The 288,358-nt window shown below is 41.1% G+C and overlaps 3 protein-coding genes across 4 annotated transcripts in view; all 3 read right to left on the reverse strand.

Moving 5' to 3' along the window:
• Positions 1 to 28,085: 28,085 nt before the first annotated feature.
• On the reverse strand, positions 28,086 to 163,234 carry TBC1D9 (TBC1 domain family member 9). Of its 2 annotated transcripts, none has more exons than XM_032147584.2 (21): positions 162,605 to 163,234; positions 108,142 to 108,252; positions 93,286 to 93,404; positions 86,521 to 86,749; positions 85,849 to 86,110; positions 83,812 to 84,019; positions 77,387 to 77,593; positions 76,309 to 76,479; positions 75,591 to 75,741; positions 68,806 to 69,020; positions 66,516 to 66,633; positions 64,447 to 64,732; positions 64,017 to 64,146; positions 46,538 to 46,636; positions 46,294 to 46,362; positions 41,159 to 41,399; positions 35,914 to 35,979; positions 35,008 to 35,094; positions 31,584 to 31,658; positions 31,386 to 31,489; positions 28,086 to 30,231 (listed from the first exon to the last, which is right to left on the reverse strand). In XM_032147584.2, exons 1-21 carry the CDS (start codon positions 162,732 to 162,734, stop codon positions 29,509 to 29,511), a joined length of 3,801 nt encoding a protein of 1,266 aa, XP_032003475.1. In that variant the 5' UTR covers positions 162,735 to 163,234; the 3' UTR covers positions 28,086 to 29,508. The 2 variants fall into 2 exon arrangements, with proteins under 2 accessions (XP_032003475.1, XP_058292756.1); XM_058436773.1 differs by lacking the exon at positions 162,605 to 163,234 and adding an exon at positions 157,691 to 157,734 and having other exon boundaries at positions 28,249 to 30,231.
• Positions 48,355 to 50,372, reverse strand: LOC116464339 (trinucleotide repeat-containing gene 18 protein). Its single transcript, XM_032147598.3, has one exon. It carries the CDS (start codon positions 50,120 to 50,122, stop codon positions 49,679 to 49,681), a length of 444 nt encoding a protein of 147 aa, XP_032003489.2. The 5' UTR covers positions 50,123 to 50,372; the 3' UTR covers positions 48,355 to 49,678.
• A 118,604-nt stretch (positions 163,235 to 281,838) lies between the features above and the next one.
• Positions 281,839 to 288,358, reverse strand: part of RNF150 (ring finger protein 150) — a 277,839-nt gene continuing 271,319 nt past the window's right edge. Inside the window, exon 7 of the mRNA XM_032147607.2 lies at positions 281,839 to 288,358. This exon is cut by the window's right edge and continues 2,085 nt beyond it. The gene's annotated coding sequence lies outside the window, so the exon portion shown is untranslated.

Here is a 288,358-nt window from a genome sequence, read left to right on the forward strand (position 1 = left end):
GACAAGAGAATAAGCGGTAGAAGAACAGAAATAAAGTCATAATTAACCTAGAAATGTCATCTGCGTTCGAAATACCTGCTGGAAAAGTCAGAACAAATAAAATAAAGCAATGCAAGATTATATCTCTATGTATTTCAGCAGGACTTCTGAAATTTAACCGGAGGGGTGTGACTACCGTTTCCTGAGAGAAGTGTTCTTTTCAGCACCAGAGCCGCCAACCTAACCAGCCTCTGGGTGAGAGCTGCCCGGTGTTCTTGAGATTATATTTGGGAAAACATAATGGAAATCTTCGTGATAGGAGTGTAAAAAAAAGCCTGTCAGAATATTATGGAATATTTTGCATTTCAATAGCATTCGTCAACCTTTAACTTTTGATAAACGTTTCAAGATTTTGTATATTTCTTCAGTGAGTTATTAAATAGTTGCCTGTTCAAATTATGCCCTTTATTTGTGGCTTTTTACATTAGTAAATTGTTTGGCTTATTATCTAAATTTACTTAAAACCCATCAAGTTTCTATATATGCATGATAGATATTTCATTTTCCTACGGTAACTTTAATTTGTTTTAAGATCTCCATATTTGTTCTGGGAGATGCAGCTACCTATCAAAGTCTGAATTCACAGAAGTTTCATTTTTGCCCATATCTTTTTAAAAATTATGTGATGACTTTCACATGTCTGGCTTTTAAAAGAAAAAGGGTCAAGGGTTAAACCATAGAGGTACCCAGACTTATGGTCTTGTTGAGCAGAAGTTATCACCCAGGTACAGCTGGTTAGGATAGTGTTGGGTGGCCGGGTGTGGTGGCTCATTTCTGTAATCCCAGCACTTTGGGAGGCTGAGGCAGGTGGATCACCTGAGGTCAGGAGTTCGAGACAAGCCTGGCCAACATTATGAAACCCCTTCTCTATTAAAAATACAAAATTAGCGGGGTGTGGTGGTGCACACCTGTAGTCCCAGCTACTCGGGAGGCTGAGACAGGAGAATTGCTTGAACCTGGGTGGCGGAGGCTGCAGTGAGACAAGATCCTGCCACTGAACTCCAGCCTGGGTGACAGTGAGACTTTGTCAAAAAAAAAAAAAAAAAGGAAAAGAAAAGAAAGAAAGAAAGGAGGAAAGAAAGGAGGAAAGGAAGAAGGCAAGCAAGCAAGAAAAAAAAAAGGGATAGTGTTGGGAAAGCCATTGTGCATGCTGCCTCTCCATTCCTACTCAGCCACATAAGAATGGGCCTTGGGCTGGGCACACTTGCTTACCAAGCGCCCACACAACCTGCACTGGGCTTATCACCTTGCATAGGAATATCTTTCCCTGTTTGTGACTCAGTATGTACTCCTTTGTTCTGCATAAGCATATGCGTTAGTGACCCTTAGGCATGCAGCCAGCTTTCAGTATTTCAGACTCCCCTGGGAGGTTGGTGTCCTTCGTCTACCCCAGGAGAGGGGCACATGTAGCCTACTGCCCTACTTCAGCTGCCAGAAGAGACCCACTGGGCATGGGAGATCATCACACACTACTGAAGCTGGTCTTGCTCTGTCTCTTCTCTTAAAGCTAACCCATTGCTCCATCCAGCACTTGACTGTGTTATGTTTCCCTTGCCTACTCTGATGTCAATATGCAAGGGGCAGAAGTGTTTAAGAGTCCTTTCCTGGAACTGGCAACCAGAGTATGATGTTTTGCTCCCCTGGGACTGATAACTGGTGCACAGTGCTCTGCTTAACAGATAGTTTGCAATGTGAATGAGCCTATACATTTTGGATGTGATTCATTTTGGATGTGATCAGACCCTAGTTTATTATTTGTGTCTTTTTGAAATGGGACGCTATATTTGCTGTTTTAATAATAACCTTTTTTCTAGTAGTATAGATTGCAGCCTATACTGAGATAAACATCTCTATCAATAGTTTTCTTCTTTTTACAGTCTACTAGTTAAGGTGCCACAAGCTCATTTAATTTTTAATTATTTTATTTTATTTTATTTATTTTATTTTTTGAGACAGAGTCTCACTCTATCGCCCAGGCTGGAGTGCAGTGGCACGATCTCAGCTGTCTGCCAGCTCTGCCTCCCGGGTTCATGCCATTCTCCTGCCTCAGCCTCCCGAGTAGCTGGGACTACAGGTGCCCGCCACCAGGCCTGGCCAATTTTTTTGTATTTTTAGTAGAGACGGGGTTTCACCGTGTTAGCCAGGATGGTTTTGATCTCCTGACCTTGTGATCCGCCCGCCTTGGCCTCCCAGAGTGCCACCGTGCCTGGCCTTAAGTTTTATTTATTATTATTTTTGGGACAGAGTCTCACTCTGTCGCCCAGGTTGGAGTGTAGTGGTGGTATCTCAGCTCACTGCAACCTCTGCCTCCCAGGTTCAAGAGATTCTCCTGCCTCAGCCTTCTGAGTAGCTGGGATTACAGGCATGTACCACTGTGTCTGGCTAATTTTTGTATTTTTAGTAGGGGCGGGGTTTCACCGTGTTGGCCAGGCTGGTCTTGAACTCCTGACCTCAAGTGATCCGCCCGCCTTGGCCTCCCAAAGTACTGCGATTACAGGCGTGAGCCACCACGCCTGGCCTAAAAGCTCATTTTAACAGGCAAAGTATCACCTGTGAATCCACTTATCAGCTCTAAATGCAGCTTTATTTTATTTAAATTCCATGATCTTGAATAAATGGAAAAACTTAGATAAAAAATAATCTGTTAATAAATTGCCATGTTAAAACGAAGTAAAATGGTTTGTCATATCTAAATAGTTGGAGAATAACCTTAAATATTTTGCACTCAAAGATTTTGTAAAAATCTAGACTTTCCTGAGAATGATGGTTCAAAACATACAAAAATGCTTAGAAAACCAAACACCACATGTTCTCACTCAAGTGGGAGTTGAACAATGAGAACACATGGACACGGGAGGGGAACATCACACACCGGGGCCTGTCAGGGAGTGGGGGGCTAGGGGAGGGATAGCATTAGGAGAAATACCTAATGTAGATGATGAGTTGATGGGTGCAGCAAACCACCATGGCACTTGTATACCTATGTAACAAACCTGCACGTTCTGCACATGTATCCCAGAACTTAAAGTATAGTTAAAAAAAAAATGCTTACTTAGATGAATTAGTCAATATTCATGGTACAGTGGTGATTGGAGTTTTTATACTTAAAATTTAAAAACTAAATTTGAGCTTAAGTTCCCTTTGCAACTTCCATCTATTCAAAAAATGCCATTTGAGATTGTGATTTTGTTTGTAAAATAATACAAAGTGTAATTCCAAGGCAAGTTTTACACTTGTCCAGGAAAGTTATTCACCAAAGTTTGTTCTTAAGACAAAACATAGAATCAAGTTGAATATATTTGGCCATATGAAGGTTTATGTTAATCAAAAATTTATTGAATGCCCGTTGTTTATGTTAACCTGAGATTTACTAATGACTTTGAAATTATAAAAACTAAAACATTTTATACAATTAAAAAAATGAAGAAGTTGGAATATGAAAGGACTGGCAGTGAGCATTGAAGCCAGTTAAACAAATTTGCATGTTGTTATCAACATATTTATAAAACAGCACAAACATGATTTTTAAAGAGAAAACATGAAATGCAAAAAATATAATATTTGAACAATAGCCTTAGTCCCTAAACCCCAGTTTTAGATTGGAAATTGGAAATTGGGAGGGAGGGCCTCAGAAAGTCAATTAGTGAGTGGATAAACAAGCTGTGGTATCTTTATAGAACAATGAAATACTACTCAGCAATGAAAAGGAATGATATACTGACACTTGAAACATGGAGGAACATGGAGGAACCTCAAATGAATTATGCTAAGTGGAAGAAGCCAGACTCAAAAGGCTACACACTGTGTGACTCTGTTCGTATAACATTTTGGAAAAGGCAATGCTATAGAGGAGAACAGACCAGTGGTTCTCAGGGGAAGGCAGGGAAGGATTTGACTACAAAGGGGTTGAGTTTTTGGAGAGTGATGAAACTCTACTGTATCATAATCACGGCAATGGTGGTTACAGGACTTTATGAATTTGTCAAAACTCATAGAACTATACACCAAAAAGACTGTGTTTTACTACATCTGGATACAAAATAAATTTAAAATAATAAAAAAACACCTCAAATCTATTGTCATCAGACTTTGAACAAAATTTAAGATCTTTATTATATCCTCTAGGACACTGTACAATTTGGCTACTGTCTACTCTTAATCTTATATATGAAAAACAATGGCACTTCCAACGTGGGGGGAAATCTCTTTTAAATCTCATTCACAAAAATACATGAATTAAAGTCCTAACTATTAAAGAAAAAACTATAATAAAAGCACTACAAAATATACAAGATTATTTTTATTAACTTGGAATAGGGAAAGCATACTTGAATCAGAAAAAGTTGGTAAAAGAAATAAAGGAAACTATTGAGAAATTTTATATTGGATCAAAATTTAAAACTTCTGAATGAAAAGTCATGATAGATAGATATAGATAGACAGGTAGGTAGATGATAGATAGATTAGATAGATAGATAGATAGATAGATAGATAGATAGATAGATAGACAGATAGATAGATGATAGATAGATAGATAGATAGATAGTTAAAATAAGAGACAGGGAGCAAAAGCAGAAACATTTTTTTACATCCTAGCAACACTAAACTGATTTCCATTCCTCGTAAATGTTCTCCCTTGTTTCTGCCTCACTTCTTATGCTCTTCTTTCTGCGTGGAACGCCCTTCTCTCCTCCGTGTTTGGCCTATTCACCCCTGAGACTCAGAGGAGGTGTTGCCTCCCCCATTCTTCCTCCCTAACTATTCCTCCCTATCCTGTCCCCAGGGTGGTTAGACACTTCTTCAGTGATTCCATATTTCCTGCACAAGTCCCTTCTATTGCACTTCCCCACTGTTTTGTAATTGTTTATTTTGCATTTATATCCTCTGATAGATTGGGAGATCTTTGAGGATCAGAATGCTACATCATCGTATTTCCTGTGTCTTCCACTTGTCTGACATACATAAGCACAATGTGTATTTTAAATGAACTAATTTATGTGCATAACTAACTTGACTGGGGCCAGCTAGCCGGGCAACTAAGTGCCCTTTCTCCCTTAGATCATGTGTTCCAGGCATGTCCTTAACAACTGGCAACCACTGTTTCAGAGATTCTTGGCTCCAATCCTCTTCAGCACATTAGATTCGTTTTATTTCATAAGTTGCTTTGGAATCCATATTGTGACGTGTATACTTTGTCATATATGGTCTTAATTTTAATCAGCGAAATAATTTAGGCCCTTAAATTTCAACCAGTCCTTTAAGTACTGACCAAAACTTTTACCAGTATATAATTTTTCATGGTTTGGGGGTGCCAGCCTGGAAATGAGTACTTAGAGTTGCTACTATATAGACATTTATTACCTGTAGAAGTTTCTATGAATATGGCTATAATGAAAAGGAACAGAAAACTCTAGGCTCAGGAAAGTAGGAGAAAACATTCCTTTTCTAGTACCTTTTTTAAACTCCAGATTATCAAGCTCGAAGTTTCTCCAAAGGAATCCTCTGCCCTGTAAGTTTTATGTTCTGAGTTTCACAAGAGTTATACCTAGCTGTTCTCTTTGAGAATTTAAGCTTGCCTCTTCTAGTGAAAATTCAACTAAAAAAATCAAAGAGTGAATTTTCAATAAGAGGCATTGTCACTGTCCATGAGAACAGTGTTTCACAGAAGCTGAAAGAAGGGTAGGAGAAGATGATTGAAATGTTTCGTATCTCTGTTGGGCCTGAAAATATTCTCTTCCCTCCACCGTGCTCCTAAGATGAAAATTTAGACTAGCCCCTCACCCGGCCTGCTATCCTGCCCCCAGAGCCAGTTAAGGCACCACTAGAATTTGGTCATCCTCTGAGGCTGGATTCTAAAACTTTACGTAAAATAAACAGATATAATGACTTGGAATCACTATTTTCAATCCCCTGTATAGCTTTTAAAAGAGGGATCTCCTCCATCCCTCTGTTTAGTTATGATTAGGGTTAATCTAATTTATAATTGAGTATATAATCCTGTCCTCATTTATAACAGGATTTTTGTTAACTGTGTTTACTTCATGTTTATTTCATCCTTTAGCATAGTGCTTTATACATATAGGAGCTCAATGTAAGTTTCATTTATTTAACAAATATTATTCAATACTTTCTATGCTTCAAGCACTGTTCTAGGCCTTCAGGACGTGAAAGAATATTCATTTTCATGGAATTACACTAAGGGTAGCGGAAAGGGTAAAAAGATAATAAATAAATACATGCTATGAGGAAAAATAAGGGAGACATACAGCAATTGGGGGCTGTTGTTTTTGATGCATTACTTGGGAAGGCCTCACTAATAAGGTGGCATTTGAACAGAGACCAGAATGAAGTGACGGAACAAGTCATGCTTATACCTTAGAGAAGTATAGTCCATGCATATGGAACTACAGTCACCAAGGCTGTGTGGCAGGAATGTGCTTGAATGTCCAAGCAACAACAAAGAGACAAGAGGGACAAAGTGGATGTGTCAGAGCAATAAGTGACCAGTTAGGGCAACCACCAGTGCTAGGGCATCTGGGCCATGATGAAGACTTTGGATTTGATTATTAGCGTGATAGGAAGCTACTGGACATTTGGGCAGAGAAGTGTATGATCTGGCTTACATTTTTAAAAAGAATAACTGTAGGCTGGGCTCAGTGGCTTTCGCCTGTAATCCTGCACTATGGGAGGCCGAGGCGGGTAGATCACTTGATGTCGGGAGTTTGAGACCAGCCTGGCCAACATGGTAAAAACCCACTCTATTAAAAATACAAAAATTAGCCGGGCATGGTGGTGGGTGCCTGTAATCCCAGCTACTCGGGAGGCTGAGGCAGGAGAATCTTTTAAACCCAGGAGACAGAAGCTGCAGTGAGTCGAGATTGCACCACTGACTCCAGCCTGGGCGACAGAGCAAGATTCTGTCTCAAAAAAAAAAAAATATATATATATATGTGTGTGTGTGTGTGTGTGTGTGTGTGTGTGTACGTATATATATGTATACATATATAATAAAAGTAAAAATAATAACTGTAGGAGGATATGATCCTAGTAGATAGACCAATTAGGAGGTATTTGCCAAATACAAGTAAGATGTGATGGTGGTTGGGACCAGGGGAACAGCAGTGGAGGTGGTTAGAATAGATCAGGCCTGACAGAATTCTCTGACAAATTTGAAATGGAGGTAGGAAAAAGAACAGCCAAGAATGATTCCAAGATAATTTGGCATGAACAAAGGGAAGAATGGAGGTAACATGGGAGGAGCAGGTTTAAGGGAGTGGGTGAAATAAAGAATTCAGTTTTGGACAAATTAGATTTACTATGTCTATTAGATGTCTGAGTCATAATTTCAATCAAACAAGTGGGTGTGTGATTCTGGATCGGGAAAGTCATCAACATACAGATGGTATTTAATGCATGGGACTGAATGAGATCATCTAGCGAGCACAAATGGAGAAAAAAAAGAGGACCAAGGACCCAGACCTGGGCACTTCAACACTGGAAATCAAGATGATAATGAGGAATCAGCAAAGGAGACTTGAGCAGGAGTGACCAGCAAGGTACTAGGTGGAGAAACAGAGAACGATGTCTCTGCTGCCAAGTGGTTTGTTTCAAATAGCTGTTCATAAAGTTTTGAGTAGGTGCCTGTAAATTCAGGAGGTGATCAGAAGTGTAGACCTGATCCAAAGAAACTACTTAAGAGAATAAAGTAATCAAACAGGTATCCTGTGTGTGTTGCTGCACACCCTGGGACCTTTGCCTTCCCAGTGTGTCAGCTCACCCAACTGCGAGTCCCTCCTCCTGTGGGTGAGGACTGCCGCGGTGAGCTCAGAAGTATGCAGTGAAGGGTTCTGCAGCCACTAAGTACCACCTTCACCCCAGGCCAGGCAAATCCCTAGGGTCTCAGCCCTGGCCTATCAATGATATGGGAGGTGGTATGTTACAGTGGAAAGTCTTGGGCTTTGGAATCAAAAAGGCTTGAATTTGAACCTTGGCTTTACTGCCTGCTTGCTGGATGAGATTGGGCAAGTTCCTTACTTTTCCCCTTTTGTCAAATGGGAATAATAAATACTAGCCTAGGAGAATTGTTGCAAGAATAAGAAATAATATATTGAACATAATGCTCTTGATGTACATTGTATACACACTAAATGGAAGCTATTATTACCATAGACAGGAAGTAAGGGCTATTATCAAATTCAAAGCTTTCTGCTAGAACTATGGAGGGAAATGAACAAAGAGGTACACAGGATCGATATGAATGATCAGTGAAAGCTCTAGTAGTAAAACATCGGGACAAACTAAAGCCCAGGAAAACTCAAATACTAAGAAGATTTAGGGGATTATTGGCCCCTTACTCTTCTTATCTTCCTGGAAACCTACAGAAGGCTTTCTCAGAAGCTTCCTAGCAGTGATCCTACTGCCTCCTGGGACATCTGACTTTACTGGATGAGGACACTTGCCAGTGGAACTGCCTGACCTTCATGAGTGCTGGCCCTACAAGTCTGTCTCCTCGAGGCCAAGGGCTGTCCAGCTGTTTATGAATCTGAGGGAGGATGGGACGTGAGAGGCCCTGATACTCAGGCTCCAAATGGTGTGGCAACTGTGGCAAAGTTTAAAAAAACTCCTTTTGGGATTTCTACTTGAACTTGCTAAATAAGCACCACCAATACTGACCTTGAGGGAATGAGGTAAAGTCTGTTTTCATATGGATTGACCATCACCATTTGTTGGGAAAACTGAACTTTCTCCAATGCTCTTCATTGCAACCTTTGTACTAAATCAAACGTTTTATATATGTGTCTGTTTCTGAGCTCTTCAATCTAGACACATTCGATGTCTAGTAAGGGCCCATTTTCTGATTCATAGGAATGTTGATGTTCTGAGTAGAGAGGAATTGTGACTCTGCCTCTTATGCAGGCCTGAATCTGGGAGGCGCTCCTCCTGTGGGGCTGTAATCACTCTGAATTGTACCAGGAAGGCTGTCTATAGGTGCCTTCACACTGTGTCCTGTGGGGGAATCCCCAGCTGTGCTTGTGGTGAAGTGCCAAGCGGAACAAGGACCCCTTCTCCAAGGCCCTTCACAATTACAAAGCCTGTCTGCCTTTTGCGGTAAAGGTGCAGACCGTCAGAGATGAAAATGCTCTAGAAATAAATGCTCAGTGCTGCAAAGTGAAACCAGCACTCAGGCAAAACTTTTCTCAGCGAGGCAATTTACTTCTGCAGAAGGGTGCTGCTCACGTCATTCAGGATTGCAAGAGTACAGGGAACAAAGGAAAGCAGGGAGTTTTTATTGTTAACGCAATTCCTACCTCTGTGTCACTTCCCCATGGGCTGGGGTTGGACTGCACAATCTAAACTGACCTGATTAGCTGAGTGTAAATATTTTTCTAAATATGGAGGGGAAGGGGGACGTGAGGTACAGTGGTGAAGCATGTGAGACGTACAGTTTTGGGGGAACAATGGGTGCAGGTAACTAAGAGAAAAGATGTGGGTTATTGATTAGAGCGATGGGAAGGGGGTAGGCTGTTTACAGTAACTAGTAGCAAGGAGGCATGTAGAACAAGAAAGTTAGGTTGGAGAACAAAGGACAAGGAAGTTAGCAGGCTAAACTTTTGAAGAGAAACTCAGAGAAATTCACTGTATCCTACAAGACTTTCCCTACTGCACCCAGCACTACAATTGGGTCTTTGCTGTGAGAAACTACCCACCAGCAAAAAGATCTATTTTTCAGACTCTTTTGTTTCACAGGGTGATCCCTTGATGTGGTGCTTTCCCCCTTCCCCTAGCGATGTGGCTTCCTGAGAGCTGGACTGCAGCAATTGTTACTGTTCTTCTGTGTCCAGCCACCCAGCAGAGCTAACAGGCACTGGGCTGGTGCTAGGGAATGCCTACAAAGAGTCCAGTGATGTGACCAGGCTTCAGGTCTCCCAGCCATGGATACCAGCTCCTGCTCTGGTGGAGGTGGCAGGGGAGTAACATAGACTCTGTGAGGATCTTTGGTTGTAGATATGTTTAGTGTGCTTTCTCAAATGCTGGTTATGCTGGCAGTGAAGTTGCCACTCAGATGGACTCAGGACCTCTGGTTAGCCCAGATGTTGTAGGCAGTGGAATTAGCTGTTGGTTTCTTCTTGTTGGGAGCAGTGTTATTGTCATGAGTTTCTGTAATCGGCTGAGTTGGTTGGCCTCCAGCCAGGAGGTAGCACTTGGAAGAGAGCACCAGCTACAGTATTAGCAGTGGGATAGAAGCTTGCCCTACATTGGCTAGGGGAAGTATTCTGGTTTCTCAGGCAATGGTGGAAGGGGGGCACAAAGCTCCCTAGAGTTTATGTCTTTTGTGTTTGGCTACCAGAGTGTGTAGAGAAATACCATCAGGTTGGGGGAGGGTTAGGCAGGCCTGAGCTCACTCTTTTTGGACAGGGCTTGCCATGGCCACTGTGGGGGAAGGAGGGGTGGTTCTGAAGCCAATGGAGTTATGTTCTAGGGGAAAGCATGGCTGCCTCTACTTAGCACTATTGTTCACCAGGGAAGTAGGGGATAGCTGGTAGTGAAAGGCCTTACCTAGCTCCTATGCAGTTGGTGAGGCCAATCTCACTCCCATGGTGCCCCGCTAATGGCACTGAGTTTATATCCAGGCAGCCTGCACAGAGAACTCAGACTTGCCCCAGGCCATAAGATTCCCTGCTGAAAAAGCAACCAGGGCTTTCAGGCCTTGCCCCTCCCCATCTGCTCACAATGGTGGCAGCTTCTGCACTTGTATCTGCAGCAGTTCCTGTTCACTCCCCCAGCAGTCTCCGTCCTGGATTCTGTTCAAGGAAGTCCATGCCCAATAGAGATTATCACAAAATTCAGTTGGAAGCTTCTTTCACCCTGTGACTCCTCCCTAATTCTGCTGGTTGCCTTCCCTAAGGACCCCTGTGAATCAGGGATGGTTTCCCCTAGCTTGAGCTGGAGACTGGGAGTGGCTGCAAGTCTCTTCCCACTGCTGTTTCTACTTTTATATTTTGTGTGGCTCTCTAAATCCATTCAAGCTGTAGGTAAGGTTAAGTCCTTCTCCGGTGATCTGGGTTTTCAGATTCCCCAGTGGGGATGTGTGTTCAGAGGCAGGTTTCCCCTGCTCACACTTTGGGAACTCACAGCTTTTCACCTGTGTATTAGTCTGTTCTCAAGCTGCTAATAAAGATATATCCGAGACTGGGTAATTTATAAAGGAAGAGGTTTAATTAACTCACAGTTCACCATGGCTGGGGAGGCCTCAAGAAACTTACAGTCATGGTAGAGGGGAAGCAAATAGGTCTTTCTTCACATTGTGGGATCAAAAAGAAGTGTCCAGCAAAAAGGGGGACAAGCCCCTTATGAAACCATCAGATCGCATGAGAACTCACTATTATGAGAAAAACATGAGGGTAACTGCCCCCGTGATTACATTACCTCCCACCAGTTCCCTCTCATTACACGTGGGGATTATGGGAACTACGTCTCAAGATGAGGTTTGGGTGGGGACACAGCCAATCGTATCGACCTGTCTCCCTGAGTTTGCAGCAGTGTGCCATTTCTTTCAAAGATCTCTGAATTCTTTCAGTTTTCCTGGTACATTCGTGTGTGGTCTTGGAATAAAAGTTCACAGTGTGAATCTCCACACACTGTTCTGTCCATCCAAGTGGGAGATGCATGTTAACCCTGCTTCCTATCTGCCATCTTCTGAAGCTCTTCTCCTGACTCCTAGTTTAAATGCACATTATAGTCTATCTCCAGACCACAGTGTGGTTGAGAGCCATGGGAAATGTCTGTTTTGTGACTCTCCAAGGACGTGATTTCAGACATAACCCCGTCACTCAAACTGATACAGATAGCTTTAAGGCTCGCCTGTTCTCTGATGTGGCAGTATTGGTGCTTCTTGCAAAGCGGGGACCCCACCTTTAGGCCCGTGTAAGTGGGCGTTCATTGTGGTGGTGTTGGGCGGGTAGGTTGGCCTGACCTCAGGCCCCGGAGGAAGTGGTCAGGTGCCAGCAGAGTTGGAATGGGATAGGTAGTTCCCCAGTTCCCAGGTCCCTAGTGGGTGCATATATGCAGACCTGGTGGACAGCATATATGAGTCCTGAAGGGGCTGGACATTTGTAGCTATGTCTAGTTTTCTACACAGCTCATCCATAGTTTTTAACTTCAGTTATTATTTTTATCTGTTATGAAATTTGCATTCAATTTTTATTCCATTCTTCTCATGAAATTCTCCATCTAATTTTTATTCTTAAACAAATTAAATGCAATCTTTTAAAAGCCTGTGTGTATCTGATAATGTCAATATCTGGATCATCTGTGGGTTTGATTTTATTTCTGTTTTTCTCTCTAGTCCTGTCCCATAGTATACTTAATACACACATATGAAAAATTATATATGATCTGGATAATATTATATTCATCCAGAGAGGATGAAGCTTTTTTGCCATGCAGTGAAAATAGGCACAGCTCTTTTTATCTTTATGATTAAACTGGTTTCTGGGTTTCAGCTTTGATAAAGACTATTTTTTATTCACATGTGCTTTTTTTCCTTTTTCTTTTTTTTTTGTTTTGTTTTGTTTTGGTGAGACGGAGTCTCCCTCAGTCACCAGGCTGGAGTGCAGTGGTGCAATCTTGGCTCACTGCAAACTCTGCCTCCCGGGTTCAAGGGATTCTCCTGCCTCAGCCTCCCGAGTAGCTGGGACTACAGGCGTGTGCCACCATGCCTGGCTAATTTTTGTATTTTTAGTAAAGACGGGGTTTCACCATGTTGGCCAGGATGGTCTTGAGTTCTTGACCTCGTGATCTGCCCGCCCTGGCCTCCCAAAGCGCTGGGATTACAGGCATGAACCACCGTGCCTGGCCCATATGTACTTTTAAGATATAGATTTTCAGGAGTCCCAACTAATAGTTTGGGGCATCTTCTAGGATCTCAACTCCTTGGCAGACTCTGAAATAATTTTTATCTCCCTGTTCAGAGAGAATACCTGAAGTTTGACTCAGCTTCCTAACCTGTTGCTTTGCATGTTAAGAGTCAGAAGATGCCTTGAAGGGAAAGGGGTACCCATACAGAGTCAATTTCTCTGTATTTACATTCTCTCCAGGATTTTGGCTTCTTACATCCTTGCTCTCTTTTCATTCTCAAACTACAACTTTTATTTCTCTAACTTCAGGAGACTACCAAAATCTCTGTTCAGCATCTTCGCCTCTTTGAGAGCCTTTTTGCTTGGCTTCTGAGCCTCTTGCTCCTGCACTGATGAATAGTTGACAAATTACTTAAGAGGAAAAGTTGAGAAGAATGTGGCAATCACCTTTATGCATATTCCTAAGGACCATCCGCTCGACTGAGATTTAGCAGAAAGAAGGTAACTCTGGTTTTCAGAAAATAAAAACCCAGATATTTGAATTAGGATTCTAGTCTTTATTCTAGCCTCTTTAGGATGTTTCCAGTCTAAGATAGGATTGAGTCTAAAGAGTAATACCTATAGGAAATTTTCAAATACTTCTGTTTGACCAAGGGTGGCAAACACCTGGCACATGTGTGGCTATTTTTCTATCCGGCTCCAATGGTGGTTCTGGCTAAGTGATCATGGAACCCTTTTTTGTGACTCCAGAAGATGTGTTAGAATCCTTACCAACATAACACACAAGCCAGGACTTGGCTTACACAATGAAACTTGTCAGACATGCCTGCCTTCGGCATTAGGCTTGCAATTGGGGTACTTGTCACGAGGTGAATAGTAATGTCATTCAGGGTGTCAGCCCAAGGCTAGAGTCATTGATTAATGTCTGGTTGTGCACAGCATTGGTACAGGACCCAGTCATATAACTAAGTGTCTTCTCCACCTCTTCTTGATCCTGCTTATTGTAAATGAAAAATAAAATTCCAGGTCCCTCAACCATCTGAATGGATCCCTTATCTCAACCAAGGGCATTCCAAAGTTAACCTGAAAAACTAGTTTGGGCCTTGATGGGAAGGGGGTGTTGGACATGCCTCATTATACCTCCTCCCTTTCAGAATTACTGATGTAACAAATTCATTAAGTCTGATAAACATTTACATTCTTTTCTCCCTGAAGCCTTGCTACCTGGAGGCTTCACCTGCATGATAAAACCCTGGTCTCCACAATCCCTTATCTCAACCTGGACGTTCCTTTCTATTGGTTCCAAGTCTTTAGATAATAACCAAATGCCAATCGGAAAATCTTTGAACCCACCTATGACCCGAAAGCACCCCCCTACCCACCACTTCCAGTTGTTCCACCTTTCCAGACTGAACCAATACACATCTTAACATGTATTGACTGATAGCTTATATCTTCCTAAATTACGTAAAACCAACGTGTAGCCTGACCACCTTGGGCGCATGTTCTCAGGACTCCTGAGGGCTGTGTCACGGGCCATTGCTCACTCATATTTGGCTCAGAATAAACCTCTTCAAATATTTTACAGAGTTTGACTCTTTTTGCTGACATTATGTATAGTGGTAGAGTCCAATGGTGAGTTTGTAAACTGATTTCATACTAATGAATTAGTATTGTAGTCCCTTTTAAAAGAAATATTGCTAATCCAAGCTGGCCTACTCAAAGCATGTTTGGGTCGGGGAAGAGTACACGTGGAGGCCCTAGGCCCACCCCCCACCATTCTGTATCTCACTGTGGATGGTGTTGTGCACGTCGATCTGGCACCCCAGCTTATATATCGAGGGTCTGTAAACAATCCTCCCAACAGGCAACTCCTAGGCACCCTTCTGCCCAGGGTGCCATGCCTAGGTACATGGCTCTGCTCTCACGAGCATGAGGAGAAGATTGGGCAGGTCCTAGGAGGGGCTCAGAGCTGTTTGGGCAGGGTAATGGGATTCTGGTTACCAGAGTGTGGTCTAGACAAGGCAAGTGGCACAGTCCCCCTGACAACAGTCTCCTTGGTCCATCCAGAGCAGTGCGTGGTGGGGGCAGCATAGTCAGAGTGGGTGGACAAAGCAGAGCTCACTAAAGCCTGAGGCCCAAGGCAGGACACCAACTGCCCACGCCTGAGGACAGTACGAAACCCAAATCGCTCTGCCTAGTGGCATTTCAGGCTATATTATAAATAGATATTGAAAAATACAGGCAGAGTGAAGAACAGGTAACTCAGGGTAGTCTGCCCACGGGCTTAGCTTCACTAAGCCATTTTACTAATTTTCTTCCTTTCCTCTTCTTGGGATTCAGAGAGCTCACAGAAATCTCCAGGCTTGTTTTTTTTTTTTGACTCACAAGACTTTCAAATTGGCAGCTGCAGTTAAGTGAGGAGGGAGGGAAAGAAGATAGAGATGGGAGTCCATTTAGGAAGGGCAGAGATTTGTGTGGGGAGGGAACATTTATTCCCAGGAGAGGGCTCCAGTGATCTGTGCTCTGCGTTGCTGACTCTTTTGCCACTCTTCCCTTTCTACCCCCTCCCCAGGATCTCAAATTACAGACTTTAAACTGGGCTTAGTATGTCTTCCCATTTCCAAACTGTCCGTCTATAGATGGGGAAGGGAAACCGTAGAAAATATCCATGGAAGTGTAAACAAGTGACTGTGTTACCTGCTGACGCCTGGTTCAGGTAGCTTGGCCCTGTTGCTCCTCTCAATACCTTGGGGTCAGTCAGAGCCAAAGGTGACAATCAGAAATAGGATGTGTAGGCTGGGCGCGGTGGCTCACGCCTGTAATCTCAGCACTTTGGGAGGCCAAGGCAGGTGGATCACTTGAGGTCAGGAGGTCAAGACCAGCCTGGCTAACATGGTGAAACCCCATCTCTATTAAAAGGTGTGGTGGGGGACACCTGTAAACTCAGATACTCGGGAACTGAGGCGGGAGAATTGCCTGAACCCGGGAGGCAGAGGTCGCAGTGAGCCAAAATCATGACACTACACTCCAGCCTGCGCAACAAGAGTGGAATTCCGTCTCAAAAAAAAAAAAAAAGATGTGGAATGTGTAGCTGGGTGCTGTGGCTCACACCTATAATCCAAGCTACTTGGGAGATTGAGAGTTCAAGACCATCCTGAACAACATAGCACGACCCCATCTCTTAAAAAAAAAAGGATAAGAAAAGAAACAGAATGTGAAAGTCTCTAAGGGGGCTGGCCTCCTTTACTCTTGATGTTCTTGAAATTTGGCCTAGCTCTTTTACTTAGTGAGCTCTTTATGTCCTTCTCCCACTTGCATACAATTCTCTCTCTCTCTCTCTCTCTTCGTCTCACCAAATCCGGGAAAGAAAATTATCCCACTTTGTGTGCTGGTGGTGTTGTCTGTGAGCTTCTTAGTGGAATACTGGAAGTCCCACCCTACTTCCATCTCTCTGACAAGGTCCAGGCTGTATTGTTTTAAAAGTAACACCCTTGGCTGGGTGCAGTGGCTCATGCCTGTAATCCCAGCACTCTGGGAGGCCGAGGCGGGCGGATCATGAGGTCAGGAGATCAAGACCATCATGGCTAACACGGTGAAACCCCATCTCTACTAAAAAAATAAAATAAAAAAAAATTAGCCAGGCGTGGTGGCACGCACCTATAGTCTCAGATACTCTGGAGGCTGAGGCAGGAGAATTACTTGAATCCGGGAGGTGGAGATTGCAGTGAGCTGAGATCACGTCACTGCACTCCAGCCTGGCAACAGAGCAAGGCTCTGTCTTAAAAAAAAAAAAGAAAAGAAAAAAAGAAAAAAAAGTAACACCCTTGAATCCTTAAATGATTGTCTCATTTAATTTGGATCATTTTGACCTTTAAGTTTCTTTATTCAGATCTTTAATGTTTTTAAGGGAGTTGTTAAAAGAGGAATTGAGTTTGCTTCCTTTGCAGAGAAACTTAAAAGTGTGCCATGACACTGAGTGCCCTTGGAGAGGGGGAGATCTTTGGAAGGTTGAAGGGTGATCTTACCTAGAAGGTGCTTTTGTATGTGATTGTAGAGGGGGCAGAGAAAAAAAATGGCCTCCACCCATTGTGTTTCTCCATGAGCTATGACTGTGAGTGAGGCCACCGGGGAGTCACCTGTTCCCACAGGCTGGCGCTCTGATGGAAGAGTGCCAGTTAGGCAGGCCGCGGAGGAGGGCTCTGTGACCCATGAGACACTGGAACTGCAGGAATATGACATTGGCAGTGTTTTAGGAGGGGATTTTGCCAGCTTAAGGCCATGAACCCAAGAGGAAATTAGATTTTAAGCAGAAATAAAATCCTGTGGAAATATTTAATGTTAGGTAATGTTTGCATCATGAAGGACATCATCTCTCTTCCATTGAATCTTTTCCTCTTTTTGTCCGTGGCTTCCTGTGTCTGTAATAGAATAATCCATTGTCTCTGCTGAGTGCTCTCTGGAGCAGAAGCTTTTGTCAAGCTCTTCTTGATATCATTTCAGTTACACTTGAATTCAAAGCTCTTCCCTCTTTTTTTTTTTTTTTTCCTAAATGTCTCTAGCATTAAGGGAAGAATGGATCCTTTTAGTTTTGATCACAGAAATAAAACTTCAATCAGAATATGTTGAATGCTGGCTTCAAATTTAGTCACCAGGAATGGTCTTTAGCCCAACATTACCCCCTAGTGGGATAATATAGAATAGATATTAATGAGGTTATGTGGGATGCATTTGAATGGGTGTAACTACATGCCCTGGCTTGGGCCTGCTCTGTGACAGATACAAGTGGCTGTTAAGGCCCCATGGAAAAATGCATCTCCCCAGCTCTTTGGAAAGCCCCTGGCCTTCAGTGAGCGTGGAGCAATTCATTCTGCTTAATAAGCTCCTCTTTCTCTTTCATTTTATTCTTTTGTTGTTGTCATAGTGAGTGGCATTTAAGAGCTGGAGAAACAAAGCACAGAAGTCATATGTAAAAAGTGTAACAGATTTGATTTCATAAAACATGCACACTATCATATAATGCACGACACCAAAAGTTAGGAGGCAAATTCAAAAGAAACCTAAAGGAACAATAAACATTGTTTAAAGTAGCCCATACATGTGTAAAATATTATGTATCAGTTTAAAAAATGCAACTGCTTCACTGTGAAAGGAATTTGAATTAAAATGAAATATCATCTTTTATCCATCAGATTAGCAAGATAGAAAGAGTGTTAATTTCAAACGTTGCTGAAGGTTTGTAAGAAGGGAGCACTAGCTGTTGATGGGAATGTAAACAAGTGAAGGACTTTCGAAGGCAATTTGACAGGATCTGTCATGACTTTAAATGGACATATGCTTTGATCCAGCAAGTTTACCTTTTCAATTCTATCCCCAAAAGATATTCTTATGTATGTCACAGATCTCTTTACAGTAATATTCCTTGCCACAATGTTTATGATAAGAAAAGCCTACATATAAGTAAAAGTCCATCAACTGAGACAGAGGGTGGGGCAGCATAGGTGTAACTAAATGAATTATGGAACATTTCCTTTTCACGGAATACTGTGCTGACATTAACATAAATGAGACAGAACTCCATATACACCTATGGAAAAAATCTCCATGACCCGTAGGTGAAAAACGAAATCACAGAATAACTTTTAGTTTGATTCAATTTTTGTGTGTATGTTTTAAAATTGCGTATGTGGCCAGATGTGGTGGCTCACGCCGGTAATCCCAGCACTTTGGGGTGCCGAGGCGGGTGGATCACAAGGTCAGGAGATCAAGACCATCCTAGCTAACATGGTGAAACCCCGTCTCTACTAAAAAATACAAAATATTAGCCAGGCGTGGTGGCGGGTGCCTGTAGTCCCAGCTACTTGGGAGGCTGAGGCAGGAGAATGGCATGAACCTGGGAGGCAGAGATTGCAGTGAGCCAAGATCGCACCACTGCACTCCAGCCTGGGTGACAGAGTGAGACTCTGTCTCAAAAAAACCCCACAAAAAACGCGTATGTGTATGTAGACACGTATAGAAATTTCTAGAACAAATGAAATTCAACCTATTAATGATACTTACCTCCAAGGAGAGAAGTAGGAGTACAGAAGTTAATAAAGGAAGACTTTCTTTCTACATAACTTCTTATTGGTCAATCTGGGAATTCATTTTGCTGTGTCTGTGTATTACTCGTATGGAAAAAAGTAAGCAAAAATAAACACTATTATGTGATATTCATACAGATGCACGATGTTTCAAAGGAAACTTCTCTACTATAAGATAAAGAGAGTTTAAATTTAGCATAGCGGCAAGGCTAAGCCCAGTGACAAGTCCTTCATCAATTGTCTTTTTTTTTTGTTTTCAAGAAATCGCAACACATGGGTAAACATTGTGCTGGAGAAATGAGTGGTTCTGTAATTTCCCAGATAGTCAGAATCTTTTTCTGGCCTCGTGGCTTCATCATTGCCTGAGTCAGCATTGTGTACTCAGGGCCCCTAGAGTGAGCCACGGTGAACCAGGTGGTGAGAGTTGCAGGGAGTGACGGTGTAGGCTGAGGACTCCAACTACTGTGTCTCTTCACAGCAAACACCTGGACATGGGCAAGCCACCCAAGAGACAGTTTTGCTCTAAAATGGTATTTTTTGCCCCTTCCCATTTGGAGCAAAGATCAAATTCCAAAGAAGATTCTGAAATATTCATGTTAACCCATGTATACTATTAAAGCTATTTCATGTTACTCATTTTAAAAAATGTTTATAATTTCATAGGTTGCTTAAGTCTTTTAGAAAATCAATATACCCAGGTTAACTCCATAGCAGCAGGTATTTACAAACTCTCTTCTTTATGAGACAAGCTGTGGAAACAACCCAGTGCCCCATCTCAAAAGATTTTGTGTTTTTATCTTTTCATAGACTCTTCCAAATATCTTCTCAGTTTATATGAGCATTTAAGAAGGATCTGGCAAGTTCAAGTATTACTTCCTTATTCATTTCCTCATCATTAAGTATAGTTCTTTATTCTCACAGTGAGAAGAGACATTGTGTTGCATTACACTGAAAATACTGGACAATTCAATACAAATTATAGAAGTATATTATCCAAATTCTGCTGCTAAGGTTTCATTTTTGGCCTTTGAAATTTCACGCTGATCACTTCTTGGTTTATACCAAACTTTCTTTCACTTTTGAAACTTGAAAAGTAAATACTCTTCCCCATTTCCCACTCTTAGGTCTAAATTTGCAGCAGGAATTGAAGGAGGGATTGAAATATTGCACCTGGCTCATAGAATTTGACAGCATGACAAAGGATGCTGTAAAATATGAACCAAAAGGGGAAAATGAATATACTGTAATACCTTGGATATTTTTGGTTCTTTACCTGTTAGAATACCAACCAGTGTTGAGAAATAGTATATACATAGGTAGTGACTGATCATAAACTTTCGTATATGCTTGTCTATTATCCTTTAGGAAGGTGGGATGGTGAGAGGCTTGAAACAGAGGAAACCATGATTACATTAAAGTTTTCGAAAGATCACGTAAGCAGTAGTTTAAAAGAATAACTGAGGAGTGTGAGAGGGAGGACTAAGGGCAAAAAATAAAATGGCGACAATCCAGCAATCTTTGTTGCAATCCAAAAAGTTTGTTTCAAACACTTGCTACAAACATTCATGCACACATAGGAAAGTGTGACATGAGGAATTTACAGACTTGCCCATTTCTATCTTGCTTGCCAACAATTAGAAGAGTAATTATATCACACACAGATTGACAAATAGCCAAAGGGCCATTTTGAAATGCTGCCTTTCAGTCTATCATTGACGCAGTGTTAGGTTGATTCCATGTCTTTGCTATTGTGAATAGGCTGGATGAAGAAAATATGATACATATACATCATGGAATACTATGCAGCCATAAAAAGAATGAGATCATGTCTTTGCGGGGAGATGGATGGAGCTTGAGCCCATTATCCTTAGCAAACTCACACAGGACCAGAAAACCAAATACTGCATGTTCTCACTTATAAGTGGGAGCTAAATGATGAGAACACCTGGACACATAGAAGGGAACAACACACACTAGGGCCTATTGGAGGGTGGGGGTGGGGAGGAAGGAGAGGATCAGGAAAAATAACGAATGGGTACCAGGCTTAATACCTGGGTGATGAAATAACCTGTACAACAAACCTCCATGACACATGTTTACCTATGTAACAAACCTGCACAAATACCACCGAACTTAAAATAAAAGTTGAAAAAAGAAGAAAAAATGAATGACTGCCTTCCGGTTACTGAAAGGAGACCCAATTAAGGAAACTATTACAGTTGCCAAGGTCAGGGACTATAAATGCATATGTAAGCTTCCATCAGAGCACCAGCCTCTGAGTTCTCCCTTTGGGTCACACTTTGAGGCAGTTGGATCATCAGATATTGGGCAAAGGTGTCAAGAAGAAGCAAGATGCTGAGAGCCTGCTCAGTCCACAACGAGCCAAGAAATGTTTTGTTTTGTTTTAAGTAAAAAGCAATCAATTTCCTTTTGTTATGTGAAGGTAATAGGATTGATACTTTTGCTTAAGGATAACTTATACAAATACAGTCTGGACTGAAGAGATAGATCAAATATTAATATATAAACCTAATAAAACCCTTCTGAACCTATCGCCAGATACAAAGCTGGACTGTCAGTGTAATTGAGAATAGACCGAGGAGCAGAGATTGAATGGTGTTTATAAAAATAATGGGGCTGGGTGCAGTGGCTCACGCCTGTAATCCCAGCACTTTGGGAGGCTGAGGTGGGCGGACCACAAGGTCAGGAGATCAAGACAATCCTGGCTAACATGGTGAAACCCCGTCTCTACTAAAAATACAAAAAACTAGCCGGGTGTGGTGGCGGGCGCCTGTAGTCCCAGCTGCTCGGGAGGCTGAGGCAGGAGAATGGTGTGAACCCAGGAGGCGGAGTTCACAGTGAGCCGAGATCGTGCCACTGCATTCCAGCCTGGGTGACAGAGTGAGACTCCATCTAAAAAAAATAAATAAATAAATAAATAAAAAATAAAAAATAAAAATAAATGGATAGGGGCTGGGCACAGTGGTTCATGCCTGTAATCCCAGCACTTTGGGAGGCTGAGGTGGGTGGATCACCTGAGGTCACGAGTTTGAGACTAGCCTGGTCAACATGGCAAAACCCTGCCCCTACCAAAAATACAAAACTTAGCCAGGTGTGGTGGCATGCACCTGTAGTCCCAGCTACTCGGGAGGCTGAGGCAGGAGAATCACTTGAATCCAGGAGGTGGAGGCTGCAGTCAGCTGAGCTCATGCCACTGCACTCCAGCCTGGGTAACAGAGTGAGACTCTGTCTCAAAAAAAAAAAAAAAGAAAAAAAAAGAATAGGGGGTCATAAACAACTGGGAGGAATCAAGAATGACATACATTTCTGGCTTCAGTTACTACATGGATATTGCTGTTATTAATTAAATAGGGAATAATAAAGGGGAAACTTTATGGGGAGAGAAGAGACCAGTTTTTGAAGTGCATATAATTTCAGGAAGTGAGAGCATTATTGTGCCTCTTTTGTTCATTGTCACTGCTGTTATTAGCACATGACACAGAGCCTGGAACACCCAAGGCACTCAATACACATGGACTAAATGAAACAGTTCCAGAGAGAAGCCTGAGCTGACTTAGTATTTGGGAGTCAGTAGTAGACAGATAGGGGTTGAAGTTATTGAAGTGAGTGCACTCTTTCAGGGCAAGCAGTGAGAAAGGAGCACCTTGGGAAGATCTTTGTGGTGCCCATCATGTAAGAGGTGGGCAAAGGAAAGCAGCCCAGGAAAGTTCACGGTGAATTTATTAGAGAAACAAAGGGGAATTGCAAAGATATTGGTGTCACAGACACCTTGAAAACGAGGAGATAATTTTAATGAGGGAGTGTCAAAAGATCTAAACACCACAGAAAGAGGAAGTAAGTTAAGAATCAGGATCTATTGGAGTTAGCAATTAGGAAACCATTTTTGCCCTCAGCAAGAGCAGTTTCAGTGCAATGGTAAATCCATGCCGAAGTGCACTGAAGTTAGACTGGAAGTGAAGACACAGAGGTGGTAAGATAAGACCACTCTTTCATGTTTGGTTGTGATGCAGTTAGATGTCAATAACTAATATGTTCCAAAGTTAAGGGATTGAGTAAATATTCTTACAACCTGAGGCTACTGTGAAGAAGATGTTGAAGATAAAAGAGGTTAAAGAGTGCTGAATTTTCCTCCAACATGGAGGAAGGAGAAAAGTAGATTGCAGGTGCAGACACATTTGCACTTGAGGGGCTCAGAGTTGAGAGCTGCAATTGATAGCTCCAATTATTTCTGTTAACTGATAATCAAATTTTCATCTAAGAGGAAGCAGGTGTGGGATTAGGGGGTTCGATGAGACAAGTAAAGAATGAAAATAGCTATTTGGGGGATTAGGAAGATTGGATCAGGGACATGGAACAATCATGGATTGCTAATTGGCATTCAGGACCTATCTGAAGATAAAAATCATAAATTGGAGTAGTACAAATCTATATCACGTAAATTTTTTCACCTCTAGCAGTGTCTGCTACTCAGCAGCCCAGATGCGAGTGAAGAAGGCAGATGCTTATAACAATTCCTGATTTGGGGTTTATAGAGTAACCACCGCAGAGGACAGACGGCAGATGCAGAGGATCCGGGCAAATTGAGTTGAGAGAGCTGAAAAGATAGTGGTGAAAGAGATGACCACAGGATCCTATCTGAATAGGAAAATCAGTGCAAGACCTCATGGATTAATAGAGGAGTTGAAGGACTAGAAGTGCTGTAGGCAAGTGTCCTGGGAATGACAGAGGTGAAAAGGTATGAGTTCATATTTCTAAGACAACAGCAGGGGATGGAAAATCACAGGAATCCAGGAAATCAAGGTTAAAATGTTTTCTGGGTTCTTGGTTTAGAGGTAGAAGTTCCCTGAATGGTAGCAAAAATTGGGGCAGAAAAGAAATGCATGAGCCAGATGCTAAAATATTTAGTGAATATCCAAGAAGGCCCAGGAAAACCCAGAAGGATGGTCGACGTGGCAGAATAGAGGAGGACAGCAATTTTTTGACATGTCTGTCATTGAGAAGTAGGATCCATCTCCCTTTCTGAATCTGACCTGGCCTGTGCCTGATTTGACCATTAGGATACGATGGATGTGCCCCACTGCTCCTTCTAGGCCTCCGAAGTGAGGGTAGGTGAAAAAGTCATCACCAACTCTTACTTGGGTTCCTGCGGTGACCTCCTAAGTGGTCTGCCTGCTTCTATCCTTGTGCTTCTACTTACAGTCATGATAGTGGCCAGAATTATTTTTAAAGCCTTGGTCGGGTCATGTCTCTCCTCTGCTCAGAACCCTTCAGTGGAGGCCGTCTCCCTCAGAGTTAAGGGCCATCTTGTCGTTGGTTCCTTATTACCTCTCTGCCATCATTGCCCGCCACCTCCCCTCACTCATTCTGCTCCATCCAGAGCTTCCTTAATGTCCCTCAAACTTACCAGGCGCACTCCCACTATCGGGCTTTTGCGCTTGCAGTTTCTTCTGTCTGCAAAGCTCTTCCTCCAGTCATCTCATCTGCATGGCTTGCTCCCTTGACTTTTACTAAACAGTCATCTTCTGTGAAAGGTCTTCATGAATCACCCCATCTAAAATTTCACCACCTTCCCAAGCCCAGCATTTCTAACTTGGTTCCCCACTGTGTTTGTTTTATTGCATATGCCACTAACATAAGATATATGGTACTTACCTTGCTTATAGTCTGTCTCCGTTATTAAAATAGAATTTCCCTTAAGGACAGGGATTGTGTTTGGTCATTGTTATTTGCTGCTGTACTCTCAGGGCCTAAAACAATATCTCACACAGTAGGTGGTCAATAGTCATGAAGTGAATGAATTCACCAGACCTATTCTAGGGCTCAAAAGATTATTTCCAGGCCAGTCCTAGGATGTGGCATGAATCTAGCTGTTACTTTTTCCTTCAGGTATTCTAAGAGCTACAGGATTTAGCTTTGCAGAGTTCTTCTAGCTTCTCTGTGAAGGGTGAGGGGAGGAAGTAGTTATGAATCCAGGAAGCCCTAATAATCTACAGCTTGGCCCTCTGCCGTCTGCCTCTAGCTGCTGTGCAGACCTGTCTGCCTGGCAGCCGGTCGTATTAACAAAGCCTACAGAAAGAGAATCCTAGTCTTAGCCTACTCTACTCACTTGTGTCTAACGATAAATTCCTTTGTCTGACTCCTGTGCTTTCCTTTTAAAGAATTAGACTGTCAAGAGCATGTTAAACAAAAGGCACAGGGGCCTAAACATTATGTAAAGGAGTCATTTTAAAGCAGAAAATAGTATGAAATGCTTTCTACTCAACATATCAATTGTTATTCTTTTCAGGTTAGAAGTTGAATCCGTAACGAAAGAGCCTTTTTACAGGATGGGTAATGACGAATACACAACCAGAGGAGCCCTTAACCGGAAGTGGAAATAAGGCAGCTGCCAACACCTCCACTTCAGTTTCCCTGCTAGGTTCAAGAAGCAGAATCTCTTTAAGTTCAGGCTCCTAGACAAAGCTTCAGCTGGAGACCAGACCGAGGCTACTCTACCGAGATTGGGAGGTTCCTATAGAGTCTCTGGGGCTAGGAAAGTGAGGAGGACAAGCCTCATTACCCTTCCTAAAGAGGTTTGCCCTGAAGAGGGCAGGCTACGGGAGTTGCTCTGTGCCCAGAAGCCAGGGTGCTCGGCCTGTGTCACCTTGGTGGGGGTGAGGATGCTGTTGGGACATGAGTCTCCTTATTGCCCATGGCTCTCTTTGTGGTACTACCACATAGCTTATCCTGCTCCTCCCTAGAATCAGTTTTGAAGTGGTGCTGAAGCAGTGATATTCTTAGATCTGTGGTTTCTCTGGCATCATCCCTTCCCTCCATCCACACTCTACAAGGTTTGCTTTGTTCCTTTTCTGTAGCAGTAGCTTTCTCTTTTGCTTGTTCTTCTGTGAGAGCTCCACTGAGGCCAGAACCCAGTGCTCTGGAGCAGGAACCTCACTGGGATATAGACACTGGGCCTTTCCTCTGCACCGGTGTCATCATTATTATATTAGCATGGGAAGGACTGAGAGCTGGGGGTCAAGAGGCCAGAGAAGATGATAATGGCTGGGCATGGTGGCTCATGTCTATAATCCCAGCACTTGGAGAGGCCGAGGTGGGTGGATCACTTGAGGTCAGGAGTTCGAGACCAGCCTGGCCAACATGGTGAAACCTCATCTCTACTAAAAATACAAAATTAGCTGGGCATGGTGGCAGGCACCTGTAATCCCAGCTACACAGAGGCTGAGGCAGGAGAATTGCTTGAACCCAGAGGCAGAAGTTGCAGTGAGCCGAGACTGTGCCATCACACTCCAGCCTGGGTGACAAAAGCAAAACTCCATCTCAAAAACAAAAACAAAAAATCCCCCACAAAACAAACAAAAACCCCCCAAAAAACAGAGAAGATGGTAAATCACTTTGAAATCAAAGAGAATAATCCATGGAGACACGAAAAGTACATAACACAACCATGAACAACTAGAAACGTATCGCCTGTCTTCTGGAAGCTGAGGGTGAAATGATTCCCCCAGGATGTTCTTCTGATGTAGCGAATGAGCTGACCAGCCTATTTGTCTCATAGACAAAGCTGGAAATTTCAGCTCAAGGGTTCAGGCTCCTCCCTGTGCATCCTTTAGAAGTAAACACAGACTAAAGCCTGCCATTATGCAGTATATTGCTGCTGTGATGAAAAGCACTATGATGTGCTTGAACGAATAAGGACAAGATTGCAACAGAATTCTCAGCATATTAATAGAGACATAGGCTTTCAGAGCGACTTGCTACTCGTTTACTGTCTCTTTCTCAATGACAATGGAAAATGCTGGCTCCTCTTCTATATCCAGGGCTACACATTTAAACAAAACACTCTTATTTCCCGCTCAATGCTATCTTTGATTTTGGCAAAGTACAGGTGGGTAAGAGTATCAGATTTTCAGTTATTTCTTGAGGCATATTTAAGACCTCAAAGATAAAAACACACGGAGTCATGTGTAATAATCTTAGAGTCCAGTAAATGACTAGCTACTTGATTAAACCAACTGGCATTATAGCATGCTAATAAGGATTAAACAGATGCATTTTCACCGTTATTACTTACATGGAATGAGTATTTTTTTTTGTTGTTGTTAACTTTTATTTTAGGTTCAGGGGTACATATGAAGGTTTGTTATATAGGTGAACTAGTGTCATGGGGGTTTGTTGTACAGATTATTTTGTCACCCAGGTACTAAGCCTATTAACCAATAGTTATTTCTTTCTGCTCCTCTCCCTCCACCCACCCTCCACCCTCAAGGAGGCCCCAGTGTGTGTTGTTCCCTTCTCTGTGTCCATGTGTTCTCATCACTTAGCTCCCACTTACAAGTAAGAACATGCAGTATTTGGTTTTCTGCTCCTGCATTAGTTTGCTAAGGATAATGGCCTCCAGCTCCATCCACGTTCCCATAAAATACGTGATCTTGTTTTTTATAGCTGCATAGTATTCCATGGTGTATATGTACCACATTTTCTTTATTCAATTTGCCATTGATGGGCATTTAGATTGATTCCATGTCTTTGCTATTGTGAACACTGCTGTAATGAACATTCACATGCATGTGTCTTTATAGCAGAATGATTTATATTCCTCTGGGTATATTCCCAGTAATGGCATTGCTGGGTTGAATGGTAGTTGTTTTTAGCTCTTTCAGAAATTGCCACATTGCTTTTTACAGTGGTTGAACTAAGGTACGCTCCCACCAATGGTATATTTGTGTTGTTTTCTTTACAACCTCGTCAACATCTGTTCTTTTTTGACTTTTTAATGACTGGTGTGAGATGGTGTCTCATTGTGGTTTTGAAGACAGACATGCAACCAACAAGCATATTTTAAAAAGCTCAATATCACTGATCATTAGGGATAAGCATTTTGTTAGATAATTGATAACAATTGTATTCCTTATTTTAAATATAGTCATTGATATACTACAAATTGTATTTCTCTCTATATGTTTGCCTATAAAATTTATTTACTTAATCAAAATGGTTGCCTGATACAATTTCCCCTGCAAAAGTTGTCAAAAGAATAATGTTATTGCCTCAGGCAGGAACTCAAGCACAAAGATAAAAAGCTGTATCTGAGTATTTGATGTATTTTATTTGTTCACATTTAGCCTATTTGAGGTTAGCACTACTTCATTTGACAGTTTAAAAATCATCCTGTAAACAGAATAAAAAACAACAGCAGCAATAGCTAAAACAAGGACACAATGTATAATAAAATAAAGGAATGTGTTGAAAGAAATATTCCAAAGAAGCAAAGGAAATGAGACCATGATTATGAATTCAACAATCAGAAGAAAAAATCGTCCAACATCTGTAAAAAGCAAAATCACAACAGTAATAAAAAAGAAGCAAGAATTCAAAGTGCAGGTGCGCTAGTTTTCATTTCCACATCCATTCAGGAAATAGAGCATACTATTCTTTTATATAAAGTGACAAGTTCTGTTTTTAAAACATTCATTTACATTATCTTGCAGATTTTTTTTCAGTTTACATTATCTCTACATTGATTTGATGGAAAGATGGTCATATGCGATATGTGGTATAAATTTCTTAAATCTATGGAGAATACGGAAATGGTAAAGTTGACTGTTTTACTTATGCTTTTTTTTGCAGTAAGAAGCTAAACATCCAGTATCAGAAGTGTCAGTACTTTTACTCTTTCAAAAACAAAAGCAAAGCAAAAGCAAAAACCTGTCATGAGCCCTCTGTCTTTGCTGCTACTTTCAGATTCTCTGTGACAAAAGACTGTTACTTTTCAATGAATTCTAATGAGTTGACGTAAATAATCAGAACAATTTCTTAAATGCAAAATTGGTCTGGTATCTGTCTAAATTGGTCAAATACAAGTGTTATTCTGGAATCATGTAAAAATCACTTACTTTCATAACTGTTTAGAACCCCAAATGTTTTCCCTTTGAAGGGGAACATCTGTGGAATACGATTTTGAATAGAGGACTTTTATGAAATATGTTTGAAATCTTAAAAATATTTTTAATACTTCCTAAAGTGGTATAGGATTTACCCTCGCTGACGATGCCTTCCATTTAAGAACAGTCTTGCATTTGTGGCTTTTCATTTTCCTTACAGCTCTAATTTTATTTAAAAAGCCTGAATACACAAATGACTGCTGCCTTACTTAGCATTAAACAGTACTATTTTTTAAACCATGTATACAGCTCAACAGCAAGATTAATAAGTTATAATACACACATATCACTGACAGATTCATCTTTTTGTTTTTTAGAATTCACGAAATAAACTGTATTCTGGTAAATCCCCTCCCCGCAACAAGAGTGTACTGTACCTACATTGAGGTGTTTAAATATTTCTCCAACAGTTTTCATTGAATTACATTATGAAAACACTAGGCTTCAAGCCAGGTACTAATAAATATTTAATTTAAAAGAAAGAAAGAAAGAAAAAACTCAACACAGAAGAACATAAAAAAGTCCCCCCCCTCCCTCTCCTCCCACTCCCCTGGGAAGGCGCCCGTGTCAGCCGGACATGGCCGAGATTTCATAGTCACTGGCGGAGGTGAGGGGCTTGCCCATCATCCGGATGTTTTTTGCACTGGTAATCCTGGCCATCATGCACACGGGCTTGTCAAAGTACTTGACCAGGGCAGGCTCAGTTAAGAGGGAGGCCAGGAACTGCTCGAAGGTGATGGCCCAGTCCCGGTCCAGGCTGGTGCTCCGGGGCAGTGCCGCCGTGCCCTGGCCGCTCCGCACCAGGACCGTGTCCTCTCCGATGTCCTCGCAGTGCAGCTTGTCCTCCTCGTGGGAGCCGGCACTCAGCACCGAGTACGAGGACATGGAGCTGTCGTCCTTGGTGTCGTCGTCAGAGATCAGCATGGAGGAGCAGGCCCCGTTGTCCCGGGGCGAGGAGTCCTCCAGCTTGATGTCCTCCATTTGTCCTCCAAGGGAGTGTTCCTCGCTGTCGGGCGCCAGGCTGGCCGGCAGGGGCTCAACAGACTCCACCACGTAAGGCTGGCCTGGCCCTTTCTTGGGGAAGAGCACGCCCGGGATGCCCTGGTGGCAGGACGGCCCACTGCCTCCGCTCCCGCCCTCCTTTGCAGGCGGGGCCACGAACAGCTTGCCGACCTCCCCAATCTCCAGCAGGAGGCTGGTCACTGCTGCCGTGGCATGGTACAGCTCCTGCTCATTGGGGTCTTCGCTGAACATGTTATACATTGTCTTACACAGTTCAATGAACTGCCCCTGAAAAGCGATTTGGAAAAACACAATGTGAAATCTTGGGGGAGCAGAGAGGCAGCACTGAAGTGGACTACAAAGCCATTTAAATGGGAATGCTTAAAGATCCCTGGAAAGTCCTCCGCCTAGGCTGGATGGACATGTTTAAAGTCTCTTATTGATGTTTCCATTTCTGATTTTTATTTCTTTTTGAGACAGGGTCTGTCTTTGTCGCCCAGGCTGGAATGCAGTGGTGCAATCACGGTTCACTGCAGCCTCAACCTCCTGGGCTCACGTGATCCTCCCACCTCAGCCCCCCCAGGCACACACCACTATGCTCTGCTAATCTTTGCGTTTTTTGTAGAGATAGGGTTTCGCCATTTTACCGAGGCTGGTCTTGTACTCCTGGGCTAAGTGATCCTCCTGCCTTGACCTCCCAAAGTGCTGGAATTACAGGTGTGAGCCACCACACCCGGCTTATTTTCCCATTTTTTTAATTTGAAAATTTTCAAACATCTATGTAAGTCGGAATGAAAAAGTAAACATCCATGTACAGCTCACCTAGAGTCAAGAAGGACTATGTCATACATTTGTCTCAGTAACTTTTTTCTTGTTCTCTTTTTCCTTTTTGAAACGTCTTAAGGAAATCCGAGACTCATCTCTTTTCACGTCTACACACTTTAGCATGCACCTCAATTTTTCCAAGGTCAGCTCCAATCCCTCCTCCCATGACACATGCCCCATCTCCCTGGACAGAAGTAATGCTTTAATGCTTTCAGTCTCCACCCAGATGACTTCTGTTCTTCAATTACAAAACTTAGCATTTTCAGCCTATAATTATTTATATTGTTTTTTTCTTCCTCATTTCACCAGGTTTTTAAGGAAAATGTGCAGACACCTTTATAGCTAAGCACGGTGATCCGAAAACAGCAATGTGTTTGTCTTTCGAGTATCTGAGGGGATTTTTAATGATTGGAATAAGATGCATTTACTCTCAAAATGGAATATGTTGTGGTTCACATTTCCTCTGAGGAAGTCATTTTCTCACAATGGAGCATATTTTTGATGCATAAATACATGCACAAAATAGGTCCAAACAGATACTAATTAACGGGCCCTCTCAGTCATAGAAAAAAGAGTGTCCAGGTTTGAAGTGAATGATTTGAACTTTAAGCACTTACCTGATTTAGTTTGGGTAAATCCTTTGCATTCTTTGACTTAGATTTATTTTCTGGAGTCCACAGTCTCAAATAGTTACGATTTTCTTGGGAATTTGCTCTCTTCCCTACAACCCAAACGTCAAGAAGTAAGTGCTTACAGGCCAAAAAACAAGTGTACAACCAGCAAGAAGGTAAACATATAGAAGAGAATATCTGTACCTTTGTCCGGCTTTAGGCTCACCGTAACGAAGCCATCATCTGCACCCTGTTTGCTTCTGCTATCCAATCCAACAACTACCAAGAAATAATTGAGAAGAAAAAAGTAGAATGTTATATAATATGACCATGGAATTAGCATTTGTAGTGGAAAATAGAAGACTCTCTAGGTAGGGTTGCCTGATTTAGCAAACAAACAAACTCCTCAAAACAAAATAAGACATTCAGTTAAATTTCAATTTCAGATAAACAACAATTTTTGAGGGGGACAAGTATAACTCTGACATTAGAGGGGACATACTTATACTAAGAAAATTATTTTGTATCTGAGATTCAAATTTTACTACATGTCCCATTATTTTATCTGACAACACTATCTCCAGGTAAAGGACCTCCGCAGAATTCTTTCTCACAACTGGGGTTCAGTGTACAATAAAATGGAGGGTCAAGCACCGTGGCTCATGCCTGTAATCCCAGCACTTCGGAAGGCCGAGATGAGCAGATCACTTGAAGTCAGGGGTTCGAGACCATCCTGGTCAACATGGTGAAACCCTGTTTCTACTAAAAATAGAAAAATTAGCCAGATGCAGTGGCACGTGCCTGTAATCCCAGCTACTCGGGAGACTGAGGCAGGAGAATTGCTTAAACCCAGGAGGCAAAGGTTGCAGTGGGCCGAGATGGTGCCATTGCACTCCAGCCTGGGCAACTAGAGCAAAACTCCATCTCAAAAAAAAAAAAAAAAAAAAAAAAATTAATGGGATAATGCCACGTAGCTTTTAGTACTTAAAAAATGGTAGTGCTTGCCCAAATGAATGTTGATTTCTCTCCTGTCTTTTCCACATTATCATTTAACTTTGCATATATGAGACTGATTTTTTTTGCCAGGCCCTGCAAAAGATCAAGAACTCACTCTTTCAAGGAAATTAAAATCTATGTTGGTAGAAGAGAGAAAAAATTTTTTTTGCTAAAATGTTACGTGCTATTGGCCGGGTGCGGTGGCTCACGCTTGTAATCCCAGCACTTTGGGAGGCCGTGGTGGGCAGATCACAAGGTCAGGAGATCGAGACCACAGTGAAACCCCATCTCTACTAAAAATACAAAAAATTAGCCGGGCGTGGTGGCGGGCGCCTGTAGTCCCAGCTACTCGGAGAGGCTGAGGCAGGAGAATGGCGTGAACCCAGGAGGCGGAGCTTGCAGTGAGCTGAGATCACGCCACTGCACTCCAGCCTGGGCGACAGAGCAAGACTCCGTCTCAAAAAAAAAAAAAAAAAAAAAATGTTACGTGCTATAAAACTACTTCAGATTTATAATTTGGTACTTCAAAAATATGACTTTTAAGGAACACACTTATAACTGTTTTGTCTTCTTAAAACAAGACATTATGGGGCACATAGGGACTTCAAAATAGAGAGGTGTACAATGCCCTCAGTTTCCCATGCAGTTTGACAGCTGTTAGGGTACATTCCAGCACATCTTCAACCACCCAAAGCTGGCTGGTCAGCCAGACATATGGCCTTTACTGTATTATGTGTCAAATTAATCTCAGCAGCTTTTAAGACACAGTGAGGAAAGTGTACTACGTATTGTTGGGAAATTCCTCCCCCCTTAATGTTGAAAATGATGTAGGAAACAAGTGGATATTTAAAAAATATTTAATGTATGGTAAGTTCATGCAGTGGATGCTATATAGCCATTTAAAAACCATGTTTTCAAAGAAATTTTAATGACAAAGTAATATTCTCACTGAATTTCAAGTAAAAAAAAAAGCAGGATACAAAACTGTATAGGTAGTTTGATCCCAGTTTTATATACATATATCTGTGGTGTGTGTGTATGTGTATAATTTGAATAAAAAACTGAAATATTTCAAGGTTAATTATTAGTTATCTTTATATGGTAAGATTCTAAGACAGCTTTGGCTTACTTATTTTACCTGTACCTGAAACATTTCCACGCAAAGCAATAGCACCTTTGGCATTTGAAAACCTTCTTCAAAAAGCATCTTTAAAGGATATTACATGCTATTGGCATGCGATCATTTCTGAAGCATTTCTAAAGCAAGAGAATCCCTTTCTGAGATGAATGTCTACTAAGAAATGTGTGGAGAACATTTTGTAGCCAGAATGTGACTGCTGATGATATTAGGTTGGTGAAAAGTAATTGTGGTTTTTGCCATTACTTTCAATACATAATATTAAGAATATGTAGGACGCACTAAGGCACTATGCAAAATGTCTTATCACATTCTCTTATTAGGTCCTAATTACACCCAATATGATAGCTATCATCTCCAATGTCCACAAAAGGAAACTGAGACTCACATAGGAACCTGGCTCCACTCACCTAGACAACACTATACATAGCTAGTGTTCTGTCCAAAGCTCCTACCCTCAACTTGTATTGCCAGTCATAAGACTGAGCCTGGCTCACTCCCTCTACAGAAATCACTTTGGTGCTTACGGTCCAAAAGCAGGTCTATATTGTGCTTATTTGGGGATGGCAAAACTTAAGAGGCAAAAGAACCCAGGAGAAATCTACATTTACTTTTGGACTTAGGTAAGTTGATAAAGTCGACCTAATGATGAATTAGAAGGTGAGTAACTTACTGCAGTAGCAAGCCAAAAGAGAATGCTAGATTAATGTAAGACAAAACAGTATATGAATTAATATATAAATTTGGAGACATATATGAGTTGAATCACATCTTTGTAGACCTATCATCCACAGAGAGCAGGGGTCAGCATATGTCTTTTGTAAAGGACCAGACAATGAATATTTTAAGCTTTGTAGGTCATACTGTCTCTGTTTTAGCCACTCAATTCTCAGCACGAAAACAGCCATAGGCAATACGTATATAAATGAGCTTGGCTGTCTTCCAACAAAACTATTTATAGGCACTGAAGTTTCTATTTCATATACTTTTCATGTGGCAAAAATATTTTACTTTTGATTTTTAAAAACCATTTAAAAATGTAAAAAACCATTCTTAGTTCACAGGCTGTAAAAAATAGGTGGTGGGCTGGATTTGGCCCACGGGCCATAGTTTGCCAACTTCTGCTATAGAGCAAACACAGATATAAGAGAATGCTTTCTGACAGAAATGCTAGTTCCAATTCCGGATGGCTGCCTAACAGGATATTATTAATGAGGCTGATCCTAGCAGAAAGAGGGCAGCAAAGTATACAGCTCTATAGGACACAAGTTTCCTAATCTACTGGGAAACAATGTACACGGTTCCTTCAGTGGGCTGACCTACCTGCTGCCCAATAGTTGCCTAATCTCAAAAATTGGAAAGGAAAGTAACCAGTTAAGGCAACCACATTTACATACTTCTTTGATTGACTAGCTTTGGAGGCAAGTCTTTTTCCAATAACGGAGGGCTCCGTAGAAAATAAATATAGTATCTTTGGTGAGAAAAGTCACTTACCATGTGTACATTCTGGGGTGATATCTTCAAAGAAGTACTGAGTTGCTTCAAAAGCAGAATCTGGTTCATCTTGATCAGAGGATGGCTCTAGGGAAGGGAGGAAACATAATTATCATATTGGTAGGGCCATGATCCAGTGAAAGTATGCTTAATTATTAAATAAAATGACGTAAGTGGGGATGAAAAGCTGAAGTTACAAAGGTGGGATGGGGCCTTGAGTGCCTACTGCCTCTAAACCTTAGTGGTCACATCACTGAGGGGCCTTGAGTGGCTACTGTCTCTAAACCTTAGTGGAGGTGGTCACTCCCTTTCTAACTCCATCTTCCCTTTTAACAACCCCACACCAAAGTGTTCCTTCATATTTTCTGTGGTATGGAGAATTTTCCAAGTTGTATGGAATAATGCTTTATCAACAAAATTTTAGGAAACTGTATGCTATAAAGAGAATTCCCAAATCTAGCTTTATCCTACTTCTATTGTTCGTGCCAATCTCATCTCATTTTTAAAAGTATTTGCTAGATAGATCCCAACCGGTACCAACCTTGTTTAAAATTGAACTCAAAACCTCACCATTTTCCCCACTTGCTCCTGTCAATGTTCCTATGCTCCTTTTCTCTCTCACAATCCTTGTATCCTAGGTGTTACCAAGTGCTATTTATTCTTCCTCTTGCAGATGCCTGCCTGCTCTTTTCTGTTACAACTCACTCTTCACACAGGTAAATGACCATACAATCAAGTGCATGCTGATTCAAGAACTTATGGAAATTGTCATTGTTCAGTTAGTTCTTAGTGACTCACGAATGATGGTGTATATCAAAAAGAGGATGATCAGGTTACATCTAAAAAAGAGACTTCAAGCCAGGTCATGGTTACAGACACATGTGCTGCTCCATGTAGCTCACTCACCAGGCAAGACGTGCATTTTGTACAGGAGTTTGAGCTTCTCTGTGAGGTCCCCATGGCATGCAGCACCTAGAAGTCACATAAGTACCAATGTGAAATGCATCACATGTGCTAATAAAGTCCAGGCCTAGTGTTCCTCTAAAAAGTCTACTTCATACACATTCCAACCAAGACATTGTGTGGTGAAAGGCCTTGCCTTTCACCAAAGACCTATTTGGGTTAAGAGCTCAGGAACCAGGATGGTTGGTTTCAAATCCTCTGCATGTACTACATACTCTTGGGAGAGTTAAACTCTCTGTGCCTCGGTTTCTCCTCTGTAAGGTGAGATGATACTAGAAGATTCTACCAGTGATCCTGATGTCAGGACTCCACGAAATGTCAGAACTAACAGTGTTAAAACATATAAAGCACCTAGAATAGTGCCTGGCACCTAACGAAGTAGTTTTATTAATGAGAAAGGTCATGTGATTGGGGCACAACATCTTAAATAACTATTAGAGTTCAGAAATAATTTCAAGATATGTTTTGATATCACTTCAAATTACTCATTCTAGAAATCCTTTTTAATTGTTTTTGAGCTCCTAAGTATTTCCTTAATTTATCCGAACCTATTGGTCATTATATCACCATAGCTTCAATCAGAAGAATCCTGTTGCTTTTCCCCTCAAAGTCCATACTTATTGCTAGAACCAGAAAATCCTTTGTAAATATTTATTCTCAGAGCACCTAAAGATAAATGAGATTTGGAAAAAGAAGAAAAATAGGAATCATAGAATCTGGGTTGGAAGGGACCTTACAGGTTATCTTGTCTGACCTTCCACTTAATGTAGGATCTCCTCTCACACACCCCTGTGAGACAGGACTCCAGCATCTCCTGAAACATTCTCAAAGATGGGGAACTCAATACAACCAGAGGCATTTCATTCCAAGCTGTATTCTTTAAATACTGAAAGTTCTCCTGTAATTTTTAGTCTAATCACCCTTAAAACCTGTAGTCTCAACTTTATGAAGTCCGTGAACCCCTCGAAATGCAAAATTTTATTTATGTGCATATGTTACTTTGGGGAAAGAAAATGTCCATAGTCTTTATCAGATCTCAAAGAGTCCGTGATTCAAAAATGGTTTAGAACTACTCCTCTTTGTCTTATTCCACTCTTTAAAGCAAAACAGAATGGGTGTCTCAACTCTTCCACAAAACAATCCTTCAGATTTTAAGAACAGCTGTCCTGTCTTCCTCAAGCTTATCTTTTTGGGGCAACTTTATCTTCTCAGATTAGATCTTTCCATTTTTTTCAATTTTCTCATATGTGATTTGCATATCCTTCCCTATTATTATCCACATCTACCTTATGCATTAATTTCTCAATCAATATCCCTCTGGAATGAGTTCAGAAGCCTCTTGGCCACTCCAGGAAATAGGGGAACTGTTCCTGACTCTAGCCTAAGTGTGAATTCAAGTGTTCACACTCTCACAGTGGAGTTTCTTGATGATCACATGGTTAACTAAACTCCCAGATGTTTGCATGATTAATAAAACTAATCATGAAAATAATGACAGACGTTAACCATCCACTCTGTGTTAAGCCCTGTGCCAATTACTTCATATGTATAATCCCACTTATATCTCATAACAATTCTATAAAATGGGCACAATTATTACTCCTATTTTACAGATAAGAAAAATTGGGCTTATTGAGGTTAAGTAATTTGTTCAAGGTCATAAGTGACAGGTCCAGGATTTGTCTGACTCTAGATTCCATGCTGGAAACCACTATTATACTACATGCAGACATCCTACCTAGTTCTTTAACAATTATTTCTTTAAAAGAACTTATATTTATCCTTATCAATTTTTTTTTCACCGATCATTTTGTAACAGTGAAACAGCAAAAGAACTAACATAACTAATTCAAGTTTTGTTTAAGGGACCTTTACCTGCATGTAGGCTAGGATAATTTTAGAGCACTAAGATAATATGCAAAAACAGCAATCATGTAGTTTTAAAAATTAACTCTGAAATTGAAGGAGAAGTATGCAAAAAACCGTTTTGTTAAAGATTCATGGTAGCATTTGTAACCTGACTGAAGACAAAGAAGTTCCCAACCTTCTCGGACCCCTGCTGATGCCCAGATGTCTGCGTTGTCTGTCACCTCTTGATCCCAACTGCTTCTCATTCCCCTGCCCTTAACACTAAAAGAGCCTAAAATCTGTACTGACATAAGATGGTAATTTAGGATGCTAGTCTGCCATTTTCGCGATTTGCTGGCTGTCAGAATAAACCTGCTTTTCTTCCCACCCAAGAAACTCTCGTCTCTTGAGTTTGTTTTTTGAGTGGTGAGCAGCCTAACCTGGGTTCAGTTACAATTCCGCCTATCATAATTTTTAAAAACTTCCTTTTGTCACCTAACATACCCTTGGCTATCTCTTCCACCTTCATGTGGCCCCACCCATTCAGTAAGCGTTCTCTGCCTTCATAGTTCAAGGTGTCCGCTGAATCCGGTAGGGGAGAATGAGTAATAATCATAGTGACAATCATAATCGACATTTTTTTGAGCCAGACACACTTCTAGAACTTTACTTGAATTGTTTCGTTTAGTTTTGATGGTTAACTCTATCGTGCAAATAAGGATGCAACTGCAAAGAGTCCAAATGCTGGGTCCAAGGGTACTAGTGAATGCTCTCTCAGTTGAAATGAACTTATTACTTATCACACTTTTGGGTGCAGTGTTCAGCCAGTTACACAATCACCAATTTCCATATACTTTTCACCTTTCCCATTGATAATGAATTATTTACCCAATGACCGGCTGCATCATGACTCATTATGCTATGTTTATAGACTCTAAGTTTCAGCCACACTGTTGGAAAAAGAGATACAGCTAATTTATGGCTTCTGACAGAAACCCCTCATTTCTTTGTTTGTTTGAGACACAGTCTTGCTCTGTCGCCCAGGCTGGAGTGCAGTGGCACGATGTCTGCTCACTGCAACCTCTGCCTCCTGGGTTCAAGTGATTCTCGTATCTCAGCCTCCTGAGTAGCTGGGATTATAGGGACCTGCCATAATGCCTGGCTAATTTTTGTGTTTTTAGTAGAGACAGGGTTCTACCATGTTGGCCAGGATGGTCTTGAACTCCCAACCTCAAGTGATCCACCCACCTCAGCCTCCCAAAGTGCTGGGATTACAGCCATGAGCCATGGGGCCTGGCCCATTCTTTAGTTTCTTTAAACACAGACAGAATTTCTCATTTCTGCTTGACTTTCCCATCTCCATAAGTATAACTGTCCAATGTAACTGACAACAGCTCTACAACCACATCTGAGAGTTCTCCCACTAATCTGGAGTATAGTTTACTTTGCCCAGGAACTCAACTGCATTTTGAAGTCTAAATATTCTTTTCCAATGTTTTCTCTATGCTGGACTTCAAGCCCCTTTTTCCTTCTTGAAGATTTTAAAAAGTATTCTCCTTACTGGAGTTGACTGAATTTAAGTAAATTAAATATTTTTGTTTATTTCTGTCACTTTCTACATGTAGAACCTGTCTCTTTTTTCTCCTCTTTATTTTTGCCCAAAGGTATTTTTTTTTAAATATCTCTTTTGATGGATACCTATATGACAAGCAGTAATTACCTTGGAAGTAAAAAAGATTAGCATAGCGTCAAAGAGGTCTTTAGCATTATCTGATTTGTGCCACTTTTTAAAAAAGCAGACTGTACTTATATATCACTTGTGTAATTAAAAATTAATACTGCCTCCTTCTTCCTAAAAAATGCTCTTCTGTTATCCTCAGTACAGAGTAGTAAGAAAAGGATAAGCTTTCAGGACAGATAGCCGTTGTTTGAATCCTGGGTCCAGCATGTATTAGCTGTGCCTCTCATTTCAGTTCAATAACAGATATTTATTGGTTTGCTAAAAACTAATGTTCCAACAAGTTACTTTAACTTTTCTGAGCTTCTATGTCTTTAGCTAAATATGGAGATAATAGTAGCAAGCAGGCAGGTAATGAAGCATAAGAGTAACAGCACAAACTGTGCCTCTTGGGTATGTGGAATCAAACACAAACTTTATAGTTGCATGCCCTTAGACAAATTAAATGCATGTGAATTGTGCACATAAAAAGCATTAGGGCAGTGCCAGGCATGCAGTAAATGCTGTATAAATGTCAGTTGTCACTATCATTATTACACCTAAGAGCTGTTGTTTAGATTAATATAGTAAACGTTCTAAAGTATCACAACAGTATCTGCACTCTAAATAAATGTGAGTTCACCCATGTCCCCTCTTTTAAGTGTATAGATGAGTGCTTTATACAATTTTTGTTTTAACCTCAACGGACCTTACCTACATCCCTTCCCTTTTTAAAAAACCATCAGCTTCCTCTGACCTTTATGTCTTCTAGATATAACTCTTACAGATTAAAGACGTTCTTTAGAAATGCTGGCTCTATGCCTGACATTTTCTCTTTCCTTGGGTACTTTTTAAAGCATATGGCCCAAGGTCATAGAGTAGCACAATTAGAATTTTAAAAAAATTGTTCTTACCTCATTCTGGCATAATGCCTTCTATACTCTCAACCTTACATCAGGTGGGCCAGGCTCCACTACCATGAAGCTTTTGTGCCCAGTTATAAAAAGAACAAGAGTCCAAAAAGGCAGTCATATGTAGGGCAGTGGGCAAGCCAGACAGGGAGCTGATGGGTAGCTGCCCTCACGCCATGGTGAGGTGTGGGGTGAGGCTGGGCCTGCTCCTGCTGGAAGGTCCCTCCTCCCAGCAAAACGGAGAGAAAAGACTTCCATTTAGGCCGCAGGGCTGCTGTGATGCTCCCTTATTAAAAACATTTCATAATGTTTTATGAAAGTATGAAACTACATATAAAATTTATTATGAAATAGATGTTTTATGCAATTATACATATTCAATAAAATATTCCATTTTTTTTTTTTGTCAAATAGGAGTAATCCACCAACCCAAACATTTGTCTCTTGTAGAACTATCTCGTCTGTGATTTCAGTGTTTATGTTGGCATTTCATTGTCTTGTGAATTCTCTAATAACGTATTTTTAACTAGTGTTGAGGGCTGTCTGATGTAGAGGCAATGATTTATCCATATACTATGTTCATGAAAAACACATTTTATAATCAGTTTGCAAACCTCCCCTTGTGCTTCTGTAGCCCTGAGGGCAGCATGGGCAACACTAGGCACAGCTCCGTCATCCCATCCCAACCCATGCAACAGTACCACATCCTTACTTAGCCCAGAGACAAACTCCCGGAAGTTAATCAAAGAGTCTCCATTTTCATCTAATAACTGGAACAAGCGGGAGGCCAGAACGTCAGAGTGAGTTCCACATGCCCAAGGAAAGAGAAGAGCAAACATTCCCTTGAACTGCTCGAAGTCAATGCGATACTGTTCCAGGTAGGGCAGGCTGGGGTCATGCCGGTCCAGTGCGTTGCTGCTCCCGCCCCAGTAGCAGCTGGTGAGATGCTCTGCCTGAAAAAGAATGGATGATCACTGGGGACCCTCTTTTGCAGCAAATACCAGAAAGAAAAGGCCCATCCTCCAGTTTGGAAAGGGCTTTAGGTCAATCTGTGTGCATCCCCTGGGGCAGGGCTGTGGCCTCAGGGCCCCCTTGGTCTCCTAGCTCTACACACACCTCCACTTGCCCAGCCCTTCACCGCCTCCACGCCAACCATTTCTGCAGTTTACGTCTGGAAGGTCTGCTTCAATTACTGGGTGTAGGTGAAGAAAGAAAGGGAACTCTCCCCCACCACATTCTCTTCCCCTTTACCCACACACTCGCATACATTTTAGAACTAACTCCCATAAAGAGAAATAAATTTTTTAGCTTAAACAGAATGCTACTCAAAAAAGATAGGAATTTAGGTAATGTGACCACCTTGTTTTCTAGGTGACAATGCTAAAGTCCAGACTTTATGTGGCTCATATGAGGTCAAACAACCAGTTAGCTAAAGCAGAATCATGATGAGATTTTGTGTTTCTTAATTCTCGCTTTAATGTCTCATGTATCATACATAATCCCCTGCTTCCCTGCTCACCAAAATCACATAAATAAGATCACAGTCACACAGTATTCAACCTACAAGTGTGTGGTCATCCAATTTCACACACCTGTAAATAGCTCTAGAAAAATTATCAGCATAGGAACCACTCTGGCGAGCAGAATAGAGATCTGGACCCAGCAAAGGGCTTCCTGTTGCTGGCCTTGGAAAAAAGGCAGCCTCTTTATTCATGAGGTCATGGTAACTCTGGTAGAAATATCCACTCCTTTTAGGAAGACCACACAAAAAAGCATGCGCTAGAAAGTTCTGAAAGAACACCCTCAAACCCACACAGGCATTCATAGTTAACTCTGGGTGGCAGGTGGGGGAGAAAGGAGGAGCATAAAAAGGAGGACATCATTTTTACTTTTTCCATATTGTATTGTCTGAATATTTCACTATAAGCATGAATAAATATGGTAATAGAAAAAAAAAAAAACACCTTTGGTCAGGTGCAGTGGCTCATTCCTATAATCCCAGCACTCTGGGAGGCCAGGTGGGAGGATCGCTTGAGCCCAGGAATTTGAGAACAGCCTGGGCAACATACTGAGACCCTGTCTCTATGAAAAAAAAAAGTTTAAAAAGTAGCTGGGCATGGTGGCACATGCCTGTAGTCCTAGCTACTTGGGAGGCTGAGGTGGGAGGATAGCTTGAGCCCAGGAGGTCAAGTCTGCAGCGACCCAGGATGGTGCCACTGCACTGTAGCCTGGGCGACAGAGTGAGACCCTGTCTTAAAAAAATAAAAATAAAAAAGAAGAAAAAAAAAAGCACTTTTGAAAATCTTTCTCTTTTCCCTAGGGTTTCTGAAAAAGAGGAGAGTCAATTGTATGTTGTATTTCTATTTTGCTCTCCCTTAGAAAAGGAGCAAAGAAGATAAATGTCTTTTCACAATTGTTTATTGGGAATTGTAGTGAAAAAGCTAAAAAGAGGAGTGGGAGTAGGGAAGAGAGCAGGAAGGAGAGGTGGTGAGCAGAACCAGTCAGGTTTTTTGCAAGGTGACCTTGAGAGAGTAAAGGAAACTGTGTCAAAGTTCCGTAGGGCTTTGGGACTGCATTCCTGGGACTGCATTCCTGGCTGCAGGGTGGAGGCGGGTGTGTCAGGGGCAGGGAGGCAGAAGCTGAGGTCAGAGTGGCCTGCTGGGTTGAGCTGTACTCTGAATGAGCATGAGTGGAGTCCAGCAGCCCTCTGTGGGCAGCATGGTGTTGGTGATATACTCCAGGAGGGAACCCCTTAACTTGAGCTACATCGGTTGACAAAGGTTACCCAAAGCATTTCCTCCTAAGCACCCCAAGTTGCTCTGAACCTGGCCTGAACATGGGTGTAGGCACTTTCATGGTGCTCACAACCATTAGGATAAAACATGCCCTTCAGATCATCTCCCTTGTTCCTTGCTGAGAGCCCACAGACCATCATTTGGGGACTACGGGCCCAGAGATTGAAACAGAAGGGCTAATTTGGAAAGAGTTCAAGAGAAACCAGGGCAAAGGGCCCCTGAACCACATTTTCCATGAAATCTGCCTTAGGGTGCATTCTTTAACCTTTTCTCCTCAAGTTCTATCCAAAAGTCTGTGCAGTAAGCTCCTTGGGAGGAGGACTGCATCATTCCTTTGTATCTCCAGAAAAATACCCAGAAATAGGCTTTCTTAAAAAAAATTTAAGAGATGGGGTCTCACTCTGTTGCCCAGGCTGGAGTGCAGTGGTATGATCCTGGCTCACTGCAGTCTTGACCTCCTGGGCTCAAGCAATCCTCCTACGTCAGCCTCTGGGCTACAAATGTGTGCCACCATACCTGGCTAATGTAAAACATATATATTTTTTAGTGATGGGTCTTGCTGTGTTGCCCAGGCTGGTCTAGAACTCCCGGGCTCTAGCACTCCTCCCTCCCACCTCAGCCTCCCAAGTACCTGGGATTACAGACGTGAGCTACTGCACCTGGCTCTAGAAATTGGCTTTTTAAAGTACTAAAAAGTCTGGCAGGGTGACTAACCCATGGTGATGACTCAATAAATGTTTGAGAAAATGAATGAAAGTCAATTAAAGTGGTACAATGATTCCACAAAGTGTCCATAACTGGAGTTTTATATTGGATTCTTTAGTAGAAGAGACTCTGTCCCATCCCTGATACCAACCAAGTCTCAGGTTCTTCTGGGTCCTCAATAGAGCTGGGGAACTTGTGCTGTCAACAAACCTTAGGGCAGGGTTTTGAGTATAAGAAAAATGCTTTCCTCAGCATATCCTCAGGGTTCAAATGACACGGCTGTTATCTGAAGGTACACAGACCAGAGAGCACAGCAGTGCCCAGGTTAAGATGTGGCTTCAGCCGGGCACGGTGGCTCATGCCTGTAATCCCAGCACTTTGGGAGGCCAAGGCAGGCAGATCACAAGGTCAGGAGTTTGAGACCAGCCTGGCCAATATGGTGAAACCCCGCCTCTACTAAAAATACAAAAATTAGCTGGGTGTGGTGGCAGGCACCTGTACTCCCAGCTACTATGGAGCCTGAGGCAGGAGAATCACTTGAACCCGCGAGGCAGAGGCTGCAGTGAGCCAAGATCGCACCACTGCACTCCAGCCTGGGTGACAGAACAAGACTCTGTCTCAAAGAAGATTGAAAAAAAAAAAAAAAAAAAAGATATGATTTCAATGACTTTCAGATCCAGGACTTCTGTACAGCCAGCCCGGGTCCTCCTCCTTTTGCTTTCCCCGAGTCGGCCTCCTCTGTCCGCTGTCACAGTCCTCTCTCTTACCTGTCCATGCTCTTGCTGCCTCCAGCTGCTACTTCCTCTTCCATTTAGCTCCCTGCAGAATCCTGGCCCTGCCCCCCATGCCCTGTGAAGATTTCTTCTGGTCCTCAGCATCCCTTAAAAACCTGATCTCAATCGCATCATTGTTTTCTCCTGCCTTACGGATCTCCAACTTACACTACGTGGAAAAATTAGCGACAGGTGCTTAACATGTACGAATAAAATATTCATAAGCTGGCACACTGCAGAGACTGCACCCTCAAGTGCCAGATGCAGGCTGGCAGGGGCACCATTGTCCACTATGTTGATAATGCTGATGCTGCACCAAGCACACCACCAACCAGCCTGGACACCTAGAGTGCCTCCATCTTTCTGGGCTTTGGTTTCCTCATCAGAAGAATGCAGGGACTGCGTTATATTGAGAACTGATCACTAATTTATCTATTAATTCAACACACACGTTTGGAACACCTACGAAGGCAGAGACTTTAGTATTAGTACTAGTGCACTTTACCAGGCACTAGTGACACCAACATAAATAAAAAGGTGGTGCCCTCCAGTGGTGAACAGGCAGTGGGCGACATCAGCAAGAGCAGCAGTCCTAAGCAACCACATTTTCTGACTGTAAGACGTAGAATACCAGTGTCCAACTCTGGCTTTTATGTTCGTTTCTATTTCCTCCTGTACTATCTTTGCAATTCTCAAAACAGCCAAATTTAGTTCTGATGGTAATTAGAAATTGTGATGAAACTGGCACCTGCGTAAAAGGCATATTTTAAACTTTTTTTCCTGTTGACTATCACATTTTAACCTCTGATGCTGATGATACCTATGACAAAAATATTTTTTTCAAAAGAAAAAATTGTACTTTGCTTTATTTATGACCATAATACTTTCTTATTAAGAATCAAGATTGGGGACAGGTGTGGTGGCTCACACCTGTAATCCCAGCACTTTGGGAGGTCGAGGCGGAGGTCAGGAGTTCAAGACCAGTCTGGCCAACATGGTGAAACCCCATCTCTACTAAAAAAAAAAAAAGAAAAAAAAAAGAAAAAGTTAGCCAGGTGTGGTGGTGTGTGCCTGTAATCCCAGCTGTACCTGGGCAACAGAGTGAGAGCGAGACTCCATCTCAGAAATAAAAATAAAAATAAAGATTGGTAGGGACTGAATTAGAAAAGGAAAATCACAGAAATTTAACCAATTATGCTTTTCCTTGGGCATTTAAACAACTTTATTCTAACTACATAAGGGTGTTTTTGCAGCTTAACATAGGAAGGAAATCACAATTTGCAAGAATTCAAGCAGAACTTAAACTTGATCACTATTGTTTTTCATAAGTATTATGAAGCAATAACCTATTTTTTTAGGTTCAAGTAAACAACTAGAATATTATATGGAGTGCAAGGTAACTAAAACATCAACTTAAATTGGTTATAAGAATGTTTATTTTCATATTAAGTACCCCAGTTTTGTACTCTCAGCTCTAGCTTCCTATTTATATTATCCCTTAATTTAACAGAAAAATCAAGAACTAACTGAATTATTACTCCTTTGAATGGGCATGAATTTACTTTGAAACTCACCTTGAAAAGAGCATAAAGTTCTTCCAGCTCATCAATGGTAAAGGAAGTTTCTGTCACAATGGTTCGTACCTATAAAAATATTAAGCTAAATGAATTTCACAAACTCAAAAAGTGTCATGCTGGGAAAATCTCTAATTTTCCCCTTTCAAATTGTTTTCAGTTCTGTCAGGCAGGAATTCACAGCCAGCAGGAGTGTGAAAAAGGAAGACGACAAAGGCTGCCTGCTACTTCTCAAAGGACTTACCACGTTGCGTTTCGTAGTATCCTCCAGTGTCTGGATCACTTTCAGTCTCTGTTTGAATCTCATCTGTTCAATCAAATCTGCCCGGATAGTTCCGAATTTCTGTAAAGGAGCAATATTGGTGTCTCTGAAAAAATCTCTTATGGCACACAATGTCCTGTCTGTAGAATGCCTGCAACACACTCTTGACACATGAAAGAAATGACTTCTCATATGACAGGCATCCCACAGTACACCTTTAGTTACTGTTTCGAAGCCACCGAGCAATCAGAAATAAATATCTGGAAATTCTCAGGCAGCTCAGCAGTTGAATTAAATTTCAGAGTCAAATGTATTTTCCTTAAGTCATCAAGTTTGTCAAGAAGGGCTAAATAAGGCTACTTGTGTATGAACAAATGCTTCAAAGAAAGAATCTTCTCAACTAGCGGAAAGGTCTAAGGCTAACAGACTAGAAGATTGGAAGAAACCTCCAACCCTGTGTGAGGCTCCCTGCTCCTGACCAGTAGGTTCAAGAGCATTTGTCTATCTGGCCCAGAAATGCATGCTATGTGTCTCCTGATGGCAGACACTGTGAGCTAGCCATCTCTTCAAGCTCCCTAGTACCCCCTAAATGTTTGTTGTCAAAAGCCAAACCAGTCTTTCTATCTGAAGGCAGAGAAAGAATTTGTAAGATTTTATATATCTCAGGGATGCAAAAGAAAGACAAAGAAACCCTGCTTAAAGTATGAAGCTTAACCCATGGAAGCAGTGACTGCAATAGTTAGATATATTTGGAAACCAAAAAAGTATCTGAGACAGGTCTCAATCAGTTTAGAGGTTTATTTGGCCAAGGTTGAGGAAATGCCTGGGAAAGAGATACAAGTCACAGTAGGCTATGTGGCTTGTACTTTTTCCATGGAGGGTTTTTAGGACTTTGATAGTTAAAAGGGAAAAGGGGCAAGAGGGGGTAGAAAGGTGAAAGGGAAAAAAAGAGGGAGGGTATCACATGTTGTGCGAAAAGCTGGGGTCAAGGGAACAGTCAACTCTGTATTTGTCTGGCGCTCAGTAAATCTGCACTTTACATAAGATAAAGTAAACATACAGTAGAGGAAGATGACAAATATGACCTTATCTTAGGGTGGCGGGGTGCGGAGGAGTAGGTGGGGATGATTTCTAGTCTTCCATGGTCTTGCACCTGTGAAGAGCTGTTAATTTACATTGTCAGGGTGAGGGAGGCCCCCTTGGGAGATATGAGGCCTTCTATCTTGCAGCTGTCTGTCTAGGAACAAAAGGAAAGGCAGCTTTTTGCAAGACTCAGTTTCCAAGCGTAACTTTTCCCTTTGGCAAAGTGAGTTTGGGGTCCTGAGATTTTGTTTTCCTTTCGCATATTTAAAGGATAAAGAAAAAGCTGACAAACAGCATTGAGTGTTGGTAAAGATATGGTGCAACCAAAACTCTTATTTACTGCTGGTTGGACTATCAGTTGGTACAACTGTTCTGGAAATCTGTCTGGCAGTATCTACTGACTGAACATTCTTATGATTCTCATATTCTACTACTCAGTATATACCCCCCCAAAAAGGCATATATATATATATATATATATATGCGTGTGTGTATACATATATGCTATGTATATATATAGATTTATTTTACTTTTTTACCAAAAGACATGTGCTAGAATATTAATAGTGACACTATTAACCAAAAGTCAGTAACCACTGAAATGCTCATGCACAGAATGGATAAATGGCAATATCATCACATAATCAACTATTTTGCAGCAATAAAAAGAACAATATATTTAAACCTTACAATCATAATACTAAGCAAAAAAAAAAAAAAAAACAGAAGCAAAAGAGCATATTCCGTGAGATTCCATTTGTATCAAGTTCAAAAGAAATAAAAGATAATCCATGCTTTTAGAAGTCTAGAGATTTATTAATCATGGTTGGATGGACAGTGACATGAAAGGGGCACAAGGGGCACTTCCAGGTTGCTAGTATGTTCTATCTTTTGATCTGGGTAAACAGTTACGTGAATGTATTAAAACAGAGGCTTTAAAAAGAGTGCCTTTGTGAGCCTTTGACCTCTTTATTAATGCCTACTCCCCAGGAATTTGCAACCATTTTTATCACCTCCACCTTTTGTTGTTGTTGTTGTTGTTATAAATTAACTCAATATGTTTAATAAAGCTGGGTATTACCAAAATTTCAGTACAAACATCAAGTCACACGCCCACATGATAGAATTCCATTTATAAAATGTTTCTCGGGAAGCCCCCACTGGGCCCGTGACCAAAGAGAGCCCGACCCAAGCCTGGGGTCTCTGGGTGGGCAGAAAAGGTGAGTATGGGGGTCGGGGGGAACTCAGGGTAGGGGGAGGAGGGCAAGAGAGGAGGGAAAGTGGAGAAAAATGCAGACTCAGAAGCAGTCCATGTAACAGCTCAAAAAGAGCTAGTCGGTGATATCATCACAATGACACAGTACAAATCAAAGCAAAAATAAAAATAATTTGGCCGATACAGCAGGCAACACTGCCAAGAACCCAGATGGCGGCCTTCCTGTGGCCATCCGCACGGGCCTCCTCACCCACCATCTCTCCCGTGCGCCCACTCGCTTCCCTCTAGCTCACTCGCAGGCACTCTCTCGCTAGGAAACACGGAAAGTATTTTGTGTTTGGAGATAGTAACCTTAGTCAAATGAGTCCTCTGAAGAGTCGCTGAAGGAGGAATGCACCTCAGCCTGTGGAAGCAGCAAACAAAACCGCTGCTTCCTGCTGGTGGCCGGCTTGGGTTTCAGAGTCCGGGAGGGGGCGGCGGGGCGCCAGACCCTCTTGGTCAGCTAAGGGCCACCAGCTGCCTTGCTGTTCTTTGCCACCATGCCACACAGGAGGGAAGTCGTCAGTTTGCAGCTAGCTGGAGGGGCCTTGGGCGGGCCACTCTCCTTCAGGAATTCTTCGTCTTCCTCTGAGTCCGTATTGTAAGAGTAGCTGCGCACTTCGGAGGCAAACGCGGAATGGGCCGACTTGGGCTGGCCTCTGGCCTTGAACCCCACCCCTATCCTCCTGGCTTTGGCGGCCCTTTGGTGTTTATTTTCTCTGGAAGATTTCAGAGACAGGCCGAGGCCCTTGGCCAGCACCTTCCTTTCCTTGCCCAGCAGGCTGTCATAAGGAGTTAAGTACCTGCTGCAGCCCCTGCCAGTTTTTGATTTCCCCCCAGCACTCTCCGAAAACTTGAAGGGTGACTTCAACTTGTCCTGCTTGGTGAGGGAGAGGGCCTTTGTCGAGCTTGTTTGCCAACTGCTCCTGGTCGCTGGCCATCTTCTTCTTAATCTTTAACTGACTTACGAAGTCAGACGAGGCCTCATGTTCATCCCAAGTCTGGTTCCTCTCCCTGGCTTTCCCCATTCCAATGAGGGCATTGTGTTCCTCCTCGGGCCCTTTGTGTCTCCTCCTTATTCCTGCTCCCAGCTCATAGTCATCTGATGTCAGCAGAGACTTGCTGCTCAGCTTTCTGCTACTGTTGCAGCTCTTCCCCTTCTTGCGGGGGGGCAACAGGGCGCTCGGGGGCGTGGGTCTGTTTCCGCGGCCTGCGTGCCAAGCTTCCATGGGACTCCTCGTGCCTGTCCTCGGAGTCCTGGCGCCGCTGCAGCTTCACCAGCTCGTGCTGCTTCTCCTTGTACTGGCGCTGGACCTCGGCCCGCCGCATCCGGAAGTCCAGCTCCAGGACGTCCATGTCCTCCAGGGACGACTTCATGGGGTACATCCGCTCCTCCTTCTTGAGCATCCAGTTGTACGTATTGTGGGCTTCAGCTCCCGTGGGAGCCGCAGGTTCTTGAGCGGGTCGCACCACGGGCCCACCCAGCACCTCCCTCAGCATGTGGCTGCCGGCGCCAGCAGGCTCTCCAATAAGGGCCGCGCCACCAGGGCCCGCTCCGCACCTCCCACCTTCTGGCTCCTCCTCTCCAGCTCCAGCTCTGTGATCTCGCTCAGCAGGGTGATGCCGTGCAGAAAGCTCTGCTCCAAGACAAGGCTCTCGGCAGCTTCCAGCTTCTCCAGGGCCTGGGCTCCAGTAGCACCTGGGGAGGGCAGAGGCCTGGCCTGGGACAGCTCCATGGCCGCCTCCAGGGCGTTTATACCAGCCAGTGGGTTTTCGAGGCCAGGCAGGAACCGCTCAGAGCTTGCCTCTTCCAGGTAGCAGGTGCTGCCGGGCACAGGCATGGCCTCCCGGGGCTCTAGTCTCAGGCACTGTCCCTCCCCGGCGGGCACGTCACAGTCTGACATTTCTAGGCTGAGCTGGGGCTCCCTCGGGGCCGCCTGGGCCAGGCCTTCCTCCGGCGCTGCCTCCACCGCGGGCACCGCCACAGGCACCTCCATCGGCTCCTCCTTGGCCTCCACCAGTGTCTCAGGTGTCAGCTGCACCCCCAGGTCCAGGGCGGCCGTGCAGGGTTCTGTCCGGCCCGGGGAATCCACGCGTGCTTCAGGCCCCTCCGCAAAGTCTGGGCACTCGGAGGGCTCGGTGCAGCCCTGCCCTGTGGCACTCAGCGCCTGGGCCTCCAACGGGCCACCTCCCCATCTGCCTGCAGGGCTCGGGGTAGCCATGGTTTCTGTGGCGGGCAGTGGCTGCGGCAACTCCAGAAGCGGCAGGTCTTGGAAAGGGTACCTGGGCGGCATATCTGAGAATAAGGCCTGGAAGGTGCTGGGGGCTTTCTTCTCCAAGTCTTTCTTCTCCACCACGTTGTCGGGGGTCTCTTCCTTGCGGGTGATACCCGGGGTGGACAGCAGGGAGGGGTGCGGCGGGCTGGTGGGGTAGGAGCTGGGGGTAGCAGGGTAGGCGTAGACAGGCGCCTTGGACACGTCCTCCAGCTGCTGGATGACCTTGGCCTTCAGGGCGGCCATGGGGGAGGCGCGGGCGATGGCGGCGGGCTCACGGCCTTGCCATGGATGCTCGCAGGGCCGGCAGCCAGGCGGGGGGCTTCCGCAGCAGCATCCCAGGGCAAGCGGTGGCCAGGCCAGCCTTGCCTGCGGCCTTCAGGCCCCAGTTGCTCCCCTTCTCCTCCATCTCTGCCCGGTACTCCTGCGCCTTCAGCCACTCCAGCTGGGCGCTCCTTTGCAGTTCCAGGGCTTGGGCCGCCCGCTGCTGCAGGTACAGGAACTCCTGCGGCTGCAGGAAGTGCTGCAGCGAAAAGAGCTGCAACTGCTGGCCGTGGTGCAAGGGGCTGCGGCCGGAGAGTACAGGGCGGGGCAAAGGGGCGGCACCGTGGCCCACTCTATCAGCTCCGCAAAGTGAGGCAGGTGATCGCTGGGAATGACCAACAGCTGGCCCGACTGGGAGTCCTCGACAAACTGGTAGGGCGACGGCAGGGAGTCCCCAGGCTGGGTGGGAACGCAGGGGCCATGCCCTAGTGCAGAGATGGGGGGCCCAAGCCCTAGGGGTGTCCTGCAAGCCACATGGACATGCTGCCTGAGCGGGACAACCAGGGGTGCGTGGCCAGATGGGTTGCGGGGTCCACAGACCAGCAACCTGAGCCTGCCAGCACCGGGCCCCGGGTCACCAGGAGGTTGGGGTTCAGGCCGTTAGGAGCACAGCTAGTAGGGTGCACGTGGGCCAGGTCAGCCAGCTCCTTACTCTCTCTGAGCAGCTTCTCCTGATCTCAGTCCAGCCAGGCCCCCAGCAGCCGTTACTCCTGGTGTCTGGCCCGGTGTCCACACAGTCCTCATCTACTTGGCTGTGCTCTTTCACATTACTCAGTGACAGAGGGCGCTCCTGGTCTGCCAGCCCAGGCCCCAGCCAGCCACTGCCGCCACTATCCTTCTGCAATGCCCACTGGCGGGCGTCGCACTTCTGCCTCACCCCGGGCACCAGAGCCCTCGCACCCAAAAGCCTTGGTGCTCTCCGGCCTCTCCGGGTCCCGCTTCAGCTGCCAGCCTCCACCCACTGCTATCACCTCCACTTTTAACTACCCCTAAGCCACTATCCTCTCTTGCAAGAGCCTCTATATACATCTCTGCGCTTCCTCCAGGCATGCATCATTATCTTCCCCCAGTAGTAAGAATGGTTCTAAAACCAGAGTCAGACAACACTCTTCCTTTGTTTAAAATTCCAGTGATTTTTCATCCTCTCTTGGGATAAAATTCCAAGGCCTCTAAGCCCTTCATGCTCTTTCCACCTTTCACAATGCCCTCTCTGACCAGCCACCACCAACCTCTTCTTACTCATCAGTTCTAGTGGCCTCTACTTGTTCTCCAAGTGTATCATGCAGGCTCCCTGCCAGCCACGGCCTGAGCACCAGCTGCTGGCTGCCCCCTCTGTGCTTCTCTCAGACAGCACTGTTTGGTCCTCCATGGCATCTGTGTCTCTGCTAATTGTCATCTCACCAGAACAATAAACGCTCAGAGGAACAGTATGTCCCCACCCTTCACTGTGCTGTGTTTCTTCTTACTTGAATTTAGCACCACCTTGCATTTGTTTTTGTTTGTTCATTTTGTTTGTTTGTTTGTTTTTGTTTTGCTTAGTAAATCTATCACCACTTACTCTATGGCGGAGTCTGTGTGACCAGGACATGAGCCGAGGACAGTGCTGATTCGCATGTAAGTGCTCAACAAATATTTGCTGAACTTAGGGGGTCCTCATGATCATCCCAGGAAGTAAGTGCTCTTCCTATCCCCATTTCAGAGACAAAGTAATCGTAGTTTAGCAAAAATCATTAACTTGCCCAAGTCTACACAGCTGGTAAGCAGCAAAGCTAAGTTTGAACCCAGGTCGTCTGAGTCAAGAACTCGTGCTCTTAGCTCCATCCCAGGGAAACTCCCTAGCACCTTACCTTTCCGACTTGCTGCGCAGCACAGTAGGCACCCAATAACTGGCTAGGGATGCCAGATTCAACGAATAAAAACATAGGAAATACCAGATGCCCAGTTAAATTTGAATTTCAGGAAAACAATGAATACTTTTTTACTATACGTATATCCCAATCAATATTAATTAATCCTGTATTTTTTTTTCTGACATCCCTATAAATAGCACCACTCTATAGATCAGTCTGTGTAGTGGACTCTAAACCATCATATTTCCTAAGTTGGAGTTTACAGCAAAAAAGACTATGCCTTTCTAGTACTTTTTACTTTCTGTTTTGAAAGGACTAATCCAGGGAATTGAAAGGAATGACCCAGGCATTCCTTTCAGATAATCAGAGCAAAAGAGTACACTGACGTCTCTGAATCTGCCCAGTCCATCATCCACCGGCAATGTGGTGAGTGGGTCTCAACCTTACAAAAGCAGGTTTTATGGAAGAAACTTCTTATCTCCAAGGAAGTGCCTTCCAAAGGTAGAATCAGATTCTTCTCAACAACGACGATGTAATATTTATTTGCACTGAAAAGCTGGAATTCAAGAGTTAGTAGGGGCTGCCATTAATGATGAAAAGCAATCATATTTAATTCACTATGGGGTTTTATCTTTGGCTAGGAAAGAAAAACCTTCAAGGAAGGTAAGTCTTTTGATCCAAACAGAAAAGCAGTGAGCATCCATTGCAAATTACATGCCTACTGATGAAGAACTGGATTTATTACTTGATACTGGGCCATAGGATGCCTGTGATCAATAAAAAACACTAGCTGTGAGACAGAAGGAAAGACAGTTTTATTGTACCTACAATTGTTAGGGACATTAACATGCCATCTCATTTGCACCTCACAATAACTTTAGTGAGTCTAGACTGCTACCTCTGTTTTACGAATGGGCAAACCAAGGCTTGGAGAGGCTAATTAAGTCCCCCAGAGTTCCACAGTGGCTGAGCTGCAAGTGGTCTGAGGCCCAGATAAAAATAGTTCTGTAACTCCACCAACTACCATTCTATCATAGGTAGTAAGTTCTTCCTTGTCTCTGGGTTGAAAAGAACACAAATTTTGGAACTAGACAAAATTTGATTCAAATTATTGTTCTTTGACTAATTAGCTACGTGAGTGGGCAACTCAGTTGAGTCTTCTGACCCTGTTTCTTCCTCTATAAAATGAGACCCCAAAGCTGTCCTTGTAAAACTGTGTTGGAGATAAAGTTCCAGTAATAGTAACTAATATTAAATATTGGCTTTGTAATCTTTTGCAGGGTGCTAAGCAAAAGAGCTATTTCCTCACAAGCCTGACATTCAAAGAGCCCCGTGTGTCTTAGATTTAATTAATATCAACTAGAAATGGATTCTGCTATTTGTTAGACAGGGCCCCTTCCTCAGCCAGGACTCTGCAACTTGCCAGAGACAGAACACAATGGCCCTTGCCTCTGGAGCAAATGGTCCCAAACTAAACATAAACCATGGACTCCAAGTTCCTGCTTGGCTATTTCTGGAGGATTTGTAAAGGAATGTGAGCAATTGGAATGACATGGGGGTCTCTTCCACCCCTGACTTTGGGAGGGGTTCTGCCAGAATTAAATGCTAAAAATAGGACAAACAAAACTTGGTTCAGTAAATGCTGCAGCCAACATTTCCCATTATCCAAAACAAAGACAGAGGTGGGGATATAATACCTTCTCCCAGGCACCACATATTCCAGTTCCTTGAGAAGCGCTAGTTCACTAATATAACAATAATACTTGTTCCAGCAAACAGCATTTGTGCTGGAGGTAAGGGAGCCTACAATTATTTTAATTTTCTAAAATTTCCCTTCCTTAAACAAGCAACAAAATTGTCCATCTTTGTTTATATCTCTTCTCCAACTCAACTATTTTAAAAATTTTGTTTTGATGTAATCCAACTCAATTCTTATCTGAATGTTTCTGTGGCTTGTTACTAATTTTTCAGTTTAATTTCTAACATCTTTATGAGCAGAAAGGCAGGTTTTTTTATTTTTTTTTGAGACAGGGTCTTACTCTAGTGTCCAAGATGGAGTGCAGTGGCATGATCACGGCTCACTGCAGCCTCAACCTCCTAGGCTCAGATGATCCTCCCACCTCAGCCTCCCGAGTAGCTGGGACTCCAGGCATGTGCCACTACGCCCGGCTAATTGTTGTGTTTTTTGTAGAGATGGAGTCTCCCTATGCTGCCCAGACATGTCTCAAACTCCTGAGCTTAAGTGGTCTGCCCGCCTTGGCCTCCCAAAGTGCTGAGATTATAGATGTGAGCGATGGCGCCTGGCCAGAAAGGCAATTTTCAAAGCAGACGGTACTTCTTTTTGTTGCTTTGCCCCCGTGGGTACTGATACCAACCAACAAATAGGTGTGTGGCCCTTCATTTCATACCACCTTCCCCCATTCTGCCTGCAGATGTTCCTTTTCTCTCCCCTAGACTTAGAACAAGGAGCAAGTAGCTCAGATAAAGGAATGAGGTGGACATGAGTCTGTCTCAAGCTTATGTTCTCTGGCTCCTCCCACCCCACCATCATTCCTGAGCGGAACAAGGGTTCCCCTGCCCAGGCTGGGTAGTGTTTCTGTGATTTACTTTATCCTTCAAAGCTTACCCTGTGTTAGGAAGACAAGGATGGATGAAGAACAGATACAGATTTTTAAAAGAGATTGACCACAAGGTCAAGCTCAATCAAGTTCAATCAGCCCTTCCTTTCTAAATCCTCCAAAGAGAACTTGAAATATTTAAATGCTACAGCTTAAAAAACACCCAGCACAACAACAACAAAGCTCAATGTAGGCCAAAGGGCCACGGAATGATGTGAATGAGTCTGCCCACCACAGGGGAATTTACTGAAATAAAAAGCAGGATTGTTTCTAATATGCAAAGTCTATGGTTTATTTCTATTTTAAAATAAAACTAGGTCATCAAATTATGCTCAAAATGCCTCTTCGGTGTTTCTGAATTTGTGGGATTATCTTCCCAGTATGCAGAATGGGGTTCACTACTGTTAGCAGAAGGCTGAGCACTAGTGACACCTGAGAGACATTCCTTGATCAGAAAAAACTCCAAATACTTAAGATAGTAAATGAGGCTTTGCCTTGGACGACTGACTGAGAGAGAGGAGAAATGATGGAATGTGAGGCTTTAGGTATAGAAAAGCCTAACATTACAGGAGGCAGAGCCCAAGAGACGAGAGAGGGATTCTCACACACAGGGGGCTGCGAAGGAGCAGCCCCACACGCTCCCCCTTGACTTCTATGGGGGTGGCGTCTGTCTGCACCTGTGTACTTATGTGTTTGGTGGGGAGTAGATGTTCAGGGGGGCAGAAGAGGAGGGTGAGGGGGGCAAAGGAGGCAGGAGATGATAAGAAGAAACAAGGATATGAATTCAGGGAAGAAAACTCTGGTGGAGTCCCATGTTTGTTGAATGGGCGGCCCTTTCTAGGGTACTCCGATCTCTAAAGAGTCTCAACCCATAAGTATATTCCCATCAGGGAACACCCTCATAACTCTGCCAGAAGTGGGCCCATATTTTATACTTGAATACAGTATTTATATTTTACGTAAAAATATATCATTTAATATTTTATGCTTCTTTAGGTGCCACGTCTTTTGAGATCTTTTGTCTACCAGAAAGGGCTAGAGAAACAGTTGTCACATAAATATGGAAATTACAAAAAACATTTAGTTTCAATATTCCATGTGAACTATTAGCTGTAGTGTGAACATGCTGCTGATTAAATTACAAAAAATAACTCTAAGCACCATGCCCAGTATCACTATATTTTTACCTAGAATTTATTTTGAAAGTTGCTGTAAAGCAGAACTCATGAACAGGCAGCCAGTAGGCTAGAAAGTCCATGGTGAATATTGTTTGGCCCAGGGAGTATTATAAAAAACAGTAACCTTCAAATAAAATAAAGAGTTCCAACTTCTCCGGAAAAATTAAAAGTTCTGGCAGCAACAGTTCCTTGCCTCGGGTGGTAAAGAGACTGTCAACTCTAGCAGGCTCCAGCTGTCTAGTTCCATAAGTCCACCCTTTCCTACCACCTTCACTCGCTGCTCCATTGTTAAGTGCCTTGATGAGCGACGCCACAGTGATGTGAATTTGTAATTCTGCTCTAGAGTATTTTCTTTTACTTTTTCTTTTTTTGAGATGGAGTTTTGCTCTTGTTGCCCAATCTGGAGTGCAATGGCGAGATCTTGGCTCACTGCAGTCTCCACCTCCCAGGTTCAATCGATTCTCTTGCCTCAGCCTCCCAAGTAGCTGGAATTACAGGCACCTATCACCACGCCTGGCTGATTTTTTGTATTTTTAGTAGAGACGGGGTTTTGCCATGTTGGCCAGGTTGGTCTCAAACTCCTGACCTGAGGTGATCCACCCGCCTTGGCCTCCCAAAGTGCTGGGATTACAGGAGTGAGCCACCACGCCTGGCCTCTATTTTCTGTATATATACATCAATAATGTAAAGTTCAGCCTCTATAAAGGAGACATGCTTTTGACACCTGGGCATTGTAGAAAGGGCACAGTTTCATAGCCACATGTAGCAAGTGGGACACACAGCAAGTCCCAGATTTCACATAAATTTAATAAAAACTGATGGCCCTCATTGTCTTCATCAGCAATATAGGGAAAATAATTCCAACCTCTTTGGAATGGTGTAAGAATTTTATGCACTCATAGGTAAAACAATTAGTATGGTAGCTTTTATTATTCCTAGCATTGTTGATAAGAGAAAGAGAAAGATGAAGAGGAGAGAAAAAACACGTTTTAAAATCAGCAAAACCTGGCCAGGCACAGTGGCTCACGCCTGTAATCCCAGCACTTTGGGAGGCCAAGGCGGGCAGATCACTTGAGCTCATCAGATGAGCCTGGCCAACATGGTGAAACCCTGTCTCCACAAAAAAGACAAAAATTAGCCAGGTGTAGTGGTGCACACCTGCAGTACCAGCTACTCAGGAGGCTGAGCTGGAAGGATGGCTTGAGCCTGGGAGGGAGAGGTTGGAGTGAGCCGAGATGGCACCACTGCACTCCAGTCTAGGTGATAGGGCCAGACCTTGTCTCAATAACAACAAAAAAATCTCAAAACTTGCTAATGTTATAACTGAGGTTCCATTAAAAATGGGTGAGAACTAACTTATAGGCCCGCATTTTTTTTTGAGGTATAAACAAACTTTTAAAAATTAAACTTAAAATTCAAAGCTATGGATTAGCAAAAAATGCCATGCCGAAACTCGCCTTATCTGTTAGAGACACATAATCAAGAATTTATCTGTTAGAGATACATTCTTTAACAGGTGAAACAATATACTGTCTAGAGTTTGCTTTAAGTTACTCCAGGAAAAAAAGGTGGGGAGGAGCAATAAAACAAAGATCAGAAAAATGTTGATAATTGTTGGGACCGGACGATGGGTTAAAGGAAATATATTATGTTATCCTTTTGGCTCATACTGGGCTTGAAAATATCTAGTGCTGATAATGTACCCCAGGGCTGAGCATGATACCTGGCATAAGAAAGGTGCTTATACAATCTTAAATAAAGATTTTCTTGGTTGGGCATGGTGGCTTATGCCTGTAATCTTAGCACTTTGGGAGGCTGAGGTGGATGGATCACTTAAGGTCAGGAGTTCGAGATCAACCTAGCCAACTTGGTGAAATCCCATCTCTACTAAAAATACCAAAAAATTAGCCAGCTATGGTGGTGCACGCCTGTAGTTTCCGCTACGTGGGAGGCTGAGGCATGAGAATCACATGAACCCGGGAGGTGGAGGTTGCAGTGAGCCAAGATCAAGGCACTATACTCCAGCCTGGGTGACAGAGGGAGACCCTGTCTCAAATTAAAAAAAAAAAAAAAAGATTTTGTTAATACATGAATAGACAAATGCTGTTTCTTGCATCTCTTGGGTCTTTCCCATATACAACCACACTATCTTTTTTGCTTGTCTATTCCTTCAGCTCTCCCCCTCCTCCAATTTGTTGCACAGGAAGCAGAGATAATGTACTTCAAGAAGAATGCTCTTCAGTCTCCAGTGGCTGTTAGATGCCTTCCAAGTCAATTAGGGATTTCAAGACTCCCTACTAGCCAGCTCCACTGGACCAGTTTACCTCATGACTTCGGTACATCCATCATTCCATCTCTCTTCTAATCCAGGTAAACTCCCTTGGTCCTGGCTTTAATGCAAGGGAGCTCTTCCTTGGATACTGGCTGCCGCTTTCTAGCTGTGCACCTTGGAACAACTAGCTCAACCTGTCTTAACTTACATTTTCACCTTAAAATGCATTAACATTGACATGGCAGAGCTGCCTACAAGGCACCCAGCACCTTGCCCCACACATAGCAGGCTCTCGATGAGTAACAGCTATTATAGTAATCATTAATAAGCCAGAGACACTTACTCTATGCTTTCATAAATGCCTATCCATCTTCACAGATTGTGCCTTCTGTTTTATTAGCCACATCCTTTCCCTGCTTAACACTTTTCAGACTAAACACACTGGGCTGGGTCATCTCGAACATGAAGCAGCTCTGTGATAGCTGTGTACCCACTTTAAGGCCTATTAACATCCTCTTGTGCCTTCCAGGAGAGGCATCTCAGTCTATGAATCAAACTTTAAGATTGGGACTTTGTCTTCTACTTCTATATTACTCTGCTCAAAGTGCAGGGCTTCACACAAGGGTCTACACAGAAGAAAACTGGAGTCTCAGATCACCTACACAATTCCTTTCAACAGAGGCTTAGGGGAACTTATAATGAGTGAGATTTTCCCCACGAGGTATTTATGAAGTGAAGTTATCAATATCAGACTGATTTCTAGCAACCTAGGGAGCCCTTAACTAAATCTCAAAAGATGAATGTGCTTTCAGGATTTCTTTCCTATGTTTTAATTGTCACGGCTAATTATCCTGAAGAACAGAAAGAAATGCATTGTGTACCTTAGAACATTCAGGTGTCATCATGCCTGAGCCCAAACCAGATTCTTACCCACATCAGTGATTAGCCCCATTCTGCCTCCAGTGCAGTGAATTTCAACCCTCACCGGACATTTGGAATCGCCTGGGAAACTTTTAAAAAAAATACGTACTCTTGGGCTTCATGCCTGGATTCAGATTTAATTGGTCTGGGATGGAGCCTAGGAGTTTATGTTTTTAAAAGCTTAGCTTAAAAAAAAAATTAAGTGATTTAATGCACAGGCAGGATTGAAAACCACCAATTTAATGGTTAGGAGGGAAAAAAACGATCAGCAAGAGTTCGTGGTGTTCTCTTTAAGTTGATCTACAAGACAATGGAGAGCCACTGGAAACATGAGCAGAGTAGTGACACTTAAGCAGAGAAGAGAAAACAAAAACCTAGTAGTCACGCACTGAAAGACCTGGTAATACAGGCACTGATATAAATTAAAAGGATTGTCTTTCCAGGCAGAGGAAGGGAAATGCCGCTTTGTCCTGTGATAGGATGTCTGGCAGCCTGAGGGCCACCATTAGGGATCAGCCTAAGAAGACGTAAATGGAAATCAGCCATTGGCCTTGTCTCAATTTCTTTGCTTTCCCTTTAAAAATGGGCAAAATGCTGACTTCAGCATGAAGCTAGCTTATCTGCTGTTGAGAATAAAGCTGAGTTGCCACATGCTAAGCTTTAATACTTTTAGGAATAACGCTCAAAATCCTAAGGAAATTGAACACTTGAACAAAAGATTCTTAGCAAAGCAATTTTACTTCTGCACAGAGGGGTGCCTCCTTGGCCAATTGCCATGACAGCACACCTGAAAAAAGGGCACTAGAGCCTTTATTCCTGATGCAAGTCCTGCCCCTGTACCCTTTCCCCATTGGCTGGGGTCAGGTTGTACAATCTAACCCCGGTTGGCTAAACATTTGATTTTTTTAGATAGGGTGGGTACGTAAAAGAAAGTGGAGAGAAAGGGGAAGGGAGTGTCTGTAATGAGCTAGAAAGTTAGTCCTCTTTCCAAATAAGGAAAGGAATGTGAGCTGTTACTTGGTACTGAGGCATGCCTAGGCATCTAACAAAGGCAAAAAGGAAAAAGGAGAAAAAGAAGAAAAGGGCGGGGGGGGGGGGGGTGTGTGCTACGAATTAAAGAATAAAAGACTGATCAGATTATTTGAAGAGAAGCCCCATTATATCCCACAATACCTTGGTCCAGAATTCTTTTAACAATAAAGGTCTGAGGATTCCTTTAGAAAAGCAACCCACAGATAGAAAAGCTCTTGCTTACATCATACAGTACTATTCCAAAGTCCTGGGGCAATGATTTTTTTAAATGCATATGGAAATAGTTTTGGAGACAGTAAGGTGAAACATCCATTCTTTATCTATTATAATAGGGGAAACATAAATTGAGACATCCTTTATGGAAATTAGACAGTGTGTGCCAATAGCTTGATCATTCTTTTCTTAATCTAATTTTTTTAACCCAAACTTTTAATGTAAATTCATTTCTAGGATTCTAAGACAACAATCAGAGATGTGATATTTGGGTACAAGTTTATCTTAGAATGCTATATAATACTGAAAATTTGGAAGAAATTGAAGTAAATGTCTAACAAAAGGGAACTAGGTAAATAAATTTTGTTACCTCATTAAAGCAGAATACAATTTAGTAAAATCATGCCTTCAAATAATATTTAATATATTAGAGAATGCTCATGGTATACATAGAAAATGACAAAGCAGTATTTAGAAGGACCTTTTTTTTAAAGTGTATGTTGTAAGTATAAAAACATACTTAAGGGAAATGTAAAATACTTACAGGATACAGTTAATTTTTTTCTTCCAACTTCCCTACAATTTCTAAAATAAACATGTATTGCTTTTATCATTCTAAAACAAAATATTTTGCTTTCAATATATATGGAGTTTCAGTGAAGATTTAAAAAATCACCAGTCTTTCTCTTATTATGAGTTAAGGACACACATTTCTGAAAAGATTTCTATATCCATAGCAATTTTTTTAAAAGCACTAATTTTTTTACTTTAAGAGAGACTTTCTGATCTCACTCCATTCCTCACTATTTGTCTCTTATCCACTTTGTTGCTAGCTGGAATACTGACAATCACCAATCAAAATCACAGAACACCCGTAGAGAGCATAGTGCGCTCAGCAGAATATTCACGCTTTCTCTTTCTTAGTGATCATTTCTATAAAAGTTTAGAGAATCAAGGATCAGGAAATGAAGAAACCATCAAGTGTTATGAGCACTTGGGGCCCCAGAAACAACCAGGTGCTAAGGGGGCAAGTGGCACTGTGGTTCCTTCACCCCAAAAAGCATATTAGTTCTGTTGTGAGATCGAGCAGCAGATCAGGCTGATTCCAGGGTCATCATGGACAAGACTCCCCCATCCAGGCCAAGCAATTTTAGAGGAATCCTAGGACTGTGGTCTACTCTGGGCTATACAGGCTATACTAAGTGTCTCAGACTATCTACTTCAAAGAAGCCCTAAGTACTCTTAGCATGGGAACAGAAAGCAAATTGATTTGTGAAGGTCAAACTCCCCATGCCTACTCTCAACAGCCCCTCCTTAATCTACAAAGAGTTGAATTTGAGCTGCTACTAGATCAGACTTCAGGATGTGAATGGTAAAGCGCTGGAGAGCCACAGCTTGTCCTGCCATGTGCTACTATGGTATTAGACCCTTCAAGACATCCAGGCTCCATTCAGTGTCCATCTCTGGAGGCCAAAGCTGTCAGCTAGCACAGAACTACTTACTTCTGGCCAGTAGTTCTCACAATGTAGAAGGAAGCAGGTAAGCCTAGAGTCTCAATGTTTTTATTCCCTCTAAAAATCATGTTGAAAATTAATCCCCAACGCAACAGTGTTGGAAAGTGGGGTCTAATAGGAGGTATTTGGTGTGGAGTCCTAATTAGGGAAAAGGAGTCGGGCTGGCAAGACCCAGGGAAAGCAAAATAAATAAATATATAAATAAATAATCAAAACAGATAAGCTGTAAGTCTGCCCTTTTTCATGATCCAGGACACATAGCTCCCCTGTGCAAATAACTCATAATCTTCCTGTGCCCAGCTATCACCAGACCCTCGGCTGACAGAAAAATGCAAGTTAGCTCATTACAATCTCAGCGTTACCAGTACTGCACAAAGCCCTCTCCAGCACACAGCACAAGAACCATCCTATAAAATCCCCAGCAAGCCTCTGTCTCTTTGCAGTTAACTCTTCTCTTGCTAACTTGCCCATTGCATCTTTGCAATGTATTTTCATGTTTTCCTTAATACATCTGCTTTTCTTTACTTACAACTGTCTTGGTAAATTCTTCTTACCACCCTCCTGATAACAGCCTCAGATAGTTGCCAATCAGCTGCAACATTTAGGTCATGAAGACTCTGCCTTCACAAATGGATTAATGACACTATAAAAAGGTCTTATGAGCGTGGGTTCTCTCTTTTCTGCCAGTGAAGACGTGGTATTTCTCCCCTCTGGAGGACACCGCATGCAAAGTGCCATCTTGGAAGCAGAAAGGCCAGGCCCTAACCTGCCAATGCCTTGATTTGGGGCGTCCCAAAGTCTAGAACTGAGAAATAAATATCTGTTCTTTGCCCAGTCTGTGGTATTCTGTTATAGCAGCACAAAACAGGCAGCAGTGGAAGTGTGGAATGCATGGTTAAGCCCTGCTCAGCCAGGAAACAAGTCCTACCTCGTAGGAAGTTCTGATGAGTCTAAAGATGTCTACCTCAGGGTAAGGTTCCACGTCATCACTGAGCAAGGAGTGGAGGTGAGGAATGGGAGGCAGCGTGCTGTCTTTATTGGTCACACTGTCTAAATACCTGGAAGAAGAATGCATCAGAAGTCACAGGAGAAGAAACTGGAATCCTCCCATTATAATTCTCCAATCATTTTCTGCAAGTTCTACATTTTAAAACAAAGGACTAGAGTTTCTTTAAAGATGGAAAGAGAGAAAGAAAATCTGTTAATTTCTAAAGAAAAAGCATATGAAAATAAATCCTCAGCCACAGGAAGAAGCAGGCATTACGATCACCATCAAATCAGTTAAGACTCATGAAATGAAGAGAAAGCATGAGGAAGAAAACCGGAGGTGGTTTTCAAAGTTAGGCTTAGTACAATACCTTCCCAAAACGGTCATGGCCTCCCCATCATCCTTGCAGTTCAACAGTTTGTCCACATTTGCATCCAGCACAGCTAGGGCCAACTGGAATATCACTTTAATTCCTTCATAGAAGAAACAATCAACAACCACAACTGCACTCTCAAAAGGCATCACACTGAGAAATAGTGTGAGGAACCAAGATAGGGAGATGGTGGAAATCACGCCCAGGTCTTGCATGCAGTCGTACAGCTGTGGGACGTAGTCTCGTGCTAGCTCCTCAAAGACACCTTGGTCCACCAGTGCACCTGTGGCAGCGATGTACACAAAAAGGCGCAGCTTAGCCAACTACACAGTGTAGCTAAAGAATCCATTCAAACAACTTGACTGCTAGCACAGGACTCTGTTCCTTTCTGCTAACTGTTCTGCTGTGACTGTTACTAGACCAAGGTGTCAACACAGCTCAGTCACCAGATTAGTTCTGGCTGCATCTTCTCTTTCTGGGCTCTTCCTGTCCTGTTTTCCCTTCCAAAAAAGAACAATCACATGACAATTATAAGGGTTGTTGAGAAAGCCAGTTTATAAGGTTTTCATGACATACAATTAGTTATTTTGTTGGCAACATAACATTTGGTTTGGCATGAAATTTACATCCAAGTACAGTCATGCATCACTTAACAATGGAGACATGTTCTGAGAAATGGGTTGTCAGGCAAATCTGTCATGTGAACATCTTTGAGAGTACTCACACAAACCTAGACAGTAGAGCCTTACTACACACCTAGGCTATATGGTACAGCCTATTGCTCCTAGGCTCCAAACCTGTATAGCACGTTACTGTACTAAATACTGCAGGCAACTATAACATAATGGTAAATAGTTGTGTATGAAAACATAGAAATGATACCGTAAATATACAGTATTACAATCTAATAGGACATCTGTTGTATATGCAGTCCTTCATCAGCCAGAACATCAACACATGACTACAGTTCCAAATGTACATCTAAGCAGCTTAGCTGGCAAACTCTTATTAATTAAAAAAGATAATAATGATCCCAGCACTTTGGGAGGCCGAGGCAGGCAGATCACCTGAGGTGAGGAGTTTGAGACCAGCCTGGCTAACATGGTGAAACCCTATGTCTACTGAAAATACAAAAATTAGCCAGGCGTGGTGGTGGGAGTCTGTATAGTCCCAGCTACTCAGAGACTGAGGCAGGAGAATCACTTGAACCTGGGAGGCGGAGGTTGCAGTGAGCCAAATTCACGCCACTGTACTCCAATCTGGGCAACAAAGCGAGATGGTCTCAAAAAAAAAAAAAAAAAAAAAAAATCACACTTCTGGATGCATGGTGCCTACATATTAATCATTTTTTAAAGCAATTACTTTTTTAAAAAACTTAAAAGCATTCCTGTTGTACACATTCATGATCAACTTAAGGACATTTTTGATAATATTTTCAATAATCAAATTCATGTGCAAATGTTTAGAAATATAGAAAGAATGCAAGTGAGAAGCATAAACAATATACTGTATGACCCTAGCAATGAAAAGCTTGTCCTGCTAAAATGAATCACTGATATTTGAGAGAATTACAAGGAGTAACAGCAATAATTTAAATCCTCAAAACAGGTGTTTGCTTTGCAATAAAACCAGTCCTGAAAAATACCTTAGAAACCTAGCTTTCAACAAACCTCTATATTCTATTTTTCCACCCCAGATAGCCTTTTTTTGGCAATACCTCTATATTTCATAGGTTCCCATCCTCTTTATTAACTTTTTTTTATCAAATCTCTTTGTGTTGATGGTGCACATACCTGGTGTAGCTCTCACATGTCAGAGTGACACACACATCAAATATTTTCTAAATTTCTGGAGCAGGGATATGTGTATAGTCCCTTAAATTCCATGGGGCTCCTTTGTATACAACCTATATTTATTCAACCTCTCTCATTTCCATTTTGAAAAACTGGAGTAGTCTGAAACTCTTTTGGCTTATGGTGACCAGAAATAGTGTTCTGGCTGGTACCTCTCTAAAAGCATCTTCTTGACGAGACATAGGTTGAAATGTTAAATGCATCCCCACTTACCCACAACTCTGGTGTTGTAGTAATCTGGGAGCATGCGCTCACACAAAGCCACAAGCAGCCAGAAAGCTTCCTCCTCTTTGGCATAAAGCAGCAGCACTGAAGTGACAATATTCATGGCCTAAAAAAGTGAAAGAGGATGTCATCAAATACAGTTTAAAATATAAGCAATTCTGTTAGCATATTAAAATTACTCAGTTATTCTCACAAGGGCTGGCAAACCTTTTCTGTGAAAGGCCAGATAAACATGTTTAGACTTTGGAGGCTATACACGTCGTCTCTGTCACATATTCTTCTGAGTTTTGTTTTATGACCCTTTAAAAACATAAAAACCTGAGTCCTTGAATCAGTAAGTGTGCGGGGTCTTCCTTAACACCAATATTCACCAGACAGAGCCCTGAACTCATACTGGCAAACCCCTATTCCAAAAATTTGCCCAAAGGCTATTTCACAAAGCTTTTAACCTGCTAAAATCTCTCAATGTTCTTAATCCTTAATTCAGTGAGGTAAACATTTCCTTTGAACTTTCCATAATGGTTTCTATAATCAGGTACACATGGCTCCAGGCTCTCCTCAGAGAACAATGAAACCTTTCAGACTTGGAGTCCTCACCCAACATTTCCATCTGGAGAGAGATGGTAGTGATAACTGAGAGTGATTTAAATTCTAAAGTAACTGTACTTTATTAAAAGATATTATCAGATACCTCATAACCACTCTAGACTCAACTACTTTAATAGTCTTCTTAATTAAAAAGAGGAAGATCAAAAGGTAAATATGAACTTTATTATATTAGAGGCCAACTACCTCCTGTGCTTCTTTTGATCTCCTAGAAACCAGTAACTGTTCATCAGGCTTCTACAATGTAATTTCAAAAAAGGTATTTTGGTTTAATAGGCTCTTTCTTGTAAGTCTTACTCATTATATTCCCAAGTGACATCATCATGGAAATTCCACTTGAGAATTAACCTGCTGATCCTAGTACATGATGATGGTCCCTGCCAGTTCCTTCGTCATTCAGTGGAGATAGGTTTTTTTAGGGGTCTACCTTGTAACAGGCTCTGGACTAGGTATTGGAGGATGGGGGACACAGTGGTGATATCTTGCAGGTCCTAAATGCTAGTGTTAGATAAAACAAAGATGAAAAGGTTAACTAGTCTATGTGGGGGGTTATTTAAATTGAAAGTTATAAAAAGGTAAAATAATGCAGTAGAGGGAGACTAACGTGTGCATGTACGTGCACTTGTGTGTTGAAGTAGGAGTTCAGCCTCTTTTAGCTTTTGCTGGATGGTCAGGGAAGCCCTCTACGATGATATAGCCTTTGATTCTTTTTTTTTTTTTAATTTGAGACGGAGTCTTGCTCTGTCGCCCAGGCTGGAGTGCAGTGGTGCTCGGCTCATTGCAAGCTCCGCCTCCCAGGTTCAGGCCATTCTCCTGCCTCAGCCTCCCGAGTAGCTGGGACTACAGGCACTCGCCACCACGCCTGGCTAATTTTTTGTATTTTTAGTAGAGATGGTGTTTCACCGTGTTAGCCAGGGTGGTCTCAATCTCCTGACCTCATGATCCTCCCGCCTCAGCCACCCAAAGTGTTGGGATTACGGGCATGAGCCACCGCGCCTGGCCGATAAAGCCTTTGATTCTAAGGTCACGTTATTTTGGAGCTTCCCAAATTTTGGCATCTATACCAGTATAAGAGATGACTTTTGTTGGTATGTAGGCAACTTTTCTTAATACTAAGTTAAGCACTTATTTTAATGTGTATTAAGACATAACCCTAGCATATAAAAGCTCTATTCAAGGACATTATTACTTAAGTAGGAACACTGTGGCGAACCACAGTGACAGGCCCAGTGCTCAGGACGCTCTCTCTTACTCCAGGGTGGGATGAGGGTTGAGGCAGACAGTGATCAGAAGGATCTTCTCCAGGTCACCTAGCTAGACAGTGGTGAATCCAGGAAGATCTCCTCCACTCAGTGCAGCGCTTCTCAACCCAGGATGATTCTGCCTCTCAGACATTTGGCAATGTCTAGAGATATTTTTGGTTGTTACAACTGGGGATTTTCTACCAGCCATCTAGTGGTAGGGGCCAAGGATGTTACTAAACATCCTACAAAGCACAGAACAGCCCATACAACAAAGAATTAACCAGTCCAGAGTGTCAACAGTGCCAAGGTTGAGAGGCCCTGGTGAAGTGATAGTTCCGTTAACCATAAACCTTCCTTCCCACTGTTTGCTGCCAAATGAATAGAAATTTTATTTTATTTTTTTAACAAAAACCACCTGTGACATTTACCTGGCAATACCCTATGTTGGGATTTCGAAAAGCATAAGCTGTTAAGACTCTCCTTAGTGCAGCAATGCCCATTTCATTCTGAAAAGCTGGGTGTTCTGGAAGGGAGCGGTGTAAATCCCTCTCAATCTCCTCCGTGGCGAGATTATACTTCCCCATGGACTTCTCCACTAGGTCTTCATAGTACCCAGGATGTGTGGCCTTCTCATTGATGGCACCTGAGATATATCCAACAGATACAATATCAAAAATGTGAGAGCTCTGCCTTTTGGTTTGAAACTACAGCTTATGATTGAACCGCTTTACTTTCCTACCTCTCAAAGGAAACTTGCAAAAGAAGGTGAAATCACAGATGTGGTATGTTGCAATCATGGCTAGACTGATGAATTTGCCTGTGGCCTCCTTCCCTCTTTCAGCTCCACAGTAGGCTGGCTACTTAAAAACTTTCCTAAGGTAGAGGTTCCCAAGCTACAAAACCATGCTCCGAGGAACTCCCACAGACAGTCCTGAAGGGCTGCTTAGAAGCACAGGTGGGGAGGACATCATAACAAGCCAGGCTGAGGCTTCACCCTCTCATCACTCTCTTCAACCCCAGCAGCTTTGCTTTTATTTTATTGTGGTTTTCATTAAGATTTCACTTGAAAAAGGAGGTTCTGTCTCTCAAAATAAGTCTGAAAACTGCCTGCTAACGTGTTAGCTCTGAAGGGTTTAATAGCCATATTGAAGAGAAGGTGGAGATACTTGGTGGAGTTTTTCAAATTGCAGAGTGGTAAGACTATTCCTAGCAGTGGTGAGTCATCATTATTGATGGAAGTTCCTCAGGTGGTGGGGATGGGGATGGAGAGTTATACTGAGAATCATCCAACTGAGATACTTACACTTTAGGATTCTTCAAGACAGAAAAACCCTATATGCAAGTATCTACCTCTCAATCTAAATTTTAATTACATCACTGTTGGGAAGACTGAATATTCACATGCAGAAGAATGAAAATGAACCCTTTTTTTATACCATGTACCAAAATTAATGCAAAATGGATTAAAGTTTTAACACAATTCCTGAAACCATAAAACTAGTAGAAAAAAATATAGAAAGAAAATGCTTCTTGACACTGATATGGCAATTATTTTTTGGATGTGACACCAATAGCACGGGCAGCAAAAGCAAAAATCTGACAAGTGGGATGTCATCAAACTAAAAAGCTCTGCACAGCAAAGGAAGCAATCAAAAAGCAACTTAATGGAAGAAAATATCTGCAAACCATATGTCTGATAAGGGGTCAATATACAAAATATATAATGAACTCACAGAACTCAATAGTCTAAACCAAACAACCTGATTTTAACATGGGCAAAGGAAATGAATAGACAGTTCTCAAAAGAAGGTACACAAATCACCAACAGGTGTATTTAAAGGTGCTCAACATCACTAATCATCACGGAAATGCAAATCAAAACTACAATGAAATACCACCTCATACCTGTCAGAGTGGCTATGATAAAAAAGACAAAAGATAACAAGTGTCAGCAAGGATGTGGAGAAAAGGGAACCCTTGTACACTGTTGGTAAATTGCTACAGCCATTATAGAAAACAGTATAGAGATTCCTTAAACTAAAAATAGGGCTACCTTATGATCCAGTAATCCCACTCTAAGCATATATCCAAAAGAAGTGAAATCAGTATCCTGAAGAAATATCTGCACTCCTATGTTTATTGCAGCATTTTCACAATAGCCAAGGTATAGAAACAATCTAAATACCCATTAAGAGATGAATGGATAAAGAAAATGGGGCATATATACAAAATGGGATATTATATTCAGCCTATAAGAGAGGAAGTCCTGTCATTTTTGATAACATGGTTGAACCTGGAGGACATTATGTTAAGTGAAATAAGCCAGGCACAGAAAGACAAGTAATACATGTTCTCAGTTATATGTGGAATCTAATATAGTCAAACTCATAGAAACAGAATGGAATGGTGATTACCAGGAGCTAAGGAAGGGGGAAAATGGAGAGATGTTGGTCAAAGGGTATAGAGCTTCAGTTATAAGACATGAAAATGTTCTGAAGATCTAACATAATACTGTACTGTATACTTGAAATTTGCTAAGAGGGTAGATCTTAAGTGTTCTCTCACCAAACTCTCCCCACCAAAAAAAAAAAAAAAAAAAGAAAAGAAAAAAAGACAAAAAGAAAAAACATGGTAACAATGTGAGGTAATAGATATGTTAAACTAGCTCGATTACAGTAATCATTTCACAGTGTATATGAAATCATCAAATTAATACACCTTAAATACATACAATTTTTATTTGTCAATTATACCTCAACAATGCATGAATGTGTTCATGAAGGCTGCAGGATACAAGATCAATACACAAAATCTATAGGCTAGCAATGAATAATCTGAAAATGAAAGTAAGAAAATAATTCCCTTTACTATAGCATCAAAAATAATAAAATATTTCGGAAGAAATATAACAAAACACATGTAAGAGTTGCACACTGCAAACTACAAAATATTGCTAGAAGAAATTGACCAAGACTTAAATAAAAGACATCCTGTGTTTATGGGTTGGAAGACTTAATGTTGTTACGATAGAAAAACTCCCAAATTGATCTACAGATTCAACACAATACCTATCAAAATCCCAGCTGTCCTTTTCGCAAAAATTGGCTAGCTGGTCCTAAAATTCATATGCAACTTCAAGAGACTCAAAAAAGAACCAGAAAATTGGAGGACTCACACTTCCCAATTTTAAAACTTACTGCAAAGCTACAGTAAGCAAGACAGTGCAGTACTGGCATAAAGACAGACATATAGATCAATGGACTAGATTTAAGAGTCCAAAAATAAATCCTAACATTTAAGTTCTATTAATTTTTAACAAGGGTGCTAAGACAATTCAATGGGGGAAAGAATAGTATTTTCAACAAATGGTGCTGGGACAACTAGATATCCATACGGAAAAGAATGAATGAGACTGTCACCTTCATCTCACACCACATAAAAAATTAACTCAAGGCCAGGCAAAGTGGCTTGCGCCTGTAATCTCAGCACTTTGGGATGCCAAGGCAGGTGTATCACGACGAGGTCAGGAGTTTGAGACCAGCCTGATGAACATGGTGAAACCCTGTCTCTACTAAAAATACAAAAATTAGCCAGGCATGGTGGTGCACACCTGTAATCCCAGCTACTCAGGGGGCTGAGGCAGAAAAATCGCTTGAACCCAGGAGGTGGAGGTTTCAGTGAGCTGAGATCATGCCATTGCACTCCAGTCTGGGCGACAGAGTGAGACTCAGTCTCCAGAAAAAAAAAAAATTTAACTCAAAATGACCTAACTATAAGAGCTAAAACTATAAACTCTTAGAAGAAAGCATAGGTGTAAATCTTCATGTCATGAGAGCAGAGTGACAAAGGAAAAATAGACAAATTGTATTTCATTAAAATTAATTTTTTGTGTGCTTCGAAGGATACCATCAAGACAGTGAAGACAATGCACAGAATGGGAGCATTTTTAGAAAAAATCTGATAATGAACTTGTATCTCAAATATGTTTAAAAACTTTTACAACTCAATAATAAAAAGACAACCCAATTAAGAACAGGCAAAGGATCTGAGTACATATTTCTACAAAGAAGATATAGAAGTGGTCAGTAAGTGTATGAAAAAATGCTCAACATCATTATCCTTCAGGAGAATGCAAATCAAAATAATGTTTAACCTTTAAAAGGTTAAACATAGTTACCACACGAACCAGAAATTCCACTTCATTCATACATTCAAGAGAATTAGAAGCAGGTGTCCATACAAAAACCGATATTTAAAAAAATTTTAAACTTTCTAATTTTCTAAATTTTAAATCTGTATTTTATTTTTTGAGAGAGGGAATTGCTGAGTCACCCAAACTGGGGTGCAGAGGTCTGATCACGGCTCACTGCAGCCTCAACCTCCCAGGCTCAAGCGATCCTCCCACCTCAGATTCTTGAGTAGCTGGGACTACATGTGCATGTCACCACACCCAGCTAGTTAAAAATTTTTTTTTTTTTTTTTGTAGAGATGGGGTCTCACTATGTTGCCTGGGTTGGTCTCAAACTTCTGGGCTCAAGTGATCCTCCCCGCCTTGGCCTCCCAAAGTGCTGGGATTACAGGCATGAGCCACTGTGCCCAGCCCACACAAAAACATGCAGATGAACATTCATAGCAGCATTATTCATAGGAACCAAAAATAGAAACAACCTAAATGTTTATCAACTGAAAAACGAATGAACAGAGTGTAGTATGTCCATACAATGATATAATATTTGGCCATAAAAAGGAATGTAATGCTGATACATGCTACGACATGGTGGAACCTTGAACACAGTATGCTACGTGAAAGAAGCCAGTCACAAAAAACTACATATTGTATGCTTCCATTTATACAAAATGTCTAGCAACAGAAAGTAGTCTGGTGGTTGCCTGGGGCTGGGAGGGGGCTTGAGGGGAATGGAACTACCAGTCTGTATTTCCAAACAGTTTATATCTATTTTCCAAATTGATAAAAGGTACGGGGTATTTTGGGGGGATGAAAAATGTTCTATCATTGTGATCACTGCACAATTCTGTGAATATACTGAAAAAAAACCACTGATTTGTACACCTTAACTGGTAAGTTGTGAATTATATCTCAATAAAGATATCACAAAAAATATATAAATGATATATATATTGACAGGGTAAACGCTCACATTTCATAATTCAGAAAAGTGGAGCCCCAAGACCCCTGGACTGGCCAAGGCCTTGTCTCTGATGGTCACTGAGAGAGCTGGCCTCACCACTCACGCTTGCCCTGGAAAAGCCAACCCGGCTGACAGGGACATAACGCTGGCTTTTGCTCTGGGAGACGTACTGTGATTTCTTGTCATCTGACCTGCATTTCATTTCAGTGGGTACAGAGTTCAGGTCATGATGCCGTCACCCTAAGGGTCACAGGAAGCAGGTGAGACCCAAGTTGGGCTCCGGCCTGGAGCTGTGCTCTCTTCATGATAGGCTGGCCCTCAGGCGAACCCCATTCCTGGATGTGGAAATACGGGCTGAGTTATCACCCCAACAGAGGGCCGTGTGGAGACACTCTGTGGTCTCACATGGTCCATCTGCCGTTAAAGGAAACACTGGGTCTAACTCTCAACATTATCTCTGAGATAGGGCTGTGTACTATTGTAGTATATACTAGTTTCCCGGTACTCGTTTTGAGCTTCATTTTCACTTGAAATGCAGCTATAAATAACTTCTAATTTGAACAAGGAGGATGAAAATGGAATTGTGTTTACTCTGTCAGTGATCTGAATCTGGTTGTCAAGGTGACTAGTTCACTAAACACAGAGAAGACAAGAAAAGACTGGATGGCAATGATCTTCTTGGGTTTCAATTATAATTAGAGATGAGTTGACTCAAATTTAGGTTTCTAAATGAGGAGCTATGGCTGGTCCACTTAGGGAAAATGAGGCCAGGCACAGTGGCTCATGACTATCATCCCAGCACCTTGGGAGGCTGAGGTAGGAGGATTGATTGAGCCTACAAGTTTGAGACCAGCCTGGGCAACACAGCAAGACACCTATCTCTACAAAAAGAAAGAAGGAAAGAAAAATGAAAAATAAGACATGTATTAAATAAATATAGAACTAGTTTTACATGAAATAGACAAAACCAATTATTTTTCAGGATTATACGTCCCTGTTTCTGAGACATTTATACATCTTATTATGGGCATTTACATCTACTTTTACAAAGAGCTATAGGTTTTTTTAAAGGCTTTCCTGTGAGTCTGGTAATTATTACTTTTAATATCACTTTTTAAGAATAAAAGCTTTTGCTAATAGCATTTGTGTCAGACCATCTTAGGTTCAAATAAAAATATTCACATAAGCCTATTTAGAATGATTATATTTCAGGCTTCAATCCAGATAGAACAACTGATTTACATGTGAAAATAAAGTTGGTGAAACTAAGGAGTGCTCTGTGTCTGAGATATTAAAGATCCCCGGGATACACTGAGTGCTTTCGGATGGGAGGAGGCAGTGTGAGCTTAGCCTGAAGGATCTCTGGTTTCTGTAGCAGGGCTCAAAGGTCTGATGTGACAGAATGATGGACAGGCACAAGAGCCAGGTCTGTGGACCAGTAAAGATGGATGCCTCTTCACCACTGGTCCATGGACGTGTCCCCTTCTGTCCTTCCTGGCATCTCTGGCTTGAAGTACAAGGTATGATCTGAGTAAGCTTTTATTTCCAGTGCAGACTCTGGCCTCATCTTTACGGTTCCAGTGATTACCAAAGACTTCAGGAGGTGGCAAAAATCAAACACCTGGGCCTTTTTATTCCTCCTATTTCTTTCCTCCCAATTCCCCACCCGATGACTGCTCTAAGGATGTGTCACACTTAAACATTCTCAATGAAGTTGAGTAGCTGGGCAAGGAAAAATGAACTACTGAAGTCACAAAGTATTCTGTTCCTTTACTTCAGGTTCTCTTTTATTCCTAAATAGCCTGACTGAAGAAACGGAAGTACTTATAAAGACTCGAAGGATGGTGGATTCAATATTTGGTCTGCTTCCTGTAGGTCCTATAGTTTTCCAAAGGGAACAATCATTGAGGGACCTCAATACTCTGGTGAGGAAACATGATGTAGCTTTCAACTGGGGGATGCATATTTGAAAGAACCCCTGAGGCATGACTGAAGGCACAGGGAGGCCCTGGCGTGGAGTCCCACAGACTTTGATGCCAGCACTCCCAGCCCAGCGGCCGTACCTGACAGCAGCAGCCAGAGCTCCCCACGCATGCTCTCCGGGATGCCCTTCAACACCAGCTCCCGCGTTTTCTCTGTGCGGTACATGCAGACCCCTTGCCCATACTCAGCAAAGTGAATCTTCCAGGCTTGCTCTTTCAGAAACTCTTTGGCCTGAAAGGGATAATGAAACATTACAACATCCAAAGTACCCTGAGGATGGTAAGAGAAGAGCGATGGAAGGTCAGAACATGTTCCCTGCTGAACGGAGTGACAATTCCAGAAAGAAGTCATGAGAAAAAGGAACTCAGATTTTCTGGAGTTCTTCTCCAATTTTATATATCTATCATGGCCTACAGCTCTGCCATGAAGCTTTTGGGCCCAGAGTCAGAATCCTACTTACCTGAGATTGTATTTATGGTTTTATGTCTACAACCCCAAGTGAAAGTAAGTTAATGATGTTTAAATATGGGCTGAGAAATCAGGTATTTATTTTGTTGGTTTAACTTAGGCAAGAGTTAAAAACAAAACAAGACCAAAAGAAGTCACCTGTACCCTCTATAACTCATCTCCTTCCATGAGGCCACTGTGGAAGTTATAACATATTTAGACAAAAATCTGCTTAACTTATAGGAAAATCTCCATTTACATAGGCATGTGTGAATTTACTGATAGTAAAAAATATTGTTAATGGCATTGTTCAAATCTACAAAGTTTCAGTGAAAAGTGAGAGGCACCCACTAATTTCGGGTTGAACTCCTCGGGAGACCGCCGCCGATACATGGTCATCAAGGTCTGTGTAGCTGTGGGGACGCTGTTGCCATTTAGGTTAAACTGGCGCTCTCCATCAGCATCAGAGCTCGTGCTTCTCTGGGGGCTGGAGGAGACAAGGCTGCTGGGTCGAGAGTACACCTGTCAATACAGAGAGGAACAAGACATTGGGAGGACACGGGCAATAGAACCTACTTCTCTTCAGTGTCTTCTGTATGGTTATCAAAAGCTACATCATTTTTTTCCCATGGTGTTTCTTGCTATGCGAAGAAACATGAGAAAAGCAGCAAGCCATCATTTTGGCAGGGATTAGACAGGTGGCTGGGTCCCAGGCCGCAGCACTTCAATGCTCACAACAGGTTTCTGAATCTTCATGTTTTAGATGCATATTTGCAACAAAGTGCTTGGCCATTTGTTTCTCTGATTTGCATGTATGCAAAGCATGTCATGGTTGAATCAGCAGCTATGGCTGCCTCATCACCCCATTGAGTTTCTGGTGCCTCAAAAATGCCCACATAAGCTTGGAGCAGGTGAACAGAGACAGGGATGTTATGTGTGAGCTTACCACCTTCAAAACATGTTTTATCTGCCAGTAACTTCCTCTAACCATTCAGCTAGTCACCTATCTTTTCAGGCCTCCAGTTTTCCTGAATGTTGGTCCAGGGAAGAATTCCACAGGGACCCAATATGTATTCTATCATAATAAAAATCATCATAATGATTTGTATTTCAGGTTTGAGACATTATTTAGTGGCCTCTGTACCGTTCTCAACAATGTCACTATATGGACCCGAGTCACTTGCTATGCAACTAGAACAGATTACTTAAGAATTTCTTCAACTATAAAATAAAAGTGTTATTCCAGGTGATCTATAAGGTTCCTTCTAAATCTATGACCCCAAATACAAAGCCCTTGAGATATTGCTGAGATATTGCTCTGGGCATCAGATGCAAAGCTTGAAGATCAAACAAAATGGGCAAGGAAGTGAACACACTTGGGCACAGGAACAGGATAAACAAAAAATACTTTCAGGTGTCTCCCACAGACCTCATCATCTGAACTGTTGTAACTTCCTGCAAACTCCTTGTCAGAATATATTTTGGAAGTAGTCTGTTGCAGGAAATCTGAGATCCTCTGCACTAGAAAGTCTCTGTCTTTCAAGTTGGCAAATAGGAAGGTCATCCTGTTTCGGGTGCTGATGGATAAGGGACTGGGGAGCACACTGGAGCTGTCTGCCTTTTCCACAATTGTCACCTGAAAAGAAGTGGGAAACAAAGAGCATTATTTTCCAAGAATTACCCAACAGCAGCCTATGAGCAGCATTAAAGGAGGAAGGCGGCACTTTCATTATTCTGTAGGAACCACCTATATTTTATTGAGGCAAAACTGAGACTCTTTGACTCTGTTCCAGTAAAATAAAACCGCTCAAAACAATCAAACTGGAGCTTATACTAGAAACTGGAATTGTCTTGCTGGTTTTTCCAAATCAGTGGTTCAAAACTGGGACTTTCTTCCTCTCAGAAGACATCTGGCAACATCTGGAGGCATTTTGGGTTGTTACAAGTGGAGGGATACTACTGGCATCTGGTAGTAGAGTCCAGGGATGCTGCTAAACATCCTATGGCACACAGGACAGCCCCTCCATCCCACTCCACCCCAATGAAAGCCCATCCCAAAATGTCAATAGCTCCAAGGTTGAGAAACCTTGCTATCAAGGAATTATTTGATTTTCATTAAAATTTCATGGAGCTATAAGAGAGAGGGCTCCTAGCTGCTTCATCAGCCATAAGAGACAGAAAACAAACCATGATCTGGTTCCTTTTACCAAGCTTAATGTTGGAATGGTTTTCAAAACAACACCAATCCTTCAAATGTTTCTTTTAGACTCCAGGGCTTTTCATCCTTCGCCTTCTACCACTACAAAGTTTTAAAGGTTCTATTCCGAACAGACATGTAAAGAATGTAAACAGCTTAATTGCAACGCTATCTGAACTACCAGACCGTGTGTGTGTGTGCATGCACACGTGTGTGTGCCGAAGCCTACCACATGGGGGAAATTTAGCTCTAAACTGAAGACATATATGGGTGATTTATAATAGAATTTTCATCAACTAGAAACTAGGATAAATGCATTAAAACTTTTCTCTTTAGCACATTAGAAAACAAATCTCAAGGCAAGCACTAGAAAAATGGTTTATTTGCAGCAGCTCTGACAATATACTGAAAGCTAAGATCTTTTTTCCCTTCTTCATTTCTACCTGCAAGCAGTCTAGACAGGTTAAACTTTAAGTTGTTAATTAGCATTTTCATGTGAAATATATTTCCTCCAAAGCACAACTTAGAAATGTTTTCCCTACTGAAGACTAAGTAACCTATTGAAGTTGTCTAAAAACTCTTGCATATCTAAAAAAATAGGTCTGCCTGGGGTCCATCAAGGGAAAAAGTGTAGCATCTGACTGCTGTTTTCAGAATATATGTGTTAGAATATATATAAGATTCTTTTAATATCTATATTAAATATATGTGTTAATATATGACATATACATTATATATTAAACATACATTATAGAATATTAAAAATATATCTATATATATTAAAGGAATCTTCTGAGACACCTGAAGTTGTACATAAGAATTTTCTTTCCAATGCAATAAATGCTAGATAACAAAGGGAAATACCTCCTTTTCATGAAAAGAATTTTCCCATAACATTTAAGGCATGTATTAAAGAATACTTATTTTTTAAAATCCACAAAAGCCCCTTTTCTCACATCAAATTTTTACTGGCTCTTTTGGTCATGAGGTGTCTGGGATAAATGGAAAATGCCAAGGAGATGAAAGGTTACATTATGTGTCTAAAATGCAGTTAGCTATGTGGATCTTGATAAAGTCAAAGTGAAAAATTCCTTCCTCTAGCTGGAGCATGTATACAGAAACAAGAAAGCTCCCACATAAAACATATAAATGCTCAGACGGCTTATAAAATGTTTCTCACTGATAAATGAGTTCTAGCAGAACTCTATCACATAAGCTCCCCGCCACCAGGAAAGGAGAACAATTATATTAGAGTCTGCTACAATATAATGAGACATATTTTCATGACCAATTTGAGTTATAAAAGAGACTGCAACTTAATCAAGTCTTGGTGTTTAATATGAGACACTGGAAAGTAATTTACGAATGAAAAAAAGGCTAGGCACGTGGCTCACGCCTGTAATCCCAGCACTTTGGGAGGCCTAAGCAGTCAGATCACTTGAGCTCAGGAGTTCAAGACCAGCCTGGCCAACATGATGAAACCCCATCTCTACTAAAAATGCAAAAATTAGCTGTGTGTGGTGGCACACACCCATAATTCTAGCTGCTCAGGTGGCTGAGGCAGGACAATCACCTGATCCCAGGAGGTGGAAGAGGAGGCTGCAGTGAACCAAGAATGTGCCACCGCACTCCAGCTTGGATGACTGTGTGAGAGACCCTGTATCAAAAAAAAAAAAAAAAATTCCTTCTCTTGCTGGCTTAATAATTTCTTCAAAATCTATAGCAACATGATCCTGGATAAATGCTTAACATCTGTTGACTGGGTCTACCTTAAGTCAATATGTAGAATGTATGTTAAAAACCTCCAGTCAATATTTCAGCTTATTTATTTAAACAAATTAAGTGAAACAACAATTCTTGGTCTATACAATCTTAAAAGTGGGCATTCCGTGTAGGATGTAATGTTCCCAGGGACGTCAAGCAGCCTGACTCGGTTATGAAAGGTACCCAGCTCACGTGGAGGGCACCCTCCATTCAGACCCCACATGGATGGTGGAGGTGCCCCCATTGCTCTTCTGACATTATTGTTACCTAAAGGTAATAAAAATTACATTAAGTCTTTTGCTTCTTCCATTAGTTGGGGTGGGGCTCTACCATTAATACTTCACAGAGTCATCAGTTCAAAGAAAAGGCACTGCCGTCTCACTAAGTGCTTCTTTAAAGCTGCGCCTTCCAACCACAACAAGCTTGATTTCTAAATGCTACCTCTGCAGACTGCCTCTCTTCTGATTCACCCCGAAATATAGTCATATTTATTATTATCTCTGCTCTACTAGAGAAAACTAGCAAGCAGAAGAGAGGTTGAGAATATTAATCACCATTCTCTCAATTCCTCCTCTCAACAGTGTATTCTAAATCGCACTAAAATGTAAACAGAGCTAGCTGGCTCTAACACCCGGGAGGTGGAGACCAGAAGGACCAGCAGGACAACAGATGTCTTGATAGCAGCTTCCAGACCCTCTCTGCTCCTCATTTCCCTCTGGATAAACTGAGAGTGATGACTCATTCAGGTCATAAATAGCACATTCATGGTATTCTGAATCCCAGAATTGGTTTCCCTAGCTGGTACAGGTAATGCTGCTTTACTACATTTGAGTAGCACTTGATGAAGAAAATTACATTCAGATTTGGTGAAGAAAATTATGTTTAGTAACATCCTATAGCAAAAACTACTAAGAAGGTAAATTTGGTGGAAAAACTTACAAAATACATTTCACAGTCAAATGTAAAACTGTTACATTATTCCTGTCAGAATTTACCCACAACATATCTTGGCCTTAAAATGTGTTATAACTACAATTAGTTGACCCTATGACAAGGAGAGCTAGATTTGTCAGTTGCCTAACATTTTTCATTCTTTTTGATTCACAGTTCGACTTCTGTTTGCAATTTATAACTTAAAGAAAATTATACATGTATTTGAGAGAAAACTAGAAGCAACGGAAAGGTCCAACCATAGGTAACTGAATGAATAAATTATGTATATACTTCATGGAATAAACTGCAGGATTTAAAATTTAATTGTGATATGGATGTGATGGTGTATGCCTGTAATCTCAGCTACTCATGGGACTAAGGCAGGAGGCTCATTTGAGCCTAGGAGTTCATGTCTACTCTGTGCAATAGACCAAGGCCCCTATCTCTTAAAAAAAAAAATTACGTTGTAGAAAAAAATATATATATATCTATATTTTTAAATCTTTTATTTTTTAGAGATAAGGTCTTGCTCTGTCACCCAAGCTGGAGTGGAGTGGTTCGATCATAGCTCACTGTGATCTCAAACTCCTGGGCTCAAGTGATCCTCCCACTTTAGCCTCCCAAGTAGCTAGGACTACAGGAGCACATCACCATCCCCAGCTAATTTTTTTTTTTTTTTTTTGAGATGGAGCGCTCTGTCACCCAGGCTGGAGTGCAGTGGCGCGATCTCGGCTCACTGCAAGCTCCGCCTCCTGGGTTCACGCCATTCTCCTGCCTCAGCCTCTCCGAGTAGCTGGGACTACAGGTGCCCGCCACCATGCCCGGCTAATTTTTTGTATTTTTAGTAGAGATGGGGTTTCACTGTGGTCTCGATCTCCTGACCTCGTGATCCGCCCGCCTCAGCCTCCCAAAGTGCTGGGATTACAAGCGTGAGCCACCGCGCCCGGCGCCCAGCTAATTTTTTTAAATTTTTGATTTTTTGTAGAGATGGGGCCTTGCTATGTTGCCTAGGCTGGTCTTTGAACTCCTGGCCTCAAGCAATCCTCCTGCCCCGGCTTCCCAAAGTTCTGGGATTACAGGTGTGAGCCACCACACCTGGCCTATAGAAGAATATTTAATGATTTGAAGGACACTTTAAGATATACTCAATGTTAAAGGAAATAAGTAAAAATAAAAATTCCCTATAAAGTGTTTTACATCTAAATTATATTAATGACATATACACAGCAATGCAGAGAAAAAACTAGAAAGCTGCACAATAGAATGTTAACAGTAGTCCTCTCTGAACAGTGGAACTAGGGGGGACTTTTCTCTTTATTTGTCTGTACTTTTACAAATTCTGGGATAAAGATATATTACTCTTAAAACAAGAAAAGAAGAAACTATGCCTAATTAAAAAAAGAAAAAGAAAAAGAAGGAAGAGAGAAACCTGAATCCTTTGCTAAAGGGATGTTAGCAAGGGGACAATCCTGATCAAATACCCAAAGCCTCTGGCCACCTTAGCTTCTAGAAAGGACCAGGGTAGGTTGGAAGAGTTCAGGTTAGAAACTGCAGGGCTGCTGGCCCCTGCATTGCCCTTTCTCTGACATCCTAACCTGGGGTCTTTGTCAACTCCAAGCCTCAAGGCAAAGCTTCCAGACAAGTACCAGAGTAAGCTATCATCCTGGAGTTAGGATGGAACCCACCTCCACCCCAGAACGATAATAATGTTTCTTAGACTTTACTGTGCATAAGAATTGGCCTGTAAATTTATTAAAACAGAGATCTAAAACTTGCAGAGATACAGATTCAGAAGATCTGGGATGGACTCAGGAATCTACCATTGTGAGCAGCAGCACGATGGTTCTAACACAGGAAATCAGCGGAGCAGAGCTGAACAAACACGTGGCTTTCTCACTCACAACCTAGACTGTCTCCTTTATACCAGGGTGCCCTCAGACCGTGAGCCAGGTACAATAAACACGTTTCCTAGTTTCTGTATTTGATGCTTTGACATCTTGGGGGCCTTGCTGACTGACCCTGGAGGGATTACCCTTCCCAGGGCTAGCCAATTTCTAGAAAATTGCTTTCAAAGCAAATCAACCAATCTGCAGCCCAAACCTCAACCACTTCCTTTATTGAATGCTCACACTCAAGACTACTATTTCCCTGCCCTTTTTAACCCAGGGACAACTAGGGACGACCCCTATGCCCCAGAGCCCACCGAAATTGTTCCAACTATCCAAGCCTAAGCCTGTTTACTCGGTGTAGCCCATTTCTTCCCTTGAAATCACATATAGGATCTTGCCCACATTTTCTTTCACTCCTGCCTCCTCTGAGCATGGTGCTTCCACATGTGGCCCAGCACATAGTGTGGCATGCCCTTGCCTCTCAGGATCTGTGCATAAAACAAGCTATTTCAATAGCACTCATCCCCTGATTGCTGGCCTTGTCAAGCCTGAATTGTAATAAAACCTACATTTAGGCCGGGCACAGTGGCTCATGTCTGTAATCCCAGCACTTTGGGAGGCCAAGGTGGGTAGATCACCTGAGGCCAGGAGTTTGAGGCCAGCCTGCCCAACATGGTGAAACTCCGTCTGTCCTAAAAATACAAAAATTAGTTAGTTACTCAGGAGGCTGAGGCAGGAGAATCGTTTGAACCTGTGGGGTGGAGGTTGCAGTGAGCTGAGATCATGCCACTGCACTCCAGTCTGGGTGACAGAGTGAGACTGTCTCTAATAATATAAAATAAAAACAAAACCTACATTAAAAAACCCCATGCAGCTTCTGGAAGAAGAGATCTCACAGGTCCCAGAGTCACAGCAGTGACAACAAATGAAAGAGTGCAGGTGCCACCAAAGACACATGAACATTCACCTCTGTCAAAAGCCAACCAATTGTTGGTAAAAGAATTATTCCTGGTTCACCCACAGAAGTACTGCAAATGAAACTTAAAATATCAATTTTTATCAGATACTTACCTCACGGAGCGGGATAATGAGGCTACATAAGTTCTCCTCCTTGCTGGTAAAACAGATGTAATTTGTGGACACAAACATCTGCCCCAAAATGTGCATTTTGTTAAATGGAGTCCAGAGGGTGCAGTCTGTGTGGCCATCTAATTTTTCATCTTTGGGCAGCCGGAAGAGTGCACGGTATCTCTCACTCTTTGCCCTGGCATCAAGATCACTGGAAAGCAATAATTATAATTCACATAAGAAAAATGTTTCCACACCTTCTAAATTATGCAGCAGCAGAAGATCCCCCAGCCCATTTTTCCCCTCCTCAATCTTGCTAGACTCATCCCCCCGCTTCTCAGCTTTCTTTATATTGAAGTTAACCCCAAGCTAATGACCCAAAAGCATAATAAAATTATCTTACTATATTTCAGTCCCTTGCATAGTCACGTACAATCAATGACTGTAAATGTTAAAGAAACATAGCAAAAATAAGCCTGAACAGGAAACTCCTCCTCTTTCTAAAGAAATGCAATACACTCTAAAGAGGTCACTGCATTTACTCTTATCTAAGCCACTTTAGTGGGGGCCTTATCTTTTAAGACCTAATGAGAATGCAAACCAGCCATATGAATCCACTGGGCCTCAGTGTCCACCCCAAATCGACAACAAAACTGCAGGAAACGACACAGAAACAACTCACCTTGGGCAACTATGGCTTCTGACCTTAGTTGGGTCTTCGGTTAACTACTATCTTTTCTCTAATGAGTTCTTTGTTTTTGCTCATCATGTCAGTTGTTTAAACCTCTCCCCTCAAGCTTCTACCTGACATCAGCCTCTTGATGGTCTAGTTTCTGACTTCATAGAACAAAGGGCCATGATGCAGAAGCTCCCTCCAATTCCTTCCCTTCTGTCTCCAAAGTCACCTCCATCCTCACCTACTCTTGCTTCCTCTCCGTTCCAAAGGAAGAGGTATTATATCAGGACACACAAGCATCCTTTCCATGCTTTCTCTACAAAATATCACTTTTTAAATTATCAATTTTCTTACAACTTTATGTCCCTTCCTGTCCCCACACCTACCCTCACCAAAATACTCTTCCCATCTGCCTCCTTCATTTGATACTATGTCCAAATCTTTTTCATTTAAAAAAAAAAAAAAAGCAATCCTCCCCTCCTTTACCACTGAATTTCTTGAAAATGAAGTCTGTATTTGCCTAGTTCCCTTTCCTTGTCTTTTATTTTTTATTTGATCCACTGCAGTAGCAGCATCTGTCTTACACTGCTCTTTTGAACATGTCTCAAATCACCAAGGACATCTTAATTACAAAGACCTCTGGTCAGATTTCAACTACCAAATGCACATCAATGATTTCCAATTTTGTATATCTTACTGGACTGATCTCTAATTAGATGAGCTACAGCCACCTCAGTTCAACATAATCAAAACTGAGCTATCGTATCCCTTGGACATGCTCTTCCTTCTCTCATTCCCTGTGTTGATGAAGGGTAATTCCAGGTACATGGGGCATCAACTTTCCATCACCCTCTCTCTAGCTCTGCTCTCACATTCAGATGTTGAGGCTTCTCTGCAGCCTCTCCTCATCCCATGCCCTGCCACCTACTAGCCATGTGACAAAGTTACTTCTCTCTGTGTTTTCCCTTGTGTTTCCCCCATCGTCATCTTCCCTCTGCCTGAAAAATCCAGGCATGGATATGTACCTGCACAGGTAACTTCTATCACCTCTTCAGAGCCCAGCTCAAAGCAGCCTCCACTGAGAGGCCTTTCTTACCCACTCTTCCCCATCTGGGCTGAGGCTACCACCCCCCATGTGTGCACCCACAGCACTGTGTTCACAAGACCAGAAGAGTGCCTGCTGCCTTGTGTTGGAGCAGGTCATGTCTGTCTCACTTTCTGAACTGGTAGCACCTCAGCTAGTCTTTTTTAGTTTTGTATCTACACACAGAAGAGTGTTCAGAACCCTTGAAGATGGTCAGAAAAGGTGACACTGAATAAATGAATGAGTGAGTTTCTCATTTCTAAAGGTCTCTATCACCCACCGTTTTAGAGCAGACACTTTTTTAGGAGATTTCCTTTTGAGTTTGGGCAGGGATCTATCTTGTTCAAATCCCTCATTGTCTAAGAGTTGCCTCATGGCTATGTTGGCAAGCTGCTCCATTAACTTGAAGGTCTCGTTGATGTTGAGGAATACAGAGAAGAAATGCTCACTGGACCGTGTGCTCACTTTGATCACATCAGGCAGAAGCAGGGTGGCATTCTTCTCGAGCTGAGTGATGTCTACCCACCGGATGACCAGTTTTGCTGAGCACAAGGAACAAGCCTGGGTCAACATCTGATTCCTGAAAACTCTTTCAAGATATTGCAGTCTCACAACCCTACTTCCCCATCCCACTTAACTCCTTTGAGTTTATAAAACCATATTTGTTTTGCTTGTTCATTTTAAGAGGTAAATCTGGGCCATGTGAATTCTGAGGTCAGAATTATAGATTTAATCCATGTCTACTGAATTAATTACACCTTTGGTGAATCTTTATTACTTAGTGACCATTTTGAACTGAAAAATAATTAAATTCACTTCAGTAGTAAAAAAAATTAGTATTGACTTACTTATAACTATAGATTTATTTCTGATATTTTGATGTGGTTTATGAGTTCAGGGCAAACCTCGGTAGACTTTCCAAAGTTTCCTACTGAAATTTTAGATGACTTACCTTCCCTTCCCATAAGAAAAGAATAAAAGCAAAGGTGGTTAATGCTGAGGTACATCCAACCCTGACGGGGGACCTTCCCCTTCCAATAGCTGCAAGAGTAATAGTTGACGAGTTTCTCTTCCTCCGGCATCCCAAACAGCCTATGAAATTTCACAATGGCTTCTTTAAACTTCTCCGTGTCATCATCTTCCTTTACATCATTGATTTTGTTGTATTCTGCAATGATGCCCTAATAAGGAATAAAACACAAAGCACACAACTGGTATTAATACGACTAGAGATGTACATATTCCAGAAGAAAAAATTTCTAAGGCTAGAATTAAAAAAAAAATTGAGGAATGCTCTTCAATGGCAACCCCCAAATTCTAAGCCAATTAATGAGTAGTATTTGTGTACTAAAATATTTTCACATAATATAGATTTTATTATATTTTTATTGGCGCTAATTTTATTTTGTTACGTTTACTAGGAATGAAGCCTATAGTTTTACTCTACAAATGAAGAAATACAAAGATTTTGCTAGTCTTAGTGTTTTTACTAAGCTTATTACGGTAGAGTTGTCTCAAAAGTCAACTTCTGCCTTTCTCCAAGATTAATAAAAATTCATCATGAATGAGCCAGTGAGGAAAGACCAAACACATGTCACTAACTGACACTCAGCTCCACACTCACTGTCTCAGGGCCATGAATAACACTGGGGAGCCTACAGGGAAAAACAAGTAACCATCTGAGCAGAAAAGGGGTAGATATGAGAGCAAAAATAATATTAGATGCAGGATTTTTGGACAGTTAGACAGGAAATGAAACATCTGCATAGCAAGTGACCAGGTTAATCTACCATTCAATCATTATAATAACTTGAGAAGCCATTTCATTGTTACCCAGTTCCTCTGTAATTCCCTGAAAATTGGCTTCTACATATATCTGGATGGAAAATGCTCCCTTGAATTCCACCTTTGACTTTGTAATCCTCAAATCCCTTCCGCCTCATCTTCATTTTCTCTGATCTCAAGGTAGAACTGAAAATGCATGACCTTTAGAGCATGCAAGTCTTGGGTTCGTGCCCCCACCGCATCACTGTGTATCTGTGGAGCCTTGGCCAACTTCTCAGATTCTCATTGACATGACTGAGTCCTCTGTAGCCCAAGGATAGAAAATTGCAACTGCCTCCTCATACCTAGAATTCCTGCTTTTTGGGCTCTTAAAGCTTCTAGTGCATCCTTGATGCTCCTTAAAAACTTGTCTTCCTAAAATGGATTTGACCACAAAATTCTTACCAAAATCCTTAGTGGTTTCTAACCACCACCAGTATAAAGTCCAAAAATCTAGATCATGTACACTTTGTTTTAATGTTTTAATTTTTATTTTTATTGCAGATTGGCTGCTCCCTGTGAAGCAGGGTAGCCCACAGGCAGTGTGCCCAGAGTAGCCGAGACCCATGTACATTTTTGGATCCAACCAATGCTGCAACTTTTTCTCATTGGACTACATCCCACCCAAATGTCCCATTAGTAACTGTGCTCCAGCCAGCCTGAGGCACCCTTGGGGCCTGAACATGTCATTTCTGCACGTTCCCACCTTTTTGCCTATGGCCCTCCCATTCTACATGCCTAAAATCTGGAATCAGACTGTTCTGTTTCGTGAATCCCACCAAATCCCAAAGTCTCTTGTGAGCCTTTTCTCAACTATCTTTCTTTTTCCCCCACATGAAGTAATGTTGATTCTCTCTGCATTATGTATTGAAATCATTTCCTGAGTCTTATTTCCACTGGAGACCTTTCGCCCTGTTGCTGGTAGTTGTGATGCTGCTGAGTGGATGGCAAGACAAAGGGCTTCAGTATTCTATAATCTCTGTCACTGTCCAATTCTAGTTAAAAGTAAGCAGGTAAACAATAATCATAACAGCAAATGGTGGGCTTACAATGCAAGCACAGCCCCAAGACAAGTCTTCATCCTATTCTTCTAACAAAACCATCCCAAAGTCCCTCTATACAGTCCAGGAATTACTATATAATAGCTTCCCAAATGGCATCCTGACAACACTCTCCACACTCCAATTTACTTCATATGGCCACTTTCTGACACAGAGATCTGACTATAGCATTCCCGCCTTAAAATCTTCCACAGGCTCTCAGTGAAAGAGAAAAGAAATCTGCACTGAATCTTAACCCATAAAATCTGCTCTCAATCTTCCCAAGTCAACCTTTCCAGGTCCAGCATAAATACCACCTTCCCTGTGAAACCAGCCTAATTCCAAATGGGTTCTAAGCATTCTCACATCTACGTTGTCTTAATTTACATGCTGGCAGAAAATAGCATGTTTATATGTCCTTCTACCACTAACTATGAATTCCAAAGATAAAAAGAATGTCTCGAACATTTTAATCACCAATATCTAGCACCTAAAATATGTTCAATATTACTAAATGAATCCATGTTGTTGTTTTTCCAAATTAAAAGATATCTTAAGGGGCCATATCTTAGTCTTTATTGTATAATCCAGAGTTGCAGATTTCTAAATCTACAATTGTTTTAGAGTTAGCAATGCCTGAGAAATTAGGTACCAAGTTGCTAACTTCTATTCCTCTGTCATACTGGAGGGCATTATGGATAGCAATAGAAGTAGCAATGTGCTTCCCTGGAAAAATATCTAACATAAGGATATTTTCCTCTATTTACCACTGATATCACTCCACCAAGAGAACAAAGACATTAAGCTCAATGAAGGCCAGGAGGGAGCTCAATTTTGGACCCAGGCTATTCTAGGGACAAACAGGCATTGGTAGTGTTACTTTAAGAACTTCAGACAACTGAAGGCAGCATGATGGCATGGGACCTGTGGGTGGGAAGGAGAAGTCAATTCAGAAGGGAAAAGGGATGAAAAATGCCTTTCGCAGTTGGCAAATACACCTGTGGCCTATGTGACATTTCAAAGTTGTCAGTGCCTTTAGAGAAGGATCAAAAAATATCTATGAATGAAAGGTTAAATAAATGAATGAGTACATAAAAATAACTGAATGAGAACCCGCTAACAGAAAGCAGCAGCTGGGCCTCCAGGGAATCACCAAAGGTTAACAACTTAGAGAAGCCTGGAGACCCTCAAGTGGGCTAACATGCTATTCTCCTGGGTCACTGTAGTAGCACTCTTATTGAAAGTCAAAATGAGGAGAATGTGAGCATGAGTGACATATAACAAACCATGAGCAGAACTATGCTATCTAAAAATCTATTAAATACCACATTTCTAGAATGCTCACTGAATTTATTTATTTATTTATTTATTTATTTATTTATTTATTTATTTATTGAGATGGAGTTTTGCTCTTGTTGCCCAGGCTGGAGTGCAATAGCTCGATCTCAGCTCACTGCAACCTCTGCCCCCTGGGTTCAAGCGATTCTCCTGCCTCAGCTTCCCGAGTAGCTGGGATTACAGGCATGCGCCACCACGCCTGGCTAATTTTTTTGTATTTTTGATTTCTGCATGTTGGTCAGGCTGGTCTTGAACTCCTGACCTCAGGTGATCTGCCTGCCTCAGCCTCCCAAAGTGCTGGGATTACAGACGTGAGCCACAGCACCTGGCCTGCTCACTGAAATTTTAAAGAGAAAATGCTTTTATATATGAGAGTAAATACAGTCAAGAACCATCACTCAGAAACACTCTAGGGTCTAATATACTAGTATCAACAGACAAGGCTTTGCCAGCTCATTTCAACAGTAAGGCTAACAGTCTCCATAAAGCTAAAATACCAACTTTCTCAACACTAAGAAAGGAAATAATCCAGAATGTAGAACCCTTTCTTAGTTGGCTATAATTTTTTAGCCAGGTAGACTAGATTATGGAATACAGGGATAGAATAGCTCCTTCCCAGGTTCTACAGGTTTTTCTACAGGTTTCACATAATATAAAATAGGTCATTCCAGTTCTAGGAAACAGCTTCTCATGACTTTGGAAAATCCTATTATATCAGATGTTCAATATAAATTTAAATATGCAAAAGAACATTGACAGGTAATTTACAAAAAGGAGAAATTTAACTTAGCAAACATGAAAAAATATTCAACCCCATAATAACCAAAGACAAAACTAAAACATTAAGGCTTTAACTTCTGCCTATTTATTTTTGAAAAACAATTTAAACCACCAAAATGCTGAAAGCAAGCAATGCTGTAATCACACAGAGATTCTAACTAACAATATCTACTAAGGTCTATTAAAGATACTTAAACTACTTAACCCATTCATCCAAATTTTATAATCTATCCCAAAGGGGGAAAAACACAGCCTGTGGGCAAAGTTATACTGTTTGAACAAAAGTATTAACTGGACTTTTATTTGTACCTGCCATCCACTAGTCTAGAAGCTAAGGTGACTTCTAGAAAGACAGAAATGGTAAAGTCAATTATGGAATAATAACTAAAAATTATATAACAATATTGTAGATACTGGTCAAGAAAAAAGACGAGAACAAAATTATATGTACATGAGACTACTATTATAACAATATGCATATTAGAAGTGGGGAGACCAGGCATGGTGTCTCAGGCCTGTACTTCCAGCACTTTGGGAAGCTGAAGTGGGTGGATTGCTTGAGCCTAGGAGTTCAAGACCAGTCTGGGCAATGTAGTGAGTCTCTGTCTCTAATAAAAAAAAAAAAAAATAGTTAAGAAAAAGGAGGTCTGGTAAGAAATACACAAAATGCTACATAAGGTGTTTGGATTATGGTTGCATCTGTAGTTAACTATTACATTTATAATTTATAAAAGTTAATTAGGTTTCAAAACAAATAACTTTGTTGGTTCCCTTGATTATTGGACAATATGTGAAAGCTTAAACCATTCATTTACACATGAATGACATTCTTTCACACATAACTGCATTAATAGCAAATTCCTCCTCATAATTGGTTTCAGGGGAATTAAATGACATTTTTGGTGTAATACAAACAAAAAGGAAAATGGCTGTTTGACATAATTGGTTTTTGTTTGTTTTACTTGTTTCTCCTGGCTATTGTCACTTCTAAGCTTTAGTTTCTTCCTATAGCCCTTTTCTTCTTTTTTTGAGACAGAGTGTCACTCCGTCGCCCAGGCTGGAGTGCAGTGGTGCAATCATGGCTCATTGCAGTCTTGACCTCCTGAGGCAGGAGAATCGCTTGAACCCAGGAGGCAGAGGTTGCAGTGAGCAGAGATCACACCACTGCACTCTAGCCTGGGCAACAAGAGCGAAACTCTGTCTCAATAAATAAATAAATAAATAAATAAATAAATAAATAAATAAAGGAGACTATGACAAGGACAAAGGAGGCAATTTGTAGGGGCTCCCTCTAAATCTGGGACAGTGTGAGCACCAAAATAATTAAGTCCAGTAATGAAACACAAACAACTGGAAAATACAGGAAGCCATGAGTCCATATCAATAATCAATAAATAATAAATAAATGGAGGGAAAGCTCTTGCTTAGAGTAGAATAATAGTTGCCAAATGGTAAATGTGGGAGAGGCCTGGAATTGGACAAGCATTATTTTATAAAATCACCATCTTGTAAACTGTCACAGTAAAGACTGGTTCAGATGAAAAATCATCAATGGATCGATCCTAAATCAAGACAGAAATTTTGACAAAGAGTGATATATTTGTGTGGCCTGAAAATGTTTTCTTACAGAAAACTGTTTATTATTTGCAAAGGCAAAATTAGTAACTCAACAATGGAGAAATTGGATATAACACCTTGGGTTCATAACGCCAATGAGGGGCAAATGAGTGTCATGTGCCTCAAGAAATAATACCTTGAGAAGGACACAGGATCACCTATGCAGTATTCCATCCAGGAATGCAACAACTGAATCGATTCATAATATCTGATGAAATGCAAAATGAAATCATTCTAGTAAAAAACCAGAATTGTATACTTTAAAAACCTCAATGTCATAGAAGACAAGGGAAGGCTATGGAAATGTTCCAGGCTGAAGGAGACTAAAGACATGAAAACTAAATGCAATGTCTTCCTAGATAATTACCTGTATTGGAGTGGGGGTGGGGAAGGCTATAAAGGGCATTAAGTGGGCCAGTTAATGAAATTAGAATATGTGTCAAATATTCTAGTATTAATGTTAAACTTACATATAATGTTAAATATTGCAGGTAATAAATGTAGTGTTGTTATTTAATAGAATATCCTGCATGTTCTCATTCACATGTGGGAGCTTAAAAACTTGGTCACATGGAGACAGAGTAGAATGATAGATTCCAGAGGTTCAGAAAGTTGTGAAGGTGGGACGGGGAACAAAGAGAGGCTGGTGAATGGTACAAACTTACAGTTAGAAGAAATAAGTTCTCATGTTCCATAGCGACTAGGTGACTATAGTTAGCAACAATATATTGTCTATTTCAAAGTAGCTAGAAGAGAGGACTTGAAATGTTACCAACACATAGAAATAATACATACTCCATATGATGACTACCCCAAATACCTTGACTTGATCATTCCACATTCTATGATGTAAAAAACACTCACATGTATCCCAGAAATATGTAAAATATCATGTATAAATAAAATAAAAAAGAATAGCCCTATTCTTAGAAAATACACACTCAAATATTCAGGAGAGGAGGCGAACACACACATGAGAAAGCAAATGGAGTAAAATGTTAACAGGTGAATTTGGGTAAAGGGTATACAGGTATGTTTTATTCAGTTCTTATTTTTACAACATTTCTGTAAATTTGAAATTATTTCCAATTAAAAAGGTTTTTCTTTTATCCCACTACCTGTATTTTTCCTCTCACAAATGTGGTGATATCATTCTCATTTTCAAAGATGGAGAGTGTCTGCAAGAGATTTTGCTCAAGCCATTCCCAGTGTTCAGTGATTTCTTTCCTGGAACCACCTGTACAAATGAAAATAATAATTCATGTCAGATTTCATGCCAAAGATATTTTAAAAACCAGGCTCACTTTTTCAATATAGTCTATACCATCAAAGGAGACTATTGGACCAAGAGCTTTGCCTTTAAATGCTTTCTCTCCTCCATAGGAGACACAGACACAAGACATTTAAGGATGTGGAAATGCAAGAGTAATATTATAATCAAGTTGTATTATAATCAAGTTTGATTAGGTGACTGCAGATGCTTTGAGGACATTGTTTCAGATCAGAAGGCAGCAATATTTCTCAAATTCACTTTCCTGGACTAGAGTTTAGCACATCCCTCCCCTTTCCTCCCTTCTAGAATTTGCACTTTACAGAGTAACATAGATCTTATGATACTAGGTTACAGTTGTTAAGTTGCAACAATTTGAGAGCTTTGGTATGCCACTGGAGAACTGATGTAACCACCTCCTATAATGGGCAAAAAATTACTCCCACTCACTTCAATTATGAATGAGATGTGAAAATGGACTATCACTAGGGAATAGCAGCCTGGCTCTCATTAGCACAGTTGCCTTGAAATGTAATGGGATGAGGTCATCCGTGCAGCCTCAACCAAGTCACCACATTTTGTTCAATAATAAGAAGCATTTAAGATACCTCTTCTGGCAACCTCCAAACTTAAACAATCAGCTTTGTAGTATATGTAATCACTACTCTGCTTTTGCTCACAGCTGCAGGGCATAATAGGTATGCCATCAGGGTGGAGGTATAAAGATACAGGACTAAATTCCCCTAATGCTAAAGAAGGAGTTTGTGATTCCATTGATTCACCCTTCAGGATTCTCCTTCGATTTCCAAGTTATATTTTAATTGATTTCTTAAAAGTATCTTTTCTCTCTGTTCTTCGTCATCAGTGAGATCTCAGAATCTCTGATTCTTGACAAAGAAAGAAAGACAGGAGACACAAATGTATCTGCAATTATACTCAGAACTGTGGCAGAACTAAAATCTCTGAGAGAATGAGAGAAAGAAATCTAGGAGAAAGAGGGAATGAGAAATTTCAGATACACTGAGGAAAGGCAAAACAAAACCCACATTTACTCTGTTTTACTTTGAGACTAAACATCAAAATTGCCTACAAAGGATGCTTATGTGAAGGATAAAAAGCAGGTATCAGCTGAGTGCAGTGGCTCACGACTGTAATCCTGGCACTTTGGGAGGCTAAGACGGGAGGATCACTAGAGCCCAGGAGTTCAAGACCAGCCTGGGTAACATGGGGAGACCCAGTCTCTACAAATAATAATAAGAAAAATCAGTCAGACGTGGTGGCATGTGCCTGTAGTCCAGCTACTTGGGAGGCAGAGGTGAGAGGTCCACATGAGCCTAGGAGGTCGAGGTTGCAGTGAGCCATGATCACACCACTGCACTCCAGCTTTGACAATGACACAGTGAGACCCTGTCTAAAAGAAAAAAAAAAAAAAAAGCAGGTATCTTAGTAGAGAAGAGTCCAGTGAAAACACTGAAGAATACGTTGCTCCTCTTCTTGGGTATTTTCCACACTTGCTCTTTCATGGCCATAAGCTACCACATGTAAAAGCAGTGGGATAACTGTCCTACAATGTCATGGCAAGACCTTGAAATTGGGACAGCCGGGTACCTCCTCCTTCTCTGCCACCTCAGCTGGGTGACTTTAGACAGGTGCTTAATCTCTGTCTCAAATTCTGTAAAATTGAGATCAATTGAAAACACAAAACTGGCTGGGGGCAGTGGCACACTCCTCTAATCCCAGTGCTTTCAGAGGCAGAGGTGAGGGGATCACTTGAGGCCAGGAGTTTGAGACCAGCCTGGGCAACAGAGTGACAACCTCATCTCTACAAAAAATTTAAAAATTAGCCAGGAGTGGTGGCACACACCTGTAGTTCCTAGCTACGCCAGAGGCTGATGTGGGAGGATAGCTTGAACCCAAGAGTTTGAGGCTGCAGTGAGCCATGATGGTGCCACTGCACTTCAGCCTGGGCAACAGAGTGAGACCCTGTGGAGGGTGTGAAAATCACAAGGGCTAATGTCTGTCGACACATTGTGGACAGTAAAAATACTGTTCAAATGCAAAGTACAATGCCTGTTTGAAATATTTAGGGAATGAGTCATTTTGGAGTTTGAGAGCTTTAAAATATTTTAGACTTAAAAATTTTAAATACTAATTGGAAAATTTTTTCAGACATACAGAGCTCTTCCTTGTCTGTAACCAGGTCACCACCATCACCAGCTGTGACATGCGGCAGACGCAGAGAGAGCCCTGTGCAGAATAAATGCCAGCCATGAATCCTCCACCCGGTTGTTCCATCTGTGCTTGTTGGCACTGTCAGATGGACTGCACCTCAGGACAGAGGTACTCCTGGGAACCACAGGACTGAGTTCTGCAGACCCAGGAGACATAATTCATCTCTGTTTTGCCTCTCATCTGTCCCTACCTACATTGATCACAGATATGCCTTGTGGAGTCTGAGCCTTGGCTCAGCCAGGATAATCTGGCTCCTGACTGGTATCTCACCATGCTCTGCCCTTTACCAAGTTATCACACCAGGTACTTTACTTTCAGAATCCCATGGAATCCAACACTATTCCTTGGTTGTTGTGGATAGAAAAGCCAATCAGCCACAAGACCTATCAGCTTTGCACATGTTGCTTTCAAAGCTTCCCTTCCTCCTTCCTTCCCTGCTTCCCTTCCCTTCCCCCTTTCCCTTCCCTTCCCCCTTCCCTTCCCTTTTCCCTTCCCTTCCCCCTTTTCCCTTCCCTTCCCCCCTTCTCTTTCCTTCCTCCTTCCTCCCCTCCTCTCCCTTCCCTCCCCTTCCTCCTCTCCCTTCCTCCTCCCCTTCCTCCTCCCCTTCCCTCTCCCCTTCCTGGCTCCCCTTCCCCCTTCCTCCCCTCTTTTCCCTTCCCCTCCCCCCCCTTCCCCCCCCCCCCCCCTCTCCTCTTCTTCCTTTTTTTTTTTTTGAGACAGAGTCACGCTCTGTTGCCCAGGCTACAGTAGAGTGGCATGATCTTGGCTCACTGCATCCTCAAACTCCTGGGGCTCAGGAGATCCTATCACCTCAGCCTCCCCAGTAGCTGGGATTACTGGTGTGTCTCACCACACCCTGCTAATTGGTTTTATATTTTTAGTAGGTCTCAAACTCCTGGCCTCAAGCAATCTGCCAGCCTTGGCCTCCTGAAGTGCTGGGATTAGACTTGAGCCACAGTGCCCGGCCTGTGTGCTTTACACATAAAGAAAGGATAAAGGTTTCTTTATGCACACATTTCTATATGTACATCCCCACCACACACACACTCCCATAGCAGAAATGGTATATGCCCATATGAATGCACTCCTTCAATAAACATCTAACTTGTACCTCCAACCTTCACTGACATTATATAAAGGTCCACATGGCTAATTGTCTTTCCCACCCCATCTTCAAATAGTCATCTGAATAATCTTGCATTGAAGTTCAGGTTTACTATCACTGTTTCCCCACCTGTTGCCTCCTCTGCTGCCCCAGGACCTGCTGTCCCACACTGCCCACTGTCCATCATTTCCATAATCCCCACCATCCACCTCCAACATTGTTCTCCCCACTGGCTCTTTTCTCTACTGCTCGCTATGAGGTAGGTAATGCCTACATGTCTATCTTCCTTTACCAGCATTAACCCCAAACCTATTGCTTCTGCTTGTGCTGTTTTTGTTCTGTCCTCTGTCTCCTGTCCTTCCTCCCACACTTGTGTCACATGAAAAGGCTGGCCTTTTGGAGTCATCGCCAGCCACTCGCTGCTCCCATGTATAGGAGAGGTGCTGGGACCGTAAGTCTCAGGATCTTCAAGCCTTTCGGCATGCTCAGTGCTTTGGGGCTGCTTCAGTACTGCCAAAAGGGGTTTTGGAGGTTTCTTCTGGCTACATCCAAGGCTAAGATACAAAGAGTTTCAGAAGACTGGATTCTATGACCAGCGTAGCAGGAACTCTAAAAGCAAAGGTCCTAGTGTGACGACTTGGTAAAGGGCAGAGCATGGTGAGAGCACTACTCAAGAGTCAGAAGAACTTTGTGTATTATTATATGAACCCATTATCATCATATGCTATTTTAGAAAAGAAAAAAGACAAACGCCATCAGTAAACAGCAGCTGTAGAAATTGAACTATGGATTTCTATCTAGATCCAACAGATACTTTCTGGGGAGAATAACGTAAAAGTATCTTAAAATTTATATTTACTGCACAAATGCACCATATATTCTCTGAACACTTTCCTAAATGCACAAAGAAGCAGTGAGGACAGGTGTTCCAGCTCCAGGTTCCGGTCACTAAAAGTACGAGGATACTGAAAAGTAAGAGCCAGGACTGAATTCACCACCACCGTCTGAAGATGCCAATCCAGTAAAAAATACTCCTGGAAGCAGGTGGCCACTTCTGTCCACTTCTCACTCCAGAAAAAAGGGTCCAAGTTACCTCTCAGAGATACCAGAGCAAATGCCACTTTCTCTGGACCACTCCCTAAAAAACTGTGAGACTCCAAAGGAAACGTGTTTGAATCCCAAATGTTCCTTATAAATGGCTCTTCCATTTCTCAAGTAGGTAAGTACACGTGCTACAATAATTCAGGTCTTAGAACTTGTTATTAAAGTGAGATAATATGAAGCTCCTTTGTCATGACCCTGACAAGGAACTGATCTATTTACCCAGCAGCTTGAACAAACTGTGTTAGGACACTCAGAAGAGAAAGGAAGGGCTTGGCTGTGGATTTTCTGGAAAGGCCCCATTTACAGAGATGCAGCAGGAAAAACAAGCTGACCCGATTGTGTAATCAGCTGGAATAACAAAGAACCCTGATATTGGGTATGAGAATCCTTCAGGAAATGCAAGTTAAGGCATTCTGCTGTGGCTAAAAACTAGAACACTTGATAGGCTTAAGGTTTAGACATTGACTTCTAAAAAATAAGAACCATTATAATTTAAAGCAGTTTTTTAGGGTAATGGCCAGAGGCCCTAAATATAGAACCTGGGCAAATTTTTTAATGTTGTCTGCAATAATGAAAAATATGAAATCATCCTAGTCTAATTATTCATCTAGTTTGAAATCTGTCTTAAAGTCATGAAGTCTACTTGAAATAAATAGAAGATGGACATCCAAAATGATTCTATCACGTCTGGCCTCTGAGGATTAAGAACAAAGGTTTAAGGCTCAATTGATAGATATTCGGCAGATATTTCTTTTGTGATGCATGATTCATAGTACATTTTTTTCTTCCTACCTCCTAGGAATAATACATTTTGTTTCTGGGACTGCAGAATTTGAGAAAAACCTGTATTGCAGAATAAATAAAATGGTAAATTTTCATTGATCATAAGTGTATGTACGCGCATGTGTAGGTACATCTGTATGTGCATACAAAAATAAAAACCACTCATCACATAGCAGAAAACAAAACAAAAACCCAATAAGCCTCCAAGGGATGAAAAAGCAACTGACCTAGTATTTTCAGATTCAGAACAGGCTATGTGGATCACTGAGCTCACATGAATAGCACTTGAAGCTAATTAAATAAAGGGAACCAAATGAAGAAATCATCTGTATTATGGCCTTATCCAATATAATCTTAGTCACAAAGACGATAATTTTGAAGTTTCCACACCAAATGAAGGCAAGAGTATTACTCCATACACTGGAGCAACATTTAACCTGTCCCTGTATTTACCAAGCCACCCTTATACTTTGTACATCCAGAAAAATTACAAACTTATATTCAGAGAAGGCAAAAGACAAAACCCAAAAATAACATGGAGATTTGAAACATTTTTAGAAACAAACGAAAATATACTTTTTCAAAATCCACATCTAACTAAAGTTATAATTATAATCAGGTTAAGTAAGATGATAATGATAATGCCCTCTATTATTTGTGCTTACCAAGAATAGGCATCATACTTAACTACTGAAATGTCAAACAGGCCGGGCATGGTGGCTCACACCTGTAATCCCAGCACTTTGAGGGGCCAAGGCAGGTGGATCACTTGAGCCTAGGAGTTTGAGACCAGCCTGGGCAACATGGCAAAACCCTATCTCTACAAAAATTACAAAAATTAGCAGGGTGTGATGGTGTGTGCCTGTAGTCCCAGCTATTCGGGAGGCTAAGGTAGGGGGTCACCTAAGAATGGGAGATCAAGGCTGCAGTGAGCTGTGATTGTGCCACTGCACTCCAGCCTGGCTCACTCCACTCCAGAGTGAGACCCTGTTTAAAAAAAAAAACCAAAAAAACAACAAAAAAACTGTCAAACATATCCAGATTTTTCTGGCTCTGAAGCCTATATATATATATTTTTAATAATCTTTTTTCATTTTTGTATTTATTTTAATAGAGACAGAGTCTCACTATGTTGCCCAGTCTGGTCTCAAACTCCTGGGCTCAAGTGATCTTCCCACCTCAGCTTCCCAAAGTGCCGGGGTTACCAGCACGAGCCACCGCACACATCCAAAGTCTACACTCCAAATTGCTACACTTTGCTGCCTTCTTACATGTTTTACAAGTGCAGTGAGTATGAATAAAGGTTAAATTATCTGAAATAATAAGAAGCCTGGTTATGAGTAAGGCGATATTACTTAATGCCTCAGACCATGTCGAAGAAGTACACCTGGTTTCAAACTTCTACAATGCCACATACTAACTCTGGGGCCATGGGTAAGTTACTTTAACCTCTTTGTCCTTCAGATTTCTTGTCTGTAATATGTAAGGAACAACACTTAACACACTGGTTTGTGCTAAAGATTTAGTCAGGTAATACATGTCAAGTCCTTAGAACACAGAAAACACCAGTTACTTTTGGAATTATCATAAGCAGCAGAACACAAAGACCTCATCTTGAAATGTGATTCAGAAAATATTTCTAACTTCTGATGTCAAGAAAAGAAACTAGCTGCTTAACTACTGCCCAACTAACATACATTTAGCACAAACCTCTCAGGCCCTGGAACACTTATGTTTGATTGCAAAGGGTGCATATTATATGCTTAGGCCCTCTTGTGTAACTATGATAAGATTCTGACATAACTCTGCTTATAATCTCTTATGGGTCATAATAATATGCTCACAGCTTTATAATCACTTTGAGAAGAGAGAGTCCCAGGTAACTCACTCAGCCTTGGCAGTAAGAATCAGTAGTTAACATCCTTATTTTACTGGATAGTGGGAACATAAATGTCTCTTTCTGGAGGGCAATCAGGCTAGACATATTAATTATATGCATATCCTTTTTTTAACTTTTTTATTTTTGCTATTTTAATTATATGCATATTCTTTGATTCAAGATATCTACTTCCATAAATTTCTCCTAAGGTGATAATTAAGAGAATGTGCAAAGATTTTGTTGGGAGAATATTCACTAAGATTGTTCAAAATACAGTAATAGTAGGGGAAAAAAACCTAGATTTCCAATAACATACTAAGTAGATAATTTATGTTACATTCATATAAAATATCTACTTATTAAAATTGATAGGCCAGGTGGCTCATGCCTGTAATACTAGCACTTCGGGAGGCTGAGGTGGGTGAATCACTTGAGGTCAGGAGTTTGAGATCAGCCTGGGCAGCATGATGAAACCTCATCTCTACTGAAAATACAAAAATTAGCCAGGAGTGGTGGCGTACACCTGTAGTCCCAGCTATGCGGGTGGGTGAGGCAGGAGAATCACTTGAAGCCGGGAGTTGGAGGTTGCAGTAGGCCGAGATCGTGCCACTGCACTCTATCCTGGGCAACAGAGTAAGACCCTGTCTCAAAAAAAAAAAAAGAAAAAAGAAAATTGATGGTATGGAAATACATTTTATTGACATAAAAATTATTTTCAATATATTATTTTCCATTTTTATTTGCATTTAAATACATATCTGTTATATATTTATATATACTGTAAATATACAGTATATACATAGTATATATTATATACCTATATATTTGTATATATAGGTATATAAAGTATATTGGAAATTTTTCAAAGTCTAGAAAGTGATGATTTGTGATGTGGTATTTTGTTTTCTTTTTTATTCGTTTTATGTATCTATATTTTGTAATTTTTGCAATAAACATGTATTGCTTGAAGAAAAAAGGAGCAATTATTTTTGTTTGCTTTCTTAACTCACTGTGTTTCTAAGGATACGAGAATAGTCCTTGAGTTACACATACCAAGAAAGAATTATAAAAATACCTATCAACTTTCACATTACGTCTGTCTCATGCAGAAGGCAACTAAATTACCCAACATTTTCTTTATCTACAGTAGAGAATAAGAACAGAACCAATTAGTAATCTTTAATTAAACTCTGGGTCTTACCAGCCACTAACTAAAAGAATATTTAATTATAAAAGCCAGCATGGTGCCGCTTAAGAAGTCCTGGGATGGGAGTGGGGAGACCTGAGAACTTGGTCTGAGTGCCACATAACTAGTTATAACCAGGAATGTGACCTTGGACAATTCACCTTGCCTCTGCATCCTACTACAATAAGAGGGGCAGACAAGACGATGGCTGCTCTATCTTTTATTTCTGAAACACAATGATCATCTAGGCTTAGATGACATTCTGGAATGGTAAAGAAAAGGGAAACTAAATCAATACACAGCCAAATCAAGGCACCGTTCGGCACTGTTGTCAGTGAGCTGTCTGTCAAACACATCCTCTCCACACTTTCCTTTATTAGCCCTTTTTGAAGGTCAGATGCATCCAGAGGGAACTGCCAGCAGCTCCTTCTGTATGTTTGTTTCTAATTCTCCTGAGCTGTCACAGAACTCCTTTCTTTAGATTGTATCCTTGGAATTACCTACATTCCTATGTGTCCATATTCCCATGGAGATCATGTAACCAACCCTTCTTACTATTAGAACCTTCTAGTCCTTATAATGGGGAGAAAGCCAAATAGCTTTCTACCTCTGCCAACTGAAGGCCAAGGAAGACAATGGACTGGACTCTCTCCTGCCTCTGGAACACCATATCCAAAACAAGAGCTGCTGGGGGCATACCTGTACCTATTTTAACTCCAAGGTGAGCCCCAGGTGCAAAGTAGTCAATTCACTGGTAAACCATGAGAGACAGAATTGTGAGAGTACAGTAAGCCAGCTCAACAAAACTGGCTGGATAAAAGGTAGAATTTACTGTACAAACTATTAAGCATAATGCCCTTCTGTAGGCTAGAATTGTTGACATAATGGCATATTAGCCAAAAAGAACAAAAACCGCATTTTGGGTACTAGTGAAATGAAATGGTCGTTGTTTAGGAAAGTTTTTTGGCTCCCTTTCCCAATTAAAGTTCTCCATGTCAAGGAAATGTAAACAATCAACTTCTTCAGACCAACTTGGATAAACTAACAGAAGATAAAAAAGAGGTGGGCCAGGCATGGTGGCTCACACCTGTAATCCCAGCACTTTGGGAGGCTGAGGGGGGCGGATCACCTGAGTCAGGAGTTCGAGACCAGCCTGGCCAACAAGGTGAAACCCCATCTCTACTAAAAACACAAAAATTACCCAGGCATGGTGGCAGGTGCCTGTAATCCCAGCTACTCGGGAGGCTGAGGCAGGAGAATCACTTGAACCCAGAAGGCAGAGGTTGCAGTGAGCCGAGATTGTGCCACTGCACTCCAGCCTGGAGACAGAGCAAGAGTCCGTCTCAAAAAAAAAAAAAAAAAGAAAAAAAAAAGATAAAAAGAGGCATATGAAAATAATAAAATAATGTCTCATCAAATAACTCTTGGTACCTCCACTCTGCTTTCTGTATGATTCATATTGCTGAGGGCCAGGTGCTTATTATAGTGGCAGTAAGATGGTCCAAAAGAGTCCTCCTGCCTGATTTCATGTGGCTCAAGTCTAAGGCAAATCATACAGCTAGGACTTACCACTAACACTACTACTGCTCTATGTGGTCTATGTCAAGACATTGGTGGCAGATGCTCCCTTTAATTCAATTTGTGCTTATTAAAGATTTACAAAACACATGACAAGATCAAGGTTTATAGAAAAAGGTTTTATAATCCCATGGATTCTATAAGGCAGTGAATTAGACTTACCCAATTATCTACAGAAGTTTCTTTTGTAGCAATATTTCATAAAATCCTAGCAAATTACAAGTTTTTAATATGTTTTCCTATGCCATACTAACTATGTAGTTTATGAAAAATAACATTAAACTTACAAACAGTAAGATACAGATATATTTAAAAAATCTTAAGGGAGCAGCTTCTGCTCTTAAAATCTTATCATGAAAAGGAGCCAGTAACTTGGATTTTAAATGGAAATCAGTAAGAAAGAACAATTAACAGGTGGCCTGGTGCGGTGGCTCACACTGGTAAACCTAGCACTTTGGGAAGCTGAGGCAGGCGGATGGCTTGAGCACAGGAGTTTGAGATTAGCCTGGGCAACATGGCAAAACCCTGTCTCTACAAAAAAATGAATACATAAATTAGCAGAGCACAGTGGTGTGTGCCTGTAGTCCCAGCTACTTGGGAGGTGGAGGTGGGAGGATCACTCGAGCCTGGGAGGCAGAGGTTGCAGTGAGCCGAGATCATGCCACTGAACTCCAGCCTAGGCGACAGAGTAAGACATTGTCTCAAAAAAAACAGTACAAAATGCAACAAAACACAACAACAACAAAAAACCACTTTCACAACGCTTGTCACTTCCTTCTGTGCAGTCTTCCATAAGGAAATTCTGGAGCTATCTCTATGGGTAATCAATATATACAAAAACTAAAACCATTTTGGGTTTCTTATAATGAAACAGGTGTCACTGGGAAAAGAAAACTACACATCTCTTTGGACAATAAATTACACCATCAGCATTTACAGCATAGTGTTCCTTAGCCTTGGCTCAGCAAATAATTCAGGAATAACTCAGCTTTGTAACATCCAATTGTATCTCATAGGAGTATTCACAGGAAGATCTGTTTCATAGCAATACCATGGCAAAGCCCCAGAATCAGACTGAGGAGTAGTAACGTCAGGCAATGACAGTATAAACGTCAATGACAACAAAGGTAATGGCTCAGGGGCAGAGGGAAAGTCACAGGAGACACAAACCAGTTCCTTACATCACCAGAAATTGAGGTAGGAAGACCAGGAGCCTGGAGGGCTGTAAGGAGAGATCTGAGGGCTCTGAAGACCTCCTGCCTGCAAAGGATCTCGCAGGCAGTTTGGCACTCATGGCGGGATTGCTGGAGAGTGAGCCAGAAGGAGGCGGCATCCTTTCCACACCCTCATGAGGTGGAGGGGTTTGGTGGCTCTCCCTGACTTTTAACTTCTTTCTTTTTAGTTCTTCATCTGCTGACTATGAAACGTGATTCTAGATTGTTTGCCAACTAAATGTGATGCTTTCCCAATCAACTACGGCAGGCCAGATGGCACTTTCCCTTCTACGGGCACCCTCTGTGGTGGGTAAACGTGCAGAGAAGACTGGAACACTGTCTTCCAGGAGCCTAGGTTACACTGGTAAGTCTGTCCAGGTCAGAGTCCCAGCTTCCCCTTCCTTAATCCTTTATCACCTTCCTCTCACTCAATCCCCATTCTTCACTTCTAGATGGCTTTTCCCACTGCTCTAAACCTTGAAGCCATGCCTTCGTTCTTGGGCTGTGTAAACAATGGTTATAGTCAATTGTCTCTCACTGGGCTGCTTGCATCTCAGAATACATTTAAAAAGACATAATTATGGCCTGGTACGGTGGCTCATGCCTGTAATCCCAGCATTTGGGAGGCTGAGGTGAGCGGATCACGAGATCAGGAGTTCGAGACCAGCCTGACCAACATGGTAAAACCCCGTCTCTACTAAAAATACAAAAATTGGCCGGGCGTGCCTGTAATCCCAGCTTCTCAGGAGGCTGAGGCAGGAGAATCGCTTGAACCTAGGAGGCAAATGTTGCAGTGAGCTGAGATCATGCCACTGCACTCGAGCCTGGGCGACAGAGCGAGACTCCATCTTGGGGGTTGAGGGGGGAAAAAGACATAATTATAATGTTAGAATTTCAGGTACTACTAAATCCTTGAGGGGGAATTACCCAGGCAATGGAGCTTGCCAGCAGCCTGAAATCACACCAGATAACCTCCTCTAATTCTGCAGGAGGCTAGCCTGTATTCCTCTGTTTAGTTGGATGCCCAGAAATTAAATGGAACTGTAAGGCACTGGTTCACACTGGGCTGTAATTGACTATTTACTTGTATCCTCACTAGACTGTACGTTTCTCAAGAGCAGAGACCAAATATAATTGTCTTTATATTTTTAGATCCCAGCACAGCACTTCCTACCAAGTAAAGATCAATTTTAAAAATGAATGAAGTCAATTGAAAAAGCTCCCAATGGCCAAAGCTGGGACAATTTGAGCAAAGAATAAAGTAATGTTGGATTATAACCCAGAAGACAAAATAAATAGGCATGAGTCTATAGTGACATAAATAATTAAATAAATAAATGAGGGAGTAAAGATAAATTTACTGTGCAAGAGAATTCTCCATAAATTATGTAGATAGTCTACCCTAAAGGAGAGAATAATCCCTACTCCTTAAGTATGGACTGCACATAGTGATTTCCCTCCAAAGAGAATACTTTGAAAAGGGGAAGAACAGAGTAACTTTACAGTGGAGAAACCTAAAAAAACACTATTTCAGGGAGGTGATCAAGGAGGCCCACGGTCATAAATCATGTTGATAAAATGTACACTTGGCATGGTGAAACAAAATGGCCCTTTATCTCTGTGATCTTCCTCACAAAAATCTACTGCCCCTGTCTAATCATGAGAAAAATATCAAACAAATTCCAATTGAGGAGCATGCCAAAATATACTGGATCAGTATCTTTCAAAACTGTCAAGATCATCCAAGCCCAGGAAAATCTGAGAAACTTCCACAGCCAAGAGGAGCCTGACGGGATATGACCGACTAACTATAATGTTATACCAGATGGGATGCTGAAACAGAAAAAGAAAATGAGGGCAATCTGAACAATGGACTTTACTTACAAATAATGTATCAACACTGGTTCATTAATTATAACAAATGTACCATAGTAAGATGTTAATAATAGAGGAAACTCTGCATGGGGAGTGGTATAGATGAGAGTTCTCTGAACAATCTGCTCAACTTTCCTGTAAATCAAGTAAAGGCTAAAAAATAAAAGTTAAAAAAAGTGTTCATATAGAGCCCTTACTTTTCTTATGGTTATTTTAAAAGCCACATGCAAACAAAAACTTGGCCATTTTGGGCCAATTGCAGTGGCCCATGCTTGCAATCCCTTTACCTTGGGAGGCCAAAGCAGGAGGCTCACTTGAGCCCAGGAGTTCAAGACCAGGCTGGGCAACACAGAGAGACACCATCTCTACAAAAAAAGAAATTACATTAAAAAAAAAAAAAGTCTGGGTACAGTGGTTCATGCTTGTAATCCCAGCACTTTGGAAGGTTGAGGGGGGCGGATCACCTGAGGTCAGGAGTTCAAGACCAGCCTGACCAACATGGTGAAACCTCGTCTCTACTAAAAATACAAAAATTAGCTGGACGTGGTGGCACAAACCTGTAATCCCAGCTACTTGGGAGGCTGACGCAGGAGAATCGCTTGAACCTGGGAGGTGGAGGTTGCAGTGAGCCAAGATCGCACCACTGCACTCTAGCCTGGGCAACAAAGCAAGACTCCGTCCCAAAAACAAACAAACAAACAAAAAACTTGGCCATTTTGGACTAGAAGTTCTTATGAGACATCCAATAAAAGCAAGATTAAAAAAATTTTTTTGGCCGGGTGCAGTGGCTCACACCTGTATTCCTAGCACTTTGGGAGGCCGAGGTGGGCAGATCACTTTGAGGTCAGGAGTTCGAGACCAGCCTGGCCAACATGGTGAAACTCCATCTCTAGTAAAAACACAAATATTAGCTGGCATCGTGGCAGGTGCCTGTAATCCCAGCTACTGGGGAGGCTGAGGCAGGAGAATTGCTTGAACCTGGGAGGTGGAGATTGTGGTAAGCCGGGATCACACCACTGCACTCCAGCCTGGGTGACAGAGTGAGACTCCGTCTGGAAAAAAAAAAAAGAAAAATTAAGACTAGTCAAGTGCAGTAGTGAGAAGTGGGGAAAGAGTAGAAAAGGAGTTCCATCTGCAACTGACTGTGTTCAATGGAGATAGCTCGTGACCTTCGGACCAGCCAAAGCAAGATTGTTGACTATTTTAAGCACAGCACAGCATTACTGATTATCATCAGGAGAAATAAAGAATCCCTACTCAGTAGGAAGTACTGTGCTAGGATATACCAAATGTTACTTAGTACATCCAAGTATTCCACCCATCCCTCTTCATTTCCCAGCTTCCTCTGCAGTGAGGTTGGGCCCACATGACTAGTCTTGGCCGACTAAGTGTGAGTGGAATGGAAGGCGGAGTGTGCCACTTCTGGGCCAAGGAAGTTAAACACAGATGTGCTCCATCCTCGCACTCTTCCCTTGTATGCTGACCTTGGAGGCCTTGTGTTCCAGAGAGTGTCACTACACATGGAGGAGGCCACATGATCCCAACACGACTCTACCAGAGTGAGAAAGAAACTTTCATTGTGTTAAGCCACTGAGACTTTGGGTTCATGTGTTGAAATGGCTATGGTTAATTACCCTAAAATACCAGTGATTGCATTCAGCAAGTACACGCTCCTTTCCTTCTGATAAAAAGTTGTTAACCCTAACGCTTCTTTTAAAACTTGTGTATTTCTAGATGCGGTTGCTTACCACAGGCGATGGTCCAGTAGACCAGGGAGTCTGGAGTCTGGTACAAGATTCGGTAAGGAGCGACCCGGGCGCTGGAGTCCAACACAACATCAAGGGTACCCACCAGCAGGCCTGAGGGTGGAATATGGGGAGAAACAGGTAAGAATTGTCTTAGTACTTTCCCAAATTCCCAGGGGCAGCATGAACATGCCCTTTTGTGAGATCTCCCAACAACCCCATCTCCCACTGAACCACACCTTGAAAAATTTCATTTTAGGATGATGCTGGCTCTACACAAGTTGTACAACTTGACAAGGTCACAAGAAGCAGTCGTGTCCATCTGATTCAGTCTACCAGGCTGCCCCACATGTTATTTTCATCTGCCCCACTTTCCATTTATGTTTAAAAAATTAGTACAATTCAGCTCAGGAAACACTAATTAAATTCCTACTATGTGCAAGACAAACCCTGTGGGCACAAAACTGAAGAAGACAGCATCCCCAGGGCATTTAACATTGATTGGAGGAGAAGGTCAGGCAGTGCTTTGGTACTGTGTTTAGAAGTGAGCTAGGGCCAGGAAACAGAGGGATCTTCCTATTTCAACAGCAGAGTCCTCTACCATTTGTGACATCAGTCACTATAACCAGGGCTAACCAGAGCCTGGTCTATGCTATGAAATGATGCAGGAATAAGGTTGAGGATCAGGGTCTGCATTTTTAGCACAAAGTTTAGTTCTTTGAGTCAAGAACCCCAGTGATCCATTTATCCAGGGTTTACCGGGCCCATGTGAAAACTTGTTCACATTGTCTAAGTCCAGACAAGCCTGAATGTTCAGCAAATGAATTTAGCAATTTATTTGTAAGGAATACAAATGCCCAGTATACCAACGCTCACTTAAGAACAGGCTGTACCTTCTCTTTCTAGGAGGAAAATTGACAAGGAAAAGGAAATTAAGAGCAGAAGGCAGCTTAGTGGCAAAGGTGGAAGGTGCTTCTAAGGCGAGTCTGCCCAGATGACCCGGCTGAGAACTCCAGCCATGCGGAGAACGCACAACGCTGTTTCTCACTTGGCAATCACAACTTGTCAGGTATGGTGGTGACAGTACAAGGATTCTGACAGCTTCAAACTGGCAGCCTGTCATCAGTGCAAATTTCTCTTTTAACTACCTTTTAACCACACTGAAGCGGGATTGACATCAAACATTTTCTACAGTATTTTAAAATAACACAGATTACACACATACATTCTCCAAGGTATAATAAACTAGATCCCTTAATTGGAAAGATGAATCCAAAAGATTCCCATAATGTAAATGCCCATAGTTACTCTAAAGCTACATGGAACCCAGTATAGAGCAGGGCTTGGACTCAGAAGGACCAATCAGGAGCTCAGACCAGCTGACTATATTAGCCCAAGACACTGTATTTCCAAAAATCTCGCTTTTCTCAATTGCCAAATGGAGACACTATTACTACCCCAGGATTGTTTTTGAAGACTGAAGGTAATGAGACTTAGGGGTAATAGGCTGTTTGGAATGAGGGATTAGGCCACCTGAAAAAAACCTGCTAAGATACTTTTATCTAATTTTACCTTTATTTAGATTGCATGTTTATAGAGGATGACTTTGGGATAGAACTAATGGTATTTGAAGCTAGGAGATGGAGGCTGAAGGCACCCAGCCTCTCTTGTTTGCAACTGTTGATACTGAAAGCAGCAAAGCTCAGTGCCATATTGCAGGCTTTTCCTGAAGTTTTGCTGAATCTGAGGCACAAATTCTGAAAATGCCACCAGTACCTCTTGTTATTTTGTAATAATGTCTTGAGGTTTGGTTCTGGCCATACCAAATAAGACCCTGATATGCACAATGCCACTGAAATTCACTTCCCACTGCTCTGGCATCCTGGTGTCATGGAAGGAGCTATAACCTAGTCAACTCATGTTTGGAAGAGCTCAGTTCTGGCTCTGACTCTGTTATAACCATTTCTGTGGAGTGGGACAGGCCATTTAACTTCTCGTTGCTTTGATTTCCTCAGTTGTAAAGTGGTCATAATCACCCTTGCCTTCCTGAACCAGAGTTATTAATCAAGAAGCCTAAGTGAGGTAGACCATGCAGAAGTCCTACAGTTGTCCTTGGTCTTTGTCCAAGGGCAAAAAATCCATTTAGATTCACTCCAAACCACAGTGACCATTAGCTGACCTCAACATACCAGGAAAAAAACAAACAAAAAAATTTTTGTTCAGTAGAAATTAACCTGTTAGCTCTGGCCTGTACGAAATACACTAAAAATGAAATTCTTACAGCCTGTAAAGTCCTCCAAGGGGGTAGAGTTCCACATCATATCACACACATATGCATTTTTGTTTGCTTTACTGTGACTTGGATTTACCACAGAGACCTCTAATTTCTTAAATGACTTTTCACTTACCTACGGATGGAAGAATAGGAAAAGCAGAAAATATTGAAATAGTGCTAGCCGAGAACACCAAATTTCCTTCTATGTTAACTAGACACACAAATGCATCACTCATAATTGAGTGTTTGTAATACCTCTCACATCTTGAATCAAAATAAGAAATAAAATGCTGAAACTACTACAAGTGTCATATATGTTAGTTCTAGGGCATACAAACTTTAGTCTGAGTTTAGAGGGTTGCGATCAAGAATCAGCCTGTGTGCTGGGCGTGGTGGCTCACACTTGCAATCCCAGCACTTTGGGAGGCTGGGACGGGTGGATCACTTGAGGCCAGGAGTTCAAGACCAGCCTGGCCAACATGGTGAAAACCCTTCTCTATTAAAAATCCAAAAAATATAAGGCAGGCACAATGGTGTGCACCTGTAATCCCAGCTTCTAGGGAGGCTGAGGCAGGAGAATTGCTTGAACCTGGGAGGCAGAGGTTGCAGTGAGCCGAGATCATGCCACTACACTCCAGCCTGGGCAACAGAGCAAGACTCTGTCTCAAAAAAACAAACAGACAAACAAACAAAACAAAAAAATCAGAAAAAAAAAAAAAACAAAAACAGAAAAGGAAAAAAAAGAATCAGCCTGTGTGGTTTAATAAGCCTCTGAGTGTCATCAAAGACCAAGACTCTTCCAAGGGCAAGCATAATTGACTGGGCAGGGCAGAGCAGCAGACAGGGGCAGTTCTGGTTCTGGAATGCTTCAATCCTGACTCTGCCACTTCCTCCTGGAGCCTCAGTTTTATCATCCTTAATGGCTCACTGAACTTTCATCCTCTGTAACACAAAAGAAGGAAGATCTCTGAAAAGGTCCAACCCAATCCACATATCTCCATCACCACAATGTTCCCAATTAAAATCTAACCTCAACATAAACTATTCTAATTAACAAAGCCTCTGGTGTCAATTAGAGATAAAGAAAACCTAGTTGCTTAAAGCAGGACCCCCTGGAGTGAGGGTTTCTCATTAGATGCAAGTTCACCAACCCTACCTCTGCATTCACAACTGGCGCCACCAACTTCCACTAAGACTTGGATGCAAACTAACAGACATACATGTACGTAGCACAGATACATGCTGAAATATTTTCAAGTAAATTACAGAAAGTATAATATCAGGATATTCACATTAGATACATTTAAATGACAGCATTTCTGAGAGAATTCCCTGAACATTTAAGGTACTGGATAACCAAACAGAAAGTAATATTGTGAATTGAGGTATGCAGTTGGCCAGTCAAATCAAGAAATAGACTTTCCATATTAACCCAGAAGTGCTGAGTCCTTTCATGCCTGGATAACACTGATCACTGGAAATGTTGTGCTTGTCTGTCTGCTCTTGTCTCCCCCGACCTCAAACAGCAAACTCCTAATCTTTTAATGCCATCCCTTTCCTACTCTACTCTTCCTCCCAGTTCTGCCTCTATAATGCCTATTACATTTGTTTAAGATTACTTGCACATTTTGCCTTGTCCCATTTTTTCCTCTTCTCTCCAGACTGAAAGTTCCTTGAGGGCAGGGTCTAATTGATTATTTTGGACCCACAGGCCCTGCACTTTGGAGCCCCGTAAGTACTAAACACATGTTTGATGATAAATAGACAAGTTAGAGGTGTGTGTGTGTGTGTGTGTGTGTGTGTGTGTGTGTGTGTGTGTTTTAAACCTAAATAATAAATTATCACCATGCTATCTAAACTCTGTTGGTACATGAAATCAAGACCCTGGGAAAAAGGAAATACTCCTCCTTTGTCCACTATCGATGTAAAATACTAGGAGATGGGAAATCTGGTCTAGAGAATCCCCCTGCAAAAGCAGCAACCATTAGGATTTTCTTAGAAGTCTCATTACTCATACCTTGGAAATGGCTGTCAAAATACTGAACCTTTTCTTCATTTCCCACACAAAGCGCTGTTTTAGCAGCTGTTGTAGTCAGCTATTTCTGGTGTTAAACAATCTTGATTGCCTAAGATAACGAAATCAAATTACAGCCCTCAAAATAACTCTTCTCTGCATCTACCTATTACATTAGGACAGTGGCATCTTATAATGTAAAAGTGCTGTTTTCAAGGAGATTCAGAAAACACTTGGCAAAATTGTTCCATATTCGCTTCCCATTTGGTTGTGGGCACTGGAAGATGTGTATGCACAGTCACCACTGCACAACTGCAGCCCAGCTGGGAGCTGGTACAGGTGGCAGGTCCACAGGGCTGCAGAGAAACCCCCGTCAGCCCTCTGCAGGCAGGACTGTGTCAGGAGCGTGCTGCCATGCAGAAATGTGCTCATGGAAATGATCGATCCATCTACTGATGATCAGGGCTAAAGTCAAACTGGACAGGATCCTAAAGATCACTTGGCCTCCCCTACTCCATTAGTTCTGACGCTGGTCTGAAATGAAGCAGAGATCCAGGAAGTCCATGGCAGAGTGGTCAGGGGAGTGGACTCAGCCTCGGCTCACATACCAGCCACTCCCTTAATCTCTCTATGCCCCTGCTTCCTGATAAAGAAATAATAGTATCTACCCTAGAAAGTGCCTAGTATGCACTAAGCACTATTGTGTAATGAATTATTCAAAACAATAGAAAAGTACAGGAAATTACAAAATACATGTACCACTACTCTGATTTTTTTAACATTTTGCCTTACTTGCTTCAGATCTATATTTTTTTAACAGAAAAAAAAGGTAACAGACACAGTGAGGTTCCCTTTGCACTCCCTTAATCCCATTTCCCTCTCTCCATTAACCATTCTTAAATTGTTTTGTATTCTTCCTATCAAGGTCCTTATACTTTTACTGAGCCATATGTTTTTCATATAAAAAATTTAAAACTGATGAGTATTTTACAAATTTGCCTGTAAGTTACACTGTAGCTTATTTTTTTCAATCAATATGTTTGTAAAATTTATCCAGAATATACTTGTAAATCTGATTCATTCATTTTAAAATATTGTGCAATATTCCACTATATAAGTATATTACAACTTATCTGTTTTCCTAGTAAAGGACATTGGATTTATCCACATTTTTTGCTCTATTATGCAACTGTAATCATATTCTGTTTGCATAAATCCTTAAGCACCTGAGCACATTTCTTTAGAATGGAATTGTCAGGTCCTAGGGTAAGTTCATTTCTAAACCTTATTAGATTTACAAAATTGCTCTCTAAAGTGCTCAAGAAAGTATGAGAATACCTGTTTCTCCATAATATCTCCAATACTTAGTATTACCAGGGTTTTTTTTATTTTCACCAATCTCTAGAGTGAAAAATGGTACCTATTTGTTAAATTTGCATTCCTCTGATTATTAATTAATTTTCTTGTTTATTGGCCATTCTAATTTCCTTTTTTTGTGAGTTATTTGCCTTTCCCATTGTGGTGACATTTGCTAAGAGGTCCAGTTAGACATTCAGAGTTCACCATCTAGAATTTTCCATTTATATACAAACTGGATTTCCATTCATTTCAGCAAATATTCACTGATCTCCCTAAAGCTAGAGATGCAGTATCCTTGGATTTACTTTTTCATATATCTTGTATACACATGCAAGACTTTTGGCTCAGTACTTTCTCTCCCGTGCATCACTTCTATGCCTGGCTTACTGTCTGGGAAGAAGGTAGGTTTCTGTAGGCTACCTGATGCCACCTGTTCTTTTGGCTGCTGCTCCTTAGATATAAGTGATACATTCTCTAGAAGTCTTAACACTTATGTGATACTGGGCAGAAAGTAATTAAATGAAAACATTCAGAAGCAGCTGCTGACGTACCTACAAACTCTCCAGCCACACCATAACTTTTACACTTCTTTAATGAGCCTTGTTTGTTTGCTTATTACTTTTTAAAGCCTCCAAGGCTTTGCACAAGTGTTTCTCATCCTGGCAAACTTCTATTTCCCTCAATATCCAGGTCAAGGTCACCTAATGCATGTGTCCCTGTTTTCTCTGGCATGCTCCCAACCAACGGTCTCAACACTCAAGCCCCCACATCTCCTGGAAATTAACTGTTTGCTTTTTTGGGTTCTGCCAACCATCTTGACTTATATTACACTAAGATAATTACTACATTGTTTCCTACTTCAAAAATAAAAAAAGTACGGTTTCCTCCCACCAGACCCTGGGCAATTTGAGGACAAGCACTGCCTTATTTATCTTGGGAGTCTTATTGTAGTCTCAAAGCCTACAATAATGTTCAGCACATTATGCTGAATATTTATAATGTGGACCACAAAATTCTCAATTTGATGAACATTGGGAGAAATGAAGAATTATTTTAAGAACTAACTCATCTTTGTACCGTAGTTTCCAATATTATAAGTTCTAGCAAATCTGCCTTAAATAATTAAAATTGTCTAAGACTCTCACAAAGGAGACAAAGACTTGAGAAGGCGGCTAAAAATCCCATTTCAAAGACTGTGAGGTAATAATGCAAACCAAACTCACATCTGAAACTGCTTACCTTGGGAAATCAATTTCTCCAATTTCAGAAGTAATTTGTTACTTTTTAATCAGTATTGAAATTTATCTGGAATTAAGTTAGATCAAAAGCAGAGATATTCAGGGAAAAGACAAGTCTCTATTCTCCTACTTTGGCAATTGTCAAAAAACAAGAAAATTCAAAGATTTAATTAACCAATTGAAACCCTTGTGCCCAACACACAGACTGGTAAATACGGTTTGCACACCATACTGGCCAGGGGACCAAGGGAGGGATTAGGAAAATGGTTCTGTGTGCAGGTGTGAAGAATGCTGAAATAGCCAGGTGAGGGTCAGCTCCATAACTATAAATGCGCCGGAGTTCCTAGAGCACCATAGCCAATGTGAAGGTACATGTGAGCTAATGTTGGCCAGCCACATTATGTATGAAAGTAGAATACGGGTGGTGACTGTTCTCTGGGTAAGGAGGTGGGGAATGTGGGAGGTTTGTCAGGGAAGGTGGCTGGGACAGGAGATGGGTACAACGTATTGTTCTCTGTTCCGTAACCTCAAAGAGTATTATATTATTCTCAGGCACAGGTATTATTGGCAATAGGGGAAAGAGATTAGAAGGGCATGGATAGACACGTAACCAATCCCAATACTTGGATACTACCTTCAGTGTCGAATGGTGGGAGCAATTTTATTTTCATAAGTATCGTACATTCTTCCACTCTCCAGCATCTCTAGATAAAAATGGTTCTCAACAAGACTATTATGGAATGTTATTGTTTTAAATGGCCATCCACAACTCTTTCCTCTCAATTTCAATAGCTGCTTCTCACAACCCCATTCTAGCTGCCCCTGTATCATGGCTGCCTTCAAGGATGACACCGTTACCTACGGGGAAGGAACCCAGCCTTCTCTCTCTCTCTGTCTCTCTCTCTCTCACACACACGCACACACACACACACACACACACACACACACACACACACACAGCCCAACTCATCACTGTTCGTCAAAAGATGAATTAAGAAGTCTAAGAAATACACTGTTGACTCTTAATTAGGAGAGTGCTTCTCAAACATTTGTGGCTAAGAATCAGTTTTGCCAACTGGGGGACAGGGCTGAAAAAAATCAGTTTTTCTTTGTTTTTTAGTTTTCAATCTGTTACAGACTGACACTTTTGTAAAAATATGATGCACATGGAACACTAAAAAAAAGAAATGACATAAAAAATACAAGCTTCCAATGTTTTGATTAAATTTAACAGACAATTGTTCTAGGTTCCTAAATGCTTAAGTAACAGTTTAAAGTTTGATACTTTAAGTCAGCAGTCCCCAACCTTTTGGCACCAGGGACTGGTTTCATGGAAGACAATTTTTCCATGGACCAGAGGTGGGGGTGGGGTGGTTGGGGGATGGTTTGAGGATAAAACTGTTCCACCTCAGATCATCAGGCATTAGATTGTCTTAAGGAGCATGCAACCTAGATCCCCTGCATGTGCAGTTCGCAATAGGGTTCTCGTGCCTGTGAGAACCTAATGCTGCAGCTGATCTGAAAGGAGGTGGAGCTCAAATGGTCCCTCACCTGCCACTCACCTCCTGCTGTGCAGCCCAGTTCCTAACAGGCCACGGACTGACAGGTACTTGTCTGCAGACTGACAGTTAGGAACCCCTGCTTTAAACAGTATTAAATCAGGGGAGGAGAGGCTCTAGGGCAGTCATGTTCTTGGGACTGTGTTTCCTAGAATCATTTATATAGCTTTACAGAGCACATGCAATTCTATAACTTTCATTTGGGAAAAAATGACTGTTTTCACAATGCAAACCAACATAAAACTCAATAAACTAACATAGAACTCAACATACGTGAATGAAGGAGGCATGAGGGTTTTGTTGTATGTTTATCCCAAGGGGCACTGGTTAAAAAGTGCTGGAAATACGAACTAGTGTATTAGGTGATCCCCAAGAGACCCCTGCCTCATTTCTTACAAAGAGGGGAGTGAGCTAAAGGGGGAAGAATGACAAAGCTAGGAGAGGTGGGGCACCCACTCTGTAGAATTTTAACCAGTATTCTGGATCACAGGGTCTTTGATATACATGCTTATATAAGTACTCACAAAGTAAATGCTCAACAAGAGAGAGAGAAGCTGTGACTTTCATATTTTCCACCTCAAAAGATAAAACACAGGCTGGGTTATAACTAAACAGAGCAGAAAACTGAAATCTGAAGAGCATTTTATCTGTATCCAATTAGTATGTGCTGCTCAAATCTCCCAAGCACCCTCAAAAGGCCATGTCTTCCAGGAGCTGTTCCATTTCCCCTGCAGGCCCATCTCTTAAAGTCACAAGCACCTGCTCCTGCATAAAGTGAGAACAGTTGGAATGGATTTTTCCTTCTCCTTGGTGCGGGGAGGGGGCGGTGGGTGTCTGAGGAAGGAATGATTCAAATACTTTATTAATGCAATACCTTACTCTACACCCTAATCAGGACCAACTACATAATCTGTGGGGCCCAGTGCAAAAAGAATATTCAGGTCCCCTTGTTAAAAAATTCTTCAGAATTTCAAGGCAGCAGCATTAGAATATTAAGCCAAGCCCAGCGCTTTTCTAAGTGTAGGTTCCTGTGTACAAGCATATCTAGGAAGCTGGCCTTGACCCCAGCAGTGTGTTGGCTCATTCTTTCCCCACAAACAAGCTTGCTGCTTTCAGACTTTTGCGCAGGACTCAAGTCTGCTCTGATACAGACCAATGAGGACAATGGGATTGAACTTACTAAAAAATCACCCCAAGCCTTGTGTGATCTAATTCCTCAAAGAAGCCCCTCAATAGGAGCGGGCTTAATTTAATTTCCCCTCAAGCCCCATAATAGGAAAGTGGATGCTATTTTCTTAGATTTACAGCTGCTTCTGTGTGCAACAGGAAGTTATATTGATTCTAATCTTGGCTATAGAGGCAGGTCTGAAAACCTAAAACTCAAAGGTCAAGGCCAGCCAAGGTCAACCTTGAGAGGCAGGAAGGAGGGGCCTTTTTGGTGTGGTAGGAAGAGTTCATCACTATGAAGCCCACCTCTGTTTCTAAGAGATTAGCTATATCAATCCCCTCCTGGATACCTGGGGGCAATACCCCTCAGATCCCTTCTCTCAGGAAGGCCACATTTGCAGAAGCCACTCACTGTCCTGAGATGTCAACCCTTCTTCTAATTCATGTATCCTCTTACGTAGTTCAACTGCAAATAATTGAGAGCATGTATAAGCTGAAGAACAACTTGGCAATGAAATAATATGAAATAGAAATAATTCTGAATTCAAAATTACATTTAGGTAATGACCTACAATGTCTAAATAAATTATAGTACATTGATATAATATTTAGACATTTAAAATCATATCCTCAAATAATTATTTCATGACATGGTGAAATGCACCTAGCATATGAAAAATAGCACAAAACTAATTACTATTCTGTATGATCCCAATTTGTCCAGAAAAGTATAATATAACCTATATTACAAATTATAATAATGTATTAATTTTAAAGAATACAAAACTAAATATGAGTATTAACATTAGTAGGTGAGATGACAATTCTGCTATTTTATGGTCTTCTGTGTTTTCAAACATTTCTCAAATGTGCATTCAATACATTTATGATGAGAAAACAAAAAATATATAGTTACCTCCAACCTTTTATTTTGGGCTTTTTTTACTCAAAGAGAGCTCATGCCATCAAGCACAGTTACCGTGGTTATACTAATGCTGCTACTTCACAACAGATAACCACAGGTTAGAAAACTTGTTGCTAGGTTGCAACATGCTAGCTAAGAGTCCATATCTAAATGAGAGGCTCCCTCAAAAACACACTTCCTTGGAGAGGGACCTGGTGTTTACATTTTAGAAATTTTTTTTTGAAGTTCATTTTTTCCTTCTGGTATACAGAGTTCATCAATGCTACAAACTGGTACACATTCATACACACTGAATCACATTCCTTACTCCAGTTGCAGGCACTTGATGTTTAATAACTAGTTTATCTCAAGTCAGGAAGTTTGCAGTGTCAAGATGAATCAAATTGATTTCACCATTTTTGTCATCAAGTATTCTGAGTATGCTCTTTAAAAAAAAAAAAAAAAAAAAATATATATATATATATATATATATGCCAGGTGCAGTGGCTCAGGCCTGTAATCCCAGCACTTTGGGAGGCTGAGGCGGGCAAATCACGAGGTCAAGAGTTCGAGACCAGCCTAGCCAACATGGTGAAAGCCCATCTCTACTAAAAATACAAAAAATTAGCTAGGCTTAGTGGCAGGTGCCTGTTGTCCCAGCTACTCGGGAGGCTGAGGCAGGAGAATCGCTTGAACCTGGGAGGTGGAGGTTGCAGTGAAGCAGAGATCGCGCCTTTGCACTCCAGCCCGGGCAACAGAGTGAGACTCCATCTCAAAAAAAGATAGATAGATAGATAGATAGATAGATAGATAGATAGATAGATAGATAGATGGAGTCCTGCTCTGTTGCCCATGCTGGAATGCAGTGGCATGATTGTTTCCGGAACAAACCGAGGGTTGGGCTGCTATTTCTCATGGCCTAATAACGAGATGCAAATGAACTGGGGAGGAAGAGAGTTTTTATTTCTGCAACTGGTTACAGGGAGAAGGCCTGGAAATTATCACCAAACCAACTCAAAACTACAAAGTTTTCCAGAGCTTATATACCTTCTAAGCTATATGTTTACGTGTAAGTGTGCATTCATCTAAAGACATAAGTGATTAACTTCTTTTAATCTATAACTAAGGTCTGAGTCTTGAGGTTAATTTTTAAATTTTTTTATAGAAATGGGAGTCTCATTATGTTGCCCAGGCTGGTCTACAACTCCTGGGCTCAAGAGATCCTCCCACTTTGGCCTCCCAAAGCACTGGGATTACAGGTGTGAGCCGCGTCATGGGCCTTCCACTGAGTATTCATTAAATCTCTAAGTACTCATGGTGTTGCCTTCAGCTATATACAAGCAAGACAAAGAAAAATGCTATCTGTGCTTATATTAACAAAGGAAATGCCAGGAAAGATGCATATTAAACTTAATAATGGTTACCTCTTGGGAATGAGATTGATATGGCAGAAATCAGACACATTTTTTATTATTTGAACTATATTTTTAGGCCAGGTACAGTGGACTGTAATCCCAGCACTTTGGGAGGCCAAGGTGGAAAGACCACTTGAGCCCAGGAGTCTGAGACAGCCTGGGCAATAATTAAGACCTTGTCTCTGCAAAAAAAATATTAAAAATTAAGCAAGGTGTAGTGGTGCAATGCCTGTAGTTCCAGCTACTTGGGAGACTGAGGCAGGAGGATCACTTGAGCCCAGGAGGTAGAGGCTGCAGTGAGTTAAGACCACATCCTGCACATCAGCCTGGGAGACAGAGTGAGACCCTGTCTCTGAAAAAGAAATTTTTTTTTAAAAAAAGAACTATATTTTTTAAAGTAATTTTTATACTATTGGAACTATACACTATAAAACATTGTACTTTTATAATTTTTACAATATACATGTATTATAATCAAATAATGAACCATTAGGTTGGTGCAAAAGTAATTGCAGTTTTTAATACTATAGGAACAATGAAACATTAAAGATCCTACTATAAGAGTTTATAAATGATGAAGCCACGTAATCAATTAGCTCCTGCTGCTTTCTGTAAAGGTCACTGGCAAAAATCAGAATCGGTAACCCTTGGCATACTGCCTGGGGGGCTGAAGAGGCGAATGCAACATGATACAGAATAAGGCTGCCTTGTGCAGACTTTCACCAGGGACTTTGATTAGTGCAAACACACAAGGCGAAAACGTGGCCTAGGATGAAAAGATGAGCCACTTCCCTTGTTGGCAAAAAAGAGTCAAGCTCTGTAAAATATTTAAAGAGGTTTATTTTGAGCCAAATATGAGTGTTCAAGGCCTGAGGCAGTCTCAAGAGGTCCTGAGAACAAGCTGGGTTACAGCTTGGTTTTATATCCCCTTACGGGGATATAAGACATCATCAACACATGTAAGCTGTACATCAATTTGGTCTGGACAGGAGGAGCCACTCAAAGTGGGGGCTTCTGGGTCTTAGGTGGATTCAAGGATTTTCTTAATGGCAATTGATTGAAGTTATGATCTAAAGACTTTTAATCATTAGAAAGAAGTGGTTGGGTTAAGATAAGGGGTTATGGAGACCAAAATTCTTATTATTTAGATGATGTCTCATAGGTGGCCACTCTGAGAGGCAACAGATAGCAAATGTTTTCTCTTCAGATCTTTACAAGGTGCTAAGCTCTGAGCGAATCTCTTCAGGATCAGAAAAAGACCTGAAAAGGGAAGACTTTCTACAAAATGTACATTTCCTCCATAAGAGATAGCTTTCCAGGACCATTTTAAAACATGCTAAAGAAATACATTTTGGGGTAAAATAATTTTTTCAGAGTCTGCTCTCTGTCATGTGATGCTATACTAGAGTCAGGTTGGAATTTGGCATCTTACTGCTACAAAGAGTCTGTTTTGGAGCAGGCATAGTGGCTCATGCCTGTAATCCCAGCATTTTGGGAGGCTGAAGCAGGAAGATTGTTTGAGCCCAGGAGACCAGCTCGGGCAACATAGTGAGATCCTGTCTCTACAAAAAAACTTAAAAATTAGCCAGGTGTGGCGGTGTGCACCTATAGCCCTAGCTACATGGGAGGATTTTGTGAGGCCAAGAGAGATCGAGGCTGCAGTAAGCAGTAGCCCCACCACTGCACTCCAACCTGGGTGACAGAGTGAGACCCTGTCTCAAAACAAACAAACAAAACAAGTCTGTTTTGTCAATCTTAAGATCTCTGTTTTAATATTAATACTGGCCAGTTGTGCCTGAATTCCAAAGGAAGGAGAGTATAATGAGGCATGTCCGACCCCCTTTTCTCATTGTGGCCTGAACTAGTTTTTCAGGTTTACTTTGGAATCCCCTTGGCTGGCAGGAGGGGTCCAATCAATCAGTTGGGGGGGCTTAGAATTTTCAGTTTATACCCTCCAGTTATCTTGCTTCTGGTCTTTCAGACTGGCTGCAGTTTGCATGCATCCTGGTAACAAAGCCCAGCAAGTCGAATTCATAGTACCTTGAATGAGTCCTGTTCCTTATAACCCAAAGTGCCCAACCAAAACCCTAACTAACCCCTTTGGCTCCATCTGGACAGGCTCTTTGAGTAAATGTTCCTTCTACACTATAGCAAGTTATATAAGAAGGTGCAAAGGCATTAACAGCAATAATGTTTTCCAGTCTTGCATCCAAATATTCTAATACAGATAAAAATGGTGGCTATAGACTATAATTAAAACAATCATGCTATTTGCAAGGGAGAGATACAGTAGCAGCCTGGGTTGATTCCTGGGAGTTTCGTGGAACCTCATCACTTTGAGGGCACGCAACTCCACCTGCATTCCACTTCTATCTTAGCCTTTATCCACCTGGATAAGACTGAAGGACTTCACAGAAAAATTTCATTTTGTGATGGATAATGTGGGAGCAATCTTCAGCTAAAGTCTAGATAAAGCCTTAAAGAGAAAATTGAGCTCGGAGGACCTGAAAATAAAGAAAACACTGTGGCACCAACAAGGGAGAGAAACAAAACAAAGAAGCTCACCAAACATGGTTTGACGGTGCAAAACAATGGGTACGGTAACCAGTAACACCCTTATTTTATCAAGATGTCTGTTGTAACAGGATGTGTTTTCAATAAATGTAAATGACCTGTAAATGTAGATTAAGTCCCTTACAGAATACATTAGGCCCAACTGAAATTTCCTAAGAAGTAGTTTAGTCACGGCCTGAAGATAGCTTGCAACCTGTTTTGAAAAACATTGATAATAGGTTGGACACGGTGGGTCATGCCCATAATCCCAACATTTTGGGAAGCTAAGAAAGGAGGATTGCTTGAGCCCAGGAGTTGGAGACCAGCAAGGGCAACACAGTGAGACTCCCATGTCTACAAAACGTTTTTTAAAAATCAGCTGGGTGTAGTGGAGCTTGCCTATAGTCCCAGCTACTTGGGAGGTTGAGGTGAGAGAATCCCTCAAACCTGGAGATGGAAGTTTCAGAGAGCCATGATCGTGCCCCTGTACTCCAGCCTGGGTGACAAAGCAAGACCCTGTCTCAAAAAAGAAAAAAAATATCAATAATGGATGAGAAGAAATCATCATTGGCAATAACAAAAGTAGTGTACTAGAGTGGGGGGCCCTTCTTTGCAAAGTAATTATGAAGTCATTTCCAGGAAACCATTCTCTTTTCATGCTATAAACTTGTCACAACACAGGGGTAGGATACCAACAATATCACTGACTCCTTACATCCTCAGTTAGAAACTGATGAGCAAAAACACAAGGTGGGAGAATTTATTTTTATATTATTGATTAGTGAATGGGGAAATTTAAAGTAATGAAAAACTTATGTTTCTTTCACCCTTAATTATATTGTCTGCACCTAGTTCCTTAAAGCAAAAATCACACACCCACACCCTCTACAATCCACTATGCTGATTTAAAACATACTCATTTAAACTGAGTTTAGAGTAATGGGGGCTCTAAAAAAAAAAACCAAACAACAACAACAATAACAAAACACCTCCAGGTTCGGTCTCAACCTATCTCTGCATTTAATAAAACAATAATGCAACGAAAGACTTGGGTTATATCAAAATAAATATTTTGAAACTTTTTAAAAAGACAATCACCTGCAAGAATTTATTTTATGCCAGTGTTTCTCAAAAATATCCTCTTTGAATAAACAAAGGTTTCACTTTCTTCCTCACATTCTGTTACATCACCCTAAATAAAAGTCATAATCTTGTAGAGAATCAACATATGTTACCTGAACCAGGAGATGCAGACAGGAGCTTTTGCCCAACTTTCCTGTCTTGTTTTGGAGTCGGAGTTGGAAGGCGGGTCAGGAAAGAGAGAGGGAGAGGGGAAAAGCCCAAGTTGTTGTTTTTTAAAGTTTCCAGTTGTAAAAACACTATTTAAGCTGCTGCTTCTAACCGTACTGGCCTTCCTGTTCAATAGCTATGACATAAATGATTCACTAATGGCAATGATTCTTTGTTGATGGCTAATTCACCATCCATAATCCTTTTAGACATGACTCAGCTTTCCTGTTGGGACAATATTACATTTATGACTATCGAATTAATTTATCTACAGCATGTCAGCTATAATCATACACTGGGTACAATAAACCTTCACTTTCAGCTGAAAATGGGCAAGGGCAGCACTAGGCATCTCATCTCAGAACTTGCTGGCTTCAAAACTTTTCCTTTGCTGGTCGAAGACTGGGGCCTCTATGAAATCTAGAACACAGATCAGGGTAACAGATTCTTTCTACAGCTCAGGTGCAGCGTGAAGATTATGTGATTGGGAGAAGTACGTGTTTCATGTTCTCAGGGTTCCCACTGGGTACAACACAGTGCAGTCATCAAAGACAGACTGGAAAGCCATGGTATCCCCAGGAGCCCCCCAACTTATTTAAGTCTACAGGTCACAACTTCCCAGTGGTACCCCAGGAAATGATGACAAGCTAGCAATATACCTGTTCTCTTGGCTCGTAGGATACCTTTTGTGCCCTGCAAACACTATCATTTTCTAAGTATGCTATGATATGAAAATAGGTAGAAAGCTCTGTATTAGAACAAATAAAGCATTAAAAGCATTTTAGATAATAGTGCTTTACTCTACATATTTCTATACATTTAATTTCAATGCATACTGATGGGATTTGAGTTAATAGTATATAGTTTCCCCATAGTTTGCTTTTAAAAAGTTAAATGAAATATGCTTTATTTTATTTAAATACGATATACCTAGTTTTTTTCTGTTCCTTTTTTAAGAAAAAAAAAAAAAAGTACATTCAGCTGTGCACATTGGGAGGTGACTCTCAGGACATTTGCCTGATCTTTATGTTAGTTCTTTGAACGTTTTTATTAAGACAGAACAATCCCCTCTTTGCAAAAGTGTGAGGATCTCTGGTCTTCATTCCTCTCTCCTCTGAATTAACCCTGAGGAAAACAGAGTCAGAGCTACCCTATATAATCCTCCATGTAATAATTACCCCACATAAACCCAGGGCCTCATACCTCCTTAGCGCTTCCCAGACAGTCCAATGAATAAGCAACAACAACGACTGAACACTTTCACAATGAACAAGCCACATGATTAGGAAATTACCAACACGGCTATTTTCAAATAATTTCCAGAAGATCACCAGGGAAACCCCTAGAAAAACTAAGCTCACTTAACTTAAATCCAAAAGAGCACCCAGCAGTCTAAGGAAAAACATTTAGATGTTTGCTCTGGCCTATTTCTGTGACAGCAATAAGAATGTCCGTAATTCCTACCTAGTGTTGTGTAAAGTAATCAGAGAAAGTGGATTCAGTCTTGGCGTGGTGGCTCACACCTGTAATCCCAGCACTTTGGGAGGCCAAGGTGGATGCATCACTTAAGGTCAGGAGTTCAAGACCAGCCTGGCCAACATGGCGAGGCTGTTTTAATTTTTGTAAAAACACAAAAAAAAATTTGTATTTTTAGTCTCTACTAAAAATGCAAAAATTAGCTGGGTGTGGTGGTGGGTGCCTGTAATTCCAGCTGCTCAGAGACTGAGGCAGGAGAATCACTTGAACCCAGGAGATGGAGGTGACAATGAGCTGAGATCATGCCACAGCACTCCAGCCTGGGCAACAGAGCAGGACTCCATCTCAAAATAAATAAATAAATAAATAAATAAATAAATAAATAAAGTGGATTCAAGTCTTCATTTCCCCACTCACAAGCTGTGTGGCTTCAGACAAGTCACTTAGCTTCTCTGAGTCATAGTTTCCTGCCACTACATCAGGGATATTTCATCTTCCCTGCTAGTCTCCCAGGGTTGTTGAGAAACAGATGACATACTGTGTATGGGAATGCTTCAAAAACTGTAGAGAATCTAACTCATGTAATCTAACTAGGATTTTTCTTTAAATAATGCTTAATTTTGGAGCAGGGAAGGAGCATCAAGACATAATTGCATCTTCTTTTTCTACAGAGAAGGAAGCTGGGCACTGGAAGGAAGCGCTTGCTAAAGTTATGTTCTGAATCCCAGGGAGTAGTCACCATGACTATTAGTGTCTAGAAGAGGTGAAGGAAAAATATGGCCTTAGTCCCGGAGGCATGTGATTTCATCCTTAGCATCATGAAATAGACACTGAGCACCTGTGGAGAGGATGCTTTGCTGGGCACTGGAAATATAATCTATCACTGATGTCTTTGAGAATAGGATCTTGCTGCAAAGAAAGAAGCAGCACATACAAATAGCAATCGTTAAAATGGTCATTTGCTCAGTCAGTTCAAGGGTACATAGCTCAAGAGTAATACAGAAGATGTTACACGGTACTTACCCCAGGCTGGCGTACTCATGCAGGAGACTGTTTTGAACTGCCTCCTGGAGTTGGGTTTGGTGGAAGGTAGCTTTTCAAAACCACAGGCTTTGCATTAAGAACCTGGGTGGAATCCCTGTTCCACTGCTTCCTAGGGTCATGACCTTGGGGCAAGCTATATAATTGATAAAAACCACAATTTCTTCACCCACTTAATGAAGATAATAGTATCTTCCTGAGAGGTTGTAATGAGGATTAAAGGAGATACTGCATATGAACCAATTTTGCACAGCGCCTGGCACTTCGTAGGTGTTCAATAAATAGTACCGATCGCGGTTGCTGAAGGTAGCCCCCAAGGTGGGAAGGCACATGGGATGTGTGGGGAGCAGTGAGTCCATCAGCTCAATAGCAAGGGAGTGCTTGAAAGGTTTGGGATAGACATCAGATTGTGGTGGGCAGCCTCAGGATAAACTGCTTAAACTTTATCAATAAAACAAAAAGTTTCTGGGCTCAGGAGTCACATGTGTTGTTGTATAAAAACCACTCTAACAACAGTGTGTGGTAGTTAGGAAAGAGACAACAGGAGCAGAAGACCAGTTAGCAAACTTCTTATGAGGAAGAGGAGATTTATTAGGCCCCTTCTTTTAGGCCAGGAGGTTTCCTAATACAGGATTATCTCTTTAATCTGCACAAAAACCCAGCTAATTATTATTTCCATTTCACAGATGAGGAAACAGAGGCTGAGACATTAAGTGAGCAAAGCGAGGATTTGCTCAACTGTCCAAGCCAGTCCACTCTGCTGCTTCCCACACACAGGAAATGCAGGCTGTGGCCTGTCACGGGGAGTGAGGATACCAGCATATTACCTGGGTGGTAATATTGGCCACCCCAGAGAAGGGGGCAAGTTCTCTGCTGTTACTATTTCTGTTAGGGGAAAGGCTTCTTAATGCACCCTCTTCCTGGAGGAGTAACCTTTGAAGAGTTGGTTTCTAAGGTGACCCATAAGCTTCTAACCTCAGTGACAAGTTCCAATCTCAGCAGGTTTAATATTTTCTGTTTGTTCTCTGGAAGGGAACAACATGATCCTTGTAGGTGAGACCACAGACCAGCTCTTTGTGTGTGCGCCCAGACGGGAGCCAGTGTGGCCCAATAGGCAAGTGCAGCTCCTTTCTTTCTTGGCTCCTGGAAAGTGCTCTTTCACCGAGGTCAGAGCCCTCACTCAGCTCAGCCAGTCTTTGAAGAAGGTTCCCGGACTTGCGCCGCACCTAACTGGCAGCAGATAAGTGGACCTACAAGGGTGGGGAAGACTGGAGATCCTGGGGGCCCCTCTCTGAGGGTGCAGTGGGGTCTGGGGAACATGGTCTCCATTTGCACTATAAATATTGTTTATATTCTGGTTGGCTTTGTTACAAAAAGACAGAAGTGAAACTAAAATGTACTAGATATGCCACGCATACACTATTTCAATTAACCCTTGAAACAACAACCAAATATCATCAGTAATAGCTAACAGTGGTGACCTTACTCCAGGGAGGCTCCTAACCACTTTATGTGCATTTTCTAATTTAATCCTCACAATCCTAAGACATACATGTAATTATTATACCTATTTGATGAATGAGGACACTGGGGCATGCAGCTACCAGGTGGCAGCTACTAAGTGGCAGCTCCAGTCATTGGGCCAGGTCTGCAGGACTCCAGAGCCTGTGGCAGTGTCTATGCATCAGCTTCTAGGTAAGTTCAAGGGAGTTGAAGATACTCAGAGGGAAGTCGCACAAATACAAAGAGGAATAACTGGACTTTCTCTAGCTTCCAGAAAATTCAACCTTATTTCAATCCCTACCTACTTCAAATTCCACAGCATCCTTCCCATTTTCACTATTTTTAGCTGATAATCTATAACAATTTCAGTATTCTCCGTAATCCCCACTCGTGTAACTTCTGGAATGTTAATAGATTCCAAACCCCCATCTTCCTGCTGGTTTTATTAATAACAGATCATTTTGACCCAGTGTCTAGAATTGTTCTGTGACTGAATGCCCATCTTGATAACTTGCCCAACACCCCATATCTCCTGAGCACGTAGTCCTTCTACCTGCTAACATCTGCTCATCTCGGCCTAGACCTTAACCAACTGCCTTCCGCTGAGCCCTTACCAGACTCCATGCCCAGCCTCAGTGGATCTACATACCTAGCCCATTCTCCCAGGTCTGGCCTATCCCATCACCAGGCCAGGATTTATTCCTCCCCTGTCCTGGGACTCTGACAGATAGGAGCCTGTCTTTTAATCAATGGAAGTAGTTAACTGAAGTGCAATTCATAGTAGCAGGGGAGCCTGTGGAGGGTGAGAAAATGTTTACTCAGGCCAAGCTTCAACTATAATAGCTTAAAATGGCATGGAAACAAGGAAAGGAACATGCCTGAGAAATTCCACTGATCACTTTTAAATTTCACTCATTCATTTTCCATTAATGAAAGAGGGGGAAAAAAAGCTCAGAAATAAAGAGAAGCAGCAATGTAAACTGCATCCAAGTGTGGCTGTTGAAATCCTTCCCCTTAACCTTTCCATCTGGTACTACAGATAGACAGGTAACTCAATGTCTTAAAGCCAACACCATAAATATTTTTATTAAACTTGGGGCAGAGGTCTAAATATACTCCAAACAGCAAGTTCATTTATCATTCAATCATTTGTTCATCTGGGAAACATTTGCTAAGTGACTTAGCATGTGTCTGGCACTGGGCTGGGTCCTGGTAATGCCATGTTGATCTTAAGGAACCTTGGGATGAGTGGGGAGAAGCTAGGCTGGCAAATCACGTAATAATAGAGAACACTAAAATTCTGACCTAATGATAATTCTTAAAAATGATACCCTTGTAAATTATCTTTTTACTCTTCAATTATTATTAAAACAACTAAAACATTATTTTCTGCTCCAGGCTGGTGTTCTTTTTTAAATTTTACTCGGAAAAGACTCTCATCACTACTTTGTCTGAAATGTCACTCTCACTCCCTCCTGGACATGCCTCTGATTCTCCCCTGTCCTTTCTTTCTCAGAACATGGATTTCACCAGGAGTTCTCCTCCCCATTGAGTTACAGCTTATTACTCTTTGGGGTTCTCTCTCACCTCTCAATCCCTCTTTTTCTTTTCTGTCCCTTCCCCACTCTTTATTTGATTCAACCTCTTTGTGAGGGGGTAAACGTTTAACCTTTTCTTAGGCTATCAAATGACATTGTATAATGGAAATCACAGTACCCACTCATTAGAGTTCTTCCAAACAAGAAAGGCCTTACTGTATCTGAGTGATTATGGCATCTTGAATTACAAACTCTAATAATGGTTAGTAATTACTGTTACACGCTATGTACTCTCAGCTTCTCTTCTCAGGACCCTGGGTAGCCTGCATGAATACAAAGGATGTCCATGTTCCACAACTTATGATCATTATGGCTTCAACCTGCGTTACCAAACTGCCAGTGTCCTTGAAGGGTTTAATAAGAGAAGGTGTCAGCCACAGACCTGGCTTCAGGTCTTTACTTCCCAGATTTTTTTTGTTCTTGAGACATGGTCTCACTGTGTCGCCCAGGCCAGTACAATGGCGTCATCTGGGTTCACTGAAACCTCCACCTCCTAGGTTCAAGCAATTCTCCTGTCTCAGCCTCCCAAGTAGCTGGGACTACAGGTGTGTGCCACCACACATGGCTAATTTTTGTATTTTTAGTAGAGACAGGGTTTCGCCATAGTGGCCAGGCTGGTCTCAAACTCCTGACCTCAAGTGATCCGCCTGCCTCAGCCTCCCAAAGTGCTGGAATCACAGAGGTGAGCCACCACGCCCAGCCTACTTCCCAGTCTTTAACATAGATTCCTTTACATTGGGACAGGCTCTTAGAATTACTGAAATGAGAAAAATTTTAACATATAAGCCCCACAAACTGTCGTGTATTTATTTTTAATTCATATTTATCTATTTTATTTTTAGAAACAAGGTCTTGCTCTGTTGCCCAGACTGGAGTGTGTGGTGTGATCATAGCTCAAACTCCTGGGTTCAAACGTTCCACCTCAGGCTCCTGAGTAGCTCGGACTACAGGCGTGAACCATCATGCCTAGCTAATTTATTTTTATTTTATAGGGACAAGGTCTGGCTATTTTGCCTAGGCTGGTCTCAAACTCTTTGCTTCAAGCGATCCTCCCACCTCAGACTCCCAAAGTGCTGGGATTACAGGTGTGAGCCAGCCAAAAATGTCAAGTTAAAAGATCAAAGCCACTTCTCAACTACTGAGGTGGCATTGTTTTCTGAACACATTTGAGATACTAAAAGTCACAAAAATAACAAATGATGGCATATTTGTGAATGGGACCAAACAGGCCTGATTAATGCAAGGCCATGGCACAGTGTCCCGGACCAGCTGGTCATTTCTACTCTACCTCTTCTTTCTCACCATCCACTCAAAAGTACCAAGAAAAAGAAATGGGATACAAGCTAAGGACGGAGCTGGTCTGTTAATAGTTCAATAGGCAATTGGAAATAGCTTTGTCCAGCACCAGCTCCCTGAAGCTATGCTACAGACAAGAATGATGCAGAATGAGCCATAAATTTCCAGCCTCACAGAGCATGATCTGGCCCAGGTACACAGAGACCATTTTCTCAATGGCAACCTAACCAGCACTGATGTGTACAAAATTTTGAAAGTTTTCTTCAAGATTCTCTTTGAATTTTAGAGTGGTGAAGGCTTTCTAACTGTGACTCACAATCCCAAAGCCATGAAAAACCTGATATATTCTTCTACATAAAAATTCAAACTTCTACATGTCAAAAACACCATTAAATTAAGAGAAATTGGGGAAAAAAAAAACTTGCAACTCAGATCACACACAAAAGGCTCATGTACCTAATATACAAAGTTCCTAAATTGGTCAATAAGAAAAGGAGCAACCACCAAAAACAAAGTGGGCAAAGAGCAAGCACAATTTATAGGAAAAAAATCTATAAATGGCTCGTAAACATGAAAAAATGTTCAACAACACTGAAAAGAAAATGCAAATTAGAAGTACACTGAAATATCATTTTCACTTGTCAGAATGGCAAAAATCCATAATATGATAACACATTCTGTTTTGCAAGACTGGGAAAACAGACATTCCTCACACATGGTTTGTGAGAGTGCAACTTGGTAAAACCCCTAGGGAGGGGAATTTGGCAATACCTATCAAAATTGCAAATGCATATACCAATGGCCCTACAATTTCACTTGTTGAAATTTATTCCACAAATATATTTCACAATTAGCCAAATAACATATGTACAAGGCTATTTATTGCAACAGTTTTATAGTATATGCTGAAAAAATAGAATAAACGTCCATTAACAGAGGAGTAAATAAAATGATGGCATTGCCATATAATAGAATATGCAATCATAAAAAATAAAAAGCAAAAGAAAGATGACATGCTATGTTTTGATACAGAAAGATATACCATTGTACAGTAGATGAACCTGACAGCAATAACTTAAGCATACCCTGAGAATGACCCTGTATGGCCTATGCACCTGATTGTGTGTTCAGGGTTCCAAGTTAAGGAATCCAAGAGGAGCCAACCTGGAGATTCATTCCTTATCTATGAGGAACATCTGAACTCCTGTCAGGTCCAGTGGAACAAGAGCTGTACAGGGGATGGCGGCCCTTTGTTTTAGTGTAAATGAAGGTTGCTGGGTGGAGGTTGTTATGGGGAGAGTGCTAAGTTAAAATGTGATATAAAGTGCATGCTTTTTACAACTGGTGGCAGTTCTCCTGTCCAGCCCACTGACACTGGACCACTCTGGAAATAAGTTCCCTCTAGTAAAACCCCATATCTCATTTGCTGGATGTGGATCTCTTCTTTGGCCTCTTGAGCCTGGTGCCGTCCCTCCTGGAGTTAATAGGGGTCGGGCATGGCAATTGTTCACTGAAAAAAGCACGGTATGGAAAAACCTTTTTGTACAAAGGATTCAGAGAAGTGTGGGATAAAATTACATATTGTAATTTGCTTGTACATGCAAAAAGAATCTGGAGAGCATGAAAAAATAAATACAATGGTGACCCAGAGTCGGTGATAATAGGGCTGATAAATTTTCCACTGTATGCTGTTTAATATCTTTGGATCTTTGAACCATATAAATATATTATTACTCAAAACTTTAAAAAATTGGCCAGGCACAGTGGCTCACGCTTATAATCCCGGCACTTTGGGAAACCAAGGCAGGTCTCCTGATCACTTGAGGTCCTGATCACCTCGAACTCCTGATCACTTCAGGTCAGGAGTTCAAGACCAGCCTGGCCAATATGGCGAAACCCCGTCTCTACTAAAAATACAAAAATCACCTGGGCATGGTGGTGCATGCCTGTAATCCCAGCTACTCGGGAAGCTGAGGCAGGAGAATCAATCAAACCTTGGAGGTGGAGGCTGCAGTGAGCCAAGACTGCACCACGGAACTCCAGCCTGGGTGACGGAGTGAGACTCCGCCTCAGAAAAAAAATTTTTTTTTAATTTTAAAAAATATATTTGTGGCTGTGTCAAATATATTCTTTGTTGAGAACACTAATAAATTATCAACCTCAAGAATTAGGGGATGCTTGAGGGAGAGCTGCTCAGGGTCAACATGCGCAAACTTTTCTCCTCTTACATCTTTTCCTAAATGTGAATTATAAGGCTTGAAGGTAGAGACATTCTCACAACACCCCTACCCTGAGTATTACCTTGTCTTAAAATGGTATTACTTAAATACACACAAACATAAAACCAAGTATAAACTTATGTTCAAAGCTCATTTATAATATAATTATAAAACCAAACTATATTTAAAAAGTAAATATGGCAAAATTATAAAACCAATGAAAGTCTGAAATAACCACATTTACTTATTGTGCAAGATGAGATTTTGTTAAAACTAAATCATGACTTGATCAGAAATGCTGTACAGAGTAACATGGCCCAAGTTCTCCTGAATTCAGCATACCACATTATCTTTTGTTACACAAAGCAGTTACTCTACCACAACTTTTCTCTATTCTTTGCTTAGTGTGCTGCCAAACCATTTGCCCTTCTTTTGCTCAAATGCATCTGTTACACAGTCAAGCTGCCTCTGTCATTTACTCAATACCTCATAACAACTATATGTGGTCAGCCCAGTCATAAATGCAAGTGCCAACTCAAACACTAAAGTTGGGTGTCAGTGGTGAGTCATAAGGTGGTCATTCTGATAACCCCAAATAAACTTGTATCAAGGTTATCTTGTTAGCATTCTTAACATCATAACAAACATGAAAATATCAGATTTAAAAATTATAGAGAGAACTTAGACTCGAGAGGTATACAGATCCCCAGCAGTTCACAGAGCCTAGTGTGCAAAACACAGCCGTAATGAGTTACCATCTAATTATTTGTAATTTGTTTGAAAGGCAGTGATTGCCCCTATTCACTGCCCCAGTGGAAGACTCTGCCTTGGATCTGATTCTCAAGCCCCTGAGGGGTCAGACTCCTGACTACCTGGCTCTCTCCTGGCTCCTGCATCTACTTTTACCTTTGATTCTCTCTTTGCATCACTGCCCACAGCAGTGGGGCAGGCCAGGCCCCATTCTGGTGCCCACATTTAGGCTCTCAAAGCCCAGCCCGGGGCAGAGTCCCAAACCACCTATGGCCTAGGATGGAAGCATGGACATTTTGTGATGCTATAATCCCCATTCAGCACAAATAACTATTTTCCATAAAGGACACATATATTACAGTGTGCATTTGAAAGCCTCTCATTAAGTCTTATCAAAAACCAAGAAACTAATTTCCATATTAAAAATCTATTCTTCTGATTCAGAATGTGCTATTCAGCAGATTCTTGCTGAATACAGTCTCTTAAGCAAGGAAATTTGTCATGTATTTCTGCATCCTTGGTGCCTACATGTGATAAGCACCTAATATCTGTTCCATGAGTGAACAAGTGAATAAATGAATGAATGAATGAATGAGTGATGAATTAGCCAGGAAGTTAAAAAAAAAGGGGGGGAATGGCATAGCACCCATCAAAGTACTACATGCTGGGAAACTCCACCTGAGCAGTCAGTTGGCCTCTCTTTGCTATCTCTAATTTCTCTAATTGCACAGAAGGAGTATTACCTTTTGCTAATTAAATTCTTTCTCCAGATAAAATTTTCTTTAAGAATCATAGTCTACCAGAAAAATAGAGTAGAGTTTCCATGCACATTTCTTTTACTTTATTTTTTTACTTTTAACTCTAGCTCCTATAGGAGGAAGGACACATTTATTTTTAAAGTATTTGCAGACGTAGTATATAGGGAGTCATTCTGATATTTGGCCTGTTGCCATGGCTAAAGCTAAAACAAGCAGGTTCTACTGGCCCAAAGTTAATAAAGAAGGTAAGATGGTAAACACTGTTCCACCAAATGCAATGCACACAGTCATTATAAAGGTCACTGGCTGCATACTGTAGACATTCTTTTGATACCATATTCTGCACCAGTCAGGAATGTTGGCCATAATCCAATGAAAGGGGAAAATAAACAGAATTCTCTCTCTCAAAGTCAAGTGCTTCTGGGTTATATTAAAAAATTTTTTAACTTAAAATGGTAAAAAAAAAAAAAGTAACAGTTTTAACAAAACTTTCAATTAATTTAAGTTAGCCATCTTAGAAAAGTAGAAATCTACTTTTGTTTTTGTTTTTGTTTTTGAGACAGTCTTATTCTGTCACCCAGGCTGGAGTGCAGTGATGCAATCTCGGCTCACTGAAACCTTCACCTCCCGGGTTCAAGCGATTCTTGTGCCTCAGCCTCCCGAGTAGCTGGGAAGCTGGGATTACAGGTACATGCCACCACGCTCGGCTTTTTTCTTGTTTGTTTGTTTTTTTGAGAAGGAGACTGGCTCTGTCGCCCAGGCTGGAGTGCAGTGGCTCGATCTCAGCTGACAGCAACCTCTGCCTCTCAGGTTCAAGCGATCCCCCTGCCTCAGCCTCCCAAGTAGCTGGGACTACAGGTGTGCGCCACCCACACCTGGCTAATTTTTGTATTTTTAGTAGAGATGGGGTTTAACCATGTTGGCCATGCTGGTCTCAAACTCCTGGCCTCAAGTGATCCACCTGACTCAGCCTCCCAACGTGCTAGGATTACAGGCATGAGCCACTGCACCAGGTCGAAATCTACTTCTCTGGATGAAAACTGAGGCACATGGAAGGTAAATAAATTTTCAGTGTCATTCTGGGGCCCATGCTAGATCCTCTTGGCAATGCTTTAACATCTTTCTATTCTTACTTCTTACTCTTTCCCCTTTTTGGATTTTCCCTCTGTCACGCAGTCCCCATTTGCCACAGCCATTAATTGGTTACCCTCTCTGAAGGTTGACATTTCAAGTTTCCCATAACGACAGGATGAAACCACCTCATTGGATCTCAGAATGTGAAGCTCTACGTAAAAGTAAAATTACACAGATGTAATGTGTATACTAGATAATTTACTTTTCATAAGATATGAGAGATATGCGTAGTTTGAACAAATCCCCAGTTTCAATGAGATTTAACTAATCCCAGAAGATCCTGATATGAAAATGAGATTGCACTCAAACACATTCTCGAACTGCAATTCACCCATCACAACAGCAAAGGGCCCCATGGAGGTACCAGAGAGATGACAATTTCAGTTCCATGTAACAGGCTGCACTTCCCTTCCTTTTGGTTTTCAAAATAGAATAAAAAATAATGACACAACAGGGTTTTCTCCCTTGCCATATTCCTTTGTAAAAATCCCCTTTTGAGAGGCCAAGGCAGGAGGAGCATGAGGTCAAGAGATTGAGACCATCCTGGCCAACATGGTGAAACTCCATCTCTACTAAAAATACAAAAAAATTGGCCCAGCCTGGTGGCACGTGCCTGTAGTCCCAGCTACTCGGAAGGCTGAGGCAGGAGAATTGCTTGAATCCCAGAGGCAGAGGTTGCAATGAGCCGAGATTGCACAACTACACTCCAGCCTGGTGACAGAGCAAGACTCCATCTCAAAAAAAAAAAAAAAAAAAAAATCCCCTTGAGTGGTTATTTCATTGAATCTGAGCAAACAACTATTTTTTGTCTTTTTTTCCCCCAGGGGGTACCCAGCACTGAGAAAGCACTGTTTTCAATGAATTATCACCACCCACTTTTCCAAATATTTTGTTGTGGCTTCTGCAGGGCCAAAATTCTCCATTTTAGCAAGAGCCAGGGTTTATGCCTTCCCCCATATAGACTCCCGGAAATCAGGCAGAAAAAAGTCTTCATCCACTTTATGTGTCTCTTTGTGTAACTTCATAAAGCTTCAACCCTTGAGTCCCACTCTGATTCCAGGCACTAAAAACTTTTTCTGAGAGTTCAATCCTTGATATGATAAGTAAGCCTGCATGGGACCATCATGAGTAGCTCTTCCTCATCAGGCCACTGTGACATTAATGTCTATCCTATAGCCTGGTGTTTGTCAACTGGCCACTCTGAGACCAAAGGGCACCTGGTCAGGAAAAAGCCCTCTGCCTTACATTGTTGGTACCAGGGGACATCAGATGTTGTCTAAGACTTTCAAAGATACCCTGACAAATAATGGATCTGATGGCACTGTCTAACTGAGACATCAAGAAATAGGACATGGGCCAGGCACGGTGACTCATGACTGTAATAATCCCAGCACTTTGGGAGGCCGAGGCAGGCAGATCACCTGAGGTCAGGAGTCTGAGACCAGCCTGGCCAACATGGCAAAACCCCGTCTGTACTAAAAATACAAAAATTAGCCAGGCGTGGTGGTGGGTGCCTATAATCCCAGCTACTCAAAAGGATGAGACAAGGAGAATTGCTTGAACCTGGGAAGCAGGGTGGCAATGAGCCTAGATCTCACCACTGCACTCCAGCCTGGGCAACAGAGCAAGACTCCGTCTCAAAAAAACAAAAACAAAGACAAACAACAAAAAAGAAATAGGACATGAATTTGCTTGCACATGGAATCCCCTGATGCACAACAATGGAGCTGAGGCCCACAGGGAGCAAGTGTGAGGCACGAGTAGAGTACTTGCACTCTAAAATGAAGAATCCTGCAGATACACCTTCTTACTACTGGAACTACTACTGTCCATTCTGAAGATGCTTTGAGCTGCTATTCCGAAGAATCAGAGAGTAATTGCTTGTCATCAATGAACTAAAGTTAAATGATACTCATTCTTTACCCAAAGACAGCCACATTCTTACTCAGACCATGGGACCATTCAAACTTGCTTCTGAGGTTCTAGAAATGCAAGGGGGAAAGGCAGGTAGGCTGCAGAGGGTTTAAGCAGGTGGACTCAAGGAAGACTGCCTGTGTTTACATACCACCAACTCAAGCACTTATTGCTGAGTAGCTTCTCACTCAGTGTCATCCTCTGCAGCACAATGATGATGGTAAGTGCTACTTATTGGCTGTGTGTTGGTCAAGGAGAGAGCAATGTGTAAGGCACTCAGCACAGTGCCAGGCTCTCAGTAAACACTCAATTAATATTACATATTATTAGGATCACTAATTATTATGTGGAGTCTCACTGCCCAAATCCAGAAATCGTCTCCTGACTACCCATTAAAGAAGGAAAAAGGGCTGGGTGGGGTGGCTCACACATGTAATCCCAGCTACTTGGTAAGCTGAAGTGGTAGGACTACTTGAGGCCAGGAGTTCGAGACCAGCGTGGCCAACATAGTGAAAACCTGTCTCTATAAAAATAAAATAAAGGTTTCTAGAACCACCAAAATGCTTGATTCACAAAAGGGTAAATGGTTTCCAAGCTGTTGCGTGTCTTATAGAATGAACACCTGGTCTAAAATCCTACACAATGGCACCATAGTTTTAAAACATACACACACACACACACACACACGCACACACACACACACGCACGCACACACACCAAACATTTGCAGGGTACTTCAGTGCACTCACTACAAATCTGATTGTCATAAAAACTCCTGAGGAGCAGATACAATTTTTCTTACTTTATAGCTCTATGAAAAAACGTGCTGGTGGAATTTGGTCTCAAAGCCAAATTTTCTTATTCTAAAACCTCTCTTCTTCCCACCATACCATAAAAGAAAATGTGCCTTAACTGGTATACTGGTGTTCCATCTGAGCGATGTACACATTGCATAAAGGTATCTGGATGAGAGGGATGGGTGGTGTTGAAATCTAGCCCCACCCCTTCCTGGAAGCCTGTGCCTTTCTGGTGACATAGCTCAGAAAGGATATCTTTTAAAAATAAATAAATAAATAAATAAATAAATAAATAAATAAATAAATAAATAAAAAATAAATAAATAAATAAATAAATAAATAAATAAATAAATAAATAAAAAATAAAAGATAAATGCCCACATAGGCCCTACTCAGGTAACAGCTCAAACGTCAGGCTCTTAACCATAAGTCTATGCTCACTAGTCTGCTGTCCCTAGAAGTAGTACCAGTTGAAAATGCAAATTCAAAGGAGTATTGATAAACATATGAATAATATAATATGCAGTGGTTTTAATTTAGTAAATGGGAATGACACTTAGAGGTATGGGAGATATTATACCTTAATCTTCTCCAGTTGACCTCCAAGACATCAAGTCTCCATGGACAGTTGCTTGTCTTTGTGAGAGACCTGTCACAGGTCTCGTTTAGAAAGAAAACCAAACACTAATGGATATCTTTATGCAGTTGCAAAATCTTTAAATCTGCAAATACATTCTGCCTTAATAGCCAGACACTATTGTAAGATGTCTCAAATATAATTACAAGAAGACTTTTGGGAAATTAGAACACCTTTCCCATTTAGGACATTGTTACTGTTTAGTCGCCCATGTTCTCCAAGTCCTAAATAAAACACCACTCAGTTCTTTCTTCCTCTCATTAAGTACTTATTTAATTAACTGAAATGAAATCTGGTGTTGGTAGGGTAACATCAGCCACACCATTACAAGTTAAAACCAGTTTCAATATAAAACTCAAGTCTTCCACAGCTGTCTGTACCAAGGAACACAACACCCCACCAAGCCCTAAAATGCCTTCACTGTTAACAGGAAACCAGGCGTTTTTTGGTGGAAAGGGTGATTATTTGAATCAGTAACACTTTGGGGCAAATTCCAAGGATGCTTAATGAATATCAGGAAATGAAAATTCCTATTGATACAATCCAACAGATAGCATATATATGTAAATTATAATAATATACATCATGGTGACACTGTACAATACAATCGCCACTATAAAAATAGCTTCTGACTACTGATTTCAGTTACAGCATGAACTCTCCAATTTCCCCAGTCCTCATCACTCCAGACCGTCTCCTTGATGTTAGAGCTGAGTGTCAGTTTCCATTTATCACCTTGTACTCTTAAAATTAAAACTACAAGCATTGTTCATAGAAATGTACCTCTATAACCATAAGCTGTATCTCCATCCATGGTGGAAAAACAAAAAATAAAGAGAACTACATACTTTAAAATATTTAGGAAAAGGTATCTATCTACACAATAAAGAATATTCCTAATTGTTTAAAGTTTTGAAAATTTGACCTTTACAATACAGACAATATGCCTCTTTCCTTACTCCCCTTTGAAAATAATTATGTGATTTTTTTTAAATGCCAAGAGTTATTAAATGTCCAGATACCAATCCCTCCTTTGTTCAGCTGATGTCAGGACCAGACTTGCCCAGGAAAAGAAAAAGTCTTTCAAGAGAAATCTGGGAGATGTTTTCTATACCCTTCAGGTTTTTCTGGGACAAAAATTTGATTCTCCTTAATGCCTAGACCTCCATTTTCCCTATTAATTTCAACAAACACCCCTACAACTTTAAACTAAACATTATATTCTTATTATGTGTGTTTATATACTCATTTCCATGAAGTCATAATCTTATTGACTATACCTGGGCAGTCTGGACAAACGGCCTCCAGATATCTGTTAAGCAGGTTTTCTGCCTATTTCTACTTTGAGTGTCCTTGAATGAAATCTTCACAGGGTATATGGAATCTAAAGGTTCATGAAAACTCAAGGTACATGGAACTGCCTATGCTTTCTGTTTAACTCTATATGTGATATAAAAATAATGCACTACACCATTTCCAAAGAAATAAGCAATAGTCATTCCGTTTCACCTAGATTCAAAAAAACAAATGGGCTGACAACTTACCATTCCAAATAGTTATTGTAAACAACATTTTTCTTTTGTTTTCCTCTTCTTCCTTTCCTCCCTCCTTCTCTCCTTCGCTCTTCCTCCCTCTTCCTTTCTTCCTTCCTTCTTTCTAATGAACCTCTGCTCCATGTGGACAAGGCTGTTTTATGTATACTATCCTTACATGGTAAATGCTGTCACCAAGCTAATGGCCACTTTGTAGATTTTTGATACTGCCATTGCCACTGATCCTGATTTTGTTGAGTAGATGGAGGATATTTTTGTTTTGGGGATTTTTCTGGTTTTTTTGAGACACAGTCTCACTCTGTTGCCTAGGCTGGAGTGCAGTAGCACTTCACTGCAACTTCTGCCTCCCAGGACTCAAGCAATCCTCCCATCTCAGTCTCCCGAGTAGCTGGAACCACTGGCACGTGCCACCACACTCAGCTAATTTTTCATATTTGTTGTAGAGATGGGGTTCGCCATGTATCCCAGGCTGGTCTTGAACTCCTGGGCTCAAGCTATTCACCCACCCTGGCCTCCCAAAGTGCTGGGATTATAGGCATGAGCCACCACACCCAGCCAGATGGTAGATACTTTGGTAAGAGAAAACTACATCGAAGAACACAGAATCCTAATACCATATTAGGCCATACATAACGCAGGCCAGGTGCGGTGGCTCACTCCTGTAATCTCAGCACTTTGGAAGGCTGAGATTGGAAGATCGTTTGAGGCCAGCAGTTCAAGACCAGTCTGGGCAACACAGTGAGACCCCCATCTCTACAAAAAAAATTTTTTTTAATTATTAGGATGTGGTGGGGTGTACTGTAGTCCCAGCTACTCTGGAGGTTGAGGTGGGAGGAACGTTTGAGCCAAAGAATTTGAGGCTGCAATGAGCTATGATCAAGCCAAATGCACTCCAGCCTAGGTGACAGAGCAAGACCCTGTCTCTAAAATAAAAATAATAAATACAAATTTGAAAAACCTAATTAATGTTTTTTGCTTTCAGTATCTCTTTTGACCCTCACAATAAACATGCGAGGTGGTAAGAGGAATCATTCCCATTTTCAGATAAAAAGCAGTCTCAAAGAAGTTAAGAACTACAGTTGCATATTTAGCAGACACCACTACTGGGTTTCCTTACATTCCAGAAAGGCCTTTAAGATAGCAAACTCCAAAAATGTTTAAACTCTTTCATTGCACATATAATTTACAATAAAAGATTAAATATAGAATTTCCCTTTATCAAACTCTTTCAACCTGCCTAAATGATTTCAAACAGAAAGAGATATTCTTTTTGACATTTATATTCTGTTTGAAGGACATTCCTAAGGCCCTTTGAAAGATGATTAACCCTAAAGAAACTGCCTACATTTACTAAGCTTTTTGAAAATACTATCGCCCATTCTGCACAACCATTATGGGCTCTCTAAGACAAAGATCTGGCTGGTGAATAAGAGTGAAAAAAAAAAAAAAAGGTATTTATCTAAGGACTTTACAAAATCCTGTGTTCATCTAAACTTTAATGAAATGGGTTATAGGCACATCAGAAATAAAAATCTGCAAGTGACTTTTATAAGCACATATATCAGCTGGGCATGGAAGCTTATGCCTGTAATTCCAATACTTTGGGACATCGAGGCAGGAGGATCACTTGAGCACAGGAGTTGGAGACTAGCCTGGACAAAATAGTGAGACCCATCTCTACTAAAAATCACAAAAAATTAGCCGGGCATCATGTATGTGTCTGTAGTCCCAGCTACCTGTGGACTGAGGCAGGAGAATCACTTGAGCCCAGGAGTTCAAGGCTGCAGTGAGCTATAATTGCACCACTGCACTCCAGCCCAGATGACAGAGCAAAACCCTGTCTTAAATAAGTAAATAAAAATAAAAGTGCACATGTCAAAGTTTAGTACGGTTATTGCACAGTGAATAGCAAGACCTACTGTGGCGTACAATAATATCCAATTGTGCACAGTCCCTGTGACAAACTGAAATGACAGCAACAACAAGAGATAAGAGCTGTCTTTTGCTAGACAACCAGAGTGTTTACTGGCACTAAGAAAGGGGGGATGGATCACAACTCATTATACATATTTCTATCAAGGATACAACCTAAGCTACTTGTGTTGTAAAAAAGTTACTGAGTGCTTTTCTGGGCAAACACACTCTGAAACTGGAATGATACTGAAAAGATTAGCAGGCTTCTGAAAAATAATGACCCACAAATTAATGAATCATTTACAAAAAGAAAGCTACATGATACCTCCCTAGAATATACCATGAAGCTGAGGTTGTCAGGAAGGAAAATTGGGTTTTATTAGGGAGAGAGTGAGGGGGAAGGAGACAGTGGGCTCAGAGGAACAGGTGAGAGCAGATAAACAGATTAAAGTCAAAGGGCATCTGGACACGATGGCTCACATCTGTAATCCCAGCACTTTGGGAGGCCAAGGTGGGCGGATCACTTGAGGTCAGGAGTTTGAGACCAGCCTGGCCAACACGGTGAAACCTCATCTCTACTAAAAATACAAAAATTAGCTGGGCATGGTGGTACGTGCTGTAATCTCAGCTACTTGGGAGTTTGAGACGGGAGAATTGCTTGAACCTGGGAGGTAGAGGTGCAGTGAGCCAAGATCATGCCGCTGTACTCCACCCTGGGTGACGGAGCGAGACCGTATTCCAAAAAATAAATTAATTAATTAAATAAAGTCAAAGGGCAAATGGCACCCTCTTCCTAAAGATCAGTGGTTATACTCAAGCAGAACCATATTTGAGAAACTAGAGGTGACCCCACTGCAAAACAGAGACCAGGAAGAGGGGTTTGCAGTTCTTATGGAATATTAGCCTCCTGACAGTTAAGTAGAGCAGAGTATGATCTGTAGGGTTAGCCATGCTATTCAATCACAACTGTACAATGATTAGGCTGAGAGCTGAATTGTAGAGTGCAAAAAGGAAATGCCAACACACTGTGCTGTATCTGGACCCCACTCTTCTCTCCATTCCCCTGTGGGGAAGCAGAACTAGCAAGAGGCAACCAGTGGAGTCACTTGTCAGAACTGCATGCTCTTTATCAGCGGTCTCCAATCTTTTTGGCACCAGGGAGCAGTTTTGTGGAAGGCAATTTTTCCACGGCCAAGGGTATGGGGGCAGCAGGGGTGGGGATGGTTTCGGGATGAACCTGTTCCACCTCTGATCATCAGGCATGAGATTCTCATAAGGAGCCCACAATCTAGATCCCTTGCATGCGCAGTGCACAGTAGGGTTGGCACTATTAGAATCTAATGCTGCTGCTGATCTGACAGGAGGCAGAGCTCAGGAAGTAATGTTCACCTTCCTGAGTACTGGACTGCGGCTTGGGGTTTGGGGACCCCTACTCTACATTACAAGAATCCTAGTAAGGGGCCCCTGAACGGAAGATCTGCAGGAAGAGGGACAGCCAGGGCAACATCAGTTCCTAGATTAAGAAAAGGCCCTCCATTTTCTTATACCATGCCCTGTTGCCTGTCTCCCTCTGTTCTCTGTCTATTTCTGCCTGAATCGCTCTCTCTCCCCACACCCTCCCTTCTCTCTCTCTCCCACATACACACACACACACACACACACACACACACACTCACACTCACATCCGTAGGGTCTTCCCCACAATAAGAAACTAAGAGCTGTGGTTGAAGGGCTCCACATCTGGGTACCAGGATAAGAGTAAGAGAGAAGCACTGACATGTTTATCATTTTGTAGTCACAGACAGTGATACATTCCTATTGTTTAAACAATATATAGTGAACTGAACATTTTCAACTGGTTGAAAGGCTAAAAGAATTTCATGGAAATGATGTAAGATGTCTTACAATTTATAGTAATCCTGCTGCAAGCACAATACTAAATCCCTGAAAATCGCTTTGGTGGAAAATTTGGAGTTGAGGAATGTCAGACATTAGGATATCAGCTCTTAATTCTTTGATTCACAATCTAATTTAAGAAGCTGATAAAAAGTGGAGCCTCAGTTTCAGAAAAATACACCTTCACAGTTAATTCCACCATCTTGTATATAATTTCACATTATTCAAGGACCTCCCGAAATTGCTACCAGTTTCAAGTACTGCTAAAAGAGAAAATAGATTTGGGAGCCAAGGTTGTAATGATCCTACGAAAACTTTAATAATAGTTTTATGTCCACAAGGAAAAATAAACAGATATTAAACAAAGAAAATCTTTAAGACATTTAACACAAATTACATTAATGAAAATCAATATGGTATGCCAAACTTGCATTTCTGCTCTCTTGTTCTCTAGAAACTATGAAAGGAAAATCTTGGGACCTCAAACTCACTATGCCGAAAGGGAGAAGCTAGGCTTGGGAACTGAATCATGCAAAAACTGCTTTCCTTTTGTTCCCAGATAGCTGTAGTTTCACATGCTTACTTTATCTTATGGAAAAATGTGGATTTGCTGAGCATGAGATGAATGCATAATTGACCCCCCTTTCTTTTCACATGTAAAATGTAGATTCATTGAGGACTAATCAGAGCCTCCTAAGAATGTAACCACTTGCCTCATTGCCTACCTCTCTCTCCCTTTTTACTCCCTTTTTCCTCCCCTCCTTCTTGCTCTTTCCCCTTTAAATACTGAAATTCCCAAAACCGTCTTTGGAAAAAGCACAGGACACAGATCCTTCTGTGACTTGTGTTTCCTTTTCCCTGGTACATCCTCAACCTTGGCAAAATAAACCTTTAAATTGAGATCTGTTTTAGACACTTTTTGGTTTACAAAACTTTTTGAGAGTGACCACCCTCACAACAAGCATGAATATTTGTCTTTTTTGTTGAACATTCATACAAACAAGTCTTTCCCTTGTCTAGTCTTCCAGTCAAACGTCCAGTGCCCTCTTAATTTTATATCGTGGAATGGCTCTATATTGTGGTCCCAAAGACAGCTGGACTTAGAAGCCTTAAAATGGGGAAAGACTGGAAAACTTTTTTGAGAAAATCCACATAATTTTCACACTTCCCCCTGGCATACAGTTATATAACTATAATCCATGACAACCAATAGCCAATGACATCAAAACACGGGAGAAGGGAGAAGGTACAGCCTCACTCTACTAGCTCCCTCATTTCCACACTCGACTAATTTTTTTTTTTTTTTTGAGATGGAGTTTCGCTCTTGTTGCCCAGGCTGGAGTGCAATGGTGCCATCTCGGCTTACCACAACCTCCGCCTTCTGGGTTCAAGTGATTCTCCTGCCTCAGCCTCCCAAGGTGCTGGGATTACAGGCGTGTGCCACCATGCCCAGCTAACTTTGTATTATTAGTAGAGACGGGGTATCTCCATGTTGGTCAGGCTGGTCTCAAACTCCCGACCTCAGGTGATTTGCCCACCTCCCAAAGTGCTGGGGTTACAGGCTGAGCCACCTGGCTCAAAATTGAATTTTTAAGACTGGAACCCACTTTGCCCCAGTTTCCTTTAGCTTTCTAAAGGATGCATTGTAAGATCATCTTCCTCCCTCCTTTTGTAAAAATAATCTCCCATTTTAATCCTTTTCTCTTTCTAAACTCAGTCAAAAATGAGTACAAATCCAAGCTCTGCCTATGCTACCAGGGTTTCCTCAGGTAAATACTTTTCTGAGAACTCAGTTTCCTCATATATAAAGGGGAATAATATCTAACCTACAACGTTGTTATGACAATTAAATTAGAGACTGAAAAAGTTCTCAGCAGGATGCCTGGATCACAGATTTTTGGCAAATTTTAGCTCCTCTGTCTATATATTGTCTATGCTAATTATAAAATGAATTTTTAAAAATTCATTTGTACATACTACCAAAATGTAGAATTTTCCCTATTAAGAGGCATTAAAGCTGGGCACAGCGGTACATGCCTATAGTCCCAGCTACTAGGGAAGCTGAGGAAGGGAGGATCGCTTGAGGCCAGGAGTTCAAGATCAGCCTAGGCAATAATAAGACCTATCATATTAAAAAAAAAAATTTTTTTTGACAGAAGCATTAAAAGTAATCTAGAAGAAACAGAATTAGATAAACAAGAGTTCCCTTTTGTTTGTTCAGTGTAAACAGAGATCAAATCCTTAATGTTCTGCTTGATCTTCACTCTAGCAAGTATCTGCCCAGCAAGCCTTAGAATAATGGAGCTGAAAAGGTAGGAGTGGAGGTACAGTCATGGGTGTGCATTTCTGACATCATCTCATGGATCTTCATCTAGTTTTGTGCTCCTTGGACCCAGATATAAAGTAAAAGAGTTGATTTTAGGCCCCTGATTAATAATCTCTAGACCCCGGAACTTCGGTCCAGAGACTGAGTCATACAACAGGCCTCTTCCAAATGGGTAGCTGTTCCTAACACTATGTATCAGCCAGGTTCCCATGGAAAGGTAAAAGGCCTCAGGCATCTGCTGAAGGACTGCCCTAAAAGATCTTTAATAAGTAAATTCTTTTCTGGACTTCCATAAACAGGGACAGACAATTTTAACTTGAGGTCAACAATCTAAGTCTAGCTCCTAAAACTAAAGTGTTTTCCACACCAATAATATCCAATCACAATCTTATCTTCTTGGGTGCAGGAGAAAGACAAGGTTCATTTCCTCCACCTACCCAGAGAGGGTCTACATAATGAACTCCCCCTTTACTCGCTTTTTCTCTTCAAACATTCACCTTATCTTACGTAAAATGTAGGTTCACTGGGCACTAACTAAAGTGTCCCAGGAATGTAACTATTGCCTTACATCATACCTTACCCTCTTCCTACATGCCTTCCCCTGCTTTAAGGAAATGTATAAATATTAAACCTCTGGAAAACCTCTTTGGAAAAACAGCCACAGATGTGTCTGTGCTAGTGTTTTTCCCAGACATGCCCTAAAGCTGGCTTAATAAATATAGAGGAGTGAGACTTATACCTCAATCACTCATTTTGGTAGTCAATTTCATCCAAATGAAAGTTTCTAACTTAGATCTCCAATGGAGAGTTAGAGGAAAATCTTAATGGATTTCCTGAGTGGATCTCACAGCTAAACCTAGCAATCCAATGTTCCCTGAAAGAATATGTAAACAACCTATAAACCAAAAATAAAATTCTAAGCCCTGCAGCCAACTGAATGGACCTCTCCTCTCAGCCAAGGGACTTCAAAAGTAAACTGAAAAACTAGTTCAGGCCATGGTGGGAAGAATGGGGGGCGTGGGGTGGTGGGGACTGTCAGACATACCTCATAATCTCCTCCCTTTGGAATTCCAGAAAAACTGACCAGCATTAACATTAAAACAGAGATCTTAAGACTTACAAAACAGATTCTTTGTAGCAAGAAGATACCAAACTCCAACGTGACTCTAGTATAGCATTACATGAGAAATAGCAGGCCCTAAAGAAAGAAATTGAAGTATTTTACCCCAAAATATATTTCTTTGACATATTTAAAGTGGCCCTGCAAAGCTATCTCTTGTGGGAGAAATCTACATTTTGTAGAGAATCCCTTTCCCTTTCCAAGTCTTCTCCGGATCCAGGAGAGATTTAATTAAGAATCTAGCACCTTTTAAGATCTGATCAGAGACATTTATCAGGCCAGGTGTGGTGCCTCACGCCTGTAATCCCAGCAATTTGGGAGGCTGAGACAGGCTGATTGCTCGAGCTCAGGAATTCAAGACCAGACTGGGCAACGTGGTGAAACCCCGTCTGTACAAAAAAATATAAAAATTAGCTGGGTGTAGTGGCATGTGCCTGTAGTCCCAGCTACTTGAGAGGCTGAAGTGGGAGTATGGCTTGAGTCCAGGAGTCAGAGGTTGCAGTGAGCAGAGATCATGCCACTGCACTCTAGCCTAGGCGACAGAGCCAGACCCTGTCCAGATAAAAAAACAAAAACAAACAAACAAAAAAAACAGACATTTACCATCTTTTTCTCTAAAGCCTACTATCTGGAGGCTTCATATACATAATAAAAATCTTGATCTCCACAACCCCTTATCTTAACCCAGAAACTCCTTTCTATTGATTCCAAGTCTTTAGACAATAACTTAACTCTTCCAATCAATTGTCAATCAGAAAATCTTTGAATCCACATATGACCCGGAAGCCCCCTCCCTTTTGAGTTGTCCTACCTTTCCAGACCAAACCAATGTACACCTTACATGCATTGGTTCATGTCTGCCTGTAACTTGTGCCCCTAAAATGTAAAAATCAAGCTATAACCCAATGACCCCAGGCACATGTTCTCAGGACCTCCAGAGGCTGTGTCATGGGTCATGGTCTTCACATTTGGCTCAATAAATCTCCTTAAATATTTTACAGAGTTTGGATTTTTTCATCAACAAAGCTAACAGCAAAACTGTGACATGCCATTTGAAATCAACTAGAAGCCAGTGGCAATTGCAGAACACCTTAAAAATGACTCTCCGGGCGCAGTGGTTCACACCTGTAATCCCAGCACTTTGGGAGGCTGAGGCAGGTGGATTATGAGGTCAGGAGTTTGAGATCAGTCTGGCCAATATGGTGAAACCCCGTCTCTACTAAAAATACAAAAATTAGCCAGGCATGGTGGCAGGCACCTGCAGTCTCAGCTACTCAGGAGGCTGAGGCAGGCTAATCGCTTGAACCTGGGAGGCAGAGGTTGCAGTGAGCCGAGATTGCACCACTGCACTCCAGCCTGGGCAACAGAGTGAGACTCCGTCTCAAAAAAAAAAAAAAAAAAAAAAAAAAGACTGACTCATCCACCGGGCTTTTTAGAATGCACATCTGACAAGAAAAGAAAACAAAGAAGAGCAGAAGGTGGGTTACTGACTTCTTCACAGTTCTCTAGTTTCACTAGTAGAGGATGTTTTCAAATTACAAATTCCTAATAACTATACAAACACACACTCCCCACAAACCCCCAAAGAGAAAAGGTGACCCCTCCTCCTGTCTCTCCCACTCCATTCCTCTCGCTGGTGGTTCCAGTTTGCCATTCTCAGAGAGGACTATTTGTGCAAGAAGGAGACAGAAGAGAAAAGAGAGAAGAAAGAGGGTGCAGGGGCAGGGGAGAGAGGAGCAGGAGGAGGAGGAGAAAGAGAAAGAAAGAAACTACCTTTTACTGGTAGAGCTTTCAAAATGTACATACAGTATCAGGAAGGGAGGAAAAGGAAGGGAAGGAAGGGGAGAGAAAGGAAGGGATGGAGGGAGGGAGGAAGGAAGAAAGGAAGGAGGAAAGGACAGATGGAAGGAGTTATGTAGAAACAATTTAAGGTTGCTGATCAAAAATTATCTTCTCCAAAAAGCCTGAGTATTTGACTCAATGTTGTCAAGCTGCCTAAATATCAGACATCCATTTGCTTTAACAGCATCCTTCAGAAAATGTAATGTCTCTGTAAACTGCAGAACTCTCCCATTACTCACACATTGCTGTGAATTAGAGCCAGTTGCCTCCTAATACCTACATGAGATCATCACCAAGGGAGGACAATAATGGGACAATCATCTATGAATGGTTCTTTATGTTTCTTGTATTTTACATAACTTACCTCAGGTTCTTCATAACGGATGCTAAAAGTTATTAAGCCACATTTTAAATAAGGGAATTAAGCTCAGAAAGGAAGAGAAATTTTGCAAATCACATGTCCAACAGGTGGAGCTGTGATTTGAATCCAGTTGTCTGCTTACTAAGTGAAGGACTAAAGAGTAGAAGTCAGTGAGGGAGGTAGAGAACACAAAGACGCTATGCAAAGAGCCATCCTCAGGGCTTTTGTCTGTGGCATTCCCTGCACACTGCTGTGCCATGAAGCAGGCATGGGCTCCCACCTCCAAGACTCAGAACTCAAGGTGGTACCTACCACAGCTATTGGCATTATAAGCTGCCTAGGTCCAAATAATTACAAATCCTGTTCTGTGCATAACTACAAAACAGGCTTTTGTGGTCAGGCCTGGGAACCATATCACAATTCACAATCTGACTCTTCATAAAGTGGGTCCTCTCTGTGCGCTGAGGATGGCAAAGCAGAAAGGATATGCAGTGTCCCTAGAGCAGTAAGTCTGCCTCAACCTTTCAAATTTCTCAAATTTCTAGAAGGAAGCTTGGAGTAAATTTTTTCTTGCCTAGTTTCTGTGGCCAGTTTACAAACACCCAGAAGTTGTTAAATGTCATGTCAAATCCTGCACAAATTATATGCATTCATTCCCACGGTTTCTTCGTAGAATAAGGCAGTCTCAAGACAAATTGGTATGGACAATAGAATTCTGTGAACAAAATTATCTTAAAGTTGATAATAATAATGGGATGGAGGTGTGGGGATTCATGGAACAAGCAAGCAAAATCTGCTTTTGTCTAGTCCTACTTCCTGTCAGCAGCATTTTCCTATTAATAATATGGAAGTATTATGAGCCAACTCCACACACAGCTATAGACTACTGCCCACCCCAACACATAGAAGTCACCAATATAAACCAAAAATAAAATTCTGACCCCCCAACTGACTGAAAGGACCCTTTCTCTCAGCCAAGGGAATTTCAAAGAAACCAAAAAACTAGTTCAGGCCATGATGGGAAGGTAGGTTTTCAGACATGCTTCATTATACCCTTCTCCCGTTCAAATTCAGGCACAACTGACCAGCATTAACATTAAAACAGAGATCAGGTCTTTTTTCTAATCCTAAAGAGATTAGCTAGATGTCCAGCACCTTTTAAAGGTCTGAGTAGAAAACACTTGCCATCTATTGCCACTAAGAGCATCCACCTGTGAGACCTCATCTACGTAAGAGCCTTGGGGCCCTGGTTGTGGCTCACACCTGTAATCCCAGCAATTTAGGAGACCAAGGTGGTTGGATCACCTGAGGTCAGGAGTTTGAGACCAGCTTGACTAACGTAGTGAAACTCCGTCTCTACTAAAAATACAAAATTAGCTGGGTGTGGTGGCACACACCTGTAGTCCCAGCTACTTCGGAGGCTGAGACAGGAGAATCGCTTGAACCTGGGAGATAGAGATTGCAGTAAGCTGAAATCTCGCCACTGCACTCCAGCCTGGGTGACAGAACAAGAGTGTTTAAAAAAAAAAAAAAAGAATCTCGGTCTTCATAACCCCTTATCTTTACTCAGTCACTCCTTTCTATTCACAGCTCCTATCTTAACCCAGTCACTCTTTTCTATTGATTCCAGGTCTATAGATAATAACTCTTTAAACCAACTGCCCATCAGAAAATCTTTAAATCCACCTGTTACCCGGAAGCCCCCACCTCTTCGAGTAGTCCTGTCTGCCCAGACAAAACCAACGTACACCTTACATATACTGATGTCTTATGTCCATCCCCCTAAAAAGTATAAATCCAAGCTATAACCCAGCCACCTTGGACACATGTTCTCAAGACCTCTTTAGAATGTGCCTTGGACCATAGTCACTCATATTTGGCTCAGAATAAACTTCTTTAAATATTTTACAGAGTTTGATTCTTTTCATTGACACCAGTTATAACATTAGGTTCCATTAGGAGCTAACATAAATTTTAACTGCTTTTATATTACAGTTGACCTTTAAACAACATGGGTTTGAACTGCCTGGATCTACTCACACAGGGATTTTCTTCAGCCTCTGCCACCTAAGACAGCAATACCAACCTCTCCAACTCCTCTTCCTCAGCCTACTCAACCTTGTGAAGACGATGAGGAAAAAAACCTTTATGATGAACCACTTCCATTTAATGAATAGTAAATACACTTTCTTTTCCTTAGGATTTTCTTAATACTTGCTTTTCTAGTTTACTTTATAATAAGAAATGCAGTATATAATACATATAACAAAAAATATGTGTAATCAACTGTTAATGTTATCAGTAAGACTTCCGGTCAACAGTAGGTTATTAGTAGTTAAGTTTTGGGGGAGTCAAAAATTATACACAGATTTTTGACCACATGGCGGATTGGCATCCCTAACCCCTGAGTTGTTCAAGAGTCAACTGTATAAATAAATACACAAACACTACTAGTTGCAACTTTACTAATACAGTACTTACAAGCTGGCAAGATGAAAGCATTTATCCTAAAAACATACACCTCCTAACCAGTCAGAGCTTCATGAATATCACTTTGTTATTTCTCATACATCTCTGGGAATTATTTGGTTGTTTGATTATAAAATGGAAAGTCTCCCTAGTTGTGGAGGTCTCCACTGAATGCACTATGTCAAATTCCTGGACAGTCCAATGCTCTAACTCAGATGGAACAATTTGATATGGACTTAATTAGTCTGCACTCTTATCATCTCCATACCTATGTTCTTAAATCTCCCGAATTTGTTCACCCAGGTTTCATCTCAAGGTTAATAATGTGACCCAACAAAAACTGGCTTTTTCTTTCTTTTACATCTTTGTAAAGTTCAGCGCCCTAAACATAGTTGATACACAAACACATTTCTGAGAGAACAGCTTACTGAAGAAATCACACATTTGATTTTGTATAACGAGAAACTGTCTCCATCTCTTGAGATATTTTAACTTGAAGCCCCTATGTTCTAATTCACCTGAGATCCATTACACTCCTAAAATTGCATGCAATTTTTTGGAGTGCTTTCATTTTTCTCAAGGTAGAGTCCATAGCTTTTATTAGATTTTCAAATGGGGGGTGGTTATAAGAGGAAAATAAGATTAATATACACCATTATAATTAATCTATTAGTCCATTTTCACGCTACTGATAAAGACATATCTGAGAGGGGGCAATTTACAAAAGACTGAGGTTTAATTGACTCACAGTTCCACATGGCTGGAGAGGCCTCATAATCATGGTGGAAGATGAAGGAAGAGCAAAGGGACGTCTCATATGGCATCCAGCAAAGAGAGAAATAAGAGCCAAGTGAAAGGGGTTTCCCCATATAAAGCCATCGGATCTTGTGAGACTTATTCACTACCACGAGAACAGTATGGGGGAAACCGCCCCCATGATTCAATTATTTCCATTGCGTCCCTCCCACTCAAGTGAAAATCATGGGAGCTACAATTCAAGATGAGATTTGAGTGGGGACACAGCCAAAGCATATCAGTCTTGTAAAGAATACTAAATAGGCCAGGCACAGTGGCTCATGCCTATAATCCTAGCACTTTGGGAGGCAGAGGCAGGAGGACTGCCTAAGCTCAGGATTTTGAGACCAGCCTGGGCAATATAGTGAGACCTCATCTCTATTAAATAAAAATAAATAAATAAATAAATAAATAAATAAATAAATAAATAAATGCATATAAAGAAGAATACTAAATAGGCTGGATGTGGTGGCTCATGCCTGTAATCCCAGCACTTTGGGAGGCCTAAATGGGCATATCATCTGAGGTCAGAAGTTTGAGACTGGCCTGGCCAACGTGGTGAAATCCCTCCTCTACTAAAAAAATACGAACAAAATTAGCTGGGCATGGTGGCATGCACCTGTAGTCCTAGCTACTTGGGAGGCTAAGGTAGGAGAATCACTTGAACTCAGAAGGTGGAGGTTGCAGTGAGCCAAGAGTGTGCCACTGCACTCCAGCCTGGATGACAGAGAGAGACTTTGTGTCAAAAAAAAAAAAAAAGAATAATAAATACAAAATCAAATAGGCTCGCACTTATTAGGTGCGGGACCTAGGGTAAATCACTCAATCTCTTTAAGGCCTTAGTTTCCTTTTCTACATACTGAGGATAATAATAGCATCTACCTTATAATATCAGATAAGATAATCCATACCAATATCAACTAATCAGGACAACTATACAAACTGGACAAAATATATTTTAAAATATCAAAAAATTAAAAGGCGACAAGTTACCATACCTGAAGAAAAGACAGGCTCCAAGGGGGAGAGCTCTATATTTTAGAGTAACGATTATTTTGGGAGGCATGTGCCCCTTCCATAAGGGGCTGCTGAGTAAGCTGAGAGTCTGGATGTGCTTTTAACAGAATCCTGGACTGGGGGGACCAGGATAGGAGTTAGTACCACCAAAGAGGTAGGGCAGCTAATGATGCCACCCTTTCCTCTTTGGGTTGGGACGATGGAGGGCTATGACCTAATATAACTGTAAATCCTAAGTAGGCAAATACACTCAAGTTAGAGCTCAGCTTGAAAATATATCAGTACCAAAAATTAGTGATTTTAGTTTGCAACTGGCAGAAAAAAATTTTCTCATAGAAAATAACATCTTCTCCTTCAGATTAGTTTCACAAACTAGAAGTACAATGTCCAGTTCATAATCAAAAGTAGCCAGACATAAAAAATGACATCAGAGCATGAATGAAAACTAGGAGAAAAAATAGACAACAGAACAGGCTTAAAAGAGCTCGAGATATTTAAGTTAATTGAGGCCTTACAAGAACCATACATGCTCAAAAGAGACAGAAAATAAGATTGAGGATTGTAACAACTGAAAATTAGACAATGAACCAAACAGGAATTTTTGATTTAAAAAAAATTAAAAGTGGTTGGGCTGAACAGATTAAATATAGTTAAGGAGATAGTTATTAACTTGGAACAGAGATCAGAAAAAAGTAGCCAAAATGAAGTAAAACTTAAAAGGTAACAGACATAGAAGATACGATGAGATGTCTAACATACATGTAATTGGAGTGCCAGAAAGAGAGATGAGGGGATGAAGGAAAGGCCATATTTGGAGACAGTGGATGAGAAGTTTACAAAACCAAGGAAAGACATATTAAAGAACACCTACTACTCCTAAGCAGGATTTTTAAACATCACAAATTATCTAGATCATATTAAAACTGCAGAAGACCAAAGTCAAAGAGAAAACCCTAAAAACAGTTAGAGAAAAAAGACATATTACTCACAAAAGAACAACAATTCAGAGTGATAGTTTACCTCAAAAGAAACGATGTCTCAACCATGCTTAAAACATATTAAGTGCCAACCATTCAAAACAAAAATATCCTTCAAGAAAGAAAGCATAATGAAGACATTTGGAGACAAACAAAAACTGAGAAAAGCTGTCACAAGCAGGTCCTCACTAAAGGAAAGAGTAAATGATGTTTTTTCTGGCAGTGAAAAACGGATTCCAGAAAAATGGTCAGAGAGGGAAGAAGAAAGTAAAACAAAAATGGTAAACATGTAGAGATCCAACTGAATACAGACTTTAAAAATAGTAATAACTGCATGTCCTTGGGTTGAAAATATGTTAAGAATTAAAATATACTATTACAACACAAATGGTATGTAAATTGGGGGTGGGGAGTTAAAGTAGTCCATGGACTTTGCAATATATAGAAAAGATTTAACGTGTCAATTTAAAAAATAAAAAATAATGGCCAGGTGCAGTGACTGACGCCTCTAATCTCAGCAATTTGGGAGGCTGAGGTGGGAGACTCACTTGAAGCCAGGAGTTTGAGACTAGCCTGGGCAACACAGTGAGACCCTGGCTTTCCTTTAAAAAAATAAAAGGTAAAAAAAAAAGTACTGGTTAACAATATAATTTGATGAGTCAAAATGCATATGTAATGTCCAGAATAACCACTAAAAGAATAATAAAATGAATATAAAACTTCTAGCTAATAAAGTCTAAAAAAGTGTAACTTAAAAAGAATTATTCCCATATGCCACCAAAAAGCAAGGAAGGCAAAATAAAAAGAACACAAGGTAGCTAGAAAAAGTATAAAGCACTTAATAAAAGAGCAGATTTAAATCCAAGTCACATGGACATTAACTAAATAATACAATTAAGAGTCAAAAATTTTCAAAATTGAATAAGAAAAAAGTCAATTGCCCGGGTATGGGGACTCACACTTGTAGTTCCAGCACTTGAGAGGCCAAGGTAGGGGAATTGGTTTAGGCCAGGAGTTTGAGACCAGCCTGGCCAATATAGTAAGACCCTGTCTCTATTTATAAAAAACAATTAAATTAAACATTATAAAAAGGAAATAAATCAACTATCTGCTATTTATAAAAGACATCTAAAACATAAGGATACAGAAGAGTTGAAAGTAAAAGTATGAAAAAGAGATACCATAAAAATACTAACCAAATAAATCTATTCTAACCGTAAGAATGAGACAAAAGCAATTCTGGAAATATATGTGAATATTTCATAATGATAAAATGCTCAATTCACCAGGAATATATTACAATTATAATGCTATATTATTAGGATTGTTTTATAAATGCAACTTCAGGTAAACACTTGAAAATCAGTTACTATAAGTTACCACACTAACAGGATAAAAGAAAAATCACTATTACATTGATAAAAATGGAAAAGCATTTCTTAAAAATTCAGCATCCAAATATAATCAAAAACTCTTGGCAAACTAGGAATATGAACTCCTCAAAATAAAATAAAATGAAAACAGGCAAGGAGAACAAAAATTTAAAAAAAAGAAAGAAAAAATTTTACAAAAATCACCATACTTAACAATGAACAAATGTTGAAAGTCTTTAAGACTTGGGAAGGGATAAGAGAATGTACAATTGCCACATCAATTCATAATTGTATATGAGGTCCTAGCCTGTCAAGAAAGGCAAAGACAATTTTTAAAAGCATAAGAATTAAAAAAGAAATAAACTGTCAATATTAGCAGATGATATGGTTGTGTATGCAGGAAATAAAAAGAAGAATTTACAGATAAATTACTACAATTCATTTCTTAAGTTAGCTACATTCTGGATACAGGTGAATATATAAAACAACTGTATTTCTACATCCCAGTAAAAAAGAAACAGAAAATGAAATTTTAAAAAGACATAATATACAAGAGTAAAAAAATATGAAATACCTAGGAATAAATATAATAAATGAAGCTTAAAACCTCTACACAGAAAACTATAAAACATAGAGAAAAAATTTTAAAGATCTAAATAAATAAAGGAATATACCATGTTCATGGACCAGAAGACTTGATACTATAAAGGTAAAAATTTTGCCCAAATTTATTAACAGACTCAATGTAATGTCAATCAAAATCTCAATAGTTTTAACATCTTTGTTGCTGCTGTTGTTTTGTTTTGGTGAGACTTTGCAAGCTGATTCTAAAATACAGATGGGTCCAACTTACAATGGTTCGACTTACAAATTTTTTTTTTTACTTCATAATGATGCGGAAGCTATACAAATTCGGTTTGCTCCTTGACTTACAATAAGGTCACATCTGGATAAACTCACTGTAAATTGAGGATATTTTAAGTTAAAAAATGCATCAATATTTTCAACTTACTGAAACATAACTCCACTGTAAGTAGAGGAGCATCTGTATTGTGCTCAAAGAATAGTCAAGAAACCTGTAGAGAACAAAGAACAAGATAATAGAACTTGATCTACTGCATATAAACTCTTATGATAAAAGCACAGTACACAATTACCTATGTAACAAATCTGTGCATGTAACCCCTGAATCTAAAAGAAAATTAAAATAAAATAAAACTACAGTGTGGTGTTGGTGCAAGAATATACTAATAAACAAAAGAAATAGACTAGAAAACCCAAAACAGACCCACACACATATGGGTACTTGATTTATGACAAACATAGCTCTACAGAACAGTGAAGACAGAATAGCCTTCCCAATAAATCATGCTGGGGCAAATGAATGTCCACAAAAAATTTAAAATACAATACCTAACCCCTACTTCACACAATATGCAAAAATTAATTCCCAGTGATCTGTATATGTTAAGATGGGAGTTAAAACTGTTACATTTCTAGAATATAGAAGAATGTCTTTATAACCACAGAGCAGGAAAAGACTTATTGAACAGAACACAATAAAATATTAACCATAAAGGAAATGGTATTTAAAAGGAAATGGTATCTAAAAAGGACTTAAGGAATTTTAAAAATTAAGAATCTCTGTTCATCCTTTACAGAGTAAATAGGTAAGGAACAAATGAAGATTTTGCCACCCGTGTGTAACAGCAGGCTTATACCCAGAACATATTTTTTAAATTTCTACAAGTTAGTAAGAAAAAAGCCAATCCAGTCGAAAAATGGACAAGAGACTTGAACAATCGTATCTCAAAATATTCCAAGTGGCTAATAAACATACGGAAAAACGCTCAACTTCATCAGTCAGGAAAAAGCAAATTAACCCTGCAATGTGATATTACTCCAAAACCCCAACAATGGCTAAAATTACAAAGACTGAAAGTGTTGACAAGGATACATGACGGAACAAGGGAAACTTCCATATGCTGCTGGTGGGAGTATATTGGTACAACTACTTTGGAAAACTGGTATCATCTACTGAAATTGATAATACATTATGAGCTAGCAATTCCTCTCCTGTTTATAGAGCAAATAGAAACGTATGCCCACAGGCACCAAGAAACATGCCCCAAAATGACCACAGCCACATTATCCATAATGCCTCCAAATGGACCATCCAATGGGCCACCAACAATACAGTTGATAAAGAGATGAATAAATTGTGGTATACTCATAATTTTCTACACAGAACAGAAAAATGAATGAATTACAATCACCAGCAACAAAATGAATATCACATACACAAGGCTGAGAAAAGAATCCAGACACAAACGAATATATACTCTATAATTCCATTTCATTTCTTGCTTAAAAAAAAAAAAGCAAAACCAAAATATAGTGTTTAGGGATATGTTCTTTGGAAAAACTATAAAGAAAATCAAGGAGGTGTTTACAAAAAAACATGAGGATAGTCTTTATCTTTGGGGGAGGTGACAATGATTGGCTGAGAATCACAAGGGGGCTTTTGGCACATTAGCAGTGTTCTGTATTTTTTATCCTGGTGTTCTATTTTTTTTATCCTGGTGTTGGTTGCCAAGTGTTCACTTTGTAGTAGATCACTGCACTTTGCATCTGATTTCTGTAATTTTATGTATATGCATGAAATCTCAGTCAAAGGGGGTTAAATAAATAAATCAAATGCATCCACAATGGAAGACTTCATTGCACGAATGCCTATACATGTTGCTTGGAATCAGGAACCTAGAATATCTTAATTTTTTTAAAATGTTAAATGTCCTCAACTTTGACCCATTGTTTTTTATAGCTTTCTGTGCTAATCTTTCCAAGCTCCCTGATGACCACACTTTGAGAGCACTCCTGGCCAGTTCACACTGAGCAAGTTTCCCTACTCATCTGTCATCTATTTGCTGGGTGTATGTACACCGATCCAGATAATGTATATTATGTAAAGGTCTTGAGATCTTCCAGAAAATCTCCAACAGCTGATACCTAACACTTACTCTTCCCTCCTCTCCTCACAGGCAGATCTTTTTCTTTCTTCAGTTCTAAGCTCAGGGGTCACTTCCTCAAGGAATCTTTCCTTTGCCTCCACCTCCAAGACCCCATCACTTAACTGGGACTAACAAACAGCATGTTCCTCTTCTTACGATATTTGTTCTGATCATTCTCAGTTTGCCCCCATCCATCCCTGGGAGGCTGATCCCAAGAAACTACATCACCAGGACTCTTTCCAGCTAGATTCTTTTTTTTTTTTTTTTCCTTTTCTAGAGATAAGGTCTCACCATGTTGCCCAGTCTGGATTTGAATGCCTGGACTCAAACAATCCTCCAGCCTCAGCCTCCCTGGCAGCTGGGACTACAGGCATATGCCACCATGCCCAGTTCCTTAGCTGGCTTCTATTGGGTTCCAGGGATGGGAGGCAGTGGCAGAAGCTGGGAGGGTGGGAGAAGAGAGAAGTCAGGGCATGTACTCCCCACTCCCTTGCTGCTATAGTCTTGTGATTTTACAAGTGGCTGCTTCTCTCCAGGCTCAAGCTCCTCTTCCCTGGCTCCAGCTCTCACAGACTCCTGAAAGTCCTGCCTCTGGTTTGCCTTACACCAGTTCAAATAACCATGCCTCTATTTTTCAAAGCTGTCTTTTCACTCCTCTGTCTTCACTTGGATTCTGTTATCTGCTGGGACTCTGTAGAGTCGCAATTTTACTTTAATTTATGTGATTATTTCATCAATACCTGTCTTCTACTAGGCTTGAGCTTCACAACATTAACACTTCTAGAAGTTGCCAACAAATATTTGTTAAATGATTTAGTGAGTTAGTGAATGAATGAACTTACATTAGAATCGGAATATACTACACATTGTATAACATTTCTAAAATGTTCCTGCTACATTTGACATGGCACCAATGTATTAGACCAAACATTTTACCTCTGTTGCTTGAAAATAGCCTTTGTTGTCATGAATATTTTTACTCATGTAAATGATTTCAATTATTCCATTAATAAGTGCAATCGCTGTGATTTCTCAATTTACAAGATGTAATTTTACCTAAGTGAAATAAGTCATTGATGACAAGATGAGATTTCAAGTGGACCGTAGTCAGTTATAGCTCTAAGAACCAGTAGGAACACAATACAAATGTTAAGCAGAAAAAGAAGGCTCTGAATCCATGAATTTTTCACATCCTATTACAAATGACACAGGTAAATGAATACTTAATGCTTACAAGGTGTAGGAGGGTTAACTGCAGAAGGAAATGTTCTCTTTTTACTACAATAAATTATCTACTCTATGTTGTTGTCCTAGGCTTAAAGGACAATGTGGGCCGGGCGAGCTTGCTCACGCCTCTAATCCCAGCACTTTGGGAGGCCAAGGTGGGTGGATTATTTGAGATCAGGAGTTCAAGACCAGCCTGGCCAACATGGTGAAACCCCATCTATTAAAAATACAAAAAAAATTAGCCGGGCGGGTTGGTGCGTGCCTGTAGTCCCAGCTACTCTGGAGGCTGAGGCAGGAGAATCGCTTGAACTCATGAGAAGGAGGTTGCAGTGAGCCGAGGTCGTGCCACTGCACTCCAGCCTGGGCGACAGAGCAAGACTCCGTCTCAAAAAAAACAAAAAAACAACAAAAAAGGGACAATGTGGGCTGATTCCAATATTAGATATGTAAATTACATATTAACATTTAGAGTTAGATAACTTCTACAAAATGAACTGGAAAATCCTGGTATCAGATCACTAGTCAGTATTTCCAGAATGGGGTCTGGAGCTCTGCAGATTTATCTTTTCTGGTAGAATCAAGATCCTTCAAACATACCAGTATACATTGTACCACATGACACTTGAATTTTAATCTTGAGAACATTAGTTTATAAATATAATCATAAGTAAATACATATATCAAGAATCTTTATTTCATAGCACAGCATTTGAAAGCAACAATTTACCTATTGTGCAAACTCCAGGTGATATATGAGGTTGATATAAGCTCAACTCTGAGGAGGGTCAAAGTTCATCTCTTTTCTGCAGTCTCCTCCCTAGTGAAACCTCTACTATTTCTTTGCCTAACTTTTTCACTGTAAAAAGTATTCCAGTTCTGTTCATTCTAAATAACACAGAGAGGGAAAAGGTCCAATTTCTCTAGTATGGTATGAGTTCGAGATTATTTCTAATATGGCACTACTTTGGATATGGGTCTGACTGATCTTATTATCCTGAATGATATGACATGGCTTCAGCAACAATTACAATAATACCTTGAAGGGAAGGGGTTTAGGGAAGAAGTGATTGAGCAAAAATAGTTAAAATGCAGTTATACAGCCAATTATTTTTACAACTAGAACCAGAGAACTTGCTTTGCTTTATGTCTAATTAGGTGAAACAAAAAAATTCCTGTTTCCTTATTCATTCTCTTCCGTCATAACTCATATAGGAAATGACCACATGAGTTCCTTACTGATCGCTTCCCTGGAAACAAAAGAGCATTTTATACCTGATCCTGCTGTTGCCAGTAAAGAAAGTGCAGTAAAAATTAACCTTCTTCTATCCCTCTTTTCCATTTGGAAAACAATATTTTTAAGGGGGGGAGGGGAAGGGAATGCTGCATTCAATTTATCGGGGATAATACATTCCCTCCGCCCCAGACTCACTCTTTTCCATTCTCCTCAACATATCCACTTAAAGAGCGCTCAGTACGCTAAGGGCCCCAAAGCCTGACAGAGTCAAAAAAAGAAGCATCTCTGTCCAACCTGAACATCACGACTCTCGATGCCTCGCATACAACGAGGCAGGGCGGGTCGCCCAACCCCAGGGGACCGGGCGGCGTCTCCGGAGCCTGCAGCCCAGGGCTGCGGGCGGCGCCGCAGCGCTCCCGGCTCCCCTCCTGCAGGGATCGGCCACGGTCCTTACCTGCTAGTCCGCCGCCGCCGCCTCCATCGCCGGCGTGGCCCTTCCTCCGCTGTAGGATGAAGTATGGGTTGGCCCTCTCGGTGATCCACAGCGCGTTGGCCAGCAACACCTCCTCCGGGTTCACCCACATGGTCCTGGCCGCCGCGGGCGGGCGCACAATGGGCCTGTGGGTAGGGTCCTGCACCCACCACCGCGACAGGCGCGCACTCCTGGGCACACGCGCGCCCGCCCGCCCGTCCGCTAGGTGCGGCGGCGGCGGCGGCAGGCGACTTCAGGGGGCGGCCCGCGGCGCCCGGGCCACAACAAAGCCCCAGCAGGCGGCCCGGGAGGACGGCGAGGACGCGGGCGCGGCAAGCAGCATCCTCCCCGCGGGGTCGCCGCCCCGCGAGAGCCCGCGGCCGCAGACGCCCGGGCCTGGCGCTGTGCAGCCCAGCTCCGGCCCACGGCGGCGGGAGGAGCGGGAGGAGGAGGAAGAGGAGGAGGAAGGGGGCGGGAGGAGGAGGAAGTGGTATAGCTCAGTCCCGGGATCCGGCTCGGCGGCAGGCAGGGCTGCGGGCCATCCGAGCGGATTCGGCCCCGCGGTCAGGGCCAAGCTGGGCTCCGGCGCTGCTGCTCCCGCGGCGCCGACCGGAGCTCCAGAGCCCCTCCCGTCTCTACCTTCTTGAGCTCCCGAAGTCGCCGCGCCTTAACGCGCCGTGTCGGGGCCGCAGGCGCCACTAGGGAAGCCCAGCTCCCCGCTGGAAGGACGCTCCGGACACTGCGAATGAATGACGACAACGCGGCTCACTTGGAGCGGGTCCGGGTTTGCGCGGACTCGGTACCACCGCGGGCTCTGCGCGCCAAGCTGAGCAGCTGTAGCTGGCTTCGGGGGAACCTTCGGGGGAAGCTCCTGGGGACCGTGTGCCAAGCACTGGGCCCGACGCCCATCCCAGCAGGGAGGACGCAGCCAGCCTGCGTGGGTGCGTGTGTGCTGTTTGTGTTTAAGGTTGACGCTCTATGGGATAGCGCCACCCCTTTTCCCAGGAAAAGTGTTTCAAGGTTCCAGACCTGGAGCTCGGTTAGAGACCCGGGTCGGAAGCCAACGCAGCCAATGGTCGTCAATGTTTTTGTTTCCTGCATCCCCAGGGCAAGTCATGCGCTAAACTTGTCACCGCTTGTGACCCCTCCCCCTCTCCATTCCATTGTAATTAAAGTGGCCCAGCTAAGTGCATTACATCACTTCTTTCCTTGACCTGTAGGGCGTGAGCAATAGAGAAGTTGGAAGCGGCCCAGAAGCTTAGACCAACTAATTCACACCACAGCTGTTCCTATATCGCATTTGGGGCTTCGAAAACTGGGCATGGCAGAATTTTAAAATTTATCCACGCTTGGTAGATGGATTTTTTTTTTAATCAGTGAAACCAGAAACACACAAACCAGGGCAGCTTTATCCCTAGACAGTTTCAGTTTCCCCAAATACTTGAGCTTCCAGTGGTGATCACAGCCCATCTGCCTACATATCTGATGACCTTTTTTTTTTCATCCTGCCCAGTTGTGGGGGAGGTTAGGGCAAAAAAAAGGTCATCTGAAAAAAAGAAGCCTCCTCTTCCCAAATGATGGGAATTTAGCAGACTCTGCTTTGTTGTGGATGCTGGGCAATCCTAGGGACTTTTCCCTTTCCAAATGAGCAAAGATTCAAATGAGACTTTCTTGTGTGGGCTTCAAAATTGTGACTTTTGTAGCTCCGACTTGAATTGTTGAATTCCTTCAATTAGTCGAATGAGCAAATCGCCAGCCATTCTAATGAGACTGCCATTGCATCTGTTCGCTTCCTACCCCTTGGGATCTCAAGGAATGGAAGTTTCCCTTGATGTTACCACACAGACTGATCTGCCTCTTCCAGGCATCAGTGGAAACCTCATATATTTAACACAGACTCAAAAAACTCATTTGGCACTTTTGGTCACAGTGCAGTGCCTTCAGTCACAAAATCTACAAATAAAAAGCAAACAATAAGATTACAAGTCATACATATGTAAAAATTATATTAATATATCATGTAACTTTTATATTTTTGAAGTGTTTGCATAGGTATTCTTTTACTTGATATAATTGGTATTTTTAAAAACTCTTAAGTGCCTTAATACCATGTTAGGGTTTGGAAAATGATACCACAAAGCATGGTGCTTTGGCTTGCTGAGTACTTTGAACTAAAGGAGATTGAAAGGCCTCAGAAGCAGTTTCTCTCTGACCTCCTTCTGCCCTCCTGTCTCCCACCTCTCTTTCTTCCCAAAGTGAGTCATGGAAACTAAAGGCAGGTCATAGAAACTAAAACTCCTCTCCCCAAAGCAAGCTACAAAACCTAGAAATATTACCATTCCTCACTTTTCTGTGTAAGAGCAGGCGTAAAGAATAGAGAAATAAAGAAATTATCTACCCTACCTTATTGGATAGTAGGTCCCCTTTCCAAAGGAGTCCTGCTGTAAACCTAGGAGGAGGGAAAGCTACATGGAGAGGCCAAGAAGAATCTGAACAGACAGGCTGGGTCTGTTCTGTCTATTACCGTTGGATCTTACCCTTTTGTCCAGCCACATCTACATGGCTGTCCACTCTTCATTGAACCTAAGCACAAAAATGGACAGAGCGAGACTCTGTCTCAAAAAAATAAACAGGCTGGGCATGGTGGCTCACGCCTGCAACCCCAGCATTTTGGTAGGTGGAGCCAGGAGGACCCCATCTCTATTAAACCAGAGAGACCCCATCTCTATTAAAAAAAAAAAAAAACAGGTTTCCCTGGGTCTTTCCATCTTCATTTCTGAAGTTTCCCATGTCACCTAAAACTTTGATTAAACAAATGTGTTATGCTTTTCTCTTGTTAACCTGTCTTTTGTTATAGGTGTGTTGGCTATGACCCTTATGGGAAGGAAAGATATCACACCTTTTCCCCTACAACAATCTTTTGTTTTTGTTTTGAGACAAAGTCTCGCTCTGTCACCTAGGCTGGAGTGCAGTGGCATGATCTCAGCTCACTGCAACCTTCACCTCCCAGTTCAAGTGATTCTCCCACCTCAGCCTCCTGAGTAGCTGGGACTACAGGTGCGAGCCATGACGCCCAGCTAATTGTTGTATTTTTAGGAGAGACGAGGTTTCACCACGTTGGCCAGGCTGGTCTTGAACTCCTGACCTCAAGTGATCCGCCCACCTCGGGGCCTCCCAAAGTGCCAGAAGCCACCATGCCCGGCCTACAACAATCTTTTGGCATGCCCTTGGCATGCTGCTTAAAGTTGTGTTTTCACACCAAAACCTACACCCTAGCCCCAAAATATAAGTTACTTTGGCCTTTTTTATATACTGGTACCAAATGCTATTTACTTATAAAATTTATTCATTCATTCATTCATTCATTCACTCATTCAACATATAATTATTGAATGCCTACTATACTCTAGGCCTTGGAATAAAAAGTGAACAAGGCCAGGTGTGGTGGCTCACGCCTGTAATCCTAGCACTTTGGGAGGCCAAGGCGGGTGGATTGCCTGAGCTCAGGAGTTCGAGACCAGCCTGGACAACACGGTGAAACCCCGTCTCTACTAAAATACAAAAAATTAGCCAGACGTGGCACCATGCACCTGTAGTCCCGGCTACTCTGGACGCTGAGGCAGGAGAATTGCTAGAACACGGGAGGCAGAGGTTGCAGGGAGCTGAGATCACGCCACTGCACTCCAGCCTGGATGACAGAGTAAAAAAAAGTGAACAAAACATACAAAGTCCCTGCTTTTGTGAAGATTAAAATGTAACCAAAACAAGCTTATAAAAATTTGCTTTGAGAACAAGATTGGACACCAAGAGGAAAGAAGAAACATTTTAAAATCCTTAGCCATTTTCTAGTTTCTTGGAAGATTTAGAGCACAGATTCTCTCCAGGAAATCAGGACTGCCATTATTATCATGACTTGTGATAACCTGTAGTAAAAGGACATTGCAAAAAACTAAAGAAACTATAAGGAGTTTATGGTGGCTTTCCAGTCCCATAGTGCTACCTACTCAATTAAATGTGACTTTGAAAAAAAAAAAAAAGACAATCAAATATACCTAGACAAGAAATGACACAAGGAGAACCTAATTAATCTAACTAGTTCCTCTGTGAAATAGTGACTATTTTTAGCTTTCAATTTATTCTCACTGGTTTTAAGCCCTAGGATAGTCTCAGACCACCTGAAGAGGAAAAGCATTCAACAGATGCCTAGATAAGGTAGAGGTAGATGATGTCTTTGCCTGCCTGCCTGCCTGCCCGCCCTCCCTTCTCTCTTTCCTTCCTTCTTTCTTTCTCTCTCTTCTTTCTCTCTCTTTCTTTCTTTTCTTTCTTTCTTTCGACAGAGTCTTGCTCTGTCACGCAGTCTAGAGTACAGTGGCACAATCTTGGCTCACTGCAACCTCCACCTCCTGGGTTCAAGCAATTCTCCTACCTCAGCCTTCCCAGCTACTAATTTTTGTATTTTTTTAGTAGAGATGGGGTTTCACCATCTTGGCCAGGCTGGTCTCAAACTCCTGACCTCGTGATCTACACGCTTCGGTCTCCCAAAATTCTGGGATTATTACAGGCGTGAGCCACCGCGCCCAGCCTTGTCTTTCTGTCCTTCAGATCTCTCACTCTCCCCTCCAACCCTAATAGGGTTCCTATTTTTTTTTTTTTTTTTTTGAGACGGAGTCTCTCTCTCTCTCACCTAGCCTGGAGTGCAGTGCCGCCATCTCGGCTCACTGCAACCTCCGCCTCCCAGGTTCAAGTGATTCTCCCACCTCAGCCTTCCAAGTAGCTGGGATTATAGGTGTGAGCCACCATGCCCAGCTAATTTTTGTATTTTTAGTAGAAACGGGGTTTTACCATGTTGGCCAGGCTGGTCTCGAACTCCTGACCTCAGGTGATCTGCCCGCCCTGGCTTCCCAAAGTGCTGGGATTATAGGTGTGAGCCACCATGCCTGGCCGACCCTGATAGGGTTCTGACTGTTTGACCTTTGAGCAGTTAATGCATGTATTGCTTAGTGGGCAGATCTGACTGAGGCAAAATTCCAAGTGTAGTTAGTTAGTCTTTGGCAATTTCCACCCCCATTTCTGCAGTATGCCCTCCTTTTCTGCTTTTTCACCTTCACAGTGGTGTGTTTTCCTCCTTATCCACACTCCTCTCCCACTCAGTCCTCTGCTTGGTCTTCTTGGGACTTGCCCCACTTTGGAAATAGCATGGAGTCTCGGAAGCACTATGCCCACACATCCCGCCTCCCAACTGCAGTGTCTGCTCCTTCATGGCTCAGTTCTCCCAGAAGCAACGGGACAAAAGCTGCAGAACACGGGTGTTAATAACCATTCCAGGTCAGGCGCAGTGGCTCACGCCTGTAACCCCAGCACTTTGGGAGGCCGAGGTGAGTGGATCATTTGAGGTCAGGAGTTCAAGACCAGCCTGGCCAACATGGTGAAACCCCGTCTCTACTAAAAATACAAAAATTAGCCAAGCATGGTGGCACGTGCCTGTAATCTCAGCTACTTGGGAGGTTGAGGCAGGAGAATCGCTTGAACTCAGGAGGCGAAGCTTACTGTGAGCCAAGATTGCACAACAGCACTCCAGCCTGGGCAACAGAGATTCTGTCTCAAAACAAACAACAACAACAACAACAAAAAAACATTGCACTGCCCAGCAGTCCCAGGAGTGGTCAACTAGTAGAAAATTCAGTTTTAGTTTCAGCAGAGAATTCACCCAGCAGAGTAATAAAGTGCTAATGCTTCCTTGGAAGAACTCCCCTAGGCCTCCTATCTGAAGATAACATTTTAACAAGGGTTTTTTTTTTTTAAATTAATTCCCCTATCTTTGATATCCAACCTGGAAGGGCAGTAGCTCTAGTAGGCTATTTGGAATTTCTTATACCCACTGATGCAGAAGAAGGATGACCAACTGGGATAGCAAAGAGTAATATTGCTTTGAAGATCCAATACTTTGCAGTTGCTTTGAAATCTGTATTAGTCAAGATTCTCTAAAGAGACAGAACCAATACGCTATATACTATGAGAGAGGATTTTCAGAAGAATCAGCCTGGAGTTCTGATGTCCAAGCATAGAGAAGAAGAATATGTGGTCAGCAAAATGTCCAAGAACAGGAAAAGAAGATCTGTATATCAGATCCACATTCACCTTTTCTCTGTTTTAGTTCTCTCTAGGTCCTCAGCCAATTGAATGGTATTCTCCTCCACAATGAGAGCAAATCCTTCCTCCTAGTTCACTCAGACTCACACGCTAATCTCTTCTGGAAACACCCTCACACATGCACTTAAAATTAATGCTTTCCTAGCTCTCTTGGTAATCCTTAATTCAGTCAAGTCGCTACCTAAAATTAACTATCACAATATAGAGATCTTCATAGTGGATCTGAGTTGCTAAACCAGCTGGAGAAACTAGATCAACCAGTCACCACGCTGTCAACTCTGCAAGTAATAGAGATAATTGATACAGAAGCCACAGTTAGGTTATTTTAGCTTTAAGTGAATGAACAGTTCTGCAGCCAGGAACATCCTTATAGTATGATTGAAGGGAAAAGATTCCCCAAAATAGCTTTTACTGTAACAGTGCTACCTTGCATCCGTTCATTAAATCATTACACTTTTTATTACATTCTGAGATGCTCTGGAAATAAACAATAAATGAAACTTCCTCCCTCCCTTCCTTCCTTCCTTCCTTCCTTCCTTCCTTCCTTCCTTCCTTCCTTCCTTCCTTCCTTCCTTCCTTCCTTCCACAGGGTCTTGCTCTGTTGCCAAAGCTGGAGTGCAATGGTGCAAACATGGCTCACTGTAGCCTTAACCTCCTGGGTTCAAGCAATTCTCCCACCTCAGCCACCTGAGTAGCTGGGACTACAGGTGTGTGCCACCACATCCAGCTAATTTTTAAAAATTTTTTGTAGAGATGGAGTCTCCCCATGTTGTCCAGGCTGGTCTTGAACTTTTGGGCTCAAGCACTCTTCCTGCCTCAGCCTCTCAAAGTGCTGAGATTACAGGCAAGAACCATTGCACCCAGCCAAAACATTATTTCTTTCTATGTTGGGAACGTTGTGGTCAATGACCTCTGTCAAATGTATCTGTGTTCCTAGAACAAAGGAAGGAAAGAAGACCCTAGCGTCTCTGAGGGAAGAATAAAGCTAAACATTAGCAGAGATTTATTTTCAGACTATTTGTCATCAAATAGGGCAAGTTTTTGTGTTTTTGTTTTGTTTTGTCTTTTCATGAAAGAGCCAAACCTAAGGGCAAGTTTTAATGACTGGGAAAGAATGATAAATAAGGTAGAGACTTTAGAACAAAGGGCAGGGTGGTGAAACACTTTTCCTGCTTCAAAATTATCTACTGCAAGTTCTCTGAGGGCCAGGACCCTCTTTGTTGGTGTTCTTTTGGTGTTCACAGGACTACTGAATTTCTAAACTTATGTTTACAGATTTAGAAGAAAAAGACCCTAGGAGACCCTGAACATAGTTATATTGAGCTCCTCATTTTATATAAAAGGAATGAAAGCCTAGAATAAGGAAGACACTTGACTAGGGTCACTTGGATAATTAATAGCAAAGTTGGAAGTTGGTCTTATTTAGAAGACTATGAAGAACCTGAATACAAATTGCAACTTTTCCCTGTTTCTTTACGCATTATGTCACATTTTTTTCCTCAATAATTAAGTTTATATTTATATAATGCTTTCATGCCATTACCTATCACTGTGGTCTAGATGTTGAGACCTATCCACTGATTGGCCAGATCTAAGCCACATGACTGCCCTGGTGTAGGTGGTGGCAGAGGAGAGAGGACAGTGTGTGAGGAATAGTCCCCAAGGAAAAAAATCAGAGACCTATGAGAATAAAGAGACAAGGTCATGGGCAAGCCTATGTGACAGAGGTCTACTACACAACCTACTATTGACAACTTGTTTTTTGGTGACTGTATCTTCTCAAAAGTAATTTGATATTGCGTGAATATAACATGTTTTGTTTTCTGCTAACAAACCTAGTGGTTTGACTCTTGATAATTATGGTCAGAAGTCATTTGAATTACTTAATTTCTTTTTTTTTGTTTCAGTCTATTTTGTTTTTTGTTATTATTATTATTATTATACTTTAAGTTTTAGGGTACATGTGCACAATGTGCAGGTTTGTTACCTATGTATCCATGTGCCATGTTGGTGTGCTGCACCCATTAACTCGTCATTTAGCATTAGGTATATCTCCTAATGCTGTCCCTCCCCCCTCCCCCCATTAATTTCTTTTTTTATATTTAAAGAAAATAAATTATTGCAAAGGTTCAGATAAACTAAACTAGTACCAGAGACCTTTAGCAAGCTCTCAGATCAGGACAGGTGCAGTGACTTACACTTGTAATCTTAGCACTTTGAAAGGCCAAGGTGAGAGAATTGCTTGAGGCCAGGGGTTCAAGACCATCCTGGGCAACATAACAAGACCCTGTCTCTACAAAAAATTTTAAAATTAGCCAGGCATGGTGGCACATGTCTGTAGTTTCAGCTACTTGAAAGGCTGAGATGGAGGATCGTTTGATCCCAGGAGTTTGAGGCTGCAGTGAGCTATGATTGTGCCACTGCACTCCAGCCCGGATGACAGAGGGAGGCCCTGTCTGGAAAAAAAAAAAAAGGCTCTGGCCCAGTGCTTTTCTCTTTACCCAAACCCTTCTCTGAATCTCTGCTTCTCTCTGTACATTTGGTTTAGTGTCTTTCTCCACTGATCAGCCTCTTTGCTAACAATGGTATCTGATCCCTTGTAATTTAAGCATACACATGAACCATCATAGCCTCTCTGATTCCATCTCTCTGTTACTTTCAAGCTATAGCTCCCACCACTCAGTTTTCTCAAGGAAAGAAGAAACATTTCTTGGCTGTTTTCTGAATACTTTAGGTAGGTATTTCTTAGCTATAATTCATGAGGAACATCAGTTGGTTCAGCTTATCTTTTTGTCCAAGATCAAGGTTGTTGTATTGCTTATGACTGACTGTCATCTTGAGGCAGAAGAATAGGGAAATAGGGTAACCAAGGGTTAAGATATAAGCAAAAGAACAGCAGGTGCAACCAGTTCTAGGCAAGATAGGGCAGTATACAGGCCACATTCTCACTCCTGTGATAACAAGACAGGAATTTCCACTTTAGCCTCTGATTGACTACGGACCAAGTCTCCACTTCATCCTCTGATTGATTGCGGGCCAAGTCTCTACTTCAGCATTTGATTGGTTGTGGGCCAATCCTTCATAGGGTGTAGCCAATTGGAGGCCTCTAAAGAGCACCTGGGGGTGTTACCAAATTCTTTTAGCTTAATAAAAACCCTAAAGAACATTGTAATCAGGTGTCTTAAGCTGCTTGCTCAAGCCCACTCTCGCTCTGTGGAGTGTAATTTTGCTTTGCTAAATCTGTGCTTTAGTTGCTTCTTTTGTTGCTTTGTTTGTGAGTTTTGTTTATTTCTTTTTTCAACTTGCCAAGAACCTGGACAACTCACAGTCAAGACTTTCCATCTGGTAACAATTTGGTCAGATTAACAAGACATGGCATCTATGTAAGTATGCATATTTTGTGCAACTGTTACTTCACAAATTCTCACTAAAAGTGTCCCATCACTTTGCCTTCAAATGCTATACTAGTTGAAAAATGTCTGAAGTATTTGTTGTTTAACACAAGCCAGTCAACCATGTCAGTAAAGACTAAAGCTCTTATACCACCCTGGGCAATATAGTGAAACCCTGTCTATGCAAAAAATGAAAAACAGTCTGGCATGGTGGCGCATGCCGGTCGTTCCAGCTACCTGTGGGGCTGAGGTGGGAGGATCTTTGAGCTCAGAAGGTTGAGGCTGCAGCAAGCCATGAAAGTGCCACTGCACTCTAGTCTGGGAAAAAAAAAAAAAAAAGACAAAAGCTATTTAATGTGGTGTATTTTTAGATATACTGTATGCAGTATAATATACAGAATATCACACAGTGTAATAATTTTTATTATACTGACAACATTCTCATTAGAGAAATACTATATTTATCTTATAAATCTCAAATCTTTAAAACATTTTTTTCTTTTGAGACGGAGTCTCACTCAGTCACCCAGGCTGGAGTGCAGTGGCATGATCTTGGCTCACTGCAACTTCCACCTCCCAGGTTCAAGTGATTCTGCTGCCTCAGCCTCCCAAGTAGCTGGGATTACAGGCAGGCACCACCACACCCAGCTAATTTTTGTATTTTTAGTAGAGACAGGGTTTCACCATGTTGGCCAGGCTGGCCTTGAACTGCTGACCTCAGGTTATCCACCCACTTCAGCTTCCCAAAGTACTGGAATTAGAGGCATGAGCTACCACTCCTGGCTCTTTAAAACATTTTTATGGTGTGTTTTACTAAATGATTTAAAAGAAAGAATATCTAGGCATTAATACCAATACAAAATAACACCTTACCACCCAAACCTTCTAATTTATCAACTATATATAAAACCACTTATCTCATTATTTCCAGCCCCTCAGAATTTCCAAACAACATTATAACTCATAGAACAGAATTTGATCTGAAGATCCCAAATATTTGAAAAACCTGAAGTATAAAACATTAAGGGGAGAAAAAAGTATTCACTGCATCAAAGGAGAAACTCCCAAAGGTTAAACATGAGACTTGGCTGTCAGGCTATCTTTACCAGGATTAATAAAAAGTCAAAAACAAAACAAAACAAAACAAAACAAAACCAAAAAAACAAAACCCCAAAAGGACTCAGGCTGGGCATGGTGGCTCACACCTGTAATTCCAGCACTTTGGGAGGCCAAGGTGGGCAGATCGCTTGAGGTCAGGAGTTCAAGACCAGTCTGGCCAACATGGTGAAACCGTCTCTTTTAAAAATACAAAAATTAGCTGAGTGTGGTAGTGCATGCCTGTAATCTCAGCTACTTGGGAAGCTGAGGCAGGAGAATTGCTTGAACCCAGGAGGAGGAGGTTGCAGTGAGCCGAGATTACACCATTGCCCTCTAGCCTGGGTGACAGAGCGAGACTCCACCTCAAAAAAAAAAAAGGACTCAGTTTTTATTTGTTCTTGAGGCTCTCAACACCCTCTCTTTAGGCATTTACTGCTGAGTTTTCTTTTGCAGAATCTTTGCCCTCAGTGATGTCATTTACTTCTATAAAATACAAACCTAAATCGACATCTTCATCATAAAGTTGTACTGGTGAGAATTTTGCTCTTTTTGTCATTTGCAAACCCCTTATAGGCTGTGAAATATAATCGTCCATAAAAAGGAAATGTGTTAAATCACACTGATTTCTATTCCAGTGAAAATTACAGTTTGCTTTTAGTGGGCATGACTCAGTCAATCAAATTGGAAGCTTGACATTCTGTCCCTGAATGAAACTTTTTAAAACATAATTTCCTCTTTCTTCTCTTACACGGAGCCAACCATCATTCACCTAAAGGACACTGAAGAGGAAGGCATATAATGAAAACAAAAATAAATGCCTACTGACTTTATCCTTCTCTACAAACTGTGGCCCTCAAATTTAAATATGAAGTTTCAAGTAAGAAGCCTTTTGAAAGAAATGAGAAAGTCTTTTTAGATGTGCCAATAGAATATCACAGAATTCTAGATAAAGATAGCTGACTGGTGGTTAAATAAAACAGTGCTGTAATAAAGGTTACATTTTAATCATACTTGAGTAAAAAGCGAAAAATAATCATACTTGAATAAAAAAGATAAAAATGAAAAGACTACATTTTATTAAATCAACCCTATGTAGCTATGTTTAAGTCTGCAGTGGAACCCCTTGAAGCTGGTGCCAGAGGATATACAGTCTTTCTTAGAACCAGGAACAACCTGTATATAAAAGTGTGTGTGTGTTGTGTAAGGGAAGCACATGAACTATTTCACAAATTTAAACATCTCCAATTCTCCTGATGTTTTATTTTTAATTATACAAGTAAATAATGTTCACTCTAGAAAAATTAGAAAATACAGGTAAGCAAAAAGGAAAGATGCCAAATCTATACGTATGTAGTGTTTTTCTTCTCAAACAGAAAAGAGTTCATGTTATGCCTAAACTTTTGTAACATAGCCTGGACAACATAGCAAGACACTGTCTCTACAAAAAATAAAAATAAATTAGTTGTGTGTGGTCTCATGTACCTTTAGTCCTAATTATGAGGGCTGAGGCAGGAGGATCACTTGAGCCCAGGAGTTCAAAGCTGCAGAGAGCTATGATTGCACCAGTGCACTTTAGCCCAGGTGACAGAACAAGATCCTATCTCAAAATAAAACAAACGTACAAAACTTTTGTAATTGCTTTTATTACATAACAATATTGTGAACATATTTTCAGATTTTTAAAAAATGTACATTTATATCATTACTTACATTGGCTGTGAATTTTTTAATTATATGATGTACCTTCATTTATCTGCCACAATTATTTGCATCTTTAAGATATTACAAACAAATCTATGATGAACATATTTAACTGTATATCTTTGTATGTTTATCTAATTATTTTCTTTTCTTCTTTCTTTTTTTAAATTTTTTTATTTTTATTTTTTTTTGAGACAGGGTCTTTCTCTGTTGCCCCAGGCTAGAATGCAGTGATATGAACACAGCACACTGCAGTCTCAAACTCCTGGGCTCAAGTGATTCTCCCACCTCAGCCCTCTGAGTAACTGGGACTACAGGCACATACCACCATGCCCAGCTAATTTTTTTGTATTTTTTTTTATATTGTCAGGGTCTTGCCCTGTTGCCCAGGCTGGTCTTGAAGTCCTGACCTCAAGCAGTCCTCCTTCCTTGGCCTCCAAAACGGCTGGGATTACAGAGGTGAGCCACTGCATCTGGCCTATCTAATTATTTTCTTAGTATAGACTCCTAAAAGTGGAATTTCTGGGCCATCTAGAATATACCTTTTAATGTTATTGATATACATTGCTCCAGAAAGAATGTAACCAATTATTTCCTCCAATAAATAAGACAGCACCTGGTTCTCTACAGACTCATCTGTTTCATGAAAATATCTGTCACTGTTTTTTCTGGGTGGAAATGATAATATGACTCTGCATTTTTATTGCATTTTACTAATTTCAATGTATGACATAGTTATACAATTTTCCAAGATTAAAATAGTTTTGTTTTCTGATTATAAAAATTGTGTTTATTATTAAAATGAGCAAAATAGAAAAGCATACGAGAAAGCAAAATTCCTCAAAATATCACCACTTAGAACTAACAACTGACCTTCCACGTATCAATCTGTGCATATTAACATATATGGACAAGGAGACATCCTTTATTCCTGGGCTAAGTGCTGTTCTGAGATAACATGACTTTCCATCTGTATTCCAAGGACATCTTTGATGCTCTTTATGTAGACTGAGTTAAACTAAAGGTGAGGACTGCAATTATGCAGCCTTTCTCCTAGAGCTCCTGGACAGGTCCGGGGATCAGGTGGAGGAAGGTCTGTTTATGCACCACTTGCTTATGTATTCGTAGACCAGGCCATGAGATGAATCATAACTCTGTGTGGAAAGGTCAGTGATTACCCCAGCATCTTGCTCAAACTTGAAGTAGAGGACAATGCAAATGATTCTAAATTTCTCCCTTCAAAAGAGGTGCACTCTTCCTTTCTAAAATCTGTGGTAAACTCTACTCAGCAACTGCCAACACAAACGTTTCCTAAACAGCAGAAGTGTCACCTACTAGAATAACTTCTTCATAATGTTTTCATGAATCCAACATATTTGAAAAACTAAGGTCCTCTAGAACTCCTTTGTACAGTTAAAAATAGGTGTGTAATGCCATTTTATTTATATATATATAGACAGAGTTTCACTCTTATTGCTCAGGCTGGAGTGCAATGGCGTGATCTCGGCTCACCACAACCTCCACCTCCCAGATTCAAGTGATTCTTCTGCATCAGCCTCCCGAGTAGCTGGGATTACAGTCATGCACCACCACTCCTAGCTAATTGTTTTGTATTTTAGTAGAGACAGGGTTTCTCCATATTGGTCAGGTTGGTTTCAAACTTCCGACCTCAGGTGATCTGCCCGCCTCAGCCTCCCAAAGTGCCAGGATTACAGGCATGAGCCACTGCGCCTGGCCTGTAATGCCATTTTAAATGTTTTTCCCCTAACTTACTTGCTGTGATAGCTTTATCTTGTCAAATATGGCTTTGTCAACCATGGTACTGCTAGAGGAATTGATTTTCCTTCATTGCCAAGGGGGTACTGTACCTGATTTTCAGAGTGCATATTTGTTTTTTTGGCTGCTCATCATCTGAATGTTCTTCCACTTTTCAGGGTTGTCCCTCAAATGGCAGCCAGACTTTCTCCACCAGGATGGTCTCAGCTCCCACTTGGCTCTTGGTGCTGGTGATCCACTGAGATGCAGGTAGCTCCCCACCCAGCCCTAGAGTTCTCTCTCCACACCTTTCTGATGAGGCTTCCCCTGCTCCCAATCAAGAGAACTTCACAGCTGGGCATGGTGGTTCATGCCTATAATCTCAGCTACTCAGGAGGCTGAGGTAGGAGGCTCACTTGAGGCCAGGAGTTGGAGAATAACCTGGGCAACATAGTGAGATCTCATCTTTTAAAAAACGAAAAAACAAAAACAAAACAAAAGAACCCTTTCAGCCTGCCAGTAATTTTTATTCTTTATTGGTGATGGGTGTGCTGTAGAAGGGAAGATAAAAATTTCTGGACCTTTCTCTGCTTCTCTCAGTTAGGAAGTTAGCTCTCACGACAGATATGATGTAAGTTGTGGGTTATGGCTGCTTCAACATGATGGCGTTTGTGTGTGTGTACAATCATCCCTTGATATCGGTAAGGCACTGGTCCCAGGAGCCCCTGTGAAAACTAAAATTTGTGGATGCTCCAGTCTCTTACATAAAATGGTGTAGTACCCGGTGGGCTAGTGGTTAGGAATAAAATAATATATAAAAATAAAAATGGTGTAGTATTTGCATATAACTCATACACATCCTCCTGTATAATCTCTAGATTACTTACATACCTAACACAATGTAAATGCTATACAAATAGTTGTTATACTGAATTCCTTTATAATTTATATTGTTTTTTTGCTATTGCATTGTTATATTGTTTTTTCTGAATATTTTTACCCCATGGTTGACTGATTCTGCAGATGCAGAACCTGCAGATACAAATAACCAATTGTGTGTATGTATGTATGTATATATATATATATATATTCACCCATTCTGTTTATTATATGATTGATATTTATTGAGCATTAATTATGTGCCAAGGCCATAAAAATTATTTCACTTAACCTTTACAGCAACCCCATGAGGTAAAGATTGACTGTACAATTATTGAATTCCATGTTTAGATGAGGAATCTAAGTTAAAAAAAGGTAAAGTAACTTCACCAAAGTCACAGCTAGGAAGTAGCTGAGTCAAAATTCTAAACCAGGCAGTCTAAATCTAGCCTATACTCTCAGTCATCATGCTACTTGCCTCCTATAAATATTGTTTATTGTAATTATGATTTCATACCGTAGTTGTCCCAATATTATTGCTTACTAAACCTCATTAAATGATGGAATCATTTTCAGACCGCCATTGGTACTTTAAGTGTTTTGTATGCACATAGGCAAGACTTGAATGAAATTCTACAAAAACGGTGAAATGATAGCAAGAAAGGAAATGTGGTAGGGTTATTCTCGAAAAGGCACTTTTAGCTGGTAACTGTTGAACACAGCTAGGAAATCTTGCATGGACAATAGTCACCAGTTCTTTCCTTCATTTTTATTCAAATTTCCACTAAGAAATTTAGACTCCACTTGTTCATTGGTTTGCCTTTTCCATTATTTGACAGTGGTAATATTTGTGTAAGTCAGTGGTTCTCAAATGTTAGCATGCGCCAAAACAACCTGGAGAAATTGTTAAAAGAGAATGGTGGGTCTTACCATCAGAATTTCTGACTCAGTAGGTCTGTTTGAGGCCTGATAATGTGCATTTCCAACAAGCTCCCAGGTGATGTTGATGTTACTGATCCAAGGACCACACTTCTGGGAACCACTGGTGCAGGTGGTCTCAAATTCCTGAGGTTAGGCAATCTGCCCAAGGGTGCCTCAGTTGGGTGTTCTTTTTTAGATAATCCATGGATTTATTTAAATATATGCATGGGATCTGGGTATTAAGCCTTTAGCCCTGGATTGATTTATCCCTTGTCACGACTCTGCTTTAATGAAATGATCTAAACTCACCTGTCAGCTTTACATTGGGTCCCAAATTATCTTTGTGATTCTGTATTCACTTGATAGACTCTACTTAAAGGCAACACATTGATTCACTAATCGTTACTGAACACCTGTTAGATGCCTGGCACTGTAGGAATGTGTTGTTGAAAAAAGGCAAACATGATCTGTAGCCTCATGAAGCTTATAATGGGTAGGCATCAAATATTAATCAACAATTAAAATAAATGTAAATGTCTACTGTGGTAAGTGCTAAAAAGAGGGACGTGGTGGTGTTCTTTCATCTTAAAGTCAGAGATTTGAGTTAGTCATGGTCACAATCGAAATTCTTCCCCAAGGTGATGCTTAAGCTGAGAGCCAAAGGACAAAAATCCCCACTAAAAGATATTTCAAATGATAATTGAACATTAAATAAAAAATAATTTTAGTAAGAGAAGAAATATTCAGCTACGACACCAAAAGCTCAGGCAGCCCTGTGGATTGTTGAATGACCTAGAACGTATGGTATCTTTAAAAATAACTAATCTCCTGACACTTTCATTTTATTTTTATTATTATTTTTTTTTAGACAGAGTCTCACTCTGTCTCCCAGGCTGGAGTGCAGTGTTGTGATCTCAGCTTACTGCAACCCTTGCCTCCCAGGTTCAAGCAATTCTTCTGCCTCAGCCTCCCAAGTAGCTGGAATTACAGGCACTCGTCACCACGCCAGGCTGACTTTCGTATTCTTAGTAGAGATGGGTTTTCACCATGTTAACCAGGCTGGTCTTGAACACTTGACCTCAAGTGATCTGCCCACCTCGGCCTCCCACAGTGCTGGGATCAGAGGCATGAGCCACCACACCTGCCTCCTGATACTTTTATACTTTGGGTCCCCATACCAAATTTCTAACAGTTTAAAACATCATATGATACTAGTGAGAATTGATTAGGGTTTATTTCTCACTTATCTAGCAGATCTACTTCTGTTAGGAAAAATATCCAGCTAACATTGGGAAAATCCTCACACTTTAATGTGTTTTGGTAGAGTTTACAAGTGCAAAAGTTTCTTGTGCTATCCCTCCTCTAAGAGAATAAAGAAAGAGCTAAAATACCTTTGACTCACTTGAGCAAACCTGATGTTATCATCAGATGCAGTCTAGCTGTGTTCAAAGTGTCCATGAAGACACTAAACATTTCCTCAAGAAAATAATCTCCTCTCTCCAAAGCTTATTAAACAAGTGTAAACATATTCTCTAGTGTCAGGTAATAAAATACAGCCCTCTATTTCCATTTCCTTTCTTTTCTATTCCTAGTAGAAACCAAGAAGAATCTGAAAAGTTGAGCCAAAACAATATCTGTGGCAGCAGAGTGAAGAAGAAAAGGACCCAGGGCCATGGGTAGTAACAGAGGGATATGCTGTTTGTTCAGCATATCAGATGACTTTGCTGGTGACCCACCATTCTAGGATTATTCCCTAGGTCAAGTGAGAAGGACATTCAGGAAGAGTATCATTATATAGCATTAGATGTATGGAATTGTTTAGGAAAGACCTTTGATAATGACATAATGGAAAGGTGTAGCCATGTAGCCAACCAAATACCTCCTGATTTTTATGAAAATTGGAAGAGGGTCTGAATTTGGTAATACTTACAAAATAAAACATTTTAAAATGAAAATATTTTTTGAACTAGAATCTGATTTCTAAGAACTTATCTTACACATATACTTGTGTATGTGCCAAAGATGACTGCACATATGTTTTATTATAGAATCATTTGTATTGAAGCACAAAGATTGCAAAAACCTAAATGCCCTCAGCTAGGCACAGTGGTTCACACCTGTAATCTCAGCACTTTGGGAGGCTGAGGCAGGCAGATCACTTGAGGTCAGGAGTTCGAGACCAGGCTCTCTCTACTAAAAATACACAAATTAGCCAGGTATGGTGGCACATGCCTATAGTTCCAGTTACTTGGGAGGCTGAGGCAGGGGAATCTCTTGAACTTGGGAGGAAGAGGTTGCAGCGAGCCAAGACTGTGCCACTGCACTCCAGCCTGGGTGACAGAGTGAGACTCTGACTCAAAAAAAAATCCATACATTAATTAAAAATAAAAATAAAAATCTGAATGTCCTTTCAACAGAACACAAGTTGTATAAATTGTGCTACATCCTTATCAATTGTATTAGACACAACTTTTAAAATATGAGGCCCCTCTACATGTATATCTACTATGAAATGAGTTTATATGAAATAACGATAAGTTAAAAACAAAGTTCAGGACAATATATGTTGAATGTCCTCACTCACATAAAAAGGTGGTTATATCTATCTGTCTATATTCTAGTATATTAATAGCAATATTTTCTAGTGGTTGCCACTGGGAAAGGAAGACTGTGGAAGCAACTATCTGGAGTGAGAAGAAGAATTGATTGATTGATTGATTGATTGAGATAGGGTCTCGTTCTGTCACCCAGGCTGGAGTGCAGTGGCACAATCATGACTCACTGTAGCCTCTACTTCCCAGGCTCCAGCAATCCTCCTACCTTAGCCTCCCAAGTGGCTGAGACCACAGGCATGCACCACCATGCCTGGCTAATTAAGAATTTAAAACTTCCTCAAATCTCATGTATCTTAGCCTGCTGGGGCTGTCCTAATAAAATATAATAAACCAGGTGGCTTGAACAGCAGAAATTTATTTTCTCACAGTTTTGAAGTCTAGAAGTCCAACATCAAGGTGCCAGCAGTATTGGTTTCTGATGAGGCCTCTCTTCCTAGCTTGCAGATCATGCCTACTCACTGTATCCTAGCATGGTCTTTCCTCTGTGCATGTGCAAAGAGAGAGAGGAGAGAAACAAAGGCATGGAGAGATCTAGTGTCTCTTCCTCTTCTTATAAGGGCACCAGTCCTGTTGGATTAAGGCCCCACTCTTACGACCTCTTTTAACCTTAATTACCTCCTTAAAGGCCCTATCTTCAAATACAGTCACATTGGGTGTTAAGGCTTCAGCATATGAATTTAGGGGGAAACACAGTTGAGCTTATAACAACTCATAAGTGAACTTCAAAGCACAAGTCTACTATGAATCAGCCTGGCCTTTTCATCCACCAACAGCCCTCAGGTTGTGCTCCTTGGAGCATTCATAGAAGGAAGTAAGGAGGTAAGAACTAGAACAAGAGACTGTTGAGGTGAAGAAGTTTGCTATCAACTCTAGAACTAATATTACTTGTGGCCTTCCTTTTTTTTTTTATCATCACCACTCCTTGCCCCTTCCCATTTTAGGACCCAAAACAATCACCTGAGGACACTTAATCAAAAATCACCGTTTATTTCACGGCTTCCAGAAAGTACAAGATTATCTAAAATAAGATAATTCGTGAAATAAAGCAGTGTCCTGAAAGAGTTGTCTTAGTTTTCAAGTGAACTTCCTTTTCTTTTCTCCATTTTGGATCTTGGTGGAATTAAGTCAATTGTTAGGCATAAATTTTGAATGTAATTGTGGATGCTTTCAGCATCCTCCCTCTGAATGTCCTTGGTTTTACTGAAGCATTCTAGACTGTGCCATAATGTGCCAGAAGTGGTCTTGTCCCATACAATCATTTCCAAAGTCTCTGCAGGAGATGACTAGATTGTCTAAGCTGACAATCGTTTTGCTTATGGTACTTTCCAAAGCATGGGAGAGGATACCCAGCATGCATAAGAAACACACAGAGGTAAAGGATGAGGGAAAGAGAGGTCAAAGGAGGAGTCATTGGTCTCATGGCAATTGAGATGGGTGCAACGGGCTCTACTTGTAATCCATTAGTGTTTCACCACAGCTTTCCCAGTAAAGTTTTAGCATGGTCTATGAGGGTCTCACAAGCTGGCTTCCATCTTCCTCTAAGCCTCATTCCCACATTCCCTCCTCATCCTCTATTATCTCACGATATGGAGCTGCTCCACCTGCCAAAACCCCCGCTCTTCATGCTGACTCTCCATTCCTTGCCTCTACTCAATGGTCAGTGATCAATAATCAATTTCATTTCCACATTTCTTTGTCCTGATACGTCTATCTTATCTTGAAATACTCAGCACAAGCCTCTTCACCTCTGGGAGGCCTCTTTGAGATCCACAGCAAAGTACTAGCTCTTTGCTGTTTATCCATTTCCTCTCTGTGTTTCTCTGTCTGTGTGTCTCTTTCTCTCCTCCTCCCTCTCTTTCTCTCTCATGTATAATTTACTTTTGTACCCTAAGCAGCTGGCACACTGCCTGGAACACAGCAGGTATTAACAAAATGCATGTTGAATTGAACAGTGCAACTTTAACAGTGCATCTCCTAACGAGTCTGGTGTTGGTTCTCGGCACTCAGGATTTTCTCCTAGTTAAACTTGTGATTGGAAAAGACTAGTTTGGAGACTCACGGTGGATTTTCTACATACGATATTATTCCTCACTAGGAGGTCGCAAGGGTGACTGCCAGCTTGCCTGTCTGCTTGCTTTCTGGAAGTAACACTAGAGAAACACAGCACAATGTGAGCAGTAAGAAAGCAGTTGAAAGAGCCAAGAGTGCTAACTCTAGCATCTAGGTTATCATTCATTCATTTGTTCATTAAATTGCAGCCTCACTTTGAGGCAGGCCTTGTGCTGGGTGCAGGAAACAAGACACACACCCTGCTTTCCCGGAACTCACAATGTTGTTTGGCTGATCGATGTGTAAACAAACACAGCTGATCCTTCTCTTCAAGCATTTAAAGTTTACTGTTTTGACCAGAAGGCACATGATTGGCAGTGATTTGTTTTTGTGCTGAGGCCCGTGTGTGAGAATGAACTCTGAGCTAGTGAGTGAGGTTAACCAACACCTCAACATCTAAGCCTATCTTGGCTTTAATTTCCTTTATTATTATTTTCTCAAAATCGCGATTGTACTCAATATATTCCTGAGTGTAATAAATTAAAATTTTCACTGTACTGTATTTTATAAGGAAAATATGTTCCATAGTAATTTGTGAGAACACATGCAAAGGAAATTTGCAATATCGCTGTAATTTTTGTGCACTAAGTATATTTCTAATATCTTAAAACTGTTCCTGGCTATGATCGTACTTCTGTACTGCAGCCTGGGCAACAGAGCAAGACGTCATCTCTAATAAATACATTAAATATTAACAAATAAAAATCAAAATGAAAGAAATTATCAAGCTGTTTCTGGGCAAGAGAGAGACATGTAGGAGAGGTTTTATGAGGAAAATAGCAATAAAGCAAAGATTTCATTTTCAGCATAAAAGCATTTTCTTTTCTGTCCAAAAAGATCAGACTCCTAACCAGATTTAGAGATGTAAATATTTGTTCCTAAAGAGGAGACTTTTTCTCCTAAAGTATAGTTTAGGGCTAGTCATCCAACCCTAAAATGTAGGCCACACCTTCTTCAAGAAACATATTCTCGATTCTAGAGAATAAAAAATGTAACCCCACCTATCTATTCTGGCAGGCTCTGGTCTCTGGAAAGCTCCATGATGCAGCTAGGGGAATATAAGCCAGTTGTCATCCCTGCCTGAGGGTGGTGAGATTAGGGGAAAGATACTTGGACCAAGCCTCCAGGTCTTTCCTCTGCTTAATGTGGTTCTTCATCACAAGGGGAGACAAGTCTTACCTCATTGGCATGCCTCACTTTAAGCAAAGCATAAATGAGAATATAAGCATTTAAATAAAGTGCAGATAACAACATTCCTTTTTACCCTATAAAAAAATGCCATCTGACCTACTATGCCATAGGAGCATAGTAAAAATACTTTGTTTTGAATAGTTTCAACTAGGCAATTTGTGAACATATAGCAAAATGACTACTGAGTTTCAGTTGTGCAAATTTGGAAAATCTTACATTATGGAAATTAGATTTCTTTCCTTTGACAAATGTACTTTGTGTACTTTCGAAATGTGTGACATTTTAACTGTTTGAGAAATGGCACACTTGCACACCTTGTTAAAGACTAAAACAGCAACATCTTTGGTCAATTCTGCCCTATACTTAGACAGCTGTTTTCCTTCTAGAATAGTCTGTGAACTTGAATAGTAAGTACTAAGTTCACTCAGACATGCTCCCCTGGCTTCAAAAAATTTCTCCGTCAATAGTCACTGCATTCAATAGAATCTAAAGGTCAGAGTGATCTAATGAAATGCAGTCTGGGTAATCAGATTTCATAAATAATTCAAATGGTAAATCTGGTTTTCTTTTTAAAAATTAATACTTTATAAAATAAAATGTTATTCCTAAAACTAAGTGGAGTCAACTTCATGCCTTTTAATAATGCTTAAAGTGTACATGTTAGCAAGTCCCATATTTACCCTGAAACCATGTCAACAACTTTTGAAAGGGTATTTGCTGTGAATGAGATTATCTTTTTCAAACCATTCTTGAGTTTACATGAGGATCAAATGTTTTGACTGATAAACTCATTCTTATCAATCTAACAACAAATTAATTTAAATAAATGTCTTTTCGTTTAACTGAATTATTGCTTAAAACATTTGGCCAAATTGACTTCTTTCTTTGGTATTTAGTAGTTGCAACTAAGAAAGTTCATTAATTAATGAAGCCAACATTTTTTAAAGGATCTGTTAAATATCAGTACCTTTCTAGGCACTATGAAGTCACTTCTAACCAACCAGGAAATTGGTCAGTTTGACTAAAAATTTCACATTTTGGAGGTTTATTCATCTAGTATACTGTGGCTAATTTTTCTACTTTCTTCTACTAGTTAAGAGAGAACAACTAACTCCTGAGATGATCTCTTTCATATCTGGCACTATTATTCTGTTTCTAAAGAGACGCTAGTCCATTTTAAAGGGCAAAAGGGTGTATTCAGTATTCAAACAGATAACACCATAAAATAGCACACAAAATACTGGAGGGATAAATATAACTAAGAATTCAAGAAATATTTTTTTAAAGATTCATTTTTTACTTTTTAGACTAGCCAAATGCAGTAGCAAGAATGGGGGGAAAGAGTGGAACAAGAAGCTTGATCTTGGACAATCAATGGTAACAATTCACTACCTTCAGACCAACCAAGAAATATTTATTGAGTATTCATAGTGTAAAAGATAAGAGTCTGTAACCTGCTGATCATGTTGGCTCAAGCCTGTAATCCCAGCACTTTGGGAGGCTGAAATGAGAGGATCACTTGAGCCCAGGAGTTGGAACCCAGCCTGGACAAATATAGTGGAACCTCATCTCAACAAAAAATAAAAATTAAAAAAAAATAGCCAGGTGTGGTGGCACACCCCTGTGGTCTCAGATACTTGGGAGGCTGAGGCAGGAGGATCACTGGAGCCCAGGAAGTTGAGGCTGCAGTGAGCCACTGCACTCCATCCTGGATGACCAAGTGAGACCCTGTTTCAATAAAAAAACAAAGATAGTCTGTAATCCCCATAGTTTCAGTTTAGCAGGGAGGATTAAGACAAGCATACCAATGAATGGAGAATGGAGACCACAAGGTCCACAGTATAGAAGAAAAAACATTTGAATTAAGGGTGTGACTTTGGACATGTTAATTTAAATTCTGATTTTTGTTCCCTTATATCTAAAACTGGCTAATGATGCCAAATTTACATTGTACAATGTTTTAAAAAAAAAAGCCTACATGAAGTAACTTTGTATGCGGTAGAGACTTATAAAAACTTGCTATCATATACTACATGCACATGTATTGCTATCATACAAATATCTATATACATTACATGTATACAATACATATATAGTATATAAAATATATATGTATTGTATACATATATGTATACAAAAGTAATTGTGGTTTTTGCCATTACTTTTAATGGCCAAACAGCAATTACTTTTGCACCAAAAGTAATTGGGTGACAGAGCAAAACCTTGTCTCAAAAAAAAAAAAAAAAGAAAAGAAAATATTTGAACAAGCATAAAAGTGATCATACTTAGCCTGCACAGTCTTTAGAACCTACATGACCTAACACAGTGTACTGTTATCTATTAATTCTAAAACATGGAGACCCAACACTGCCTGTCCTCATCTACCACCAGGGCCAAAGAAATTGCTTGTGGATTCTCAGGATTCCCCCACTCCTTATTCCATTCTAGTCAAAGACATATCCAACAATGATGTCGTGGGAATTAACCCAGTTTAATGAATACTGAGAGTGGAGTGTGCAATGGGAGATAATGGAGACGATGGCCAGTTTCTTGATGAAAGGAATTTTCCTTTGGCCGTTAATGTTTATATAGAATACAGCATATCGGAACCAATGTAAACTTCCTGCATTCAGAAAAGTCCTCTTCAGGGAGTTTGGTTTTTTTTCTTGAGACATGGTATGTGAATCTGTCACCCCAGCTGGAGTGCTGTGGCATGACCTTGGCTCCCTGCAATGGGGAAGATTTAAGAAATGTCTTCTTCCTCCAAGGACATGTAAAAGAGATACACATTGGTAAAAGTTTTAGAAAATTCATGTGTTTGAAGCTATTGAACACAGTCACAGGCAAGCACGTGCCAAGGTCTTCTTCACTGGCTGTAGAGACAAACCACTCACGTCCTGCTTCCCCTCCTATTGGATTGATGACGTTTTATTACTACAGCTGCAATGGGATAAAATTATGAATGTAAGAGTTTTGACATACTTCCTCTCTTCTCCAAAGCCCTAGAAAAAATATTATCATTTTCAACCCAGTTTCAGTATTGTACCCTTAAAAACAGGAAGAATTTCTTCTGGCTAGGCCAGAAGAAAAAAACCTATCTACCTAATAAATTATTGAGAAAGATGGGAAAAGGAAAAATGTTTGGTATTTTGAGGGTAGGGAAAGTATTTTTCTTCTGGAGGGAGGGCTTAAGGAAGGCTGAGCTGGAGCAGTTGTGAGTATGAAAAAAGGAAATAAGATCTGGGGACTGTAGCACATACTTGTAGGCCCAGCTACTCAGGAGGCTAAGAGGCAAGAAGACTGCTTGAGCCTAAGAGTTTGAGGGTGTAGTGCATTATGATGGTCATCTGTGAATAGCCACTGCACTCTAGCCTGGGCATGTAGCAAGACCCTGTCTCTAAAAAATAATAACAATAACATTGAAAAAAAAAGTAAAAGAAGAAAGGGGGTTTTAGCAAGAGCTGCTGTGGACCATGTATTTGTAATTTTTAAAAATGTCCTATAAGATATTTGAGTAAAGAAATAATTAAAAATATTTGTAATTATTTCTCCCAGTTGAAGTGTATTTCTTTTTTTTAAAAAATTATTATACTTTAAGTTTTAGGGTACATGTGCACAATGTGCAGGTTTGTTACATATGTATACGTGTGCCATGTTGGTGTGCTGCACCCATTAACTCGTCATTTACATTAGGTATATCTCCTAATGCTATCCCTCCCCTGTACCCCCACCCCACAATAGGCCCTGGTGTGTGATGTTCCCCTTCCTGTGTCCAAGTGTTCTCATTGTTCAATTACTACCTATGATTGAGAACATGTGGTGTTTGGTGTTTTGTCCTTGTGATAGTTTGCTGAGAATGATGGTTTCCAGCTTCATCCATGTCCCTACAAAGGACGTAAACTCATCATTTTTTATGGCTGCATAGTATTCCATGGTACATATGTGCCACATTTTCTTAATCCAGTCTATCATTGTTGGACATTTGGGTTGGTTCCAAGTCTTTGCTATTGTGAATAGTGCTGCAATAAACATACATGTGCATGTGTCTTCATAGCAGCATGATTTATAATCCTTTGGGTATATACCCAGTAATGGGATGGCTGGGTCAAATGGTATTTCTAGTTCTAGATCCCTGAGGAATTGCCACACTGACTTCCACAATGGTTGAACTAGTTTACTGTCCCACCAACAGTGTAAAGTGTTCCTATTTCTCCACATCCTCTCCAGCACCTGTTGTTTCCTGACTTTTGAATGATGGCCATTCTAACTGGTGTGAGATGGTATCTCATTGTGGTTTTGATTTGCATTTCTCTGATAGCCAGTGATGATGAGCATGTTTTCATGTGTCTTTTGGCTGCATAAATGTCTTCTTTTGAGAAATGTCAGTTCATCTCCTTCACCCACTTGTTGATGGGGTTGTTTTTTTCTTGTAAATTTGTTTGAGTTCATTGTAGATTCTGGATATCAGCCCTTTGTCAGATGAGTAGATTGCAAAACTTTTGTCCCATTCTGTAGGTTGCCTGTTCACTCTGATGGTAGTTTCTTTTGCTGTGCAGAAGCTCTTTAGTTTAATTAGATCCCATTTGTCAATTTTGGCTTTTGTTGCCATTGCTTTTGGTGTTTTAGACATGAAGTCCTTGCCCATGCCTATGTCCTGAATGGTATTGCCTGGGTTTTCTTCTAGGGTTTTTATGGTTTTAGATCTAATATTTAAGTCTTTAATCCATTTTGAACTAATTTTTGTATAAGGTGTAAGGAAGGGATCCAGTTTCAGCTTTCTACATATGGCTAGCCAGTTTTCCCAGCACCATTTATTAAATAGGGAATCCTTTCCCCATTTCTTGTTTTTGTCAGGTTTGTCAAAGATCAGATAGTTGTAGATGTGTGGCATTATTTCTGAGGGCTCTGTTCTGTTCCATTGGTCTATGTCTTTGTTATGGTACCAGTACCATGCTGTTTTGGTTACTGTAGCCTTGTAGTATAGTTTGAAGTCAGGTAGCGTGATGCCTCCAGGTTTGTTCTTTTGGCTTAGATTTGACTTGGCAATGTGGGCTCTTTTTTGGTTCCATATGAACTTTAAAGTAGTTTTTCCAATTCTGTGAAGAAAGTCATTGGTAGCTTGATGGGGATGGTATTGAATCTATAAATTACCTTAGGCAGTATGGCCATTTTCACGATATTGATTTTTTCTACCCCTGAGCATGGAATGTTCTTCCATTTGTTTGTATCCTCTTTTATTTCATTGAGCAGTGGTTTGTGGTTCTCCTGGAAGAGGTCCTTCATATCCCTTCTGAGTTGGATTCCTAGGTATTTTATTCTCTTTGAAGCAATTGTGAATGGGAGTTCACTCATGATTTGGCTCTCTGTTTGTCTGTGATTGGTGTATAAGAATGCTTGTGATTTTTGTACATTGATTTTGTATCCTGAGACTTTGCTGAAGTTGCCTATCAGCTTGAGATTTTGGGCTGAGACAATGGGGTTTTCTAGATATACAATCATGTCATCTGCAAACAGGGACAATTTGACTTCCTCTTTTCCTAATTGAATACCGTTTATTTCCTTCTCCTGCCTAATTGCCCTGGCCAGAACTTCCAACACTATGTTGAATAGGAGTGGTGGGAGAGGGCATCCCTGTCTTGTGCCAGTTTTCAAAGGGAATGCTTCCAGTTTTTGCCCATTCAGTATGATATTGGCTGTGGGTTTGTCATAAATAGCTCTTATTATTTTGAGATACGTCCCATCAATACCTAATTTATTGAGAGTTTTTATCATGAAGTGCTTTTGAATTTTGTCAAAGGCCTTTTCTGCATCTATTGAGATAATCATGTGGTTTTTGTCTTTGGTTCTGTTTATATGCTGGATTACATTTATTGATTTGTGTATGTTGAACCAGCCTTGCATCCCAGGGATAAAGTCCACTTGATCATGGTGGATAAGCTTTTTGATATGTTACTGGATTTGGTTTGCCAGTATTTTATTGAGGATTTTTGCATCGATGTTCATCATGGATATTGGTCTAAAATTCTCTTTTTTTGTTTTGTCTCTTCCAGGCTTTGGTATCAGGATGATGCTGGCCTCATAAAATGAGTTAGGGAGGATTCCCTCTTTTTCTATTGATTGGAATAGTTTCAGAAGGAATGGTACCATTTCCTCCTTGTATCTCTGGTAGAATTCAGCTGTGAATCCGTCTGGTCCTGGACTTTTTTCGGTTGGTAAGCTATTAATTATTGCCTAAATTTCAGAGCCTATTATTGGTCTATTCAGAGATTCAACTTCTTCCTGGTTTAGTCTTGGGTGGGTGTATGTGTCCAGGAATTTATCCATTTCTTCTAGATTTTCTAGTTTGTTTGCATAGAGGTGTTTATAATATTCTCTGATGGTAGTTTGTGTTTCTGTGGGATCAGTGGTGATATCCCCTTTATCTTTTTTTTATTGCATCTATTTGATTCTTCTCTCTTTTCTTTATTAGTCTTGCTGGCGCTCTACCAATTTTGTTGATCTTTTCAAAAAACCAGCTCCTGGATTCATTGATTTTTTGAAGGGTTTTTTATGTCTCTATCTCCTTCAGTTCTGCTCTGATCTTAGTTATTTCTAGCCTTCGGCTAGCTTTTGAATATTTTTGCCCTTGCTTCTCTAGTTGTTTTAATTGTGATGTTAGGGTGTCAATTTCAGATCTTTCCTGCTTTCTCATGTGGGCATTTAGTGCTATAAATTTCCCTCTACACACTGCTTTAAATGTGTCCCAGAGATTCTGGTATGTTGTGTCTTTGTTCTCATTTGTTTCAAAGAACATCTTTATTTCTGACTTCATTTCGTTATGTACCCAGTAGTCATTCAGGAGCAGGTTGTTCATTTTCCATGTAGTTGAGCGGTTTTGAGTGAGTTTCTGAATCCTGAGTTCTAGTTTGATTGCACTGTGGTCTGAGAGACAGTTTGTTATAATTTCTGTTCTTTTACATTTGCTGAGGAGAGCTTTACTTCCAACTATGTGGTCAATTTTGGAATAAGTGTGGTGTGGTGCTGAGAAGAATGTATATTCTGTTGATTTGGGGTGGAGAGTTCTGTAGATGTCTATTAGGTCCGCTTGGTGCAGAGCTGAGTTCAATTCCTGGGTATCCTTTTTAACTTTCTGTCTTGTTGATCTGTCTAATGTTGACAGTGGGGTGTTAAAATCTCCCATTATTATAGTGTGGGAGTCTAAGTCTCTTTGTAGGTCACTCAGGACTTGCTTTATGAATCTGGGTGCTCCTGTATTGGGTGTATATATATTTAGGATAGTTAGCTCTTCTTGTTGAATTGATCCCTTTACCATTATGTAATGGCCTTCTTTGTCTCTTTTGATCTTTGTTGGTTTAAAGTCTATTTTATCAGAGACTAGGGATTGCAACCCCTGCCTTTTTTTGTTTTCCATTTGCTTGGTAGATCTTCCTCCATCCCTTTATTTTGAGCCTATGTGTGTCTCTGCATGTGAGATGGGTCTCTTGAATACAGCACACTGATGGGTCTTGACTCTTTATCCAATTTGCCAGTCTGTGTCTTTTAATTGGAGCATTTAGCCCATTTACATTCAAGGTTAACATTGTTATGTGTGAATTTGATCCTGTCATTATGATGTTAGCTGGTTATTTTGCTCGTTAGTTGATGCAGTTCCTTCCTAGCCTCGATGGTCTTTACAATTTGGCATGATTTACAGTGGCTGGTACCAGTTGTTCCTTTCCATGTTTAGTGCTTCCTTCAGGAGCCATGTAAGGCTGGCCTGGTGGTGACACAATCTCTCAGCATTTGCTTGTCTGTAAAGGATTTTATTTCTCCTTCACTTATGAAGCTTATTTTGGCCGGATATGAAATTCTGGGTTGAAAATTCTTTTCTTTAAGAATGTTGAATATTGGACCCCACTCTCTTCTGGCTTGTAGAGTTTCTGCTGAGAGATCCGCTGTTAGTCTGATGGGCTTCCCTTTGTGGGTAACCTGACCTTTCTCTCTGGCTGCCCTTAGCACTTTTTCCTTCATTTCAGCTTTGGTGAATCTGATAATTATGTGTCTTGGAGTTGCTCTTCTCGAGGAGTATCTTTGTGGCATTCTCTGTATTTCCTGAAGTTGAATGTTGGCCTGCCTTGCTAGATTGGGAAAGTTCTCCTGGATAATATCCTGCAGAGTGTTTTCCAACTAGGTTCCATTCTCCCCATCACTTTCAGGTACACCAATCAGATGTAGATTTGGTGTTTTTACATAGTCCCATATTTCTTGGAGGCTTTGTTTGTTTCTTTTTATTCTTTTTTCTCTAAACTTCTCTTCTTGCTTCATTTCATTCATCTGATCTTCCATCGCTGATACCCTTTCTTCCAGTTGATCGAATCGGCTACTAAAGCTTGTGCGTTCGTCACGTAGTTCTCGTGCCATGATTTTCAGCTCCATAGGTCCTTTAAGGACTTCTCTGTGTTGGTTATTCTAGTTAGCCATTCGTCTAATCTTTTTTCAAGGTTTTTAACTTCTTTGACATGGGTTCGAAATTCCTCCTTTAGCTCAGAGAAGTTTGGTCATCTGAAGCCTTCTTCTCTCAACTCATCAAAGTCATTTTCCATCCAGCTTTGTTCCTTTGCTGGTGAGGAGCTGCATTCCTTTGGAGGAGGAGTGGTTCTCTGATTTTTAGAATTTTCAGTTTTCTGTTCTGTTTTTTCCCCATCTTTGTGGTTTTATCTACCTTTGGTCTTTGATGATGGTGACGTACAGATGGGTTTTTGGTGTGGGTGTCCTTTCTGTTTGTTAGTTTTCCTTCTCACAGTCAGGACCCTCATCTGCAGGTCTGTTAGAGTTAGCCAGAGGTCCACTCCAGACCCTGTTTGCCTGGGTATCAGCAGTGGAGGCTGCAGAACATCAAATATTGGCAAAGAGCAAATGTTGCTGCTTGATCGTTCCTCTGGAAGTTTTGTCTCAGAGGGGTACCTGGCCGTGTGAGGTGTCAGTCCACCCCTACTGGGGGGTGCCTCCCAGTTAGGCTACTCGGGGGTCAGGGACCCACTTGAGGAGGCAGTCTGGCTGTTTTGATATCTGAAGCTGTGTGCTGGGAGAACCACTACTGTCTTCCAAGCTGTCAGACAGGGACATTTATGTCTGCAGAGGTTTCTACTGCCTTTTGTTTGGCTATGCCCTGCCCCCAGAGGTGGAGTCTACAGAGGCAGGCAGGCCTCCTTGAGCTGTGGTGGGCTCCATGCAGTTCGAGCTTCCCAGCTGCTTGTTTACTTGCTCAAGCCTCAGCAATGGCATGTGCCCCTCCCCCAGCCTCACTGCCACCTTGCAGTTTGATCTCAGACTGCTGTGCTAGCAATAAGCAAGGCTCCGTGGGCATAGGACCCTCTGAGCCAGGCTCGGGGTATAATCTCCTGGTGTGCCATTTGCTAAGACCATCGGAAAAGTGCAGTATTAGGATGGGAGTGACCTGATTTTCCAGGTGCCGTCTGTCACCCCTTTCCTTAGCTAGAAAAGGTAATTCCCTGACCCCTTGCACTTCCCGGGTGAGGTGATGCCTCGCCCTGCTTCGGCTCATGCGCAGTGCGCTGCACCCGCTGTCGTGCACCCATTCTCCAACAGTCCCCAGTGAGATGAACCCAGTACCTTAGTTGGAAATGCAGAAATCATCCATCTTCTGTGTCGCTCATGCTAGGAGCTGTAGACTGGAGCTGTTCCTATTCGGCCATCTTGGACGGGGGTTTTCTAAAGTGTATTTCTTAAACATGATACCACCAGTACTGAGCCACATGGGTTCTGGGCATATAATTCATTATTCAACAGCATTTCATATCTCTTTATCACATGCTAGGCCGGTGTAGGATCTGTATATGCAAAGACAAACATGGTGGCCTCCACTCTCAAGAGGTCAAATGGTCTCTGGTAGAGATAGATATACACGTAATGAGTGAAATGAAGTGTTTCAAGTACTGAGATGTACCAGATAAAAGCTTTTACACCAGATGCATGTTTTTAAAACATGAAAACAAGGATATTCAGAGTTGCTGGGAATGGGGGACACCAGGAAGATCTTCACAACTCCAGAGATGTTCCTGACTGACCCTGGAGGTGGCAACGGAAGAAGGAAGAGAGACCAGATGGTGGTGAGGAATGGAACCATGTGCTGTTTTCCCCCTGGAAATACTCTGAGCTCCTACATTTTTCTTTGGAAATATTGAAAGTTTGATTTCTAATCAAGAAAAGTCAAGAGGGGCAGCGTGATCTCCTCATGATTTTAAAGATAACTCTGGGGGACCAGACACAGTGGCTCATGCCTATAATCCCAACACTTTGGGAGGCGAAGGCAGGTGGATTGCTTGAGTTCAAGCATCAGGAGTTCAAGATCAGCCTGGAAAACATGGCAAAATCACATCTCTGCTAAAAATATAAAAAATTAGCTGAGTGTAATGGCACGCACCTTTAGTCCCAGCTACGCAGGAGGCTGAGGTGGGACGATCACCTGAGCCTGGGAAATTGAGGCTGCAGTGAGCCATGATTGTACCTCTGCACTACAGCCTGGGTGATGGGAGTGAGACCCTGTCTCAAAAAAAAAAAAAAAAAAAAAGAAAAGAAAGATAACTTTATAGCATTCATAGCAGGAGAAAAACAGGACAAAGTCAGATGACTGTGTTCCACAATTTGTACAGTACAAGATTTCTAAGGAGAAAAAGCAAAAAGTGAAAAGTGCACTATTCTATTGCTAAAGACATAGCAAGTAATTGCCAATTTCCTTCAAAACCGAAACCTGAATGTTCATGCTTACAGCAAATGTCATTGCACAATTAAACGCACAGTGTGCCTAATGTATGGCATTGTCAGCGTGTGAGTAATCTATGCGTTACGTTTGACATGAGGCATATGAGGTGTCATGACTAACTAAGGATACATTCGATCCTGGCAGTTTCAATAGCATGAAGCATGACAATAATGGGGAAGGAAAACGAAGCCAAATACATGGAGAGAGAGATATGTGTATTTTTTGAGACAGAGTCTCATTCTGTTGCCCAAATACATGAACACATTTTTAAAAATCATGTCTTCTATTTCGTGGGCTTTACTTTTCATCTTGCATGAAAAGTGAGAAAGGAAGTATAAAGTGCAATTGAATCAAGCTTCTCTTTTTGAAGTTGGTCATTACCTTATATAAGAATGTGTTCCTGTGCCTCTGTCTTTCAGTGAGGAGAAGGAGGGAGATGTGGGAGAGGAACAAGCTTGACATCTCCCGAGTGCTCAATTATTGCCAGTAACTGTGCTGGTTTGTTGTCTGTGCTGTCACTGACACAGAGCTGCAGGAGGGGTTGGCGTTAGAGTGAACTCTGGGAATAGGCTCTAGGATGGGGGTCCTAGTTGCCACTTAGCACTGTGACTGAGCAAATTCTCAACTAGCCATAGCAACTGACAGGGCATTGAGAGTTTGCCCTGTGTGAGGCACTGTATTGAGTATTCTATTATTTTTCGAATCCTCGCAACATCCTTCTACATAAGGTAGAAGAAATTGAGGTAAAGTTAAGGCAGAAGGAATGGCATAAACAGGAAAAGCATCTGGGTTCTAGAGTAATACTGCCTGTGTTCATGTCACCTCTAGACCACTTATTAGCTATGTCACTGTCGGCAAATTATTTAACTTCTCTTGAGACAACTAGAGCATACTTTGAATAGGTTTTGGCACACAGGAAGAGCTCAGTAATATCAACTCCTATGGTGACTCAGTGAAGTGGCAGGTATCCCTGTTTGTGAAGTATATTAACTGCTTAGTCTTGAGTAACAAAGAGAGAGAACACATATCATGACTTGAGGACACTGGTTTGAGGCCAGAGAATGTACATACAGGTATTGTAGGCTGGTATTGAGGCCTGCGCGTGTGCTCACTTGTCCGTCTCTACTCCAACAGTGCATGTTCCTCTTTCAGTTCCTCTTTGGGGTCTGGGTGGGGAGAAGTGCAAAGGGAAGAGGTGTCATGCCCTTGTGATTTCTTTCAAGAGCAAATCAAGGCTGCCAGTAATGAGTACCCTAGAGTGTCAAGACATTCTCTAGCCAAAAGGCCACCAGCTTCCCAATAAGGGGAGTATCTGTGACATGTAGCACACCCAACAGAAATAAACCTCATGAACTCAGAATTCTATCTGGGGGAACTCTTTATTTGTGCTCCAGAACTTTGAAGGCTAGCAGTAAGGCCCATTCAAAATATAGACATTTCTATGTTATAATACTCAGAGGATTCTTTAGTCAAAATTTGTGAACATGGCAAAAAGCTAGTTTAAAAAGATGAAACTCTCACTGATGTAATGAAAAATTTATGAGTTATGTATTTATCTCACTAAGTGATGAATTAGTTTGTTCTTAAGCTCATTTTCAACACTGGTGCTCAGATTTTACAAAATTGCTTTTAATTACCAAACCCCTCCAAGACTCAGAAGGCAGCCAGTATAAGGGCAGTTGTCTTTTTTTTTAGAGGGAACATGAAGAAATGCATTCATGCTTCTCCTTACGAATCACTACTCTTTCTAAGGCTCTATTTTTTTTTGTTTTTAAGGGATGGGGTCTCCCTCCCTCTGTTACCAAGGCTGGAGTGCAGTGGTGCTATCCCAGCTTACTGCAGCCTCTGACTCCTGGGCTCAAGCAATCCTCTCTCCTCAGCCTCCCAAAATGCTAGGATTACAGCTGTGAGCCACCACACCCAGCCGTCTTTAATTTTAAAGGAGCAGTCTGAGCTCTGTTGGCCAAGAAGGGCCGTAGATGCTGGAGGCCTCTTCTACAACCAGCCCAAGTTCCCTGCCACTTTGACAATCTGAGTGAGGGTCTTGGCTTGGCAGCCCCAAAGCCAATGAGCGGCTAGAGACTCATCCATAATCCAGAGTGAAATTCCCATTTCTGTTTGGTTATTCTTTTCTTTTCCTCATCTTATCCCTTCTCCAGGTTTTATTTCCAGCCTATTATGATGTATATTTGGTCTGGCTAGATGAGACAATCTCCAAACGGAGACAGAATGATCTTGAGAACAAGATAGCAACATCATTTGAATGGTTTCCATGGATTTTATTTGGGGTTATTTGATCTTAGCATCTCCTAAGTAACCTGAATGGTTCAAAATGCAGCCTTCAGTTTTTCCTGTCTGACTACAGTTAGGTCTTAATTGAGATCACCATGGTAATTTGTTTTAAAGTGTGAAAAAGGGCCTGCTTAAGGCCAACTAGCAGAGAGAAGGTATATCTCCAGGTTTGAGGCACATGCTGGTATCTGCTTCTTTCTAAAGACACCACCTTCTGTTTCCAATGTGAAAAGAGATAAACAGAAATTTCAAACGAGCTGATAAGGATAATAAAATAGAGTATGCAGGCCAGGTGCAGTGGCTCATGCCTGTAGTCCCAGCACTTTGGGAAGCAGAGGTGGGCAGATCACGAGGTCAAGAGTTCGAGATCAGCCTGGCCAACATGGTGAAACACCATCTCTACCAAAAATACAAAAATCAGCTGGGCATGGTGGCAGGAGAATCACTTGAGACTGGGAGGCTGAGGTTGTAGTGAGCTGAGATCGAGCCATTGCATTCCAGCCTGGGCGACAGAGCAAAACTCCATTCTCAAAAAAAAAAAAAAAAAGTTCATGCAGTACTTAAAGAATGACTATTATCCAGTAAGATAAACCATAAATAATTCTTAAGATTACCTTAATAGTATTTTCTGATATACGAAATTAGCTTTAAAAAAGAAATTAGCTTTAAAATCCTATAAATATAAAATTATAAAATTAAATTATGTAAAATAGGTTAAAGTTATTCCTTAAAGGTTATATATATGATTAAAACATAAAAGATTAAATGGCTTCTGGCCACTGCTGGCAATGGCTAGTTTCTCTTTAATATATGGGTACCCTGGGAAGAGATGAAGAGTAAGGGAAGGGGTTAGAACTGGGTCTTCCTTAAGTCTCATTATCCCCATCCTGCCTCCCTTAAAGCCCCCTCTGCAACAGATAGGAGAGATTTGGGGAGCATCAGCCTGACTTGCCATGCACGGTAAGATAGGAGAGGGATTGTCCTGTTCTGTGCAGAGGAGGCCCCCATGGTACCCCCATCTCCCCACCAGGCTGTTGGAGACTTGAGAGGTAGATGAGGGGCAGAGAGTGGGCTTGTTCCTTCCGGGATTAGGCTGTGATGTGTGTATGCTGCTCAGGTGGAAGCTCTGCCCCTTTCCACACCCTTCCCCGTGCATCCCAGGGAACTCCACCAGCAGGTAGGTAGGACCTGGACAGGGCTTAATTTTATAGCCGCCTTGAGCATTTGCAGAAGCTTCGCTATCTGCTCTGTCACCTTTGGCATTGAGGTAACTGCCATCTGTTCTTGGAAAAGGCAAAAAAACGATCAATATGTCAAGGTGAAAGAAAGAACTTGAGGTGTATCTGCAACATTCCCTTTTCTCTTACCCTTTGATTCTACTTGAGATCCTTTGTTCCTTGGTGGCCAGGCCTTTGCAATACTGAACAGAGAAGCCAAACTGAAGGAACCCTGGTGCGGGTAGATCCCTCCACACAAGAAAAGGATCAGGAAGAAAAATTCAGCAAGGAAGCGGGGGCAGGGGAGAACTAAACAAACAAGTCAAATGTGAAGAGGGTTTTCAGATAATCTTGCTGTGTATTGTGTTATGATTTCTTATCCCTTCTCCCAATGGCCATATCCTAATCACCCTCATTCAGCAAATCCCATTATCGTCCTTTCTATTTCAGAAAGTATTTTTAATCGATCATTTTAAACACTTAAAAACTAACAAATACGCTTACTGTGCATCAGGGGTTTTCTAGGTTATTTAAAAATACTTGAACCCTCATAATAACACTCTGAAGTAGGAACATTATTCTTCCTTGATTATTGAGGAAACTGATGCAGAGACGATAAATAAATAGCTCAAGTTCGCATGGGTAGAAAGTGACAAATCTGGGCTTCAAATTCATAGTCTGGCTCCTGTGTCTATGCTTTTAGCCACTGAGCTGTGTTGCTTCTCTTACATTTTTACATTAGATCTTTATTAAACATATAAAAATGAATATAATATCCTGGTAAAAAAATTAAGTCATTATAAATAAACAAAATCATTTCTGGACTGTTCCCCATCCTCAATTCTGGCTCTTTTTCTCTTTAAAGAGAGTCATATCTTTGCACAGCTTTTATCTCCTATGTATTTTCATGCATGTGTATACACACATGTCTGTGCATACACATATACACACACGTATGTAAGTACAAATATATATCCACATACATATATGTGCACACATATATGTATATGCGTTACATATAATTGTAGAAAGTACATATTGTTTGTGTGTTTAGTTTTTTTATTTTGTATTACTCAACAATGTGTCTTGGAGATCTTCCTAGTCTACATATAATACAGCTGCATTTTAAAAAATTGCTGCGTTATTTTATGGTGCAGATACATTATGTCTTATATAAGCAAACCCCTAATGAGAATGGAAAATTTAGGGCTTTTCCCTCTATTTTATGCTCTTTCAAACAATGCAGCAGCAGTGACTGTCTTTGTACATATTTCCTGTGTGTACAGTTGAGTATTACAGGGGTAGACTACCAGAAGTAGGCATGCTTGGTCATATACACTGTATATTAAAATTTTTGTAGAATTGCCATTTTGTGCACAGTAGTAGACACAGACATTCCTGAGACTTCTTGTCTTCTGAAAAATCATACTCCCCAAGTAATATCACTTATGGAGAAAAAGATGACCTGGGGCAAATCCCTTAAAAATCTATGTTGCTTTGTAATCACAGCACTAACAAAAGCAATAATTTTCTTTCTTCAGCCAGTCCTGCTCCAGGCCTGACCTTCAGCCTGTTATGGTGTAAATTTAGCCTGGCTACTCAGAACCATCTCCAAGCAGAGATAACTTAGACAACCAAGGAAGGCAGCTCATCAAGGCTAGAGGCTGCCTAAAGGGGATATTAAAAATGCACAAAAACAGTAGAAATGCTGGATTCTAAGCACTGAGACAGCATATAAGGAAGTAAAGCTCTGAGCCAGTGGGGCTGCCTTTGGGGTGAACACGGAGGGCGTGCAACTTGCCACAAGCCCAGAGCCATGCAAAGGTGGGATGCACCTCTCTAGGGAAGAAGGGAGGAGCAGGGGCTCATGTTATTTATTTGAATAAAGCTGAAAGGATTCTGGTCTATGTGCAACACCTGATCTGAGAACTTGCATCTTTCTTATAGAAGAATATTAATTCTACTTCCACTCTCCCAGGTTTCTTTGCCTAGCAAAAACTATGTATGATCCAACATAATTCCTGCATTATACTGACCTCAGTATCCTATTTATCAATCATGTAAGAGCTAATTCATGTTATAAAAACGTATGATGCTGCTGAACTGACTTTTGTTGATTTGCTTTCAAAAGCATCGTACCAATGACTCTAACACCACAGTGTAGCATCTTCACTTTTTGGAGTTGGATTTATGTTGCTTTTGTTTTTGTTTTTTGAGATAGGGTCTCACTCTGTCACCTAGGCTGGAATACAGTGGCACAAATCATGGCTCACTGCAGCCTCAACCTCCTGGGCTCAGGCAATCTTCCTTCCTCAGCCTCCCAAGTAGCTGAGACTACAGACATGTGCCAACATGCCGGCTAATATTTTTTAAAATCATTGTTTGTAGAGATGGGATCTCCCTTTGTTGTCCAGGCTGGTCTAGAACTCCCGGGCTCAAGTGATGCTCCTGCCTTGCCTCCCAGAGTGCTGGGATTACAGGCATGAGCCACCGCGCCCAGCCTATGTTGTTTTTGGGTACATCATCTGCTATGACAGGCTCAGGAGGACCTGATATAATCAGGTAACTCTATAGCAACAGGATGCTTTATTTTTCATATTTTCTTAGAATGATAAAACTTAATTCCTTTGGGCCCTGATATTGATTTAGAGGTCTTGAAGTTTTCTCTTAAATTGTCTCACTTGTTTCTAGGCTGAAGTTTCCTGTTATTTCTTTCTAAACTGAGTATGAGGCTCTTTAACAGAACAGACAGAGCAAAATTGGAACTGAATATTTCTGCCTTTTTGTGACACGAACTTTGTGTTGCCAATGACAATTTTGATGCATAAGATAACGTACCCAGGCAAAAAGTAGAAAAGATATTTTAAATGTCCAATTTTTTCAAGAAATAGTAAAAAGTGCAATGCAAGGAGGAAATGATTATCAACGTATTTCTAGGGAAGTAAAAGGTTAATGTATTGCAAAGCTTACCAAAGCCTGTTAGTTGTTCCTCAGTGTTATGGGTCTAATCATGCACCCTGAAAATTCTTATGTTGAAGTCCTAACCACCAATACCTGAGAATGTGACTTTATTTGGTGATAGGATGTTTGTAGAGGTAATCAAGTTAAAGTGAAGAGGCCATTAGGGTAGAACCTAATCCAGTATAACTGATGTCCTTGTAAGAAGGGGAAAATTTGGTCAGAGATACACACAGAGGGAAGACAACATGAAGAGACAAAGGGAGAAGATGGCAGTCCACAAACCAAGGGGAGAGGCCTGGAACAGATTTTTTTCTCTCAGAGCTTTCAAGGAATCAAGCCTACAGACACCTTGATCTTGGATTTCTACTCTCCAGAGATAGTAAGTTTCTTTTTTCTTTTTTTTTTTTTGAGACAGAGTCTCACTCTGCCCCCTAGGCTGGAGTGCAGTGGCGTGATCTTGGCTCACAGAAACCTCCACCTCCTGGGTTCAAGCAATTCTCCTGCCTCAGTCTCCCGAATAGCTGGGACTACAGGTGCACCACCATGCCTGGCTAATTTTTATTTATTTATTTTATTTTATTTTTTATTATTGTACTTTAAGTTTTAGGGTACATGTGCACAATGTGCAGGTTTGTTACATATGTATCCATGTGCCATGTTGGTTTGCTGCACCCATTAACTCGTCATTTAGCATTAGGTATATCTCCTAATGCTGTCCCCGCCGCCCCCACCCCACAACAGTCCCCGGAGTGTGATGTTCCCCTTCCTGTGTCCATGAGTTCTCATTGTTCAATTCCCACCTATGAGTGAGAACATGCAGTGTTTGGTTTTTTGTCCTTGGGATAGTTTACTGAGAATGATGTTTTCCAGTTTCATCCATGTCCCTACAAAGGACACGAACTCATCATTTTTTATGGCTGCATAGTATTCCATGGTGTATATGTGCCACATTTTCTTAATCCAGTCTATCGTTGTTGGACATTTGGGTTGGTTCCAACTCTTTGCTATTGTGAATAGTGCCGCAATAAACATACGTGTGCATGTGTCTTTATAGCAGCATGATTTATAGTCCTTTGGGTATATACCCAGTAATGGGATGGCTGGGTCAAATGGTATTTCTAGTTCTAGATCCCTGAGGAATTGCCACACTGACTTCCACAATGGTTGAACCAGTTTACAGTCCCACCAACAGTGTAAAAGTGTTCCTATTTCTCCACATCCTCTCCAGCACCTGTTGTTTCCTGATTTTTTTAATGATGGCCATTCTAACTGGTGTGAGATGGTATCTCACTGTGGTTTTGTTTGCATTTCTCTGATGGCCAGTGATGATGAGCATTTCTTCATGTGTTTTTTGGCTGCATAAATGTCTTCTTTTGAGAAGTGTCTGTTCATGTCCTCTGCCCACTTTTTGATGGGGTTGTTTGTTTTTTTCTTGTAAATTTGTTTGAGTTCATTGTAGATTCTGGATATTAGCCCTTTGTCAGATGAGTAGGTTGCAAAAATTTTCTCCCATTCTGTAGGTTGTCTGTTCACTCTGATGATAGTTTCTTTTGGTGTGCAGAAGCTCTTTAGTTTAATGAGATCCCATTTGTCAATTTTGACTTTTGTTGCCATTGCTTTTGGTGTTTTAGACATGAAGTCCTTGCCCACGCCTATGTCCTGAATGGTATTGCCTAGGTTTTCTTGTAGGATTTTAATGGTTTTAGGTCTAACATATAAGTCTTTAATCCATCTTGAATTAATTTTTGTATAAGGTGTAAGGAAGGGATCCAGTTTCAGCTTTCTACATATGGCTAGCCAGTTTTCCCAGCACCATTTATTAAATAGGGAATCCTTTCCCCATTTCTTGTTTTTGTCAGGTTTGTCAAAGATCAGATAGTTGTAGATATGCAGCATCATTTCTGAGGGCTCTGTTCTTTTCCATTGATCTATGTCTCTGTTGTGGTACCAGTACCATGCTGTTTTGGTTACTGTAGCCTTGTAGTATAGTTTAAAGTCAGGTACCGTGATGCCTTCAGCTTTGTTCTTTTGGCTTAGGATTGACTTGGTGATGCGGGCTCTTTTTTGGTTCCATATGAACTTTGAAGTAGTTTTTTCCAATTCTGTGAAGAAAGTCATTGGTAGCTTGATGGGGATGGCATTGAATCTATAAATTACCTTGGGCAGTATGGCCATTTTCACGATATTGATTCTTCCAACCCATGAACATGGAATGTTCTTCCATTTGTTTGTAGCCTCTTTTATTTCATTGAGCAGTGGTTTGTAGTTCTCCTTGAAGAGGTCCTTCACATCCCTTGTAAGTTGGATTCCTAGGTATTTTATTCTCTTTGAAGCAATTGTGAATGGGAGTTCACTCATGATTTGGCTCTCTGTTTGTCTGTTATTGGTGTACAAGAATGCTTGTGATTTTTGTACATTAATTTTGTATCCTGAGACTTTGCTGAAGTTGCTAATCAGCTTAAGGAGATTTTGGGCTGAGACAATGGGGTTTTCTAGATATACAATCATGTCATCTGCAAACAGGGACAATTTGACTTGCTCTTTTCCTAATTGAATACCCTTTATTTCCTTCTCCTGCCTGATTGCTCTGGCCAGAACTTCCAGCACTATGTTGAATAGGAGTGGTGAGAGAGGGCATCCCTGTCTTGTGCCAGTTTTCAGAGGGAATGCTTCCAGTTTTTGCCCATTCAGTATGATATTGGCTGTGGGTTTGTCATAGATAGCTCTTATTATTTTGAGATACGTCCCATCAATACCTAATTTATTGAGAGTTTTTAGCATGAAGGGTTGTTGAATTTTGTCAAAGGCCTTTTCTGCATCTATTGAGATAATCATGTGGTTTTTGTCTTTGGTTCTGTTTATATGCTGGATTACATTTATTGATTTGTGTATGTTGAACCAGCCTTGCATCCCAGGGATGAAGCCCACTTGATCATGATGGATAAGCTTTTTGATGTGCTGCTGGATTCGGTTTGCCAGTATTTTATTGAAGATTTTTGCATCAATGTTCATCAAGGATATTGGTCTGAAATTCTCTTTTTTGGTTATGTCTCTGCCAGGTTTTGGTATCAGGACGATGCTGGCTTCATAAAATGTGTTAGGGAGGATTCCCTCTTTTTCTATTGATTGGAATAGTTTCAGAAGGAATGGTACCAGTTCCTCCTTGTACCTCTGGTAGAATTCAGCTATGAATCCATCAGGTCCTGGACTCTTTTTGGTTGGTAAGCTATTGATTATTGCCACAATTTCAGAACCTGTTATTGGTCTATTCAGAGATTCAACTTCTTCCTGGTTTAGTCTGCCTTCTGCTAGCTTTTGAATGTGTTTGCTCTTGCTTTTCTAGTTCTTTTAATTGTGATGTTAGGGTGTCAATTTTGGATCTTTCCTGCTTTCTCTTATGGGCATTTAGTGCTATAAATTTCCCTCTACACACTGCTTTGAATGTGTCCCAGAGATTCTGGTATATTGTGTCTTTGTTCTCATTGGTTTCAAAGAACATCTTTATTTCTGCCTTCATTTCGTTATGTACCCAGTAGTCATTCAGGAACAGGTTGTTCAGTTTCCATGTAGTTGAGCGGTTTTGAGTGAGTTTCTTAATCCTGAGTTCTAGTTTGATTGCACTGTGGTCTGAGAGACAGTTTGTTATAATTTCTGTTCTTTTACATTTGCTGAGGAGAGCTTTACTTCCAAGTATGTGGTCAATTTTGGAATAGGTGTGGTGTGGTGCTGAAAAAAAGGTATATTCTGTTGATTTGGGATGGAGAGTTCTGTAGATGTCTATCAGGTCTGCTTGGTGCAGAGCTGAGTTCAATTCCTGAGCATCCTTGTTAACTTTCTGTCTCATTGATCTGTCTAATGTTGACAGTGGAGTGTTAAAGTCTCCCATTATTATTGTGTGGGAGTCTAAGTCTCTTTGTAGGTCACTCAGGACTTGCTTTATGAATCTGGGTACTCCTGTATTGGGTGCATATATATTTAGGATAGTTAGCACTTCCTGTTGAATTGATCCCTTTACCATTATGTAATGGCCTTCTTTGTCTCTTTTGATCTTTTTTGGTTTAAAGCCTGTTTTATCAGAGACTAGGATTGTAACCCCTGCCTTTTTTTGTTTTCCATTTGCTTGGTAGATCTTCCTCCATCCCTTTATTTTGAGCCTATGTTTGTCTCTGCACATGAGATGGGTTTCCTGAATACAGCACACTGATGGGTCTTAACTCTTTATCCAATTTGCCAGTCTGTGTCTTTTAATTGGAGCATTTAGTCCATTTACATTTAAAGTTAATATTGTTATGTGTGAATTTGATCCTGTCATTATGATGTTAGCTGGTTATTTTGCTCGTTAGTTGATGCGGTTTCTTCCTAGCCTCTATGGTCTTTACAATTTGGCATGATTTTGCAGTGGCTGGTTCCGGTTGTTCCTTTCCATGTTTAGTGCTTCCTTCAGGTGCTTTTTTAAGGCAGGCCTGGTGGTGACAAAATCTCTCAGCATTTGCTTGTCTGTAAAGTATTTTATTTCTCCTTCACTTATGAAACTTAGTTTGGCTGGATATGAAATTCTGGGTTGAAAATTCTTTTCTTTAAGAATGTTGAATATTGGCCTCACTCTCTTCTGGCTTGTAGAGTTTCTGCCGAGAGATCAGCTGTTAGTCTGATGGGCTTCCCTTTGTGGGTAACCCAACCTTTCTCTCTGGCTTCTCTTAACATTTTTTCCTTCATTTCAACTTTGGTGAATCTGATAATTTTGTGTCTCGGGGTTGCTCTTCTCAAGGAGTATCTTTGTGGCATTCTCTGTATTTCCTGAATCTGAATGTTGGCCTGCCTTGGTAGATTGGGGAAGTTCTCCTGGATAATATCCTGCAGAGTGTTTTCCAACTTGGTTCCATTCTCCCTATCACTTTCAGGTACACCAATCAGACGTCAATTTGGTCTTTTTACATAGTCCCATATTTCTTGGAGGCTTTGTTTGCTTCTTTTTATTCTTTTTTCTCTAGACTTCCCTTCTCACTTCATTTCATTTGTTTCATCTTCCATTGCTGATACCCTTTCTTCCAGTTGATCGTGTCGGCTCTGGGGGCTTCTGCATTCTTCACGTAGTTCTTGAGCCTTGCCTTTCAGCTCCTTCAGCTCCTTTAAGCACTTTTTTGTATTGGTTATTCTAGTTATACATTCGTCTAATTCTTTTTCAAAGTTTTTAGCTTCTTTGCCTTTGGCTTGAATTTCCTCCTGTAGCTTGGAGTAGTTTGATCGTCTGAAGACTTCTTCTCTCAATTCGTCAAAGTCATTCTCCGTCCAGCTTTGTTCTGTTGCTGGTGAGGAACTGCGTTCCTTTGGAGGAGGAGAGGCGCTCTGCTTTTTAGAGTTTCCAGTTTTTCAGCTCTGTTTTTTCCCCATCTTTGTGGTTTTGTCTACTTTTGGTCTCTGATGATGGTGATGTACAGATGGGTTTTTGGTGTGGATGTCCTTTCTGTTTGTTAATTTTCCTTCTAACAGACAGGACCCTTAGCTGCAGGTCTTTTGGAGTTTGTTAGAGGTCCACTCCAGACCCTGTTTGCCTGGGTATCAGCAGTGGTGGATGCAGAACAGCGGATTTTCATGAACCACGAATGCTGGTGCCAGGTGGTTGCTCTGGAAGTTTTGTCTCATAGGAGTACCCGGCCATGTGAGGTGTCAGTCTGCCCCTACTGGGGGGTGCCTCCCAGTTAGGCTGCTTGGGGTTCAGGGACCTACTTGAGGAGGCAGTTTGCCTGTTCTCAGATCTCTAGCTGCATGCTGGGAGAACCACTCCTGTCTACAAAGCTGTCAGACAGGGACATTTAAGTCTGCAGAAGTTACTGCTGTCTTTTTGTTTGTCTGTGCCCTGCCCCCAGAGGTAGAGCCTACAGAGGCAGGCAGGCCTCCTTGAGCTGTGGTGGGCTCCACCCAGTTCGAGCTTCCTGGCTGTTTTGTTTACCTAATCAAGCCGGGGCAATGGCAGGCACCCCTCCGCCTCGCTGCTGCCTTGCAGTTTAATCTCAGACTGCTGTGCTAGCAATCAGTGAGAATCTATGGGCATAGGACCCTCCAAGCCAGATGCGGGATATAATCTCCTGGTGTGCCGTTTTTTAAGCCTGTTGGAAAAGCACAGTATTAGGGTGGGAGTGACCCGATTTTCCAGGTGCTGTCTGTCACCCCTTTCTTTGACTAGGAAAGGGAACTCCCTGACCCCTTGTACTTCCTGAGTGAGGCAATGCCTCGCCCTTCTTCGGCTCGCGCAGGGTGCGCTGCACCCACTGTCCTGCACCCACTGTCTGGTACTCCCTAGTGAGATGAACCCGGTACCTCAGATGGAAATGCAGAAATCACCTGTCTTCTGTGTTGCTCATGCTGGGAGCTGTAGACTGGAGCCCATGCCCGGCTAATTTTTATGGTTTTTTTTTTTTTTTTTTTTTTTTAGTAGAGACGTGGTTTCACAAATATTGGACAGGCTGGTCTCAATCTCCTTGCCCTGTGATCCACCCACCTCGGCCTCCCAAAGTGCTGGGATTTCAGGTGTGAGCCACCGCACCCAGCCTGGGATAGTAAGTTTCTTTTGTTTACGGCCACCCAGTTTATGGTATTGTGTATGGCAGCCCTAGCAAACAAATACATATACTCAGTATACATACATCTTATCATAATCAGCTCCAGCCGTGGCCTCCAATGTGCCATGCCCCACAGGACCTACACCTGATCAGTCTCCTCCCCTTGAATCTGTGCTGGGCCTGAGTCTTGTTTTAACTCATAAAATGTGGCTGAAGTGAGGCTGTGCCATTTCTGGCCCTGGCATTAGGAAGGTCTGGCACTTAAAGTTTTGCACTTTGGGGAACCCTAGACTGCCATTTAAGAAGTCAGGCCACCCTTCAAGAGAAATCATGCAGAAAGGTCTTTTGGAAAGGGAGAGACCTGAGTCTTTATGGAGAGACCTTTCTGCATGGAAAGGCCCAATACTCCACGCATGCCAGCTGAGGTCAGTCTTCCAGCCGTCCCTACCAAGGCACTGCAGATGCGAGTGAGCATGTTGGACATGATAGCTGCAACCATCATCTGACTTTAATTGCCTGGGAAACTCTAAGCAAGGTCGGTAGAGGGACTGCCCATTCAATTCACATAATTATGACCGATAATAAAAATTTGTTATATTTTAAGCCACTAGGTGTTCGAATAGTTTGTTACATAGAAATACATAATTGAAATATTCCCTTCTTCTATAGCAATAAGACTTCCAAGAGACCAGCAGTGGTATGTCTTGCTTCCCAGACATGTTCTTAAATCTCTTTCCTGCTTCTTCCTCCAACCTGCTTTATGGAATGTGGTCATAGGATCCACTCTAGACAATATGCATGTACTATCCTAGAGACAGCTGAGTAACCAGGTATAAAAGGAGCCTGGGTCCCTGCCATGCCATTACCAGTCTATTACATGGAAGGGAAATGAACTCCTTGTTTACTATTATTTTGGGCTTCAATTACAACAACTTATCCCATATCCTAATTAACATATAAGGGATGAAATGTTTTACAATCTTTTTCTTAGTAGGTTTCTCAGCATGTTTTACAATCTTTTTTTCAGGAGGCCATTTTTTCTACACTGCAGTAAATTAGGACATTGTTTCAAATGAAAGAAAAGGAATTAAAGCATGAGAACATGAGATCATATATGGATACATATGACAAGATTTCTTCAGGTTGAAGGCCAGGCACGGTGGCTCACGCCTGTAATCCCAGCACTTTGGGAGGCTGAGGCGGGCAGATCACCTGAGGTCAGGAGTTCGAGACTAGCCTGGCCAACTTGACGAAACCCTGTCTCTACTAAAAATGCAAAAATTAGCCAGGCGTGGTGGCACATGCCTGTAATCCCAGCTACTTGGCAGGCTGAGGCAGGAGAATCACCTGAACCCAGGAGGCAGAGGTTGCAGTGAGCTGAGATTGCGCCATTCTACTCCAGCCTGGGCAACAGAGCAAGACTCTGTCCAAAAAAAAAAAAGTCTCTTCCTTCCGTTTCAGTGAAGCTAAGTTCAGTTCCTGCTGGACTCCTTCCCTATTGCGATAGTTATTACTGAATAAAATCTGTCCTTCAGGCTTTAGCTAGTGTCCAACTCAGTTCGTCTTTGACAGTCAGACTGTTGCTCGCATTCATCTTTTCCTGTTCTCCATAGCCCTTGACTTGGTCTCATTCCTTATCACATTTTCATACTGAAAATTGGAAGAGCAATGGTCAGACTCTCCTGAGAAAGGATGAACCTGGTTCACTCTGAAGCACAATAGAGGGTCTGTGTTAGCATCTGGCTAGGTTGTAGTCATTAGCATATTATCTGATTTTTTTTTCTGAATGGTTGACTCAATGTTAGGTAAGACTCAATAAAAATTCATTTCATATGCTCTCCTTTTTCTCTCAATCTTTACAGTTTTCCCCCTTCAACTTTGCATCAGGGTGTTCCCAGGATATTGTGTTGGGGGTCTTAACTTATATTTGATGTATGAAATGAAATGCATTTTCCCAGCATAGCTATGCTTAAGTAGAGCAAACTTCTGTGTTCTAACCCTCCGCTTTCCATGCCAGTTTAGTAGAGTAGAAGGAACATCCAGAGTAGAAGCCTCTGGGACATTGCTCCCTTGAGATTCAGGGTGAAGACTAATCTTGTTAGTCAAGGCCAGAGGTGACTGGGTTTCTTGCCAAGAGGTTGGTGAGAGCCTGTCTGTGGGTGGGATGACTTAACTGGATGTCTTGCTAACCCTGGAGTAACCCTTGTGGAGGGGAAACCCAGTGTTAGAACCGACGAGCCGGAGGTTGTGGGTGAGCACCAAGTCACACCATCTGCAATTCAAGTCAGTGACTGTGGATCTCCCAGACTCCCCTGCCCATCCTAAAGTGCCCATGAGGAGCTGTGGTTATCAAGGACAAACTACCAGATGGATGACTGTGCCAGCAGGACCAGCAAAATGGAAACTGAGGAGCTGAGGAGCCTAACACCAACCACAAAACCCAAACTTCCCAGAGAGATGAAATTATTCCCCCAGAAACCACACAGGAGATACTGTAGGACACTTTGAAAAGTACTTAGTGAATACCCAGGAAATTTCACCTATGCTGCAGGCACTGTGTTAAATGCTTTGTGAACATGATCTCATCTGATTCTCTCAATATCCTAAGTGGGTAAGTTCCATTACTACCCCTTTATAAAGAAAATGGAGCTGAGAGAAGGTATGTAATTTACCTAAGGGTGTACTCTTTTTTGTTTTTTTTTGAGTCAGGGTCTCACTCTGTCACCCAGGCTGGAGTGCAGTGGCACGATCTCTGCTCACCACAACCTCCCCCTTCCAGGTTGAAGTGATTCTCCTGTCTCAGCCTCCCGAGTAGTTGGGACTACAGGTGTGTGTCATCACACCTGGCTAATTTTTTTGTCTTTAGTATAGCTGGGGTTTCACTACGTTGGCCAGATTGGTCTCATCTCAAACACCTAGCCTCAAGCCATCTGCCTGCCTCGGCCTCCCAAAGTGCTGGGATTACAGGCATGAGCCACTGCACCCAGCCAGGGTGTACTCTTAGCAAGTGGCAGAGTGAGGACTAGAATGCATGATGTAATCCCTTGCTACTTCTCTGGTTTTATATCCTTACCAGGCCATCTCTTGGTGACCCCATTGAACTTCTGGCTCTTCCTCTCAAAGCTAAGCATGCTCTCCACTAGTCCTGAGTATGCTCTTTCCTCTGCTGGGCTCCCCTTCCCTCTGATAACTGAGTGGGTTTCTCCTTCCCTTCAATCAGGTTTCTGTTCAAATATCTCTTTTCAGTGAGGTCTTTAGCTCTCCTATCTAGAATGGCATCCTTAGCCCTTATTGATCTTTATCTCCAACAGCTTGCCTCATTTTTCCTTTTAGTTTAGCAGCTGTTTATTTCAGCCTGGACCTCTTTTTTTTTTTTCTTTTAGAGATAAGGTCTCGCTCTGTTGCCCAGGCTGTGGCTCAATCATGGCTCACTGCAGCCTTGGATTCCTGGGCTCAAGCAGTTCTCCTGCCTCAGCCTCCCGAGTAGCCGGAACTATATCTGCATGCCACTACACCCAGCTAATTATTTTATTTTTTGTAGAGATGAGGATCTCGCTATGCTGCCCAGTCTTGTCTTAAACTCCTGGCCTCAAGCAGTCTTTCTGCCTCAGCCTCCTAAAGTGCTGGGATTATAGGCATGAGCCCTCACACCTAGTCCATGGACCTCACTTCTGAACTCCAAGCTGTGATAATCAATTTCCAACTTGACATATCCACTTGGCTGTCTATAAACTTCCTCAAGTTTACCACAAACTTACAAAAATGAGCCCTGATCTTCCTCCTGCCTTCCTTCAATCTGTTATTCTTGCAGTCTTCTTTATTTCAATGAATGGCACCTCTAGTCTTCCAATCCCTCAGAGCAAAAGTTTAGGGTCACCTTTCACTTCTCTCCTTTTCTCACTCCTCCTGCCCAATCTGTCAGGAAATCCTGTTTTCTACCCTCAACTTAGATCCCGGCTCCAAACACTTCTCACTGCCTCCAGGGGGTTCCCCCAGCCTCATCACTATCACTGCTTCTCGCCAAGATTATTGTGATAATCTCCTCACTGATCTCCCTGCCTCTGCTCTAGGTTTCTTCAGCTTATTCTCTGTATAACAGCCAGAGTGATCTTTTAGAAATATGAGTCAGATCATGTCACTCTTCTGCTCAACACCCACCAGTAGGTTCCTGTCTCATTTAGAGTAAGAGCCACAGCCCTCACAATGGACTACCAGATCCTAAACTCTCTGGCCTTGGTTGCCTTTCTGACCCTATCTCCTAGATAACTGTAGTATGTATTGGGAGAATGAATTAATCAATAGTATTTATTATATATCTACTTGTTTACATGATTGTTATCTATCTCTTCTAGAATATAAACACCATGAGTACAGACAATAGCAAATAGTAGATGCCAAATCAATATTTATAGAATGAATGAATACACAGGTAAACCCAGACCATCTGATTTCAAAGCCCATGAGCTTAATCCACTATACACCACACCACAAAACAGATGGGTTTTAGGTCATTCCAATTTTATTATGCACTCCAAATCTTCTGACCTTTCCCAATCATATATATATATTGTACTTCTCTGTAGCAATTTGACACTAGCAATTTGCCTAGTTTTCTCTCTTAAAGGAGGTTTCATGGCTTTATGTTTTTCTTCCATGCTAATGGTTACCAAATTCACTATTTCAAGTTCCAGACCTGGATTTCTAAATAGCTGCTGTGATGCGGCCTGGCCTTCCAGAACCAGTAAGAAAACGCATGCCAAATGCTAGCACAGAAGATGACGCCAATGAGGATTAGTTCCCTTTCCTTTTGTCAGGACAAAGAAAACACACAAGTTGGTTCAACTTTAAGTTGGGACTGCAGATGGGGGAGACAGGAACGCAGGAGAGGGGACAGCTCTTTGGGCAGCTGAACATTTCCCAGAGTGTCTGCTGTGTGGGCTGCCCCCTCATTCACATTGGAATGAGGAAGTGAAAACCATCTCCTGCACCCGCTCCCCGCCCAGACATGTCTACATCCTTCCCCTTCACTGTAAAAACAGGTGCTCTTCCTCTCTGGAAAGGATTTTTGTCTAAGGGAGCCACGAATACATTTTGGGTCACGTCCTTCTTGAGCATTTTAGCAGAAGGAGATTTCCAGCCACATCCCTTGGTAGCTCTGTGATGTTGGGCAAGTCACATCACTTTCTTCGTTTGGGTAAAAATGGATTCCTCATGTGTAGAATGGGTACATTATTTACTCTGTTAATATCGTAAGGCAATAGTGCTTTCAGACATTAGATGTATACCATCATCGTTTATATGATAATAAAAGTATTATATAAGGGAAGTACAATCTATTTGGTCCTCCTGCAGTGTATAAGCTAGTCTTATCTCAAAATTTAATCCTGAAGCACACAAATACATACCTTTTGGCTTATTTTTATTTTCTCAGCTTTTTTTTTTTTTTTTTCTTTGAGACAGGGCGTTGCTCTGTCACCCAGGCTGGAGTACAGTGGCTCACTGCACTCTTGATCTCCTGGGTTCAAAGGATCCTCCCACCTCAGCCTCCCGAGTAGCTGGGACTATAGACACGTGCCACCACACCTGGCTAATTTTTGTATTTTTTGGTAGAGATGAGGTCTCGCTGTGTTGCTCAGGCTGGTCTCAAACTCCTGGCATCAGGTGGTTTTCCTGCCTCACCTCCCAAAATGCTGGGATTACAGGCGTGAGTCATGGCGTCTGACCTTTTCAGCTTTATTGAAGTATAATTGACAAAAATTGTACCTATTCAAGGTATGCAAAGTGATTTTTTTTTGCTTTTACTCTTGGCAAACTATTATACAACATGATATTTTAATATGCATACGCATTGTGAAATGATCATAATCAAGCTAATCAACATATTCATCACCTCACATACTTACGTGTGTGTGTGTGTGTGTGTGTGTGTGTGTGTGTGTGTGGTGAGAATACTTAAGGTCGACTCTCTTAGCAAATTTCAAGTATACGATACATTATTATTAATTATAGTCACTACGCAGCACATTAGGTCTCCAGCTTACTCATTTTGTAACTGCAAGTTTGAAGTGCCTGCTTTTGGAGTAAGAAGCTGCATTACTTTATTACACCACAACTCCTCCAAACTGCGTTTACTACAGTTTAAAGCTTTCCCCCAAGAGACTCCTAGGACCCTTATCAAAGAGAAAGTAGTAGCAGTTTTTTCAATTGAGACCTGTTCTGACCTTTCTTTCCACAGCTTAATCTTGTTTCCATTAATTTTTTAAAGTTTTGATTGTTACTGAGATGTAATAAAATATAATAATATAAAATAACCTTTCAGATAAAATTTAAAGAAAGGACCTATATTAGTTTCCCATGGCTGCTGTAAAATTTGTTAGTTTGAAACATCACTCATTTATTCTCTTACAGTTCTAGAAGCCCTAAGACCAAAATCCATTTGGGCTAAATAAAGTTAAAGGGTCACAGGCCTGTGTCCCTCTGGAAATTCTATGTGGTTCCAGTTCTGGTGGCATTTCTTGGCCCATGGTCCCATGTTCCCTTCCTTCCTCTTTTATTTTTTGTTTGTTTTTTTGAGATGGGATCTTGCTCTACTGCCCAGGCTGGAGTGCAGTGGTGGGATCATAGCTCACAGCAGCCTTGAGTTTTTGGGCTCAAGGGATCCTCCTGCCTCAGCCTCTCAAGTAGCTGGAGCTGGGACTACAGGTGTGTGCCACCACATGCAGCTCCTCCCTCTTCAAAGCCAGCAGTATAGCATCTTCAAACCCCTCTCTGTTTCTATTATTATCACATCTCTGTCTTTCTCTTCTGTGTCAAATCTCCCTTTGCCTCCCTCTTAGAAGGAAACCTTTGATTACATTTTGGGCCCATATGGATAATCCAGGATGATCTCCTTGTCACAGAGCTATAATTTAATCACATCTCGAAAGACCCCTTTTCCATATAAGGTAATATTCACAGGCTGCAGGGATTAGGGTGTAGATCTCTTTGAGGGTCATTATTCAGCCTACCACAGAAAGAGTTCTATTTTTTTTTTAATGGTCAAAAGCTATTGTGCTAAATAATAACAGAAACACTTATATAGTATATTCTATATGCTAGACATTGTTTTAAGTATATTTGTGTGTGTGTGTGCTCATGTGAATCATTTGTTTCTTATTTTAAGGATCTGTGTTTTTCTTTCTCTTTTTCTTTTTCTCTTTTCTTTTTTTTTTGAGACAGGGTCTTGCACTGCCACCCAGGCTGGAGTGCAGTGGCATGACCTTGACTCACTGCAACTTCCGCCTCCCAGGTTCAAGCGATTCTCGTGTCTCAGCCTCCCTAGTAGCTAGGACTACAGGCATGCACCACCACACCTGGCTAATTTTTGTATTTTTAGTAGAGATGGGGTTTCACTATGTTGGCCAGGCTGATCTTGAACTCCTGACCTCAGGTGATCTGCCTGTCTCGGCCTCCCAAAGTGCTGGGATTACAGGCGTGTGCCACAGCGCCCAGCCAGGATTTGTTTTCTGAGACAGTCTTGCTGTGTTGTCTAGGCTGGAGTGCAGTGGCATGATCTCGGCTCACTGCAGCCTCAACTTCCTGGACTCAAGTGATCCTCCCACCTCAGCACCTTCAAATAGCAGGGACTACAGGTGTGTGCACCATGCCCAGCTAGGTTTTTTTTTTTTTTAAGAGATGGGGTCTTGCTATATTGCCCAAGCTGGTCTCAAACTCCTGAGCTCAAGGGATCCTTCTGCCTCAGCCTTCCAAAGTGCTGGGATTACAGGCATAAACTACTGTGCCTGGCCAGTCCAAGGCTTTTTGACCTAGGTCTACTTAGAACGTGCAAGAGACTCCTTCACCCATCTACAACACCTACTTCAATTTTCTATTTATAAAATAATTTAGTTATTTTAGTAATAGAAATGAAAAGTTATTATAAAAACAATTGAGAGGGAAAAAGGAAGGGTTTCCATTTGTGTTTCCAATAGGAGTGCAGTCACTTAAGTTTGAACTGCAAGGTATATTTTTTTAAAAGTATAATTATTGAAAAATTATAATCCAAGAAAATATTGTTGATGCATCTATTTAATAATTTCTAAGTCAGCCAGATCACCAATAATACAATAAATAGGTAACAATGAAGCTAAACTAATGGGAATGGATAGCTAAAAGAACAAAGAGAGCCACAATAAAAAATATAACTATCTCAGGACAACATTAATGACAAGAAGCGCTTCATGAAAACTTCAGGAATTCCAACCCACATGTGAGCGGGTGCATGGGCAATGGGAACTTTGATACATTAGCAAGCATTGCCTAGCAGAGTCATCTGAGTAGAATATTGAATTAAAGTCCTTAATAAACTCTAAAATATGCTGATTTTTCAGTACAACATCAATTTTGTTGTTGTTTTTGAGACGGAGTCTTGCTGTGTCACCCAGGCTAGAGTGAAGTGGCATAATCTCGGCTCACTGCAACCTCCACCTCCTGGGTTCAAGCAATTCTCCTGCCTCAGCCTCCTAAGTAGCTGGGATTACAGGCACCCGCTACCATACCCAGCTAATTTTTTTATTTTTTAGTGGAGATGGGGTTTCACCATGTTGGTAGGCTGGTCTTAAACTCCTGACCTCGTGATCTGCCCCCCTCTGCCTCCCAAAGTGCTAGGATTATAGGCATGAGCCACCGCGCCTGACCAACAAACATCCAATTTTATTCTTAGAAACTTCCTGTAATTATGAAGTCTTTTTTTTTTTTTTAGAGATGAAGTCATGCTCTGTTGCCCACGCTGGAGTGTTGTGGTGTGATCTCACTCACTGCAGCCTCTGCCTCTTGGGTTCAAGTGATTCTCCTCTTTCAGCCTCCCTAGTAGCTGAGATTACAGGTGCATGCCACCATGCCTGGCTAATTTTTGTATTTTCAGTAGAGACAGTGTTTCACCATGTTGGCCAGACTGGTCTTGAACTCCTGACCTCAAGTGATCTGCCTGCCTTGGCCTCCCAAAGTCCTGGGATTACAGGCGTGAGTCACCGGCACCCACCTGTATTAAGTCTTGATAATAATGATGAAAACTCACATTTTGAGCCCTTAGTATGTGACAAGCACTGCGCTAAACACTTCAATATATTAATTTCTTAATCCTTGTACTAATAGAAATTATGAATCTAAAGTACAGAGAAGTTAAGTAACTTGCTCCAAGTTGCACAGATAAAAAATAGTGGAGCTGGGAGAGGAACCCAGGCAGCCCCTAAAGAATACATATGGAAGGCTATGGGATAGTTTGAGCCCACCTTCAAGAATCATTGTTTTAGATATTTATAGCACTGCTTTTTTCCAGAGTCAATATATAAAACTATAAGTACTTTTTATAACCTTTACTGAAGCTACAGTGGACTTAGATTGTAGTCATTGATTTCCTGCATTAAATTGTCAGCTCCAGGAGGTCAGAGAACCCACCTTGTTCTTTTGTTTTTCAAGGCCCTAGACAAATGTCTAGCACAGAGTATTGGATCAATAGATGTATATACTCTTTATTTAATTGTTTCACATAAAAATGCTTACCAACATATTTTATTTCCCTGCTGATCTCAACATTTATTATTCCAGTAAACATGTATGTAGCATAAGCCATGTGCCCACTTCAGACATGGGAGTAGAGCAGTGATAAACTCACACATGGTCCTACCCTCAGGGAGTTTGCAGTCTAATGGGGGAAACAGACACTAAAGGAGCCATTAAGATGATGAGATGATAAGAGAAGTATGGATGCCATCCCAGCACACTGTAAAGGGGCTGATCCTAAAAAAAGGCCAGGGAAGGACTTGTGAGGAAGTGTTGAAGGTTGAAAGCTGAAAGATGAGTGGTAAATAGATCAGATGAAAGGGAAAGGGGATATGGAGATGTTGGAGAGAATATCTTAGATAGAGGAACAGTGTGTTGAAAGGTCAGGGATGGCCAGGTGTGATGGCCTCACACCTGTAATCCTAGCAGTCTGGGAGGCCAAGGTGGGATCGCTTGAGCCCAAGAGTTCAAACCCAGCCTGGTCAACATGGTGAGACCCCATCCCTATTTTAAAAAAAAAATTAAGAATGGTGCAGGGATGAGTAGCACAAAGCATTTGTGGACCTACAAGAACTTTATTGGGTCCTTGAGCCTAGTGGACATAAGGGATAAAGGCCAGCCATAAGGCTAGAGAATTAGTCATGGGCCAGCTCTGGGAAGGCCTTGGTAGGAGTACGGAATTTCTCTCAAGGTACTGGGAAATCACTGTAGAATTTTAAACATAATTAATGTTTTGCTAAAATTTACGTCCAGAATGATTTCACTTGTGGGCAGTGCAGAGAATGGATTCACTTGTGACAGTGCAGAGTAGGAAGTAAAACAGAAGGTTGGGAAACCGGTTAGAAAGTTATTGCAATGGTCTTAGTGATAGAGGATGGCAATGGCCAGGATGGAGAGAAGCTTGAGAAACACCTAGCCAGCCAAGCAGAGCAACCAAGTTTCTAGTGAAAGTGTTAGTAAGACCAGAATTTTCTCCAACTGCATCATTAACCTCATCACTTGCGATCTTTAAGAGGAAAGAGTAAATGCTCTAGTTATTGTTCTGATTCTAAATTCTGTCCCAAAGATCAAGAGTGCAGTACCATTTTCACAGCGAAGATGCACTGGGCAGCAGTGTTTAAATGGTCAACTATGGTTGGGAGGGAGGGGGTTGAGGGACCAGAGGCTGAATATTATAGTTTCAACCAGAGAGAGTCATACATCAAAATTGTCTGTAGAACCTTTTAAAAATAACTATGGCAGGTCCCCATCCCAGATCTGTGGATTTACAGTCTCCAGAAGTGGGGCTAGGGAGTGTGCACTTTATAAAGCTCCATAGAACATTTTGATACTCTGTGATTTAGAGCTTTGTGTGTAGGGCATGAAATATTGAGGGCTTGAGTAGGGCTTTTCAGAGAACACAAATGTGGGAATTAATAAGGAGGTATAATTTTCAGGACTTGGCAACCGACTGGTTGTGACCCAGATGGCAAAGAGAGGTTCTACAGATAGCGGTATCTGTGATTGTCCACTAGACCATTTACAACCTGGGCAGAACTTTTGTGAAAACTGGATAAAGTCACCTTCCTGGGCATAGAGCTTGGCAAGCTGAGCCAGGTGCTTCCATCAGGCCATTGGTTCTATATGGCAGTCCTGGTTTCCCACCTGGAAACAGGAGGTCCAGGCAGCATAGGTGAGCTGATTAGCAAAGACACTGGTTTTTTGGGCCAAAGTATGTTGGGTAAGCAGGAAAATATTTATCGATCCTCAGGTGTTAGAGCAAGTAAGTGGAAATCCTGTTTGTTGAAGACCAAGGATTGAGCTGAGAGATATTGGCATAGAGGCAGAGCTGAAGATCTGCATTGTTTGATACAGTCAAAGGGAAGATTGCAGATAGAAAACAGAGTTCTCTGTTACTCAAGTGTAACTGGTGACAGTTAAATTAAATGTACTGAGAAGAAACAATCACTTAGAAAGTAACCAATGATACAACAAAATTCCCTCCATAAAACTTAAATGTTATTTTCCTGAAACTTTAGCCTAAAAAGTAGTAGGAAATTCCATGGTGGGGTAACAGGATTTATGGGAAAAGTAGGACAGAAGAACCAACCTTTGCGGAACTTATGAATGTTGTCACATTTTCTAAACTCAAATAGTGGAGGGCATACTAACTAAATAGACTGTTAGTAGCATTAAACCCAGCCTAAGTTAAAGGGTGCTGGACAGTTAATCGCCATGTACCACCTCCTGCTTGTTAGACTCTATAGGATTTCTTCCCTCATTTAATCGAGATGGTTGCAAGTTCATTTTGCATTATTGCAGATAATGTTTATTTGCATTTTAAGATATGTTTACTTTATTCCTGTTCTACTCATGTGTCCAGTCTTCTCTGATTTGGAGTTGTTTTCTCCTGCTTCCTAGAGTAACTTGGATATTTGGAAAGGAACATCTGCATAACTGAGAAGGTTTTTTTCTTAAACTCTTTTATTTATGCAGAGGGTCATGAAAACTTCAGCCAAAGAAAGCAGAGCATTGCAACCTGTTAGTTCCTCTTAGAGGTTTCAGTTCTCTTCTCCCAGAAGATAACAGCTAATAATATAAACAACATTCTTTCAACATTTCCATCTGCTGAGTGTTGGGTTCAGAGTTTTACATATGTTTTGCTATTTACCCTTACAATAACATTGTAAAGCAGGTGATATTATCATCTCCATTTCAGAGATGGGGAAGTTGGCTCTTAGCTTGACAAATTTGGTCAAGGTCAAAGCAGTATCATTAGTCAGTGGTAGACATAAATTTGAACGCAGATTGGGCTAACCCTGAAGCCCTAAGTCTTCTCTTTTAGAATTATGGTAAAAGACACATATGTTAAATCAAGTTCAGCCTAAAGCTGCCTCCTTACATATTTTAAGTTCAGCCTAAAGGTTTTGCTGTACATTGTAAACTGTAACAAGTGGAGGTGTAAACAGACCATAGCCTACAGTTGTGCCAATCACCAAGTTTTGGCCAATGACATGTAGCCAACTGTTCGAACGGTGTTCAAATAAGGCAAATGCAGACCTGTAACCAATCCAGCTGTTTCCGAACCTCACTTTCCTTATTCTGTCCGTGAATCTTCCACCACGTGGCTGCCTGATTTGTGGATAGTTCATTGCTCAATTAACCTTCTTTAAATTTAATTCAGCTGAAGTTTTTGTCTTATCACATAGATTTACCATCTTAACTTTTTTTTTTTTTTTTTTTTTTTTTTTGAGACGGAGTCTCGCTCTGTCGCCCACGCTGGAGTGCAGTGGCAGGATCTCAGCTCATTGCAAGCTCCGCCCCCCGGGTTCACGCCATTCTCCTGCCTCAGCCTCTGGAGTAGTTGGAACTACAGGTGCCCGCCACCACGCCCGGCTAATTTTTTTGTATTTTTTTAAGTAGAGACTGCATTTCACTGTGTTAGCCAGGATGGTCTCTATCTCCTGACCTTGTGATCCGCCTGCCTCAGCCTCCCAAAGTGCTGGGATTACAGGCGTGAGCCACCATGCCCCTGCCCCATCTTAACCTTTTTTAAGCGTACAGGTCAGTGGCATTAAGTACCTTCACATTGTTTTGCAACTATCACAACCATTCATCTGCAGAAGTTTTTAATCATCCCAAACTAAAACTCTGTACTCATTAAACAACTCCAAATTCCCACCTCTTCCAGTCCCTGGTAACTACCTTTCTACTTTCCATCTCCATAAATTTGACTATTCTAGGTGCCTCATATAAGTATAATCATACAATAGTTGTCCTTTGGTGTCTCGTTTATTTCACTTAGGTTCGCTTAGTTTTAGCACTTATAAGGATTTCCTTCCTTTTACGGTTGAATACTATTCCATTGTATGTCTATTCTACATCATATTTTGTTTTGCCATTCATCTGTGGATTGGGTTGTTTCCACCGTTTGGCTATTGTGAATAATGCTGCTATGAAGATGGGTGTTCAGGCCGGGCGCGGGCGCGGTGGCTCATGCCTGCAATCCCAGCACTTTGGGAGGCCGAGGAGGGCGGATGACTCGAAGTCAGGAGTTTGAAACTAGCCTGGCCAAAATGACGAAAACCCCGTGTCTACTAAAAATACAAAACTTAGCTGGGCATGGTGCTACATGCCTGTAATCCCAGCTACCTGGGAGGCTGAGGCAGGAGAGTTGCTTGAGCCCAGGAGTTGGAGGTTGCAGTGAGCCGAAGTAGCACCACTGCACTCGAGCCTGGTCGACAGGGCAAGACTCCCTCTCAAAAAAAAAAAAAAAAAAAAGGGTGTACAAATATCTGTTCGAGTGCCTGATTTCAATTTAAGCCCCTAAATGTTAAGCACTGCTCCACAAAGCAGCAAGATCCAGCAAGGTCACAGCTCTCAGATGGAGGCTGACCAGCCTGCAGCTTCCTTTATATAATCCAGTACGAACATAGCCTCATGGGAGAGGAAAAGGAATACAGGAACTTCATCTTCCTCCCCACAACTTCCTAGTTGAAAAACAGATTCTACTATTGTCGACCTGATTGTACTTAGAATCACTTGCAGAAATCCTGAAACATAAGCCACAGTTCTATTTCTTCTCTTCCAGAGTTAAAAAAAAAAAAAAAATACACATTTTGCAACAGTATAGGAAATATCTATTTTTAAAAAATGCTCTGCGATATAACATGACAACTCTCTCTCTCTTTTCTCTCTGTCTCTTCTCTCTCTCTCTCTCTCTTCTCGCTCTTTCTCTTCTCTCTCTTTCTCTCTCAGACAGGGCCTCGCTCTGTTGCCCAGGCTGGAGTGCAGTGGTGCAATTTCAGCTCACTGTATTCTCTGCCTCCTGGGCTCAAGCAGTCATCCCACCTCAGCCTCTCAAGTAGCTGGGACTACAGGCATGTACCACTACACCTGGCTAATTTTTGTACTTTTTGTAGAGACAGGGTTTGGCTATGTTGCCTAGCCTGGTCTCGAACAGCAATCCACCTGCCTCAGCCTCCCAAAGTGCTGGAATTGCAGGCATGAGCCACTGTACCCGGCTGACAATGCCACTTCAACTACACCATCGTACCTACCTGGTCTCCCTGCCCATCTGGATTAGCTATTGTTCATATTGATTATGCACAGATTTGTATCACTTGAAAGGCACATTTCACCCTCTTTAGTCATTTTCTATTTTGATGGATCAGGTGTGGTTTATTTCTTGGTAATTAATTAGGAAAATGTAAAGACAAAACTCTCCCTTCTGATTTTTTTTTTTTTTTAGTAATTTTTCATGCTAAACATCTTTCACAGCCCTTGTCAGTTCTCTCAATCAATCTCTCTCTCTCCTCCCCCTTTCTCTCTCTCCCTCTCCCTCCCTCACTCTCCCTCTCTCTCTTCCTCTCTCTCCCTCTCTCCTTCCCTCCTTCCCTCCCATTCAATAGAATGTGGATGAGGCACACTCACATCGTGAAGGGTAACCTACTTTATTCAAAGTCCACAGACTTAAATCTTAATCTCATCCCAAAAAGCGTACCTTTATAGAAACATCTAGAAAAATGTTTGAGCAAATATCTGGGCACTGTGTCCCAGTCAAGCTGACACGTAGAATTAACCCTCACAGTGGGGGAAAGGCAGAAGTACATTTTATTTTAAACAGGGGAGCTTCGCCACCTGCTAGACTAACAAACGGAGGTTTTAGTGGATGAGCCGTTTAGAAATATCTTATAATTAGACTAGAAAACAAATAAACTAAGCTCTCTACACGGGAAAGGTCAAAAAGCAGAGGCATCATGCAGGTCCTGGCTATGGATTTTCAGTGTGGTGAGCAGATGGGAGCCTCCTGGTGAGAGCAGAAGGTACCTCTCCCTGGAGGCTGAGGCTCCCGAAGCTGCTGAGGGAGATGAAGAGCCTCCCTGTGTGGGACAGTTTCCAGCTCCCACACCCAGCTGGTGAGCTTCTCTTTGTACTGGATGCCATGGCCAGCAGGTTCCTGTGCCCCCTCCCCAGGGCATTCAACCAGAGAAGCAGGCTTGGGGCAGACAGTAGGCTCACACCCCCTGGAGCCCCAGCAATGCCCCACTTCACTTTGCAGAGACCGTGCATCCTGGGCTCTCCTCCTCCACTCCCTGCAGATGCACTTTTTGCTTTTCTTATCCTGGAGGACACCTCTATAGTTCTTTAAGGCCCTGCTCAACTGCAATCTCCACAGCGAGGTTGGTGCTGAATCCTCTAGCTGACATTTATTTCTCCTCCATGACATTGTTGCAGCAATTAACTCTGAGCTCTGAACTTACACCTTCAACAGATGATATCTACCTATCTGCGTGACTGTCTTAGTCAACTTGGGCTGCCATACCAAAGTCCTAACAGACTGGGTGGCTTCAACCACAGACATTGATTTCCTTACAGTTCTGGAGGCTGGAAGGCCAAGATCAAGGTGTGAACAGAGCTGTTTTTTTCCGAAACCTCTCGCTTTGATGTGTAGATGTCTTCTCCCTGTGTCTTCACATGGTCTTTCCTCTGCACATGCAAATTTGGTGTCCAAATTTCCCCTCCTTATAAGGACACCAGTCATATTGAATTTAGGCCAACCCTAATGACCTTGTCTTAACTTATTTACCCGTAATCCCTTATATCCTGAGTCACGTATCTCCCAAAGAAGGTCACCTTCTGAGGTACTGAGAGGGGGGGACAGAACTCGGAATTTTTTTGGCAGGTGGGTGGGGCATAACTCTGCCCTTAACAGTGACCTTGGGTGATTGCTTTACCACTCAGTTTCCTGACCTGCAAAAGGGGGATACAAATAATGACTATCCCTTAGTGTTTTTATAAAGATGAAATCAGTTAGTGTACGTAAAACAATTAGTATAGAGTCTGATAGATATCAGTCATCCAATAAACAGAAGTTACTTTAGTAATACTTAAAATGATTATTTATTAAATAAAAAATATTAGTTATTTTGAAATATTTTAAAAGAATGCAGTGTATTGAGACCTAACAAAGAAGGAAATCCTATCATCTGTGACAGCATGGATGAACCTGGAGGACATTATGTCCAGCAAAATAAACCAGGCACAGAAAGACAAATGCTGTGTGATCTCACACATACATGGAATTTACAAAAGCTGAATTCATAGAAGTAGAGCACTCTATGGGGGGTGGCGAGTTGGGGGATGTTGGTTAAAGGATAAAAAAAATTTGGATAAGAGGGATAAGCCCCAGAGATCTATTGTACAACATGGTGACTATAGTTAATAATCTATTTGAAAATCACTAAGAGAATAGATTTTTTTAAAAAATATATAGAAAGTGTGTCACCATGTTGCCCAGGCTAGTCTCAAACTCCTGAGCTCAAGTGATCTGCCCCCTTGGCCTCCCAAAGTGCTGGGATTATAGGCATAAGCCACCATGCCTGGCCTAGAGAATTGATTTTTAAGTGCTTTCACCACAAAAAATAAATATGTGAGGTAATGCACATTAATTAGCTCAACTTAGCCATTCATAATGTATACATATTTCAAAACATCATGTTGTACACAGTAAATATATACCATTTTATTTGTCAGTTAAAAATTAAGGATTTAACACAAAATTGTTCCTACTAAAATAAGAATAATTAATGATAAGAGCACTGTGTTAAAACTGTGGGCTTTGGAGTCATGCAGACATGAATTCCAGGCTCCAGCACCGGCTAGCTTTTGGTCAGGGCAAATTACTTAATCTGTTTGAATGTATCTCAGTTTTTTGATCTGTAAATGGGAATATGAAATAACTGCCCCACAGAATTGTGTACAGATCTGTTGAGCTAATGTATAGAAAACATGTTAATCATTCAATAAATAGTAGCTCTACCAGTTAGATTTAAGGCCAATATATATGTCCCTAGTACCGTGCTTAAAGAAGAGACAGGTTTATTTTTCCCTCATGTAATAGTCCATGGTGAATGATCCGGGCTGAGAAGGCAGCTCTGCATTACCAGATAAGTTGCATCCCAAGTCCCTTCCCCCTGTTGCTCTGCCATCCTAGGGTGTTGTCCCCATCCACGAAGTTGAAGGGGGATTGTTGTGGGGTCTATGTTCCAGCCAGTGGGAAGGGGAAAGAGGAAATCTAGGATTAAGTTACTTTAAGCAAGTAACAGAGAAGCTGCCATCTTTGGTAAGAACTTAACCACATGGCCATATTTACTCCAGAAAAGCTGGGAGATAGCCTGTAGCTTGACAGCCTGTGCAGGGCCAGAATTATACCGTGACTATGAAGAGAGAATGGATCTGGCATGGTGGGTGAGGGCAATTAATAGCCTGCTGCAGCAGCTTTGATAATATCATTGTGTGGCTTAAAAATACAACTGGTGTGCCTTCCAACGTCTTACCACTATGATTATACTGTATAGCTCTTGAAGGGAGAGGTGTCTCCTATCACTTCAGCCCCTGACTTTACATCCAAAGAGCTAAGCCATAAATGCATTTTTGCCAGTTGCTTTAATAAATACTTGAACTTAGTTGTATGTATCAAGCAACATAGCATTAATATGGTTATACTTCAAAACCAGGTCTCCTTTAATTTTTAAAAAATATATCTTCCAACTCTGTTGCCTGTATAGTAAATAACATTTTTCTAGTTTACTCCCATTACACACTCTTAGAAATGTTCCTAAAAAAAATATCAATCTGATTAGTAGAGAAAAATTAAGGCCTGAGAAACCCTTTGGAAAATGTGTGATGTGAAAACTATAAATTCTTTGGTTGAGAATAAGTAAGCATTAGAACTGATATTTTATATAACATTATTTTTTAAATGGTTTAGCAATACAGTTTTGTTAGTATTCCACCCTGTCCCTAACACAGTTACTGGTGCTCGCACCAGGCTTGGGTTTTTGTTTTCATCTGTCTCCAGCCATCCTTTTTCAATTTCTTTTTCTTTTGTTCTTGTTTTTGTTGTTGTTGTTGTTTTGAGACAGAGTTTCACTCTTGTTGCCCAGGCTGGAGTACAATGGCACTATCTCGGCCCACCGCAACTTCCACCTCCCGGGTTCAAGCAATTCTCCTGCCTCAGCCTCCCGAGTAGCTGGGATTACAGGCACGCACCACCATGCCCAGCTAATTTGTATTTTTAGTAGAGATGGGGTTTCTCCATGTTGATCAGGCCGGTCTCAAACTCCCAGGCTCAGGTGATCCGCCTACCTTGGCCTCCCAAAGTGTTGGGATTGCAGGTGTGAGCCACTGCACCGGGCCTTTCAGTTTCTTTAACTATTGTTTTTCTGTGCATCTTCCCACCAAAATTTTTCAGTAACTGCAAGATTTTACTGCTCATCCTCTTTTCTTATTCCACTTTTTCCAGGTGAGCTCATTCATTTTCACACACATTTTCTCTACCCAGATTCATATTTTGTATTGAATTCCAGCCAAAAATTTCCAGGTACCCATCAGGCATCTCCACCAGAATGTCCTACAGCTAGCTCCATTGCAATGTGCTTAAAACTGAAGTTGTCATCTGACCTGCCAATCGGTTCCTTCTTCTGTATTCTCTCAATGAAGAATATTGTCATCTATACTATAAGCTAGAAAGTTTGCACTCTCCTGTTTCTCCTCCTTTTCGCCCTCCTCTGCACAATCTAAATGTTCAACAATCAATGCCTATCATTTCTTTTTTTTTTGAGATGGAGTCTTGCTCCGTCCTCAGGCTGGAGTGCAATGGTGCAATCTCGGCTCACTGCAACCTCTGCCTCCCGGGTTCAAGTAATTCTCCTGCCTCAGCCTCCCGAGTAGCTGGGACTATAGGCACACACCACTACACCCAGCTAAATTTTGTATTTTTAGTAGAGACAGGGTTTCACCATGTTGGCCAGGATGGTCTCAATCTCCTGACCTCGTGATCTGCCTGCCTTGGCCTCCCAAAGTGCTGGGATTATAAGCGTGACCCACCGCACCTGGCCCAATGCCTATGATTTCTAACTGCAATGCCTTTGGGATCCATTCCCTCTTCGCTATTTCTTCTATCACTGCCACAGACTTAAAAAGAATTATCTCTGGCAGTATCGTGTTATTGGTTCTAGTCTTCAGCCAGCAGCTTTCTACAACACACATCTGAGCTTGTTATTTCCTTTAAAAATATATATATATATATATATATTATAGCTTTCCATGGCCATTAGGAGACCGTAAATTCTTTGGCAAGAATAATCAATAATCATCACACTCTGGCTTATTCTTTGCAATCTTCTCCCACTATCAGCAATTATGTAACTCATAGTCTAATACTTTGACTATTTGGCATTTCCCCAAAATGCCTTATAAAGTCCTACCCCTGTATCCTTTTTCATGCTAGTCCCTCTACCTGAAATATGTAAGAAAACTCATAAGTACAGTAAGGGGTAAGAAAACAGGAGTGATTGCCATTGTCTGGCATCATTGGCAGGACATTTCTTTTGGAGAGATGGACCTGCAATGGGGAATAACGTGGCACACAATGTGTCTTCATGCTGAGGAAAGATATAAAGGACACTGAAAATCAGAAGAAGTTTGCAAATCCAAACAGCATTTCAGACCATTTAATTTTGGGCAGGCCAGGTGTGGTGGCTCACACCTGTAATTCCAACACTTTGGGAGGCTGAGAAGGCAGATTGCTTGAGCCCAGGAGTTTGAGACCAGCCTGGGTAACAAGGCAAAACCCTGTCTCTCTGCCAAAGGTATAAAAATTAATCAGGTATGGTAGCTCACACCTCTAATCCCAGCTACTCAAGAGGGTGAGGTGGGAGGATCCCTTGAGCCTGGGAGGCGGAGGTTGCTGTGAACCAAGATTGCAAAACTGCACTCCAGAGTGAGACCTTGTCTCAAAAAAAAAAAAAAAATTAAAAACAATAATTTTTGGCAAACTCATTTATCTTGTAGAACCACAGATTCACCAACTGAAAACTGGGTATGGAGAGCATCATTTCAGCTAACAGTAATAACATACCTTTAGAAGAGATAGTGTGTTGGGCTCTCTGAAGGTTGATGCTAATTGGAAAACAGCACAAAAGCAAACCAAATTAAACTCTAGTCTCTACCATTGAGGAGCTTCCTCTAAGAATTACCAAAATCAGCGTCTGAGGCAGGCTGGAGTGGTGTGAGCATTCTGATGTCCGCAAGAGGCAGCGAGGTGTCAGATGAGAAAGTGGGAACCAAGTGAATCCTTCACCCTGCTTCTTCCACTTGGTACGCCCCACTTCTTCCTGACAGTAACTAGCTCTTCCGGAAGGCAGCAGAATCAGCATTTACCCAGGTCGCAAATGTCTCCCCCACAGAGCTTCCCTGCTGGTGATAAACAGCCTGGGGAAGTGACGATGGAGCATGTGGCAAATATCCAGTGAACACTGAAGGCAGATAACACACCTGCAGTGTCCTTTAGACACAAGTGGAATCCATTCTGGATTACAGAATGGGCTATAGGGCCAGCGAAATGTTTTCCCACATGTGCTCTTCACCCTAACACTTACTTTTCCCTTCTTCATCTTTTGGTCGTAATGAAGACTATGAAGAGAGAATGGATCTGGGGTGGTGGGTGAGGGCAATTAGTGGCCTGCCGCAGCAGCTTTGATAATATCATTGTGTGACTTAAAAACACAACTGGTGTGCCTTCCAATATATTCTAAATTGTTTTCAGAAAAGAACTTTCTCACATCATTCAGAGCATTATTCTCATGCTGGGGTATTTGATCAGCCTGGACACTTGGGCTTGCAGAACTCCATAAATACTTTTGATTACAGCGAGAGAGACAGAATTGGAATCAGCTGTGGCAAAGTGTGTTAGGAGAACCATTTTCAGAATATGAGAATATCATGCTTATGGGGATGGTTTAGGCGTTAGCAACAGGAGAATATTTGGAAGAAAATCCTATAAATGATTGAAATCTTACACATAAGGCAGGATTGTCTTAGTTTTTCTAGAGAGTGTAGACTAGGGCTAGCATCCAGGCTAGCACTCTTTCTGAAACTGGCCACTGTCTCTGGTGATACTACCTCTGCCACAGGCTACTGACAGTGTACCATATGTAGGATGCTAGCTGTTGAATGAGTGACTAAACACTCAGCAACTATCGCTGTAGTGAAACTTAAAGCTTTTTTTTTTTTTTTTTTTGGCTTTTTTGTTTGTTTGTTTGAGATAGGGTCTCACTCTGTTGCCCAGAATGGAGGGCAGTGGTGTGATCACGGCTCACTGCAGCCTCAATCCCTGGGCTCAGGTAATCCTCCCACCTCAGCCTCCTGAGTAACTGGGACTACTGGTGTGCCCCGCATGCACAGCTATTTTTTCCATTTGTGCGTGTGTGCATCTGTAGAGACAGGATTTTGCCATGTTGCCAGGCCGGTCTTGAACTCTGGGGCTCAAGTGACCTGCCCATCTCAGCCTCCCAAAGTGCTGGGATTATAGGCATGAGCAACTGTACCCAGCTGAAGCACAAAACTTTATGAGAGTGAATTGATTATGGAGAAATGGTGGAAACGTGGCCCTGATACACCCGTCAGAAGATGTGAGAAAACAGTTGAAATAGAAGCAAGGAAATGAGAATTTTGATGACAGTATTGCATCTGTCTGAGAGTTTGTTCTTTCTGCCAGTTCCATGGGCTTATGCCTTAGCCTAGAGTGGAAGGGATGAGTAACAGAAAAGCAAAGAGTGGTTCTCACACATGGCTCACTGTTGGGCACTGGGAACCCAGGCAAGTCTCCCCTGGAATCATGGTGACAGAATGGTAGGGGAAGGCATGCTCTCCGCTTTGGGATGGTTTTTTTTTTTTTTTTTTTTTTTGGTCAATATTCAATATAGTGGGAGGGCTGTTTTAAGGCAGATCTGTATTGGCTCAGAGTGACCTTGATGACCAATCCCCGTGGTAGAGAAGAAGCATCTTGATTTGACTTTGTCAGCAAAATTGGTGAAAGAGAGCCAGAGCAGAAGAAAAGGAAAGAACATGTGTCCAGGCCTGGCAGTAAATGTTTGTTTGGGAGGTTCTCCCACTACCCCAGGAAGGTTGGAGAAAGGGGAGCAGGAGGCCTCACCCAAGTGGGTGGAAATGAACCAGATAAGTGTGTTATATTAAATCACCAAAATAAAGTGTCTCAAACACCTTTCAACTTACGCCAAATCCTAAGTCATGACATCGCTAAGAGTCTACTTGCTGTTCTTTTCCCAATTTAATTTAGAGGCTTGTGGATTTCATTGGACACAGTCCTGTTAGGTATCAACAAAGATTCTACATACAGCTGTAAATTTGCTCTTCTAAGAAAAGACTGCAAAGATGCATCTTGATTTTTCACCTAAGTGTTCTTATGAAGATAAAACTCTTAAAAGATGAACTTCATATTTTCTTGGATTATGACTGTTTTATTTTATTGTTTTTTGGCTTCTTAAGAAGGAGGTTTTCACACCTCGAGATGAGCTAGAGTTATTTTATGTGTGCATCTGCTATCATCTAGACTTCTTCAGGGGTCACTGTCAGCAATTACCAAGCATTCTCCTTTTCTGTTACTAATAATTGTACATTTTTTGTAATGCTGTTAAGCTCACAGAACACACTAACCTACCACTTTAATGTATTTTCTTCTCACAAGAAGCTATGGGCTACATTTTACAGATAAGAAAACTAAAACTCAAATATTGTCTTCAAGGACTAGCTGCTAATGGGACAGATGCTGCCTAAAGCTGGGCCTCCTGGCTTTACAGCTGTATTCTGTCTGCTATGTAAAGGGATACTGTACTACCAGTAAGTGTTATTTATAAGTCATTTCTAAAATGTAATTCTATCCAGACCTTGTCAACCAAATCGATGAGCCGGAGAAAATGATAGGTTTTCCCTCTCTTTGACATAATTGAGAAAATTGACCAAAATGCAGCCTATGGGAAGAAGAAAATTTCTCAGAAATCTCAAGTTGTAATTTTGGTGTATGTTTCTCCAATAGAAGTTAGCCAGTACAATGTTGGGCAGTGTGCAGCGTGGCTCTTTCTTGATGCACTAATCTCTCATATAGAGTATACAACATAGGGCTTGCTCCCTTTTACAATAAACTGCGGTCTTCTTTTGGCCCTGTCTTCCTCATTCAAAATCTGGGCAGGGTGCAGGAAAGCCCACAAGGAGACCACAGAGTCACCCCTTGCTGATGCAACAATATGCCTAAAGCTGTTAAAACTACAAGCCATCTTCTTGTAAAACACCACAAGGCAAAGTGGGCATGGCCCACATTTCTCCCTTGGTCATCCCTCAAAACTCTACCTTTTCTGATTTCATTTTCCCTTTAGTGTTCAATTTTACCTGATGTCCCTCATTTGAATATATTAGGGGCTGCCACATGATTTCATTTGCTCTGTTTAGGCAGAAAAACCGTTTCTCTTGTTGAATGACAGATTTTGCATGTTCTTCCCAGAATATATTGCTTAAAAAACCCACTTGAGTTCCATTTTGTCCTGAGGTAAAAAGCTCACATGATTGATATGAGTAAAGTGTTTGAAAACATGGCATCTGGTCACTGATCACTTCAGCACTAAAGCAAGTTAACTTGCTATTTTTGGGGGAATGACTGTCAGTTCAGCAATGTATTAAAATTTTTTTTTTTCTTTTTAACTGTGAGAAAGTTCCTCCTTTACTTATTTTTTTATTATACTTTAAGTTTTAGGCTACATGGGCACAATGTGCAGGTTTGTTACATATGTATACATGTGCCATGTTTGTGTGCTGCACCAATTAACTTGTCATTTAGCATTAGGTATATCTCCTAATGCTATCTCACCCACCTCTCCCTGGTGTGTGATGTTCCCCTTCCTGGGTCCATGTGATGTTCCCCTTCCTGGGTCCATGTGTTCTCATTGTTCAATTCCCACCTATGAGTGAGAACATGCAGTGTTTGGTTTTTTGTCCTTGCCATAGTTTGCTGAGAATGATGGTTTCCGGCTTCATCCATGTCCCTACAAAGGACATGAACTCATCATTGTTTATGGCTGTATTCCATGGTGTATATGTGCCACATTTTCTTAATCCAGTCTATCATTGCTGGACATTTGGCTTGGTTCCAAGTCTTTGTTATTGTGAATAGTGCCTCAATAAACATACGTGTGCATGTGCCTTTATAGCAGCATGATTTATAATCCTTTGGGTATATACCCAGTAATGTGATGGCTGGGTCAAATGGTATTTCTAGTTCTAGATCCCTGAGGAATCTTGGGCTTTCCCCATTGCTTGTTTTTGTCAGGTTTGTCAAAGATCAGATAGTTGTAGATATGTGGCATTATTTCTGAGGGCTCTGTTCTATTCCATTGGTCTATATCTCTGTCTTGGTACCAGTACCATGCTGTTTTGGTTACTGTAGCCTTGTAGTATAGTTTGAAGTCAGGTAGCATGATGTCTCCAGCTTTGTTCTTTTGGCTTAGGATTGACTTGACGAGGCGGGCTCTTTTTTGGTTCCATATGAACTTTAAAGTAGTTTTTTCCAATTCTGTGACTGACTTCCACAATGGTTGAACTAGTTTACAGTCCCACCAACAGTGTAAAAGTGTTCCTATTTCTCTACATCCTCTCTAGCACCTGTTGTTTCCTGACTTTTGAATGATGGCCATTCTAACTGGTGTGAGATGGTATCTCATTGTGATTTTGATTTGCATTTCTCTGACGGCCAGTGATGATGAACATTTTTTCATGTGTCTTTTGGCTGCATAAATGTCTTCTTTTGAGATGTGTCTGTTCATCTCCTTCACCCGGTTTTTGATGGGGTTGTTTGTTTTTTTCTTGTAAATTTGTTTGAGTTCTTTGTAGATTCTGGATATTAGCCCTTTGTCAGATGAGTAGATTGCAAAAATTTTCTCCCATTCTGTAGGTTGCCTGTTCACTCTGATGGTACTTTCTTTTGCTGTGCAGAAGCTCTTTAGTTTAATTAGCTCCCATTTGTCAATTTTGGCTTTTGTTGCCATTGCTTTTGGTGTTTTAGTCATGAAGTCCTTGCCCACACCTGTGTCCTGAATGGTATTGCCTAGGTTTTCTTCTAGGGTTTTTATGGTTTTAGGTCTAACATTTAAGTCTTTAATCCATCTTGAATTAATTTTTGTATAAGGTGTAAGGAAGGGATCCAGTTTCAGCTTTCTACATATGGCTAGCCAGTTTTCCCAGCACCACGTATTAAACAGGGAATCCTTTCCCCATTGCTTGTTTTTGTCAGGCTTGTCAAAGATCAGATAGTTGTAGATATGTGGCATTATTTCTGAGGGCTCTGTTCTATTCCATTGATCTATATCTCTGTCTTGGTACCAGTACCATGCTGTTTTGGTTACTGTAGCCTTGTAGTATAGTTTGAAGTCAGGTAGCATGATGTCTCCAGCTTTGTTCTTTTGGCTTAGGATTGACTTGACGAGGCGGGCTCTTTTTTGGTTCCATATGAACTTTAAAGTAGTTTTTTCCAATTCTGTGAAGAAAGTCATTGGTAGTTTGATGGGGATGGCATTGCATCTATAAATTACCTTGGGCAGTATGGCCATTTTCATGATATTGATTCTTCCAACCCATGAGCATGGAATGTTCTTCCATTTGTTTGTATCCTCTTTTATTTCATTGAGCAGTGGTTTGTAGTTCTCCTTGAAGAGGTGCTTCACATCCCTTGTAAGTCGGATTCCTAGGTATTTTATTCTCTTTGAAGCAATTGTGAATGGGAGTTCACTCATGATTTGGTCTCTGTTTGTCTGTTATTGGTGTATAAGAATGCTTGTGATTTTTGCCCATTGATTTTGTATCCTGAGACTTTGCTGAAGTTGCCTATCAGCTTAAGGAGATTTTGGGCTGAGACAATGGGGTTTTCTAGATATACAACCATGTGATCTGCAAACAGGGACAATTTGACTTCCTCTTTTCCTAATTGAATACCCTTTATTTCCTTCTCCTGCCTGATTGCCCTGGCCAGAGATTCCAACACTATGTTGAATAGGAGTGGTGAGAGAGGGCATCCCTGTCTTGTGCCAGGTTTCAAAGGGAATGCTTCCAGTTTTTGCCAATTCAGTATGATATTGGCTGTGGGTTCGTCATAGATAGCTCTTATTATTTTGCGATATATCCCATCAATACCTAATTTATTGAGAGTTTTTATCATGAAGGGCTGTTGAATTTTGTCAAAGGCCTTTTCTGCATCTGTTGAGATAATCATGTGGTTTCTGTCTTTGGTTCTGTTTATATGATGGATTATGTTTATTGATTTGCGTATGTTGAACCAGCCTTGCATCCCAGGGATGAAGCCCACTTGATCATGGTGGATAAGTTTTTTGACGTGCTGCTGGATTTGGTTTGCCAGTATTTTATTGAGGATTTTTGCATTGATGTTCATCAGTGAAATTGGTCTAAAATTCTCTTTTTTTGTTATGTCTCTGCCAGGCTTTGGTATCAGGATGATGCTGGCCTCATAAAATGAGTTAGGGAGGATTCCCTCTTTTTCTATTGATTGGAATAGTTTCAGAAGGAATGGTACCAGCTCCTCCTTGTATCTCTGGTAGAATTTGGCTGTGAATCCGTCTGGTCCTGGACTTTTTTTGGTTGGTAAGCTATTAATTATTGCCTCAATTTCAGAGCCTGTTATTGGTCTATTCAGAGATTCAACTTCTTCCTAGTTTAGTCTTGGGAGGGTGTATGTGTCTAGGAATTTATCCCTTTCTTCTAGGGTTTCTCTTTTATTTGCGTAGAGGTGTTTCTAGTATTCTCTGATGGTAGTTTGTATTTCTGTGGGATTGGTGGCGATATCCCCTTTATCATTTTTTATTGCATCAATTTGGTTCTTCTCTCTGCTTTATTAATTTTGCTAGTGCTCTATCAATTTTGTTGATCTTTTCAAAAAACCAGCTCCTGGATTATTTAATTTTTGAAGGGTTTTTTGTGTCTCTATCTCCTTCAGTTCTGCTCTGATCTTAGTTATTTCTTGCCTTCTGCTAGCTTTTGAATGTTTGCCCTTGCTTCTCTAGTTCTTTTAATTGTGATGTTAGGGTGTCAATTTTGGATCTTTCCTGCTTTCTCTTATGGGAATTTAGTGCTATAAATTTCCCTCTACATACTGCTTTGAATATGTCCCAGAGATTCTGGTATGTTGTGTGTTTGTTCTCATTGGTTTCAAAGAACATCTTTATTTCTGTCTTCATTTCGTTATGTACCCAGTGGTCATTCAGGAACAGGTTGTTCAGTTTCCATGTAGTTGAGCGGTTTTGAGTGAGTTTCTTAATCCTGAGTTCTAGTTTGATTGCACTGTGGTCTGAGAGACAGTTTGTTATAATTTCTGTTCTTTTACATTTGCTGAGGAGAGCTTTACTTCCAACTATGTGGTCAATTTTGGAATAGGTGTGGTGTGGTGCTGAAAAAAATGTATATTCTGTTGATTTGGGGTGGAGAGTTCTGTAGATGTCTATTAGGTCCACTTGGTGCAGAGCTGAGTTCAATCCTGGATATCCTTGTTAACTTTCTGTCTCGTTGATCTGTCTAATGTTGACAGTGGGGTGTTAAAGTCTCCCGTTATTATTGTGTGGGAGTCTAAGTCTCTTTGTAGGTCTCTAAGGACTTGCTTTATGAATCTGGGTGCTCCTGTATTGGGTGCATATATATTTAGGATAGTTAGCTCTTCTTGTTGAATGGATCCCTTTACCATTATGTAATGGCCTTCTTTGTCTCTTTTCATGTTTGTTGGCTTAAAGTCTGTTTTATCAGAGACTAGGATTGCAACCCCTGCCTTTTTTTGTTTTCCATTTGCTTGGTAGATCTTCCTCCATCCCTTTATTTTGAGCCTATGTGTGTCTCTGCACGTGAGGTGGGTCTCTTGAATACAGCATACTGATGGGTCTTGACTCTTTATCCAATTTGCCAGTCTGTGTCTTTTAATTGGAGCATTTAGCCCGTTTACATTTAAGGTTAATATTGTTATGTGTGAGTTTGATCCTGTCATTATGACGTTAGCTGGTAATTTTGCTCGTTAGTTGATGCAGTTTCTTCCTAGCCTCGATGGTCTTTACAATTTGTCATGTTTTTGCAGTGGCTGGTACCGGTTGTTCCTTTCCATGTTTAGTGCTTCCTTCAGGAGCTGTGTAAGGCTGGCCTGGTGGTGACACAATCTCTCAGCATTTGCTTGTCTGTAAAGGATTTTATTTCTTCTTCACTTATGAAGCTTATTTTGGCTGGATATGAAATTCTGGGTTGAAAATTCTTTTCTTTAAGAATGTTGAATATTGGCCCCCACTCTCTTCTGGCTTGTAGAGTTTCTGCCAAGAGATCAGTTGTTAGTCTGATCGGACCCAACCTTTCTTTCTGGCTGCCCTTAACGTTTTTTCCTTCATTTCAACTTTGGTGAATTTGACAATTATGTGTCTTGGAGTTGCTCTTCTTGAGGAGTAAGTTTCTGGCATTATCTGTATTTCCTGAATTTGAATGTTGGCCTGCCTTGCTAGATTGGGGAAGTTCTCCTGGATAATATCCTGCAGAGTGTTTTCCAATTTGGTTCCATTCTCCCATCACTTTTGGGTACACCAATCAGGCGTAGATTTGGTCTTTTCACATAGTCCCATATTTCTTGGAGGCTTTGTTCGTTTCTTTTTATTCTTTTTTCTCTAAATTTCTCTTCTTGCTTCATTTCATTCATTTGATCTTCCATCACTGATACCCTTTCTTCCAGTTGATTGAATTGGCTACTGAGGCTTGTGCATTTGTCAGGTAGTTCTTGTGCCATGGTTTTCAGCTGCATCAGTTCCTTTAAGGACTTCTCTGCATTGGTTATTCTAGTTAGCCAGTCATCTAATTTTATTCAAGGTTTTTAACTTCTTTGCCATGAGTTCGAACTTTCTCCTTTAGCTCAGAGAAGTTTGATCATCTGAAGCCTTCTCTCAGTTCATCAAAGTCATTCTCTATCCAGCTTTGTTCCATTGCTGGTGAGGAGCTGGGTTCCTTTGGAGGAGGAGAGGTGCTCTGATTTTTAGATTTTCCAGGTTTTCTGCTCTGTTTTTTTCCCCATCTTTGTGGTTTTATCTACCTTTGGTCCTTGATAATGGTGATGTACAGATGGGGTTTTGATGTGGATGTCCTTTCTGTCCGTTAGTTTTCATTCTCACAGTCAGGACCCTCAGCTGCAGGTGTGTTGGAGTTTGCTGGAGGTCCACTCCAGACCCTGTTTGCCTGGGTATCAGCAGCAGAGGCTGCAGAACAGCGAATATTGGTGAACAGCAAATGTTGCTGCCTGATCGTTCCTCTGGAAGTTTTGTCTCAGAGGAGTACCTGGCCATGTGAGGGGTCAGACTGCCCCTACTGGGGGGTGCCTCCCAGTTAGGCTACTCGGGGGTCAGGGACCCACTTGAGGAGGCAGTCTGTCTGTTCTCAGATCTCCACCTGCATGCTTGGAGAACCACTACTGTCTTCCAAGCTGTCAGACAGGGACATTTAAATCTGCGGAGGTTTCTGCTACCTTTTGTTTGGCTATGCCCTGCCCCCAGAGGTAGAGTCTACAGAGGCAGGCAGACCTCCTTGAGCTGTGGTGGGCTCCACCCAGTTCGAGCTTCCTGGCTGCTTTGTTTACCTACTCAAGCCTTGGCAATTGCAGGCGCCCCTCCCCCAGCCTCGCTGCCGCCTTGCAGTTTGATCTCAGACTGCTGTGCTAGCAATGAGTGAGGCTCCGTGGGCATAGGACCCTCCGAGCCAGGAGCAGGATATAATCTCCTGGTGTGCCGTTTGCTAAGACCATTGGAAAAGTGCAGTATTAGGGTGGGAGTGACCCAATTTTCCAGGTGCCATCTGTCACCCCTTTCTTTGACTAGGAAAGGGAATTCCCTGACCCCTTGCGCTTCCTGGGTGAGGCGATGCCTTGCCCTGCTTTGGCTCACACTCGGTGTGCTGCAACCACAGTCCTGCACCCACTCTCCTACACTCCCCAGTGAGATGAACCCAGTACCTCAGTTGGAAATGCAGAAATCACCGGTCTTCTGTGTCACTCATGCTGGGAGCTGTAGACTGGAGCTGTTCCTATTTGACCATCTTGGCTCCACCCACTTTTTTGTGTGTTTTTTGAGATGGAGTCTTGCTCCGTTGCCCAGGCTGGAGTGCAGTGGCGTGATCTCGGCTCACTGCAAGCTCTGCCTCCCAGGTTCACGCCATTCTCCTGCCTCAGCCTCCCGAGTAGCTGAGACTACAGGCAATGTATTAGAACTTCGTTAGGGCCAACAGCAAGACACGGTGCAGAGCAGGAGAATTTCCTACCAGTTAGGTGGTAACCAAGAATAATTCAAGACGTCAGCTAAGTGAGGACAGGTGTAATTTTCCTGCACACATGGTTCAGTGTCAGACGCACTATTTCAGTTTCTGACATATTCAAGCACGGATAATATATGAAAAATACACATTTGTGTACTGTGTAGAGCACCTTTTGTTTTTCTGGCTATTGTTGTCTTGGTTCCTCTAATTTGGTTCCAGTTTGTGCAGGGCATGCCTAACAGTGAGCTGGAGGTCTGGATCTTGCAGGGGTTTGTCCCATGGTTTGGGCGACATGGATAGGACCTGAACTTGTCCTACTGGAGCTGGTGTCCACTTGCTTAAGGGTGGCTAGTTCTTTCACTCAAAGCTGCTGCTCTGGAGAGCCATAGGTAGGTGTAGGAAATGGAGGTACCATGAACTTTTTAATCAGTTGCTTTACGATAAGAATGCCTTTACATTTGTATCTGATATCTGTGTTACAAAGCACTTTCAAGTTGCTAAATATTATGATTTCTATAAGAATCTTGTTGTCAGGAAGGTTTATTATCCAGAGTTCACAAATGGAGAAACTGAGAAACCTAGGGATAAGAAATAAGGAGTAAGAACAAATGTTGCTTTTTGTTACCATTTACTGAGTACCTACTAGGTACCAGTCATGGTAATCAGTGCTGTATTCATATGATCACTGATTTGGGTATCAGACCTTAATCTCATTTCATTGACAAAGAATCTGATGCTAAATTGCTCAGTTAGGTAAATGTTTTCCTCAAGGATACAGAAAAAGTTCCAGACCTGGATATAAACTCAGGATCCTGTGGCTCCAAATCTCAGGGTCTTTCTACCATATCACACTTAGGTGATTTGCTCAAGGAAGCTGAGGTCTTCTGACTTTAGACCTAATTTGCTTTCCAATGCATCAAGATCTCTCTTTGTAGTGTAATCTTCTTATAGCCATTTTAAAGCTCCTCTTTGATTGATGTGCTCTCCTATATTCCCTTTCTCACATACCTAGATTTCCCTAAGAAGAATGTCTAATTAAAAACTATGTTTCCTAACATGGCTTGGTAGCACTTCGGGTTATAGCCAAATCATGATATTCTCAAAACAAAGGCAATCTTAACTGCCTTTTTTTTCTTTTAAATAAAAAAGGAAATACATACTGAGCAGCACTTTTTAGAAAGAAGGGGGTGGCATTATGGAATATTATTATCCTAGGCAAGGCTTGGATTTGGAGCGTTTCCACTTCTATTAGTCAAGAATCTTTCATTGAAAGAAAATCAACTCAAAATATCTTCAGGAAAAAAGGCATTGACTAGTTCAGATTCATGAAAGGTCTTGGGTAGACTACATGCTGGCTCTGTCTTTTTCCACTTCTCACCTCTGTTTTCCTCTGTGTTGTTTTCATTCTCAGAGAGGCCCTCTCTAAGGGACAATGTATTAGTTTGCTAGGGCTGCTGTAATTAAGTACCCTATACTGGTGGTTTAGGCAACAGAAATCTATTGTCTCCCAGTTCTGGAGGCTGGAGTTCCAAGATCAAGACACAAGACTCTTACGGCTATGAGGCAGAGTCTTTTCCCGGCCTCTCTCCTTGGCTTTTAGACAGCTGCCTTCTCCCTGTGTCTCTTCACATTGTCTTCCCTCTTTGCCTCTGTCTCTCTCTGTCTGTGTCAAAGTTTCCCCTTTTTATAGAGACATCAATCTTATTGGATTAGGACCTACTATAATGATCTTACTTTTAACTGTAAAGACTGCATCACCAAATAAGATCATATTCTGAGGTACTGGGAGTTAGGACTCCAACATATGAATTTGGTGCACAGGGGGGCAATTCAGCTTATAACAAGTAGGAAGATTGCCACTCCAGAGTTACAAGGTCTGGGTAGTTCCCAATCCTAGAGAAAAATGAGCCACCCTCAAAGCATAGAATCTCCTGGGAGTCTGACTGTCTCTGGCTGGTCAGGGGTGCATATCTTAGACCCATCCCTGTGGAAATGTGGATGGTTTCTGGAGTGGTGGGGAGCCACAAGCGTTTTTGTTTGTTTGTTTGTTTGTTTGTTTTGTAGTATAAGTGGGTGGAACTAGCTCCTTTTCTCCTGTGACTTCCTCCTTAAGCCACTGTCCAATCAGCAATATAACCTACGAGATTTTCAGTGTTCTAGGGGCAGCTCTGCCAAAAAAGGAGAATGTTTCCTGACTCCCCAAAAGCTAAAGGTCACCTTCGTCATAAAGGGTTTTATTTATTTGCTTGTTTCTTTTAATCAAGACAACACCAATAGCAAGAATTCTATGGTCTAGGGATGAGCCAGTGGACTTTATGGAGCTAATGATGTTTCCTGGAAAACCAGAAGCCCGCTCACTATGTTGTTTCTTAGATTCATTCATGTATAGTCAAGCTGGGCTAACTGGTCTTACAATCCCCAAATTTAGTGAATTCACACAATAAAGGTGTATTTTTTGTTCATGTCATCATCTGATTCAGGACAAGGAGTCTCTGCCCCATTCAGTTGTTTGGGGACCCAGGCTTCTTCCACCTGGCTTCTTTGCCTTGGGCCTTGGCATCTTCTACTGGTCCTGTGCATCTGCCTGGCACATGGGGAGAGATGATGTGGAGGGTTGTGTGGGAGATTTTAGAGGACTATCCTGAAAATGGCACCCATCATTTCTGCACATGTTCTATGGGCCAGAACTCGGTCACACGGCCTCTTCTAGATGGAAGAGGCTGGGAAATGTAATCTAAAAGCATGCTCAAGAGAAAGGAAAAGTGGATTTGTTTCGCATCTGACTATTTTCTGCCACAACCTACCCATCCATCCACTTATCCATCTATCAACCTACTTAACATTTGTTTTTTTTTACACCTATTGTGTGTCAGGCACTTTGTTCATCAGGAGCTCACAGTTTCTGGGAAACAGGCTGAAAAAATGACCTCTACAATAGGGTTGGTGTTACAGGGAGATGTAAATAGGGCACTAGGGAAATATTAAAGAAGGAAAAACTCACTCTGCCTAGGGGTTGGGAAAGCCTTTCAGAGGTGAGGCTTAAACTGGACTTTGAGGAAGAACTAGGATAGTGCAAGGGCATTCCATAGAAGGAACAGCATGGAGGAAGTCATGGAGTCATGGAAAAGCATGATGTGTTTGAGAAATAACCAGTAGTCCAGTGCAGCTGGAGGATAGAGAGTGTTGAGAAACATCTCCCTCCCTAGGACTTTGGAGTGGCCTAAGAGGTTGACTCCAGTCTTGCTGCCGCTGGATTTGAATCTACAGTTCATTAGGTTATTATCTACAGTTTCCTGTTTCTTTGTTTCACGTAGTTTTTGATCCTCATATGCAACAAACACCTGTCACGGGCCTGAGAATTCTCTAGTTCTAGGCAGAAGCAGAGAATGAAAAGTGGAACAGAAAAAAGGGAGGAGCCCATGTTTCGGTCTAATTCCCCTTGAAGTTTAGGTTTGAATGTCATAGGTTTACCTTGAAATTTTATTGTGCAAAATTAATTTAATGAACACAATTGCTTTAACAGAATCTGAAGCAAATCAATATCTTCCCCTCCCTCTGAAATAAATGAACAGCTGCTGAATATTTTAACATTGACCACTCCTCTCCCAATTTATATAATTTTGTTAATTTTTATAAGTAAATTTAGTGAGGGCCTGTTGGTAGTAAACTTTCTCAGTATCTATCTGTCTGCCTATCTCTCTCTCTCTCTCTCTCTCTCTCTATCTGGAAAATGTCTTTATTTAGGCAACAGCCTGGGAACCAGGGAGGATGATTAAATATAGGCTCTGCCTCTCTGGTCTATAGACTGGTGACATTACTCTCCATTTAGTCTCTCAATACTTCTATATTCTCTTTCAGTGACCATTTATATGAGGCTCTTACAAGTGCTTTATATTCCTCCATGTCAAACCTGCTTTTGATATAACATTTAAATTAGGAATCTTTTGGAAAATCCTCAAAGAACTGTCCCTTTACCTAAAGGATACATCCAAGAGGCAGGATTGTGGAAGCTGATTTATAAACGGTGAAGCCAATGGAAAAATTGGTTTCTATAAGCCGTAATGTAGATTTTACTACTGGCCTATCATTTTTTTAAACAAACCTTTAATTGTGGAACATTTTTAGATTTACATTAAAGTTGCAAAAATACAAAGAGTTCACATGTGACTCTTACCAGATTCAGTTTCCCCTAATGTTTTCATTTTGTATTACTGATGTGCACTTATCAAAACTAAAAATATACATTGATATGTTACTATTAACTAAACTGCAGACTTTATTTAGATTTCACCAATTCTTTCCATGAATGCCCCTTTTCTGTTATAGGATCCCACTGAGGATATTATTACATTGCATTTAGTCATCGTATCTCCTTAGTCTCCACCGGTCTGTGACAGTGTCTCAAAGACTGATCTTGACAGTTTTGAATAGTGCTAGTCAGGTATTTTGTAGAATGTTCCCCAATTTGTCCATCAGACAAATTGTCCAACAGATGGTTAGAATGGGGTTATAGGCTTATGGTGAAGACTACCGCAGAGATAAATTACTCTTCTTGTCACATCATATCAGGGGATACCTTGGTACATCATTTTAAAGACTCGATTTCTTTGTTGTTGTTTTTTCTCTCAAATCTCATGACAGATTAAGAAGTGATTTCTTTTCTTGGAATCTTGAAAGGCCTTTAGGTTATCTCTTTCTTCATTTAATATATCCTATGCAAATCTCTCCTGAGTTGGCTCCTTACAATCTGCCGACAAACATTCTCTAACCTCTCCCACATTGCAAACAATTTGTCTTTTAATTCTGCCCTTCCCTCAAGCTGCTTATCTTTCTCTCCATCCTTCCCTTTCTACCTCTCTCTCTCTCTCTCACCACCACCTCTTTATCCCATTTTGGACAATCAGTTCACATCCAAACTTACTTGAGCTTTGGCTGGAGCCTCTTTCTAACTTCTGATTTGTGTCCAAAGATCCGTGGTGATCACTGTGATGGTTAATTTTATGTGTCAACTTGACCGGGCTAAGGGATGTCCAGATAGCTGGTAAACATCATTTCTAGGTGTGGGTATGAGGGTGTTTCTGGAGGAGATTGGCATTTGAGTCAGTGGACTGAATAAAGAAGGTTGCTGTAACTCACCTGGGTGGGCATCATCTAATCCTTTGAGGCCTGAATATAACAAAAAAGGTAGAGGCAGGGCAAAACCTCTCTATTCTTAAGTCTGGGTATCCATCTCCTCCTGTGCTCAGACATCAAAGTTCCTGGTTCTCAGGTCTTTGGACCCTTTGGGACCAATGGGACCTACACCATCAGCTCTACTGGTTCTCAAATCCTTGGACTTGGACTGATAAACACCACCAGCTTCCCTGGGTCTCTAGTGTGCAAATGGTGTATTGTAGGACTTCTCATCCTCCTTAGAGCCAATTCTCATTATAAATCTCCTCTTATAGATCTATATATATGCTATTGGCTCTGTTTCTCTGGAGTGCCCTGACAATCATCACACATTATGGTTGTTAAAGTGAACTAAATATGGCCTGAGAAGGACTCCATATTTCTATATTTGAAATATTGTAGATGAACTGTAACCTAGCTTAATAAGTAGACAAGATTGAAAACCTAACTTGGGAGTATGCACCTGTAATGATAGCTGAGTCTTGGCCAATCCCAGCGGCCGTACTTCAACCACTCATACACTGCTGAGTGTTCAAACTGTGTTCAAATAAGGAAAACACCAAGCTGTAACCAATCCAGCCATTCTGTACCTCACTTCTGATTTCTTCAGTCATTTCCTTTATTTTGTCTATAAGTCTTCTTCCACCACGTGGCTGTGCTGGAGTCTCTATGAATACACTGTGATTCTGGGGGTTGCCTCGTTCACAAATCATTCGTTGCTCAATTAAACTCCTTTAAATTTAATTTGGCTGAAGATTTTCTTTTATCATGGTGGAGGAAGAGAAATCAGGAAAGGAGGCTGAGAAAGAGTAGAAAAGACTCATTCTTCTAGAATCTCATTGGGGTATTTTTTGTAACTCTTTGAAGAGTTTGTCATCCCCACCTTTGAGTTAGCACACATCTTGTACATACTTCTATTATGCCATTTAATACACTGTACTGCAAGGCCTGTTTCTTGTTTATTTAATGTACCTATGCTCTATTATTTTGGGGTTTCCTGAGGGCAGTTACTATGACTTCCTTTAGTTTCCTTAGTATCCACTACAGGTGCATATTTGACACAAAATTTTCATTGAATGATTAGATCAATTAATATTTAATGTTGGGTAAGTAAAATAATACCATCCTTACACAAGTTTATTGTTAAGATAAAATGAGACAATTGTGTCAGAAGCACTCAGTAAATTTTAAAGAGTTCTGTAAGTTTGAGTCATTATAATTCCTAGTCACCTATTTCTTAATCCTGTGAATATTCTCCATCCCAAATACTTTGTTTTTATTGCTCATATGCACTCTTTATATACCTTGTTTTGAGGGTGATCATGCATATTATTAGTTATTTATTGCTGCATAACAAATTATCCCAAACCTTAGTGGCTTAAAAAAACACAAACATGTAATCTGTCAGTTTTTGAGGGGTCAGGAATTCAGGCACAACTCAGCCGGGTCTTTGGCTCCCAGGGCTCCCAGAGGCTGCAATCCTCTCAAGACTTGGATCAGGGAAGATCTGCTTCCAAGCATGTACCCAGTTGTTGGCAGCCATAGGCCCTCAAAGGCACTCGGCCAGAGACATAAGTTCCTTGCCATGAGGACCTCTTCACAGGGCCACTCGCAACATGCCAGAGCAAGAATTGGGTGGGGGGAGTGGGGAGAGAGAGAGAGAGATTGAGATTACAGTCTTTTTGTAATCTAATCTTAGAAGTGGTATCTCATCACTTTTGCCATATTCTCTTTGTTAGAGAGGAGTCACTAGATTCAGCCCACAGTCAAAGACAAAAACAGCTTGCATAAGGACATGAATAACAAGAAGCAGGGATCATAGGACCATCGTAAGAGGCTGCCTACCACCATATGTTGCTAACTTTGATGCCCTGTAGTACCTAGTCCTGGCTGACATAAAGCAGGTGCTCCAGAGGTGGTAGTAAATTGATTTAAAAAGAACAGAACTCCTGTCACCCCTGAGGTGGTTAGAATAGGTGCCACCAGGATAAGTTTTCCCAAATGCTTTCCTGCAATTTGCAGTTCTACACTGGGCATCCTGATCTATGGAACAGAGCAGGAAGGTGAGGTCAGCCAAGGAAGTCAACACAACCCATGTAGGGTTGCTCCATGTCTTTCCTATGTTGCTCCAATGTCTTTCCTGCCATTGTCTGTCTTGAATTGTGCTTTATTCATGTATAGCATATGATCACTTAGTCATTCAACAAAGACTAATTGGGGTCTTTCTATGTATCAGGCCCTAGGGACACAGTGATGAAGAAGAGGAAGCCCCTGCTTTTGTGGAGCCTGGATTGTAGTAATTATTTTCCTTATGAGCTTGAAATGGTTTCCCAATTCGTTTTTGGGACGAGAAGCCAAACTTTATTGCACCCCCATTGTTTTGTCATAGAGGTCCTAGGGGAAACATCTGAACTGATATTAGCCCTTAGCTGGAGGGCTACTACTTTCCTAACTCCCTCATCTTCTTCAAGTCTTTGCTTACCTATTCAATAGGGCCTATCTTGACTATTCTACTTAATAATGCAAACAGAGCTTTCATACACCCACTCTCAATCCCCCTTAACCTCTCCTATTCTTTCTCCCTGCCCCATATCACTTTTTACCTTCCAGCATAATGGACTTATCATTTTTATTACACAATTCTGTCTCCCCTCTGCTTGGATCTAATCTCCAGAGTGAGGATCTTCATCTGTGTTTCTTCTGCTACTCTGTCCCCCAAATCTAGAATAGTGCCTGGCACCTAGGAGGTGTCCAACACATATTTGTTGAATAAATGAATTGAGTCCCTCCAGGTCAGGTTGCCTTTTTAGACCCTACTTTGTAGTTGGGAGAATTTTTTCTTGAAGGAATAGAGATGTAGTGAAAACCGGCCATGCTCTTAGCTGTGGCTGTTGGTTCCAAAAAAGGGAATTAGATTTAATTTGTTCATAGAGCTGAGAAATGAGATGTGATTAATAGATGCCAAATTAGTCAGTGATGAATGGATTTTCTTCTGTGTAGTCAATCCTACAACTGTCTGGTTTTCACTCAGTTTTAATGAGTCTTTGCACATGCAGGTTGAGCAGGCATTGTAATGGAAGCTGGGGGTTGCCTAGTGATTTGGAGTGAATTGTGTCTAATTGGAACAAAATCAGCAGCTCTTACCCTTTATCCCCCAAAGAATGAGGAGATGCTGGGAAGCAACAATTGCATTCCTGCAGCAGTTCAGAAAGTTTAATGCTGCAAGTTTTCCAGGCCTTGCAGATAATAGGAAGTGATTATGAGAAGTGAAGTTACTCTGGCTGACCTCACCTTTTTGGTTTGACTTTGTTCTGACTTGCGTCTTACTCTTAATGCTTGACGGTTTTGAATTAAACATAATCCTTTAGCTAAGCCCTTAACATTTTGGTGGATGGGGAGCCCATTACAAAAGTTCTACTTTTGTTACTGAACTAAGTTCAGACACATACCACCAGAGGATGATGAAAATCAGGCTTCTGCCTTTCTCCTCCAGCAGCTTTAGAGCACACAGAGTCCACTTCAGAAGGAAGGAAGGAGTTGTCCACTGCCGTTTCCCCGTGTTTTCTCTCTTGTCTACCCTCAAGGTCTCACTTCTGCTTCTTCCTGGCTGACCCAGGTTGTCATTCATTTATTTCAGCTCATCTGGTATTCCCTTGAAAGTGGCTTCAAGTCACATCTAGATAAAAAAGGGGTGAAGCAAAAAAAGGACCTTTGAGGTCCAGATTTGCTAGTGGTACGGTTAACCATGCCTTAGCACAACTCTAGATGTTTCTTCTTTCCTTTGCCTTATCAAGAATTCTTTTCGTGTTTTCTTTTCTTTTTTTTTTTTTTTTTTTTTTAAGAACAAGACAGAACCTGGAAATAAAGCAGATGTGTCCTTTCACAAGAAGAAGGTGAAATGGGAGAAGAATCCCTCCTACCATATAAACCTGAATGGAAACAAAATCTCTAACTCTAGCAGTGGCAGCTCTCTTTAGGTAGCTGGAAGTGCTTGGTGAAGACACAGTATTATGACGCAGAATCAAACACTCAATCCAACCGTGTGTGAAACCTGGGTGCACTGGAAGCTCATTTCAAATTTTCTGTTTCAATTTTGAAAATTGATATTTATTTTTTCCAGTTTAAAGTAAAATATGTTTGTTAATGTAAGTTGAAGTAGAAAGAAGACAAAATGAAAGTCACATGTATTCTTTTTTGTTTTTTTATTATTATTATTATTATTATTATTATTATTATACTTTAAGTTTTAGGGTACATGTGCACAATGTGCAGGTTTGTTACATATGTATCCATGTGCCGTGTTGGTGTGCTGTACCCATTAACTCGTCATTTAGCATTAGGTATATCTCCTAATGCTGTCCCTCCCCGCTCCTCCCACGCCACAACCGTCCCCGGTGTGTGATGTTCCCCTTCCTGTGACCATGTGTTCTCATTGTTCAATTCCCACCTATGAGTGAGAACATGTGGTGTTTGGTTTTTTGTCCTTACGATAGTTTACTGAGAATGATGGTTTCCAGCTTCATCCATGTCCCTACAAAAGGACATGAGCTCATCATTTTTTATGGCTGCATAGTATTCCATGGTGTATATGTGCCAAATTTTCTTAATCCAGTCTATCGTTGTTGGACATTTGGGTTGGTTCCAAGTCTTTGCTATTGTGAATAATGCCGCAATCAACATACGTGTGCATGTGTCTTCATAGCAGCATGATTTATAGTCCTTTGGGTATATACCCAGTAATGGGATGGCTGGGTCAAATGGTATTTCTAGTTCTAGATCCCTGAGGAATCGCCACACTGACTTCCACAATGGGTGAACTAGTTTACTGTCCCACCAACAGTGTAAAAGTATTCCTATTTCTATACATCCTCTTCAGCACCTGTTGTTTCCTGACTTTTTAATGATGGCCATTCTAACTGGTGTGAGATGGTATCTCATTATGGTTTTGATTTGCATTTCTCTGATGGCCAGTGATGATGAACATTTTTTCATGTGTTTTTTGGCTGCATAAATGTCTTCTTTTGAGAAGTGTCTGTTCACGTCCTTTGCCCACTTTTTGATGGGGTTGTTTGTTTTTTTCTTGTAAATTTGTTTGAGTTCTTTTTAGATTCTGTGCCAGTTTTCAAAGGGAATGCTTCCAGTTTTTGCCCATTCAGTATGATATTGGCTGTGGGTTTGTCATAAATAGCTCTTATTATTTTGAGATAAGTCTCATCAATACCTAATTTATTGAGAGTTTTTAGCATGAAGGGCTGTTGAATTTTGTCAAAGGCCTTTTCTGCATCTATTGAGATAATCGTGTGGTTTTTGTCTTTGGTTCTGTTTATATGCTGGATTACATTTATTGATTTGCATATGTTGAACCAGCCTTGCATCCCAGGGATGAAGCCCACTTGATCATGGTCGATAAGCTTTTTGATGTGCTACTGGATTCGATTTGCCAGTATTTTATTGAGGATTTTTGCATCAATATTCATCAAGGATATTGGTCTGAAATTCTCTTTTTTGGTTGTGTCTCTGCCAGGCTTTGGTATCAGGATGATGCTGGCCTCATAAAATGTGTTAGGGAGGATTCCCTCTTTTTCTATTGATTGGAATAGTTTCAGAAGGAATGGTACCAGTTCCTCCTTGTATCTCTGGTAGAATTCGGCTGTGAGTCCATCAGGTCCTGGACTCTTTTTGGTTGGTAAGCAATTGATTATTGCCACAATTTCAGAGCCTGTTATTGGTCTATTCAGAGGTTCAGCTTCTTCCTGGTTTAGTCTTGGGAGGGTGTATTTGTCGAGAAATTTATCCATTTCTTCTAGATTTTCTAGTTTATTTGCATAGAGGTGTTTGTAGTATTCTCTGATGGTAGATTGTATTTCTGTGGGATCAGTGGTGATATCCCCTTTATCATTTTTTATTGCATCTATTTGATTCTTCTCTCTTTTCTTCTTTATTAGTCTTGCTAGTGCTCTATCAATTTTGTTGATCTTTTCAAAAAAACCAGCTCCTGGATTCATTAATTGTTTGAAGGGTTTTTTGTGTCTCTATTTCCTTCAGTTCTGCTCTGATTTTAGTTATTTCTTGCCTTCTGCTAGCTTTAGAATGTGTTTGCTCTTGCTTCTCCAGTTCTTTTAATTGTGACGTTAGGGTGTCAATTTTGGATCTTTCCTGCTTTCTCTTGTGGGCATTTAGTGCTATAAATTTCCCTCTACACACTGCTTCGAATGTGTCCCAGAGATTCTGGTGTGTTGTGTCTTTGTTCTCATTGGTTTCAAAGAACATCTTTATTTATGCCTTCATTTTGTTAGGTACACAGTAGTCATTCAGGAACAGATTGTTCAGTTTCCATGTAGTTGAGTGGTTTTGAGTGAGTTTCCTAATCCTGAGTTCTAGTTTGATTGCACTGTGGTCTGAGAGATGGTTTGTTATAATTTCTGTTCTTTTACATTTGCTGAGGAGAGCTTTACTTCCAACTATGTGGTCAATTTTGGAATAGGTGTGGTGTGGTGCTGAAAAAAATGTATATTCTGTTGATTTGGGGTGGAGAGTTCTGTAGATGTCTATTCAGTCCACTTGATGCAGAGCTGAGTTCAATTCCTGGATACCTTGTTAACTTTCTGTCTCGTTGATCTGTCTAATGTTGACAGTGGGGTGTTACCAGTATCTCCCATTATTACCGTGTGGGAGTCTAAGTCTCTTTGTAGGTCACTCAGGACTTGCTTTATGAATTTGGGTGCTCCTGTATTGGGTGCATATATATTTAGGATAGTTAGCTCTTCTTGTTGAATTGATCCCTATACCATTATGTAATGGCCTTGTCTCTTTTGATCTTTGTTGGTTTAAAGTCTATTTTATCAGAGACTAGGATTGCAACCCCTGCCTTTTTTTGTTTTCCATTTGCTTGGTGGATCTTCCTCCATCCCTTTATTTTGAGCCTATGTGTGTCTCTGCACGTGAGATGGGTTTCCTGAATACAGCATGCTGATGGGCTTGACTCCTTATCCAATTTGCCAGTCTGTGTCTTTTAATTGGAGCATTTAGCCCATTTACATTTGAAGTTAATATTGTTATGTGTGAATTTAATCCTGTCATTATGATGTTAGCTGGTTATTTTGCTTGTTAGTTGATGCTGTTTCTTCCTAGCCTGGATGGTCTTTAAAATTTGGCATGTTTTTTCAGTGGCTGGTACCAGTTGTTCCTTTCCATGTTTAGTGCTTCCTTCAGGAGCTCTTTTAGGGAAGGCCTGGTAGTGACAAAATCTCTCCGCATTTGCTTGTCTGTAAAGGATTTTATTTCTCCTTCACTTATGAAGCTTAGTTTGGCTGGATACGAAATTCTGGGTTGAAAATTCTTTTCTTTAAGAATGTTGAATATTGGCCCCACTCTCTTCTGGCTTGTAGAGTTTCTGCCGAGAGATCAGCTATTAGTCTGATGGGCTTCCCTTTGTGGGTAACCCGACGTTTCTCTCTGGCTTCTCTTAACATTTTTTCCTTCATTTCAACTTTGGTGAATCTGACAATTATGTGTCTTGGAGTTGCCCTTCTCGAGGAGTATCTCTGTGGCGTTCTCTGTATTTCCTGAATCTGAATGTTGGCCTGCTTTACTAGATAGGGGAAGTTCTCCTGAATAATATCTTGCAAAGTGTTTTCTAACTTGGTTGCATTTGCCCCATCACTTTCAGGTACACCAATGAGACGTAGGTTTGGTCTTTTCACATAGTCCCATATTTTTTTTATTCATATTTATTTATTTTTTTATTTTTTGTTATTATACTTTAGGTTTTAGGGTACATGTGCACAATGTGCAGGTTTGTTACATATGTATCCATGTGCCATGTTGTTTTGCTGCACCCATTAACTCATCATTTAGCATTAGGTATATCTCCTAATGCTGTCCCTCCCCCGTACCCCCACCCCACAACAGTCCCTGGAGTGTGATGTTCCCCTTCCTGTGTCCATGAGTTCTCATTGTTCAATTCCCACCTATGAGTGAGAACATGCGGTGTTTGGTTTTTTGTCCTTGCAATAGTTTACTGAGAATGATGTTTTCCAGTTTCATCCATGTCCCTAAAAAGGACATGAACTCATCATTTTTTATGGCTGCATAGTATTCCATGGTGTATATGTGCCACATTTTCTTAATCCAGTCTATCGTTGTTGGACATTTGGGTTGGTTCCAACTCTTTGCTGTTGTGAATAATGCCACAATAAACATACGTGTGCATGTGTCTTTGTAGCAGCATGATTTATAGTCCTCTGGGTATATACCCAGTAATGGAATGGCTGGGTCAAATGGTATTTCTAGTTCGAGATCCCTGAGGAATCGCCACACTGACTTCCACAATGGTTGAACTAGTTTTCAGTCCCACCAACAGTGTAAAAGTCTATTTCTCCACATCCTCTCCAGCACCTGTTGTTTCCTGACTTTTTAATGATGGCCATTCTAACTGGTGTGAGATGGTATCTCACTGTGGTTTTGATTTGCATTTCTCTGATGGCCGGTGATGATGAACATTTTTTCATGTGTTTTTTGGCTGCATAAATGTCTTCTTTTGAGAAGTGTCTGTTCATGTCCTTTGCCCACTTTTTGATGGGGTTGTTTGTTTTTTTCTTGTAAATTTGTTTGAGTTCATTGTAGATTCTGGATATTAGCCCTTTGTCAGATGAGTAGGTTGCGAAAATTTTCTCCCATTTTGTAGGTTGCCTGTTCACTCTAATGGTAGTTTCTTTTGCTGTGCAGAAGCTCTTTAGTTTAATTAGCTCCCTTTTGTCAATTTTGGCTTTTGTTGCCATTGCTTTTGGTGTTTTAGACATGAAGTCCTTGCCCAAGCCTATGTCCTGAATGGTATTACCTAGGTTTTCTTGTAGGATTTTAATGGTTTTAGGTCTAACATTTAAGTCTTTAATCCATCTTGAATTAATTTTTGTATAAGGTGTAAGGAAGGGATCCAGTTTCAGCTTTCTACATATGGCTAGCCAGTTTTCCCAGCACCATTTATTAAATAGGGAATCCTTTCCCCATTTCTTGTTTTTGTCAGGTTTGTCAAAGATCAGATAGTTGTAGATATGCAGCATCATTTCTGAGGACTCTGTTCTGTTCCATTGATCTATGTCTCTGTTGTGGTACCAGTACCATGCTGTTTTGGTTACTGTAGCCTTGAGGTATAGTTTGAAGTCAGGTAGCGTGATGCCTCCAGCTTTGTTCTTTTGGCTTAGGATTGACATGGTGATGCGGGCTCTTTTTTGGTTCCATATGAACTTTAAAGTAGTTTTTTCCAATTCTGTGAAGAAAGTAATTGGTAGCTTGATGGGTATGGCATTGAATCTGTAAATTACCTTGGGCAGTATGGCCATTTTCATGATATTGATTCTTCCAACCCATGAACATGGAATGTTCTTCCATTTGTTTGTATCCTCTTTCATTTCATTGAGCAGTGGTTTTTAGTTCTCCTTGAAGAGGTCCTTCACATTCCTTTTAAGTTGGATTCCTAGGTATTTTATTCTCTTTGAAGCAATTGTGAATGGGAGTTCACTCATGATTTGGCTCTCTGTTTGTCTGTTATTGGTGTACAAGAAAGCTTGTGATTTTTGTACATTGATTTTGTATCCTGAGACTTTGCTGAAGTTGCCTATCAGCTTAAGGAGATTTTGGGCTGAGATGATGGGGTTTTCTAGATATACAGTCATGTCATCTGCAAACAGGGACAGTTTGACTTCCTCTTTTCCTAATTGAATGCCCTTTATTTCCTTCTCCTACCTGATTGCTCTGGCCAGAACTTCCAGCACTATGTTGACTAGGAGTGGTAAGAGAGGGCATCCCTGTCTTGTGCCAGTTCTTAGAGGGAATGCTTCCAGTTTTTGCCCATTCAGTATGATATTGGCTGTGGGTTTTTCATAGATAGCTCTTATTATTTTGAGATACGTCCCATCAATACCTAATTTATTGAGAGTTTTTAGCATGAAGGGCTGTTGAATTTTGTCAAAGGCCTTTTCTGCATCTATTGAGATAATCATGTGGTTTTTGTCTTTGGTTCTGTTTATATGCTGGATTACATTTATTGATTTGCGTATGTTGAACCAGCCTTGCATCCCAGGGATGAAGCCCACTTGATCATGGTGGATAAGCTTTTTGATGTGCTGCTGGATTCGGTTTGCCAGTATTTTATTGAGGATTTTTGCATCAATGTTCATCAAGGATATTGGTCTGAAATTCTCTTTTTTGGTTGTGTCTCTGCCAGGCTTTGGTATCAGGATGATGCTGGCTTCATAAAATGTGTTAGGGAGGATTCCCTCTTTTTCTATCGATTGGAATAGTTTCAGAAGGAATGGTACCAGTTCCTCCTTGTATCTCTGGTAGAATTCGGCTGTGAGTCCATCAGGTCCTGTACTCTTTTTGGTTGGTAAGCTATTGATTATTGCCACAATTTCAGAACCTGTTATTGGTCTATTCAGAGATTCAACTTCTTCCTGGTTTAGTCTTGGGAGGGTGTATTTGTCGAGGAATTTATCCATTTCTTCTAGATTTTCTAGTTTATTTGCATAGAGGTGTTTGTAGTATTCTCTGATGGTAGATTGTATTTCTGTGGGATCAGTGGTGATATCCCCTTTATCGTTTTTTATGGCATCTATTTGATTCTTCTCTCTTTTCTCCTTTATTTGTCTTGCTAGCGGTCTATCAATTTTGTTGATCTTTTCAAAAAACCAGCTCCTGGATTCATTAATTTTTTGAAGGGTTTTTTGTGTCTCTATTTCCTTCAGTTCTGCCCTGATTTTAGTTATTTCTAGCCTTCCGCTAGCTTTTGAATGTGTTTGCTCTTGCTTTTCTAGTTCTTTTAATTGTTATGTTAGGGTGTCAATTTTGGATCTTTCCTGCTTTCTCTTGTGGGCATTTAGTGCTATAAATTTCCCTCTACACACTGCTTTGAATGTGTCCCAGAGATTCTGGTATGTTGTGTCTTTGTTCTCGTTGGTTTCAAAGAACATCTTTATTTCTGCCTTCATTTCATTATGTACCCAATAGTCATTCAGGAGCAGGTTGTTCCGTTTCCATATAGTTCAGTGGTTTTGAGTGAGTTTCTTAATCCTGAGTTTTAGTTTGATTGCACTGTGGTCTGAGAGACAGTTTGTTATAATTTCTGTTTTTTTACATTTGCTGAGGAGAGCTTTACTTCCAACTATGTGGTCAATTTTGGAATAGGTGTGGTGTGGTGCTGAAAAAATGTATATTCTGTTGATTTGAGGTGGAGAGTTCTGTATATGTCTATTAGGTCCACTTTGTGCAGAGCTGAGTTCAATTCCTGGATATCCTTGTTAACTTTCTGTCTTGTTGATCTGTCTAATGTTGACAGTGGGGTGTTAAAATCTCCCATGATTATTTTGTGGGAGTTTAAATCCCTTTGTAGGTGTCTCCGGACTTGCTTTATGAATCTGGGTCCTCCTGTGTTGGGTGCATATATATTTAGGATAGTTAGCTCTTCTTGTTGAATTGATCCCTTTACCATTATGTAATGGTCTTCTTTGTCTCTTTTGATCTTTGTTGGTTTAAAGTCTATTTTGTCAGAGACTAGGATTGCAACCCCTGCCTTTTTTTGTTTACCATTTGCTTGATAGATCTTCCTCCATCCCTTTATTTTGAGTCTATGTGTGTCTCTGCACGTGAGATGGGTTTCCTGAATACAGCACACTGATAGGTCCTGACTCCTTATCCACTTTGCCAGTCTGTGTCTTTTAATTGGATCATTTAGCCCATTTACATTTAAAGTTAATATTGTTATGTGTGAATCTGATCCTGTCATTATGATGTTAGTTGGTTATTTTGCTCGTTAGTTGATGCAGTTTTTTCCTAGCTTTGATGGTCTTTACAATTTGGCATATATTTGCAGGGGCTGGTACCAGTTGTTCCTTTCCATGTTTAGTGCTTCCTTCAGGAGCTCTTTTAGGGCAGGCCTGGTGGTGACACAATCACTCAGCGTTTGCTTGTCTGTAAAGGATTTTATTTCTCCTTCACTTATGAAGCTTAGTTTGGCTGGATATGAAATTTTGGGTTGAAAATTCTTTTCTTTAAGAATGTTGAATATCGGCCCCCACTCTCTTCTGGCTTGTAGAGTTTCTGCCGAGAGATCAGCTGTTAGTCTGATGGGCTTCCCTTTGTGGGTAACCCGACCTTTCTCTCTGGCTTCTCTTAACACTTTTTCCTTCATTTCAACTTTGGTGAATCTGACAATATGTGTCTTGGAGTTGCTCTTCTCGAGGAGTATCTTTGTGGCATTCTCTGTATTTCCTGAGTCTGAATGTTGGCCTGCCTTGCTAGATTGGGGAAGTTCTCCTGGATATTATCTTGCAGAGTGGTTTCCAACTTGGTTCCATTCTCCCCATCATTTTCAGGTACACCAATCAGACGTAGGTTTGGTCTTTTCACATAGTCCCAAATTTCTTGGAGGCTTTGTTCATTTCTTTTTATTCTTTTTTCTCTAAACTTCCCTTCTCTCTTCATTTCATTCATTTCATCTTCCATCAGCGATACCCTTTCTTCCAGTTGATTGCATCTGCTGCCGAGCCTTCTGCAATCTTCGCGTATTCTCGATACTTGGCTTTCAGTTCCATCATCTTCTTTAAGCCCTTCTCTCCATTGGTTATTCTAGTTATCCATTTGTCTAATTTTTTTTCAAAGTTTTTAACTTCTTTGCTATTGTTTTGAATTTCCTCCCATAGCTCGGAGTAGTTTGATCATCTGAAGCCTTCTTCTCTCAACTCGTCAAAGTCATCCTCCGTCCAGCTTTGTTCCATTGCTGTTGAGGAACTGCGTTCCTTTGGAGGAGGAGAGGTGCTCTGCTTTTTAGAGTTTCCAGTTTTTCTGCTCTGTTTTTTCCCCATGTTTGTGGTTTTATCTACTTTTGGTCTTTGATGATGGTGATGTACAGATGGGTTTTTGGTGTGGATGTCCTTTCTGTTTGTTAGTTTTCCTTCTGCCAGACAGGACCCTCAGCTGCAGGTCTGTTGGAGTTTATTAGAGGTCCACTCCAGACCCTGTTTGGCTGGGTATCCACAGCGGAGGCTGCAGAACAGCGGATTTTCGTGAACCACGAATGCTGCTGCCTGATGGTTCCTCTGCAAGTTTTGTCTCAGAGGAGTACCTGGCCGTGTGAGGTGTCAATCTGTCCCTACTGGGGGGTGCCTCCCAGTTAGGGTGCTCAGGGGTCAGGGACCCACTTGAGGAGGCAGTCTGCCTGTTCTCAGATCTCCAGCTGCATGCTGGGAGAACCACTACTCTCTTCCAAGCTGTCAGTCAGACAGGGACATTTAAGTCTGCAGAGGTTCCTGCTGAATTTTTGTTTGTCTGTGCCTTGCCCCCAGAGGTGGAGCCTACAGAGGCAGACAGGCCTCCTTGAGCTGTGGTGGGCTCCACCCAGTTCGAGCTTCCTGGCTGCTTTGTTTACCTAAGCAAGCCTGGGCAATAGCAGGCTCCCCTCCCCCAGCCTCGCTGCTGCCTTGCAGTTTGATCTCAGTCTGCTGTGCTAGCAATCAGCGAGACTCCGTCAGCGTAGGACCCTCTGAGCCAGGTGCGGGACACAATCTCCTAGTGTGCCATTTTCCAAGCTCGTTGGAAAAGTGCAGTATTAGTGTGGGAGTGACCCGATTTTCCAGATGCTGTCTGTCACCCCTTTCTTTGATTAGGAAAGGGAATTCCCTGACCCCTTGTGCTTCCTGAGTGAGGCAATGATTTGCCCTGCTTCAGCTGGGCTAGTGCACAGTGCACTAAACCGTCTGTCCTGCACCCACTGTTTCGCACTCCCTAGTGAGATGAACCCGGTACCTCAGATGGAAATGCAGAAATCACCCGTTTTCTGCATCGCTCATGCTGGGAGCTATAGACTGGAGCTGTTCCTATTCAGCCATCTTGGCTCCATCTCCACATGTATTCTTTATCCCTGGAAGATAAAGGATGTTGATGTTTTGTTATACTTCCCTCCAGTCCCCTTTTAAGTGTTTTTCTTTACAGAATTGCAACTATCTAGTCTCTACAATTCTCTTATTTTCCCAAATTCTCTCAGATCCTGAAATATTCTCTTGTTTTCCCATAGCATGAAACATTCTTCCACTTTTTCAAACTCCCCAGAACTTTTTTCAGTGGTAGCAAATTAGTCTAGGGACAACATGGGCCACAGCTTACTGTTATTATTAGAACAATAGCCATGTTCTAAACTAGGAGTCAGCAAACATCTTCTGTAAAGGGCCAAATAGTAAACGTTCTAGACTTTGTGGGCCATATATCTTTCACAACTACCAATCCTCCTTGACTTATGGTTATGTCCCGATAAACCCATCCTAAGTTGAAAATATCATAAGTTGAAAAAGCATTTAATATATCTAACCTACTAAAAATCGTAGCTTAGCCTACCCTACTTTAAACACATTCAGAATACTTACATTAGCCTACAATTGGGCAAAATCATTTGGCAACTCAGCGCACAGTAAAGTATGGGTTGTTTCCTCCTGATCGTGAGGCTGACTGGGAGCTGTGGCTCACTGTTGCTGACCAGGATCACAAGAGTATCATACCACTTTCTACTGAATGTGTAGCACTTTTGATCCATCATAAAGTTAAAAAATTGTGAGACAAACCATCTTTAAGTGTTGGGGATTGTCTGTACTCGGCCCTGCCACAGTACCACAAAAGCAGCCATAGATAATATGTAAACAAATAAGCATGGCTGTCTTCCAATAAAACTTTATTTACAAAAACAAGCAATGGGCCAGGTCTGACCCACTGGCTATAGTTTGCTGACTCCTAAGTTATTACATTGTGTTTAATTTTTTGTATTTTAGTTCTTTGATGAACATTGTGCTTCCTCATCTAGGATTACGTCCTTAAAAAGCATTTGTAGACATAAAATTGAAGTGAATTTGCTTAAGGTCAAAGTCTTTGAAAGGCTTTAAGGCTTTTTACCCACATTGCCAAATTCTTCCTCAAAGGACACAGCCACTGTCATCTGCTAAACCAGCAATATAGGCTACTACTGACTTCACTAACCTGTCTTCAGGATTTATTTTATTCATTTCATTCAAAGTCATGTTTAGGAAAATGTGAGAAACACACATCTGGGTGTCCAAACTCAAAGAATGGACTCAGAGACATGAAGAACAGTGGAAGCCAGACTTTTAATGGTGGTCTTGCAAGATCGGGTGTCTGGTAGGCAGACACACCCGGGGCAGTTACAGCAGATAATTTGTCTCCCAGCACACAAGTCCTTCCCCAAGTTCCTCATTGGTGGAGTACTATGGGGTTATAATCTTCCCAGATATCACCTATATTTCATTATGTCCCTTATAAAGTTATAGTCCCCTTCCCCTCTTAAGTTTCGATTTCCCAATAACGAAACTTTCTTCCCTTTTATGGGCTGACCCCCTCCTCTACATTCTGTTTGCTTATTGTGACCTTCTAGGTACATGAGCCATGCGGTATATCACAACCACAGTCTGGCTGCCAGTACTTAGATTTATCATGCCTTGAAAATGGACCATTTAAAATATTTTCTCACAGAAGATAATTACCAGGTGGGGAAAAAAACAAGCTAAAAAATAGTATTAAAAAATTAAAAACTTAAAAAGAGTAAAAAAACTGTTATTTTGATTGGCAAAGAAATGAAATTTCATTATCGTTTTAAACAGTATTTCTTGGAGGCTGAATCTTTTCCCACATGTTTGGAATCTGTGGCACTTCCTCTTTTGGGACATGTCTACTTATGTCTTTTCTCTAAGTGAGAATCTAGAAGGTATGTAGCTGTTCCACTTAACTATGCTTAGTAAGTGATACAGGTAACATTTGAAATTACCTAAGTATGTCTTAAGAGGAATGTCTAAATAACGTTGGTATATAGTTGACGATGGCATTTTATGTGGGTATTACAGATTTTTTGTTTGTTTTGTTGTTCTTTTAGGATTGTAGGTAGAATTGTAGAATTTAATGGTGTTTATGTTTGAGCTCATGGCCATCTGTAATCATAGATTCATCTAAGGCATCTTCTTTATCTTATTATTTTTTCCCTTTATCTCTATATTAGTTTCCTGTGGCTGCTGCAACAAATTAGCACATATGTAGTGGCTTATAACAATAGAAATGTATTATCTCACAATTCTGGAGGCCAGAAGACCTATATCAGTATCACAAGGCTTTACTCAAGGAGTCCTCAGGGCCACAGTCCCTCTGAAGGCTCTAAGGGAGACTCTTCCCACTTCCATTGGCTTCCAGCATTCCCGGCTGTGGCCATATCACTCGAATGGGGAAGGCCAGCATCTTCACATCTCTGCTCTGTCTTCACATGGCCCTCTCTGTGTTTAAAATCTCCCTCTGCCTCCTCTTATCAGGACACTTGTCATGCACCCAATGGCAACTGACTTTCTAAGCCTATCTCCTACTCCCTTGTAGACATTCTGTCTGCTTGTTATTTTTCAATTACATCCTATAATTGACTGACTCTAAGTGGTCTTTTCAACCATCACTATTTATTTAATTCCAATGAATCTTTCAAGTAAGATCTAAAATAATAGCACACTGATAATCATTTCCTCATTTTCCCCAACTAGTATTTCCTTCCTTTATGATTTTTAAAATTTAATGAATACTTTTTAAGGGTTTATTTTACGCAGGGACTGTTCTAAGGCCACAAATACTTTCTCAGTTCTTTTTGTTCAACTCAATGAAGTAGATACTATTATACTTCCCAATTTTAAGATGCAGAAACAAAGGCACAGGGAGGCTAAGTAATTTGCCTGAGGTCACACAGCTGTGTGTCTCAGAGTTGGGATTTATTTTGACAATCTGTAGAGACAAAGCCTTTATCTTCTCTGTGTGCTGCCTTCTTTTCTGCTGTTCTCTTTATTTTATCCCTATTCCCTCCCTCTTTTCCTTCTTTTCAATTAGTAAATGTGTGTGTCATGTATGTTAGTGAATAAAGCAGTTGTCCCATGCATGCATGATGGGGAAGATGCACATGTAAACAAATCAACAAGCAACAAACACATAAAATTCACAGAGATGAGTAATCAGGGAAGCGTCGGGGTCCTGGGAGTTTGCTTTTCACATTTTAAAATTAACTTCGTTATAGAGCTTACCACATTCTTTTTTGAACTGTTCTGGAAATATTTGCATACCAGTCTTATCGATTTTCATATGGTTGAGATTCCCGGAGATGTTGATTTTTTTCTTTCCTATATACTCCGTAAGATGGGCATGATGAACATCAACTAAATATGAGTTGGATCAATGAACTGATGGAATAGCTTCAGTCAATACTGAACCTGTTAATGGTTTCTGGTCATCCTCTGACTTCCGCACGTCAGTCCTGGGGCCTGGCACAGGAATGCCTCAGCGTCTGGCTGGTTGAGCAGGAATCTAGAGCATTTTGATAAATATCTGAGCAAGGCCCTAGTACTTGAAGTGAGGCCACCTTCAAAGAAGTCATGATGGGATTTACATAAGGAAGAAAGGCCTGTCTGAGATGACGCTCTGGTAAGCCTCCCTATCCAGGAATCTGCAATAATCAGCACATTTTTCTGAACCCTGCAAGCTGGTTGGGGGTAAGAAATTATAGTAATTAGCAACATGGCAACAATTTAGTATCTAGAAGAAAGCAGGTCCTGCTGATGCCACAAAAACAAGGAGACAAAACAAAGCTCTCTCTGTGTGTAGCACCACCTTCTAAATTTGGGGGAAATTGCTGAAAAGGCATTACTGTGCCTGAGCTGAGAGGTTGACCTAGAGAGGTCATCTGAATTTAAAAACCAGAGCTTATGCCTTTCAAAATCCTTAAGCCAGGCCTGCCTGAGCCATGGAGCAGCCCCTCCTCTCCCCAGCTGACTTTTCCCATGTCACCGTTCAGTGTGGCCAGCATTTCCTGATGTCTTAGGAGGATGGCCAATCTTGGTCTGGTTCCATCATAATAAAGATTCCCTGCTAGCAAGTTCTGGAAAACTTCAGTTTCCTTTTTAGAATAAGCCGTTTATGATTCTGTGCTTTGATGTGAAAATCCATGTGTCAGTTCATGGAGTTCATGGAAAGGAATGAAAAGCTGGTAAGACGTGTTTATACTCCCTGTGAGGTAGGCTTAACTGTGCCCAGAAAATAATAAATCTTCTAGGAAGAAGAGACTTCTTCCCACTCAATAAAAGCAATCACATTTGCCTGTAAGCACCTCTACCTCAGCCTGGGAAACTGTTACAGGCTCTAAAAATGAACGTGTCTTGATCTAAGACCAGAAACCCGGGTGCTAGGCTCTTGGACAACAGAAAGGATAATCTGAATTATTCTTTTCTCTTTGCTCCTCCTCTAAGCCCTTACTTACCCAAGCCAATGCAAGGTTAGAAGATTATGTCCATAAAGACCTTAGCTGGTGAAGGGCCTCAGGAATCCATGGGGGTTTGATTACATTTTACATTTCATTCACAAAGCATCGTTTATTAGCATGTGTGCAAATTGAGCCAGGTTATTTAACATCACAATTGTTTATTTTTTTCTGGATTCTGAGCACATATTCTTCTTGCCCTTCGTTATCCAGGAAGGAGCCTGACAGAAAGCATGGCCTCAATGACTACTTGTTTAATAAATAAATCAATAAGGAATGCTCTTTTTAAAATAAAATAAATGGAAGTATCTTTGATACATTTGCTGATTATAAAAATCTGTCCGTTCATTGTAAAAAAATTAACAACTCACAATGTATATAGAAATTTCTAACACACTGTCTTCTCCTGGAGATAACCACATACAGTCAGAGTTGAAAGAAAGAAAGAAAGAGCAACTGGGTGTGATGGCCCATGCCTGTAATCCCAGCACTTTGGGAGGCCAAGGCAGGCGGATCGCTTGAGCTCAGAAGTTCAAGACCAGCCCAAGGCAATATAGTGAGACCCCTGTCGCTTTTTAAAAAAAAAAAAAAAAAAAGGAAATACCTAAAGCATGGGAGGCTTAAAACCTAGATGACAGGTTGATGGGTGCAGCAGACAACCATGGCACATGTATACCTATGTAACAAACCTGCATGTTCTGCACATATATCCCAGAACTTAAAGTAAACAAACAAACAAACACAAAAGAGCAGATGGAAGGTAGGAAAGATGAGAGGGAGGCAAAAAAAAGCAAGAGAGGAAGAGAGCAAGCCAGCATGTGTAATAGTAACAAAGCTGCTATTGTTGGACTGTAGATTGTTTTTAGTTTTCACAATGATAAATAGTAACACAATTGATTCTTCCAATCCATGAACATGGGATATCTTTCCATTTACTTATGTCTTCTTCAGTTTCACTTATCAACGTTTTATAGTTGTCTGTGTTTAGATCTTTCACCCCACTGGTTAAATCTATTCCTAAATATTTTATTCTCTTTTATGCCATTGTAAATGATTTGGTTTTCTTCGTTTGTTTGTTTCTTTGCTTGTTTTTGAGACAAGGTCTTGCTCTGTCACCCAGGATGGAGTGCAGTGGCACAATCACAGCTCACTACAGCCTGTAACTCTGCTGTGTTGCCCAGGCTAGTCTTGAACTCCTAGGCTCAAACAATCCTTCCTCCCTGGCCTCCCAAGGAGGCCCATGCTGAGATTACAGGTGTGAGCCACCGCTCCTGCCTTGAGATTGTTTTCTTAATTTTTTTTTCAGGTAGTTTGTTGTTTGTATACTCTCTACTTATATTCTGATATCTTGCTCTAGTTTATTAATCTCTTCAAGTACTCTTAAATCCTTTCTGGAACAACACAGGCTAAACAGAAGTAAATAAACAAACTAAACAATAAACATGCCTCCCTGACCTGTCTCGTAGGTTGTTATGAGGATTAAATGAAATAGAACAAAATGTAAGTTTTATGTATGCTGTGAGACAAGGTACTCATGAGAGGTACTCTATTCTTGAACTGCTGGGGTTGTTGTTTTAGAGACAGGGTGATGTTAATTTTTAACTTTTTTTTTTTGTAGAGACGGGGTCTCACTACGTTGCTCAGATCCTCAGGCTGGTCTCAAACTCCTGGCCCCAAGTAATTCTTCCTCCTTGGCTTCTCAAAGTGCTGGCATTACAGGCATGTGCCACTGCACCCAGCAGAAATACTCTAATATTTATTTGCTATAGTATTTGGTATGGTTGTATGTTTTTCTTTATAATTAAGTAAATATTGGTGGTTTTAATTTTATGTGAGCTTTTTGCTCCCATTCCAGCAACAAGTAAACATATAAGAATTTTTTTTTCCTTGGCAATTGACTCTTTCAAATCCACTTACCTACACTAAGGTAATGATTCTTTCTGATTGTGGTTGCCAAGGTTACAACTGCATATAGCAGTTATATAGGCTGCTTACATATGTTTTTATATAAGTTATGCATAAGTTATATGTCTTAATTGTGTAATTTAATGCTTCTGCTCCAACGCACTTCTTGTTTTTTCATATTCCATCCATCTCCTGCTGGGTGGCCTTGGCAAAAACTATAAAGTGTGCATCTCCCTCTTTCTATGTCCTGTCCCTGTCTGTCTCATACCCGCCAGTCCCCCACCAGTACTCTATATGCCACCTGTACCTCCCATTCTATGAACTATTCCTACTGGACCTTGCTTTCAGATTGAAAGGGTTCTGATAATATCTGTCTTTTCCATTCGTTCACCCTGGGTGACAAATGGATTTTAATAGGAAATTACTAGAAATCAAAGGGTTTAAGACTCAAATAAGTTATTCTCTAATGGAAGAATTTCAGACACAAAATTATTTTTAGCTTGGTCACTGAGAAAATGTGCTGAAATCTTCCACTATGTTAGTAGAGTTTCATTTTTTTTCTCTTTATTCTTTGTAATTTTTTCTTCATAGGCTATGCCATTAGAGGTTGTGGCATAAACATTTACAGCTAACCGAACATCCATGGAGCCATACTTTCCTGGCCCCCTGGCAATTAAGTAAGTTCGTTTTACAAATTCTAGCCAATGGACTGAGTCAAGTGATGTGTGCCACTTTTGGGACATAGTATTTTAGAATGTGATCCCTCCCTATCAACTTCTCTTGACTGAGGATGCCACGTGGCCCAGAAAGCAGAGCTGCAGGACCCTCCATCAGCCGGATTCTCTGGGTGAATTTTGGAGTAGGGCCCCTCACAAACTCCAATTTGCACTTGTAATGTGAATGAAAAATAAACCTTTGTTGTGTTGCACCACTGAAATTTTAGGGTTTTTTGTCATTCAACATAGACTATCTTGATCAAAATGAGGGTATACAGGTTCATATCATATCTTCTGTCAGTTTGTTCTTTCTCAGTATGAAATGTTCTATTTTGCCTTTTGAAATAGTCTTCACATTAATCTCTGTCTTCTGTGATGTTAGTAAGTATATTATTTTCTTTTGGTAATCTTTGCCTACATACTTTTCTTCCTTTTAATTATCAGACTTTCTGAATTATATTTTCTTAGTGGATCTCTTGTAAGTAGCATAACACTAGATTTGAGATTCTTCAGCTTTTATTTGATTTATTGTGATTACTGATAAATGTGGATTTATTTTTTCTTTTATTTACCATGCAGTCTCCTTATTTCTCATTTTTCTGTTTGCTGCCTTCTGTTGGATCAAGTTTTCTTTGTTCAGTTTTTTTCTCCTATATTGGTGTGAAAGTTGTACAGTTTTCATTCTTTTATTTTAAGGGTTATCCTTAAATTATCAACACACAAATCAACCTTTTCTCCTAAAAAATTGGTTAAACAACAAGAATTCTCTCCTCAAATAGAGCTGCTTCCATCTGTTCTACTTTCCCTAGATTCCCTGGAATAGATGTTATTTCCCAAAGATTGCTACAGGGTTATCTCCCATTGCATCAAGTTGGAGTCCATTTTCCCACCATCTTGAATCTGGGAAGGGGCAATGATAACGTTGACCAATAGACTATGGCAGAAGTGACATACATGTCTGTTCCAAGTATAGCCCTTAACTGTCTGGCAGCTTCTGCTTCCTGCCTCCATGAAGCTAGCTACTGTGGAAGAAGTGCAGTTTCTTTAGGTCTACCATGCTGTGAGAAGTCTTAACTCTGTGGAGAGGCCCTGGGGATGAGACATCATGTGCAGCAAGAAGCCAAGGAGCATTAAAAAAAAAGAAATGAGGGTGGGAGCCATCTGGAATTGGGTGTTCCAGTCCTATCTACTCCAGATGATGTGACATGGATCTGCCAGCTAAGCCCTTCCTGAATTCCCATCACAAAATCTTGAGTAAAATAAAATGATCATTTTTAAAACCACTGAATTCCAAGGAAGTTGATTACAACAATAAATAACCAGGACCCCTTCCCACTCTATTGTTGATATCATTTGGGATTATAGTTCCAGATTTTATTTAGAACTTACAAAAATGGTGATTTTTTTTCAGTTTTACTAATTTATTTCTTTTATTTATTTACATTTTTTATTTTGAGATACTTGTAGATTCACGCGATTATACAGATAAATCTTGTGTATTCTTTACTCAGTTTCCACAATGGCAACATCTTGCATAAATACAGTACAATGTTACAAGTAGGAAATTGGCATTGATATAGTCAAGATACAGAAAATTTCCATCACTACCAAGGTCCCTCTTGTTGCCCTTTTATAGCTATGCCCACTTCATCTTCTGCCCTCATTCTCCTCATTAATCTCTGGAAACCACACTAATATATTATCCATGTTCATAATTTTGTCATTTCAAGAATGTTGTAAAAATGGAATCATATAGTTTGTAACCTTTTAGGACTGGCTTTTGTCACTGAGCATAATTCTCTAGAGATTCATCCAAGCTGTTGTGTGGAGCAATAGTTCATTCCTTTTCATTGCTGAATAGTGTTCCATGGTATGGATGTACCATGGTTTCTTTAGCCATTCATCCATTAAAGGACATCTACATTGGTTCTGGTTTGTAGCTATCATGAATAAAACAGTTACAGACATTCGTGCATATATTTTTGTATGAAATATCTTCATTTCTCTGGGACAATTGCTGGGATGTATGGTGGTTACATTTTTAAGTTTTAAAGAAACTGCCATACAGTTTTCCAGAGTGAATGTATCATTTTATATTTCTATTAACAACATATGAGTGATCTAGTTTCTCTCCATTCTTGCAAGCATTTGTTGTCGTTCCTATTTTTTAAAAATTTAAACATCCCAGTGGGTATGTAGGGATATCTCATAGTGGTTTTAACTTGCATTTTCTTAATGATTAATAATGTTGAACATCTTTTTATGTGCTTATTTGCCATCGGTATATCTGAAAAGCAGAATATCTCTTCATGTCTTTTTCCCATGTTCTAATTGGATTGTTTGTTTGTTTTTTATTGTTGAGTTTTAAGAGTTTTATCTATACTAGTCCTTTGATGGATAAGTGTTTTGTAAATATTTTCTCCCATTCTGCAGCTTGTCTTTTTAAAAAATGTTTTATAGGGTCTTTTACAAAACAAAAGTTTTTAATTTTGCTGAAATCAAATTTATCAATTTCTCCTTTTATAAATTATACATTTGCTTTGAAGTCTAAGAACTCTTTGTCTAGCAATAGAGGCCCCATATTTTCTCTTAAAAGTGTTACAGCGTAATGTTTTGCATTTAAATCTATTTTCCATTTTCCGTTAATTTTGTAGAAGGTGTGAGACTTTAGCCAATTTTTTTTCTCTCTATGGTTGTCCAATTGTTCTAGCACCATTTGCTAAAAAGGCTATATTTCTTCTATTAAATTGTCTTTGCACTTTGTCAAATGCTGGTTGGGTATATTTGTGTGGGTCTATTTCTGGTTTCACTATTCTGTTCCATTGATTGATGTGTGTATTCCTCTGCCCATGCCACATAGTCTTTTTTTTTTTTTTTTTTTTTTGACAAAGTCTTGCTCTGTGGCCCAGGCTGTGGCCTAGGCTGGAGTGCAGTGGTGCGGTCTTGGCTCACTGCAACCTCTGCCTCCTGGGTTTAAGTGATTCTAGGGCCTCAGCCTCCCAAGTTGCTGGGACTACAGGCATGCACCACCACACCTGGCTAATTTTTGTATTTTTAGTAGAGACGGAGTTTTACCATGTTGGCCAGGCAGTCTCAAACTGGTGGCTTCAAGTGATCCACCTGCTTCAGCCTACCAAAGTGCTAGGATTATAGGTGTGAGCCACTGCTCCTGGACCCATGCCACACAGTATTAATAAGTCTATTAATAAGTCTTGGAAATGAGTAAATTGATATCTCTGACTTAATTTTTCATTTTTGAAATTGTTTTAGAGATTCTAGTTTCTCTTATAAATTTTAGATTATTCTTGTCTATATCTACAAAAATTCTTGCTGGAATTTTGATAGAAATTGTGGTAAACCTGTATATCAATCTGTGGAGAAGTGACACTTTTGTTGAGTTCTTCAGTCCATGAGCATGGAAAGCATCTCTATTTATTTAGTTCTTTTTCAGTTCCTTTCACCAGCATTTCGTAGTTTGTAGCATGTAAGTGAGTGGTGAACATGCTTTGTTACATTTACATTTAAGTATTTATTTTTTTAAATTACTGTCACTGGCATTGTGTTTTAATTTCAATGTTCATGGGCTCATTGGTAGCATATAGAAACACAATACAGTTTTTGTATGCTAATCTTGTATCTTGTGATCTTGCTAAACTCACTTATTAGTTCTAAGAGGTTTTTGCTTGTTTGTTTGTTTTTGGAGAGTCCATGGGCTTTTCTATGTAATCGTGTTATCTGCAGATGGGGACAGTTTGTTTCTTCCTTTCTGATCTCTATGCTTTTTATTTCCCTTTCTTGATTCATTGCACTGGCTGGAACTTCCAGCATTATGTGGAGTAAGAGGGATGGGAGCAGACATCCTTGTCGTGTTCTCAGTCTTGTAAGGAAAGCATTCTGTCTTTCACCATTAAGTATAATGATAGCTGTATGTTCTCTATAGATGCTCTTTATCAGATTGAGAAAGTCCCTTGTATTCCTATTTTTCTTTGAGGTTTTTTTTTCACTTGTGAGTCAGTATTAGATTTTACTAAATTCTTTTTCAGCATTCGTTGATACAATCATGAGATTTTTCTTCTTTAATTTGTTAATATTGTGGATGACATTGGTTAATTTTTAAACATGATACCAGCTTTGCATCTTTGGAATAAATTCTACTTGGCCATTGTCTTAGTCTATCCAGACTGCTATAATACAATACCTGAGATGAGGTAATTTAGTAGAAATGTGTTGTTCATAGTTCCAGGGGCTGGAAAATCCAAGATCAAGGCACTAGCAGATTTGGTGTCTAGTGAGGGCTTGCTCTCTGCTTCCATAGATGGTGCCTTGTTGCATCCTCACATGACAGAAGGGCAAGGCTACTCCCGTTAATCTCTTTTATAAGGGCACTGATTCCATTTGTGAGGGCTTTGCCTTCATGACTTAAGCACCTTTCAAAAGGACCCACCACTTAATAGCACCAAAATAGGGATTAGGGTTCACTATAAATTTTGGAAGGACACATTCATACCATAGCAATCATAGTGTATAATTCTTTTTATATTTTACTAGATTATATTTGCTAATATTTTGTTAAGGACTTTTGCCTCTATACATGAGGAATATTCACCCGTAGGTTTTTTTTTTTGTGCTATCTTTGTCTGGTTTTAATATCAGGGTCATATTCGCTTCAGAAAATAAATTGAGAGTTGCTTGGTTTGCTTCTATTTTCTGGAAGAGATTTTGTAGAATTGGTGTTGATTCTTCTTTACTTATTTTTTTAGACACAGTTTCACTCTGTCACCCAGGCTGGAGTACAGTGGTGGGGCTACTGCTTACTGCAGCCTTGACCTCCTGGGTAAAAAATCTTCCCACCTAAGCTTTCTGAGTAGCTGGGACTATAGGGATGCACCACTACACCTGACTGAGTTTTGTATTTTCTTTGAAGAGGTGGGGTTTCGCCATGTTGCTCAGGCTGGTCTTGAACTCCTGGGCTTAAGCCCAAAGAACCAGCTATTTGTTTCATTGATTTTTTTCAATCATTTTTCTGTTTCCAATTTCATTTCTTTCTTACCTTGAAATTTTTTTTTGAGAAGCTCTTCGTCTTCACAATTTCATTGATTTTCTACTTTTTTATAGTTTCATAGTTTTCTTCTACTTATCTTGCTCTTCTTTTTCTAGGTTTTTGAGGTGGAAGCTTAGATTATTTTAATTTTTAATTTTTTGGGGGAAGCTTAGATTATTGATTTGAGTTTTTTTCATTTCTATTATGTGTATGTGGTGCTATGAATTTCTGTTGCTTTGAATTCACTGGGTTTTTTGGTTCTGTGAATAGTGTTTTTCATTGGTTCTGAAAATTTTAATTGTCTCTTTAAATACTGTCCCTGCCTTATTCTTTTGCTTCTTACCCTCAGAGATACCCATTAAGTACTTGTGGTATTCTTTATGTCCCTTGCCTTTTTTTCTGTATCAGCAATCTTTTTGTCACTCAGTCCTTCATTGTGAATAGTTGTCCCCCGAATATTTTTCAGTATATTTATTTTTTTCTTCACTTGCATCTAATCTGCTAATAAACCAATTCATCTACTGAGTTTTAAATTTTGGCATTTTATTACTTTTTTCTAAAAGTTCCATTTGATTCTTTTCAAAAACTGTTTTATGCTTTAAATTGTAAAAATATATGTCAGTTCGGCCGGGCGCGGTGGCTCACGCTTGTAATCCCAGCACTTTGGGAGGCCGAGGCGGGCGGATCACGAGGTCGGGAGATCGAGACCACGGTGAAACCCCGTCTCTACTAAAAATACACAAAATTAGCCGCGCGTGGTGGCAGGCGAAATATATATATATATATATATATGTCATTCATATTTCTCCTTCCTTTCAGGTTTATAATTTTTAAACAAAAATTTAATATATTGTCTAAGACTTGAAGTCTTTGCAGTTCTGTTTCTGTGGTCTGTATTCTGCCAGATACTTCTCATGACATCTACTTTCTTTGTGTATCTGGCTATTTTTGGCTTCATTTTGGACAAATTTTTTGATGCCTAATATGAAATTGGCTTTTTTTTCCCAGAAAGAATTTATATTTGATTTTGCAAGGTATCTAGAGGCACTAACAGTTTAAGACAACTTTAAACTAAATTTAAGGCTTGAAATTACCCGGAAAATGCAGGATACTAAGGAGAGTTTAACTGAGGTTGTGGTTCTGTGCTAGGACTGGTCTATGTGGGGGGTCTTTACAGATTATTTAAGGGGGGAATCTCTTATTAGGCTTTCTATTTTATGTGGTTACTGGGAGTTGATTTATTTCTTCCATTGCCAAGAGGCCATTAAAACGAAAATCCAGTATATTTAGGGTGGATAACTACTCTCAGAGGAAAAGAAGCTTCTGTCTTCATTTGTGCTTCTGAGATGCTGACTTCTCTTCATGGTAGGTCTGGTATTTCCTTCCTATCTTGTCATTGCTTTGATTCTTTTAAGATACATTGTATATATTCTATCTATATGTATATTTTATCACATTAAACTGTTTTTTTAGCTTAAATGACAGAAATTTATTGTCTCATAGTTCTGGAGGCTAGAAGTCGGAGGAGATTAAGGTGTCAGCAAGATTGGTTCCTTCTGAGGGTCCTGAGGGAGAATTTGTTCCATGCCTCTCCCTAGCTTCTGGTGGTTTACTGGCAATATTTGGTGTTCCCTGGCTTATAGAAACAAACAAACAAAAAAGAGGGTTTTTTTGCCAAAAGAATTTCTCCAAATAACCTGACTCAGCATTTCAGAAAACAGGATGGGCTTTGGTAAGACAGTAAATGTCAGAGAACCTACACATTCTGGGCAAAGATACCATCTTTTATTGCTTGTCTTTCTGGCTTTACTCCCTCTGAAGTCAGCAGAATTTTTTTTTCCCTGTTGGAAGTAGTACATTCTGAAATCCAAGTGTTGTTTTTCCTGAGAACGTGTGTGTGGTATGGTCATTCCTTCAACCGTTTATTCAACAAATATATGTTGAAAACCTCTGCTAAGCCAGGTCCTATGCTAGGTACTGGGATACATGGAGAATAAAAACATGGATCCTAATCTCAAGTAATTTGCAATCTAGATTGGAGAATTGATATTAATCTGACAACCACATAAGCAAACTATCAATACCAAACATTGTTTAATACATGGAGTAGACCTGTCATTAGTGCTATAATGGCGAAGTACAAGGTGCTGTGTAAACATTTAACTGTGATATTTAATCCAGGGGTGAGAGAAGTTTTCTCCAAGGTAAAGCTCTTGAGCTGAGAGCCAAAGAATGAATTGGCATTAAATAGAAGGAGATGAATAGGATAAGACCAACAAGGCTGTGCGGAAAACCTGTGCAAAGGCCCTGTAGTGGATGGTGCTCTGCATGTTAGAATTAGAAGAGGTTAAAGCCAGTGGGGCTGGAACACACAGAGTGAGTGGGAAAGTGATTTAAGATAATTCTGGAGATGTTGTCAGAGGCTAGGTAGAGCAGGACTTAGAAACCAATTAAGAATTCTATTCTGTACTTGGGCTTATAGAAATGGGATATCATTAAACATTTTTTATTGGGTCAGTGTGTGCGTGTGTATGTGTGTGTGTGTGTGTGTGTGTGTGTGTGTGTGTGTGTGTAGAGGCTGCTCTTGCTCCTGCATTTAGATAAATGCATGAGCTATCTTGTGAAATGCTATGTGGAATAGGGCATTTGTGGTCAATCAATGAGTATGTAAGTGATACTTCAACAATATTTCTTTGGCCAGGTGTGATGGACCACACCTGTAATCCCAGTGCTTTGGCAGGCCAAGGTAGGATTGCTTGAGGCCAGGAGTTCAAGACCAGCCTGAACAACAAAGCAAGACCTTATCTCAATTAAAAAATGTATAAGAAGGACATTTCTCCAATATCACCTTCAGGAACACATATCCTGAAAGTGGGATATGGCATTTCTAGTTTATCACTTCAAACCTGCTTTTCATTTGAGCGTATATGGTTTCAGCAATATCTAGGCCTAAGAACATTCTGAAGGTCTCTGTTTTCTGGTATGGTCCAATATACCTTCTTTCTTCCCTGAAACATCCTCTACCCCAACCACAGTAGTTGGTGTTGTCTAATCTTCCTTTTTAACTGGAGAAGATTTGTGAAAGGTTTTTCTTCCACAAAGTTACCCCTACAAACGCTAATCAAAGTAGAATCCAAGCAACTCTATTCCCTAACGTCAGGGCATCTTTTCCATTTGATGGTCAACAGAGCCCCCTACTGGGAGAAACAGCTCAACTACATAAATACCAACACAAGCAGCAAGTGTTCTGTAACATTGGGTTTTTTACCCAGCCAATGTTTAATGTAATTACTGTGCCGTAGCTGAGACACCTACTCATTATTTTTGTGATAACTCTGACATATAATTACAAAATATTAACTTTTCATTTGGCAAATTTTCCAATTAGTGTTGAAGAGTCATTGTAACAATTAATAAAAATCACAAATGTATAGTCTTAAAATAGATGTCAAGAAATAATTTGGTTCAGTGTTATGTTTCAAGAAGACTAACATTTAAATTCTTCAGAATACTGAGCTTTCTGTTCTATTCCTAAAATTTCCAAGGGAGGACACTCCACAGTATCATCAGAGATGAATTCTTCGCTTCTAATAATCCAATAGGTTCTTATATTTGATAATAGTATCTCCTAAAAAAAAAAAAAACCTCCTGTTAGAATGGTTCTAAATTTACAGAACACTTACGAAGTAAAGAGAGTTCCTATATTTCCATCCCTCAGTTTTTCCTGTTGCTAACACCTGACATTCCCATGGTACATTTGTCATAACTAAGGAATCAACATTGGTACATTACCATTAACTAAACTCCAGAGTTTACTCAGATTTCACTATCATTGTAGCTTTTCCCCTAATGTCCGTTTTCTGTTCCAGGATTTCACTGAGGATATCACGTTACATTTAATTACCTTGTCTCATTGGGATCCTCTGGTCTCTGACAGTTTCTGTGACTTGCTTTGTTTTTGATGACCTTAGCAGTTTATGAGGAATACTGGTCATGTATTTTGTAGAATGTTCCTCGGTGTGTAGTTGTCTGATGTTTTTATCATGGTTCTACCAGGATTATGTTATGGGTTTTTGGGAGGAAAACCTCAGCAACATTCTCATCACATCATATCAAGGCTACATACTTATGTATGTATCATTGTTGATGTTAATTTTGACAACCTGGCTGAGATAGTGTTTATTATATTTCTTTACTGCAAAGGTGCTTTGTCGTTGTTGTTGTGGTTGCTTTTTAGAGTCTTGCTCTGGACTCAGCCTAGAGTGCAGTGGTGTGATCATGGCTCCCTGGATCCTCAAACTCTTGGGCTAAAGCGATCCTCCTGAGTAGCTGGGACTGCAGGTGCATGCCACCACACCAGCTAATTTATTTTATTATTATTATTATTTTTGTAGAGACAGGGTCTCACTATGTTGCTTAGGCTGGTCTCAAACTCCTGGCTGCAAGCAATCCTCCTCTCTGGGCTTCCCAAAGTGCAGGGATTACAGGCATGAGCCACCACACCAGACTCGTTTTTTTAAATTTAAGTTTAAATATCTTTCATCTTATTTTACAGAGACAAAGACAGAAACCTGTCAGCTTCTTTTTTCAGATGAGAGAGGATAATATATTATGGTGGTGAAGAGCAGCTTTTAGGAGCCAGAAAACTTGGGTTAATGAGCAGTTTTGCCGCTTACTGGCTGTGTGATTTGGGCAAGCTACTCTCTAAGCTTCATGATCAGAATTTGTAAAATGGGGTACTAATAGTACTTTCTTCAAAGGGTTATGGTAAGGGTGAAATGATATGATGCATGCAAAGCACTTGCCTAGTGCCTAGTGCATAGTAAGCATGCAAATGTCCACTATTATTACTAACGTTAAGATGACAGCAGTGATGATAAGCACTATGCATTTATTTTAGTGTCACTGTTATTCTTCAGAGTCAGTACCAGCAAGTCCTCAGCAGGCAATTCTTTCCATTAATATGCCAGCCTGGACTTGGTGCTTTGGGCTAAAAAGCTGAGCCTCCAGCATTCATTCAGTTACTAGTTTAATGATGTTCCCTGAGCTCCTTCTAGGTCCCCAGGATACATGGTTAAACCAGCAGACACAGTGTGGCTCCAGCCCTGTGAGTCAGGTGGAGAGTGTCCAGACAGAGGTGAGTGGGAGACAGAGGTCAGGGTTGGTTCCTATGGGGCCCTGTGGGTAAAGTATAAGGACAAGCTTGATTATTGCTTCTCTAGTTGCAAGTCATCATTTTATAGGTGAAATTTAGTCTCCTCCAAGTTCATTACCACAAGATCAAAGTAGCCCAACCAAATAAACGATTTTACTTGTCCCTGCTTTCCTACTTTGATTTTGGTAGTTGTGCTATTGAGCTCTGAAGTGACTGGAATGGTGGTTTTCAAACTTTAGGGTGAGGCCAGGCATGGTGACTCATGCCTATAAACCCAGCACTTTGGGTGGCTGAGGTGGGAGGATTGCTTTAGGCCAGGAGTTTGAGACCAGCCTGTACAGTGAGACCCTGTTTCTAAAAAAAAAAAAAAACACAAAAAAACCAAATTAAATTAAAAATTATCTGGGCATGGTGGCATGGGTCTATAGTCTCAGCTACCTGGGAGGCTAAGGCAGGAGGATCACCTGAGCCCAGGAGTTTGAGGCTGCAGTGATCTATAATCGTGCCACTGTGCTCCAGCATGGGTGAAAGAGTGAGACCCTGTCTCTAAAAACAGTAACACCTTCAAGGCGCATTAGAATCACCTGTAGGGTTCCCTAGGACACTTACCCTATACTTGAACCAATTTTTTCTCATATCATCAATCTTTCTGCATCCTCTTCCTCGCTGTGACTTGTTTCCTTATGTATTTTGAGCTTTTGATGGTGAGTTTATATTCCTTCAAACTTGGTTTGTGAGAATTCCTTTGAGACCTAGTTTAAACAGTATTCCTCTAGTGAGGATATATGCATTCATTTCTACTAAACATTGAATGTGACTATCAGTTCGCAATAACTTTAAATTCGTACTTTGGGTTTTTAGGTCATATAAGTACTTGGATTCTGATACATAGCCCATGAGAAGGCTTGTCTGTGGCTAAGGCATCTTGGGGTGTTGGGAGAGACTTTATCTTTTTCCCTTTTTAAGTAGAACCAAGGCCAACACTGGTAAACACTTATATCAATTCCTTCTGGTAAGCATATATATTTTTTTTCCAGTTTACCCATGAAGGGAGTCAACTCTTTTGGGTGCTGGCTTTGTGCTGGAGTCTCTGATTCTGAGCCTGAGCTTTGTCTCTGAGCTGCTCCTGTAGGAGCAGCACACGCCCTTCTTGGGGCCTGTTTTTATGTGGCCTTTCAGCTAAGAATGGCTTTTACATTTTTAAACCGTTGCTAAGAAACAACAACAATGAAGTAAGTGACAAATCATATGTGGCCCACAAAGCCCAAAATATTATCTTTAAAATTGTATCTTTTCAGAAAAAAAAATGTGGACCCCTAGATCATGAGAGCTAAACACAGGCACCCAGGGCAAACTCTATTTCTGATGGTCCTGTTCCCCTCTGAATAGACTAGTAGTTTCTTACCGTTTCTGGTGTCCAGGAATTTCTCTTACATTCCTACCAGCTTAGCTCTTTGTCTTAAAGGAGGTTTTAATATTTTATCTATTGTTTTTAGGAGTTCTCTACTTGGATGGTTCCTTGGACATTGAGCACCTTGTAGTATATGAAAAAGAATCCTCGCTCTTTACTTCCTGTCTAGCAAGTCTCAGTGCCATAGCAGGGGCTATAAGAAGGGAAGGCCTTCTTATGCACTGGCCTGTGAGCCAGTGTTGGGAAGTATGATATAATTGAAATGGGAGAGTTCCCTTGCACCCATTCTCAAGACGTGGACAGGAGTGTGGCTCTCTGGTGAGTTCAAACCCCTTTTATGGGAGGGGGATCATGCAGACGGCAGGTGCAGGAACCAGAGTGACTGCTTTGGGGCTCTGGCCCCACGGCAGTGTCTAGGGGTGGGTGTCTGCAACTCCCAAAGCCCAGGTGGGTGCATGTTACAGTGTGCTCTTTTAGTCTTGCCCTTCATGGATGGCTTAAGGGTTAACCAGCTCAGTGGGCCCTCTGCCTTTTTGCAAGGGCAGGGGGCCAGCATGAGAACTTTCTGTATCCTGAGCTCTTCTCCAGCCATCCCAAAAAACTGGGTCCCACACGAACTTGAAAGCTGAATGTGGGGGTTTTATTCAGTGGTGGTGATGGCTCTCAGTGGAATGGATGGGGAGCTGGACAGGAGATGGAGTGAGATGATCTTTCCTTGGAGTTTGGCTGTCTAGCTGCTGATTCTCTGACCATCCCCAGACAAACTTCTCCTGAAGTTCCTTCTCTTCTCTCCCAGCCTGGGGCTTGGGGTTTATATGGGTACAGGACAGGGGTTGTGGTGGGCCAGAAGGCAACTTTTGGGTGCAAAAACAGGAATGTCTGTCCTTATTTAGGGCCGCAGGTATTCAGGCTTGAGGGTGGTACCTTTGCTGGGGAAACCACCCTCTTCTATCCAGTATTTCCATGACTAATCATATTTTGAAGGGGTGAGTCTAGAAAATAACACACATTGGGATCTTAAAATAATGAGCTTCCTTGCATAGCTAAAATTAGCATTCTGTGGGGACTCACCTTGTGGGTAGTGTGTGTGTGTGTGTGTGTGTGTGTGTGTGTGTGTTTGCAGGTGTCCCTGCTTATATACGATGGTTGCATCATCCTATTCTACTTCCAGACTAGACTTGTTCCTGTTCAGGGAGTCTTTCCTGATCATACATAATCTTCCTATACATAAACTTTCAGTTTTCTTTCTTCTTCTTTTCTTATTATAGAGACAGGGTCTTGATCTATCACCCAGGGTACGGTGGTGCAATCATAGCTCACTGCAGCTTTGACATCCCTGGCTCGGCTCAAGTCATCCTCCAGCCTCAGCCTCCTGAGTGGATGGGACTACAGGCACATGCTACCATGCCTGGACAATTTTTTAATGTTTTTCTAGCAACAGGGCTCTCACTTTGTTGCCCAGGCTGGTCTCAAACTCCTAGCCTCAAGCAACCTTCCTGCCTTGGCCTCCCGAAGTGTTGGGATTACAGACATGAGCCACCATGCCCAGCAGCTTTTCTTGCTTTCCATTCCTGACATTTTTGAGTGGTCAGGAGGTGCTTACCCATTTATGAAAGCGGCATGGTGCTGCCCCAAGAACTCTGGTAATGGAGTCAGGAAAACCCAAGTTCTAGTCCTGAGTCCATCCCTCATTAACGTCCTCCCTTTTCCTCTCCTCCTTTTTGTTTCAAACAAGGGAGATAATAAAGAGGGAAATAAAATATGGTAAGAGGCAAATGGACTTTTAACTTTCCCTGTCATAAGGGAAGCTCTGTGAGTCAGGTCCTGTGTGTGTTTAGGTCCTGGCATTATACCTCAATCTCAGGTGAAGGTCTCCTGAAATTAGACTTAACTGGGAGTTTTTCTGGCATAAAAAACATCAGGTGCAGGCCCAGAGTGGTGTAATTTTATTCTCAGGTCTAACTCTATTGTGTTCTAACATTCTCTAATTCACTTCTCTGCTCTCACATGTATTTACAGACATGGATACCATTGCCAAAGCTCTGAATTATGTTTTTCTCCTTAGAGATTTGAGACCCTTGGCTCCCATTAGATCTATAATGTCAATGACAGCTGTGTTGTGTATACAGCTCTCATAGCAACCAAGTGCAGTTGTCCGCCAATGAAACCTGGCTCTGCTTTCCCCCTTGCCTATTTAGTAAATGTCCTTAAGAACAAAGAAGGTGGGAATGTTAGAGGGAGGCACAGCGGGAGTGATTAGTTTAGGGGTTATGACTAATCAGGCATGTTCCCTGTGGGGGAGGGTGGGGCATGTCTTCCATAATAGGAAGGTTCGAAGAGATTGGGGCGTTTAATTTGTACCTCCCTGTATGCCAGCAGATATAGGCTACCACTGGTTGGAGATTTAGGATGGCACCTTCTTTTGCTAGGGTGCTGTGACTGAAAGCCAACGAGGGGAGATGCAATCACAGTGAGCAGAGGGTCCCCATGGTATCTTTGGTGGCTTAGTGGAAAGGTCTTTGTCCCTGATTCTTCTCACAGCCAAGAACAAAGATTTACAGTGAGACTTGATGGAGGCTCTCTACTACCTGTGAGTGTGATGAAATAAGAGGTCAAATCGCTTCTGTTGCTGGATCACTAAGAATGATGGAACTAGTGTTTTAAAATGTCTCATAAAGAGGAGACCTCTCTCAGTCACCTGGATTTCTTAATTGGCATTCACTCTTCTATAGATAGTAATTACCACCGAGCAAAAATGACTCATTCTCTCCCTACCCTTTGTTCCCCAATTTGTTGCAATGCATTATTCAAGGAGATGAGTAGCACTACTAACACCGGCTTCTAAAGAATTATTAGACTTAGAAAAGAACTAGGCCGGGCACAGTGGCTCACACCTGTAATCCCAGCACTTTGGGAGGCTGAGGTGGGCAGATTAATAGAGGTCAGGAGTTCAAGACCAGTCTGGCTAACATGGTGAAACCCCGTCTCTACTAAAATTCCGAAAATTAGCCGGGTGTGGTGGTGGGTGCCTGTAATACCAGCTCCTCCTCGGGAGGCTGTGTGCAGGAGAATTGCTTTTGAACCCAGGAGGCAGAGGTTGCAGTGAGCCGAGGCTGTGCCACTGCACTCCAGCCTGGCTGACAGAGCGAGACTCCATCTCAAAAAAACTAAAAACAAAACAACAACAGCAAACAGAACTAAATATACTTCTGTGTCTTCTGAATGATGGTTTAGCTTACAGTCCTCCAAACATAGGTATTAACAGAATAAGAGTTGAGCGGCAAAGCTGACCCAGCTGGCCCATTACAAAGCTGTGGGGAGTTTTCTTTTTCTTTTTTTTTTTAGCTACTTGATTTTGTCAAAATCTGGGGTTGTAAACGTTCCATTCTCAAAGGTGTGAATATGCTGCATGACGTCTCAAAACAAAAGCCCACAAAGTGGAGTTTCTAGGTGGGATGGGGCCTCCGCCTTCAGGCACAGCATGATAGTAAGCCAGGCTGATGCCCAGTGCTCCCTGGCATGAGTGTGACTCTGGGAAGTGCCCAGTGATCTCTCCCCAGGTCATACCCACCCCAGGTGAAGCAGGCCCCAGGCTAATACTGCCCACTGTGCATCACCTGACCTTCCCCTCGTCAACTAGGAGCAGGGACAAGAGAGGCAAGGGTCTGTGGAATATGCAAGATTTACAGGAAATGATGTCTGGCAGCTTTTTTTTTTTTTTTTAAAGTCTGAACACCAACATGTTCCACACAGTGGTCTCCAGTGTAGTATGGAAAAACATAACCCTTGATAAAAGGCGGCTTTATTGTCAATCAGCTTCAGGAAAAGCTGAATTATAGAGTTAAATCAGTGACCTTACTGAAGACTTCTCAAAAGTTTTTAATAGCGGCCAGGCACAGTGGCTCACGCCTGTAATTCCAGCACTTTGGAAGGCCAAGGTGAGAGGATCAGTTGAGGCCAGGAATTAAAGACTAGCCTGGACAACAAAACGAGACCCTGTCTGTACCAAAACAAAACAAAACAAACAAAAAAGTTATTAATAGCTAATATGAATTGTATGAAGCCTTATCCCAACTTAATTGAACTTGGGAGCCTGCTTTAAATTCTAACATATCCCATCCCACAGAACACATGTCCTCATTTGGGGATCCCTGGTCTAGTGGAAAGATGATGGAAGTTGAAGCTGGGAGGGATGGTTTCCAGGTCCTAGGAGGGATGGTTTCTAGGTCCTAGGAGGGATGGTTTCCATGTCCTACGTAATAGCTTCATACCCACAGTGTCTGGGCAGATAAACATTGCAATAATGGAAGCATAAACAAAGTCTAAAGTGCCTTCTAATACGGCATAGTCATGAATGTTCCCAACAATCCCCTTAGAGTATCTTCCTGCCTACAAATTAAGCATAGACTGGCCCTGAGTAAAGCCTCCCGGGCGCTAATGGTTTCCTTATCTACAGCAGCTCCAGGAGGCCACAGCGCTCAACATTGTTTGCATTTTCTTTTTGCTAGCAAATTCTGTGAAACCCACAGCTCCTGCCTGGCCATGTCCAATCCTGGCTGCTCCTCAAGAGCATGTGTCAGGAGTCTCGGCTGGGCCAGGCACGGGGGGCTAGGCCAGGCGTGGGGGGCTAGGCCACACCCAAAGGTCTGCCAGGTTCCAGTAGGTGATGCCAATGAATAGAGAGCCATTCTCCTTTCCTGCCTTCCTTTTCCACCTTCCCAGGCCAGCAGGCTCCATCTTTTAAATTTTCTTCATGTTCCCTTGCGAATCCCAAGGAATTACCATTTAAAATCTTTTAGAAATATACTAGTAAATACAAAAAAGAAATCTGTCTGCCCCAGCCCATCTGGCAGGTCCCATGGTATAACTCTGCCTAGTATAAACCTGCCTGAGATAGTCCATAAGCATAGTGCTCAGTTCTTGCCAGACTGCACCTGAAGCTCATTTCACAGCCATTCTTCTTTAGAATTGCTCAAATATCTTAATTCCCTTAGAACAGCAGAGCTAAGAGAAGGTTGGTGCCTGCCACTTGACTTACCTGAGAAAAATAAGGAAGCTATTATTATCCTTGGTCTTTGGACATAATTGTGATTTAACAATAAATATGATGTTTTGAAATCCATAGCACCACCTCTGCAACTCAGGGATAGGCAACAAAGTCAGGGAATACAGATGACACAAACACAAGCATCTGGTTCCATTTTATTAAAAAACAAAACCAAAAGAAATTTTGCAGTGAAATTTCCTGGAATTCACAACCCTCATTTAAAAATCCTTATAGCTGCAATATTTTTTTTTTTTTTTTTTTAGCCAGTACGTAAGAACACGATTGCACTTATTTACATGATAGTCTTCTATATAACAAAAATAACCATGTTGTAATGATTGTTTGCAACTATCATCCTTGTTTCATCACTAGCCCATTATGAGACAAGTTGATTATGCTCTCCAAGTACAAAGAGAATAAAGCAAAATAAAAGTCTGTGTCTCCTAATAGAAGACAAATTCATTTAAAGACAGTTACTTTTTTTTTTTTCAATTTCTTTGTATTTCAAGAGGGATATAAAGTGCTTTGAAAGGAGTAGGGTAGGTGCCTGAGGTGGGGAATAAGGAAAGAAATTTATACAGAAAAAATTAAACTACACTGCCTTAACTAATCATCTCAATATGCATACAACTTTGTACAGAAGATTAGTTTTGGGTAAAAACACTACATAATTCACTAGGACTTATTTCGGCAATTAAGAACTAACTGAAGTCCAAATTAAAGACTCCCCATGCAAATATCATCAGGAGTGACTTTTTTGTGATTTTGGGTCAGATGCTATATAAATCAAGGAAGCTCAGTCACACAGTCTGAATATGGAGAGGACAGACAATGCCAAGATGGGACCATCATCTACGACCTGCAGACTAGCCAGAAAGACCTTGTGGGGAAGCTAAGTAGACGTTACCCCAACATCAATCATTTTACAACAAAAGCATTTTGTTGGAAGCATTTGTTTACAATAAAAGTAATTTGTGTTAGGATAGAAAAAAAGGCCATTGGAATTTCCTCTTGCTAGTAGGGAGGAAGATTGATTTATGATGTCATGTCTGATTATTTATAACTGTAAATTCATTATTTGCAGATTTTTTTCTAGTGGGGAAATAATGTGCTGTACAAAGTGGTTAAAAGAAGTTATTTCTTTTTCACATTTTTATAACTGGCAATTGCTGGTTATGGTCTGCAGTCTACAAAACTGGGTATCACATATGTACTGCTTGAGAGTTTCCCCTGGAAACCAGAATAATCATCCTCCCAGCTCATGAACATTTTAAAGAACAATACCCATTTTTTTTTTTTCCAGAAAATGGATGGAATGTAACTTTTCACACATACAAAATTACTTCATTTTCTAAATGTAAGGGACACCCCTCTATAAAAATAACAGTCCCTCCCCACTCCCACCCCTACATCTCCTTCTAATTATAAAATGGTAGAACCATCTCAGATTACTAATGTGAAAGCAGGAAGTAAATATATTATGTACATGTACAAAACACATCAGTATTTCACACCATTTACATTCATATGAAAGAAGTCCTTTTATTGATCTTCCTTTGCAATTTCACAAGAATAAAGTTGAGATAACTTACAAAAACAAGCAGTCCCTTGCTTATAACTGCACGAACATTCTAGCCAGAGGCATCTTCTTTGCAAATAGAGCAACATTATCCTTCAACATTTTGCAGAAGTAAGGGCTGCCGACAGTGAGAAGATCTGTGGGGTCTCCTTCAGCTTTTTAGAGTTTGTGACATTCTTTCCTCATTTGATAAACGTAGACCAAATTCTCAACTACCGAAGAAATTGTATGATGAAAGGCAAGTAACTGGTTGTTGAATTTGTGACCCAAGTCAAATTAATTTGCTGAAAGAATAATTGCGATTGCTCCAGCAGAGGGCACTCGGCCCCTTGCAATAACATCCTACTGAACAGTAAGTACCATAGATGCCAACGCAAATTCAGACCGAAAAGTCCGTGTATGTGTTAGTTCTTCAACTGCTCTACTATACCCATTAGTACAGGCAACAGTTTGGTATCTTCTTCGAAAGAGCAGGATATACTATATTTAGCTAGCTCTTATACATGAAAATTCTTTGGCTATTTAAAATCTTCACATTCTCAAAGAGAACAATGTTCTGAGTTCAGTAAAGCGCTAGATTTGTCAGAAAGTTTTGAAGGAAAAGGGGACTAAACAGTAGACTTTAAAGATGGTGTGGTACTAAGGCCACAATTCATTTTTTCGATTTCAGGATTTAGTAAGGTCAATCAACAGTCTGCAAGAGAAAACCCCATAAGGTTTAATGGTTTCATTCAACCATGCAACCCACCTTCACTTTTATTTATGAGAACATTAGGAGAAAATTCAACTAGTCAATGGAAGAAACATGTGTTCATTTGGATGGTGATCAGTCTTTGGTTTATATAGCACACATGGTCCCCACATTTCCCCTGCTTCTCCAAGCCTGTCACTTCACTAAGGATAACAGACCACAGATGTTCTGCCAAGCAATGACTTTGGGTAATTCAGATTAAGCGACCTTCTCTAAGGATTTTTCTCCCTCACTGTGTTCAGACATTGCAGACCTCTTAATAGATGTGTATATTTTTGTCTTATCATTATCATCGGCAAATATTTATCAGGTGGCCATAGAGCAAATAGCTCAGTATTACGTGCAAACGTCAGTGGTAGCACAGGATTAGAAGATCTTTGATCACTGAAATTCCTGAAAAAGCCACTTGATTATGAAGCACTCAAGGCAGGTGAAGAGAGATGTGATTGACCTCAGCAGGTTCTTGTAGAACAAGCAGGATTGCAATCAAATTGCTCAGTATTAAGGGGCCACGTCTAGCATCTGGACTTGCTTCATTAGTTCTCGGATGATAATTTAGTGTCAATAAAAGGTGTAGAGTGGAAGAGTATGGCTATTGATCTGTGGGTCTTTAAAAATTAATGTTCCTATTACACAGGGTCTGGGGTTGAGTGAGGACAAAAGGAGGGAAAAGGAAGAGCTAAGGGATGATGAGAAACTCATATTAGCTTCTTAGAATTAATTTATTTTTCAGGCAATCCACACCTTCTTTGTAATCATGAGTATTTTAACTCATGAGTATTTAATTCCTTAAAAATACAAACTCCCCAAAACCCAGGTCAGCTCTAAACCTAGGGATGAGCATTTACTTGGGGACAGTATGCACATTTTGTTAAGCACAGAAGCTTTCCAGCCCTGCTTTGACCAGCTCCCTGATCAGAGATCCTGCCGTTCTCTTTTCTTACTTCCTGCAGGGTGACACTCCCATCCCATTTTAACTGCCAACATCAAACGTATTCATCCATGCAATGGCATGGATGAGGGATCTCGGTGGCCAAGAGCACTGCATGAAGAACCATGCATCCCCACCTTAGAGGGTAGTCTCTTCGTGTCTGTTAGTCTTCAGGAATTAGTGGCCCTCAGGTCACTTAAGATGAGCAAGTGCTTGTGCTAAGTAGTTAGGAAGAATGGGCATTCTATCAGGTACAGTATACAAGTTTTTCCAAGAAATTCTAACCCTGGGGGCTCAGGCGAAATGAGGAGGGTCAAATGCTGAGGGTGGGAGAAAGCAGATCTAGACAGCATTCTGGAATTGTTGCTTTGCCATTATTTGCCCAGAAAACATTTATGGCAAGGAAGCCTGAAAACATGGCAATGGTTGTAAGACGGGTTGCGATACAACTGGTGATATGAGAAGTGAAAATGAAACTGACTCTTTTAGGGAAGGCATTGGTTTATAGTAAACTGGTTTGCTTCATCAGAAGTGAATATGGATACTGTTACACAGTATAAAGAAGAAAAACACCAACAACAGTAACAATGGTAACCATGATAATGATAATAACTTTGTAGGTATAGAACCTCCAGTTTTTTTTGTGTTCTGGAGGTTATTTCAGAGTTTCTTGCAAGAGAGAAAACAAATTAGAAAAAAAAGGGGGAGAGAGAAGATGGGAAAATAATTTATGTACGGGTATACAAAGTAAGATATAGGCAGTCAGAGAAAAACAGATACAGACAGAAAAGGAAAAGAAACCTAAGTGAGAGAAGATATAAAAGTGCTACTGGAAATTGCCTCTGTGGCCTTAGTACCAGAAAAGACTGGACTCTGGCTCCACAGAGGGAGTGACTCCATATCCCAGATTTTTTGAAAAAGTTTTGATTCAAGGATTTTTTTTAAGTCAGGGTGATACATTAAATGGATAACTAAATGTCTTTTAATTTTGTATGCTCTGCAAAAATATCCATCTAAACAAAACTCATAAATAAGAATCCTATGTTAGATCACTGGCATTGATTTGGTTTTGAGAGTATGGTAGCCTCAGGGATGTCAGGGCAGTAACTGAAATGGCCACTGGGCACAGTGAGTTTTGAAATGACCAAACCCAGATCTATAAATTTCCAGGATATTTCACCAGGATGAAGGAAATGTTAAAAACAAGAAAACAAAACAAAACACAAAAACAAATGAACATTTTTGGACAGAGCTTTGCCTCCACGATTCTGATCATTACCATGTGATGTCAAAAATGGGTAGGTACCTTTGCCGCTTTTAATTTTCTACCTTCTCCAGACTCTACCTCTCCCTGTGTAGATGACCAGAGTTGACACTCCAGGGGATATCTAACCCTAGAGATTAAGTCAATGTTCAAAAGCTGTATTCATAGTCAGGGCTCAGCTCTTCCAAAGGGACTAGCCACACAGGAGGTAGCAGTTCCTGAAGGTGACCCTAAATTATTCTGAGTGAATGCAAATGCTCCTTTTCTTCCCCATAGCATTGGGGTGGCAGGTGGATGCTGACTTGGAGTAAAATGCTGGCTATTGGAGGTGGTCATAATTCATCAAGTAGAGACTGGATGATCACAGGCCCCCAAAGATTCTTTTTCAATAAGGCCACATAAAGTCTTGCATTTGGAGTCAATATTTCTCATTCTTTCCTCCCAAGTTCGTGAGTTTTCACTACAGCTGTGGGACTGGGGGACATTGGGAAAGGACTTTCACCAACCATGAAGAAGAAGAAGGGGTTGAGGTAAAGTTGGGTGATTTCAGTCTGGAGTTCTCTTTGGCTCCTAAGTGCCACACATCAGTCCAAGGGTTTGCCATAGAAGTGAGGGGTATAATTTTGTTTCAGCACCAAATCAGCATGGTTTGTGTGACTTTTAAGTAACAACTGGTCAGAGGAGTAACAACAAATGGTCATGGACATCAGTGATATGGTTAGAAAGTTCAAGCAGAAATTTTAAAAAGGGTTGTCTGAATCTTTATTCACTACAAAATAAATGGACCTCTGGGCCTCTCATTAGGCGACTTGGGTGGTGTCCAGTTCTCCCTGGAGGTAATTAAGATATTAACCTTCTTTTCTTTTGTAAGGGTCAGGGGATCTTGTGAGAATACTGGAGGAACTCTAGACCTGCATTGTCCAATTGGCAGCCACTAGCCACATGTGACTATCCAAATTGAGAGGTGCTGTGAGTGTAAAAGACACAATGGATTTAGAAGACTTAGTACATAAAAGCATGTAAAACATGTCATTAATTTACATTAGTGACATGTTGAAACAATATTAGGTTAAAGTACATGATTAAAATTATCTTTACCTGTTTCTTTTTACACTTTAAAATGTGGCTAGTAGAAAATTCAAAATTATGTCTGACTTGCATTACGTTTCTGTTGGACAGCGCTAGTCTAGACTCTTGCTATAGAAAAATGCACATCTGCAAATACACATACAGTTTGCATTTGCTTCTAGGGGGTACACACACCCTCTGACACTCATCTGTAGACTACTGGGTCTCCAGGTCAGTCTCTTTGGGGGAGGTAAAGAAGGCTATAAGGAAGGGCTGTTCCCCTTTCTTCTGAAAGAGAAACTTTCTGGTTAAGCTTTTTTTTTTTTTCTTTTTCTTTTTTTTCTTAAACTATCAAAGCTACAGGAAAAGCCTCCAGAAACAAACCTTTGGTAAGTAGTGAATGGCAAAGGCTCAGGGGGTTTGCAGCAGGACCTTCTTGGGGTCAGATCTGCAAGCCTCGGGTTGGCCTTTCAGACCTCTCATCGTCTATGAGGCATCCTGTAAGTGCAGCTGTGGCCAGGGCTTGCATATGCAATCCATTCCTGATTCACCTAGTTCTTGGCAGGAAGAGAAAATACTCGTTAATCAGAGGACTAAACAATCCAAAGCGCATTCTCTCTCTGGGAATGGAATATAATTTATATTTCTCTTGCTATTGAATTATCCTTCTAATTCCACTGGACTAAAGTTAATACCAGTAATACTAAAATTTGTTTTGGGCAAAGCCGACTGAAGGAGGATTCAGTGGCACAAGCCTATGCTGACTGTGAAAAATAAACACCTCTGAGATCAAGAATCCCACAGTGAGAGCGAGGATTTGAAGGTACCCAGAGATTGCAAACTCTGTGACTAACAGCAATTTTTAAACAAGGCAAAACAAACCAACTCCTACTTGGACTTAAAACTTCAATCATTTAGATTTTTATTCTCAGCACCATAGTTGTGCCAAGTATCAAAGGCTGTTATTACATGGTACACGTCAAGTAACTCTACCTCCCCAAGCTACGAAGCCTGATTGCCACAAGTCATAGCTATCTGCAAAAATTAATCCTGCCTCTGAAAGGCT

Source organism: Hylobates moloch, unplaced genomic scaffold, assembly GCF_009828535.3.
Source record: "Hylobates moloch isolate HMO894 unplaced genomic scaffold, HMol_V3 SCAFFOLD_3, whole genome shotgun sequence".
Taxonomy (NCBI): Eukaryota; Metazoa; Chordata; class Mammalia; order Primates; family Hylobatidae; genus Hylobates; species Hylobates moloch.

What these genes read in the sequence shown, in the direction of transcription:
- LOC116464339 (XM_032147598.3), bottom strand. Translation starts at nt 50,122, where the DNA reads ATGGAAGCTTGGCACGCAGGCCGCGGAAACAGACCCACGCCCCCGAGC.
- TBC1D9 (XM_032147584.2), bottom strand. Translation starts at nt 162,734, where the DNA reads ATGTGGGTGAACCCGGAGGAGGTGTTGCTGGCCAACGCGCTGTGGATC. An exon ending in GCTCTGGCTGCTGCTGTCAG is followed by an intron (nt 69,021 to 75,590) that starts GTACGGCCGCTG and finishes GATATATCTCAG; the next exon opens with GTGCCATCAATGAGAAGGCC. An exon ending in CCAACATAGGGTATTGCCAG is followed by an intron (nt 66,634 to 68,805) that starts GTAAATGTCACA and finishes TCACTTTTTTAG; the next exon opens with GCCATGAATATTGTCACTTC.